This window comes from Helicoverpa armigera, chromosome 21, assembly GCF_030705265.1.
Source record: "Helicoverpa armigera isolate CAAS_96S chromosome 21, ASM3070526v1, whole genome shotgun sequence".
Classification (NCBI taxonomy): Eukaryota; Metazoa; Arthropoda; class Insecta; order Lepidoptera; family Noctuidae; genus Helicoverpa; species Helicoverpa armigera.
The window spans coordinates 4,302,870-4,555,261 of record NC_087140.1 but is presented as its reverse complement, the minus strand read 5'-3'; the positions used below and the strand labels follow the sequence as shown (position 1 = coordinate 4,555,261).

At 33.8% G+C, this 252,392-nt stretch overlaps 3 protein-coding genes across 4 annotated transcripts; 1 reads left to right on the top strand and 2 right to left on the bottom strand.

Moving 5' to 3' along the window:
* The first annotated feature begins 94,301 nt into the window (after nucleotides 1-94,301).
* On the top strand, nucleotides 94,302-246,236 carry LOC110374293 (octopamine receptor beta-2R). 2 transcript variants are annotated; one of them, XM_064040163.1, is made up of 8 exons: nucleotides 94,302-94,607; nucleotides 117,239-117,273; nucleotides 167,422-167,440; nucleotides 196,823-196,844; nucleotides 233,280-233,543; nucleotides 234,972-235,181; nucleotides 240,276-240,534; nucleotides 241,253-246,236. In XM_064040163.1, the coding sequence occupies exons 6-8, from the start codon at nucleotides 234,982-234,984 to the stop codon at nucleotides 241,982-241,984; spliced, it is 1,191 nt and encodes a 396-aa protein (XP_063896233.1). In that variant the 5' UTR covers nucleotides 94,302-94,607; nucleotides 117,239-117,273; nucleotides 167,422-167,440; nucleotides 196,823-196,844; nucleotides 233,280-233,543; nucleotides 234,972-234,981; the 3' UTR covers nucleotides 241,985-246,236. The 2 variants fall into 2 exon arrangements, with proteins under 2 accessions (XP_063896233.1, XP_063896234.1); XM_064040164.1 differs by lacking the exon at nucleotides 167,422-167,440.
* LOC135116629 (uncharacterized) lies at nucleotides 145,502-146,835 on the bottom strand. The gene is made up of 4 exons (XM_064040058.1): nucleotides 146,745-146,835; nucleotides 146,275-146,434; nucleotides 145,972-146,105; nucleotides 145,502-145,712 (listed from the first exon to the last, which is right to left on the bottom strand). Exons 1-4 carry the CDS (start codon nucleotides 146,785-146,787, stop codon nucleotides 145,561-145,563), a joined length of 489 nt encoding a protein of 162 aa, XP_063896128.1. The 5' UTR covers nucleotides 146,788-146,835; the 3' UTR covers nucleotides 145,502-145,560.
* LOC110374294 (uncharacterized) lies at nucleotides 147,934-150,204 on the bottom strand. The gene is made up of 4 exons (XM_064040038.1): nucleotides 150,128-150,204; nucleotides 149,581-149,785; nucleotides 149,099-149,238; nucleotides 147,934-148,189 (listed from the first exon to the last, which is right to left on the bottom strand). The coding sequence occupies exons 1-4, from the start codon at nucleotides 150,162-150,164 to the stop codon at nucleotides 148,065-148,067; spliced, it is 507 nt and encodes a 168-aa protein (XP_063896108.1). The 5' UTR covers nucleotides 150,165-150,204; the 3' UTR covers nucleotides 147,934-148,064.
* Nucleotides 246,237-252,392: the final 6,156 nt, after the last annotated feature.

Genomic DNA, 252,392 nt, shown 5'->3' with positions numbered 1-252,392 from the left:
CCGGACTTATTTCCAGTTTTTTATTGTATTAAGTTTTGAATGAATCTTAATGGCTTTAGCGAACAGTGATCAAAAACAATGGAGAAATGAACGGAGAACTAAATATGGAAATACTAAAAGCTTTAGTATGTTCCAGTTCAAAGTTATAAACTAGAAAATATTCTTTTGTTAGAAGCCTTTTGTTTCATATCATTAAAACACGATAGAGAGTGGAGTAAAAAGTTCACTTAAAGCTGTATAAATAACATAGATCTGGCATAATATTCTTTTCGAAAAGAATATAATTACAAGTGATGAATATTATTGGTAGCTGCTTTTTGTCCTACTATAAGATCTACATTTACGTTTCGGGTCACGCCTGCTATCAATCAAGGAACGTCAGTCAGAAGGAGGTTCAGTAGTTTTTGAGTTTTTCCATTACAAACAAACAAAAAGTTTTCCTCTTTATAATAGTTGTTAGTATAAATATCCTTCATATAGTGTATAGAAACCCTTCATAGAGTATGTAAGTATGTACATAGCCTTCATAGTAAAATAGGGCGTCCATATTCGGGATAGGCGTGTCATTTGAGCAACACTGGCCCACAAGGGTTGGGAATGATGGAACTGAGCCGATGACGTCACAACACGAGTTTCTTATGCAAATCTCAGGAAAAGGGACACTTGCTTCGGCGTTGAATCCAATTTGCGTTTCAATGAGACGCTATATAGTCTTGCGGACTTATTCTGGTGGTGAACGGGACTTTTGAGCTGTATGATAGTGTTGAAAATTGTATTGTGGGTCTCAATAGCTTAAATGTTGCTTGGTACTGGAATCGTGTTTTTAAATCAGCTGTCATGGTTGCAATTAAGCTACGAAAATATTATACTTCGTAGCAGTACGAAGAAAATTAACGTAACAATTCAAGATTGCAATTATATAAAAAAAAGAAACTGTCATTTTATCTATTGACATAAAAAAACTACTTCATTTGTGAATTAATCTTTTGAATAAAATAAGTACAAGATAGTTCACTGGTCCTTTATTTCGGATACAAAAATTATTCAATTGTATTTGTTACTGCACTTATCCAATATATCAATAGCATAAAGATCACTCGGCTAAAAGGATCAAAATTCACTCTATGTTGTAAAGTTAGGTACTTACTTCTAAGCGTCTATAAAATTTCAAGTGGCAGCAGTTTTTGTAGACACAACTCAATATAATGTAAAGGAACGTTAGCTTTTATGGGTCCAAATCTCTTTCCAATAATGTGTTTCAGAATGATGGGTAGGTACTCCATCAAAATTGCTTTGAGGATCTTGAGAATATTTGCTTCAAAGTGTGTGAAGTATGAAACTGCAAATAACAGATTTCGAAAAGTTTTGTTGAAAATGAATGTAGTTTTAACGTTGATTTAATTGACTTTACCTCTACTCAATGTAATTTTATTTTATTTAAAATTGTATTGGATTTTTTAAACATGTGGTAAACATCTGTTTTATTTTTTTAATTACAATATTTAAGGTGAAAAGCTAGCTACATAGTTTATATTACAAACAACACATTGGATATTCAGAATACCTCCATCCTACCCTCACAAGATATTTAAAGCATGCAAATTACATAATATACTTACGTGTCATGGGTTTGGGAACTGCGGGACGCCTAAACGATGTTCATTATACGACATATTATATTCAATGATTATCTTTAGATGGAAAACTTAGGAGTTCATCTTGTGTAAGTGAAGGTATTAAAGACCTATTCAGGTGTAATCGTACATACGTGATATTAAGGCACATGCGTGAGTGAATTTAATACAGTTAGGTGTTTGTTAGGGTACCCTTTTTTCTTTTTAAAGAGTTTGTTTATTACTGAACCATTTTTCCATAAATTTTCTTTTTTGAATTTTTTTTTCATAGATTTTTTCCATTTTTAGTAGCACTTCAAGGCAGATAGTCTGTCTACTTATCGAAGGAGGCTTTTTCTTCATGCCTCGGCATGACATAGATGGACACCCATCCACGGACGGACCACGTCAAGTGTTGCTTTACCTTATGATTGATCGACCCTTGCAGCTGTTACTTAGCCACGAGGTCTTGAAGAAACTTTTTACCAAAGCAATTACGACGATAGGAAAACTTTCCAATAATGATTACTATACTTATTCTTCGCAATAGTTGACATGAAAGATTTCTAATTAAAACATCAGAAACTGTGAGAAAGTTGCGATATCTCGTCTCAACGCTATAATTAATCTCTTAGTTAGTTTTAATTATTATTTTCTTTGCAACAAACTATTCCTTTGAAGATGGCGTCTGTGTAACAACTTTGCTCAATTAATCATGTTCTTTGGGTGGTCTATTTAGGTTTGTTCAACTGGATCACAGTGGAATTTAATAGCCTGGATTGTCTTGTTGTAGTGAATATGCTTATTTAAGTAACTCAAGAAATAAAACTTATCCAACCGTTTGATAGAGTACCTACTTGCTTAGGCCTTTGGATTTAAAAATCTAGGTATTTGTCTACATAAATCAAAGTTATGAATTTACCTTTTTTCAGAGTGTAATGTTTAAAAATTTATATCTTAAAGAGCATTAATTTCTTGACAACAATAATGTAAAATGAGACTTACTGGTTTTTGTTATTTTATAATTTGATGGCATAGCCATTTAGAGACGATTGATGTTTCTTATTTTAACGTCTGCGTCTAATTGAGAAACAAGAAAATTCACTCATTTATCCACTCTAGACTTTTCACTTAGTCATTGTTGAATTGATTTTCTATTGAATTAAAGAGCGTTTGATCTCATTAATGGAAAATGACCCTTAGTTGAAGAATATTTCACTTTAGTTAGTAAAGTTTAAATCGGATAGATTGTCGGATGGATTCGTAGTTATAGAAAAAATAATAAAGATATTAGGTGTCCAATCAAACCAATTCAGACTTTATTCAGTAAACTACGATGAAGTCGCGAAAGTACTACTAGATAATGTACTTCGAAATAATTTACACAGCTGTTAAAGTTGGTTTGATACCGGCAAAATACCTGATCATTAGGACCTACTATGTGCGCAGTCCCCATAGGTACAGCTCTGTACTTATCAAGCGAGCGAACAAGCTATCGGCCGACTAAAATGTCTACTGTGTGTCTCTTAGTGTACCCCAAATATCAAGTTGTCATATATTTTCCTGAGGTTTGATTAATATTTCGTCGTCCAATTCCCAGGTTCCGATAACTAATCCCTGTTCCATTGTGTTCGGTTTTGTATAAAGTTTGTCAAGCAAAGGAACTCATTATTCTTGGTCCCTCGAGATAGCCGCTTGTTATCTTTATTTTACTTTTGTATACCTAGTAAAATGGTGATCGATAGCACTGTTTCGTTAAACTTTCGTTTCAATTTCTTTGGTTTTGATATTTTTTAAGTTTATTGAAATTGACTTATTTACTGTCATGCTAAGTATGTAATGAAACCAGTTTTTCTTTTGATATATTTTTCATTTTAATGTGAAGCTTTCTTTGAATGTGAACTTTAATAACTTTACTCATAGTAGATGTCGGCACTCAGATATTAAAATTACGAGTAAGGTAATTTTGAATATTAATATTATTTATAAAACGAGTACCTATTTATTCTGTTGATCATGTACATAATTGATGACGATACTCTCTTGTATTAATTAAAATACTTCAGTCGACATCACGTATCAATAATTCAGAAAGTTCACGCGTGAATTTCAATTGGAAAAGAAGCACTTTTTGTGTTTTGTTTCGATAAAAATATTTATTGTTGCAGAGTGGGAAATATTTACAGTCAAACTTTATTTAAGATATAATAAACTCTAACTGTATCAAACAGTCTTACAAAAATAATATATGTAATCGGTAGTACAAAAAATTAATTAAGTATATTTTGTTTAGTTGATCTATAGTTAAGACAGCTTAAACCAACGATTAACTGACGGTAACATTGAACATTAAGAATTTGTACCTATATTTCTAAATATTATTATCTCTAACGTCGGCAAGACATTCCTTCAGAGAATACACAAATTGATCGGCGATATTTTATTGAATATTGCTCTCAAAGGAATATACCGTGTTACAGATTTATTGGTCCCTCGAGGTTTTGTTATTTAAGCAAATATCGTGATCCCACTTAATTCTCTAAACAATGTCTATAAGGCCGCTTGCTGCAAATTTTTAGTCGTCCTATAGTTTGGTGGTACCCATTAATAAGTATGGAGATAAATGGCAACGCGTACATTACAACGATAAGGTATCCGGCTGGTATTGGACCAACTAAAAAGTTTGATTGGATCCAGGATTACCTTCAAAATAAACTCAACAAGGTGTAAGGGTTTCAGGATGATTTCAGACAAAACGAACACAGAACTAGACCTAAAGCAAGAGCATTATTTCTCATACAAATTATTTTAATATAAACATATGTACATAGAAAATGATTTTCTTTTAATCTCTAAAATATTTTAATAGTTGGGGATCAAATGAGCCTTTACTCGTTTAGTTATTATTATACCACTTAATAATAGAACCCCCGTCAGGCTTAAATTTCAGAAACACATTATGATCCCAATAACATTAAGTTCTAATCAATCAAGAGATCTCTTACTGCTGAACCCTATTTATTTAACGGGAACTTAATGAACGAAATACCATAATATTGTGGATATTTCATATTATTACAAATTGTTGTTAACTTATATTATTAAAGTGACCAGTATACCTAAATTGCGTGTGATTATTTTAAAACTTTTGATTTGATTTGAAGACTTAGGTACTTATTTCGGAATTTACATAAGGTTCAATTGATTGTGCTTACATGATTTGGTTGCCTAAAAATATTAACACTTAACTCTTACACACTTACTTATAAGGCCAAATATCTAGTCAACTAATAGAAAAAAGGATTTTAGAATTACTAAGGCAGACTTCAACAACTTAAAATGAGCCTTCACGCTAATTAATAATTAACAAAGATTCGTTATTAAAGGATTAAAGTGAGTTTGTTTAAGTTCAGTTAAACATCAAAGAGAAATTAGTGCTCCAAACGACCTTTATTTGAAAGTTGTGTGAAAATCCTGATCAAAGTTGTCGAACATCAAAAGTTTTCACTTATTTTGATACAAATTTTAAATTTTTGCTTTGGAAAAGTGATGTTTGTAAGACAGAACAGGCTGTAGAACCCACTTGACTTTTAACATCATCTGTCAAGCCGTGAAATAAATATGTTGAGGTCGGCTTCCAGTCTAACTGGATGTAGTTGAGTACCAATTTAATGTTGTACATACACGGAGCGACTGCCTATCTGACGACCTTAAGCCAGTTTCCTGGGCAAACCGATACCCAATAAGACTGATTGTTAAAATTTCTGGCTTCTTGACTCTGTAATTTGAAATTGACTGGAAGCTGACCCTAACTTAGTTGGAAAATCACGACAAGAGTGAGTATATTTTATTTCACTATTCATGAAATTGTGAACACTGGACTGACGAAAATAAACTTCAGTTCTCAAGTAATTGAAAGATTCATGTAGCCTTTTCAAATTGTTATAGCGACAAGAAAAAGCTTTTTAGCCCCTACTAAGAAGAACAATTGCTAATTAGTACGAAGAGTCGACTGGAATCAAATTAACAACGATGCGTCTCGATCTTGCTCTAAAAGATTCTATAAAATCATAATTATTCATAGATGTAAAATGCTATTGTTTTTTTACACTCACTAACAACATGAACTTTAGATAAGTGGCTTTAGATAAGTACTTGAAACAACTGAAAGAAATGCCTATCAATGCCCTAGTAATTTGATTTAAAATTGTATGAAATACAAAAGATTGTACACCTAGTCAATTTTCTATGTAACACAAGAACCCTTTATTTTATGAATAAAAAATAATCTAGACGCAGATTATAAAAAGGGTTGAAGGAAAACCCATCTGCCGAGCGTGGGTACATTATAATCAGTTTACAAAGTCCCACATCAAATATAGTGGGTTGTCCGAGTGCCCACCACTTTACTAAATATGATGGTTCTTACTGAAATAATTTGTGGGCCGCAATGTAGCAATTTATATTAACGATGATCACTTTAGATGGAAAGATTTGATGAGTAAAACTGTTTTGATCCGCTTAAACTGTTTTTCCTCTGGTTTCTTAAACCTGCTAGTGGGCCGACGATATACTTAGAAAGGGTTATTTTACTTTCAATAATTACAATTTTGCATATGAAACATATATTTAACATTATTGTAATACATTTTATGTACTTAGAAAGTACATATACATATATGACTAAACATGTTTAATTGGAACTCTTACTTAGAATCGATCCCGGACATTTGATCGTTAAAGGCCGTGTATTCACCCCTCGGTCACATTTAACTACGAGAAAACAAGTAAAGCTCTTTCGTTGAAAAACCACACTCATAAAAATAATGCTCCTCAATTTTACTTTTATCTTTCTTCTCAAAAAAACGTTACTTTAGCCTTCTCTATAACAATGGTTCTTTCATCAATCTACCTGGATGATAAAATGATCATAATGTGTATCTATTTCCAACACAAAGGCAGGCTTCATAAAAACAAAATACCTTCATAAAACTCTGTGAATCCAAATGAAATTCTTGCAGAACCATTAGTAGTGTCTCATTCTAAACTGAGATAATGGTGGCTTGATTAATTCCGTCCATTATTTACTGAGATTAAAATCGCTGGAATCGCCCATCAAGACGAGATAGCGACACAATTTAGAGGACGAACAGACGGACGATTGGATTTTGCTGTGTTTGGTAGTTGCTTTCTTCGGTTTTACTTGTATGTTGCCTCTGAAGTACCTGCAAAAAAAAAAAACTAAAAGTTATGAATCGTGAAGCAGGTAAGATGATTGCTTCTCATATAACGTAAATAGTGTAGGTAGGAATGAATTTAGTCCTTGCAGTTCTCTCAGTAACTCTCAGACTTGGTCGATGGCCGTTTAAAAATGTTTATTTTCATACTGGTGCATGAAGTGATATATCGTGATAAGACATGTGATGGCTAAGACTTAAAAGGATGATTTTTGGAGTGCGAAATATCTAAGGATTAAGTATAATCGTCCGTCTATACAAACCTTAAGGTAAGCAACAACTTTTATTCCATAATTAAATCAATCAAACCAAAGTTCGATGAAAATGAAACGATAAAACGTTATTTGATTGGGAAACTTTGATTAGTTTTTGGATTATTTTGGCGTAAATTTGTATGTAAAGCGTGTTGGATGATGAAAGACAAGATACAGTTGCTTGTCTAGATATTTTCGTCGTAGTTAATTGTTTATAATTCTGTTGTTTAAATCAAAGGAGAATTGTCAAGTTGTATGGAATCTTGTATCCACTCTGACAGTAACGAATGATATGATTATATTCTTCTCATCGAGTGAGCTGTAGAATCTCTAGTGTCAGAGTTTTCTCTAATTCACTTGTCGGGCGAACAATTAAGAACAAAGAATACCTATAAGGACTTGGAACTGTTGTGTCCAAACATAACTTGGTCATTGTCCAAGAACAGCAGTTTTTGTAGATCGTTTTCTTCTGTTGGGAATTACATCATCTCACTGCGTTTCATCGTCGGCTCTTAACTAACGAGTATCAATAACAGCACAAATTAAATTTACACCCATAATAATTTAATGGCATATTCATACTCATCTAAATCCATACCCGTCCGACCCAATTCTAGGCTCCAATAGGCCCAAGGCTGAATGCGTGTAATTTTGGAAAAAAAAGTCCGCCCCTAAATAAATCACATTAAGTTATAGGCAGGGGTTTCTCTGCCCTTGAGGGTAGGCAATTATCGGACCACCGGGGTGTGTATTTTTGCATCGTATTTCAAATAGATTTTTTGTCCATTTAAAATGAGAACGGTAGCAGGTATTAGGAATTTTTCGATTCAAAGCTGGATTTGGAATTTAGGGTCTGAAATATAACCTAGATATGGATGGTAATTGCTGTTAAATATTTTACCACTGGCCATGGGTCAATGCTATTGGAATATTTATATGTTTAAGATAGAAAATAACCAGAGAAGTTTATTTTTCTAGATCTGCATTTTATCTCAAATTTCATATAAAAGGGGCACAATTTATGACACCTTTTAATGATGTTGGCTACGATTTATTTATGCAGAAAGAAATGGAAATGTATGGATATTAAAATAAATGCAAATGAAAACGTACGAATACATACATTTATGGATATGGACGTTAAAATTATTCTTGGACTTGCAGACATATTTGTATACGGAGAACGTTAAGTTATACACCCGAATAAAATAAAGTCTGTTTTCTAAGAAGACCCAAAATAAATATAAAGGCCTGAAATATGACAACGCCGACACGCGTATATAAATAGTGTTGGCGAGTGTCAATGTCAGTCACGAGCATAATTATAAGCTAGTGTGAAATTGCTCTTAACTCTAGTCAAAGGTGGAGAATACATACCTACATCCTTTTTATTCAACAAGTAACAAATATGTATACACATATTTCCATAAATACTTTTTGTACTTAAATGCCTGATAACAAGATCTTTACCATGAAAGTTTACGCAGTGTCGACCTTATTGTATCTAAAAGCCACTGAAAAATGTGCTTGTCGTATCATGAGTCAAACTAGTTGACTATACCTGCGATTTAATTAAAGAAACATTTGTTTCCTTAATCATTTCACCATGTAAAAACATGTTTTCCTTAGGTAATTTTCATTAACATCCCTAAAAACAACCAACGCTTCCTACCGTCATTATCTTATTATCTTTAGAAACGTATCTAACCCAATCAAAATTTATAACACCTATCATGTACTATTCAATTTCCGACCCTATTTTGTTTCATGTTAAGGTAGGAAATGCCTTGCAGGTGTAATCTAGGCTTATTTTCAGCAATTGCGTGCGGGCTCCCATTTGGCGCTCATTACATTTGTGGTACAATTTTAATTTCAGTTTTTGCACCCTGTGGTAACTTTTAATGCAAAGATGAGGAAATTATGGAGAAGGTGTAAGCCTTTAAGTTAATTAACCTAAATAATATTTGTGTATGAGAAAATCATTTTGTCTGTTTTTTTTATGACTTTTATATTGGAAAAATATACATTTATTTTTAAGGTACATATGTTATGGACCAAGTGATAAATTGGGCAGTATACATAATGCCCGGTCATTATGAATAATGCCCAATATGAGAGTGCAATTTGATAATAATTATTAAAACAATCAAATTGACCGGGCACTATACATATTGCCCGTGACCTTTTGGGCAAAGTAATACAAACATATTTAATTTCATTTTTTTAATTGTTATTGACATTTAACTTAAAATAAACTAAATATAACACATCCCATATCAATTGACAGAGCATAGAAGTAAGCATGCAACATGTAGCAAGCATGGCTTCTGTCACGGCTCCGGCGCTGCGGGGCTCCGGCGGTCCCATGCGAGCTTTTCGTCGCAGATGGTTTTCACGCTCACCACCGCAGCTTCGGCTTGCTGGCCGGCTCAGCCGGCCAGCCTCAGCCGCGGCGGCGAGCGCTGAAACTACCTGCGCCTCAGCTCGCAGGCCGCCTCGCCCCTCCGCGCCTACGCGGTTTTGAATTGCACTCTAGGGGTAGGGTAGACAAGACTACAGATAGCGCGCGAGTTGAATGCAGAGCTTAGGAATGCGGTATGATAGTTGACAAGGATGGCACAGCACTACACTGCAGGCGCGTGAGGTGGGGCGTGCGGGTGGCGGGGGGAGATGCTCCCGCTCTTTACCTCAGACCCCGACTGCATTCAACTCGCGCGCTATCTGTACGTGGAGTCGGTTTTGCAGCGATTCGTTTTCGTCACTAAGTTCAGTTTTTAATACAATGTTTTGAATCCAAATTAAATTCTACCATAAAAAAACGAGCCAAGAAAAATGAGATCAAGAAAAACGAGGCCGAGTTAGTAAATTAGATGACAATTGTCCAATTAATAATTTTTTGGCTAGACTTATAATTTCCCATTAAAATAGAACATATAATTTAAAACAATAATCATAAAATATGTAGCAAGTAACAGGATTTATTTATTAGAACAACTGCCACCCTCGCACCGCATAAAATATAGCTTTATTATCAAATTGCCCAACTATCATGTAGCAATATAATAATGCCCATGCAAAGTGATAAATAATGAAGTTAAGATAGTTATTAATCACTTGGCCCGATAAAGCTAGACATTATTCATAATGCTCGGGCATTATAAATAATGCCCGAATTAATCACATGGTCCATAACACATACATAATTAGTGGTTAACACATATTACTCGTTAGTACCCAGAAATAAAGCCAACATTATTTTACTGAGTATCACAACATCATAATTAGTGAAGTGTAAATATTAATTGAATATTAAAATTATTTACTCGAATCGGTGGATTGTGTCATGCTTTAATCGGATTTCTTACGCACCAAGCGTTACATTTAAATAATAATTACCAATGAGCATTACGACCTTTCCATAAGGATGTCGTCCTAATTAACAGTATCCAATTAATTATTATCATAACCTCACTTGATAAATTGCGAGTCGAAAACTGAAATACTGTAAGCACTTATATCTGTCACCCGCGGTGCCAAACGCGGCTTGAGGGAACTTCTTCCCTGTACCAGAATAAAATGTAGCCTATGCTCTACACAAGTAATAACAGTCTATAGTTAGTAAAAATGTAAGCGAAAATCGCATTAACGACAAAATGGCAGGGTTTGTAAGATAGTTGCTGCAAAAACAAATCAGGTAAATATTAGCCTTTTCCTTCCTTAACCAAGAAAAACATACAAATGAGTACATCTTTTGTAGGGAAAAAACAAAGAACTGAGTAAGTTTTGTTAGTTTAGATGGGGGGAGCATTTTCCTTATAGCGACCATTCAGTGCAGTCCCAAGGCCATAATGGAACGCTGATTTTATTTGTATTTCCATCATATCCATTGGTAACTCATCCTTCAAAGACATAGGAGTCTCAGGAGTTAGTACTTAGTTGCTACCAATTGCTACCGTGGTGGTTTTGAAAATAATTGTCTTTTGAAGGTGACCAGCCAGCATTCTGACATCATTTCCTAGGTACTTAGAGCCGCTTTTAAGTTTATTCGTTTTATACAAACAAATCTTTCCTCTTCATGTATACCCAGATGCTGAAAGACTATGCACATTAACAACTATTAGTCCAATATAAACATGAACTGCAACAGACAAACTCGTTTATCTCATATCAGCATAAACTAGGGAGACCGCATCAAAATGCAGTGCATTATAAAGTTAGCCTACCCTGGTGACGAATAGTTTTAATTAGAAACTACCCGTGCCAAGTTTCTAAAGCTTTGGACATGTTACATTCAATAACACAGTTTAGAGATTACAGTACTTTGGGAGGAGCTGGTGGCTATTAACAGTTATAGGGTCAAACGATCAAAGTTGAACTTATTGATACTTAAATATTTAAGTCGCATGTAATAATGACTAAACTACTTAAAACGCACCATAATCCTTCTGGAGCCCTTTATATACCAGGGCAGAGGTGACTCTTTTGAACTACTTTAAGGGTTTCTTTTCTGGTAATAATATTTATACGGATTGTAGATATCAGATACGTTATTGCTCCATATAGAACAGTGGTACCTATAAATTCATCGGGTAAGGATGGAAGCCGACTCATAGTTATACAAAGATTAAGGGCAGAAGAGAGATTACACGGATCAAGTTCTCACCACTGCGAGGAAGGACTACTTTAACATCAAAATGAGTAATTAAACGTCTTTATGAAGTAATTTTGAGGTGAGCAATTGTTATGGGCTCATGTTTAAAGCCCGGCTTTGTATTCTGACAAATTAATTTTGAGGCGTTTATTTGAAGCCCTACAAAGCCTTTGTGTACAGATTTATGTAAAAAGTAATTTAATTTGTGATCTTGTTTTTGTGTAATAAAAATAAATTGTTAACTTTGAGATTGAGTGAGTAATTTTTCGAGGTTCCGTACTCAAATGGTAAGACGGGATCCTATTAGGTACTCAGGTATTCGTCCGTCACGTAGGTCTATCCGTTTGTCACTTCGCTGTATCTCATGAATCGTAATAGAAAAGTGTAGATATTTGTGTTCTTTTTTATAGTTGTCACTATCACAAAAATTAATACTGAAAACAAGAATAAAATAATATATGTAGCCACTAGACAGCAAAGGTTATTCCTTGCTAGTTTTATATACATATAGATAACGTATCGAAACCATTCGTGCGAAGTAGACTCGCACTTGGCCGCTTACTTTACCTGCAAATCTTTTCTTTAAATCGATTTTTAGAACAAGTAGAGTAATCTTCGGAATTGGGATATTTCTGGAAAAAACATTTATTGATGTTAAAATACGTTTCCTCAGATCTCCTTTATTGGAACTATTTCAAAATGAGTACACTAAGGATAGAAGATTATTAAAGGAATAAAGCATTATGTGCTGGTAGACGAAAGCTTAAGTTTTCAAAGATTTTAATTATCATCGAAATATTAATATCTGACATTAAATAGGCCGATCGTTAAAACCGCTAATAATTAATTTGGAATTTAATAACGTTAATGAAGTCCAGGTTGGAATTCTTTGAATATAATAAATACTCTTTCTTTAAATTTTCAAAGAACCTTTTTGGTTACGACTTATTAAATTCGTCACCATTGTATCTCAAAGGATTGTGTCAAAAACTTTAATGCTTTAAACCAATGAAATCTTTATGCCTTGTGGCAATTTTACTAAATCTTTTTTTTTATATAAAGAAAGTAATTTCATAAAAGCAAGTTGGGATCAGCAAAATTGATTCAAAATTGGAACCAATTCATCAAAAAATGTATCGTTTATTAAATAAAATTCAGCCATATTTTGCAAAATAGTATTTTATAGTAACAAGTAAATTCAATACGATGCTTAACTTTAATTTATTTTAAGAATATAATATTGAAGCACTATAAAGTAACAAGATTGAGATTGTGCTTTTTGAACAACTTTCTTGATTAAAAACCTTACTTTCTTGCATTGCTGATACCATAAAATTGCAGTAGAAATGTTCAAAACTTAGATACAATACTTAATAATAATTAAAAAGTTACTGTATGGCCTCCTATTGGACCACAGCAGGATTATACCAACATAGCATAACATATTGAGCTGGACACTTGGTGCAGTATGCACTGTCTATGATTGGCAGAATATTTTCCATGAAATATGATAGAGTAATGCTTTGTCACACAATTATCTAATCCTGAAAGCTAGCCCTAGTTTCTGTCCGTTTTCAATGAATAATAGGACTCTTTCCAACAAAAATAACCGGTTTTTCTGGTCATAAACTTGGTCTATGGTGAAAAAGAATACTTTGCTCATTCGAGTGCATGAAGTACATAGTTCCCTTTAGGATTGGGGAACAGAGTGAAACAGAAGATAGCTAGTACAAAATATCGACGTTCGCAATGTCTATAAAGATGTCTTCGGTGTCGGCACTCAGGATGTATAGGCCTACAGAGACGGGCTATAAAATCGTGGAAGCTCCTTCAAGCTTGTGATATAGAAAGGAGCAACGTGGTACAACAAATATATTTTTATGTATGTACATTTTGAAAAGGGACTGTGTCATGGTTTGGCCATGAGAAAAAGTAGTTGAAATAGTACGAAATATTAAGTAAATACTCATTTTTATAAATGAATAAAAACAGAATATACAGTAAAAAGATACGGATAAAAAATCGGTAAAAAAACTTTTAAGTTAAACGGTTTTACCTTATGTGTACTGAAAACTAGAAAATAAAATAAAACTGTTACTTACCTGTAAACCTACGTAGGTGGTCCCGGTCATATTAGACTAAAATAAAAACGTGGGGCCCATTACCTAACTATTGCTGTAATACTTTCTTCTAGAGGTATAATAGGTGTGGATTGCATCGACTTACTATAATCGTAACTGGAGATTTTCACTTTTTTTGATTTTATAGTTTTTTTATTTTATAGTTTTTAGTATTTAATGAAAATGCCTACCGACAGGCATTGGCCCTGTTGGGCCCCGCTGGGGTTGCTGACAGTATTCTACTTGAGTAGCCCTTTCATTTGATACCCATATTGAGAGGGTTGTGGAAAAAATATGTAATCCGCCATTTTGTACCGGCGGCCATCTTGGATTTACAATGTTATTGATATTACTATATTGTATTGTCATCGGAATTGAAGGTGTGTACCAAATTTGAGATCAATCTGACAACAGGAAGGTACTTAAATTTGAATTACTAAATTTGACCCAAGAATAAATAATAAAACAAACAGGGTGAGCTAAATATAAATAAAACCGTTTAAAAATAACTTTAGATTATTATCCTCGCTCAGTTGTCGAAGGTGCTTTAAGAACACTAAGGTTATTTCGCCATCTTTCATAAATCAGACTTAAAAATATTTAACTTTACCACTATATATGCAATATATAACTTAAACTATCTAACTACTATGATAAGACTGACCTGCCGCTAAAATAAGCTCGTGACTTCTGCTCTCGAATGTGTCTGATAAACTTACCAGCCGTGTGTGTTAGTAACTAAGCTGTGAGAATGTTATTTATTCACCTAGCAAGCAGCAGTTAGCGGGTTTATGAGTATTCTGTTACAGCCCGTTTAGTCAGTCAACTGTTCACATTGCTCAAATATAAATGGTACTGTTGCTCAATTATTTATAGAAAGCAACAGTGTGTGATGCCTATCATATTACATCTCTCATCTGCCGAGCCTTTCACCAACTATGTTGGGTTGGTTCTCGGTCTAACAAGATGCAGCTGAGTACTAGTGCTTTACAAGTAGCGACTGCCTATTTGACCTCTTCGAACCAGTTACTTGGACAACCTAATACTCCTTGGTAAGACTATCATACTATTTTCTGATAAAATCGCGATGAGATGAAATAATTTTGATCATATAGTCCTTACATGTTTTTTTTGCTCTGTGGTTTCAATTTCTGGGAGTCAGTTCATTATTCTTAACTGAAGTTTTAAATTAATTAACAATTTAATTTAAATAAAATTTAATAAGAATATCATGTCTATTTTCTTTGAAGATTGTATTTTATATTGTTTTAATTATGTTTTGCTAAGAATTTTAGTTCGATACCACTATTTATTTTAAGTATTCATACTTGAAAATGATTGTCTATCTATGCTATTAATGACTAGCTTTTGTCCACGTCATCATCTGTCAGTGGTGAAGCTGAAGGTTCACATCCATTATTATTTCAGAAAAAATATATGTATTTCCATCATGCTTGAGATAAAAAGTTTGGCTTGTTTTATGACTTGAACGAAGAATTTACATGTGTTCTGTACTGAAGCCTAGCTTCATTATTAAACAAAGCAACCTGTATGTCTCTAATATTCAGTATTAAGAAAAGGTTCACATTACATCATTATATTATGTCTGTTATAATATTTAAATGGCTAAATTGCTTGACAGTTTGACGTCAGGCTTTCATTACGAATTCTAAGAGGCATTGATTAATGTGCTGTCTTCATTAGTCTAGGTTTCAATATTCTAGTCATATTGTGAACGTATGTTGTTAACAAAGTTATCATCTTTGGGTTGCAAATTTCAAACGTAGGTAACCTAAAATCCTGGCTAATAAACATGCTTAACTGAATTAAATAAATTGACTTTAAATGGTATCAATATGATTCAGTCGGCAACAGTCTGATATTTCCACATTTTTTTTACCAAGATGCAGAAACACTGATGATTTCCTAATTCTATGAAAACTTTATTTTTACCTGGTAGCACCAGAAGGATTATATTTTATCTATAGCACAATTGGACACACTAAATAACACACAACGATCATTATTACCATAACCCTTCTACTACTTATAGGTACCAAGGCCAACGCCTTCAAGCCCATAACCCTTCCCAGTCAAGCCTTAGGATTTACGCGGGAGATAACCAGCTGATACATTGTTTTTCTCATTTAATAACCACACCCAAAATTCTACCCTATTGTTTAAATCCTAAGGTTGAAATTCCCCTGTCACGTTTGACGGAACAAAATCGATCTACAAGCCTGGTAAATGAAATCCAGATGTAGCTAAGTACGTATTTGATATTGGAACAGTATAATCTGAGACAAGTAGGGTATGCGATAAAAAGTGATTGACCCCGTTCCAGTTGGTTCGTTCCTCCCCCCTAAGTGGGTAGGATTGGACAAACGGGTATGGTTATGGGTTATTGTTTTAGAATCTGTAATGTTGCTATAGGTTTAACTTGATTTGGGAAGTGACTTTAATAACAAAATTTTGTTTATTTAACAAAATAATCTGCATCCCTGTCTTTCACGAGTTAAATTGTAAGTAGACACTTTTATTTCAGCAAAAAATATAACGTGGACAATATACATAGACTGTTTAAGAATATCTGAATCATTCAATCATTCAAACGTCCAAAAGTTAAAAGCCTCAGAGAGAGCTCTCGTATGTATCTTGATTTTATCCTTGTAATTACCCAACCTAAGTCAATTTCGGGTAAAACTATTAAAAACGTTTTTTCTGTTGGTTCAGTACCTAATAGGCCCTTAATAGGCTGGAAAATTATTTTCAAAAATCTCATAGTTTTAACGAACAAAATGTTCGTCTTCATCTCAAATGACTCTAACAACTTTCAGAAATCACAATTTAGCTTGACATTTAGAACTTTTTGGAATAGTTTATAAACCTAAGTAAAGGCCTTTGTAACAAAATATATTTTCCGTAGCTTATCAAGTAAAAGTTCATAGTTGCCTTTGATGAAGTATCTCATTTCTTTTAACTTAGTAAGTTAAGTTACACAAGTTTATACTTAGCCAGTTATTAAGTTTTGATTTAGTTTTTCTTTGCTAGCAACCTGATTATATTCAATGGAGAATTGTAGAGGTTTCGTTCTCTTCTTGAGCCTCTGTGGAAATTTATTTTGGATTTGCTAGAAATCGAGTGCTTTTTGCAGAATTTTAATTTCAGTAATTTCTAGTGTTGAAGAATGTTTACTCAGACAGAACTGAGCATTGTAAATGCTTACCTGCTAATACTATAATGCGAAAGTAACTCTATCCGTTGCGATGTCCAACCAAAACTACTCACCTAATTTATGAGAGAGAGCGTCAGAAAGGGTTTTTTGCTAGGGTGCATCAAGTTTTTCTTTCAGGACCGCGACTCGCGTTTTTCATGCTCTCTCTAGACTATCTACATATGTATCACAAATTAACTAATCCGTAGTAGCTAGTTTCAAAATAATCCAATTGATGACATAGATTGATTGGCACTTAACTTATGAGGGTAAAAAGTCATACAATAATAGTTCAAAAGCTTAAAATGTTAAAACGTTTTTTGGAAATCCACTTGAAATATAATAGAAGAACACAATTAATGGTAAAAAATTTACGAATTCACCTTCAGACAATATTCACGGCTGAAAAGTTAGGAGTTCATACATTCACCCCTTTTAGTTCTGGGTAGGGTAGTTTTGAGAATATTTTAAGTACTTAATCCTTACTTAGAGGTATATTATAAAAGCCGAAGTAGCTGTCTGTTATTATTATCATACTATTTTTTACTAGCGGTTTCACCTGCGGGAACTATCCCCCACAACCTGATAATAAGTAGAATAAGCCTTCGTCAATATATAGGACTGAAATATTTTTCAAGTCGGTTAAATAGTTATTAAGGCTAGAGCGTTCAAGCAAACACTCTCTTCAGCTAAAATATTAGTTATTATAGATAGCTGTGATATTCCACATAAATCACTCTCGGAACGTCTATCGGCTATTAAAATAAATCACCTAGAAACTAACAGCGTGGCATCGTAATAGCGTCACACTTCACGTTAATTAGAGAGGTCTCGGTCTATGCGGGGGCACGAACCGGGTACTCCGTCATAGCACTGTGTAGGGGTAGGCAGATATGTAGGTGTTTTCGACCAGATGTATGTGTATGTTTGAATGTAGATATAGGTGAAAACGCTATGTAAAATTCTTATTACCAACCCAATAGTGCGGTCTTAAATGAAAAATAAGAGACATACTTAGTGGGTCGATGTGGCCGAATACAGGATCTTGTAATGTGTGCGCTACCATTCTGATTTAAAAGCCCGATCAAATTATCGGCCGTCTAAAAGTTTGATTCTCTTACGGCCAGTTTCTTCATCAAAAGTAAAAGTCAAAGTAATGTCTAAAGTAAAAGTAACGGTCAAATTCGTTTTTTCAAGGCTAAAGTGACAGAAAAACTAATAGAAAAAATGAATTTGACCGTTACTTTTACTTTAGACATTACTTTGACTTTTACTTTGGCTTTAACTTTTGATGAAGAAACTGGCTGTAAGAAGTTATATTTCTTGTTCTTCCAAAAGACTGTAGCAAAGCCCTTATGTTAATCCATGGCTACGTTCGTATCCCTATCGGCTATTTATCTTGTGGAATCGATGGCTAGCAACTCCTATCCATTTGTTTCCCCACCTGCATAAAACCTTTGCACAAAAACAGAGCTTTTTCATACATTACTGGTTGAGCAATTTGCCTTGCTTCCTACTATAAGCTAATCGCGTTTTCCACCTACGCCTTAGCAGAGTGATGGAGTAGGTACTCCAATTCTTATCCAGTAGGGCTTACGACTCACTCTGCTGTAGTAGTGATGTGGATAGGTGAGAGAAGAGATATCGATAGTTGTCGATAAAAAAGTTGGGAGGTTGACATGATAATATATTATTATGCCATATTGGCTGGAGGAGAAAAGTGTTTGAATTCAATAACCAATTAAATTATAAAATAGAATATTTTTGTCATTCTTTAATGGATATGAACTTAGGATTTAAATCGTGTTGACTCGTTTCTTATCGGAAAGACTTCATATTGCTAAAAGTAAGTTAGCGTTCATAGTAAAAAGATTGAACTTTAGGTATATTGCACTTTTCCAATTCCAAAATTATAATACCAACTAAAGAACGTAAATAATACCTCAAATACACAATAATTGCCGTTTAATTTTAAATCCTTAATTTATTAAAACTAAAGGACATTGTTCCGGCTCCATACATGTTCTGCCTAAGAACCGTTCGAATGGAAAGTGACTTCTATAAACTCTTTAAATTATATGGAATCCTATGAAATAAGTTTTCACGAACGGACACTTCAGGAAACTAAAATAATTACGAAAAAAGTTAATATTTTGAGGTTATAAATAAAAAATAACCAAGCTTGCGTGAAATATCAGAGTAGTATTAATTAAAAATCAAACTACACTATACAAAATATCAACAATACTATGTACAGCTCTATATGTTCTCTTCTAGATCTAGGGAAAAACTACTCTACTAGATACTAGGAAAAGAGATAGTACCTAGTCAAGTTTAAGAGAATTCTTTGACAATGATCATTTTATAAAGTTGCATTTTCTGTCTAAGTCTAAGTCATCATCTTTAAAACTACGCAATGGATTTGGATGCGATTTTTTTTAATAGATAAAGTAGGTCAAGAGGAAGGTTTACACCAAGGTTTTACATTGCCACCGTGCGAAGACGGGGCGTGTGACTAGTTTTCATAAATGCTTAGAATTTGTATGAAAAACAACTACCTAAACGCTTTTGCTTTCAACGTTACGTTTCTTAATATATAGTGAATCCAATTTGGATTTGTGATAAAACGCATAAGTATCCAAAATGGAAGAGTTCCATTCACCACAATTCATAAAATCGATGTTATTACGATGGAGAAAATTATTTATTTAAATGATTGTTACTACTTTTATATTAGACAGTTACCTAGCTATCTACATGCCATAAGGCGGGAATCGAACCCGCGGTCTATTACCAAGAAGGCACAGACCATACTAAAAATGTCATTACCACACAAAATAATTTAACAGTAAAAGTAAGGTTTACCAATAACAATGAAAGAGGTTTTCGAGGATGTGCAATAAAACAATATTTATATTCAATTAAATATTTTTAATCATCAATATTTCTCAATAGTATATTATCTAAGAACTGGGCAGGGGGTATCTCGCCCAGCTTAAATACCAAATTATAGTCATTATGTGGGCACAACAGCCCACTGTTCTACGCCCAACGATACAATTGCAACAGTAATGCCTGATGTTAGGAGCTTCTTACAAAGTACACAATTGCGTCCAACAGTGCATTGCATCTTATTATGCTCGACTGCTTCAGACCAACACGTCGTACATATAAGGTCATGAGCTTCAACCTGTAATAAATAAATACAATAAAACATTAGTAAATGTCAAGTAACTTGCAATTGTGGCAATTAATTTGAAAACCGAGAAATTGTGTGCTTATGAAAACATAAGTAGGTAGTAACATTCTTATCAAAATTAGAAAAACACTTTCGTAGACCACTTACCATACGGGGAACAGTCCATTGTTGTATGCAACGAAGTATATCTTCGTTTTCTAATACCAAAGAACCTCCAGCAGATCCACAATTTATACAATATACTATATTCTGCATCCATTGTTGTAATTATAATACAACTAAATTCGATCACAGACAGAGCAATATCCGAAAATGCCAGGAAAATCCAGTCCTTTACACACAGCCGAGTCTACCAAGTACGCAATCTAATCGGAGTCCGTAATCAAGCCAAAGTTGTTAGAATAAAACCATGAAACGCATAGAAAATCACAAAAGAAACGATAGTCGCAAAGCAATCAAACTGACTTCTAGCAAACTGACTGAAGTACACCAGTGTTGCCAATTACGAAAACTATAATCCTACTCGAATGCCAAGCTAGAAATTCGCGATTTCGCTTAAAACATATAGAATACTAGTTTTTTTCTAGCTAGTCAATTTAGGTATTTAAATGAATAAAGTGTTAGCAACTAATTCTAATAACCGACTTCGGAAAGGAGGTTCTCACTTCGGTCCGTATTTTCCGAAATCGCGAAAACTTCCGAAACTGGCAGCACTGGCTGACGGAAACATTTTATAAGGCATCAATAATTGTGACCCAACTTTTTATTTGGAATTTATTTATTTGAAGTGTCCGTGGAAAACTAAAATATGTTTCAAACAATAAAAAATTAAATGAAAATTATAGTATAATTTATATTCACATCGGTTCTTAGGCCAAAATTGAACAATGTCCTTTCCATTCCATCGATAACTTGAGTATCGATATCTGTGCAGCACTATTCGGTAACGTTAATTAGAATCCACGAGTGTTAGCTCCATCTATGTCGGATCATGTAATCAAGTGTACCGTAAGTTGGTGCGTCAGCATTACTTTTACTTAATTGTAGCTTGAAAGGAAAATGCATTATTTTTCGCAAGCAAATCTGAATAAGGAAAGCTAGAAATCGGAATAAACACAACGGTGTATTGTGTTGCTGGAAATAATAAAATTGATAAAAAAACAAACAATCCGTATAGTTATAAGATTTCAAAAATTGTACCTGTAATAAGAATCCAAAATATTTTTTTTTTTAATTTAAATCTCTTATCTTGTCCTGTCCACCTAAATGATAACGCAAAAGTATGGAAAACATATATGTCAGTGAAGAGGATTTGCTTAAAACAGAACGGCATTTAAAAGTGCCAGTAATGTCAAAAAGAAGTACAAAAGAACAACTATCAACATATGCAAAACTTTGCAGAATAACATTTGAGCTAAATAACTTGGCGAACTACCTCTATCTACTTCTAAAGCTGAAATAAAGGCGTGCTTCCATTACTGCATAAAACCTCACGTTTTTTAGCAGTAGGTACGTAATGATTATAGAAATTTTATTTCACGAGAATTAATGAGCCATTGCTATGTGAGTAAATGTACATTACATGCACAGAAAGACAATATGCACATTTTACACACGTAAGTGTAGTTCAAACTCTGTCGTGAAATAAAGGAGTCTGAAGCTGACTCAATTCTTGTAACATTTTTCAACCCACAAAAAATAGGCCATTTATATGTTATTCCATTTCCTCACCCAATTTATTGGTGAGTCATCATCAAATGACCCCTCCTACTGTGGGTACCTACAACGTGAGGTATAAGTACTCTTACTGACTAAAACCCACCATATTCCTTCTTAAGCCCTTTATGTACCAGGGTCGCGGTAACTCTTTCGATCAACTCCATAGCTCCGGCAGTGAGTACGCAACTTAAGGCAGCACAAATTATAATATCATTCCCGCTGGAGGATACCTAGCGCATATTGCACAAATACCTTGCCAGGATTGGATGGGATATTTTTCAAAGTATTCGCACAAATATTTTCGAAGAGCGGCCGCGATATACACTGAATTCCTAACACGTGTGGCGTTACTACGGAAACTGGTTGGATAGTTGTTAGATAAACTATGTTGACAAGAAAAAATGTTTTCAATAGACTATTGATGAGGGGAGTTTTTCATATAGTGCACTGGTAGTTAAATGTCGATAAATGGCTTAATTAATACTATGGAAAATATGATTTTGCATAAACAGGTGTTTATCTCAATTTATGAAAAACTTTTTCAGTGTTAGATAGTCCATTTTCCAAAGATATAAGGTACTTTTTATCAAGTTTCACAAAATAGTTCGTAGTTAGTCGTTTAATATGACCAAAGTATCGTCGAACATTTTCATTCAAAAAATCCATTATTTAAAAACAATTCCAGTACTTAAAAACAATGCAAGCTGAAAAATCCTAGTGATTGGAGTACAACAGTAGAGCCTGCTGAACTATCGGATGCCTCACGCAAAACAATTTGTATATTGCAAAGTGCAGCCATATCGGCGTTCGTAATAACCAGGGAGTAAGAAAAGTTGAGCGGAGATGCTATAATGCAGGTAGGTCAAGCGCCTTCTTCTAGGTCAAATTCGTACGGTGCGCATGACTGAAATGATCAATTACGAGTGAGCTAACAAAGCGGTGGATTCTTCGAGACATCTGTCAACGATTTTAGGCATTTCTAAAAATTATTAGGTCCAAAGAAGGTGTTTACGGGCGAAAACAGTGACGTTCTTCGTCCTCCGCTCACCAGCATTTTAGTGCGCTACTTTCTTAGGTGAGTCTCCGTTATGGCACCTCCGCTAGTCATTTTGTTCTCCATGGTACCAACCGAGGCTTTGATACATTATCATTTGCGGAGATATTTCAGGCAGCCTATAGCCGATGAAATATTCGAAAAGAATTTTCAGAAAAGAATAGCATTTTGGTATATGAAAATCGATATAGATTCTGTATATTTACCGTATTCTATTCAGTTTTATTGAGCATGTTTATGTTTTTGTTAAAAAAATCTTTAAAGTTACCAGCTAAAACCAAAAGAATTGTAGTTTATCAGTCGGTATAAAGTTTTTGACTGTATACAAAAACGAAGTATTAGTAGTAACGTGTTTTTTTATGTTCCAAACTGTTACGAACTGGATGTTGATGTTCCAATGTAGCAGAGTAGCATCAAGTATTTAAAAGTTCTTAAAGATACACCGTTAAAAGCCAACGGTGAAGGAATTCCTAATCCTGGAATCCATTCGATTTCGTTCTAAAGTGAACCTGCATTTTCTAAAGCGATAAAAACTGCATATTCGTTAGTATTTTATAAGTATTTTCAGTTCTATGGCTCTAGGTACAGTGAAATAACATTGTAGGTATAAGACATGAAAGGGATAATAGACTGATCTTCATCACTATTAGAATTTAAGAGAATACTCAAATTATTTTTAGAAATACCTTTTTTCTTGACTTTTAAGACTAACGTTGACTTTAGACTGTAATAAATTAAATAGTAAATTATGTATACCTAACTACTCAGAAATTACAAGTTCAAAAATACTGAAAAGAAAATTGAATTAAGTTTACCATTTCAATTAAAATTATAAGTGCATTAATTCATCCTCATCAATCATTCATTTAACCAATTAGGCTTAATATTTGAACTGCCAAAGAGAGGTCAGATAATTATTTCAAAATTTAAATCTATTTAAATCAGACGTTTCAATATTTAAATTAAAATCGAATGGGTCAGTTTACTTTAATAATAAAACAGCTACTGAACCAATTCTGTTTAAAAAACCTTTCTAAGGACCACCGCTGGCAAATCAGCCGTCAACTAATAAAAGCCACATCTAAATCAGTTAATCCGTTTGAGAGTTGCGGTGCCACAGAAAGACACACCTACATTGCCTTTGCCCCCCATCCCCATAAAGAGGGGTTATGTTATGTAATAACCTTTTTCCTTGCGTATTCGTCGACACACCTTAAAATATCCATAGTCACCAAGCTGCGCATGCGTGTTAGTGAGCGCAGTTTGGGATGCTTTTCAGCTTCAGTTATGCTGCTGCCCAACTCCAAGCAAGGCATTTAATATCCCACTTGGTACTTTCTAGTAGTTGTAATGCCACCAGTCGCTAGAACCTCGTCCGTTTTGCAGAAAACAAATGCATGGGTAGGTGAGGTAGGCAATTGGGGCCAGTCGATATTAGTTTGCCTTCATATACCTCTCATTGCTGATTAATATAAACATTAAGTTAAACAATATCTTATAGAACTTTCAGACCATTATCAAACGCTCCACCTACATTACTTATACTCGAAAAACCCAATTTCTAGAAATAGGTGCCTTCGAAACAGGACGAACCTAGAGTCCGACTAGCGAATTCAATCAGGTCAATAAAACACGTCAAAGCGGCCAGCCCTTTGAGACATATAATTCAATTTGAAACTAGACATTTCAGTAGGAAACTTTTATAGCTCGTGTGTCAATGGGGACTCGTATTTTATACGGGTTTTGGAGCCGTTGAAGTGTTATTTGTTTTGTTTCGATTTTTTTCTATGTTTTATTAGAATGACAGGTTTGATAAATAAAATTGTGAGATAATTATTGAAACATACTTACGTGGGGTCTGCATTTATACTTCTGTCTGAAGTTATCTAACAAATGACAATCTTCCCATGTCCAATCGTCTCTTCTTCTTAATCCCACTAATCATCGTAATAAATATTTAATGCAGTAAAATAATTTTGTTTAACTATGGTCTATTTATTCTACAACAGCCTTTCGGATTTTGAACAGTATTTAATACACCTTGCACTAAGTGCATCGTTGGTATTCCACCGTCGAAGTGTAAGTAGGTCACAGTATAGTTCCTCAGATATTATAAGTAGGTAGGTATAGTAACATATGGGAAAAGTGGTCTATCCATTAGGTGCACCTATGGCCACCATGTTTCTAGACTATGTAAAGTTGAGCGTTGTTTGTCAACCAATTAGCGGGATATTAACGTGCCCATAGTTTACTGTATGGTGTTTTCATAACGCTGTTGATAGGCCATTGGAAATAATACATACCTTTGGGTATGTATTGGAAATAATACATACCTTTAGGTACTAAGGTAATACCTTTAGGTATGTATTATTTCCAATACATACCTAAAGGTATGTATTATTTTATTGTAAAACCGTGTGTTTTAGATCACACAAAGCAAGGACCAGATACATAATAGCATTTTAGGCTTTTTGTGTATCTATCTTTTAAATTGTCTGAAATTAGGAACTGTATTTATATTGACGCGTTTTTGATACAGATTACAAAAAAAAAATCGTATGTGTAATATTTCATTAAAAAATCGATTCATCACAACATAGGTACATAGGTATAAATCACATGGGTATAAAACACAGTTCAGTTACTTTCACATGAATAAAATAGGTATAAGAGTAAACATTAATGGACAATAGCTCTTAAATAATACAAACTTGAACAATGGCAAGTCCATAACGATAGAATCAGTAATTATGTTGTATTGGGCAATAAAACAGCCGTTTTATTAATAGGTCGAAATGTGCCTGACAGGGGTTTTATGTATTATTTATTGAACTACATTGCTATGACCTTAAGGGTCAATTTGTGAAAGTTTATGTTTCACCGTTACTACCTACTAGGTATATTGGCTTTTTTCAAGGGCATATTGAACATTTAAAATGCAAGTCTGAATATTTACTCTATAAGAATACTCAAAGTAATTAAGTTACAATATTTAAAAAAAGAGGGGGTGAAATCTCATGGCCAACACTTTTTTCGAAATTGATGAAATTTAAACTTCAATAATTACAAAATCAAAATTTATAAATTTTAATTCATTTTATAATTTGGTTTACAGCAACATGTCTACTAATTTCAAAAAAAAAAAACAGCAAAACACAATGTAAGCAATTTTTGCAATGTAATGGAGCAGAAGTCAGACAACGTGTACAAATGACTTCGTATATAAAGCGAGTGGCTTGCCCTTAAGAGCTTAAGGCGGGTTTACGAGCGGCCCGCGATAAATCTATTTAATGCCCACATCGACAGCTAATACTCGCTACTTGTAATGTTGACCCTTGCTTTATAAATAAGCGGGAGCGATTTCAAATAATAAAGAATTAATATAACTGGGAAAATTAATAATAAATATCTACTTTGATTTTTTGGATAAATACAACAAAGTTAGTAAGTATTTGGAAGTATTTTTTTGTTCATAGATTTTTTTATTTATTAATTTCTATCAATAATGGTCAGGATGCAAGTGGCTGCATCGATTTGAACACATTTTAGATCATGTTGGTTAAATAATTAAAAATATACGGTCACATAGCCGTGGAGTACCTTTGGAACGGAAATGGAAATATTGCTAAAAATACCTGTGTAATATTTTTATGAAAAACGTCAAAAAATCTATAAAATTTTGATTAAATTTCGTACGTATGTATATGTACGTATGTATATATATTAAAACATTCACTTTGTATTTGACACAGTGCGAATATTTCGATCAAGTATTGCAGATACAAAGTGCACTTACTTTTACGATTCGACGCGTCAAATAGTTGGCGCTTCAGGTATTTTATTGCAGAGCATGCTGTAAATACTCTAGATTTTAATAAATAAAGCTACATGTTCGAGTATTAAAGCTTTTAAGTATTAGAGCAACTCTTCTAACGTTGTATGCACTCTCAAGTGTATCTTGAGCACCAATGAGTGTGGTGAAAGAAAACATTTTGAAGAAACATGGACTGAAAAGTCAGAAAAGGAATTACCGATATGAGACTCTGTATACGGAAAGGCCTGCCTAGCAGTGGGACAGTGAAAAATACTACTGATGATGATAGATACACCAAAACTGTTTTAGAAAAAAGATAGATTATCCTGCTACCGACGCGACGATAGTTGCCCCTATCCACACGAATGAAGTAGTGGAGTTTTACTCCAAAACTTACCTAAGTAAACTACCTATGCTTTTATTAAAATTCACATACGCCTAACTTTTACTTTAAAACCAACAGAACATACGTGTAAAGGAAACAAAAAGGTTGTTCTTTTCTTTATCTTTCAAAAAACTTGAAGGAAAATATGTGCAACCCAGTTTAGAAGTCAGCCGGCGTCCGCTTTTGTGTACAACGCTTACGGCGGTACATGAATATAACTTGTAAGATTTTATGGGCTTTTAGAGTTTATAAAATGATGCCATTATTGTCCAAGTGCTATAATTAAAAAAACAAAATGTTTTTCTTTGTCATTTTGATGTAATATTTGAGTTCGTGGTTAAGCAACAAATGACACGATCCGTGGATGGATGCTTATTTTATCACAAGTACAATGAATTGTGTAAAAAATAAAAATTGATCAGTGTTACTAGGTAATGCAATGAACACAAACTTCAATTTCAGTTTCAAAATCAATTTAAAAGTAAAAAAAAAGATAGAACGTAAATCCGGTTCTGTAAATATCAAAACCTGCCAAAAAGTATCAACTTGATTCAAAGATGCTGTGTGGAAAACGGATGCAATCGTATTTGTAATTTTCACTCAAGTTCTACCTTGGTATGTGCACTGCTTTCCATATAATAACTCGATTCAGAAGTACTACTCCAAAATACACTTCGGAAGTGTGTTGTTCTATATAAATACAATGAGATACTTGCATACAATAGTAAAATATGTCATGACGGGGCGCAATGCAGTGGGTGGAGCGCCTTACTGCGGATTACAAAGAACAATATCTGATTTTTTTTTACTAACATATGGATCTTACGTCGAAAGTCTGTCCTTAGGTACATTGGATTCGTTTTTTAAACTGAATCATTATTATGCTATCAAAGATATAAAAAAAAAAAACTATTTTTTAGTTATTCAAACGAGGTTAAATAAAATTTTAAACTCGTATTTCACTATGCTTTGAAGGTATCACTTTCGTATTATTTTAACCTTCTGCATTCAATGTTTCGTTGTGAAAATGATGTGGATTTCAAAGAATTCTCTTTAGCCACACATTTCGGAGCGAGCCACGCGAACACTTCCAAGTCATATCTTGCGACAGTTTTATTTCAACTGTTTGGCATTTCTGCTCTTTGATATTTCGTTGCACTTTTTTCATAACACATAGACCGCGTTTTTGAAGAATCTGTGAGTCAACTTGGTAGATCATCATAGGTTATGTTCAAAATTTATGTTTTTTTTATGATAATGTTGATTACTTTTTTTGAGTTATTACAATAAGCGTGCGAAAGGTATATTCATATATTTTTATTGAAAATCTTACCCTTTTACGATATAATCAAACATTTTTCTTGTTTTACAAACGATACCAACCAGAATACTTACTTGTTTGCTAAACGGAATTCAAAAATAGTTTTCCAAAGTATTCAAAATAAAATTTAGACCTTTGCCCGTTCGAGCAGAAACTTATAATGAGTTTCTTGGTAAGACCTAGTAAAATTGAGTAGCAAATACTTCTAACATTTGTGTCGTTTGAAAAAGAACTTTATAGCTATGCTTTAAGGATCAAAATTGTACTGAAAGTTGATAGTACCAGCCGGTGCAGTGCTGGTTGTAAAATAAACTTTTATTTTGTCCGTATTATTTTATTCTCTTATTGTTATTATTTTACGTAGGCCTGTAAGCCGCGTGGAGTTTTGCTAGGAATATTAGGTACTTCTGTAAATATAAGTTATTTCTGAAAAAAATATAAAAGTAATATTAATTTTTAGTTTTCCGGTCTGTGTTTTCTACGATCAATTAGGTACATTTGATGAGATCTTAAAATACCTGGGTTGTTTGGTAGATCTGCAGAGACTCTATCTTCTAGCTTTACAAACGCTACAAGATATTCAAATTACAGCAGGAACAAACACATGTAACGTGCCTTCCGAAACAAGGAGGAAATCCGTTAACTGAGAGACGGTCACTCATCCACATACGAACCGCGCAAAGCATTGCTCAACCTGTTAATCAATCTTCCCCTGCTTTCACTAAGCCATGAGGTTTTCACAATCACTATGAAAGAGAATAAAAATGAAATCAGCAGTTCAGTAATATTTAAAGCACCTTAGAAATTTCAAAGCATCCCCAAGTACTGAAATCCACCTTGAACCGAACCAGTAAATCATTGGGGGATTGCTCTCAAGCTACTTAATTCCGTTCGTGCGCGATAGATAAAATTGCTCCAATGAACATTTGTTTTAAGACTGTTTCCTTTGTTTTAAATGCTTGCCTAATAGTCGAGGTTTTGGTAGGTTTCTTTCTTTTATAAATATATATAAAGTTTGAATGAGAAAGGAGTGGATGTGAGAATTGGCAAATAAATATAATATACTCTAAATAAAAGTTGAAGATACAACAATGACTGGTTAGAGCTGAAAGTCGAAGAAAGAGAAAAGAGATTATGAATGAGGAATCAGGGCTTAGTAAAACTCATACTAATTGAAATCTCACTAGCAAAAATACCTGTGCCAATGCACAGTTCCTGGTTTTGAATTTTGAATTTCATCCCAATTTTTTGTGGTAGGTAGATCAAAATTTTCTGACCACGACTTGAAAAAATAAGGTTGTTTATTTTTAAAGTTGACTGGAGGATAATTGGGTTCATAACAATAATTTTTACTTTTCTGATTGCCTAGTGTTTGGTATTTTACAAAAGAATTTCGATTGCACCTGTAAAACATTTTACCTTACCTTACCAACGAAAGAAATGTTGTAAAAAAGCTTAATTGCTTTTGTGCAAAGCGAACCGTAAATTGCTTTAACGAGCGGTCTGTACCCGATTGCATAGAGTTTTTTGTAAAGTTTTCCAATATCCCAGTAGTGCATCTGAGAGCTGTATACATGGCGCTCTAGTTTGTATGCACGATCGATGTTTTAGTACTGGCTCTAAAATATAGCTGGTATATTGGTATAGGTAAATATCACTCATAAAATAAATGAATATTCTACGTCTATTTAGAATGAAATAGAAAACGGTGATATATTTTTTTGCTCATTCTAATGAATGTTAATGAGCAAAAGCTTAGGTAAAATAGTTTTTTTATATTACCTTTAGCTTCGGATAGCGGTTCCACTCAATTCTTGAGAGAACTATTTCTTGCTCCCGGATACACTCGTAATGTGCCTATATGTAATTATATTTATCTAGCTATGTTATTTCCAAGTTTCATCAAAACCCGCTCAGCCATTTACGCATGAAGAAGTAACAAACGCACACACTCACAATATTAGTGTGATGAAATAATAATTTCTTTTGATATAAGGATTTCTTTGTATCCATTCTCTTTGAATCAAGAATAACTAGAAGTGCAACTAGCGTAGTTTCTTTCAGGTAACAAAGAAAGGAACTTTATAGTCAGTAATGAAAGCAGTATGTCTGTTTGTCATGTTTTCTTTGTAGTGAATTTTGAAGAAGAAAAAGTGTTTTTGTTATAGCGTAAGAAATTAACGTAAAGAAAACGGTTTAACTCGTTATCTCAATGCATTCCCAAAATAAAGGGTTATGATAGAGTTCGCAGAGGATATACAGACTGACAGACAATAACTGTGAAAATGAGCAACTGAAATTTGTACATAGGTATATAGAGGCAACAGAAAGTGCAACACAATATTCGGTACGAATATATCTCTATTTTATATTTATATGCATAAAATGAATAAAACGCATCTTATTATAAAAATCGAATTTCAGACAACCCTTATGTAGCGATTTCCAAATAAATTAATATGACTTTTAATATAACATAGTCGTTATATCTAAGGGGTTGGCAATAAACGCCTCCCTTCCTTTAATAAATATTTGTCCCGATCCCAAAGGACATGTCACCAAAACAGGGTTGAGAAATACCCCCGAAATAATAATACGGGTTTATTCGATTTGTGATCTATATATACATATAATAAATCTGTAAAAAAACTGTGTCTGTACATTGAATATATTAAAAAAATAATAATTGGGTGGGGTTTAGAAACAGTAATGGAGCACAAATCCAAAAAAAAATTTTTGTCTGTATGTCTGTATGTCTGCATGTCTGTATGTCTGTATGTCTGTTTGTTTGTACACGCTAATCTTCGGAACTACTGGACGGATTTCAATGATTTTTTTTTTGTTGTATCGGTATAAAGTCGGGGCAACATATAGGCTATAATTTATCTTCGAAACTTGAAGACCTGGTGCAAAACTGCAACAGATCAACAAAACTATAAGAGATACAAAAATGGTGCCATGGCAAAAATTGTTCCACGTGATGAGCATTTTTGGTTGAGAGAATAAATTTGAAGATCTGGAACACCTGATGTGGAACCCCAAGAGCCCAGCTACACTGTAGCATATATGGGTATGACGTTTTAACAAAAGTTGTTCAATCTGATAAGCACTCTCTGTTGACTTATAAAAAATGAAAATCTAAAACACCTGGTGTGGAACCCCAAGAGCCCAGCTACTCTGTAGCATATACGGGTATAACGTATTAGCAAAAGTTGTTCTATCTGATAAGCACTCTCTGCTGACTTATAAAAAATGAAGATCTAAAACACCTGATGTGGAACCCCAAGAGCCCAGCTACTCTGTAGCATATACGGGTATGACATTTTAGCAAAAGTTGTTCAATCTGATAAGCACTCTCTGTTGACTTATACAAATTGAAGATCTAAAACACCTGATGTAGAACTCCAGAAGCCCAGTTAGACTATAGCATGTAAAGGTATGACGTTTTAGCAAAAGTTGTTCAATCTAATAATCACTCTCTATTGACATATAAAAATCGAAGATTTGGAACACCTGATGCGGAACTTCAAGAGCCCAGCTACACGATAGCATACATAGGAATACCGTTTTAGCAAAAGTTGTTCAATCTGATAAGCACTCTCTGTTGACTTACAAAAATCGAAGATCTAAAACATCTGAAGTTGAACTCCAGGTGCCCTACTACACTTGAAATGACGTTTTAGCAAAAGTTGTTCGATCTGATGTATATTTTCTGTTGACTTATGAGAATCGAAGATCAGAAACAACTGATGTGGAAATGAAAGCTATCTCTAATTTCACTGTATAATGATATAATAAGCTGCAAGTACCTCCAAGCGGTGAAGGCGGTAATAGTTTAGGACAGGCTTTCAATGGTGATGGTATATCATCGTCAATTTTACTCTTTTACTACAAAACTTTATAGAATGAATGTTCGAGTTTTAATGCTATTTGAGTGTTGTATTCTTTTCCATTTATCTTCGTGACAGGGTAGCCTACTCAGTACCGCGGGGGACGAGGGGGCAGTCAGCTAGATTTTAATTAATCAGGTATCATCATCCTCCGAGCCTTTTTCCCAACTATGTTGGGGTCGGCTTCCAGTCTAACCGGATTCAGCTGAGTACCAGTGCTTTACAAGAAGCGACTGCCTATCTGACCTCCTCAACCCAATTATCCGGGCAACCCGATACCCCTTGGTTAGACTGGTGTCTGACTACCCCTAACGACTGCCAAGGATGTTCAATGACAGCCGGGAGCTACAGTTTTACGTGCCATCCGAAACACAGTCATTGGTTTCAAAACCGGTCATTGGTGGCCAAAATATTCTTAGAAAGTACATACGAACTAAGAAAAGTTGCATTGGCGAGTACTTGCCAGACCTGGAATCGCAGTCACACACTCATACTTGAGAGATTGGTTCTCTAAACACTAGGTCACCACTACTTTGTTATTTAAGGGTCCGTTCAGAAAAACCACTTAAATGCGGACTAATTAGAATCACTACTTTTATCCCTATGGTCACGCCTATTGCGCTTTAGTTCTTAGCGTTTTGTTTAGTCTGCTGTGCTTGCTGTGCTTTTGCCGTTGACGTACAAAAGTTAAATCTATGGAACGTTTCGAATGATTTTGCGTATTCTGTTGTTTTCCCATCAACGGGCCCTTTAAATTCAACATCAGACGATCCAGATCTTTAATTTTGCTGACCCCGCAGTCGCTGGCATAAGGGACAGGATCCGCGTACGAAGTCGCGGGCAGAAGCTAGTTAGTAATAAAATGCTTAAGGAAACTGCTTAATTAATGAATTTTGTTGAGATAAGAATAATAATGATTAATTCTATTTATTTTATAACTTTTAATGTTTTTAAGAAAAATGTCCTACGGGCTTGCTAAACATCAGATTGATATATTGCTTAAAATACATCTATTCTTATTCTTTTGTTTATCTGGGTGCGCGGAGTTGTTGCCACGGGGCGCGGTTGAAATCACAGGGTGAAGCTAGTCTAGACATAATTGTGAGGAACAATTAATTAAGGCTCGTTTCTGAAATGACTTTAGCAAAAAAGCCTTACCCAGATTTGATTATACATGTGTTTTTCTGCTTGATTATACATGTGTTATTGATACTCCTTGAGTAAATACGTAGGTACATATTTTTACACTTTAGGTACTTCACAATCTATTCAACATAGAATAACAAATGGAGTAGACTCGACAAACCGTCTTGGTATTACCATAATCGTCGTTCCACGCTGCCAGATTGGCGGTTCTAGACAAATGTCGTTTCTATGTCTTTGACACAGTTTCAGACCAGCTTTTGTTCGTATCTTCCTCAAAATACCAGGTAACTTTTTAACGATAAAAATAATGAAAAATTTAATACAACGTAGATGAATAGAGCTTAAGTTTTCTCGCGATGTTTTACTTTTCCGGTAAAAAACGTACATACTTTTAGCAAGTTTGGGTACACATATATCTCTTTTATAACTCTCGCACCATACTCATAAAGCTAAAAAGTTCGGTTGCTGTAACGTGCTATCTTAGGAACTACTAGACCGATTTGAAAAAAAAAACCGTGTTAGATAGTATATTTACCGAGGGCTGCGAAAAGGTCACCTTTTCCTCATGATGTAGTGAGTTCGCTGACCTTAGCTAGTTTATAAATGACAATTTATGGACAACGTTTACAACAAACTCATAAGAAACACGCTCTCATAAATAATGAAGTAAACTACATTCAATCACAACTTGACACAAAGTTCTCATATTCAAACCATAATTCTGTTTAGACACAAGTTTCCATTGAGTTTGCGGCAAATAACAAGTTAGTTGGATTTCCAGAGAGTACTGCACTTCTATGTTTACTTCTTGACAAATGTCATAAGCATTGTGAAAATAATTCTATCCGTCTATCCTCCCCACTCAGAGACATTTAATGATTACTGATAGGGAGGTATAATATGTAGGTTTAGAATGTCTAAAAAGTCTAAACTCTATTCGGCGAAACTCCTTCTACCAGCGCTTTAAAGCGCCTTTAACCACTTCTTGATTTCAAAGTGTGCCCATACCAAATTTCATGTCAATCGATGATGCAAAAATCAAGTCAGATAGGCAGTCGCTCTATGTAAAACACTGTTAGGTAGTCTGTCTGTTGCAAACTATGTTCGAAAGAGATACCGCGGCCCTAGCACATAAAAAGGCTTACGACGGAACACGACGGTTTTTAGTCAGTAAGAGTCTGTTTGGTTGGTAAAAGGTTAGGCAGGTGATGAACAGAGAAAACTTAACTAACAAACATTGAGTGATAGCCTAACAACTAATAAAGGTAACTTATTATTAATGCATAGTTCTATGCATAGGTACAACCAAAACAACAGCATAAGTTACTACTTAAGTATAAGCGATTTAGTAGCCGAGTGTTTGTAAGTAGAGTTTGATGGAAGTTGCAGTAAGGATCAAGCTTATGAGTAACAAGTTGCACTAACTGCGATGCATCCTTTCTAAAGTGGATTTGCAGGAGTTATGTCTTGACTACTTTAAGTGCAATTTTGTTGAAGTATTGTTGTAATCTTGTTATATTATTCTGGCAGTATGATGATTGTGTGAATATCTTTGGTTAGTCTTTGGTAAGTCTCACAACCGGTTCTACCTAAGGATATCGGGTTGCCCGGTTAACTGGGTTGAGGAGACTAGAAAGGCAGTCACTCCTTGTAAAACACTGGTAATCAGCGTCATCTGGTTAGACTGGAAGCAACCCCAACGTAATTGGGAAAAGGCTAGGAAGATGATGATGATTCTTGTGTGAAAATAAAATTAATGTAAGTTTTTTTTTACTATCACTTTGAAGTTCACTATCAAAAAATCTAAAGTGCTTCTTCAAAACGATTAGGTACCTACTATAAAGTACTTACACAAACAAGCGATAGATCACCTCCCTTGAACAATTTATACGTTCTACGCAGTTTCGTGGCGTGATAAACAGCCGATGAAGGCAATTAAGGTGTCGACAGAACGCTTGCGTTGCGGTTTCGTCGGATAAAAGTTCGCGTGTAAAGTAACGCGTGGCAAACGGTTTTATAAGTAGCTAGTACTAGTTCGGTATGAAAGACTCGTTCTAGGCGGAGTTGAAGCAAATGTCAGACTTGAATGTTGGAACACTCACCCGTGTACTCATTCGAACATTAAGAAAAACTTGGGAGTCTACACTAACCCAAAAAATACAGGAACATTTGCCAAATTCATTGTTTGGTCATAATGTTTCAGCTGTCATTATTTTGACACTTGAAAATTCCTTAAAATACAACTAAACTAAGTGACCCGTATGTATAGACATCAAAAGGCTCGGAAAGTCCTTGTATTTGGATAGGCAAAGCTTCATAAACCTAAGTCTATGTTATGTTTTTGTATTCTCAGTATGGAGGATGAAAAACGACAAGCGTGATGTATGCCTAGGACGTGCCGCGCTTCAGGCCGTTGTTATAATCCGGTAAAAACTGGTTTATGCGGTGTGGATGCGCCGCGCTTTAAGCCGGTTTGCTTTCAATAGTTTTTGTGTTCCACACACAAATGCGTCTTCATTTATGGAATGGGAGGGAATTATAAATAGCTATGTATCTGCTACTTATCACAATGGATAGAATTTTAGGTGAATATTGCTTAAAAAGTGCAGATATAACACCCACACACACATACGAACTATTTTTATTTAAGCAGTTACTCAGTATAATTTCACAAACACAAACCACCAACTCATAAAGTTAAAAACTACGTAAGAATCCGATTAAAACTCTTATTTATGACCTTCGCCAAGTTTAGCTCGAACGGCGCCAAGTGTTAGCAATGAAAACAACGCGACCTTGACCGTTACGTAATGCATTCTGCACCGTGCTCCACTTAAGACTCAGTCCAGGTATAAAACTGATGGAGTGGAAATGTTACACAGGTAGATTTTTTTATATTTTTTTCTTATAGACTAACGTAGCAAAATTGAAAGCTTGATTCCTGTCTGAGAATTTGAAATGTCCACTATATTTACACAATCAAATATGTATATAGAAAATCTAGTACATATACTAAGTACTTAAAAATCCTTAAAATCACTTGCCACTATGCCTTGAAAAAAAAAAAAATTTTGTTTCTCCTGATTACCTATGTAAAAATTCCAAGATTTTGCTATCAATTCAAGAAAAAAACCTGTAATTAATCAAAGAAACATCTTAAAACGAAATTAACAATCATACAAACTACCACAAACATTCATAAAATTACGAACAAAAATTAAGTATCCTCGTTTCTCTATTTCTAGCGTTTACCACATATATACTTCGTGCGTAGGGGTTAGTAACGTGGGTTTCAAGCTATTACATAAATAACCGCAATGAAACATTTATTTAACGTTTACTCTAAATACGTTCTTACACTAATTAATTTTGGAGAAATAACTTGGGTATATTTGTCTAATTTAAAAAAATGTTTAGTTCTCGCATATTAGTAGGTAGGTAGTACCTGTAACGTGATAATGCTAAGATAGGCGTTTTATTTAACTTAACTATGATTCTATAATGAAATGAACAACAATTTTATGGGCAACTAAATTTTTAAGTAATAGTTTTTGGGTTCGATTTGAGATTTACATAGGATTATATACAAGTGCCCTTAAGTTTTTCATTAAAACAGATAAGAATTAAAATAACGTTGAAATGATTCATGTTCATCTTTATCGCTCACAGCGATGCTCTAGATCCCAAGACACCTAGCCATATAACCTTTGGAACTGCAAACCTCAACCTCCTGACATAATTGCCAAAACTTCGCCAATAAACTGACAAAATTACTCAATGTAGTAGAAGCAAGAAGCGAGTTCAAAACTGCGATATTGTTAGAAATGATTTAGACATTAATTAATAATTTACCTAACAAGACAAACTAATTACGTTGGCCTGGCGCGGAAACTACGAAATATCCGACTAAGCTTGAATTAGTAAGCTTTCGAGGTGGTTAGGGTTGTCACTTTATTTAAAACTAGTCGAATTCCCGCGGTTTCACCCGCGTCCCGTGGGAACTACTGCCCTTACCGGCACAAAATATAGGTTATGTTCAATAATTTTTCAAATCGGCTCTGGAGTGTCAGAGGCATTACAAACAAAACAAAAAAATGTTGTGTCCTCATTATAAATATTAGTATAGACTAGCCTCTGCCTGAGATTTCTCTGAAGTTTCACAAAAAAAATATATTCTGAAAAGTATGTACAGTTAGGTTAAACATTTTGTGGATGACAAATGCCATTAAATAGATTTTTTAAATAAAGTAAATCGATGAATATACTTTTTTCTATGATCTTCTTTCTATAAAACATATCTTATCATTAGCATCATCCTTTATTCAGGTATCTTTTTAAAATGCAGACGAAGTCGAGAAAAAAAGAGATTTAGTATTTATATTTTTGCTGTGTTCTGGCAACCCTAAATCGTTTCTCAGTTAATTCATACTAATTAGTAGAGCAGTTGTAATTGTACAAATGTTTAATATTCTGGTGGCATATGGCAATATCTATGTAAGATAACATTTAAGTAAAAACAAGGGTCTAATTATAAAACGTTATTTTCATTAAAATTTTAGTGCTAAAAAGAAACGATGCTAGTGAACTGTCACTTATTTTTTCTCTTTGTAACAATCTCTTTCAATTCTGTAATTAGCAGGTGAGAATTAAAGGTAAGGTTAAACAACTATGTTTGGGTTGGCTTTCATTGGTTGGCAGCCAAATGGTGCTGAGAGAATTTTACATTGACCGATAGCCTATTTTAACTCTTTAATTCACTTCAGCAGCCCGCTCCCCATTGGTTAGACTGGTGGTCAGACTTTCTGGTTTCGGGCTAGAGTATTCATCTGGGCTCTGGACTTGGTTAGTTTTGGCCGCAGACGAAGTGGCTTGCGATGACTCGCAAGAACATAAACTCCTTTTGAAAAGTTGGTCAATAAATTCAAAGTGTATCCTAATAAGCGCGACGTACAAAACATAAATCCCATTCACAGACTTCATTCATTTCTCTAACCAACAGTGAAAAAGAGCTATAGTGCAATTTAGTGAAGAGATTCCGTAAAACGACGTCCATTGTATTAAGAGAGTTAGAGGAGGTCATAATCAGTGAAATGATATTACTGAGAGCACCCTTAGTAAACGACTTGAGCGAAATCTCCACTTCAAGTTATGAGACATTGGCGTGTTTTTATTAACTTAGCTTATTTATTTATAGATAGTTAGTTTGTAGTGTTATAAATTAACTATAATAATGTAAATATTTCAATAAAAGTAAGCTGTTCTAGCTACCGCAGCTTTACATTCATGTTAGAGATTAGCAGATTCTGCAGTTTCTGAGATTAGCACGTTGACCAAACAAACAAACTCTTCAGCTTATAATGTGCTATAATGTTGCAGTATACACTATTTTCTTCTGGTCATTAATGAATAGCGCTTTATTTGTTTTGTAGGTACATAACTTGTTTAATTAATATAAGAGTGATAATAAGAAGGCAAGATAAATTAAAAAGTCTTGCGAAAGTTACTATTATTATACCTACTCTTTTAACAATCATTTTTATGCTTCTAAATGGATTTTTAATTGGTAAATAATGATAAAGTTCTAACTTTTTTGTCTCTCAAATAGACTTTGATAAACTGCCATTTTCTCAATTGACTGAAAACTTTGACTAATTAGTTCTCTTCAGAGATTTGATAGTTTAAACTTGTTAACTGTTCTAAATTTGAATAATAGAGGTCACTTATAAAATTCGTAGACAATGGATTGAAAAACTGTGTTTCAATTATTTTTTCAGACTTTAAAATCACATTGTCAAGAGCAGGCTTCAATAAAATCGGTAATTAACATTTTTATTGTGTGTCCACTTGGAAAATGGCGGCTTGATTGTAATTTTACGCTGCATTTGTTTTATTGTTTTCATACTTATTTGTTTGGCTTGCAATTTTAATGTTAATTGAATTCCTTGCTAGTTGATGTGGAATTGGTATCATTTTACTATTTTTAGTAACTGATTTTAGGTAAACAGTTCGATATTCTGAAATAACTTGCGTTATTTTGAAAAAAAAAAGATTGTCAAAATATCTATGTAGTTGCAAGACCATGATATCTGTTATGGTTTTGAAATCGGGTTTGAATATACCCTAGCTCTAACCTATACTTTACAGGAACAAGGTCTGATTTCACATAGAACGACAGAAAACAACATCTGAATAGCCTTTTTCTAACTATGTGGAGTCCAATCTCTCCATATATAGCTGAATACCAATGTTTACTTAGAGAGACCTGAATTTAACCCAGTTAATTGGTAAAGCCGATACTATTAGCAGTTCTGGTTGACAGACTTTCTGGATTATAACTACCCGCAGTGGCTACCAAACATGAACAAATGACAGTCAAAACCCACAAATATGACCTGCCTGCCAAAATACGACAGAAAAAATAATAAAACAAAAAACTACCACTAAATCAGTGGTAAGATTAATTCCGTCCAATTGTGCCACCAGCTTAAAGTCCTGCGACATCATTATCTGCCCAACACAAGCGTAAGATTAGGGTGGACTATTTCATTATATTTTTCCGAGGGATTTCTTACCCTGCCCGGGAGGACTGGAATTAATGTATTTTCTGCGATGGCAATCATACTTATACGTGCTGGGTATTGGTGTGTCTGTGATTTTTCTAAAGGGTATTTTCGGACGAGATTTTTGGGCGATTTTTGCGTTACCTTTTCAATTTGTGCCCGTTTGTAGGAGTGTAAAGGGTGTGGCTTATTATGTATATATGGAGAAGTATGTGGTGTTTATTTTTTAATTGAGTACAACGTCTAATTTTCCCACGGAGTCTTATTGAAATTCCGATTTTATGTTTGATACTTAGCTACGATAACTAGCTAATTTTCTCGACCTTTTTATTAATTTAAAGATTTTTTTCGCTAACAGTAAGACGTTTTATAGACATAAATAATGATAATGTATTTATATACCAACAATTGTCAGCAGTCAAGAATAATTTCAGTCCTACGCGCATTTTAAATACTTCTCTAGTGCGTACTATAAAAAAATGTTTTTCTTTTCCAGTACTCAGGGGATTGAAGAAATAAAATTAATGTTTATTGTGAATGGCTTACGTGATTGCGTGGGTGGGAAACAAATTGTTGTATTTAGAGAAAAGAAACATTTAGACGCGATGTGTTGACATTTACTTTTGTATTAAAACGTTACTCACGTCTTGAATTATATTTTTTTGCTTGTTATGTTCCAAAAATAAAAACAGATTTATCCTTTTGGGTGGTTGATACAGAAATGCTTATTTTTTGATTGAATAGCTTTGCAAGAGCCATAAAAACAGTCGTCATGTTTTTCAAAACTAAAAATTCGCGTTAGCTAAAGTTTATTTAGAAAAACTAGAGTTGATAGTAGATATCGATATTTTGAGTCTTTCACTGTGCATAAATCTGATGTCTGATAAATAAGCAACGATTACAAAAATATAGTACAAGTTTTAGCTATTTAATTGCCAGCCTAACCTTAACCGTCTTACCACAAAAACTTTTAAACGTCAGTTTATGCCTTGTCTAAAAAAATGTCAAATTATGACGTTGACATATGGTTCATTTTGCAGCCAAAATTTTATTAGACAAGTGTAAAACAGGGTTTAAAGTTTTTGTAGTAAGGCCCTAACTGTTTTTCTAGTTACGTCTTCTGAAAAATGCAAATATAGATAAAAATAGTAAAAGTGACACATTTTTTTTTAATAAAACTAATAATTACCTACAAGCTGCTTTTTTATAACAACCCATTTTAAAGAGATTATGGTTTTGGGTTTTATATTTGAGTATAGATATTTTAAGACAAGTCTGATTGTTTTCTAACGTAGTTTTGGTGACGGCTGCAATTTATTCGATTCAATAGTAAATATTTAATCGAGACTGTAGATAAATAATCGAGTTCTAGAATTGCTGAGATTGTGGCTGACCAGAGTCTCTAGACTTGGCAAACTAATTGATATTCTAGTAGTTCATTATTTGTATTTAATATTGAGATGTCATGGCAAAATTGTTATTGAAAACTTGGTCAGTAAATAGCCACACTTATTTTAATAAAAAATAAATCCTTTTTATATTAATAGCATCCTACATGAGAGGATACAAGGTAAGGGGGCCAATAAACGAAAAGATGGAATTGATGGAAAATCGAACCTCATAAAAAATTAAAAAAAAGTATTTATTATCCAAAGATATCGTTATAGTAGCCCGATATGATATTTGCTGCCCAACTACGTAAACAAGTGTCAATCCAAAAAGATTTAAAAAAAAGTCACTACTCAAAACTTATTTTACTCGAAACATGATTTTTTCTATACAGAAGAGAGGAAATACTCAAAATATGCATACCTAATACAAAATAATACTTTGTCTTCAATACGTATTCAACGCAGAACTAGTAGAAAGTCAATAGGCACTTCTACCCTATTATGTTCTATTATTATGTTCTCCGTTCCGCTCCATTTAAATTCATGGACGTACTTATCCTTTCCTTCCAAAGTGGTGCTTAAATTAATGCTGGATCTATTCACAGTAATGATCTATGGTTATTTTTGGAACGATCTTCCTTTTTTGTGGAATGCGGTTAAGTGAATGGATGCTAAAAATTGTTTTTGTAAAAAAAACAATGTTGCCATCCAAAAGAAAATTGATTCGCTACAAGTGATTTTTCACAGTTTTTATTGTAGGTAATTTTTAATACGTGTGTAATAAATTACACTTATTACTTAATTATCTTTTGATCTAGATGCATACCCAAATAAAAACAAATTGATACTATTCAGGAACTGAATTCCCTAAATATTTAACTACAAAAACTACACACATACATCTGCATTAATGCATCGTACTCGGTACACCCTGTATAACAGTGGTTCTTAACCGGTGGTCCGCGGACCACTGGTGGTCCCTGGAGGCATTCCAAGTGGTCCGCGAAGCATTGCTTCGCGACGTTGCTATACGTTATCTTACTTATATCTTTAGTATCTACGTGAGCAGGGGTTTTCGCGTGGACCTATAGAAGTTAAGTTTCGGGGTCCGGACATTCATATCGATCTTGTCCAATAGAAAAAAAAAATTCGCGCTCGCTTCGCTCGCAAATTCAAAAACTATATGCACCTGTTCTTGCATTGGTCAACAAACAAAAAGTTAAGTACGTTTGGGCTACATTAAACGTAATGTTTATTTGAGCCTGAAAAAATTTCGCGCTCGCTTCGCTCGCGCTATTTTAAACTACATAGGCATATCTTTGTCTTTAAGAACCCTCAATTTAGGTAAACCAATGAAGTGGTCCGCGGCATGACAAACTTTTGGTAAAGTGGTCCCTCATGACAAAAAGGTTAAGAACCACTGCTGTATAAGAACATACCTATGGAGTATCTCACACTACCATGTATGTCGCGGGTTATACAGAAAGTATAACATACCTATTGCAAAAAAAAATGGGTGAATAAGATAGCATTCGTCATCGTGAGTCGCTACTTTTGGCAATCAACTTTGACATAAATCTTTTTGGTAGTCATATAAAATAGATGGAAGAGTTACAAAATTCATACGAAATGTGAAACCCTCAGCGTTCTCCACAAATGCACAAGGGGATATTTTTGTAACATGCTGGTAATTATTTCTGTGTGTTATTCTTAAATTGTGATTTTTTATGCCAAAATAAATAACATCATATTAGAAATCGAGAAAAGAATTGGCAGATAATAAAATACTAATACACCTACCAATGTTTTCTCTCCGCCACCCAAAGGCAGACTGGTAGAGAACGCCTAAGGCGTTAAGTCGGCGATTGTACTATATGTATGTGCAAGAAGCATTTAAACAAATAAATTTAAAATCAAATACTAACGTTCGTGGCTGGCACCCGTGTGTGATCCGCCTAAGTCACCGTCCTACATCCACTTCCTAAACTGCTGGCTATAAATCGTATCAAACGCGACAACTTTATGTAGTGCCTGCAATCACTAACTGCTCAAGTTAGTGCACTAGCTCGGATTACGGGCAAATACATACGATAGACTTTTTGTGTACATTGATTTAAAAGAAATGAATATTTTAAGTGAACCGGTTAGACTGGAAGCCGACCCCAACACAGTTGGGAAAAGGCTCGGGAGATGATGATGATATTTTAAGTGATTCTGTCACTCAAAGTATGTCACCTACCAATATTTTATGTTAGCTACCTACTACCAATATTTTTTTATATTGCGTTTTTATTATTCTTACAAAAATCAATTAGCATTTTGAACATTGATATAAGTTAGCTACGAGTGTAGGCGACCGTGTAATGCTACGAGCGACTACGGCGTAGTCAAATCGAGTGCGTAGCGTAGTACTATATCAAATTGATTTTACATTGTAGATCCAAAATTTTGTATCATTTCTTATGTATGTATTTTTATGCATATACAAGTGTAAGCAGTTTTCTCTCCCTCATTTTACTACGTGAATAAACCAAAAGAAAATCAATTCAGATCAATAAATCTATGCAAAAATACATTTATTCAACCAAACCTTTCCCATTTACATAACCTTAATACAACACACCTACCTATACGTATGACACAATCTAGTCAGTACATCATATTAAACTGGAGTACCAATAAATAGCTTCCACGCGACATTTGGCCGGAATCGGTGACAACCTGCGCGGAACTAAATGCGGGACGGCTAATGTTTCATGAAGTACATTGCACATTAATATCATAGCGTTTACTGGAATTGGGTTCAAGTTATGTTTTGGATTTATATTAAGGAACGGTGATAATGATGGGTATACATTAAAAGGAAAGAGGATTTTTTTTTGTTTGTAAATGAAAGGCTCCAAAACTACTTGACCGATTAGAAAAATTATTTCATTGATGGGAAGCTTAATTATCTCCAAGTAACAAAAGCTATATTTTATTAGGGTAAAAGCAGTTGTTTCACGGGAGCCGGATTAGAATGTAAAAAAAAGCTTGTATAACAGAAAGTCCATAAATTCAGAAGAAAAATGGGAAAATATAAAGTTGTGGTTTTGGGTATTTTCATCCTTTTCTTTTCCAAACTATGTATGTTGGGGTCAGTATACAGTCCAACTAGATGCAGCTGAGTACCAGTGTTTTACATGAGGAGCTGCCCGTCTGAATTCTCAACCTAGTTACCTGGGTAACTAGATACTCCATAGTAAGACTAGTTGTCTGATCGTAACAACTCTTCAGGTCACATGACAACTGGAATCCACGACTACATCTACAATAACGTGACTTCCGATAAACGGAGGAACTCGACATGACACAAATGATGAACGATCTATTGACCCGTGTATCTATTGTATAAGCTACAATAATGCACTCCAAACTATAACTACTAGAAGCTAAATAAAATAATTTGATAAATATGAAGATTATACTGACAATATTTTCAAAATAACATCATAATACTTAAACCATAAAATATTCCAAAATCCTCTTAGAACCGATCCCACAAGCACCCTATACCCTCTTAGGCTAATATCACCCTGTATCTCAGGCTAATATGACAGGTCGGTATTTACATTTAAATTGATCCACCGTTAAGCAGGTTACGGTAACCTAGGTTAATAGCTTCACAGATAACTGAGAATTCAAGCAATCTTGTTTAAATACCTGCGAAAGTATCGATTAAACAACGTTTTAATTTGAACAGTTGATTAAGGTTGGTTCCTGGTAGTTGGAATGAAGTGATCTTGCGATTTATAAAACACTAGCCATTTTCCCGCGGCTTTACCCGCGTCCTGTGGTAACTACTGCCCGTACCGGGATAAAATATAGCCTTTATTACTCGTGGATAATGTAGGTTTCGAATGGTGAAAGAATTTTTAAAAACGGTCCAGTAGTTTTTGAGCCTATTCATTACAACCAAACAATCAAACAAAGTTTTCCTCTTTATAATATTAGTATAGATAGATACTAGCTTCTGCAAGCGTTTTAAAATAACCTATACAGTTTCTTGAGGATAGTGAACAATGGGATAACCTTATTCGAACAAATTCTTCAGCTGTATGATATAAAAATAGATTGCTAAAAATTATAAATTTAAAAAAACCCCCGACCCAAAAAAAGTAAGCAATAATTATGACAAAAGGTTAAAAACGCTAAACCCTATAAAAAGCAAAAAATAACTTTTAACACTACGTAAACTAAATTTTGTCGTGTCGGGGGACCGCTCTAATTCATTACTTTAGATACGTGTTTTTTTTTTAACGAATGTTGTAATTAGGTAGGTATCATTTGATTTATGTAAGTATTTATGAAGGTAAAAAGCGGTCCCCCGACACGTCAAAATTTAGTTTACGTAGTGTTAAAAGTTATTTTTTGCTTTTTATAGGGTTTAGCGTTTTTAACCTTTTGTCATAATTATTGCTTACTTTTTTTGGGTCGGGGGTTTTTTTAAAGGATGATGGGTAAAATTGGCCGGTATATCCAATAAAAACCATTCGCATATCAAATGATAGCTTATACCCTAAGCTTCATTTTATATTACGGGCAAAACATTGTAAACCACCGGAGAACGAAGATACAACACCTGATAGCATAGGACAGCCCATGGACTTGAACCACTTCATTGAGTATGGGAGGGATGTTTAAGTGTATTATTATTGTCAATAATTGTCAGAACGAGTCACAGAAGGTGTCTGTGCCCATATTTTCCAATTTTATTAAAAAAAAAAAGATTATTTAGCAGGTAGTATTTACAACGTATGGTGTACGTATTTCGCCGTTCTGGTGAGTCTAACCGGCAAAACCAATGAAAACCGTTTGTATATCAAATGATAGCTTATATCCTAAGCTTCATTTTTTATTATGAGCAAAACATTGTAAGCCACCGGAGAACGAAGATATGACACTTGATATCATAGGACAGCGCATGGACTTGAACCACTACATATTTCGTATGGGAGGGATGTTTAAGTGCATCATTATTGTCAATAATGGTTAGAACGAGTCACAGAAGATATCTGTGCCCATATTTTCCAAGTTTATTGAAAAAAAAAAGATTATTTAGCAGGTAGTGTTTACAACGTATAGTGTACGTATTTCGCCGTTCTGGTGAGTCTAACCGGCATAACCAATGAAAACCGTTTGTATATCAAATGATAGCTTATATCCTAAGCTTCATTTTTTATTATGGGCAAAACATTGTAAGCCACCGGAGAACGAAGATATGACACTTGATAGCATAGGACAGCCTATGGACTAGAACCACTACATATTTTGTATGGGAGGGATGTTTAAGTGCATCATTATTGTCAATAATTGTTAGAACGAGTCACAGAAGATATCTGGCCCATATTTTCCAAGTTTATTGAAAAAAAAAGATTATTTAGCAGGTAGTGTTTACAACGTATAGTGTACGTATTTCGCCGTTCTGGTGAGTCTAACCGGCATAACCAATGAAAACCGTTTGTATATCAAATGATAGCTTATATCCTAAGCTTCATTTTTTATGATGGGCAAAACATTGTAAACCACCGGAGAACGAAGATATGACACTTGATAGCATAGGACAGCGCATGGACTTGAACCACTACATATTTCGTATGGGAGGGATGTTTAAGTGCATCATTATTGTCAATAATTGTTAGAACGAGTCACAGAAGATATCTGGCCCATATTTTCCAAGTTTATTGAAAAAAAAAGATTATTTAGCAGGTAGTGTTTACAACGTATAGTGTACGTATTTCGCCGTTCTGGTGAGTCTAACCGGCATAACCAATGAAAACCGTTTGTATATCAAATGATAGCTTATATCCTAAGCTTCATTTTTTATTATGGGCAAAACATTGTAAACCACCGGAGAACGAAGATATGACACTTGATAGCATAGGACAGCTATGGATTTGAACCACAAAATTTTGTTTGGGAGCAGTGCATTATATTATTGTCAATATCAGTCAGGACGTGTCAGAGAAGGTGCACGTGTACATAAAAAAAAAAGTTAGTATTCACAACGTAAGGTGTACGTATTCTGCCGTTCCTTCAATTCATTCACTTCATTTTTATTATGGGTGGAACATTGCTAACCACTGGGGAAAAAAGATATCAGTCCTGTAAGCCTACGACTGCCTATGGAATTAAACCACTTTGGCACGTATGTTATATAAAGAAAACCTATCTTCTTATTATAAATAACGTAAGTAGCTTTTCCACCACTGAAAGATTTTTCAAATCAGTTCAGTTAAGCAAGTGTGCCCATTTGCACAGACATCATCTAATGGCCAGGATAATACATCTTGCTTTGAAATATAATCCTGTGGAATTGGAGGTGTGCTGGCATCAATCTATCATCACCAATGACTGTCGACTGTCCTGGCTAACAAGCCTGATGTGCCATATGACGAGAACTCTGTGAAAGCTGACAAACAACTTAAATAACTTTATTCTACTGAGTAAACACCTCATGTATCCTTGCGGCCCTGACCACCCGTTTGGTTATCTAATATTTGTGTATCACTAAATAGTATAAAACAAATTCGCTTTTTCAGTCATTATATCCCTATGTCCCTTTGAAAGCTTAACTCTTCCAAACTACGCAACGGATTTTGATACGGTTTTTTAATATCTGGAGGCACAGCAGTGCCCCAGTCAAGTCTGAGCAAAGCGGGCACGGCCGTACCATCCTCTTCTCGAAGCGTTTCGCGGCTATTTCGCCCCCCTGTATCATCCATGTGAACAAAGCTAGGAGTTTAGGTTAGGTTAGGTATAATATATTCAAAGATAGAGTGACTGAAGAGGAAGGTTTGTATGTGTAATAACATCAGTTAAATAGTGAGGAAATAACGTTTTCCCGCGCGAAGCTGGGGTGGGTCTCTACTTTTCTAATAATTCGACAACCCAGGGCCGACTATCCTGGTGGCGCAGAACGAGGAAATGCTATCTCCAATAATGGAAATAGTATACGGTGGTAGAAGTAAAAGTTTTAATGTTTTGTTTTGCTATAAAAACAATTATGCCTAATTAAGACCGATTTTTATTGATAGTGTACCCTAGGCTTATTTCAATTAGTGATAAGTTGACGAAAATACATCATACAATGAATTTTTCTAGTATAGATTTTATTTTAACTAAAAAAAATAGGTGCAAAAAGTATAACTCTTTTCTGCCCGACTGTACTTATTTCCGGTCGATTCTTGACATTAACTGTTTTATTTCAGTAACTGTAGCGTATAAGCAATAATATAATAAACATTAGAACTTTATTGGTTGTCAGGCCAGGGTTCATACAAAATTGCCCATCATCCTTTATAATTTAATTTTATTTCATGCTTTTTAAAGGAGCTCCTTAATTTTTCCTTCTTTCATTTAATTTATTTTATCTTAAGATGGGGTCGCTATATGCGATATCGGCCAAAGGAAGCTGTTTAACAATCCTCATGACAAACTGGCTCTGGGAGAATTGCACAGATTGAGACACAATAAAGATTAACCTTTGGACATTCTAGATTTTCAGCAAAAATATAAATCGGTTTATCCGTTTCATTCCGGCATTCCAGGATTTCATCCGCCACATCCCATTTCCAGCATCAGGTTCTCGTCAATCAGAAACATGAAGAGAACTCGTCAAGACAAATTCAACGAGCCCAAACTCGATGGGTTTACTAAGAGGCAGTTCAGGGTTACGTCTCCTACCTTCGTGCCCTAACAGCAGACCAGCTCAGTGGTTCCAAAAGACATTAGTGTTTCAAATTTCAGATCCCACATATACTTGCAAGTAAACTGAGCGTGCAACATTCCTATCACATCTAGCAAACGAGCTGATGACCTTGAAGACCTGAACCGATTTCCACCAAACATAGCTAAGAACACTCCTGACTGACATACCTTTTAAACAAAAAAAACATTACAATCGGATCATCCGTTTGGGAGCTACGATGCCACATACACACACACACACACACACAGACACGTCAAACTTATAACACCCCGTCGTTTTTGCGTCGGGGGTTAAAAAAAAATATAATCAGTTTCTAATTGATCGGTCTGGATTTTTTTATGGTTTACTCCCATGGACGTCATCAATTGACTAATGCCCCTTTTTGGAGACCTGCTATCATATAAAAAAATCTAATTGGTTCTTATTTTTTGTAACACCGTGACGAACAAATATACTGTCTCTTAATAAAATGAAACACTTATAAATTGGCATTCTATTTCAAAGACTTTATATTTTCTAAATTGGGTTCAAATTCAAACTGTAGACTCATCAAAATCTTTACTAACTTACTCATTTACGAAAAAATAAAAAAGTAAATTCAGCAAAACAGAAAGGCGATTTTCACAATTCTTTTCTAGTATTTTCTACCGACCTTTCTAAATACCGTACTTAAGAGAAACCTGAATTTATGAGACATCTACCCTCCTCCGCATTTAGTTTCTATTACTTGAAAGATAAGAGGTACCACTTAAGTTGTACGTGTATAACTTACTTCAAGTAACAGACTAACATGTTGTATGAATTAACTTAGGTGGGCGTAACTTATGTTGTAGTTAGTATTGTACTTAAACGCTCGTGTAGATATTGATGATATGGTTTTAGGAAAGTGTACGCTATGACAGAGGGCCTTTAAAAATAAAATAAATCAAACTCGAGACGCTATTGCCATCCCTACTCTTCTGCCAAAGGTACGAAACCGCCAGTCATTCTTGTATGTATGTTTCTAAATGTGTCTGTCAAGTTTATACCCATGTGCGTGCGAAACGATGTGGTCGGATATACATGAGTCACTATCAGTTTGTATCACAAATTGGCGATCCTTGGAGGAAGCCTTTGTCCAACGGTGGATGTCTTTTAGTTGACACGACGACGACGACAACTGCTTTCCACGTTAATTGGAAGATTTTTTCACATAGAAATTAGTGCCCATTGCGGTTCCTGTTGGTTAAAGGCTCTTAGTAGTTGGTATACGAGCAAAACCAACAACATCCAAATCCAGCAAATTTGGTATTGGTATAAGAGCAAAACATTCAAAACCAGGCATGCCGTTTCAAATTGCACCCAACTATAGTTCGCCCCGGGTGATTATAGGAACACACTACAAAAGCTTTTTACAGAAAACGTCAAAGATAAGCCTGAATTTTGAAGCCACAACAATACCAGATAAAGTTTCTAGTTTGTATGTTTGCCTAGAATTGTAGAAAACGTTGCATTGGTAGAAGTCTGTTTTGAAAATACTTTTTGTGGGTGATTGCACTGTTTAAAGCTTAGTTTAACTTTTGGTCTGTTTCTTGTTTTTTGTTACCAGATATTATTGGTAAAATAGCAAAAACTAGTAAATAGAATCAATGATTGTCAATCTTAATTAAAGCTAAGGATAATTTGTATCTATTTTGCTTAATATTAAGACGAAAAATACACTTCCCTAATATTAAGCAACAATTATTAATTTGTATAATTCACGAACCCGTACCGCCCAAACAAAGGCAGAATTAATGAAAATGTCACAAATAAGGTCGTTATTTTGACGAAAATATATACTTACCTATAGCGAGACAAATATTTAAAATTAGGCAGCGAAGCAAGAATCAAAGGGACGCTTTTACTTCAAAAGAATTTTAATTATGCTTAGAATTTGAACATCTTTAATTTTACTAATTATGAAAATCATAAATTATAATAATGTCAAATACCCAACTGTAATTACTGATGATTATAATTTCCATCACAACCCAAAACATTCGTTCATAGGAAAAATTAATAAATTATTATTAACATTAGATGCTTTTTCTATTTACGTCGAACTAGCCTTAATACATTATTGCCAAGTGTCATCAAAATATTTACAAAATGTAAAATGTACCTATTTTTTTTTTTTTTTTTTTTTAAATCCGTTCAGTCGTTTCAGAGCCTTTTGAGAGAAACAAACAAAACAAAATTTCGTCTTTATTATATTAGTGTAGATAAATGATTTCGTGGAAACTGAAATAACAAGAATTCAATTTGCCTTCATCGATTGTCGGATAAGAATTTTGTGGATACCCGGCTTCCTATTTGTGTTTTAATCTTTCTATTTTTGTAAGAAGGGATTATTTCGGAATGCTGAGAATTTTAATATGAATGAAACGTTTTAGTCCAAAAGCTGTATTTTTGTTATCCTTTCTTGGTAATGTAATATCTTCTTAATAATGTTGCTTAAATAAACAAAAATGTTTGGCAGTATAAGGTAGGTAGTAGTTCTTTGAATATTATCAGCAATTTTTCAAGTAAAGTATTTTTTAACTTTAAATCGAGTAAATACTTGTTTTGAGGCGCTGTCAGGCTACAAACATTTACAAAAAAGTCACCGAAACTAAAGCCTTTTCTAAACCACGGTTAACATAACCGACGATTAACAGTTCGACCCGTCGCCAGTGCCATCTACCTAGCACACGTAACGGAAAAGATAAAGTTAGCACATAAATCCACGCTTGTCAGACGGTCCCGATAAGCTGGTTTGCTTAGCCCACCCCTTTACCTGAGGCTCTGGGTCACACCGTAGTGTAGCGGTATGTAGGTCAGTGATGCATTTGTATGGAGGCGAATAGGTATGTGTGGTTTCAATTGTGTTGGAGGAAAATTTTATTTAGTATAGAACTGAAGAAATATGATTTTTGGTACGTGCGGTTGTCCATAGTTTGATCGGGCGGTTGATCAGTACGGTGATATGTTGTCTACTATGAGTATAATAGCAGTATTACAATACAACGTAGCAGAAACTTCTATGGGAAATGTACCTATTTCGTAATCAGTAGTCCCTTATTTATTGACCCATAACTAAGAACAGGCTTTTTATATACTAAGGCTGATGGCGATGCTAGCCCCTACTTCTTTGCGAAATTTCATCACTCATACTGCTACTCACAAAATTACGTGACGGTGTAAATGCAACCCCTAACTCAGGCCCGCCTTGGCACAACTCCATAGTTACCGTAATGAAATTAATGACCTAACTATTAACCTGGCAGTCGCTTGCTTTTGCTATTTGTAATCCAGATCAAAAACTGAAGATGGAGTAAATTAAAAATACCTTTTCCCCGCAATTTCAAATGCTTCATTTCAGTTTTTTTCTCATTTCCAGATTAAATATAGCAAATTGCCATGATGTAACTTCTCAACTAAAAGAATTTTTCAAATTTTTGTGGCAGTTCGGAAGCCTTTAAAATGCAAACAAACACACAATCAATTTTAGTATTGGGTACAAACATTACCTAGTTGACAGATAAATATGTGTATTTCAGTAATTTTTTTGTATTTTACAAAACACACATGCAAAAATCGTCTATTATTTACTTACTATACCTATAAATTTTTAACTAAAAAGTCTCAATGTTCAGAAAAAAACATAAGAGAACTAAGTAATTTACAAATAATACTTAACACAGCCAAAAAGGAAAGCTCAATAAACTTCCCAGCAATAAATAACAAGCCCAAAATCGATGGAAAGCCAACAAAACCACATTTCATTAATTACAAAGTTCAAGAACCAATACAACGCTATATTCGCCTGAAAACATAAATCATCGCATTATTTTTAATGAACACTCGGCAACGCTCTATAAATCCAATAATTTAGTGATTCGAACGCATTAACCAATGATAACCAGCGGACTTCCAATATGGGGGACAAAGATTATGAAATTATGTAGGTGGCAAATTGATATGATGACAATAATTTTGAGTCTAGCAAATTCGATATGAAAAACATTAGTGAACATTATTTTCTCACTAGGATGTAATTTCTTTGATAGTTTGAACTCTGTTTTGAAATTTTTTATGAGGTCCTGATTCCTAAGCGAAGTAAAACACTAGTGTTAATAAACCAACTGGTATGGCCAATGACTCTAATATGGACCTTCGAAAAGGTTTCCGATAAAACAAAAAAACTACGCCTTTGTTTCCCATAGTCTTCTTTTTGTCACATCTACATTATTTCATGATCTTTGTACATAGCTATTACAAAAGCATTCCATTTTAATTGAGAATCGACGTCAATTGGTCGCTAATGAAAATCTTCTATAGCCGCTTATAGCCGCTATGGAAATTTTATGCTAAATTGCTTTTCCATCAACATACATAATTGGTACGAAAATTCTTTTGTTTTAATTTGTGCAAATAGTTAATGATGAGCGCTTTTCTACTGATTTTTGATTAACATAAGCCATATTGATCAATAATCAGTAGAAAAATGGCCGAAGTCCACGTAAAGAATTAAATGATGGAAAACTTAATTTTTAGGTTACGTAGTGAAGTTTTTAGCCGACTTTCCAAAAAGGAGGTTTAATCAAAATCTATTCGGATGTTTTTTTTACACACAATTTTTCACAAAAATCAGTACAAAAAAAAAACTGTATTTCATATCGTCCTACCAGAAACATCTGTACTACTATTATTACATTGTGAGCGGTTATTGTGCATCGCACGTTCTATTGAGGGGCGATCTCTTTGCTTTGTACCGTGAATGGTTCGTTTGATAACTTCTCTTGTAGATATGGTATTTGAAATGTTTGTACTCTGTTCTGTATTATTTGCAATGTAGTAACTGGATCTGCAATTTTTACTCGATGACCTGTTTTGTGGTTTGATTCTTTTTATCCGGGATTTTTAATTTGAATTATTTTCTTTAATTAAATGTGGTTGTCATTTCTAGAGCGTTCATATGTTTTTTTTGCGCATATTGTACCGTAGCTAAAATACATGTATATATACTGCTCGACTATTACAAACAAATATGGCTTAAAGGTCGCAGAATTGATCTTTCCAGACGAATAAAAGGATATGTTCTAAATAAATGTAATGGTTTCCAATGAAATCGACGATTTTACGACTTGTCGTAAGTAATCTTCATAAGAACGTTATAAGATAAAGATGTAAAGTGTCTGGAAAGGCTTTTACATCTATTGATATTACTTTTTTCATAAATTTTTCTTCAATTTATTTAGAAGCTGTTAATCAGGATTATAATTTCTAGTAATATGGTTGTGTCACTGCACTGTTTTAGTTTCTATTTTGTGGAAAACATATACAGAAAATAGCATTTTGGCAAAAAAAAAAATATACTTATATCAGCTCTATTTGTATTCTAAAAGGCCACTCTGGAAGGGATTTTCAGAGTCTAGTATACGATTTTAAATCTATGTTAATCTACAAAAACAGACGTACTCTCATTTCCTTTGGCCCCTATACCACTTATGGGCTACAACCTTTTAGGGATGACGTTTTATATTTAACATGGAACTTTTTCGAATGTTCGACGCTATTAGGAGCAAAGGAAACTCAGTCACTTGAGAATTGCGCATCACTTTCATGTATTTTTTAAGCCGTATGTGAAAAAGCCTTGTGTGTTTTATCTCAACAAATGCGTATTTCAAAATAATCTTTATGTAATGCGCATTTTCACCAGCAAGATAAACGTCCGATTAAGAAACTCTTTATGTATTCGTACATTATATGTGAAATTCATTGATTCTCAGAGGAATATCAGACAAAAATTAGGCTTTCCTAACATTGCTACCTTGTAGAAAAATTTTAAACGACAGGTTACAAAAACGGCTGTCGGTGAAATTGGTTTCAATTCAACTCACACTGTTGTTGGTCAAAATTCCACAATCACCTTAAAACACGGTCATTGACCTGACTGACCACAAGTTCGATCTTCACACCACAATTGTAGGAACAGCCTAGAACATTCTACTGATACGTAACGTATTGGTTTCTTGTCATCTGTGTTCTGCTGACCCAATTCTCGAGCGATGTTGCACCGACAACAATTCTGCAGCCTGTTATCTCAATCAATTTAAGAGTTGACTGGGGTACTGGTGATGGCTTAGAACGAGTTATAGCTAACTGCATTTTGGGTCCTGTTAATTAACTAGAAGGAAATGGGTTTCTTCTATCTGGCAGAATCTTAATGCTCCGAAAATCGTTTGGCATAACACTTTTTTGTATAATTTTTCAACTGATTGTGTCTTTAAACAAATAATTTTGTTTCCAAACATCACTTTTACAAAAGCAAAGATGGAACACACACGTCATTTTATTTTCCTGAACTTTATCCATACAAAAATCTTCTTAAAAATGATACGTTACTTAAAAGTCACGTTACACGACTACGACACCTGGTGCTTAAAACAAGGCTTAACAAACTTTAGGCCATTACCAAAGCCTACAACATGAAAGTCTACACGATAATAACTCCTTAGACAAAGTTTATAACATTTAAAAGGAGTTCTTGAATAATATAAAAGCAACAGTGCCTATGTTGTGCCTCTTACATGTCTCCTCTTCACATGATCCCTAGACTAGAAGGTTTGTGTAAAACCGTCTACTCGGTATCGACTTCAATTCTGCGCAAAATTATATATCCCATTATCTATTCTTCACTTTCAAAACCAACCCTCAACTTGAAACGACCAGCTTTAAAAAATCCAAACTGCATTTCAAAATTAAAATCAAACTTCAGAAAAGCACAAAAAGGTAATTTTGTCTGCCAAACGGGTCTAAGAATTGTGAAAAGTAAACTGATTTCAGACGTAGTGTAGATGTGAAGATAGCTATAGTGGCACAAGACCCGTAGAACGTTGTCATCGCGAGATCCCTCTGGAAACTGGAGCACGGAGTGTGGTGGAAAGCATAAGGGAAAGCGGGGTTATATTACTTATTATATTACAAGGTGTTAGGGGCATTAAAAGTTTTGAGGATATTTGGGGAAAAAAAAGGTACCTTGGTATTTTTAAGTTTTAAATAGGTCCATACCAAGAGGCATTAGAATATCATATGCAATGGTTTTGATTGAACACTTCTAACCACATAGTTTTCTGCTCAATTCTGCATTCTTGGATGTAATCAAATGTTTACTTTGTCCAATATTCCATAGCTGGAAAAGCAACACATCTCGAACGATGGACTTAAATTCTGACCGGATATAACACCACCATATTGGTGGTATTATATACCGAACGTATTATCAATTTACCACTCACCTTGGCTATCCTTCACCTTGGCTATGGCTTGGCTCAATTTATCACTCTAGACTAATCTAGTGCTGGTAAGACGAGACCCTTCAGGCGATATAATCAAAACAGTTCCAACAGTTCATCCCGCAAGGCACACGTACCCCTGTGTCGCAGCAAGCGTTAAATCCCCAACTTCAGTAACACGACGGTACCGCCGGTTTTATTTCCAAGTTTCCCCACTTTACCTACCCGGGCCTTCTATGTTCCAGCGAAAATATTTTACACGAAAGACTTCTTGTTGGGACCGTCCAAGTTTAAAATTAGTTCACATTGTAAATATTGGTTTCGCTCAAGGGATAGTTTGCAACTGTACGGAACAGTAGTTTTGTTGTTCGGGATTGTAGTGGAGATCGTGTTAGCCAGTTACTGGGTTGTTGGGGTCAGGTGGGCAGTCGCCTTGTTAGTGGTATTCAGCTGTTTTTGATTGGACGCGCATCTCAAAATATGAGGCAGATGATGAGTGAAGATTGTAGTGTCTAGTGAGTTGGTTGTACTACAGGACCAAAAAAAAACAATATTTTATGTTGTTTTGTGTTCTAACGACGCATAGCTTTTTCTATACAACTGATGTAAAACGAAAATACAATAAAAAATACAACTACTAGGGTTAAAATAAAATCGAATGGAGTAAAGAAATATTGTAAAATAAAAGGTTTTTTGTAGAATATGGTTTTTGCTGGAAATATAAAGAGCAACCACGCTACAGTAGTGTAGCCAGAATCTACATCCAAATGGATTTCAACTAAAGAACGGAATAATAAACAAGGTTTTCCATTTTCACTGGATAGCTCGTTCTTTTCATGGAACTTTCTAATCCTCTAATATGAGAACGGCACAAAAAATAGGTTTATATTGTAGCTAACATAAGAGATTTTACAATGACTTTCAAATATTTTTCTTTCTTATCTCGCGTGTTACCTACATACATAACTTAAAAACAATTGTCAAAATGACTCTCTCAACCTCGTGGTTACAACAAAGCAAAAAGTTTTTCGCCTGTCTCCGGCAATATACGCGTATCATTCTTTTTCTTTATCCACCGAGGCAAAAAATTGCTTCGAAAACTTTCATGGTTTATTTTTTGGGGATCTGCATTTTTTTCAACTTATCGCCAGAAAGAATCGTGAGAACCAAGGATTGCGTACAAATTTTATTCAAATGCTTTAAGATTTAAATAATGTATGTTTGCGTATAGGGGGTTTTTATTGTGAAAGTTTTATTAGTCCATTAGAGAACCAGCTTAGATGGTTGTTTTTAAATATTGTTTAGAAATGGCTTTAGTTTCACTTTTGACAGTATTCATTTAATGTCTCTTTTCCAGACTCCTTGTTACAAATTGCATCGATCAAAAAAATACTTATTTATACACTGCAATATATTTTCTCATTCAGAAAGATAATCACAATATTTCACCTCGCATTGATTAACTTTCAACATCAAACCATGTAAACATACCAATGTTTCCTACAGTTTTCATATACCTTGCAAGATATCATGTAACACATTCATTCAACGTGAATTTTCTTAGAAAGCTTCTCTTTAGACCTCCGTTCTAACATCAAGGCTACGTCCGAAGAAAGCGTTAACATCTCATCTCTAAGACGTTCTATATTTCGGTTATGGTAGTAGGGTTCTTTCCCTAGTTAGTAGCTAGCCTCGGGTGACTAAACAAAAATAGCGGCGCGAACACTGCCTCGGTTCAGCAAATGTGGACCAAACATTTTTGTAGATACATGTAGAACTTGTAGTTGTAAGGCCATGTTTTTATGGTTCAATCGCATGAGATTTGGTTTGATGTGTTGTTGCTGCGTTTTTGTAGTTGAATAAAAGACATTTGCTTCAAAGTGTAACAATGTTGGATGACAAGAAAAACCCCTGACGCTTCTCTTTACGTTTAGAAGTTTCATATTAATTCACTGTGTCTCGGTCTAATGGTGCGGTCTTGCACTTTAAGTATTCAACTATATCTCCAATCTTCCACAGAGTGCTTATAAAATCTTTATCTGCCCGTTCTTGGAACTACTAGGAAATTATACAATACTTTTATGAAGTACCATCATCATCATCTAATCACTTTGCAATTTTATTTGATGTCTACGTCTTCTTCTTTCTACTCTATCTGACGTCATCTCATAAGCAACATTATTCCCAGCCATATCGTCTCTCACTCCAAGAACTCCTGTCTACTGTCACAAGTAAATACAATCCTATCTTAAACGGAAAAGATCATTCTTACGTGACCCGATCAGAAATTGCTAATCAGTTGAGATAAACTTGATTAAGATCGAAATCTATCTCCAAATGAACAATGTTATCTTCTTAACGTTTAGTGCTTATCTTGTTTTGTAAACAATGATAGTATTAGTAGTAATTGAGTGTTATGTTTGATTAGACGATACACAAACGACGATGTACAAAACCTAGTTACACCTATTGCATAGCACCGATACATAAAATATTTATTTATTTGGAGTTACGCGGGCAATTGTGCAGTTATGATATAGAATTCATATTTATACATTCATGATTTATTTCTAAGCAGTCACTCTCCAAAGAGCATTAAAAATAGCTAGTGTTTTTTTTCCAAAGTACATTAACTATATTCAATTCCCAATAAATGGAAACTAGGACAGCAAGAACTTTTGCTTCATTATGGATAAGCTTAAGTTATAACTACCTTTAATTCTTGCAACAAAAGAACTGAAAAAAATCTTCTCTTAAACAAAAACAAACTGCCTCATCATTAGATTAGCCGAGATAATCTACGTCTAACGAGACTTCAAGCGGGTAATTAAGTGATTGCACCGCGTCGCCGCGAGCTATGACTTTGCATAACAACCAAACACTTTCTTTGCTTAGGAAAAAAGAGAAGAAACTTTGTAGGTAAATTAAGTTGGGGTAATTTTTTGTGAAATTGGTGTATTTGACGGGTATTTTAAGTTTGTAAATAATGCAGTACGTATTACCCTATCTCAATTAGGGGGTGACTTATGTGCTAATTTTCGTTTTTCATTGTAGTACCTCTCAAGTATGAGGGCGTGGGTTCGATTCCAGGTCAGGCAAGTACCAATGCAACTTTTCTCCAATGACTGTGTTTCTTATGGCACGTTAAACTGTAGGCCCCGGCTTCATTGAACATCCTTGGCAGTCGTTAAGGGTAGTCAGAAGCCAGTAAGTCTAACACCAGCCTAACCAAGGGGTATCGGGTTGCCCGGCTGGGCTGGGTAACTGGGTTGAGGAGGTCAGATAGGCAGTCGCTCCTTGTAAATAAAGCCCTGGTACTCAGCTGAAACCGGTTAGACTGGAAGCCGACCCCAACATAGTTGGGAAAAGGCTCGGAAGATGATGATTTCGTTTTTCATTGTTATCATAATTTCTCAATTATTTATTAGCGTTCTCGTCGACTGCTGAACATAGGATTTCTCCTTTGATTTCTAAATCGATGAATCGAAGAAATGGAAGCGGCCTGTATCCAGCGTCCACCCACGATCTTTGTCATTATAACCTGACCACCACGTTGGTAGCTGTCCTTCTCTCTATTTGCTAGTCCATGGTTTCCACTGGATCACATTTCATCTCCATCTGTCATTTTCCAAAACCATTCCATTGAGCTTATCCACTGGAACTCTGTTACTCACTCTAGTTCTTCCCCGGATTAACTCATTGCTGATTTGATCTCGAAAAAAAATTCCAAGTATTTAAGTATACCTATTATGAGCAATGAAATCTGAAACCCTAAAAAAACAAAAGACGGAACCCCCGTCTGCAAAGTTTTCACATACACTGTGGATACGTAATTTAATATACTATGCCTAGGTAGGTACTTCTGTTTGTATAATTGTGTAGTTTACACTGTGTGGGCGTAGTTTTGCCAACACTGATTTAATGAGTTCACAGCAATTTTAGACATATTAGGTACGGTTCCTAAAATAGGAATGATAGAGTTTGCTAAGATATTTTGGGATATACACATTTTCAAAGTACAGTAATTTGGGTAAAAAGAAATATTTATACATTTGGGTAAATAATAAAAGATACCTCAAACACTAAAAGGTATTTTTGGAGTTTTTATTTGATAAGCAAATACATTATAGAAGGTCAAAAATTAATATATATTCTATATTGCGTTATTTATTTTCAATTAAAAGACGCAAATAATCTCAAAAATACCTACATTTTACCCAATTTTCGTAACCAAACTATATTTAACTCAGCGCCTATGGACAAAGTTACAATTTAACGCTAATAGTTCTCACAATGCTCTAACAAAAGCTGTAGGCACCAATTAATTCCAACAGTTGTAGTTTAGACTTTAAATTAATGGGTCTAGAGTTGTTTTTAAATTTATTTTACATCTAAACTTTTGTGTGGAACCGCAGTAAGTTTTGGAGTAGGAAAACGAGCGAGGAAGTTCATTAAGTAAGTTTTGAATGTTAAATAATTTGATATTATCATAATAAACGGTTCTGGTTTTCGAGGAAACTATCGTTAATGCCACTTAGACTTACTTTATTATGATTATGAGAGTTTCTTAAACTCATTTCTATGATATTAACATGAGATTAACATTCTGCTTTTACATGGTCCTTGAAGTTCCTTCAGAAAAATATGAGTAGGTTTGTTAAATACTGCAATTACAAACAAACACTTAAAAAACCCATAAGAAATGTATCATCAACTTTTATCTCCAACAATTTTAAAAGCGTTACTAAATCCTGAAAAGATAGCGAGCATGCATTAAAAACTAAGTAACATCAGCCACTTAAAAGCAATGTCTCCATAACCATTTGACAGAATACTCTAGCAGGTGCAGTCAAGTATTCTATGAAAATATTGGATCTTTTAAAATCCACCCACACACTGCAGATTTAACAGTCGGCCGACAGAAACCCGATGGTTTACAATTATTTAAAAAAACAATCTTGACTCCAACCAAAGTTTTCAGTCTGTCTGATACCGGCTAAATACCTGAACTGTGTAAGGTGCTTACTACCAGATACCTTCACATGGATTTACGAACCCAAACAAACTATCGGCCGACTAAAAATTTGCAGTGTGTTCACTCTCAACGTTGGCAAAATGCATTTCTCATACCGTGTAGTCATTAAGCTTCGCAGGTACCTTGTGAAGCACTTTACAAAATATCGTCTTAAAAGCCCGTTTCAGCAACGTGTAAGTCTGCTCAACCAGACTGCTAGGTAACTGGTAGGAGACCTTTTCAATGCTAAGCTAAGTTTATTAATTTTCGAGACTGGGATTTATTAAGTTGACTGTACTGTTGTGTGTTCTTGTGGGTGTAACCTTTGGCTCTTGTGGGTATAGAGAAGGGATATGGAATGATAATCATTGTAATGAGTATAAATAATTTGTGATAAGGTTCCAATTATAAAGAGGTAATAATGTTTATGAAGTTGTTGGTATTTTCTACTGAACCGATTGAAGTAATTTTCTTATTAAAAGAAAGCCACATTATAACTAAGGCTATATTTGTATCAAGTTTCAGTTAATAATTCCTTTTAGATGAGGTATACTGTTGAATTCTGGTAATTATATTTTAAAAAATATTACTACCAATGAGATAAATGAAATTTCGTAAGTTTTTACATAATATATTACATGGTAAAATATACAACACAGAACTCCATTTTGCTATCAGTTTCGTCGAAAGTATCTATTAATTAAGCACAGCTTGGAATATACCCACAGGGATATATGTTATTAATTAATAAATTAAATTGACCCAAAATTAATTAATTTGTAACTCGGCTACAGATTATATCTCACTGTGACTAATTGACAATACATGGTGCGATTTGTGAAGATACTACATTCTATGTATGAATTGATTTCCAATTGATTTCAAACGATTAGCTGTAATGTGTTGGTCAATATGATATCTGTTGTTAACATAAGATAACATAATTGGATGGGGCTCACAAATAAGTATGGTGATTGGATGAATGGTAGTGCGCACTTTACCACGATCAGGTGTCCGACAGTATCATACTGACAAGCAACTTTGATTGGATTTTCGATTACCTTTAAAATCAACTGCAGTATACATGGCTGTAATCGTTTATGATATGAAATGAAAAAAAAAACATGAATTATATCTATTTACCGATTGAAATTAAGTGATACTAAAGAAATAGATTCCAAAATCACAGCCAACGTCATTGACAGCACATCCTAGAATATCACTTTAATAAAAACATCAAGTTCTCAATACAAAAATTCCAAACACATTTTCGCAGCAAAATTTCTAAAGGTAGCACCTCTATATCAGTGTCAAAGCGTCGTTTTATATTCCCGGCTACCTGCTTCCTGCGAAATTGTAGTCTCGCAAAAAAATTTCAATGTCCCCATTTTGTTTCATTCTCGCGAAAATCGACGTCTGATTTTTATTACGGTGACAATCATTTTCCTCGTTAGTTGAGGGAGCAAACTTAATGAACGCAAAGGATCCACGGTGGATTAAAAAAATCTTTTTTTTTTGTATATCTGCAGAGGTTTTCGTTTTTATACCTTTTTGGTTCCGGTGCTAATTAGTCGAGTTTTCTGAGCGCTCATGAAAATTTTTAAATGTGATGTTTTTGATATTTTTAAAGGTTGCTTCAGGTTATATTATGAGGTTAAAATAAGAAAGAAAAAGTACGGGTTGTATGTTTTGTTTCATGATAGGTTGCTAGTTGATTCCGGCCGGAAGGAAACTGGATCTCTCGTGTGGTAGATAGCATCTGGTTAAGATATGCATAAAAACATTATCTAAAATACAATAAGGACATAATTTTCTTCTTGAGTGTATTGTTTCAATTTTTTTATTTATTTATTGTAGCTGTGTGATATTCTCACATTCTAAAGCCAACATATTTACTCAACTGAATTGATAAAACGATAGTTGCTAAGGTGACTTTTGGTTTGCACACTAACGTTATGTCACAATGACTGTGTATATTTTGCTTCTGACCTACAAAACTACGACTAAACTGGGCTAAACATTTTAGCGAACTTCGTATACTTGTGTGTCCATTGTCTTAATCTTATAGCCAATCTTGGCTTGACTAAGATAAGACCAGCCTAACCGAACCGGTGGTATAATTAAACTAAAGGTCGCGGCTTACTGAAGGTTAACGAAAGGTCTAAATCATTAGTTTAACTGAAATCTAAATGTACTAGTTTGTTGGAACTGAATTGATTGTGGTCGTAATCCTGCTTAGGCTATAAATAGTCTGCAAATGGGTACTGGTTTGCAAGTTAATATAGAGAAACTGTTGATAAATGATGGTTTAGAAAAAAAATATGGCCTTTCTTAAATAATAAAAATCACCGTTTGTAATTTCAAGCTTTCAGTGTAAAAACATATCTAAAATTAGTCTGTAAATTCGCAATATGGTATCTACATATTACTATATACTTCGATTAATACCAAGCATTTCTCGGTTTCCAAAACTTTTACATAAGAACTGATTGGCCCACATCTACCCTATATCCACAAAAACCCTATTCTCACCCGAAAACCTAGTAACTTCATCAGCATATTCATATACCCTCTTTTTCACTATACCTGCTCCTTTTCGTCCACTGAAAGAAAAAAAACCCTCATACATTCAGGACTCGAGCAATCTCGCCACGTATTTTCAACGACCTACTGATTTAGAAAATCCTTCCCTCCTAAGACTGAGCTTACCCTTAGAAAGTACATAATCCATACAAATAAAAGAAGTTGAAGAGTCTGTTTGCCTTCAATTTCCAACAAGATGCACGGTTCTTTTTGTTTTCATAGTAAATAAGCTCTTAAGTAGCTTGACTGTTTATGATATGATATTTTGTTATAAGAAGTAATTGAGACTTAATAATTTTAGCCAAAAAAAAACTTTAATACCAAAACAAAAGATGTCTACTTTTCAAAGTTGTATTTTTTAACATTTGTATATGAAGAAAAAAGAAATAATCAAATGAATCGAACTTAGATTACGTGGAAGAAGTTCCGATAAGTGTCAAAATCTTACCGACTAAGCTCCCCTTGTTTATTCGCGCTCTTTATTTTTCAAGGGCCGCGACAACTCTTTCGAAGAATAATGCAGACTAAGCCTGCCTTCAAACTTCTACGCCAACCCCAGTCTTACCATCTTCAAACGACGCGTAAGACCATTACAAGTTTCTTATCTAGAACGGTTCCTAACCCTATGAATTATGGGTTAATTTATCATTAAAATACGGGGTCTATCATTAAACTTAAACAATGTATGGTCCTTTAATTTGCATAATCAGTCCATTTGTAATTCATGTCACGGTAGATGTTACGGGCCACCGGTTATTGGTTTAGTTTGTATTAAAATTAATTATTGTTCAGTCATGTCATTTAAGGTTTTGTGGTTTTGACAGTAGGGTAAACTGTTGTAATGAATTAAATTAATGTATTTTTTATATATGTGTGGTTATCGCTACATACTATTTTTAGATGGCAGTGGCATACATAGATGAAAATCAGTAGCTAATGTTGCAGAAAAGCATTGTGTTCAACCCTGGATTAAAACGATTCTGAATAAGAGAATATATGTACACTAAAAGATCGGCCAAAGTTTTATTAAAATGGGATTTCATTTCGTAATATAGAAAGTAACTTTTACACTTTTGGAAAAGGTGGATATGGATCAAAAATAAATACCGGTTCAAGAACTTCATATACTAAAATTACGAATCAGCTGAGTAAACATTTCAGTAAACACATCTTTAAGATATCCAAGGAAAGCTATCCTCAGTTGATAGCAACCCACACTGCTTATTTCATGAATACGATTGAAATAGAGATGCTTACTAGTAATATTCTTGAAAGCGATATTCAATAACTGTTTTAGATAATCGTAGTTTTGATGATCCAATAAGTTTGGTATTATGTGGAATTCAAATGGGAAGGATAGGGCGTTTCACAATTATTAACAGTTATTAAAATATAGCTACTCTTTATGATCTCTCTATATAAATATATTCGTAAAACGTTTATATATATAAGTTCAAATTATGACATTTACGTAGGTTTGTATTAGTTGTTTGTACCTAATGCTGTAGGTGGATGCTGAAAATAGGTAATAATAAATAAGCTTAGTATGAAAGAAATAATGATATTGTCTGGTTTGGATTTCGGGAATGATTTATCAAGTTAATTCGAAAAAGTTTACTGTTCTTATTTGCGAAATAATTAAAATAAGTATATAAATGACCGATAGATATAAATAACTTTATAATAAAAGCGTATTTTTTTTGTTAAGAGTACAAATTGAGTATTTCTTTCTCAATATTCAAAAAATCTTCTAATCCCACATAATTTGATACAAAGTATTTATTCATGTGTTACCTCCATCACCCGCAAAGTGAAAGGTGGGTGGCCGCTGCCCGTAACTTCCGGCGGCTCATTTCCAAGGAAACCCGACTGGCTTCCGGTGAGGAGATTTCTTGAAATATCTCCCCCCATTGTACGTCTTTATCGTACGTACCTATATTATTTGAGTACCATTGTGGTTTAAGGAAACCAGGTGATTAAATTATAGGACGTATAATTGGATTAAAACAAAGGACCTTTATTGGGATTTAGTATTGTTACTAGAGGCTTGAGCCCGCAATGATTCGTTGATCGATAAAATTATATTAATTATGTCTATTTTGAGATTTCATAACTTTGACAAACAGAATAAAGCTGATTAGGTACTACAAATTGTTTTATTTTAGCATGGATTAGCTCATTTTTAGAAATAAAATATCTTGTCTAAGGGAATTTGTTTCTACATAATAAAATTAATCTCAATACGTTTTGAGTGTTTATGTTTTTATACGACTACCATACCTATATTTTTCACCTAAGGGTGCGTCCACATCTGGCGAATGCGCCGCGAATGCGCAGCACGCGAGCCGATCGCGAGCTGTCCGCGAGCTGCGCGCGTGCATTTTTGTTCGTGCACCGCTTCTGCGCCGCTCGCGCGCAGCTCGCGCGCGACCTAAGCGCCGCACGCGAGCGGCGCGCAGGCGGCGCACGACGTCTGCTATCTTCGATAGTACTGAGCCAATATACGGAACTGTAAGGGCGAGAACTGATTGCGCGCAGATCGCGCGCCGCTCGCGCGCTCTATACGAGCCTTGCGTGAGTTGCGCTAAAGAGGCGCACCGAACTATTGCAGTGACTGCACGCGCGCAGCTCGCGGACAGCTCGCGATCGGCTCGCGTGCTGCGCATTCGCGGCGCATTCGCCAGATGTGGACGCACCCTAATAAATCAAACCCCTCTTCTAAATAAATTCAGTCAAAAATTAATGCTGATCTCATGAAGAACAAGTGTCCCAAAGAAACAGCCTATACTACCAATCCCTTACTATCTACAACATTCAAAAAAGACGTAACCGCCTCAAAAACAAAGGGTACTTACGCCCTTTTTCCTTGAAAAAACAAACCTCGTCTCGACGGATTACAAGGGTCACATAGGCCTTTATAACCCTAACTAATCCTAAGCAATGATACGTTCGTCTCTTTCTTACATCAGGGATTAGAAAGGGATGCTGTGTTATCGCAACGTGCAGGCTTGTCAAATTGTACGGTGTCTGAAGTGGTATGTGGATTCATCTTTTGTTCCTATTATTTGTAAGGTATTGTTTGTCTTAGGTAGGTTGTAAATGTTATGGTTTAAGCTTACTAGTGTTTATTTTAATGTAAGCAATATAGGTGACTGAAAAACATAACTATTAAAAAGTTATTACAAGTTGACAATACAGTAAGTAAAGTGCTGCATCATCATCTTTCTAGACTTTAATTTTTTTTAACCCTTACTGAATCGGTTCAGTAATCGAATTGAGAAAGTATATCAGACCCAATAGATTCTTTTGCGGTGCATATTAGCTAACTAATGTATTTAAAAAGTGTTTATATTGTATATAACTGCACTTAACTGTTCCCCGTGGTTCCACTTGCGTCCCGAGAAAGCTACTTCTCGCACACGGATATAAAATAGCCTATGTCCTTTCTAAGGGTTTTGACTATGCACCTTTTATGTAAAACAATTCAGTATTTTGGCATGAAAGCGTGACATACAGATGTACAAACAGGACTACTTTCTTATTTATAATATTAGTAAGGATTGTATGAGTATTAAGAATTTTTAAACCACCCAATCCCCAACTTAACGTAAATAACTTTAAAGTGATGCAATGGCTTTGCAGTTTCAAGTCTCTTTTAAAAATAAAGTCGTCGGTCCAGCTTTTTATTTGAAAGAGAGCGGATTATATCGTGTAGTTCCCAAGAGATATAAAGTGGTTTAAACTAATCTTACTCTGTATGGCTGAATAAAACTGTCGAAAGAGCGTATTTATTTAAGTCCTGTAAATAATAACTTAATGTGGTAAAAAATATTGCAACAATTATTTTTTTATTGTATTTTGTGTATAATAAATAGTATTGTGAAGCCTGTGTATTTTTGCCATATGTTTCCTATAATTCTACTTATGTGTATAACTTGCTTTCACCCGAGCTTTCACCCGAACCCTGAGATAACTGCTCCCCGTAGCCGGGTGATCATAAAAACTATGTCCTTCTCATGGATCTAAACTACCTCTCCTCTAATTTTCAGCTTAAATGGTTTAGCCATTCTGGAGTTACAAGAAGTGTATCTAACTAACTTTTATATTTGGTGTACAAATACAACAGACAATTAATAAATACATTTATGTACCCGTGTACCTATTTATAAATAGTTAAAATAACAGTATTATTTACAGTAGCAATTCTTGAAAATAAACTAAAAGAGTGCGGATTATATCCGAGCACAGATCCCCGGAGAACTAATCTAAACGATATGTCGTTGCAAGCAGTCGCTGCACTAAACTAAATAATACTGTCAATTTACTGTATTTACTCGACTTGTATTTCAATGTGTTAGCTATTATTTGTACTGGGACATTTTAAATGTATTATTTGTGTTTAGTGTTAAGTAATAGGTTATTAATTGCAGTATTTTAACCTGCGGCGTGGTGTTATAGGTTTAGGCGATTATCACACTGCCCCGCATGATGCAGCGTAGTGCGTGGATGCGTTTTTTTCCGTTGTACGGAAATATCTCCGTTTGTATGGAAAACACGCATAGTCCAACACACTGAAAATGCATCCACGCGCGTTCATGCGGATCACGCACATACATGCGGAGAAACACGCACCCCCGCGCGTAGGTGCGGGGCGAAACGCATGGTATGGCACACTGATCCCGCAGTGCCGCGCGTGATTTTGAATGGGCGTGACGTGAATATTTGAAAATGGAAGCCGCCGTGCGTGAATTTAAAAAACGCACCTACGCGCGTGAGTGCGTGAAAAACCCGCACGATGATGCAGATCTGCACTCCCGCAGGAACGCGAGTAGGTGCGTCGACACGCAAGATGCAGCGTGATGCGGGGCAGTGTGAAGATCACCTTAACGTGTGTTTGTGTGTGCGTCCAAACAAATGTACTGATGTTTAGTTTTTTTCAGAATCATTGTGGAAGCTATTGTAAGACATTCGACTTCACATAATTATGCTGTGACTGGGTAGGTATTGACCATCAATCAAGCTGAATATATATTATTTAATTTACAAATTATACTTTTCTGGGATTATTATTATGGGATATCATATACTTAGTTACTATTTTCCCATGCAATAAAATAATAAAAAAATAGCTTTTACTGTCAGAAAAATGTAAGTAAAGGTAACATTTAAAACTTCCTGAAAAATAAATGTCGGAACAGGGACTTTGAATTAATCTCAATCAAATATTCATGTTAGAAGCCAGAAAAAGTTAATGAAAATATTCTTCATTCAAAAGGAGCGCAGTTAGTTCCCAACGGATTACTAGAAAATCCTCTGTCATTATATTCATAAGGTTTTTGTCATCCAGCATAGGATGTAGTTTCAGACTTTTGAAAACATAATTAAGTATCTGAAATTAGCCTATAGTCTAGACACAACCATGAAATATTAGATCTATATAAATCTTAAGAATGTATCTAAAAGCAATCATCAGGCATATCCTTACTATTATTATACATGCCAAAGTAACTTTGTCTATCGCGTTTTCAAGCCAATACTAAACCAAATAAAAATATCCAACAGCAAGTAGCAGTTTACTCAAAACTTATGTTAACCCGCGAGAAATACATAATTTTGTTATCAGCATTTTATTCCAACTAAAATCCACAGGCTAATCTTTAGTGACAATTCTCACAAATAAAATAATCCCCATTCAAAGCCATATAAATCAAAGGATTTCCTATTTAAATGCTTTTTTAAAAATAAACTTAATACCTATCGAGTATAAAGTCAGTGGTCAACATGGACGTATTAAAACCTGAAACCCGAAAACCACACGCTTTCCCAGGAGACGCGGCGTAGCAAACTAATCCGCTACGAGCTACGTAGCGCTACGAGAAAGCGTAGATGTGCTACGAAGATCGAAAGGTATTATTTTTATTGAAGGATATTGTTTTTTGGTGATTATTTTGATTGCAGATATATGCCATTGTTTTTTATAAAATAGGTCGTGTGTTCTTGTTTCTCGGATAGCTTTAATATCTATGCAAAAAAATTGATATCTATTTTGAATCAGCGCATTCAAAAGTTGTATATATAGTGTTATTTCATTGTTATTAATTGTACCATCAAACGGGAAGAAATGAGTAAAAAAATATATTGCTACATATAATGCCATAATTATATAAAAAAAACTGTGAAATCATGTCATAAAAAATATGACCTACTTTTAAATTTATTGAGTTGAATTGAATATTTCTCGAATAAGGATTTAGCTCATACACCATATTGTGCCCTAAAACCGAACATAGCTCTCTCAAGACGCATCGTAGCAAACTATAATCTGCTACGAGCTACGAGAAAGCGTAGCCATCTACGAATTCGTAGAGGATTATATTTTGATTCTATTGATAAAATATCATAGTTTCTATTTTTGGACCATCTGTGTTTTATTTATAACATTATATTTTTAAAGGCTGACTATACCCTAGAAATAATTTTGAGGTCTATTTTAGTCCAAAGGTCTTCCAAAAAAAGTATTCATTAAAAATAAAAAAGTACCTCCAAGTAAAGAGGACACTTTTACAAAATCCTGAGCCTGAGGAATATAGGTTATAAAAAAAACTCATCACTATAACTGTACAAAAACTCATCCAATTATATACCTTATAGCTATAGAAATAAGTGTCAAAATCGTTCATGATGGCACAGTGACAGAACTTAATGAGTAAATCTTTTGACCCGTGAACCGGGTCACACAGGGTGCTCTCAAATTTCGCACTACTTATGCAAATTGCGAGTGCGCGTGATTTCCACTGGACCAATATATCAGTCGGTTTGACGAACTGAATTAATTGAACGCAATGTTTATAGGCTACAGAAAACTACTATTCACAAGTATTTTTTCTTGGATTAGGATTTAAATCGAGTTTTCTTTTACATTCATTATTCTAATAAATAATGTGGATGCAAAAATTTGTTCCGTAATGATTTTCTGATAAAACGACAGTCATTAAGCCTGTAAGTCAGAAATCGCAAATTCGCTTGGAGCAAAATGACGTACGCGCCAATTCTTCTCAATATGAGAAGAAGCCTTTGCAGTAGGACAATAAAAAGACGGACGATGATCACATAAATCACGTGAATAAATTTACACAAAAAGCAAAATTATAGAGAAACTAAAGTTAAGCATAATTTTAGATCCGTAAATAAAACCCTGACATGCTTAAGTCAAAAAAAAAAAACAAATGACCCTGTCCACGCCTCTATCCAATATTTTAAAGGACACTCTGAATACCTAAATATAACATGTAGGTATACACATGATTGGATCGACAGCTTTCACAGTAAAGTGCAAACCGTAATGGCTGCGGAATATTTGAATGCATCACGATGGATTACCGACTACCGATACATATGGATTGAAATGTATGTCTTGAGTTACGTATCTTCACTAATATTTTAGAGCTTTTTTTGTATTTTAGGAACTTCTGGTATGACTTTTAGTTTTAGAAAGGCAATTTATCGAGAAAGACCACTTGGCTTTGGACATTTCAAATCAATACTTTACGTTCATAAAGTACATATTTTAAAATGATGTTTCTACAATTGTTAAAGTAAATCAAAGCATATAAAATTTAAAAAAGAGATCTTGGCGAACCTCGTTGGTAAGGCTAAATTGTTATACTTTCTAGCTTTTTACTACCTATAACAACTTTCGAAAATGTTCTAATACCAATGTTTACAAATATACTATTAATAAGGAAATCAGTAGTCTGCCTAATTAACAACGTTATTACTGATTACGTTTATTTACCGATCTAATTAATCAATTAGCAGCAGACAGGGAGACAAACAGACTGTTAACAGTTGTAATTTTGCCCATTAATGGCACAATTGAAATAAGATTATCACGTTCACAGAAGTGTTGGTAATCAGATTAATTAAGAGCATTTAAATTCATTACGTCGTTACTCGTCGAACGTAAAATATAGCAGGAGTCATTAACTATTAACAATCTTCACAACATAACAAACATACTTTTTCTGTAGTTTGGAACGGTTACCTACTTGTATCAGAAACTTTATTTGTAATCTTAATATTATTGTTTCAAAAACGTAGTAGAGGTAGAAAGAAGTACCTCGAAGGCCAGCCAAATTGCGGAGAAAAATTGATAAACTGAAAATTAACCAGATGCAATATGCATTTCAACCATTTTCCCTTATCCATAACAAAATAACATTCCACTATTATACATTATTTAAAAAATAATTCTATATTTTTCTACAATAAATACTTGTATTAACAAACATTTAACTTGGATAAACTCAGCACTTACATGTAAAAACATTAAATATTTTCTTTTAAAAAGCTAGATAAATAGTTTCCAAATATTTGACTTACAGTAAATATGTAGTTAACAATGTATTTTTACAAGTAAGCATGCATAACATTCAGTACTTGTAAAAATAGTTTCAGCTATAAAGTTGACATTTTATTTAAGTACATTTAAACAGTGATACAATAATCAAAAGAAGAGAAAATGCAATTCTTCTTTCTATTATTAAGCCTATTGTTCACTTTCCCTTCAGCCCATATTTTGTGAAAAAAAAACGGCCCAAAGTAGCAATTAAGGTCTTCATACTCATCCAAACCTCTAATAAATCTACGTACCCCTCAATAATTTCCTTCCCCAAAGATTTTTGATGTGCTTAAAATTTCATAACCCTCGAATAGCGACGTGTCACGTCTTTCACTTAACCCGTCGATGATTGCGTATTAATCTGGCGTGGGTTTAAGTGTGTTCAGGCCATCAATCAAGCGCAGACTACGGCAAACACATTACCTCGTTGATTATATTATTGAACATGATGTATCTAGTCATCCGTCTACATTAGCTGTTAATTGGACACTGTCTGTGTGATTGTTTAGTATGTTTTTAGGTACTTGGTGCATTGACAATCATATTAATTAAAGAACATACATTGGTATTTAAGTAAAGTAAATCAGTTTCCTTATTTTCGAGTTCTTTTTTATTTATAGACACTATTGGTAAAAGAGGTGTCAAACTTCTGTTCAACTTATTTCTAAAAATAAGTTGAACAGAAGTTTGACACCTCTTTTTCAATCCACGCCACGTGACAAATGTCTGTTCGACTTTCTTGCAGTTAGGTATTGCATCAGGTATGATGCATCAAAATCTCAAAAATCGCTCAAACCAAGTAACCAATCCGGATAAAACGGAATAAACATCCTACATCCTACATATATTATAAACGTGAATGTTTGTGAGAATGTATGGATGTATGTTTGTTATTCTTTCACGCAAAAACGGCTGGACCGATTGGGTTGAAATTTGGTATGTAGATAGGTTATACCCTGGATTAACACATAGGCTACTTTTTATCCCGGTCAACAGGGATAAACCGTATTTTTATTAATATTTTGTTAAATTAGTATAGACGGCCTCTTTTGAGTTTTGCTGTTTCTTTTTCTGAATCCTGTATTTTTTTGTTTTTAGGGTTCCGTACCCAAAGGATAAAACGGGACTCTATTGTTTTCGCTCCTCTGTCTGTCCGTCCGTCCGTCCGTCCGTCTGTCCGTCCGTCCGTCCGTCCGTCTGTCCGTCCGTCTGTCACCAGGCTGCATCTAAGGAACCATGATAGTTAGAGAGCTAAAATTTTCACAGATGATGTATTTTTATTGCCGCTATAACAACAAATACTGAAATACTGAAAACTAGAATGTAATAAATATTTTGGGGGGCTTCGATACAACAAACTTGATTTTTTTGTACGATTTATAAATAATGGTACGGAACCCTGACTCGCACTTGGCCGGTTTTTTTTATTAGTACGCAGATGTCAATCTTTTTATCATGGATGCTGTCATAGATTTAGAAACCCACTACCGTTTGATAGATAGGCAATAGGTGACACATAATTTTATGCGATAAGAGTCCAAAAACTGACCACTGTAGAGGCATGTAGCTGGCCCTACTGGCTGGAACTAGAATGTGTTAAAGACAAATTTTAGTAACAAAACAAGCGATACTTTAAAAAAATGTTTAACATTTTTTTATGAATTGATTCCAAAAATTAAGAAACGCTATAAATACTAATACGTTACTCTAAATACTATAACCTCTACATAAAAAAGTGTGTTTCGTTTTTGGCTTCACCAGAAATCACATAATGGTCGATCTATCTACTGTTATCTATATCTATTGACAAATATGGCTATCATACTGCGCTTTGTCTGTCAGGACCATTGGAATTTAACGAAATTCTCCATAATCCGAATTTTGCGGATATATGTTGTCGATTCAAAATCAATATTTCTTTATGTTTTGTTATTCATACCTATAAGGTTTCGATCGAGTCTACCGTACTCCTTGACAAAATCATTAATATAGATTTGACAATTGGATAGCACCAGAAATGAAAAATGTATTGTTGTAATTTTTATTAATTTAATTAAAAGTGCAATATAATAAGAAGTATGCCGTGAAAGCGTAAGTCAAATCTTTCCCAAAGCACCAATCAAGCTAGACTTATGAAAATAGCTAGAGTTAATGAGACGTTACAAGCAGAACTGCGAAGGCTTGAACAGGCGGTACGTGAGGCAGTTCACAGAGCTGCTGAGACATCGGAGCAGGTTCAAGCTCGGCGACAACAAAACGCTGAGTATGTGGCAACTCAACTGGCAGCTGAAACACCAGAACAGTCTCAAGATAGGCGTCGACAACATGCGGAGTATCTGGCATCTCAACGTGCTTCTGAGACGCCAGATCAGTCGCGAGATCGGTGTCGACAGAATGCTGAGTATCTGGCGTCTCAACGAGTTAATGAGACACCAGTTCAGTCACAAGTCCGCCGACAACAGGACGCCGACTATCTGGCATCCCAGCGCAGTTTATGAAACACCCGAACAGACCCTAGCTCGGCGCCAACAGCAGGCTACTCGCATGGCATCCCAAAGAGCAGCAGAAACTATTGAAGCAGCTGAATCTCGCAGACGCGCTGTTGCTGAAAGGGCACAACAGCGACGTCTCATATTCTCGAGAAATACATGGGGGGTATTCGACAAAGCTGCATTTGATTACGACGAGTCTCTTTATTATGAAACCCACAACCTTATTACAATAGAAATGATGAATAAGGTAGATTTTGCGATGCTCTCAAATGGAAAGAGGAAGCTGCAGGCATGTGTTGCTCGGGTAGTTGTAGAGTTGCTTAAAGAACTGTTCTCCAATGATACGGACGAGTCTACGAGAAGCTAAGGGACACAATGTACTTATACCACGTATCCCTATCATACCCAAAAACTTGCCATTTAATTTTAAACGGCTGCAGTTTCCGTTAAAAGTTGCATTTTCCACAACAACACTTTTTTTTGACAACCCTTAAAGGTAGCAGGGTTACATTTGGGCTCGCCATGTTTTTCCCATGGTCAGCTCTATGTGGCTTGCTCACGTGTTTCTAAATCGCAAACTCTACATGTTTATGCTGACCGAAATAAATCGTTTAATATAGTTTACAGGAGTATATTGCAGTAGCTACCTATAACTTTTAACTAAATTCAAAATCCTTATTTGTGAACGTATCATCATCTCCCGAGCTTTTTCCCAACTATGTTGGGGTTGGCTTCCAGTCTAACCGGATTCACCTGAGTACCAGCACTTTACAAGAAGCGACTGCCTATCTGACCTCCTCAACCCAGCTACCCGGGCAGGCCAATACCCCTTGGTTAGACTGGTGTTCAACTTACTGGCTTCTGACTACCCGTAACGACTGCTAAGGATGTTCAATGACAGCCGGGACCTACAGTTTAACGTGCCATCCGAAACACAGTCATTGGTTCCAACTTATGCGTTAATTCCAACTTATGCGTTGGGAAAGTGCTGTTTTGCAGCCAAGTTTGAATAAATGAGTTTTGATTTTGATTTTTGGTGTCTAAGATGTACTCAGAAAGTACATACAAACTTTGAAAAGTTGCGTTGGTACTTGCCTGACCTGGAATCGAACACACGCTCTCATACTTGAGAGGTTGGTTCTTTACTCACTAAGCCATCACGACTTGAATGTATTATAATAAGATCTACTTATGTAATTACATAAAATAAACAAAACATACGTTTTAAGAAGTTTTTATAATCTTACCTATTAGTTAGATCCTGATCACTACGTATGGACGGACGGACAGTGGAGACTTAGTAATAGGGTTTTTACCCATTGGGGACTTAACCTTAAAAATAAAACGTACCTTTTATTCATATCGAAGTATGAATGAAGTTTTGTTATTTTCGCTACAGGCTGTTTTTATTAATACAACACGCGGGCGAAGCCGCGGGCGGAAGCTAGTTACTTCATAAAAAGAGATACAACTCAGGTTCAATTCCGGCCAACAAAAAACAACAACTGCCGCAGATTCAGAGCGGCGCCGTCACATATTTCAATCGTATCAGTCATTATTTAAAACAGATTACCTGCCGTACGAGTGCCGTAGAACGCATTGCACTGCAGTTTACACGAAAAATACATTGAAACTTTCAATAAACGAGTCGACGCTGAATAAAAAAAAGGAGCGAAGGTTTTTTTCGAACGTCGGATAGGCCGAGCGCCGGAATTTTCATTCGAATCTGTGCCGATTGGTTTTGTGTTATGACCGGTTTGTGCCGTTTCCATACGGTCGGTATTCTCGGTTAAAAAAGGACCGTCGCGTTTGAGGGTTAATTTGGTTTTGCTCACGAAAAGTAAACTTGATGGTTTTATGTTGGTTATAAGTATGAGTTCCGAGAAGCCAGTTTTTTAATCAATATTTTTATATTTTTTTCAGTTTTGCAAATCAACTTTGACACAGAAATTATTTTTTATTTTATTTCCTTTTATTTAGAAGCTAGCTAGACTTTCACTTGAAAATTAATAACTATCGCTTGTTTTCCTGTTTTAGTGGTTTTATGTTCTGACATGAAATTGGCTGCTAAGCGGATTTTGTTCTGGGCTTGTCAGCATAACTTAACTTGGAGTAATAACTTTTCTCCCACATCTTGCGGTTTCTTGGAATTGCTTTCGAGTAGGAGGTAAAAAGGTCATTTATGAAATATGATCAAGCAGAAGTTAAGTATATATTGTATACCTAATATGTTTTCTTTTCAGCCCACACGTTTGACAGAAAATTCTAACAACTCGTAATTGAGGTTCATGTGTATGTATGTAGGTACCTAAGCTATAAGTCTGGTATTAATAGACTTGATTATTTAAATATTGTTTTAATTTCCCACATAATTCATTGCATGGAGTAGCGCGGTGGTTCATGATCACATATGTAAATAGACGAAAAAAAACAGCAAACTATAAAAGAACTACATTGAATATTGTGTTGAAAATTTTTATTAGATTTTTAGATTGGATAAAATATAATTTAGATTTTTTGTGTTCAATTAGAAAACACGCATGCGCTATGCACATTTCAAACATATACCACCTAAGTTTTAAAAATGGTCTTCCCGTGCATCGGAGAGCACGCAAATGTCCCTCCGGTCGTCATGCCGTCCCATCGGGCTATGGTAGTGAAGGAATAGTGAGAGCACCTGTGTCTGCGCAAATGCTTGTGCACTTTAATATGTCCTGCGCAGCTGGCTGATCTCCTGATATGAGAACAGCCGCCGCGGCGGCTGTTCTCATATCAGGAGATATCGGCCGATTGCACCCACGGCGCGCCGTGGGTGCAATCGGCCGAGGACGCCAATAAACGTGGTCTTAACAAAAAATTGTTTCAGTGCTAGGTTTGAACTATACCAAAGCCTTCACAAGACCACATTTAATAATAAGGTTGACTTTACAGACCAAACATCGCAACAAAATTCAATTTAAAATGTCACACCCAATATTTGCGCGATAATTATATAGAAACATTCGATAATGACTTTTCACACGAAACGTTAAAGTCTAAGATGAATTTAAATGAAATACAAACATGATCCATGTTGATACACTTTGATGGTTATTTGAACACAATTATTGGTTTCCTTTGCTAAGCGTATGTGTGTATTTTGTGTTGTTTGTGTACTTCTATGTTGTGTCTTGTGTGTCGTGTACGTGGAAATGTCGAAAGTCAATCGACGGTCTTGTTGTGAGTAATTTAATATGTCTGTTAACTATTGCAAACGTAATGCTAATTTATTGTTGTCTCGCACTCAATGAAGCTGTTCTAAATGAGATATGAACAATTATAATCACATAGTGAAATAAAAAAATATATATCTAATGTATCATTGATCTAATGTAGCATTATTCTGATAAAAAAAAGAAACATATAATGTACCGGTGTTTAAAATAAATATATCTTCCTGTCTCAACGAATCACTGACTATTAGAAGTACCTACATAATAGAACATAAAAAACGATTGCCTCTGAGCACAAAGTCATCAAGAGCGCTTTGAATACATATTTTCAAACCAAAAGCGCTGAAAAGGGTCAGTTTGAAATGCAGTTCAAATGAAATAAATGGATATGAAAATAATAAACGCAAGAGTCGTAGGGTATTTTTCATTTTGGATATGTGTGCTTTTATTTATATCTGTTCATATGATATGCGTTTTTGCGGTTTATTTTTTAATTTTAGCCAGTATAATATGACGAAGTATTTGACTAGCAAACACGATGTCAAAAAGGCAAACTATTGACTTTATCATCACTGAAATTAAAAAAAAAGGTATGGTGAAAAATCAACGTATGTCGAAAACTTAGGGCAATCGATTGAGTAGTTGAAAAAGATGCTCAGACCAAGCAAATCTGCATAATGACAAGAAGAAACAGTCTTTGCAAATAATATAGGTGTTGTTTGGTGATATTTTATAAGACATCATCTGAAAATCTTAGAAGACCGTAGGTACCTAATTATTGTAGCATTAAAAAAAAAACACAAACGTGTTACTTTAATCAACATAACTTAAAGAAACTTGCAGTTCAGGAAATTGCAATTCACATACCTGTCCAATTTTTTGCAACCAAGTTTATTTTGGCAAACTTTGACATGAAATAAGCACTTTACGTAAGGAACAAATTTGGGATACCTGGCAAGCTTAGTACCGCAGTTTAGAAAGTATTTGGCACTAACCCAAAACTATTCTGTGGTACCAAAATAAAGTAAAATGAGGTGCATTCATGTCAGTTTTGTGTTTACGATAGCGGCGCCTTAGTTTACGTGATCACTTATCTTGTTAGGTACACCTGAAGCTCAAAGTTATTCTTTACATAAAACTTTATTTCTTACCTTGAGCTTCAAAAGATGTAGCATTCTAAGAATAGCTAAATTGAAAATACCATATCAAAAAGTTATTGGCGTTTCTAAATGTAGAAAAGAAGTATGTATATGCTATCGTTTACGATTGGATAGCCATAAAGTTATCGATTGTATGACTTGTGTAATGGGTGCTTACACCGCTAATTAGCTGCGCATACTAACATATTATATGTAGATACCTTCTTAAATTATAAATCAATATTATGACACCCAGACTATAGTCAATAGACATGCTCATCACACAAATAAAGACCGTAACGGGAATCGAACCCTAGAAACTCGGTTTGACAGTCCGGCTTGGCGACCGTTGCATCAATTCGGCTATCGTCGAATCAATATAACATAATCTCAGGCCATCAATGTCTAATATTAATCAATCTGAAACGCTATTGAGCCTTCACAAAGCCATCTAGATAAGCAGACAGAATCAATCACTAATCGTTCCTAAACTGACCTTTGAGTAAACCCGGGACGGCCGACCAAAACACATATTAATGCTTTGTCTCACCCACATAATATAAAGTAGGTACGCGTTGGGGCGTTCCCACTAATCATTGGTTAACCATTACTATTAGTGAGGAATCAATTGGACACAACCGGGTTTAGTACTGTAGTTAGTTTGGGGACGGATAGTCTAGATAATGAGACTTTTCTTTAATTAATATTCAAAAATTTATCAGTCATTTTCATCTTTCCAATTCGAAGTGTAATATCTAAGGAGCATTTATGGACATTAATGGCCTTACTACAAAAACTTTAAACACTGTTTTACAATTGTCTAAAAAAAATGTGGCTCCAAAATGAACCATATGTCAACGTCATAATTTGACATTTTTTTAGACAAGTCTTAAACTGACGTTAAAAAGTTTTTGTGGTAAGACGGTAAGTTTGTAATCGTTAGAAAAGTATAATATGCGATTCGCCTTGTATACCTATGTATCGCTATAGATAGCGATCCAAAATAGGTCATATTAGGAATTTGTTACAACTTGAGTTTGGATAATATCTACTTAAGTAAATACATAAACTGAGGACCTACAAAAATAAATATTCTACTTACATACAAGGCTTGCAGATAACCTTTTGAATTCAGTCCGTAATAGATCGAAAGTCGCGATTTAAAATCTGCAGGTAATACCAAGTTTTCCCTCTATTGGAAAATAGCTGGATTCTTCCTAGAATTTCGAACGGTTCCAATAGGTAATTGGGCTTTGAGAAACATATACCCATATTAGCTAGGTTGAGGAGTACTTGTAAAACTTCGCTTTTCAGTTGAAAATTCTAGAACATCGATGCTTAGTCTTTAGCTTCTATGAAGGTTGTAATTTGAGGATGAAGTTTGGTTAAGAGATCAATTAAAGTTTGCTTTTTAATGTATTTTCATTCTCAAATCTAGACTAAGAATGCTATTAACATCATTGATGATTATGAATTTATTTTTCTCTAAACTGCACTAGTAGTCTGCACATACTGTGACGTATATTAGTCAAAAAATTAAGTAGAACGCAATTATCTACATGTCTCCAAACATCCAGTTATTTTGGACCCAAGTAGGTATGAATTACACTGCTAAAATAATTATACAATGCTACAGTACCACTATCCCATAAACGTGACTGCCCACGCCTAAAACCCGATAGATATTTCATGAGCAACGTGCCTTAAGTTGAAGCATTAACCTGTCCTGTATACAAACTTGGTAGATAACGCGTAAACACTAAACGACTGAAAGTTTGATGAGCACTTGGGTACGAGAGCCGAAACTGCGACACTTGGGTAAGAGCTGCTTCGGTATTGTTTGTTACCGAATATACAGGTGTAAGTTATGAGCGATTAACAGTTTCGCCGTGGTTTAGCCAGCTTCCCGTGGGAACTACTGCTTGCACAGGGATAAAATGTGCCTATGTTACCCGAGAAGCTGTAGCTAGTTACTTTTCATCAGTGATAGAATTTTTCGAATCGGAAACAAAGAAACAAAAAAATGTTTCCTTTTTATTATTTAAGTAACGGTATTTTGTAGATTAGCTGTTTTCCACTGTTGCACGCTGTGGAAATCACCTATGTACAATTCGGTAACACAACCCGTTTTCGTTTGGAATATGTTACCTGGGGACAGTGTAGCTTCTCAATAGTGTAGATTTTTATAGACTGGTGTAGTATATCAGCTACATAGACTATTTAATATTAAGTTGCTTATCGCCATAAACCAGTGCTTGGTATTAATAACATATGTTTTTTCATGATCAAAGTAAGTATTTAAGACTACTTTGAAGTTATGAAAGTTTTCAAACCACGTAATCTGTATATGCCATCGATTCTAAAGTATGTATGATAGTTATATTTAATTGATTAAGGGCTGATTTTTCAATCATCAGTTAACTTCTATCTGAGGAATAAATATGGCGGTTTAACATATTTTCCACACAAAAGCTGTCAAAACGTTAAACATATTCCTCAGATAGAAGTTATCTGGCAATTGAAAAATCAGCCCTTAAATCGGCAAGTTTATAGTCGAGTTTTGTTTCGGTTAAAAGTTTATTTGCTTTATGACTTTTGGACAATTTATAACCTTTAGTTTGTAGGACATCACATAAAGTCGGATTTACGTTTCTCTTTGATTTTACTATCGACCTTTATTTTACGATAGAAGGACTTTGTGGGCCAAAATTTGTTATAGGGGCAATATAACCTCGAAAGTACATGTAAATCTTTTATTTTCTATGTTGATAAAATGTTCCTAGAGTTATGGGTAATGTTGAGCGTTTAGTTTAAGAATAAATCATAAAAATAACACCAAGTATTTATATTTTACATTCATTAAACGATTTGGCGTGGTTCAAATGTTGAGTGACAGATACTGAGACACACTATGTTATGGCAAATTTTTCATTAGTGAGAATATAAGAAATCTGGTGGCACTGGTATCTCAATCTATTAGGTCGTTATGTGTACCTATTTTGCGAATTTCTATATTTTATTAGCTGACCTGGCAAACGTTGTTTTGTTCAAAAATGTTAAGGGTGAACAACCCTGAAAATAAAAAACCACTGAAAAATAGCCGATTTTCAGACTTACTGGATAATACTGGATATGCATGGAAAAAATTAGTAAAGCCGTTTTTTGAATAAATATCGTAGATAAATGTCTCAGTAAACTAAATAAATAAAACGTGATACTAACTCTTATAACTTGGACCATACGTTTACTGAATGCAAAGTTTCTTGATATTGACCACGTAATATCTTTGAATATACTGTTTGGTGAAGTACCGACAATATACTTCACATATTGTCTGCGGGTGGATTGTGGCTCTAGCGTAGTTTCCTAGTAAATGCATAGTGGAGGAACAAAAGCCTTTTTGTATCGGAAAACCGTCAAAAATGTTCCATATTTTTCAGTTAGAAGAAAATTGTTGGCAGGTCTTTTTAGCGAGTACAATGTAGGTTTTGATTGGTTAAAAACGTTGATGAAGCGGTGAATGAGTTTTTAGTATAATTTTTAATACAATTGAATTAAATTAGGTTTATTTTGGACTAATGTGATAAGTTTAAGAGTTAACTTTCAGCAAGAATATTAAAAATGAATCATACTTTTCATTACAAAACTAACACATACCTATTTTAAATCAGGTGCATCTGCCTGCCTAGCCTTTTCCTAACTATATCGGGATCGACTTCCAGTCTAACCATATGCAGCTGAGTACCAGTGTTTTACAAGGAGCGACAGTATGTCCTCCGCAACCCATTTACCCAGGTGTTTCTCAGTAAAGTTCTTAGAAGCTAGATGGGACTAGTAGTACAAGTTTAGACATTATTGTTGAGGTCAACTCGACCCTTCTAGATAGATGATTAATTTTAGATGACCGAGAAACTTTGACACGGCAAGTTCTATTTGGGTTGTGAGACCGTAAGTTTTTAAGAAACAGTAAGGTATCATATGTGCATGATTTGTTAGTCAACGCTTTGTATACCTGAATATGGTGCATGGTGTGTGTGTTAACTGCCTTACCCGTCAGCCCGAAGAGTTCATGCTATTTTTGTGTTGATACACTAAAATACAGACCAAAAATAATAGTAAGAAAGAGCAAGTACATGGTTCTTTCTAAATTAATTCCTTATTCGTTTTGAGCTAGCATGAACTTAATTTCCAAAACAAATCTTGTCTACATCTACTTAACTCTATAGATACATAATTCAAGTGCGTGTACTTACGGCCATTGCCCAGTATTGTTATGCTAAACATTCACCACAAATCCCGTAAGAAAACTATACAGTGTAGTATTAAATGTATGCCTACTGCCACAGTTATGGAATATTATGACGATGTAGTTTAAGACTTTGTTTGTTTGCCTAAACTATTGGTTAATCTCGTGGCCCGCTATTCATATTTTGTGATGTCCATTTTGTCTTAGTTGAAAGTACAATGTTAATTCTCATTCTCATCATCACTTTATATCACTCGTACACAGTTAGATCTTTGCTGATTGATATTTGATTACTGTTTATTTGATTTGTGATAAACTAGAATAAAAGCACACACGTGATTAATTTATTCCACTGAAATCTTTAACAATAAACCTGATGTATTTTCTTTCATTTCGTTTTTCTGCCTCACAAAGAGTACCGAAAAAAATCTATCTTAAAAATACCAACTCCAGTAGATTTCAACAGTCCTTGTGATCAGCCTGTTATCTCTAAAACAGAACTACCCTCGGTTTGATGTTTGAATGTCTGTCCGGGTGTACGTCAGTCCAGTGTGTACGACATGGCACCCCCCCTTGATTGAGTACAATTCATGCTGCTTCATTGCAAACGGCTCCTGTTTTAACAACGGGAGAGGGGACTGATGATTTGTATTATACAATTAAAATTTCCCTATATTGAAATGTAATGTATGAATGTATTATTTATCATGTCTATCTATTTATTTTTCCATGATAATTGAAAAAGCTATGACGGTTATTTTTACATGCTTTTCACTAATAGATGAGTAGTGTAAGAGAAATTTTATCACGTCCTTATTGTACCTACATAATTTGGACTACTAAAAAAACTATTGCCCTTAACAAAAATCAACAATTAATTTGTTACCTCCAAACAAAAGTAAGGGTATATTTTCATTTGTAACCAATGAGCCATTTGACAACGATCGATACAGGTCAAAGCATTAAGATAATTAAAGATCCTCTTGATTGCTATACAACCTGCTACCTCTGGCTTCACCTGTAATACGTACCCGAGACATCATACCTATGTCTCCGAGTTATCACCTAACTGCATATCTTTCGTATCAATCTTTTCAATGGACTTTCCCGTTTAGGTAATATACCTACTTAGAAAGCATTATGTAGTGCAAGCATTATACTAGTGGATTTTCTGCGAAGCAACAGTGGGTTCGTAGGGGTGATATCACGTATATATGAGCGACCAAAACAATTGACAACTACCAGTACAAACGATGACATCTAAAACCGCTGAATCTGTTCCGCGTGGAAAACCATACGCGTGATAGTGCAAAAATCTCTTAAAATGTACATAATATCATCAGCCTAGCCTTTTTCAATACTATGTTGAGATCGGCTTCCAGTTCAACCGGATGCAGCCTGACCTGGAGTCAAACCCACACTCACGTTTGAGAGGTCGGTTGTTTACCCCCAAGGCTACCACGACACAGATGAACATAATCATCTTCTGTATATTGAAACGTATATGTATATAAAAGCTAAGTACGGATCGTTAATCTTAAACAAACAAAATACCAAAATCAATCACGAACCACGGACTATAATTTTCCGTACAATATATAGGTATTATTTACTTATTCAGTAGTTTTTGGGTTCGGATACAAGCGTGTTTGAACAGTGTAATGATATACCTTTTGATTAATGATTTTGGAATATTTGGGTATGTATTTTTCATCAGTGAGTAAATCTTATTTACACAATACAACTGCATTATGCAATACCAAGTTCTTTGCAACATGTATTTGTTAAAATATTTTTTGGTAATTTGAATACCAGTTTTAGTTTGAAATAAATTGCGTCCAAATCGATTTATCAGTTTCAAATTCACTGTGCCATAGACAGACATATGTATATAGGGGTCAAACTTTAAGCACACCAACTAGATTCAATATTTTTTTATAGGTAATTTTTGTTTCCGATTGCGTTAGTATCAATATATCGATATAAATATAATTAATCTAAACAACAATACTTTTCCTACTTAAGTAATAGCAAGTTAGGTATATTATGACACTTTATAATGATGCACTTTTTCCAAATACTGCCAACGTAAACATTGTTAGTAAAAGCCAAATCATAATGGGCAAGTCTTGTTAGTCGCAGTTTGTAAAAACATTCTATAGCTTTGACAAAACATTGTTAAAGCTTCGAATAGTTTGCTAAAATTCCTAGTTATAATAATAGGCACAAACTTATTTCAAAGTAAATAAACATTTGATAAATCAAAATTTTCGTTGAAAATGAAAAGTTTAATGAGTTTTCAAAAGGCTTTGTTGATACTTCAGAGATTTTATTGTATTTTATTGTATTGTTGCTTTCAGCTGAATTCTATTTTAACATGCAATACTTAAAAATAGATCAATAGGTGTACAGTTTTTACCAATTAATTTTCCAGCATAGGTACCATCCGTTGATTTTGAAAAATAATTTGGCAAGAAATATAATGACATAAGGTTAATTATCCTTGATAATCTATATACATATATAAATGAAACCCGCTTTCCGTTGTCACGACGTAACATGAAAACGGCTTGATCGATTTGGCTGAAAATTAGAGGGGAGGTAACTTAGACCCGGGAGAAAGTTTTAGGATAGTTTTGTCACCATCCGGCTAAGGGACGCGGGTGAAACCGCGGGTGAAAGCTAGTCTACAATATAAAATGAAAATATTCGTTAAAATAATATTCGAAGCCCAACTCCTGGTGTACAATCGCGCACATAATTACAGACAATACGTTAGTACAGTTAGGAGCAAAAGCGAAATAGCGCCATCAATGCCGGCCTATTTCGATCCTATCGCAACGATAATTGTCTAATTCAGAATTATCTCTTTTATTTGCGCACAAGAATCCTTATCAATGTTTTGGGTTCGTTCTCATCTACGTATAAATTGTGTGTATGTGTCCATTTGTAAATAGGATATCTCAATTAAGAGGTTTAAACCCTTAAATTAGTTTTTTTTGTACGTTTTACACTTTGTTTATTTGATTTTGTATTATTATTTTTTTCTTGTATTGCGATATATTCCTTCTTATTTTACTTATCTATAAATCAAAATTGTGGAGGTGTGAGTCAAAATTAATTCTTGCAGTCGAAATAGTTGTCTAACAGCCGGATATAGTCCATGTAATCCTTCATAGAAATACTGAAATTCGAAACCTATTCCATATATTAACCGTTCCCTGTAAACTAAACCAAACGGCTTCTTCAATCAGTTTGCACGCCAATCACTTTAGCAACATAAGAGAATAAACAGATTCGTGTTGATTTCACGCCTAGCCCAAATTACAAAAAATAACCATCCTGTTTAACAAAATATCATTGATCGATTGACATTAGCTGTCATTTGTAAGGGAAGAATTTTTATTAAATTGAGAAATAGTATCCTGAAGAGTTCCTCCACTAGCTACTTGCCGAGGAATCCGTAGCCGCCTGTCACGAACACGGTGGCGCCGCAGTAGAACTGCTACACGGCCGAGTCTCCGTGGTACTGAATGCATACGTGTCTGATTTTAACAGCCTCAGAATCATAAGCATCGGACCTTCTATATAAAACGCAGGCTACCGCCTGAGAAGCCGGGGCGCGGGACTGGCCGGCCGGGGCTGGCCAGTGAGTCCCGCGCCGAAATATGCCGAAACCAGCGCGACTGCGTCAAATTGACATTTTGATTATTTGTGTTTTTGAGTGCTATTTTGATTTGTTACTTTTATTATTGTAAATATTCTTTTGTGGAAAATTAATAGTTGTAAGTGTATACAAATAAGTAGCGTAGGCACCCAAATGTACAGTAATGGTGATGGGAGTGTAAGTGCTTGTCAATCTTCAACATCTCTGGATGCCCTGAGATGCCCGCTGTGCCCCCAAGCACGTTTTTTTAAAGGTAAGCGGGGTTTGAACGTGCACATTGGGAAGACACATAAATCCCAAAGTGCAGTTCCTCCCACACTAACCCCGACAAACCCAGATACCGACACACCTTTGGAACCGTTTTGGAAAAGACTTTCAAAATTCAAAAACACAATTCCAATCCTAAAGCGGGTTCCCCGAGGCGCCAGGGCTTTAGTAGCTCAACATTTGGCAGGTTGTGTCCGCCTGGCTGCACGGGAGAACTCGCAACGTGCTTGGGAGAACTTACTCACCTTCCCTTATAGAATCTTACATATTCAAAAAAATTTGGCATCCAAAAAGTCCTTAACGACCCAAATTAAAGATAACTGTAATGTTTCGGCCAGAGATTTCGACACTAAATCACCGACAACAGGATCTACCTATTCGAGGAGCATCCCCCACCTGGTAGAATCCAAGTTAAGTGAAGGTGACATAAGTGGTGCAGCGAGGATTCTTTTCAGCAGTGATGTGGTGGCACCTTGTTCTCCAGAAACACTTTCCGCCCTGGAGAGCAAACACCCTGCCCCATCCGATGACCTTTCTTTTCCCGACCCCCCTGATCCGGATACCCATACCCTCATTATTACAGGTCGACAATTGAGCACGGCAATAGGCTCCTTCAGGAGCGGTTCCGCAGGCGGCCTCGACGGCTTGAGTCCGCAACACCTTAAGGACCTTACCTGCCCAAGCGCCGGGGAAGCTGGTGAGTCGCTCTTGAAGGAGCTTACAGCCCTGGTCAACCTTATGCTCGCCGGCAAGGTGGACGAGGCCGTCATCGACGTCTTGTATGGAGCAAACCTCTGCGCCCTACGCAAGAGGGATGGCGGCATTCGTCCAATTGCCGTAGGGACTACTTACCGTCGCACGGTAGCCAAGATTTGCTGTAAATTTTGTAGTGAGGGTGTTTCGGAAAAATTTCAGCCCCTTCAGCTGGGTTACGGCTCAAGAGGGGGCTGCGAGGCTGCCGTGCACGCGTTATCGACCTATTTAAATTGTGGCAAAGGAGAGGTCATAATGAAGGTTGACATAAAGAATGCCTTTAATTCAGTCAATAGGGACACCTTGCTGGCAGAAACGAAAAAAGAGTTACCCCAAATTTACAGTTTTATTTGGCAATGCTACAGACATCCATCTAAATTACTATATCAGGACAACCTTCTGGAATCTTCTGTTGGCTGTCAGCAGGGTGACCCACTCGGGCCCGTGATTTTCAGTTTAGCCATAAACCCAATAATTCGGCAGCTAAATTCGGAATTCAATGTTTGGTACCTTGATGACGGAACCTTGGGGGGCAAAGTAGATACAGTACTTGGTGATTTTTCTTTTCTCCAAAACAAATTTCAAGAAATAGGTCTAAATCTAAATTACTCCAAATGCGAACTTTTGTACCGGACAATACTGACAGACAAGACATACTTTCAAAATTCAATGCAATAGCCCCGGATATTAAATTAATTGATAAGGACTCTCTTTGTCTCCTTGGTTCCCCAATATATGAAAATTCATTTTCGAATTTTATACAGGACAAAATACAAAATTTCAATCATATTTCGGAAAGGCTGCTCCAAATTAACATGCACTCAGCCATTACAATCATTAGATATTGTTGTTTTGGCCCAAAATTAACATACTATTTGCGCGCTTCCACTCTATGGAAGCACACAAACCTTTGGAACAACTTGACAAAATTATCAGACACACATTATCATCAATTTTAAATGTGGCCCTAGACGACCGAGCCTGGGTTCAGGCTACTCTTCCCATTCGCATGGGAGGGCTTGGCGTCCGCAAAATTTCTAGTATAAGTTTACCGGCCTTTATATCCTCCGTCCGTGGTACTGAGAAATTGACCAGGAAAATTCTCCCTTCCACACTGGTCAATTGCGAGGTACCATGCCTGGCTGAGGCTGTAGAGGCTTGGAAAATCACCTGCCCGAATATTGATCTACCCGTCAACCCATCCTCTCAGAGACAGTGGGATGAGCCGCTCTGCAGAGCTACACGGAATAATCTGATTAATACGTCAATTTCTTCTGCAGAGCGAGCGCGCCTTCTGGCTGTGGGCGAATGGGAGTCGGGTTTATGGCTTCTGGCACTTCCGTCGTCAAACATAGGCACCTTGTTTGATGACACCACTTTCCGGCTAGCTATTTGCTTGCGTTTGGGTGCTCCGTGCTGCTCTCCTCACCGCTGCCCATGTGGTGAAGCTGTCAGCAGCCTTGGACACCACGGCTTGTCATGTAGCCGCAGCGCCGGCCGTTTTGCACGGCATGCGAATATCAATGACATAATCCGTCGCGCTCTTGTTGCCGTCGGCGTTCCAGCCATATTAGAACCCAGTGGTCTGGTACGCGACGATGGCAAGAGACCAGACGGTATGTCGTTGTTCCCGTGGAAGATGGGTAGGTCTTTAGTATGGGACGCGACCTGTGTCGATACTCTTGCACCATCTCACCTTCCTAGCTCGGCGCGATGTGCTGGTTCCGCTGCTGCGGCTGCAGAGGACCTCAAACGGCGCAAATATAGTACCCTGGTGGGTAACTATACCTTTGAGCCGTTTGGGGTTGAAACCCTCGGGCCGTGGGGTCCAAGTGCTCATCTCCTATATAAGGATATCGCTAAGCGACTTGCTGACACTTCAGGTGACCCAAGGGCTGGTTTTTATTTTGGCCAAAAAGTAAGCATTGCCATACAACGTGGCAATGCTGCCAGCCTCTTGGGTACACTCCCGGTGGGCAGCGATGAGGAGTTTTTTGATGCAATTTTTTAAATATTTTTATTTATAGTAAGTGTATATATTAGGTAATAAGTTAGTTGTATGTTGTATATATATTTATTATTAAGTTATTGTAAAAAGTTATTTGTAAATAAATGATTCTTAAAAGTTTAAAAAAAAACTTTAGCAACTAGCCACCAGCCACTAGCCACTGTTTTGATAACAAGATAAACTAGATTGGTCCAGTACCCGTTACTCTAACCTAACACGTTTTAGCTGAATTCTCTTTGCCTAGGAAAAGTTAATTTCGTCAGCAGTAGTTTGGGGTTAGAAAAATATTTATGACCCCTTTCCGGAGGTGGTTTGAGAATATGAAGAGGGTTGTTTTTTCTGTAAGTCTGATAGTGTAATTACTGTTACCTAGTTTTTCCACGAAAACGGTTGAACCATACTTATTTATGTGCGTATTTATATATTGTCTTTGTATGTCTCGACGACTACTGATCAACTATTAAGTGCTTCCAAGCTTATGCATACAAAGACTATGTGCACGTGAATTTACACACACAACACAGGCTCACCTGCTTTCATAAAATAAAACATATATACAATACTAAAGATACTTCTTCTACCAATAGATTCCGACATTGAAAATCTCAATTTTAATGATAATGATCAGATACCCGGACTTTGAGCTGTGACATCAAATTAATTTAACGATTGACATGTTCAACGAACAAGAGGCTGGAAGTTATAATTATGATTATGATCATTAAAATATATGTTGATTGAATCTTTGATTATTTTGGGAACTTGTGTTATTAAAAGTATATAATTAGGAGACCTTCATTATCCTAGTTTTTATTATTAGAAAACAATAATTGGAGTTGCTTATTAATTGTTTACTTTTCAGTTCTATTTTTAGAAGGCAAAGCGTATTTTTTCGACTTTTGAATATACATTCTCTGCCTCCAGATGTTCAAATAAGCTTCTTACAAACTTGTATTTGTCCCGAAACAAATATTACATGTACCTACGTTATAGGCCAGATACACACTAGGTTTTCAGAACCGCGCTGTAGAAGCAACAATCACTTATAATAATAATGGCGTCAAAGTTAGATTTTGGCTATTTCTCGCACCTCTATACCAATTCATGCTTTGCGTTCCTGCAAAAAAAACATGCGATTAAAAACCATTATGTACGCCAAGCTTTAGTTCTACTAAACAGTACGGCATTGCCTCAGTACAAAGGTGACAGTGAAATTACTGGGACATGAGAATGGAACTTTGTCTCAGTGACGCGCTAGCAAAATGCATGCGAGGTACCTACTTGCAGCCATATGTTCTCCTTTTGTTCAAGAGTTAACATAGATTTTAATATAATATTATGCAGTGATAATATAGTGTTTAATTATTTTTTTGTGAAAGATCTGTATTTGTGTATGTCAGTAACAAACTTAAAACTAATTGATATATTTTTCGGTAAAATTCTTCATTATCTCTGAGTAACAGGCAATCTGTAAGAGAATCAAATTGAGCCTATTTTACTGCTGTATTGCAAAATACAGGCCTCTTCTCTTACAAAGATGTAATAAGAGTTGATTTTCACACTGTTTCAATAACGATTACGTAGAAAGTACATAACCATATACATAAAGGAACATTGTTATACAAGGAAGGAAGTTACCTTGGTAGCATCTGGCCTGGAATCGAACTCGGGTCCTCGTAGATGCAGGTGGTTGAACCTCTAGGCTGCCTCGACTACAATATCGGTAGCTGTGACTTATAGTAAGTCAACAATAATTTATGTTTCGAAGTAACTATGTAATGCATTATTTGTTGGCAGTAAATGCCTCGTAAAAGATAACAATAGCATGGAGTGCCATTGTCTTCATTTTGATAAGCAATGATTAGCTTAAATTAACATTGATCAGTTCAGTTGAAATAAGCATGGAAATTAGAGATAAGACATAATTATGCATCACTATAGATATTTAGGTATCATTAACTTTTTCGTTTTAATGAGACTATCAAAGTATTGTAATCGCTGTGTTGGTCTATTTATTTATGCAAAGGAACATAGATTTGACGATGGCTAGTGTTTTCGAATAGCCAAGATTGGATAAGACGATTTCTCAATTGGAACCTTTAAGTATGGCGAAAGGATGTTTAGTCCAAGTCGTACCCTGTGTAATTTTGGACCTGTTTGAAAACAATGCTAATAGATTTACGTCATAACATCTACAAAAACATTATAAAAATATTTTTTTATAAATTCATTTCATAAAATCTCTTAAATATTGCGCACAATTTTAATCTTTCCAATGTAAACATTATATAAAACCCGCAAAATCTATCATCCCGTTTATATTAACACTGAAATGGACACTATATTTTTTGAAGTGACAAAACTGTCAGTCTGTCCAAGGCTACCCATCGCCACTGTTTGGTCATAAACTATCTGGCATACGACAGACGCGCTCCGCCCAAACCTAGTTCAGTTAACGAATTGAAAACAGAATCTAAAATTCAATTACCTACCGCAAAACTTTGACAGAATATTTACATACTAAGCTGATTTGGTTACGGATCTATACAAGTGATTGTACTATATGTGCAACGCGTTTGCATTGTGTTGTGTGTATAGGGAAAATGGAAAAGCTAGGACAAAAGGAATGAGTAATTATTTTGAAAATCCCCCCTTTGAGACAAATGATAGATACTTCTTATTGGTAGAAGTAAGATGATCAAACGAGTTCAATCGAAAAAAAGAATATATAGACAATAATTTAACATAATTATGTTTAATTGTCCAGTTAACTATTATTATCTAACAGTTTGTCTAATTGGAAGTAAACATATGATTACGGATAATTAGAAGAAACTACAGCAGACATAATCCAACATTATTATCGCAAAAACTGTAGCAAATTCTTTGCCACCGACATTTAAATCTAGACAAAAATAAACGCGATTTACACAGATTTACACGCTACACTAAGTTGACAACTGACATTTACCACGACTCGTCTCCAACCATAGACAACGTGCTGTCGAAATGAAAACGTTTTTATTCTGTAACGAACTCAGCACGTTTGACATTCATATTAACTGCGCGGACAAAGATTTCCTTTGTCAAATAAAAAGTATTGGGCTCTGCAAGCTGTCACCATGTTGTGTAGTTAGTGGTTCCGTATTTGAATATCCTGGCAATTTAATTAATTGGTTTTGATTTTTACTTTTAAATATGCTGCTGCGAAAATGTAAACCTATGTTATTCAATAAAGAAAAATACCTAGTGAACGAAGAAAATATGAATCATATTTTACACACAAATTGCAGGAAGCAAAATGCAGGTGAAACAGAGAAAAGTGGCTTGTAGAGAATTGAATAGATTTAAGTCAAACGTTTCCGAAGATATGTCAAGGAAAGATCTAACGATACCTACATATTGTAGCGTAGCAACAGTCTCTTTGAAAATATATGAAATTGAATGACTCAGTCAATTTATTATGTTTTATTTCTATTTCAATATTGTACGACAAATTAATATATGTGATATCGTAAATAGCTATGAAGACGGTTATTAAAACGTGAAACAACTTTCTTTATATTTTCTTGACGATAACAGTTCCGTAAAAATATACCCACTCTTTCAAAATTTATCTTCCATCCCGTCGTCTTAGACTCACGCTCTGAATGTGCCCATCACCTTAAAAGTAAATCCCTTCATTTCATTATAAAGCCTTTGTATAAGACAGTAAATCTAAATTATTTCAGCAATCACTATGCACTTGCGCAACAGTGGCTTATACCAAAGATGAATCTAGATCACAAGCTACCCTTTTCACAAGTCATAAAAAAGCGATAGATTCATCCCCCCGATTGCGGAACCCCGAAAAGCGAATTCGTAATGGCGCGAATACATTATGGCAGTGGCGAATTTCGCGCGTTTTTCGCGTGCGTTTCCCGCGCTTTTGTAGATGCCAAGCCCCAGGGCAGTCGCTCGCGGATCGGCGCGTCAGACGCACGTCCCGCGTTTCGTTTATCGAATCAGTAAAAATTCGCTCTTCGGGTACCAGCACTATTCTCGTAGCTGTGACTGAAAATGTATATTTAGACAATTTATTTGTGAAGGATAAATTAATACCGAGTGTGACAGTGTAGATCCGATTTTTTTTAGTGTTCAGTGATGTGAATGTGGTGAAGATTTTTTTAATGTGATTTACTGCGATTTTTGCGAGACTGAGATAAAAGGGTGAGTAGAGTAATTAAAAATAGTATCTTTTTCCTATAACTCTTTTTTTCAGAAATGAGTTGACAAAGAAACCTTAAACTGAATTATATGGGTAATGTAGATCTACATTTTTAAGATTTCCTACAAGATAAAGTGTCGCATTTTCTATAGATTATATTCACGAGTCGGTAATATCATTTTAAATGAGAGATGAGACCTTTGATTAGTCAATCAATTTAGATCCAAGCTTTTGATTGATTAATTATGACATTCCGTTCCTCCATTATTATTTCATAAGAAGATATCAACATACTTTATGACATTTATTTATGAAAACAGAATTTTATGATTACTAAATTTTTTATTGCATTTGGAACACGCTAAGCCGCGGCTGATTTAATAGTTTTTCTTAATAATCCACACATATTTTCGGAATTTTGCTATTTTATTGTCCGCTGTTATAGCTATAATCTGTCATTTGCCATTAAATTGTGAGAATTTTATGATGAATAATTATAAAATACGATTATAGGTTAAAAATGTCGCTGAATAATTATGTTCGCTACTAATAATTTGAAGCTTTAAACAAAACTATTCAACAATGAGGCTAGATTTAGTGCCTCTTGTTAGGTAAGTATTCTTGCAATATTTAAGTTTTGCTTCGTTATCAATAAATCCAATATAATAATAATCAACGAGATAGATTAGCTTTTCTACTTAGAGTCGACTCATAATAAAATAGATAGGTATGCCTCCACTATACCAAACCATGACCAGCCGCCCATTGCTCAAATCAGCAATTTCACAACTGAAAATGGTTCGGTTATCATTATAGGTGAATACGTAGTGCAACTCTGTTTCTTTTATCGAAATAAATAGAACTGATGAGGAATAGTTGCGATAGATATAAGTACGAGTCAGAATGTCGAAACCAAATGACATTTTTCGAGAAGTCATTTGAAAATTGAATTATTATGATAGGGATATTTGTAATAAAAAAACATGGTATAGCGCAAACAAAAAAATCAGGATTCCGGATTGGGTATCCAAAATTGTTGGGCGTTCCCAAAAGGTTCTATCAAAGACGACTGGCAAACATTCTTAGGAGTAAATAACGCCTTCTTATTGAGATATTTTATGTTTCAAACTTATCGAAATCGACTGTATTTTCAGAGTCTTAGTAAGTCAACAGGAATTTGACGATGACAGAATCAGTATCGATTTTAAAGGGGTCTTTTAAAACCAAGACATTATTTTCGAATACCCTGGTCGAAATGTGAATTACTTATGTTAGTATATTTTTTGAGAAGACTAGATAGAGGCAAGCCTATTTAAAAATTCGAATTGATACTATTTTACTATGGCGTGGGAAAAACATAGTTGTTCTTATTCAACGGTTCAAAATAACTCGTGTAGGGTAAGTAGTTTACAAAAACTGACAATTAATTAGGTACATTATTATCCTCAGACATCGTTCATTTATTTTGTTTATTATTTTAGAAATAATTATGTGAATTGCGAAAGACGTCTTGGATTCAGTAATTATGATGATTTTGATTAATTATTTGTTTATCATAACATACGTAAAAACTGGAGACTTTTTATTACCCATGTCTGGTAATTATCGTGAGAATGGTATCTTGCTTTTGTTTTACCGATTTTTTTGAAGGCGTATGATTTTAAGGAATAAAAAGACGTACGCAAGGCTGGGGATACATTTTAGATCTTCGTTCATTAAAAAGCTAAATCATAAGCAAGATCAGATCAAAACTATCAAGAATCTTGTCATGATCATATTGATCATATTTACTTTTTCATTGGCTAAATCTGATTTTAACACTCTTTCATTAAGTTTCCGTAATACGGAACTAAGATCATTTTAGTGAGTCATAAGGTTATTCTATTGTTTACAAAGACCGGCTATAATTAATCATTATCACATTCGGAATTTGAACACACTTTTATTTTTAAAATTAGCATTGTTCGAACTTGGAGTTTTCGAACATTAGCGGCGGCCAGTAATAAAAAAGAAAACCATAAAAACTTCTTTAAATAAATCCTAACGTTAATAATGCAAAACAGTATTAAAGGCCTCTTTTTATTTTGGACAAAAACTAGAAGAAACATTTAGGAAAAAATGTCTGAGAAGATTGAGTTAAATATTTCTGAAAAATCCCCCGGGAGATAGAGTAAAGCAGTTTTATAAACCCAAGAGGCATTTTAACTCGTTTAAAAAGTTTCGGACTGACATTCTAAGTTAAATAATAGGGGTTAAAGTATGAAATTGCCGATTTGTACTGAAAATCTAAATTGTATTTTTTTTTAATTTTTAACAAACTTATTTAATCAAAATAGTTGCCATTATTATCTATACATTGCGGCCATCTAATAAGAAGGTCATTTATGCCGTTACGATAGAACTCTGAGGATCTAGACTGCACAAACTGTGTGAAAGAATTTTGATCTGCCTCCTGGGAAGAAACTTCTTGTGACGCAGATAATTGTCCAAATCACAAAAAAAAATGGTCGTCCGTTAGAGCAAGGTCTGGCGAATATGGAGGAAGACGAATAGTTTCCAACTGCAGTTCCTGAAGAGTTAAAACGGTTTCTTTTGCTGTATGAGGCCTCGCGTTGTCATGGAGCAATAACGGTGAAGGTCGATTCATGAGTCGTGGCTGTTTTACTGCTAATTTTTTCAACATTATTCGTCTTCGGCTGGGTATCTGGGTAGTTTGACTAGGATCGGCGTTCGCCGTCTCTCTTAATTTCTCGTTAATCACCTGTCAGGCGGTCTTTTTCATGGCTCGTTCTTCAAGTCGAAGTTTCCACCACGAAAGCGTTTAATCCAAAATCGCACGGTGCGTTCATTAGCAGACACCTCTTCAAATGCAGCATTGATATTGCGGGCTGTTTCTGCCGTTTACTTCCGCGTCGGAACTCATATTCAAAAATTACTCAAATTTTCGCAGTGTCCATCTTTCTTGTTTAAGTTGAATAACAAAAACAATTGAACATCGATAATCAAATGTTTCACATTTTTTAAAAGAAGAACATCACAGAAACCACGTGAAAAAAGTTTCATTCGAAAACCTCAAACCATGAAGACTCTATGGCAATTCAAAAACCTACTAGAATAAAACGGCAATTTCATACTTTAACCCCTAATATTAATATTGGTTCTGAAGTAAACATGTTTGGCAAACCGAGATAGCCGCAGCAATGTTTTTGTTTAACTTTTAGTTCTAGTGTGTGGGAACATTTTGAATTATGAATTTCGGCTAGTGGGTGATATTAGGAAGATATTTAGGTAAAAGTGTTTATTCATTTTTGAAGCTGATTTTTATATAACGTTTCTGGACGTTAATGATTACAAGTCGTGTGGTTGTTATTAAGACACAAACTCCTGGTAGTAGATCTTCGATCCATGTTCATCCTGAGGAAAACATTTACTTATGTAGGTACTTCATTTTTCCACTATGACATAGTATTTTCCAAGGCTTGCAACTTTGCGTTTGCCTTTTCTATACTTATACACATCGATGCAACCAATATAACCTGAAATCATGACTGATAGCTCACACTATCATTTTCAATCATTCGTGTACAGCAAGACTTCTTACATCGGTAGGTACAAAATGCCATAAAGTCGTAACCGCAAAATGCCCCTTTACGAAAATAAAATACTTGACTTTCGATTCACTAAGATAAAAATATATATGCACAACATTTGCAGAGCGCCTATATTAATAGTCGGTTACATAGACATTACGTTTGACGGTCAAAAATTCTCATTTATTTACGCCATTACTCTCGGGTACCGTCTGTGGTTATGTAATGAAGCACCCAATTTGTCACCGAGGGATCTAATTAGAAAAAATGTTTTACAAAATATACGTCAGTTTGTATGTTTTTGAAAAATTCAGGAATATTTTGGTTTGCGATTTTTTATCATGTTCACTTTGGTTTGGTTTACTTTATGGTATCGTGAGAATTGTTTCAATTTACAATATGAAAATATTTCGAGGTATAAAGTTTGCTATATAAATACAGTAATTTTTTCCGAACTCCTAGATATAATGTCAATTTTTCATTTTGTAAGATTCACTATTTTACTTGTGGACTGTAATTATGAAGATCTGTTTCCAACGACAGAGAAGATCTAAATATTCCAAAAATAAAACGTTGACCCACAACATAATATTCATTCTTGAGAACGTGTATAGGAACAAAAAGCATAAGGTATTATATTTTAATACGTGAAAATATGTGCTCAAAATATGAGCCGTTTTAACGAGAACGTTTCTAAAATATAGATTAGCGTACATTAGACCTAACATCAAGAGTTTTGTTAAAATTTATTAGGTTAATTTCTTCGATAATTCTCTGCATTAGTACACAAATAGATCGCTTTCAGTACATTTAGTTGTTACTATCTGTCTAATGGTTGTACTAATTTGTTGTTATCAGTGCCGTTGTGATTTATTTTTTAAATGAGCACGTTCTTAATGGCACTTTGACGTAATGTTTTGTGTGTTTGCATGTGTGTGTTGAGGTCAATAACCGTGTCTCATGTCTTTGCTGTAAATATTTTTTAGTGAAATATTTTTTTTTAATGGTTGGTTATATTGTTGGTTATGGTAAATATTGTATTTGTAGTTCCGATCCGAATACATAGTTAGAAACCATAAAGTCTGAAAACAAGTTTTACCAAGTGGAAATTGGTTGGTCCGGATAACTGGGGTGAGGAGGTTAGATAGGCTATAGTCGCTCAATATTAAATACTGATACTCAGCAGCACTTGGTTAAACTCGAAGCCAACCCCGAAGTAGTCGGGAAAAGGCTATGCAGATAATATTTTGTGCATCCTCTACATAAATATTACAAACATCAATAAAAATTAATAGCTTTTCAAAGAAATAACTTCATTTTATTAATAGAAAGGGATATCCGCTGTATAAACGACCAATACAACTTTGTTCTTATGTTTTGAATTAAAGATTAATTTTAGACACAGCTGTTATTAAATAATTTACTACTGAGAAAACAGACATAAATATATTTCATTTATAAATGGAGTAACAATATTGCTTGCATTCCATTGGATTTAATTATCTTTTATCTGTTACAGATTAAAAAGATAGAGTACAGATAGTCATTTATTAATATTTAGTCGGTATAAACCTCTTCAGTCTATACTAAGAAATGGTATGAAAAAACTAAAATGCTCTATGGTTTTTGTACTTAATTAAAAAGTTTATGAACCGTATTTATTGTTTCATACATGTTCATGATATTAGATTTGAGAGATTAGCATTTACCTAGCAGCATGCTGATAAAAATATTATGTAAAGGCGGTGCTACGTAGTTTTCCAAAATTTTTACTCGACACATTTTAGATTAAAGTGAAGATCACTATTCTATTAGCCTTTTTCACTTCCTCAACAAAAAATATATTGCCCAGTAAATCAGGCTTAATATTCAGCTTTTAATATTCACTCTAAAAATTTCAACTTCAGCAATTTTCAGTGAACATAAACTATCTTTTTACGTACCAAAGGGTCGGTCTTATAATAAGTAGATACGGTAAAGGCTGTCAGACCCCTATTTCGGCTTAAAAGGGAATGTTTCATTAAAGTGTACTTACAAAATTTGGCAAAAGTTACGACCAAAGTATTCGCGTATTAAGCTACAGAATTATAGGGTTAAATTAACAGTAGGGAAAGTGAAGGTTAAAAGCAAATGTTTCTTTATTGATGTAAAGTCTAAAATCTGAATAAGAATACATAGCTCTGTATTATTCTGATTTTCGTCACCTCCAGCTTCTTCTGGGTATAATTCAAATTACAAGTAATTTTTATTTAATAGGGTGATGACAGGAGAAATTGATGAGTAAATCTTTATTGTACTCTTTCTTGAGGAGTTATAATTTTGATATTTAATTTGCGATGTTTTTTTTACTCTGATTCTCAAAGAATTACTTATGACCACCTTAGAGCTGCGTCTTAAAAAAAATATAATTAGGTACTACTACTATGTATGTAGTACAACCTTACATTTACACAATAGTGCGATTGTGTACCTACGTCATACGGTAGTGACTCTACGTAAAATATGTATTACAAGTAGTATGCCACATCTTGTTAGACTGAAACTCGACCCAGGTCCTTGGAAAGGTCTCTTTGTATATGATAATAAATTCTTTTAACATATTTAAAGCCGAACTAGTGTATAACCACAATATTATAGGTACGTTACTATGCAAACAATATATTCACGAATGAGATCAAATACAAAAAAAAACGGTTGACGCTTCTCGTGACCAGAAGGCTGCCTATTACCTCGGACAAAGAATCAGCATGGCGATCCAACGAGGTAATGCTGCCAGCCTCTTGGGCACGCTCCCAGTTGACAGCGATGGGGACGAATTTTTTGACGCTTTTTAGTTGTTTGTTTTACTAGGATAGTTTTTGATTTTTATTGTAAATATGTATTGTAAATATCTATGTAAATAAACACACATATTGCTAGATAGAAGAAAAAAAAACTTTTTTTTACTCCTAACTATACGTAACTGCCTTATGATCCTATATCCTTCATATGATAGATAGATAGATATATTCTTTATTATGCACACCACATATAGAATTCATATAGAATCTATATCCTTCATACTTCTTGATTTTCGAGATAGTGCGGGTTGGGTTCCGAGTAGAAGTTTCAATACACATAAATCATCCAAGGCAATCGATAAAGTCAACTTCGAGTATGAGAAAGTTTTGAGGTTGTATCTAAAAATACGTAAAGGTTTTAAACACTATTCAACTTTTTGCGAAGGAGAAAATCTTTAAAAAATCTTTTTAAGAGTAATTTTCGTTTGAAAATAACGTATCCTTCTATTGAATTTTAAAATATATTATGTAAATTATTACGCTACATTTTTTCCACTGTCATTATTTCCAATGAATTACTCGTAATGAAATAAATATTAAATCATGTAGTCTGCAATTGATTTTGACATTACAATTGTGAATTTCAATTAATTCTTAATTACCAGTAATCGGATGTTAATTTCTGCCCAATATTGGAAATATTAGGAAATGAAAGGATATTATCATTTTGTATAATTAGAATTAATTCACACATGATAAAATTAATGTTCCTAATGAATGGCCGATGATTTGTGGTTTAGATTTTGATAGTAATTTAGAGTTATAATTAACATTTGATATAACATTATTTAGTAATAGGTTTGATTAAACATTGAATTTAATGTCGGAAAAATTGCATAAAATATTGACAGACCGACTGAAAACTTTGATTGGTTTACAGATTGTATTTAAAAAAGAAATGCCGACCATCAAGTCAACTGTTGGCCGACTATTTAGTCTGCAGTATGCAGGTACTCCTAGATATCTCATATACGAAAAATCGTTGAATAATACGAGATTTTCCATTAATTGAACCAACGCCCACACCATTCTGTTACTCGAATCTCTGCAATAAAATCACGCTATCCATACATCTTCCGTATATATTGAAGAGTTGCCAAAATCTATTCCATTTCCTCGCTTTGAAGGGCCCACGTTTTGCCGTAATCTCGCCCTATCGTGTCTTTGAGAGCGACCGATATCAGTTTCGCATTAACCAAACGTCCGATCTTGGTTCACAGTCTTTATTGTACGCATTAATATTTAGGGTGTTTTCTCACGTATATTATATGAAAAAGCTTAAGTTATTGTTTTTTTGAAATGTTATTTTATTACAGTGCGTTCTTTTGAGTAAAACAGCAAGTTGAGTTACCTACAGGTTTTAAAATGGTTGTATCAATTGGCTTCTCAGACAGATTTTGAAATTAAATGACCTTCGCATTCATATACAACTTGAAAGAATCATTTAGGTAAATGAGTATTTTTTGAAAATGTAACCGTCTTGATTACTGCTCAAAATAAAATAGAGTATATCTAGCTACTTTCTCTCAGACACAATGATCAGATTTTGTATTCATGATTTTGTAGCCTTAGAAATCCCAAATATTGCGATGAAAATGAGGTTTACCATACTTAAAGTAACTAGAAAACCACTCATCTGAAAGGAACAACGAATTATTTAAACTTACCTCTAGAAACAGCCTGTACATTGTTTGAGGTTTACACCTTATTTAATTATAAGGGATACAAGTGAACCTTTTAGAACCTGTAATTAGATACTGTTCAGCAAATTTCCTAAGTTGTAAATTTAATTTAAACAACACTATATAAAGTTAAACTGATGGGTTGAGTGGGGAAGGAGTGAAGGGCTGAAATATTACTTGTTTACATGATAAAGGATTCACCTTAATTAAAAATTTACATAATGGCTATTTTGTATTTATTATTTTCCGTTAAGTTTTTCTCGCGTTATGTTATTACTATTTTTAATGACATTTATTCCTTTTAAGCTCACTAAATGTTACATGGTTAGGTACGTAGATAGGTTTGAAATATCGAATTGAAAAGTTAGTCATCGCAATATTGGGTAGATACTAACTGTTTCCTACATTTAGCTGTGTCCTTTTTCAGTGTTTGGACTATCTGTATACCAAGAACAGTTCAACAGTATTGGCGTGAAATAATTTTGGGCAAGACCGTGGAAAACAGCCAGTAAGATTATATCAAAAATATTTCATAATCTAGACAAAGTATGTATCTAATTATTTTAGACATGTTTTCCAAAACAAGCGTTACCTACTGGCAAAGATTAAGGGGAGAATGAAGGACGGTCACTGACATATCAATGTCCTCTTGAATACATTTGTATCATTAATAATTCTGGTGACTGGTTTTGTGCATTATGTAATACTGTATTGCGCTTTAGGGTAGACTAATGGCGGTACTGTTTTTATTTCCCAGTCTAAAAATAAAACACTTTCATTACCTAAGAAGTATGAATAACTTGTACTTCATTTGGATAATTATGTAGGTAAACAATATTGATAGAACTTTAGGTAGGTACACAAATTAATACATGCTAAACAAATATTATATGTAGGTACATTGATTTTCAGGTGCATGATTATTTTTAAATTAAGTTATTTTTAACTAATTTATTTCACTCCATGTGTCCAGGAAAGCTACTCTTTATACTCAGGTTCTTGAAGTAGTTTCCACGGGGACACTACGCATGATGAATTTGCAAAGAATGTCAAATACAAAACAAAAATGAGGAGAAGTTTAAAAATGTAAAGTATTTCGTGTAGGAAGAAGTAGCAACGATTTTATGATTCTTCGCATTAATATCATAATCCAACCGGACCAAAAATAACTAAGATTATTTTTTTCGTCAGTAAAGTCCGGTATTCGATTTATGATATAAGTTATTTATTTAATTGGTCAGTTGATGAACGACTTTGTTGAAATTACTCTATTGGTCAAGATTAGAGATGGGCCGACTATTCGATTTATATTCGGCATTCGGCTTATTCGATTTGTGTAATTTAATCTAGCCGAATATTCATTGATTGCTGATCATACATTCTGTTTGGATAATAGGCTAAATAGGATTATTGCAATAGTGGTTGAATCTTAGACTTTATTTTGATTCTATGGAGACTCAAGACCTTTTACTGTTCAAGTTTTATCACATATTGTAATGTTAAAAATACATTATTATGTCACTTAAACACGCCTTAAAGTATCTTATGCATATTCAAATCAGTAAGCTTTTCCCTTCTCTAGTTTGGATTAAATATGAATATTTAAAGACATTCCATAACACATATATTATATATTTAGAATGGTAGTAAACAAACATAAAAGTGTTAAGGTTAAGGTCCAGTGACTTATTTTTAAACTGACCAAATCACAACTAGTTTCTTCTCAGACATGGATTTCTTTAAATTATAGAAACTTGAATTAAGTTCCTACCTATAAGATGATATTTAATAGGGTTCGTGTTCTCAAGTGACTCGACTAGTTGGATAAACAAACAATCACATAACACTTTCAAATTAGATATTTAATGAAATATTTTAAAGCAAAAATAGTTAAGGAAACCAACTAGGTGATTTTGATACTTTGACATTTGGACTTATGATGCCATTTAAGAGCATGATATTTATTTTAATTATTTCAAATAGTCAAATGCCCCCCATTTCGGGATAGGTCTTCTAAAGATACCTTCTCTGTATGCGCAGGATTCCGATCTGATTGGTGGTAATTTTGTTTTATAGATTTTGCGCTAGGATTTAATACAATATAAAATGCGATTAAAATGTTATTTTGGATTACCAGAATCGAACCCACAACACAATAGTTATCATACATTATATACTCTGGCGTATTCATAATAATATTTACATTGTATACTTACTAGTGTTTAATTCAGCTTGTTCGCAAATATTGCGGTATTATTTTACCAAAAACAATTATTTTCGTAAACATAATTATGTCTGAGTACTGTTTGAATACCTCAAACAGACAGACGATTTTACTTGCAAATGTATGAAATATGACATGCAAAATGATTCCGTTTTACTCAAACTTATTTCGTACCAGCACTTGTTTTAATGAATGGTTTCCACTATATATTTTTTTTTATTTTGAGTTACAAATCTGGTTTTATTAAACTGTCCAGACTTTATACAGTACAAGATTTAAACATTATTTATGTTTTGTTTTTATGTTTTGTGTGTGGTGAAAAATCATCAATGGAGGAAATCAAAAATCTCTGCCGCTGCAGAGGTAGGAACTTTTACTAAATGAGTAAAACTGCTTTTATCCTTCTGCAGCCCTTTGTGCCAAAATAAAGGTGCGTTCTGCGTGGGCGACGTAACGGTAAAACGAATGTGAAGAGATCCGAAGTGAATTGAAAGATGTACCTATGCTTCGCCTCATACCGCGTCAAGTTACGTAGTCCGCTTCAAAAGAAATCTTTAGTTTGTTGTTTATGTCGCGCCGCATCGCTTCGCGTTAGTATCAGTCCAGATCGCTCACATAGGATGCAAAGTTACTTTTTCCAACAATCTCACAACCCCATAGAACACGGTTTAAGCTTCACATTGAAACATTTAATGTACCTATCTGGATTTAAATGTATCCTATATGTTCATTCAAATAACTAGACTTTTTTTAACATAATCTTAACAGGATAACTGAAACATTTTTATTTCATTTGTTAACAACAGTAAACTCATGTAGTATATCAAATACATTTTACATGTTCATTCGATTCGGTTAGAATCAGTTGAAGGCCAAAGATTTGAGACACTAATACTTGTTGTAATAGTATGCAAATCAATTATTGTTTTAATCTGGATCGGATTATTATTAGATTAATTTCTATATGTTTTTATTTTCCTTAATTAGGTTATTAGACTGCGCCAAGTATTTTTGCATTTATATAAAAATCTCTCTATACCATAGTATCTACGCATTCGATTCCCAATGGACTAAACATGATCTGAGTATTTCTGCATCAAAAATTCATTCAAAGTAATTACCAATGCACTTGAAAGATCTAAAAATAAATTCAATTCACAGGAACAAACCGCAAATGATCTACAAGCAACTTAAAGAAATAGCGTCATAAATTTCTCAGACAATGTCTACGCAAACGTAAGAATAATTTACAGTTATAATGTAATCACCGTTCAACTTTGTAAAGCATACGTTATGAAAAACACACGATTCTCTATACCACAATGGGAACGAATAAAAACGGCTGTAAATGTCTTGAAACAAAAGATTGTGTTACTATGTTGATTATGTACATGTGAACATCCTATTGATAGTTGAAAGTAACTCATTTATCGCTGACTCTTTTAATCTCGGTTTAAAAAAACTTGAACCCAGAGAGATAAACAACAAATAACAAACTTATAACCTCCTTCTTTTCAGGAAGTCGGTTAAAAGGCCTACTTCTGGACCACTTACCTTAAAAGTTCAGAATTAAAGTTATTTGTAATTAAAACCAGTTCATCCAGTATAAAATGAAAGCAAAACCTGAATTGTTTTAGAATAATTTTCATCTAGGGATACTTTATTGATAAGTCATTTATAAGTATAAATAACACAAACCATAAAATGATATCAGAATCAAAGGAATCGTTGATACCATGCAACTATTTTGATGGATTCGTAATACTATGGGTTTACATGTGGTTTCTAAGAATAGGAGATGCACTATTTCTTTTAATAGCTGGTCGTAAACGTCAACTAGGAATTTATTATAAACAGCAAATACAACCGATGCTTGCGTTGTTAAGTTTTTCATTCACGGAGTACGATTCACGTATCTCTGGACTATATAGTAAAGGTTTTCTCAAGATGTTTTCGTTCACCTTTTTGTCAGCCATTGGTGTCCAAGATATACTTAGAAAGTACATACAAATTTAGAAAAGTTGCATTGGTTCTTGCCTGAACTGGAATCGAACCAACACCCTCATACTCGAGAGCTTGGCTCTTTACCCACTAGGCCACCACGACTGCAAAACAACTATCCTATAATATTAGCCAGTAAAACACGACATGTAACACATAAAGCTATGATGGCTGTGGTCACAGATGACTGTGAAACGTGTCTGTCACCGAACCAGATGTGAACAGATTTGTCCTTCATACAACAGTGCTGTAAAATTCAAATAATGTGGGAAAATTGTTCTAGTGTGCGTAAGTGTATTTGTAGAAGGGTTGAGTGTTGTGTTTTAAAAGTTGTGCAAAATGAAGTTTTGGAGATGAAAATGTACGATAGATGGGTAGTAAGAATATTTATGATGCAAAAATATTGAACTGCTTCGAAGGGATTGGCAGGGTAGGTACCTGTTTTCTTTTTGAAACAAAGTATACTCAAATATGCCTTTATACTCAAAACCTAAATGCTGTAGAAGTCCCCCAAATAGTAGTATAAGAATGAGCTGTTTAATCAATTTTATTTCTCAGCTTCTAAGAAATCATACATAAAAAAATTCTGCTGCATACTCAATATTAGCTTAGAGCATAATCTGAGCTCAAAAATCCTTAGCCAAGTTGTAAACAGTTGAACATCAAAGTGATAATTCAAAACACAGCATTCACAAACTCCGCCTAAATTATCCTTGTAACTACAAAACTGAATGCAAATGCATATCCTCGCGAGACCTCACGTGATGCTGCTTTTAACTAAAGGAAAGCTTCCTCGGTGTATTTTCACTTAGCACGTCTCTTAGGAGTTGAGGTAACATTAATTGCGTAACATGTACTATGTTGACGAAGTGTTTCGAGATGTGTGCGTTTTTGGCCCAAGTTGACTGATAATACAAACGTCAGCTCTCTAAAACAACAGTTTACTGATTTTTACATGCAATTTTTAAACTAATAAAAAGAGGGGTGTTATAAGTTTGAACGCTCTAATGTATCTGTCTGTCTGTGGCAGTTTAGCTCTTTATTGGGAGAATCCGATTTGTTTACAGATTTAAAAAAGGATCGGTGGTCATTTTCTGTGGTTTGATAATGTTTGGCCTGTTTTTTATATTTTTTTTAGGTTTATCAAGTGGGTAGGCACGATTGAATAAAATGGACATGTGTAGAAAAACAAATATCAATAAAAGCTGGTATAAATAAATGCAGACATACTATAACTACTTAGTGACGATTATAGGTTTTGTCCCAGAAAAGTAAGATTTCACAGAAGATTTTCTGATTACATACATACATTCATGAAAAACTTAAGATTAGTCAGATCAATTGAAAGGCAGGCTTAATGGAATTTCTGAGAATTGATTCAGCTTTGCTCAATTCTTGGAAATTCTTAGATGCTGAGCTTATGTGCTTCTGAAGCCTCAATAACGAAATAAACGTTATGAATCGATTCTCGATAAGTATATGACTTCTTTGTCGTAATAAAGGACTTAATAATATGTATAAGCGTACATAATAATGTAAGTATGTATTTGTTATTCTGTCTTCATTGTGCTTTTTCTTAGAAAAGTTATAAGTAATAAGGATTTATAATTTGTTTTTTTTTTATATATAATGAAAAGATGTAGGTATTTTATATTGCAGTTATTTCTTTTGTTTTGTCCTTACAATAAGAATAAAATAATCATATTGGTGACTAACTAAAGCATTGTCTATTCATATTTTAGCATTGGTACCTCGAAACATACTATAGTTTTTTTTTATGTTTAGAGTGATGATTCATAATAGTCTTGATGTTTAGTCTATATGCCATGTGTAGCATAAAATGGTTATTATACTAGATATAAGAAAAAAATACGTACTTTTCAAAACGTGCAAGGCAAAGAGTTCAAAACGATCTTGAAACGTGAACCAAAAGGAGTCAACTTCGTACTGTACAAGATTTTTTGAAGAAAGGTACAAAAAGAGTGGATCTAACGAATTGGATAAAGGGAATCGCCTCAGAAGTACGTGCTGTACTAAAAAAGGCCTAACCGTTTTATCGTGAAAGAACAAAGGATTATTTGAAGTGTTTTGGATGTTAAAGCCTTATACGTGCTTGTGTGTGTGAAAATATTATATTAGAGTAAATAACATTTCTGAGAATATTATGTAGTTGTTCGATAAGCTACTGCCTTTCAATCAGTTTTTTTCTTTTTGTTCCAATAGGTAGCTTTTATGATTTATACTGTTACAAATAATACAGAAAACTTAATACCTATAAGGAGGTTTGTAGCTAAGTATAGATGTTTTATCTTGGGAAAGCTGGTGGGCCATACTTGTGTGTGTAAATGTAGGTACATGCACATTGTCTTTGTATGACTTATGTACTCAGCCAATACTCAGCGCTCTCTAGCTTATGTACCTACGGAAAGATAATGTGCATGTACTACATATAGGACACCAAGTATGGCTCACCAATGGTCTATAGGGTACGGTGGATGGTTAGATGATTACTGTATCTAAACTTTATTCATGCAGTTACTCGTCTTAATGCAATAGTTATGTTGAATGTCCGTCTTTGACATAAGCCTAAAATAATGGACACTTAAAAGACGGACTAATTAGAATCACATTTTTTTAACCCTGTTGGGTTGGTTGGATACCTACTATAAAGTTTCATTTCCTAGCCTCGAAAGTATAATTATAATTTTGACTTTCGTTATGCTCAAAATTGCACAAATTATATTATTCTAGCATCATTTACGCTTCTATCATTTCCACGCATTTCTTTTCGCGTTTTAGCATTTTTTTTCCGCAAAAAATTCGCCTAATAATGTATCTCATTTGTTATTCGTATCACGATAAGTGGATTACTGGCAGATAAAAATCTATTTCTATAATAAAAATATATTCCAACTTTTTCTTTTATCCAAAAGCGATGAATTGTGGAGTCTCTAATTACGTTTTCTAATACAATTTATTTGAGAATTGCGGCTTGGTTTCTTAAGATTTTTTTTTGGGTTCTTAATATTATCTTACAACATTCTCTAAAGATATTTTTGAGATTAATTTTACCTCTTCTAAATTCAGATTTTTTTGGTACACATGTCTTTCTAAACAGAATAACGAATATTTAGTTTATAATTTACTTAATTAAATACATACTTATGTTTCTTAAAGTGGAATATGGATGAGAAGATTATGTTTATCGGTTTTCTTACTTAAGTAAGTACTTATAGGTACCTACTCTTTAAGTAGGAAAACTTTCCTAATAGAGTAGAATTGTTTGGTAAACACACGAGGTGTTTATGTAAATGAAGACCAAAAGTTATTTATAAACCTTTTCAAACCATTTGTATAATCATGATCAAATTAAGTCCGCATTAATTTTGTATGTTGTTGCTACAAGCGAAATGTGTTAATATACCTAAATTATATGTAAATGTTATACACAATTGAGCTTCTTACTGTATAATTACAATGATGAATGTTAAAGAATTTCTTTTAGTTGTAAAAGAAGGTGTGTCATTAAATATTCTTAGTTAATCATAATAAATTATAATATTTATATCATCGTATATACCACGATGATATAAATGCGTGTCGAAATGATTAGGTATTTATTTCGGGAAAAGAAAAAAAGTTATTAAATATTCATGTCACAGTAATAATAAAAGGTATATTACTTCTATGATATCACCATGACGAAAGAATACGGTGTGTTGGTATGGGTTGGTAAATATGTTGTTCCGGTTCTACTAGAATAACGAAGGAAAACATCCCGCATCCGGATAAAAAGTTGCTTTTGTACTTTCTCAAGCTTTAGTTACTTTATCTATGTACCAAACATTAAAATCGGTTTGGTAATTTTACCGTAAAAAAGCGGGACTGAAAGATAGAGCTAGGTATTTTCACTTGTATAATATTAGTGGGAAATTAATAAGTGTCCAGTAACATAAACATCAGAGATATATTAATAAAAGTCCCCTTAGGCTAGTCTAAACTTAGCAGAATTATTATTAGACGTACATATACTATGTTTTACTGAATTTTGTATTCTTATATTAGACATTGCAATATTAATTCCGGTTCACATAACATAAACTGGTTCAATATTCACTCATGACATTAAAATTATAATATCTAGATGAACAAACTAAAAAGAAATAAAAAAAAAACTAAAAAAACAACGGCCGTGACATTTTACTAAACATGTACTTACAAGTTATAACAGAAAAAGTAAAAAAATTCTTTGAGAATATAAAACAAAAGAAAAGTCAAAAATATTAAATACCATATACCTACTATACTGAAATAAAAAAAACGATCGTCTCATTTTAAATTTCGAATAGACCGAACTGATACTTGGCAAATTGTCAACTGAACGACTTTGGTACAGCCGGAGACATTTGTGGCATCTGAGCAATGTCACGGACAAGAACTAGTATAAAGTACATGAATATCAATTACTAGAAAGAAGTATCGTGCTTACGTAAATGTGACGTCATACGCATACAAACATACATTCGTATTAGGAATAGAGGTAGCTATACGTGTGACAGAAAAAGGGCGATCTATGTAGTTGATTTGTACTGAGGCTTAGCAAATTCAATTGTCTTCTTCTTGTATACATTTAATTAAAAAAGGTAGAATTCTAAGAAGGTCCCCATAGGTATACCACTGCTAAAAAAATACAAAATGTCCTCATAATATTGTTTTTTTTGTACCAACTTTTCAAGTTATTAAGTCCCCCGTCGCGTCTGTTTTTCCGTAATAGACTCAAAAAATATTAGTTGTAGTGTTGCTAAAAGGGGAATCAAATAAATCACTATTAAAGTTGTATTTCCTATCACCATACTAATTCCTCATTTGTGAAAACAAATGAACTACCGTCACATATTAGCACAGTTGTTTCCACCAATGGCAGTTGCCCGTTTACTACTTAAACAATGTTTTCATTAAACGTCAATAAACTGATAATGTAGGTACATTTGTTTTCATGTAGTTTGAATATCGAATGTGTGCTCACATTTATGTAAATAGTGAAGTGTTTGAGTTTGCTGGCAGAATTAAATCAAAACGATTGTACTATAAATAGTTGACCCTATGGACAGGGAATAAATGAGTTGATTTTTGGATAGGCGGCTCAGCATAATAGATAGCTAAATTCTAGTTATTGTACAGAAGTATACATGTATGTATGTATTACCCTTGTATGTATGTATTACCCTTTTGTCATGTTTATATAATTAAGTTAACTGTAGTATGTGTTGATTTCTTATGGTTGTGTTTTGTTTAGTTTAGATTGTTTTGTTTATTTTAGTTTAGAAATAATTAGAACCTATCTGTCGCATTAGGCACGTCCTGTAATGGAAGATGTAAGGTTTTATGTGTGAATAAATAAATAAATATCTTTCTCTGTATGAGAAGAGGTTTGTGACCTGCAGTGGGACAGTTAAAGGCTGATGATGTATCCGCATCATTAAATGCCAATACTATTTGAAAATGAAAATAAATAAGAAGTGAATAATGAGCGATCATCATCTTGACACAATATATAAAAAAAAAACGGATATTGTTGCATTCCGAAATCAATCCGGATAAAATGTTAATTAACATGAAACAAAAAAAATACACTGGCGGCCACAAATAAGTGGACAACTTTTATAATAACAACAAAGTATTTACTTATGTAGAAAATCCAAGAACTAAATAAAGCTTTCTTTGCGATATTAATCATACAACAATTTCTTTATGTAGACAATTAATCGCTTCCTCGTCCTTCATATATTTTGCATGGATTATAATGAATATCTTCTTCCGCATAACATGTCATGTCCATATTGTCGACAAAATGACAAACAATTTCTTTACAATTTGGTAATCACTGGCGCCAGGTTTCTTCCTGTAGTCATTTACAAAATGTATAACCTACTACCCATTTTCGGAACTACTGTCCTTAATAGTTTATTTAAGTTTATCGAGTACAAATAAACTAAAATGTTTAAGAAAAGTAACCTAAACGCAATTTGGTCAAAAGTAAGGCTATATCTCTATGCAAGTCTATAAATTGGTGCGCATTTAGCTGTGCTGAAGAAATGCGCGTGGTTGGTCAAGACCCAGGTACCTACTACTGTCTGTTTTTTGGGCTCTGCTAATTACATTTTTATTTTGAATAAGCGTACCTATAGCGATCAAAAATGAACATTATTTGATAAAACTGTATTATTTATTCAACCAGAAAGTTCATTTTGATATTCTTGTACGCAAAATATAGGTACCCGTACAAATGCAAAAACTGGCACATAATTCATAATTGTGACATTATAATCCAAAGATTAACACATCGCACGGTTCTATCATCACATTTGAATCGGATATAACAGCTGCTAAAAATCTCATCTGATTCGTGTCACTACTCAAAATAATTCTACAACATTAATTGACACAATTTTTAACAAAAAACTTTCTGGCTATCAACCAAACTTCTGAACAAAAATAGCTGACCCATATTTTCTGCCCTTAACTATCTTTTGTTCTGAAAGTGCAAAAATAAACATTGTTCACGAAATTAACCTTTCGAGTCAAGCAGATAGTTATGTTTGTTTATATTAATATCGTAAATAAGTATACAAAATTTGTTACGATCTGATGCTACTATTAATAGCGTAGTTAAAAGGTCAATGACTTGGCGTTATTGTTATAACTCATTTCGCCTAGTTGATCAATCGATTACGGATTAGAAGCAGTGTGGTCGCTATTTGTCAAATGGGATACACCCAGATACACCAGTGTTGAACACGTAGCCATTATTACCATGGTAATGTCGTAGTTAAAATCCAATATAAACTATGTTGTAAATAAAAAAACATATATTCTTCCTTATTTTTTTAAAATAAAAATCCATTGTGCGTAACGTCGGTAGACGCATGAAATGATTTTATAGAAAAAATACAATTCCCACGAGACACAAAAACGCTAGTCAGATAATCCAATTAGTAGTGTCCAACCGTGAAAAACTCAAATTGGGCAGCCTTTGTCGTCTAGTTCTATTTTCTAAAATCCATTTTTGTAGGAAAATATCTGGTATGGATTCATTCAGCAAGTTAATCAAGGAATTGAAACGACAATCCTCGAGTAATAATAGGATTCATCGATTATTAATAAAGTTTATGAGCTTCATATTTCTATTTTTCAATATCAAAGGATCTACTTAATCAACAATAGATATTATACATTAATTAATGTATTGCTGCACAGAGCATTTATTTCGGTTGAATCGCTTGGTGAAAATAAAATCTCATAAAAGCTGTAAAAATTAACTGGATAAATATAGACTATATCGAGACACTGGGACACTTCTATGCCCCCAAGTGGTAACAGAGTGATAATTTGAATCGGAGTTTATACTTAATACCACGGGATTCAAGGAAAAAAGTACGAGAAAATGTTCAATATCTACAATAAAATTATGAGTAGCCCAGCAACAGCTTAAAAATAACCTTTAAATACAACACGATGACACGTGTAATTTATAACATCATCAAGATGTCAATTGACCACTGACTACATACTCAAAACCTCAATCATCTGCCAAATATGTTCAACAAAAGTGAAAACTAAAACCCTTTGGCAACTTGCAATACCACTAACAATTATTGATTGAAAGATTGACAATTTGGCACTCAGCTCAACGTTCAAAAATGATACGAACAAAAATGCATGTGCCATTCTAGTAGGGATTTAAGCGAGGTGACATTTAGATGAAACAAATGTCAGGAATTATGAGGGGAATAAACTCTTACTCGTTGTTTGTTTTTGAGTTTATTATAATAAAAAAATGTCATAGTCTAAAATATCCCCTTGTATTAGGCACGCCGCCAAGTCATTTTATGTTGGTGATTTAAAATCACTCATGCTGTCTAATAATCCTCATCTAAGCTTCAAAATCATGTTTAAGCTGAAAATATAGATTTTTAGGAATCCAAATTCAAATAGTGTCTCTTGATAATCTTAATCAGTCTATTCATTATCACGCTGCTAGAAAATTGCACCTCTTTTAAACTGATAAAAAAAAGAGGAGCTCCTAAAGTCAGATGCGGTTTTATTTGAAGTTCTCGAAAAATCGGAGCAATTTATCGTTCCAAAAACGCATACACCCTTTCTGTTCCTTCAACCGTGGGTAAAAAGCATTTTTATAAAAAAGTATAAGGTCAATGTCCCCTTGGTGGCAAAAAGGTCGAACTAAAAGGTTATTGGGTCCCATGGGTCCTCTATAAATAGATTAAATCTATGCACATTTCATAGAAAGAATCCTTTTCAATTAATTTTTTTTTGAGATATGTTATAAACGTGACCAACGTTTGATTAATTTCTATGTAATCTGATTAAACTTTTCATAGGATTTCTTTCACTAAATCATTCACTAAATTTATTCACTAAATCATTAAAACTAAGATCCATTATCATTATGACGTAAATCATCAAATCATCGCTATCAACATTTTGGCCACAGATCCACCTAGAAAGGATTTTGATAACTGAATCCAAAGTCTCATCGATGTTATCCATTTGAAAGTTCCACTTTTTCTCGCAATTTTTCCGGGTGCTGCATCCCTAACTTTATTAGGTAGGGTTCCGCGAATCAATAGAATCTTTCGGCAAATAGATATGGGCTAGTCTCCGAGATTTGGACCCGATCTCGAATTGGATTTTGTTATATGTAGGTTCGTTTTTTTGCAAGATAGTTGAATGGGGCTTCGGTTTTATCTACTCTGAGTTGTGAATGGTTGTGATCACCCTGTATACTTTTTAGATTTTTTCTTTTGTTGTATTTTTTAAGGAACTTTTTCATGTGATGATAGGATATATATATAATCAGTAGTTCTGCTAATTAATTTATGTCACATTCCAATCAGTTTGTCTTTTTACTGGTCCTGGTAAACTTCTTTATCAAATCGTCATGACTAAATCAACCAATGTCACAATATTGTGTTAAAAAAAAAACAATTGATAATAGGTACAGTATACACACACGAGAAAACGAAACAAAAGAATAATACACGAACGACATAAACAATAACCACACATATTATTAAAATGAAATCTAAGTACCTAATATTTTATACCTAAAGAAATAAAAGCCTTTTCAAACGGGCAATAATGGGCAAACATTTTTTTTAATTAACCTGTTCAGCTAGATTGCCGGCCACTTAAGCGAATGAAAATATATAAAACGTACGTGTACTTCGTATTTTCTGAATACCTATACGGATACCATTTATTATTTGAACGTTAGGGTTTTAATAGCCACGATTTAGCTATAAATGTAAATTTTTGGTAGAACATTTTAGGCCTTTTTGCGTCATTAATTTCTTTTAAAAAGTAAATATTAATTGGTTCATTCGTTTGTAAATAAGAACTATTTGAAATATTTTTTGCTCGATCCTTCAATAATTACCCTATCAACGATTCTTTTAGTTTTCCAATCTCAAATCAATAGCAATCGGATTGGTCAATAAAGTCATTCAATGAAGGTGCGAGTCATTCAATCAAAAAGCAACTTCATCAAGATGACTGCCACATATCCACCATTTTGGTATGCTCTGGCTTGTGCTTCAACAAAGCAAATATATTGGCAATAGCCACAATTTGTTCTGAAAGGGCATTGATTAGGTCTATTCATTGATGGCCATGGTAGGATCACGTCGATTACGTTAATTAAATGATGACCCGGATAGGATCGTAAAATAAGTTATAAGACTAGGAATCAGTTGTTATATTAGCAAATGACCGTGTAGTCCTTTCTTGAACTTTCTGGCTTCTGTTTTTAAGCAAAGTTAGAGTACTCGAGATATACCTACCTCTACAAAATAGTTCCCGAACTACTTAGAACGGCACTTGAATAAAACACTGGTGATACGACTATTCTAAACTCTTCAAGTGTCTTCTGATCATAATACCGTATCGAAATTTTCATATCGTGAAAAATGTACACAGTAACAGATCATAACATTGTCTCGTCCTTCATTTTGGGTTGTTTCGAAACCATTGACCTACCATCTCCAACCACAAGCCAGACGAAAGATCGTTAAAATGACCTATAAAAATGATAAACGCATTTTCAGTTCGACTATTCCAATAATAATATAATCGTAAGCCTAAAAGATAATCGGTTAGTAACGCGTATGATATTTTAACCCAATTTTAATGTGGTCATCTATTTTAAATGGTGATGTAATAATGTGGTTGAATATAAAATTTTATAAATTAATTAATTTGTTTTTTTTTTTGTTACAGATTCATCTAAAGGGCAAGGATTTTGAAAACCAAAGGTACTATTAATTGTTTTTTTTTACATAATTTTGTTAAAGGTTCGTAACTTACTTATATACTGAATTATGATTAATGTGCAAATAAGAGACAGGGAGTAGAAATATGTAACTAATGTATCACTTAAATAATTTATTTTAAGAAATTAGGATCATCAATTCTGAATCTCTCGAAGAAAAATAAAAAGTTAATCTAATTAAAGGTCTGAGTATCTTTTGGAGCCTAGACAATGTTACATAATTTTGAATTTATGACCAAGAAGATAGTAACTTTAATTAAATTACAAGAATAGGGCTATCAAGTTCTAAAAATCTAGAAAGCTTTATTTCTAAGCATAGCATATTTTTATTACAATATAAAAGTGTGACTATATTATAGAATATTTACTGCATTCGCAATCTTCTGTTTCACTCCATTAGGTTATGGACAGTAATTTCATAATACATTAAATCCAGGAAGATATTCAAGTTAGACCAAGTTTAAGCAGATGATGAAAATAGGACGTTAGACATTATATGTATATAGGTATAGTATTCAAGGTATTGCAATACTCTGAATTGCTGAATCCTTACCGAATCGTTCTGTTATCAAATAATTGAAAATGTAGTTTTTTTTGGTATATTCATTGTGTAGCGAACAATTATTTTAATTTGTTTGTTGGTACATTTGCTCGTTTGCAAATCTAACTTTGTTTGATTTCACTGCGCTTTATTTGATACTATAAAACAATGTTAATAAACAATGGAATGAACAATTAGGTACGTTTTTTCAGTTTTATAATTTTTTTATTAGCCTCTTTAAACGTAGCACCAAGTAAATAAAATAATATAATTGCTATTCTCACCACCTTTAAATATGAATAAGAAACTCATTTCATCATGTGCCTAGCCTATTCCCAACTAGTCGTGGTCGGCTTCCATTATAATTTGATGCAGCTGATTATGGTTTTGTATGGAGCGACTGGTCATGTGACCTGCTGCTCACTCCAGTAGCCGGACGCCGACAGATTATTTTACAATACTCGTTATTACTCAGACTTTCTGGCATCTGACAATTTAACGCACCTTCTTAAACATATTTGCCAGATAGGTACTCTATACAACCAGCTTCGTCCAATACATCATCACCTTTTAAATACCCACCCAAATTATCGTAACTAAAATAACACTCTATTTAAATAGAGATAAGATTTATAGTCAATAAACTTGAATCGAACGTCGACATATTTATTTATTTGTACAAAACTCGGACTTTGATGATTCAGATCTTTATCGATACGATTATTATTGGTATCGATATTGTATCGAGAGTATTATGTATTAATTAGAGCGATTGGTGAAACTAATCGATTATATTGATACGCCTTTGAGTTAAAGTAGCTTGATTAATTTGTATTATGAATTAGCAGACTGCTATTAATTATTCAGTAACGATATAATTGATTTGTACGTTAATTTAATGAGAAGCCATATTTGATTTAGTTTGGTATGGGTGATTGAATGAGAACAGAGCCACTTTAACCCATTAAGTGCGCTTTCTTTCTATCTTACATCTGTTTAAATTATAGTCTGTATCATATCGTTATACCAAAAAAAACAAAATAATTATTTTTGAATTCTCAGTAACATAGAAAACACATTAAATGTGATTACGGTAATTAGAATTATATGAAGTAGGAATATTATCCAATTACAGGACCAGTTGGGTATATCTTAAGATTAATGGAACGATCATTGTCGATATTACTGAATTTAAATGAACGAACATACCCACTAATCTAGGTGCAAATGAAGTCACTATTTTCTTCTTGGCTAAAAAAGTACAATATTTTTTTCTACTCTAGACCCAAAATTGTAAGCCATAAATTATTTCCTGCGATTCTTCTATATACAGGCCACAAAAAGTTTATTAGACGTTAAAAATTTCCAAAACAAAGAGTAACGTAATCTCCGGCCTTATTTGAGAATTTATCTTTCAAATTTTATCTCGACTAAATGAAGTTTGCCCGAATTTATTTAGATAATATCTCGTTTTACCATTTCTGTTTTAAATTTCATCCTAATCTGTGTTTTAACTTGATTTGGTAAGGCTAGGTTAATGTCTTCATCTACAATGTAGAAAGATCATATGTATATCTAAAACATTTGAAAGAAAAGTCTGTTTTCTGTAAATATAGGCAAATTCTTGCTAATTTTTCAAGTGAAATATCTTGTCAAGAAAGTTGAAAAAAATGCAAGTCATTTAACAATGAAAAAGCATGGTTAAAATGTCTTCAAAAAACGTGCTACTAAATGTACTGTTGACTAAAATTCTTATCGACAACAAAACAAATGAATATCTATTAAAATGTTACGAGCCATTTCTTTATTTATTTATTTATTTATTTAATAGTTCATGTACACAGATACACACACAGAATACAGAAAAGAAGAAAGATAGAACATATAGTACATAGGCACAGCTTATTTCAAGAGAAATTTCTTCCAGCTGGCCCGTTATGGGAGAGTTAGAATAAGAAGAGATGCAGATAGTGTGTAAAAAAGAAAGAAGCTATAACTAAAAATAAATACTAACATTAACCTAAATACATATGTAATATATATATAAAATATATATATATATATATAAATACACTAAATACTATATGCGTCTATGATGATAAGGACAAATAATGTTCCTTCAACTTCCGTTTAAATAAAGCAACAGTTTGGCAGCTCCTCAGCTCAGGCGGCAAATTGTTCCATAACCGTACAGCGTGCACGGTGAAGGAGTAGGAGTAGAAATCAGTGGAGTGGGAAGGGATTTTAAGTAAGGATTTGAGATGAGTCCTGCAGGACATGCGTCCTGCAGGACCTCCGCTCACCTGCGTCCAGGTGAGCGGAGAAAGGAGAAACGTTCCCGCAGGTACGAAGGAGATTTAGGATTGAAAAGGATCCTTACTAATATTATAAATCGGAAAGTGAGTTTGTTTGTTTGTTTGTTTGTTTGTTCCGCTTTCACGCCGTAACTACTGAACCGATTGCTTTGAAATTTTGCAGACGTAAAGTTAGAAGTCCGGATTAAATAATAGGGTACTTTTTATCCCGAAAAAAATAGATATTCCCGTGGGAAAACAAAAATGTTGTTTGCTTGATGGATGGATTGTAGATGGCGCTGTGTGTCGTTTAAAACAAGGTAATATATTGCAAACGAATATAAACATATAAATTTAGAAGCTAAATGATACGATAATGAATCCTCGAAAATGAGGAATTCCCGAGGGATGACAATTGTGTATTTTATAGATTTAGGTTTAAAGCAGTAGCTGTATAATAGTTAGGTTTAGTTAGTTTAGTGCTTTTTTTCTAGGTAGATATCTGAAGTAGTTATTGTTTTTTCGATAGGTTAGGTTAGTTTAGTTTTGTTCGTGGTTTAGATTGTTATAGTTTAGTTTGGGATTTTAGTTTAGTTTAGGTTTATAGTTGCTCCACAAGGGAAAACGTATAATATAGTGTACCATTCAGTTTTGGTTTAACAACTAATCGTATCCAGCGTTACATCGCGCTTCTTAGATTTTTCCGTGGGAATGAGAAGTTTTCTTATAGTTGTGATTTATACCGCAATATAACCGAATTCCACGCAGGCGAAGCCGCGGGCGGAAAGCTAGTATTAAATAAAAGACACAGAATGCGATGTTCTTTGTGTAACGATTCACGATTTTTTGAGGCAACGACGTTCTTACTGAAGTTATAGAATTGTAACTTGAAATATTTTCTAGCATTATGGACGTCTACACAAATATACGTGACAAAGTAACAAATTATGACTTTTATTTTTATTTGAAACATAAATAGGTTATGAGTATATTCATGCTACATAGTGATTGCTTAATTACAAAAATAAGGCCATATTTATACCTAATAATTATTTTAACACAGTTCTATTTGCTAACCCTTTTATACAAACCTATAAGTACCTGAACTAGGCAAAATCTATAGTCAAGTCTGACTAGCATATCAATACTTTGACAACTCGAATGATTCGGGATAAAATCGATACCGCCACACAAAACACTTTACTCTCAAACGTTATCGATACTCGCGTCAGTTACCATTCATTCATTATCGTCGATGTACTATCTCTATCGGTATATAGTATTAAACATGGAGAACAAAATGACTAGAGGAGATGCCATAACGAAAAATCGCCTAAGAAAATAGCGTGCTAAAATGCGGGTCTGCTTACATATGCCTTCTTTCAACCCGACCATTTTTCGTAATACCAAAAATCGTTGAGATGTCTCAAAGTACTGATCGCCTCGTTAGTACCCTCGTAACTGATCGTTTTGGTCATGCCCACCGTAAGCATTTGATCCAGAAAAAGGCGCCTGACCTACCTGCATTATGGTACCTCCACTCATCTTTCCTTACTCCGTGGTATTAAATCAATAGAGAATAGACAAAGATAGATAGTAGGGGAGTTCTGATGTGTAAAAGAGATGGCGAACTCTATAGATGAGAGATCTTAGAAGGTAAAGTTAATTGGGGTATTATGTTTTGAATAGTCCGCAAACGTTGCTTAAATTGTGTTAATTAAGATGTTTTAGCTCAAAGGAATATCGAGTGAGCAATGATTTTGAGTTGGTTGAGCTTTGTAGGTACAATATATTTTCCTCTGTCAGTTGAATCAGGTACAAGTCTAATACTTGTCAGTATTAGACCTGAGAAGAGCATGAAAAAACTTCATGGAATCATGCATGCGGTATATAGGCTACTTCTTATCGGGATGTGTAGAGTAGTTCCCACGGGGCGTAGGTAAACCGCTGGAAGAATTACGTGATCACATGTTCGCCCTGTCCCTTGGGAAAAACATTTTTAAAAATACCCATAACAGTGGTTTCCATGTGGCTATAGAACACAAAGTTGACATTCATATAGAGTAAGAATATTATAAGATACGAGATCAGAAGCTAAATAGAAAATTTTGCATTTAATAAATAATGATGACTGGCTAGTATGCATTTAATCACTCCATGATCGCATAATGTCTTAGGAATGAAGCTGACCAGTTTAATCACATTCCCTTTGGCTTCATAGTTAGTTGTCTTATCAACCACTTAAATTCATTGGTAATTAATACAATTTATTGGTCAATGTCGAGATTGTCCAAGATTTATATTAATTGAGAAAATTAAAGTACTCTGTTCGAATAGAAGAATTTGCACTTTCTTTGTTTGTATTGAAATAGGTTGATTTTCTTTTGTTTGACAAAACTAAGTATCTGTGGTATCTTGACGTTTTATCAAAACGAATGAATTAGGGTGAGCTATGATAGAATATTTCTGAAACCTTTGTTTATCACGAAAATTACATTTTGCTGGAAATAGTTACAAAGAGTGACACAATTTACCTGTTTTATCTATGTGCGATCTTTCACAGAAAACCGAATGATATATAAGGTGCTTTATTATTACCTGCCAGGACTTGAATGGGGGGTAGTATTGCGTTTATAGATTACAATAGTGAAGAAATTTCGTTCCCCGGAACAGTCAATTCAATTTGAGACAGTAAACAAGTTCAATAAAAACAACTGCTATCTCTTTCTATCTGTTCTGCACGAGTGGCAACGTGCAACTCTACTGGATGGTTTTAAACTAATAAAATAAGTCAAATTTATATGTATTTTCTTTTGTATGAAAAAAAAATATGACAAATAATCAATAATTTATATTTACTATTGTAATCTATAAACGCAATACTACCCTCTATTTAAGTCCTGGCAGTTAATAATAAAGCACCTTATATAAAAGTAGTTATTCCGTGGCCAGTGGCATACTTTTTACATTGTATGCACTATAATATATTATTGAATAAAATATAGGTAAACAAACAAATATATACAACTTTAAAAGCCATTTAAATAAATGCTAATAAATTGTCGGTTGTCATCGCCTATGTAAGCGTTGCGTATCTTTCCCAGCAATCGTTTAACAGAGCCAACGAAAAATATACCCTATTGCAATCACAGTAAAATTTAGTTTACAATAAAAAGATATATACTACTAGGTGGCAAACCAAAGTAGACCTAATACCAATTATATTATAGAGACTATTTTTCTATTAGATCGATAGCAACATATTTGAAGGGTAGGTACACGCAAATGACATTTTACACGATTTTTATTGTTGTATAAGTTTGAAAGGAAAATAAGAGCAGTGTAGGAATGTACTAAACTCAACTGTCACAGAATAACTGCACTCTTGCGCATCTATATAAGACGTTTTAATAAAAGGTAAACAATGACATGACTAATTGATAAAAGCATTACAATTACATATATGGGTATAATTAGCATTTAATATACATTTGAGATGGCTGTTTAAATAACTCTTGTCGCTTCGATTAATCATTGGAGTGATCATTCTTGGAATATAATAAGTACTTCCATATTTTCTTATATCTCGTGGCTAAGTAACAGCCGTACGATTCAATAGTTTATAAAGTAAAGTAACGCTTGCCACGGTTGGTCCATGGATGGGTGACAATCTATGTCATTACCAGTTCTTCCGCGTTTCAGAAGGCTTCATTTGTGGGTTCCGAAAATCATCTAAACATCTTTAACAGGGTGGTCAGAAGCCAGAAAGTCTGCCAGTCTTGCCAAGGACCAACCAAGAGCAACTGAATATTTTCAACTTAATTTATACTAAGTTAATGCCTTGTCCATGGTTTAGGTAAAAACATTTTTACACTCTCACTGAATTAGTAGTTTATAATATTAATTATCTTTTAAATGTTATCAAAACCAGTTTGTGTGTGAATTATTGGTAAGGTTATAAATAAATATGGAATGTTGGTATTAACAAGAATTCCGGGGTAACCATGGCAACATTGTAATCTTATCTTTATAATATTATTTTAGAGCAAAGTTCCACCCGCGGTTTCACCCGCTTTAGAAAAAGTAGCCTATGTGATATCCTGTTAAATAAGCTACATTTCTAGCAAGTTCCACCAAAATTCATTCAGTATAGTTCATCAAGCTTTAGAAATAGTGTTTTGACATAGACATAAATACTAGTCCACATTTCTGTTAGAGTTACCAAAATTCATTCAGTAGTTACAAGCTTCAGGAATAGTGTTTTGACATATACATAAATACTCAATTATGGACAATACCTAACTTATTTGGTTACAATAAGAGTTTTTTTGACACTAACCTAACTGTACATTCCTCGTTATTTAAACTAATGATCATAATCATCTCGCCATCCCAAAGATGCAGCCTCCGATTTATTTAAACGTCTTTTCTAAGTTAACTAATACAGTTGTCAAGTTAAAACTACACGGTATTTAGTAGTCTTGTAAAAATTTGCATTACTATTGTTTTTAACTGTTTGTGAAGGTCGATATTCGGCTGCCTGCCTCTTTCGATACGGTAACTAATATGATGTAGTCATTTACATTTCTATAGCACTACGATGGCCATATTTTTTTGAAGAATTGGTATACTGTTTGTTTTTGTATGTTTCAAACATTTGAAAAAGAAATGACAATCAGGAGACAGACCTACTTTTGTTTATTCAGATTCAGATTAATAAAATGTAGCCTTAAAAAAAATATCAAAATCGGTTCTGCTTTTTGAGAGTGAAGAAGTAACTTAGTCATGAAATGTCGCTTTATAGGAAGGTATAATACGAGAACAGTGCAGGACTCAGGTACATAGATGATGCCGAGTGGAGCTCAAAATTATACAGCGGCATTACGCGTCAAAGTGATTTTATAAAGTCGAACTTTAAACTTAATAGATCTACTATAAATACATACATAATTTTACGTATTGACGAACTGTGGGCGTTCATGTGTGTCATTAGACATAAATAAAAGATTTTGTGTTATTGTGTCAACTAGTGCGATACTCACACTGCACCACCATTCTATTTTCTTAATTGCGGAAACGTATAAAAAATACCTACATCAAATTATGATGAAAACTTGTCGTTTCTGAAACCAATTATAAAACCAAATATTATTTTTTAGCAAAAAACCTCATAATGTTGGTTTATTTCAACACGACCATTAATTAAACGAAAATGAGTATGAAACAAAAAACTCGAAGACTCAACATAATTTGTTAATTTTAAATCTGGTTAATAATGACCCGGAAAGCACGTGTAAAGTTTTTTTGATGAATCATGAATGAACAAATTAATCGATAGTTATGGAATTTACCATAAACCTCAGTTGGATTATCGATGTAGAAAACATTACTATTACCATACTAATTTCTGCCGCAAAGCAGTTTTGTTCCGTTTGTTCCGTCTAGTTTGGAGGCCTTCAATATAAACGTAATTATAGGCACTTCAAAAATAAATAGATCGGCTTTGTCTCTAGGTATACTGACAATAAGCGGAAAGGTATAAAATTAATTTAAGGAATAAGACATTTTGACGTTCAAACATTATGACATATAGACTAAAAGCTGACATAGATTCATTCGTTTGCAAGTTAGCCATTGCATGAGATAAACACATTTTTCGATATGTATTATTTATGAACCCTTAACCATCCACAGACAGCCTACAGACAAAATTCTTTGATCACAAACCAGACATAATTAATACATGAACTCAGTTTACAAACCATGTTATAAGAGCCATACGTTTATCAAGTCAAAATGTTCACGGTATGATCAGATGAACAGCCTATGAAAGCCAGGCAAGCGATGTCGGGACTCTCATTATTCTGGCTGAAATTCAGCACGTAATTTCAGCTGCGGCATTTGTCATTAGCGTAGAAGTAGCCAATAAATTTTGTCGTACGTATCTGTAGGCAAATAATAGCGATGTTCTGTCGTCAATATTATGTCAGTTATGGCTTTGTTGAGGATCTTAGTAAGTTATGGAAAGTCAGATTTGGGAACGGTAGGTATAATAATTTGAAATTTGATACCATCAACACGGGGTGATTCACGGGGTGATTCTGAGAATGTGCGTTAATGTAAGGATATGAATGAACATAATTTTATAAATAAATGAATGTTTTACGAAAGACTAGAGTTAGACCTAATTATTGAGTAAAGTGACCTTAATTATATTAAGTATGCTTACATTCATGACAAACACTAAAGACTATAAAATCAAAGGCATAGATAGAACAAATCATCTTAGATTATGTTATAATGGACACAAAGTTAGCAATAATCCTCAAAGGCAGGTGAACGTGACATGCATGACAAAGGTCACCGAAGACCTTGCTAGTCCGAAACTAAGTCTTAAGTGGACTTAAATAGAATTGAAAATGTAATATACCAGCTGCAACTGATGAAATAGTCAACTCGAATTATGCACTTATAATGGGTTCATTAAAATATAAAAAAAAACTTAAACGATTTTGTTGTCAGACTTTTGACAACTTTAAAATAAGGTGATGATTGATTTCTATCAACAAAAAATGCTGGATTAACTGGATTGACCTTACAAAATACAAAAAATCACCAATACAGTAATAACTAATATCAGATTAGCTGCGTCATAGACATAACTACAAAAATCGAATCTGACGTAGTTTTTATTACATTTTAATAGTCTTTTTTTAGATCAACGTCAGAGTATTTCAAATAATAAAGTTATTTATATTTATTAAAAAAGGTAGGAGTGGCATTCCTAAATAATAATGAGTCATCACTGCACTTTGAAATCATAATGATTGTGTGTATTACAAGTTGTCTAAAATAATATTCATCATCATCATGATCTTTTCACTTTTTATTTCCTGTTTTTCAATTCCCATTTACCTTTAAAATGTTACGTTCGTTATGAATTTCAAAGTCACTATCATTAGCTTCTTACCAGGAGTCATTTGCTAAAAGTATAAGTCAAAAGTCCGCCTCGACAATCTAAACTTGAATTCCAAAAAATGCCCAAAAATTCAGGAAATCATGGAGTGCTTACCGAACACGTTTGACAATGACGGCGTAAGAAAACCCCATTGGTCCCATGACAATGTCCGGAGACAAAAGTCTGCCGCTCACTGGTACACAATGTGTCTGAGACTTGCCACTGACAGCCATGGTGATAAATAATTTTAACGTTTGTGGTTCAAGTTAAGAGATTCTGGCCATGTCTAAAAATAAGTGGAAACAAATCAGTTAAAAGAGAAAGAAAGATGTGTCAGTGAAACTTTCCAATATGTGTCAAAAATGATAAAATCACATAATGCATTGAAAGTTTTACTCAAGAATTCGTCTTAAAATCCTGTAGTATTGAGATTGCAAATATGCAAAATGTATGAGCCTTTTTTGTAGTAACTAAAAATTAACATAAGAACGTTAAGTATAAAACATGTTGTACAAATGATACTAAAGAAATTGACTAGCAGCAACCTGATGTACCACGTGACAAAGATGCTGTACCTAGTAAGCAATTTAAATTTTCTCTTACTAGATTATAACAGATTGAGGAAAACGTTTTTTTGCACGTGGTGCACGATCAAGATCAAAGGTTGAATAGTTTGAATTACATCAAAACACGCAATCTTACGAAAAGCAATATGTGGTGAGAGAATAGGTACACATTCTGACTATGAATTTATGTATAGACAAATCTATATTCAAACAATTGAATCAAACTTGTCAAAACAAACTCCAATCAGAGTCCTAATTAGAAGCTTAAATCTAATAGGCATCATGTATTGTTTGTTAACAATGGTGTTTGAAACATTATCACAACATTTATTTAGCTAATTAAAACTGGAATATATTATGTTGCACCATTAAATATTAAAGGTCCGACAGCTGATAATCTATTAAATATTAATGAAACACAAACGTATTTAAATGCAATTAATCCTGTCGGAAATGATTTGAAATTCAAATGAGCACGTTTTATTGCTATCATAATTGTCAGAAGTGCTTTATGGGTGCATCGCTTCTTTGTTATAGATGCTCAATGGCGTGATGTATGATCTTTTATTTCAGAATAATAATAATGATTATTAACCTTATCCCCTCACCCCAGTCCAATGAAATGGTAATTAATCTAAGAGAGATCAGGCACATGACCAACATGCCGAGGCGAGGCATAGGTGTATCAATCAACAACTTCCAGGCTCCGGGCTGCGTTGTGAAAGTTTCTTAAAACCATTGAACATTTTGGCCCAATTGGGAATCGAAACCGAACCTCATGCACAGCGGTATATGTATATGCTACAAAGTAGACCAACAAGGAAGACTGATGATAGAAGTAACAATAGTTAAGAAATAGGTTTTTGCTTCAACCCAATGTTTCGACGTCTAAAGAAGAAGCTCTCTTCTGACTTGCACCACGCCCCAGCAAACATTGTCTAACAATTTTTGTCATTACGTCAACTCGAGTGGAACATTTTATTTCAGTTGGTGTCAAGTTTTTTTGTTGAGCATCGCCTTTTACATGTAGGTTTTGTGATTTCTTTCACGTGTTTTCTTAAATATTGTTTTACTGTTTTGCTTTGACTCTTTGGTACCAAAATAAATATACTGGAATAATTTAATCTGGTATTGTTGTTGTTCTTCGAATAAGTCGTTCATGTTTGTTTCTTTTTTTAGCAATTGTCGCTGTTTGAATTTTGTGGTATAATCTTCTTGTCGTAAAGTTGATGGTTAAATTCTTTTAGCAAGTCATTTGATAATTGTAGTTAAGTTTTTGAGTTTTTTTATTAGGTACAGCAAAAATCTAAATACTCTACACTATTTTTTACTTTGTAAAATGGAAGAACTTGTGACTCAAGTTAAAACAGGCTGACATAATTTTACATTTATAATATGTACAATTATATTAGTTAGGATCGCAGCATCCCAACCTTCGTCATCTTCGGAGATAAAGGGTCTATAACGTGACTACCGTTAAATCTGTCACGGCTTCAAGTTAACACGGGTATGGAAACAGCTGATACATAAAATTATTCCTTTACACCCATTAAATCGTAAAAGCCCCATTAAATTACTAAGAGATTTACCGTCTCCAAGCATTTTTCGATCACTTTTTCCGGGTTTTAATGTAGTAAATTCGCCGGAAAAATCCATATCAAGTGATTTCCGTTTAGAAGCTTCAGTTTTGTTATGTTTTATGAGGATAACGAAAGATACATCCTACTAATATTATAAACGCGAAAGTTTGTATGTATGGATGTATGGATGTTTGTTACTCTTTCACGCAAAAACTACTGAATGGATTTTAATGAAACTTTACAATAATATAGCTTATACATCAGAATAACACATAGGCTACAATTTGTAAACATATTGTTCGAAATACTAAACCTGCGCAGACGAAGTCGCGGGCACCAGCTAGTTTTCTTATATTTTCTTTCGTTTATAAATAGAGAGACTAGAGATATTGTTTCATAATGTCAATACGTCATATCCATAATGTTATTGATAGCTATTTTTGTTTTTACTCTAACACCATGCATTTGGACCGAATTAATTTAGAAGATAATGTTGACATACATTTAAAAGTTAGTCAAAAGATTTTCAATGGGTAAAGGGGAAAGTAGACCTTAGAATTTGTCTAAGAAATATTATCTTTGAAGATACAGGACATCTGACAGTCAAAGGACATAATATCAAGCGAAATATTGGGGCACAATTTGTGCCCCAATATTGCTACCACTTGGACACGTAATAATATCAATGATCCACTATGTCAAGCAGACACGTAGGATTCACGTCTTATGAGCTGTCATAGTGACGGGGGTAACGTGAATATTGTGTAATTATTCTCACTAATATTATAAATGCTTGAGTTTGTTTGTTTGTGATGTTGGTACACTAAATGGCTGCACTAATTTCCATATTATAGCTGGGATATAATTCTTTCTTTAATGAACAACATACATATGCTTAACTTTTAATTATACCACTGTTAAGCACAGGTCTCAAAACAGAACGACTGGCTAATCACCACGCTAACTCAAGTTTCGGTTTAATTACGATGTTTTTCACCATTTAGTTATTTAATATTTATGTCTTGGATTCCCTATAAGAATAGTACCTAATGAAATCAATTAAACTACAAGTAGAACGGTTAGATAAGTCTAAATCTACAGAAGTCACTGGTGTAAAATAAACAAGAAAAAGTACCTAAAAATTATTTGGATACTGAGCCTTAATGTTGTAAAGATTACAGACTTTGTCCGAGCTCTAGATTTTCTACTGTTAAAATAAACTTTGATTGATTTGATTTGTTCACTCGAGTGCTTGACAAAATGTTGCCAGTACAATCTGGCAAAACAAGTTTGGGACTTTATTAATTCCATTGTTAATACAAAGTTTGTTTAATATTTGAGTTGGGATTAATAAAGAAAGATATTATTTACTGGAGTATTTTTTGCGGTTCAGGGATCAATATTAATTTCATCTCACATTTTACTTGGCAAAGGAATATGAATCTTAAGTCAATGTGGTAAGGTCTAAAGTTGCATGACAATGCTATCTGCAGTACTGAATGTTTTACGAACTAATAAAATTGTCACCTACATCTGCTACACCTACATCTGCTAGATTTTACTAAAATATGACACAAACGTGTCCGTTTTCATACTGCTTTTAATAAACTTTTGTGTCAACCTAATTCTTTTGTGTGTTTTCTTATACAGTTGGCTTTTCCCGCTTTTTATAAAAACGTTTACATATTCCAGTAAAAATATTACATCAGTGTCCATTTAAATCTACTAGTTGGTATCAAAATTATTATCATAAAGTTTCCATTTGCATATTGGTTGAGTTCAATAATAATTTTAATTGAATACTATTCCATTAAGATTATCTATAACGCATTATTCATATTTCCACTAAAATGATTGTACACAGACAACAAAAAAGGCAAAAATCCCAACTATTTACAAAAACGAGCTTGATGAAAATTGCCAAAATTTCAACTAGCCAAACAACAATTTATTGCTAACATTTTTATCGTCAGCTCACCGAAATTAATTGAAATAACCAACGTTGTTCCAGTATTAATCTGTTCAGCTAAAAGAATGGAAAAATGCAATCAGCTAAAACTAACTATTAATTAATTTAAACCGACAACCGTCCCGTAATTTGTCCCGTAATAAAGCGACGAATGAAAGACAATTGCATGCGGCAGAGATGAGAATGTTACGAGGTATGTGTGGAGTTACGCGAATGGATAGAGTGAGGAATGAGTATATAAGAGGAAGTTTAAAAGTAGCGCCGGTATCAGAAAAACTGCGTGGAAACCGGCTGTCGTGGTATGGGCATGTGATGCGGAGGAATGAGAGTCATGTTGTGAGGAAGGTAATGAGTATGAACGTGGACGGATATAGTGGAAGAGGAAGACCAAAGAAACGATGGATGGATTGTGTGAAAGTAGATATGGTAAGAAAGAATGTTACTTGTGAGATGACGGCAGATAGAAGCGTATGGAAGAAGAAAACATGCTGCGCCGACCCCAAATAAAATTGGGATAAGGGCAGGAGGATGATTAAGTTTTATCTTCGATTCTGTGACCTCACTGACCTTTTAATGCCTTAGAATTTTGGTAAAAACAGAAAATTCTAGCTTCCACGACTTTGTTGATGACTTTGATGAGTCATGATGAATGGTCTGTGCTTGATTTGAAACCATATTTATGTTTTTGATTCTTTCAATGGTTCTAGTTGTAGACGGAGACAATCTTAGATGATAGGTCTTAGACGCTAAACATTCTTTAACTCATTTATGGTAAGTTGCTTATCACTACAATATTATAATAGACTTAGAAGATTCGAAATTTTACTCCAGAAATATTGATGCTGAAATCCGTGTACATTTAGCAAACACTAAACATCATCAATACAAGATCTGCATTATACATTTCTGTTATAGATACAACTACGACAATAATCCTTCTTATACCTGTACATAATAAGAATTCTCTGTTCACTGAATTGTAGGAAATACTATGCTAACAAGTAACAATTTGAATCAGATCCCTAGCGTATTGCATTACGTAAGATCATATCGTGTCCATTCACAATTGTGACCGTAACGAGCACTCAATGACTACGGCCCTGAATGGCGCAGATTACGCCCGTATTTTGTTTTATAGTTTTTATAACTTTATCTACAATCTGTGGTTTGTCTACGTCCCTTTTTTGATGTGGTTTTAAAAGCTATGTTTTGACTAGCTGATTTCTATCTTTGTTATCCAACTGAGTGTCCTAAAACCACAAATCTTTACTTATATTTGAAATAAGAAAATAATGTTAGTTTTTGATTAAGAGTCTGGACGGATTTTGATGGATGGTAGGTATTGAGAATACAATGTTTTGTTTATAAAAATGTTTTGTTTATTCAAAACTGAGCAGCAAATTCGTAAAGAGTTATAGTTTTCCATGATATTTTTTTTTTGTTAAATCCGATTACCTAGGTATATTAGTCGGCTTGGCACAATGACCGGTTTACTATTCCACGAATATTTCTATGACTGTCGATAACATGAGTTACTGCTGCTTATTGCTCATACATTAGTCCTTCCTATTACTAATCTTAGCCACATTGATAACTTGGTAACGAGGTGATTTCTGAATGTTAATTTTGAAAGGTTTGTAGAGATTTTGTTTTTATAAGAACTTTCTTCAAAGATCTAGAAGACTACATTGAAAAAAACAAGTTTTCATAGAACAAGTTTTGCTCTATAACCCCTAACAGTCTTTTAGCTTCCTTTCAATCCTTACTAATATTATGAATGTGAATTTAACTACCTATGTCTCTTTGTCTGTCTTTTTGGTTTTCACGCCAAATCTAATGAACTGATTTAAACCTAATTTAGAGCCTTAAAGGAGGCTTTGTCCTCCTTTTAATCCGGGTGTGGAGAGTAGTTCTTCAGAACGTGTGTGGAACCACAGGGAGCACCTTGTTTTGTTATAAGTTCTTCTCATATCTCGTTCTCGATATTATAATAAGCTAATACAATGTTTTTTCATATCTCTCAAGATGAAGTTTCTTTATATCGAAGACGACTATAAAATTGTTTTTATTGCCGTGGGGTAGGTTACGATGATTGGTAGACGTTGTGACGTCACTCGAGAACCGGGTTTTGTAAGTATTTTATTGCTAGCGTAATGCTAGTTTTGATGATTGTAACTATTTTTTACGTTAAGGAATCTGATTTTGTTTGTTTACGATTTCGTTGTGATGAAGCTGAAATACTTTATAGAATTTGGTTTTAAACGGTTTTAGTCCCGATAGATTGATCAGGCCCATAGATGATCATGATCGACAGTTTCATCTTCTAGGTTGAATTTCCTTCAAAACGCAGGATCAACAAATCGTCAAAGCAATATAGTGTAGCTAGAGTTATAATATGTTAGTGTTTTGATAGTCCAAGTATAATTGTATTATAGGAAGTTTTAGAAGCACGCAATCTGTCTAGAGTTGCAAAGGTCGGGCGAAATAATTTTAGATATTAAAAAACGCTTAGCATAATCGTTATTATTATAGACGGCTGGTGTTGTGTCTGGAGTTTTTACTGTTGTTTTGATTGCTAAATAAATATGACACATCATGCAGTAAATGACGACCAAATATGGCATACCGGAACAGTTTCTTTCGTAACTTCTACACTGTAAACTAGTGTCTCAAGTGCCAATAAACGTTATAGAGACGATTCAAAAATCCTATAAGTTTTATCCTTGAATGTATTGAAGGTATAAAGAAAGAAAGATATTTTAGTTATGGTCCAAGACTTATCTTTAAACTCAAAACTACGGAACAGCTTTGCATCTCGGTTACCCCTTCAAAGACTCATGAGAAAGGATTGAGAAGTAAAATCTTAGCCCGTACAAAGCCAGGGCGGGGCTATAAAAAACCGTAACGTTTTACTGACTACAGTTTTTGTACTTGACAAGTTAATCATAATTAACAATCACATAGGTATAGTTGTTAAAATATTTATATCTTTATTTACTTCATCAGACTATACGAACTAATTCATCATATCACGTTTTGTTTCTACAAACAAGGAACCGTAGTTAATCCACACACACACACACAGACTCACAATATCAAATTATAACATTTATTCTGCCTCGTGTATTTGTTTGAGCGTAATATTTATATGTATTTTGTGCGCAGTTCGGTAAACGATATCAACTATGGAAGCTTTGTTTGGCAAATAAACTTTGATGTTTACTATACGTGGTATGGTAATTCACGCGGAACCGCGTTCCGCCGCGGTTGGCGGTAAAGCATATCTCTTGTTGTTCTAACTTCTATGAAATCTGTTCTCACGTAAAGAATCGCTGTAGAATTGTCTACCTACATGACTGTTTGTCCTGCGATTCCACATCACCATTTCCGACCAGTGGAAACGAACCCGGATAATTAATGGTAGCCTCCTCCTTTTTCAGACTTTATGCTATCTGCTGTATATCAAATACTCGCAAAATGTGAAAATTGTATTCATAATTAATATTAATATTAAGGCTTTAACGTTTATATATAAATACTGAAAATATGATGCTCGAATCTCTTGAGCTTATAACTTTGTTTAATGTGATCGCGAATAATTTTTGCTTACTTTACGCTTCGATGAAATCAAATCATATTTACGATTGCGACTCATTTCTTGATTTTACTTCGATGTCTTTATAAGTAATCATCTTCATTTTTATATTTGGAATCTTTATTTGAAAATCATTTAGAGAGATGTTTTAGGCAATAGAATGGCAGCAAAAAAAAGTTAGAGCAAAGCAAGGGAGTTCATCATATTGCAAAAATACTATACCTTCATGTACTTTGATGCATTCATAAACGACATCAGTCTGTACGTCAATACTTGTTCGTTACTTAAAGAAGACGACAAGTGGAGTGCTAGTTAATGTATTATTACTTATATAAGGAACTAACATTGGAGTTTATTCTTACTAATATTATACATGCGAAAGTAGCTCTGACCGTCTGTCCAGCTTTCAAGCCCAACTACTGAACCGATTTATATGAAATATAAATCAGCAAGCTTAGTTTAGAGTTCGAACAAGTACATATTTTACTTGTTATCCGGGTACTGTAAGTAATTTCCTCGGGAAGCGCGTGAAACCTCGTGTAAAAGCTAGTAATAAATACATAAAAATCAACTACATGTTTTTAAACATTTGTGTAGTCTCATCCATTATCTAATTAATCTACCGTACATAATACATGAAACTGATACAGATGAAATTGATACACGTGTTGCCAAGCTAATTGATGAAACCAATACAAATTAATGAATAAACTTTACCGCCGTTCCCCATATTCTATCTATCTATTTTTTGCTTACTGGAGATAGGAATTTGATATTACTTGTATGGGGATAATGTCGAAATTTTATCTCTAATATGCAAACGCTTTCTTAGTTTTTGCCTTCCATAGTCAGGGATTCATTTTGTGGTAATGTTGGCCCACTTGTCCGGGTGCATTTGGCAGATGTGACCCGCCCAATCCCAATTCAACTTTGCAGACTTATTGCCCACATCGGCTATGCCTGGGCAATAGATAATAGTACTAATATAGCCGTGGCAAATTCAAAAAGTTCTACCATCCCCAAGTAATTGATACCGTAATTAAATTCCGAATTGAACAGCAATAAAGCTTGAACTTCAACATAATATTCATAAAACCCCACTCCAGCTTCTACAATTCGACCTAAAGGCCCAGTTTTTATTAATACCAAACATGGAGACTTCAATAAAGCGTTATGAGTTATTCAAAGAATATGTAGGACATTCCTTGCATAACGCTGAGCGCATGACAATATGCTATGGCGGCCCTAGAGAACTATTATTCACTTAATTCAACGCTTTTATTGCGCAAACTTGGGTGAAAATTGTTCTAGAAACTTCCACTGTTGGTTTTGGATGTTTAAACTATTCATTTGGTGATTTATGAGGGAATTTTGGGAAGTTCATCTTTGTTGTTTGAGCTATGGTTTGCGTTTGGGTGTTCAGGTTCTGTGTTCATCATATATTTGCAGCACACAAATATTTTAGTCGGCTCAAAAATAAATTCATTTTTAGTACTCCTACAGTTTATCATTATAGACTTACGGCTGGTACCCTGTTCTTTTGTTTACAATGCTTTTATGAGACCAATGTTAATTCCATCTCTAGTATGCAAATCATCAGATAGACTAGACAGAATATTGAGAGTGATCGTTAGTGACACTCATATGAGAGAAAAACCAAGTCCCAGTTACTATCGATAACGGACTTGCATCAACAGTAAAAACAAAACTAAGCAAAACAAATCCCATCAAAACTGAGTGGAACAATCCCCACTTGACTAGTTTGCATTTAATAAAAACTAGGACTTCACATTGTACTACGATGCGTCAGAGCACTATTGTGAACGCCAGTTTTATGCATCATGTCCCCGTTTTGAATGTAAGTAATTTTTGTTTTTTTTTTTACTCCTTTTTGTTTGTTATCAAAAGGTGTGGAAAATTTGTGCGGTTTTTGTCGAGTGTAAACGGGTATTGTTTGCTTGTTTTTGTTTTTGAACGCCATGTTGGTTGGAATTTTGTGTAACTTGACTATTTTGTTTGCGGTTTTAATATTGTGATCTTTGTTCATATTATGCTATCTGATCGACTTAGGGCCGCTATGATATGGTTATCTTTTGAACCGGCTTGATTCAATTCATGACTTTAAAATGATACGACTTGACTGTTTCGTATTGAAGCCAGGTTAGATTGAAGTCAACGTTTACATACTGAAATACTCTATAAATGTATTATTTGTCTCTGTGTAAATTAACTGTTTTAAGTAGTATATTTTTGAGCCTAGAAATTGAGAGTAGATTTTGAGTAAAAAATAACGTTTGCAAAAAATTACGACGAAAACGGTTACGTGCCTGACAGTGAAAAATCACAATTGAAATATCAGTGTTGCACCGTTTGCGCAGTCGTGAATTTACGTCAATCAATGTAAAGGCGAGGGTACACGGCGCAGTTTGAGCGCGGGACTTTTCAACAACAGAGCATATACCGTTTCTCACATCACAAATGCTGTGCCAAAACGCCTCGTGTGGCATGGTAAAGTATGCTGTACAATCATCGTTCACATCAAAAAGGGGCGTTTGGCCTTGCCTTTACTGTCTCTAATTTCTATGTTCAACGCTATATCGATATATGTGTAAGAAAAGTTAGAAAGTATATACCTATAACAGATCTTCGTAGGGCTAGAGCCATTAAAGTTCTTTTTTTTCATTTATTTAAAAAGTACCGTTATGTGAATACAAAGGTTTAAGGTTTCTTTGAAGCAATTATGTAAAACCTGCATTAGGAATAATTATTAGAGAATACTAGAACATATTTTATGAATAACCTCCCAATATGAGTCTTGTTTCACAAAACTGGTACAAAATTGATGCAACTATAAATATCAGCTTCTTTCAGTAGAAATCAATCAATTGTTACGGGTTTAATCACTGCCAAAACGGTTGTCGGTCAACAAATCTTCTTCCATAAGTTCAGGCGTTAATATATAGCTTGATAAATGATCTGTGTTTAATAAACTTTTTGATATGACGTCATTATTTCAACAATGATGTTAAGATAAAAAATAATTTGCACATATTCTTCAGTAACTTCCACTCGCGGAATAGTTTGCTCTCTGTGGGAACTTTTCATGCACCCGGATGACAAGTAGCCTACATGTACCTTCTTAGATAGGCTATCAAACACTGAAAGATTTTTTCAAATCTGATCAGCGGTTCCTGAGATAAGTATGGTCAAACAAACAATCGAACTCTTCAGTTTTTTCAATATTACATGGTTATTTTGTGTAGATAAACCGTTAATTATGTGTTTACTCACAATTGTACTATTTACGCGAATTATAAACGTTGCTTGTTTACTATAATTTACTTTTTAATTAATGGTTATCTGCTTTATAACACTGAGTTTGTAAATAAATAATTATTGTTGAAACGATTTAATATACTCATCGCTGCACTTTTGAGCTTAAACAAAGTAAAACGACTTTGAGAACATTTTAAAGATTAATTTGGTCTTTCAACCCTGTTTTTTATTACTTCCAAAAAATATGTATGTTTTAAATGTTCAATTCATTTTTAATTTTGTTCTTGAAAATAAAACTAATAGGGGAGGAAAAACTCATAAATGAAGTAATCTATTTATCTGTTTGATTTCCCTGCACCGCTCAAGTCTGTGTTAAACTTGTAGTTCAATAAACTTATGATTACTTATCATTGACTGAATACAGTACCTACCAAATGTTATTTTCAGCTACAAAATATTAACTCACCAAAATACCACAAGAATCTAAACAAACATTTATTCTGAAATCAACGAACAATCGCGTCACATTCATCAAAAGTACACAAAACATTACACAAATTATTTCCTTTTTTCTTTTTGTTCGTATTCTCATTTTTTCCCCATTTGAAACTTCATATGTCACGGGATATCTTTGCGGGAACATTGTTCGCGGGATTTCATATCTATGTCCCATCCCTCATGTGGTATGCTTTTGTTTTGTATAAATATAGATTGCAGATAAAAGAATCATAACGATGATTTGTTTAGGTAAAGGCTTCATTTGTTCCTAATTGAATATACATTAATGGACACTAGTAATGTTCAATAACTAAGTATGTCGGTTAAGCAAAGGTTGTTGTAGTTGCATCAGTCCATGAATGGGTTGGTGTCTTAGTGTGCCATAGAGACTTCAGTGTTTTGGAAGAAATGCTAATTTGTAGCTTTTGTAGCTGTATGAGCCGTCACAAGTCAGGTAGTCTAACAACCAGGGTCCCCAGGTTACATAGTTAAGGATGTCAGATAAGCAGTCTCTCCATTTATAATACACGTGATGATAACTCAAAATAGATTAAACTTTTGTATCTCGGTGTCCTAAAGATGCGCTTCGTCATATTTTTTCATAATTTTCGTACTAAAGAAGCAATAAAAGGCAACAATTAAAGAAACATCTCAAACGTAAATATAGGATCCAACAATTTCTCTGGAGCGTAATAAAGTAACTGGTACTGGGTAAAGGAATTTTCGGAGAAATTTGTTCGGTAATTTATTATTAGTTTCGGACAAAACCGCGGTATTACACAGAGGCTTTATTGGAAGATTTCACAAAAGGGCTAAAGCAATCATAATTTGGGGTACTTCGAGTATTTGCTAAGAATGCGGGGAAATACTTTATTGTTTGCAATTTTTCTTTGACCTTTATTACAATTAGTATGTATTACATTCTATTTTCGATAGTAAGTAGGTATATCAAAATACATGCTCCGTTAATCTATTTAAAAAAATCTTATTGCTTCTTAATGGGAAAGTTAAACAAGGCAAAGTTGAAAAAAGGAAGTCAAAATCAATATAAAATCTTCTTTCGAAATTAACTTCATAGCAAACAATCGCAAAACCCCAATCACTTACAAAAACACAGCATTAAAACAAAGATTTAAAGTACAAATATTTATTTTCACATCCAACGATGGTTTAATTCGTAATTCATTAAAAGCCGGTAACGGGAAGCCGGCGATGCACGCAAATTGTCGACAATTTATTCGTCGAACTTCTGAACAAAGTTATAAGGATTAAAAGAAAATCCTCGACACTTTATTATTAATTATACTTTTTGATGGATAAATATTTAACAATACTGCTTTTAAATATTTTTTAAATATTTTTTACAAATTTGTAATTAAAAAAAAAACTTTTTTTCTCTGGGTTAATAAAATTTTGTTGTGATATAATCAAAGATTATTAGGCTTTGTGCTCGTCTGATCACATACCTACACATTCTTGTAAAGTGACTCTGAAATTAATAAAACTCATAATGTAGTATTTCCACATGACAATAAAATACCAACATTAAAAAATTCGATAAAAAGACTGCTAACATAATTTGCAAAAAAAAACGCATATTAAATTAATTTCTCTCGTTTCAAATGAAAATAACAGAAATATTATAACGGTTAATGAATTCATTATTTACAGGTATTAATTATTCTATTGGGGCCACTTTATCAATTGCTGTAGTCCTGAATTTTAAAGGCCTCGGATTTCCATTCTCTTCACTGAACAATGGGTCGAAATAACTTTTGAATTTATTACTGTTTAATGTACTGTTTTTAATGTAAATAGTATTTTGGGTTAAAATTATTTGTAATTAAAAACAAAAGTTAAAAGATTATTTTATACTTTTTATGGATGTGTGTGCGTGGATAGCCTTTTTTTTAATGAATTATTTTATGATAATAAATATGCTAAAGACTGAATTATTTCTATAATATCATTGTAAAGCTTCAAATCCTTATACATTCTTTTTGTTTGAATTGTGAAAATAATTCCAAAGAACCTATCCAAATTACTTAATTAAAAGACATCACATAAAGCAGTCATTATTTTTAATAGAAAAGATAAATAACACAAATAAAATTGAACTCTAAACACTTACCGCATTAAACATAAATTACTTTGTACAAACTTAATGTTCTCATGAAAGTACACAAAGATTTATAGCTACAACTCGAGCGAACGTTAAAGATAAAATACTATTAATTTTGAACAAACTTACCTGGGATGCAACCGCTGTTGTGTATTTAAAATTTTCATTTTATACGCATTAACTTTGCTTGCTAGAAGAGTTTTCTAGGTTTCTTTCATTTTAGTCTTTTATTACAATTATGGTTTTATACCAGTCGGAAAATTGAATAAGTGCGAGACGTACTCGCAAACGGAGGGTTCCGTACCATTTTCTTTGAAACGGCCAAAAAAGTGTTTTTCGTGTTTATGGTATGGGAAATTATACTATAGTTTCAGTGTTAATTTGTAGTTATACTGGCATCATCTGTCATGAGAATCTTGGTATAATAATATCTTGGCTTCAAAAGGAAATCAAGATCCAACGTGAAAAAAATCACAATCTACAATGCAAAGTGCGTTCCAAAATTGTCGTCAAAAAAGCATTGGCTAGCACTTAAAACTTCTGTTCGCAATAAAAGACGTTACCGTTCAAAACAGCGTGTATAAAGTGTATAAACTAAGTGCGCCTGACAACTTCCAAAACACTGAACTAATAAAGCACACCCGGCTTCTCTTAGCAAATGTAGGTACATAAATCTGAGATTATTAATTTCTTTGAGAGAGCCAGAAGTTTGTCTCAAAGTTATTATTGAGGATTTCGCTTTTATATCAAAATTTGTTTTAAGATGTTTCCTTTTCGAATTTGAATGTTTTTTGGGCCGTTTTTGGGATGTAAAAGGGTTATTTCTGTAGAGTCGGAAATATGCAAAGTAATTAAGCACAAGAAGAAAAGGAGAGATTCTTTTTATGCAATACGATGAACCCTAATTATGTTCTATCTGTAAATTAATGTAGAAAAGAAAGTATTAAATTAGTAATACATTTCAATGTTTATTATTTCCCTGAAAGAGTCTAGTCGTAAATAAATAACGAGCACAAAAAAGTATGTTTAAAAAAGTTTTCAGTGAAGTGGTGTGCCTTCAAAAATTTTGCCGAAAATATATACAAAGATACCTTCAAGAAGAGCTCATAAGACGTCGAACTAACAAGCCACTTGTAAAGATACAGTTGCCAAACTTCGAGCTAAGACTTGACTAACGAGAAACTGCATTCATTATGCTAAGCTTAACTTGCTTCAGTTTTGAAGTCACTTGAAATTAATTTTGGATTCACCATTCTGTTTCTGAATGATTACTAACCGACGAAAAAGCCTGTCCCATCACGACATTGTTTTTTACTTTTTGAAAAATATTACTTAGATTTTTCAAATTCTTATTTATTTTTAGGTTTAGGTACCTGTTGTAGAAGTTTTTAACAGTGTTACGGTGAAAATTGTTAAAATCTTCTGTCTGTTATTCAAGCTAAACTGAACAAGGCAATATTTTATCATGAATAAATAGTGATAGTAAACCATGACATCTCTAGCATTAGAACAAAAACATCAAATAATGGATGCGACTTACCTATACAGCTGTTCCCGCGGTTCAGTAAAACCTACCTTGGTTTTTTTTTTCAGTAGGTAGTTTTGACGTGTAGGCCGGATAGTAAGACGAGTAGCATTTTTCTATATATGTATTATATTATATTAGTTTTATATGTAAAATGTTATCTAAAGAAGTCAAAATAATCCTCCCAAGTCAGAAATACTGACTCAACTTTTATATAGAAAAATAAATAAATCCAACCGCTTTTAGAATCACAAAGTTAGGCCTTTAAATCCGGCCTTAATCCCAAAGTTTGTCTTACCATTGTTTAAGTAACAATCAATCAATATTTGTCAAATCAACGGCTTCCACGAATATTAATGAGTTCCTTCATATTGGAAACTGTACCTTCAATAAAACGTGAAATTTTAATTTAAAATGTTTCAGCAGTTTATAAACGAGTTTCGAAAAGGGTTTGGATTTTGGATTAGTTTATTAGTAGGACTTAAACCTGGAATTAATTTTGGCAGTATAGAACATTTTCTATATGTTTCTATCACTATAACAGTGATAAATATGAGGTAATTATTGTTTTTTTTGCATTTTATTATGTCTGCCAAAACGACACATACGTACACACATGCAAGTTATAATTATTCGTAATCTATATTTACATTAAATAATTATAGTAACGCCTTGGTAAGTATTAAGGTTTTGTAAAATTATAATAAATCAAATGCAATATTAATTAATATGTAACTCAGGAGTATTTTCTGTAGCATTGACCTGATACATGGCCGTTATATTCCTAATTTCTTCTAAAAACGCATTTTCTTCCTCTTCACTATAAAATGAGATCCGGCTGCCACTACGTCTAGCATATTTACAGTCCCAACCATCACCATTGTAGAAATAAGTATCTGAAAATAAGAATAAATTTTATATATCATTTATATTTTAGTACTTTGTCCACCCTTTAAAAAAAATTCCTAGAATTTTATTCGATAAAAGCGCCATCAAATATAGTATTTTTTTCTCAAAATGCTACAGTTGCTCTATTTATTCCCTATATATAAATCAGTAGGTAAGATATAATTAGGTAGAATAATGAGTTAATTCTAGGGCGATGTAGTCGCTGCTGTATAAAGAATTATCTACTAAAGGCTGTTCCCAATATATTATCAATCTGTTGATTTGAACACTAGAGATTATTTTATTTACATAGATATTTACAACACAAAAAAACTATCCTAGTAAACCATAAAAAAACACTAAAGTTAAGTACACACCCTTACATAGGTAAGTGAGTGACATACGTCCCGTATTTTGACGGCGCGGCGGGCAGCCCTTTGAATAACTTGGCATTCGCGTTGATTCCCCTACACAGGACGCATCCTTGGTAGCAAGATTCCTAATAATCTCAAAGGTCTTACCATCCTTCATAGTAGTCCCATACATTCCAAGCTTACTTTTCACTCGTGCTAAACAATTCTGTAGGTCCAATTCACATTGTGTCGCGAAATTAACCCAACCTTTAGATTTACTGTAGGAACATACTTCATTGTCGTAAACCCTGAAAAAGTATCAAAGGAGTTACACTTTATTCACCTGCTCTTATTGCATATTTATTTGGGGTCGGCGAAGCATGTGTGATCCTTCCATACTCTTCTATCTGCCATCATTTTATAAGTAACATTCTTTCTAATCATATAGACCTTCACTTAAATTAAACCATACATATTTTCTTTCGTTGTCCTCTTCCACTACATCTGTCCATATTACGTCCAAAACATTCCTTAGAACATGATTCTATGTTAGTTCAGTAGGGCTACAGAAATAACAACACTTACCTATCTCTAACGCATTTTGTATGCAAATAGTAGCAGTCATAATAATAATCATAAGTCGGTTTAGGCAGTAGATCATAGTCTACTCCTTCGAAAGGGAATGGGCCATAGGTGATGAGCGGCGGCGGTGGTATTTTCATTAATTTTTTCATAGATTTGCCATCAGTTCCATTATCCATTTCCTCCTCTTCGGCTGCAATGGAAGTTTTTGCAGTTAAATCTTCATCATCATCGTATTTAGGTACTCTTTTTGCAGTAGAATATGTGAATTGAAATAATGGGAAACTCGTCATTAGGATTCACATTTCCCGGAGGAAATTACTACTAAGTTAGCTCATTAATCAATTGTAGTATTAACACGTTTCAGCTACTTTCAATATTGAATTTTACTGCCGTATGTAAATCACAGTGGTATTAAAAAGAAACAGAAGATTTACACACACACTGTTACAAGTATAAATGGTGCAAAAACATCTTACCTTGCAAACAACAAATAAGAAAAACACAAATAAATAGAGAAAAATATAGGTACTTATAAATCATGGTAAACAGCACCAAACCATTCGAAACGCTAAAACACACAAAGTAGAAGATAAAGTACTTAATCAAGACACGTTAATGAACTTATGATGAAGTATAATTCCATATTAATTGACTTTCTGGATAATGAGGCATTTTGATTGAAAATGTATGACGAGCCTCTTCTCAGTCGATCATCTTTTTGATAAATGAATAGGTACACCTACGATATGGAAATTATTATGTTCTAGGTTCTATGCCAGGGTCTGAGTAAAGGTGAAAGAAAACATCTTGAGTAAACCTGGTGTTTAAATTCTGCTTTGAACAAGCGTGATAATTAACGCTCTTTCCTTTTCTGTATGAGAAGAGGTCAGAGTTGTTTTTGGGATAGTGGAAAGGCTGATGATAAAAATGCTACAGTTCTGTGATCATTTGGTCCGACCAGGTTACACTACGAAATCTCAATAAAATGCTCTCGTTCTTGCTCTAGATCTTTAATTGGTTGGAGAAAAGTTATTGAAAGTGAGGATCAAGGTATGGGTTTCTTGAAAATGCAAAAATCCACGAGAATATTTATTTATTTATTTGTTAAATACTTTTTACATATTGTACTACGGTGGGTGTGGAGAAATAGACGTTTTGTGTATTTGTTATTTAAAAATATTCCAGAATTTTCACTTTATTCTACGCTCGCGTGATATTCTCTTGTTATAATTCATCATTTTTCTATATGATAGTTTTGAAATAATCGTTAATTTCTTTGTTTCCTTTCTAACAGTATACATAATTAATACAAGCATAGTATTTTGTGTACTCTGTGTATATCACATAGATAATTCTATACAAAGTAATCGTATCTAAAATAGCAGATCATTGATCAGTTATCATGCAAATAGCCTTGATACTTTCAGTAGCTTCAAAATAGGATGGTAGGTAAATAAAACGTATTAGTCAAATTATTTATTTGTAACACAAATGCGAAAAAAATACTTTATTTGAAATTATCACGGTTTATTAATAATAGGTGCTGTAATGTTTTCGTTTCGGGTATCACGGCCTCCCATCATGAAATACCAATTTACAGCTTGTATTTCAGACTTTGCGTTGTTTAAATAGTAGTGGCAATCATAAGATTTTCCATTGTGATATATTTCATCTGTAAATACAAAAATATTATTTTATTAATTACACTCCCAAAAATCTTCAAAAATTATTTCCCTGATCTTATCCTAATTAATAATTGTGGTCGGCGCAGCATGACTTTTTCTTTAATTAATATCTACCTATTTGATGTCATCTCACAAGTGCCCTATCTTATTTTGCACTCATATCGTCTTTCACACAATCCATTCACCATTTCTTATATCTTACTCTGAATTAGACTTAGTAAAGATATGAACCAAAATAAATCTTACCGACTACAACTAAACCTTTTTGTTCCATTTGCTTATTAAGACATAATCGAAGTTTTATATCACACAATCCCACATAGTTGGTCAAACCCATTTTCTTTTTATAAACGCATACTGGTTTTGGGAATTCTAAGTTCCTGTAAAAAATATATATTTATTTTTACAAATTATGTTTTTAAAGCATGTACATATATACTATAGACGCATTTACAACGCCCATCTGTCGCAAGCCATGTTATGCACATATAGCATCTTTGGTATTAATAATAATCATATAAACTATTTGCAAAAAAAAGAATTCCATACATTTCTTTAGTACAGGATATTTTTTCAGTGTAGCAATCATTAGCTGATTGTGGCTCCTGCGTGTCATCATAGTCTTCATATTCTCCACTGTGGTTTTCATCACCGTGGCTCAGGTTGTTACTTGGTGTATTACCTACCTCTTGTGATAAATACATTCCCACTGTAAAAATATTATTAAGAAGGTTAATCTATTGATCATAGTTAAATCGATCGAGTTTGTGAATAAATATGTTTTTTTTTTTCCAAAGTCAAGATACTTTTTAATTTTATATTGATTTTAAATGCATGTACTGTATCAATATTTTAAGTCCTAAAAAACGAAATCATCTGTTAATTTAATTTTGCTAAGCATGTGTAAATGTCGCTTCATTGTTAAAGTTTAGGTATTTTATAGGAACAAATTAACGATCTATCTTTTATCACATTGGAGTATCACTAAAGAATTAATAAAAAAAAACTATAATCCTTACCAACCATTCCTAGACACAAAATACTGTAAAAAACATAGCTCATTTTTTTACTTCAACTGATCTCACACATCCGATTAGCTTCAGAATGAACACCATACTAACCAATGAATCGATTAGCCATAAATCTGTATCGATATCTAAGCTTGATAAGCTTTAATAGGATTATCATAGTAAAACCATCTTCATTAAAGGAAGTATTATGAAATTAAGAAGCTAATGCCTTGCCAATGTTGGAATCAGCCTTGTTTTTTAAATGAGAATATTTTTATTGGCTTACACAATATAATACAATCCATCAGTTGCAGAAAGGTCCAATAAAGTTAAAGCTACTTTAAATCTATTGCTAACAAATTTTTTAACCGACTTCCCAAAAAGGAGGAGGTTCTCAATTCGGCCGGTATATATTTTCTTAACAAAATAAAAATTGTTAGCAATAGATTTAACGAAACTGTAAATGGATCTTTCTGCAACTGACGGAGTATGACTTAGATCATTTTTGTCTCGATTTTTTATTGACATAACTATGTATTATAAAACACATTCCTCCGCCGTGTTTATCTACCTTTTCATGTTTTTTTCGTGCTTAATACAAAACTCTTATCATGTATTTTCAAGCAATTTTGACTATAATAGATAGAATCATTCATGAGTAACCTAATCCTTTGGTATATGAATACACAACGAGCGCAGCTGGTGCGGGCTGCTAGTTTGAATATATCGGTAGATGTCCCATACAGTCAACTGTTACGTCGAAAATATCTGTTTTTGCTTTGTTTCAGTTACATAGTTTTATTTTGTTCTGAATCGCTGATGAAGTTTTACTTTTGAGTATGTTACACAAATTGTTGTAAAATCAACTTAGTTCATGGCTATAGTAAACTACAGCAAGATGTTATAAATATATTTTTACTAATATATGAGTGGCGTCTAGACTTAATTTCGGCAATGGTGGGTGTTCCGAAAACTAGAAGGTCAGCCAGGCAGGATACATTATAGTGAAGATGCACTATTATTGTTTATAACATACACGACACACGTATAGAACTCTAAGTGTGACTGATATTTATTAAGACAAAAAAGCATATTTTAATGTCTTCTTTATTTTATTTTTTCAGGTACGTATTGAAACTTCTTTTTTTATGGCTGAGGGAGTAAGTAAATAACACAGTATCAAATTCCCATTCTTTAATTATTAAACACCTTTTTAGAACCTATTTATCAGGATTTTCAAAAATACAAATAAACAAAACGCATTCTTCAAGAATTGATGATAATTTTTAAATAAATGAACAAGAATTGATAAATCAATCGTTTTAAATCCTACAGGTCATTATTGACAGTTTCGTGGGCAACTTCGTAGTACAACCTGATAGCATCCTTACTATTCTTTGCTTGCTTGAAGTAATAGTGACAGTCTTTCTCTTTGCCATTGTAGAATATTATATCTGAAAAACATAATATTATTTTTCTTATCATTTGTTCCCAATATGTTCAAACACAATTCTCCCTTATGCTCTTCCATTCTTCTCTATCGCTTAGTACCATTTGATGTCCTCCTAGCCGATTATCGGCTACGGCGGCTGTTCTCATGTAAGGAGGTTTGCCAACTACGCAGGACATATTATAGTGCACGAGCATTTGCGTAGACACAGGTGCACTCACTATTCCTTAACTCTCATAGCCCGATGGGAATGTAATCCGACACGACCGGAGAGAGATCAGGTGCAGGACCGACATTTACGTGCTCTCCGATGCACGGGTGTATCAATCACCAGCTTCCAGGCTCCGGGCTGCTTTGTGAAAGTCTTCTTAAACCCACAAAGCGATTTCGGCCCTACTCGGGAATCGAACCCGAGACCTCGTGCTCAGCAGCCGCACTTGCGACAGCTAGGCAGGCCAACGAGGCAGTTTTTTTTTAGTAACATTTACTCTTTTCTTAGCCATGTCCTTTTTCTTTTGGTCCACTCCATCTCTATTCTTCCACACACATACTTGATACAGTTTGTGTGATAAATATGTGTTCCACCCCTCCTGGTTACAAGCCCTTACTTGCCAAAGATCCTTGGCAGTCGTTACGGGTAGTCAGAAGCCAGTAAGTCTGACACCAGTCTAACCAAGGGGTATCGGGTTGCCCGGGTAACTGGGTTGAGGAGGTCAGATAGGCAGTCGCTTCTTGTAAAGCACTGGTACACAGCTGAATCCGGTTAGACTGGAAGCCGACCCCAACATAGTTTGGGGAAAAGGCTCGGAGGATGAGACTTGACAAAGACTACCCAAAAACCCATTTTTTATGGCATGGCCACTTAGTAATTTTAGTAATTCCCTGTCATCGTCGTTATTTCTCTTAGACTTACCATGTTCAGTTGGAACTCCATATACATAACCAGTATTTAATGGCTGAGCCAAGCAGTTTTGTATATGTATTTTGCAAATATCTTCATAATTGAACAACCCATGACGTTTGGCGTAAGCACACACTGGAGCCGGATTATTTCTGAAAATTCATTGGGATTAATTTGGAAGTTTCTACAAAAAAAAAAACGAATAAAACAGTTGATTTTATCCATAAATGAGTAAGAAATTTTTCAATTATAATTTTTGTAAACTAGCTTTCGCCCGAGACTTCGCCCGCGCGGAGTTCGGTTTTATCGCGTTTAAAAGAGAACTCTTCAAAAGTCCAGGATAAAAACTATCCTATGTTCTTTCTCAAGGTCAACTCTATCTCTGTACGTGTTTTATTAAAATCAGTTCAGTGATTTAGACGTGAAAGCGTAACAGACAGACAGACAGAGTTACTTTTGCATTTATAATATTAGGGATAAATAGAAAAACTTACAATTTAGACATGCACTTAAAGTTGGGGTGGTGACAGATTTTTACAGTAGCGTCAGTTTTTAAGACGATTTTGGAATCCTCAAAATTTATACGCTCGAAGGGCTCAAACAGTTCCAATGGATTTGGTTTGAGCATTACTTTGTAAGGTTCGGTTGTTCCTTCATATCTTTTTGTTTCTTTATCGTCCTGACTTAAACACATGCCAACTGTAATGTAGATATTTATATTATGCGGTTTTAATAAAAAATGTATTCATTTTTAAAATATACATAGAGATCCAGTAATGCTTAAACATAAATACATAATTAAATATTTACATGTATTTTATTATTTTACTGGGATACATTTGAATTTTAGGAAATTCAAAGCATACATATCTTGTACACCAAGACTCGTATTAAAAGTCAAGAGTCAACTATTTTTAGTGACACCAAGCCCTTGTTTTGTGCTTTGCATATTGAAACCAAATCATATGGATTTTCGAAACATAAGTTTATCATTTTTCTTCTAATTATATACTTACATAAGATTTAAATGTATTTGCTTACCCCAAAAAACAAGAATATTCACAAGAAGTTTCCTCATCGTTAGAGTCTCTCAAGACGTTCTATATCTCTGAATGTACTTCACCAAGTGAGGCAGACTCATTAAGACGATAATGAACTTGTATCGTTAACTTCATCATAACTTTTAATTAGATCATGATAACGGGCTGCTACTTTTGTTTTTACTTGTACTTTAATCCTTGGATAAAGTAACATTATGGTACGCAGAGTTATCTATCTTATTAGTTTTCAATACTGTTTTGGGCGTCTACGATATATGTATTGAAGTTGCAATAAAATAAGGGCAAATCGTTTTTTAAGACTTAATAATTGCGATTCAGTCATAGAAAAGTTTTATCTATAAGTAGTTTCTTTGTTTGCTCGATTGAGCTAATCTCCGGAACCACTAGACCAATTTGATGAATTCGTTTTTATTAGATAGCCTATTCACTAAAAAAGACAATATGCTTTTGATACAGGCGTCGCAGAAAGTTTCCCAGGCTACCCGGGTGATACCGGTTAGATACACGTAAAGGGCTAAGATTTATTATAAAAACATAAATTTGAAATATATTTCGTCATTTACTCTTCTTAAATTCAAAGCAGTCTCAAACTTTGCGTAGGTATCTTGGAATGTGCTAAGTACCAAGATCAAAAAAACATTAATAAACATGATCCTCTTATAAACAAAATTCAATGAATAGAATATTATTATAATAAACCTTATGTATTATTTATTATAATATAACCACAATGTGGATCCCGGAGGATGGACGGCGACCGAGAGGGAGACCAAGGAAACGCTGGAGGAAGACTTGGACAGCTTCCTCTCGGACTGGCCCCAAGCAGCGAGGGATAGAGAAAAGTGGAAGGTTTTGGGGGAGGCCTTTGCCCAGCAGTGGGACAGCATAGGCTAATAAAAAAAAAAAAAAATATTTATTAAGAGCACGTTTACCTACGTTTCAGAGCAAGCCGCTGTCTTTGAGTAAAGTCTTACAGATATTAAATTCCCAGTTTATTATTGTTTTCCATTTAATGATACACAAACGAAGTTTGTTCTGGTGTCGATATTATGTTTCTCGAACCTTTTGAGATCGTGAATCGAATCAGTCATGGATGTAGGAACGTGTTTTGAGGTCGAATAATAAACTTGATATTCTGTCAATATTATAAAGGCTGTAGAGATACTGAAGAAAATCCCCTGAATAATGAATGGAATTACCAACGAAACATAATGTAAGCAAATTATAATCGCCAATATATTAAAACCCCAATAAATGTAAATACAAACACCAATCCAAAATAGTCACACCCATTTTTAATCCGACAAATTAATATTCATTCGGTCAGACAATAATCCGGCCATAGTCGGTACTCAAACGGTTCATCAATCATGACAATTGCGGCCATACATGGAACGGAACTGAGTGAACGAAATGAAAAGATTGAACTATGAACGGAAGACATGTAATTGGCAATCTGGGCACACGTTACATTAAACATAAATGCTATAGGACACGGCAGTTCTGCGGGCAATTATTAATTGTAATTGCTCATTCATGTGGATGTGCCAACTTGTACTGAATAGCGAACGCTGATTTTTTTTGCATTGTTTGTGTGTTGCGTATTGTTTTGCATTGTTTTTGAACAGTGAATCTTTTATGAAATTACTTTTACGTATTTTATAATATAACACTAGCTTATTCTCGATTGCTCTCCAATATTATAAATTTAACTCTGTCTGAGCAATTTGATCATGGTACATAGATAGTCTTCAGGTTGGGAAAATAATTGTGTTGAACAAACGAGAGGTGAAACTTCCAAAACGTGGCCTTACAAAGTGGTCGGATCAAATTCGATCTTCGTTGAACACCAATCTTCAAACTTCCATGAAGCCAAGCCATCGTAACCGATGGAGAGATACCATTTCGACTTTCCTCAAAAGTCGGACGGAATATGGTAGTTAGCACCCTCAGTAATAAGAAATAAGACGCGAAGAGGAGTTCATTTAAAAAATGTCAACTATTTTTAAATATTAGGTAACAGGTATTTTAGTTCTACTCTATGTTCAAAACGGTTTTCTAAAAGACAAAAAAAATTGTCACGGTTCAGATAAAATTAAATATTTTTACTCTAATGATCTAACATTTGCCTTTGATTATTTAGAGAGTGTATACTTAGTATTTTTCCTAACGATTTGTCGTATTTAACGAGCTTATGTACAAACTGACTTTTCATTCATGAAATAGCTAATTTCTGTTTAAACATGTTTCAATTGCTTTTAGAATCATGGAAGCATATCAAATCATGATTCAAATTGGATGTTTAATATTAGGAATCATTTGAAAATATGTACGTACATACATTATTTTCATGTACACAGAATTTTTATTAAATCATTTACCATACCGAAAACTGGTAGGTTGGTTGCTGCACAAGTTTCAAAATCTCAGGACCAGAAAACAACGTTTGTCAATTATTTGTTTATTTGTCTAATACAGCTTAATATGTATCAGAAACCGATTGTCAGCCGCGGCAACTGTTCTATCTCTAATTAAATTTGCCAGCTGCGCAGCACATGTTATAGTGCACGAGCATTTGCGGCCACACAGGTGCACTCACTATTCCCTCACTCATAGTCCGGCGGGACGGCAATCCGACAAGACCTGAGAGAGATCGACATTAACTAACTCAATCAATCAAACTCGTCAATTATCAACTTTCAGACACCGGTTTTGTGAAAGTTTCTTAAAACCTACAAGAGCCTTTTTTTACCTGTAATCAAACCTAAAGACCCCAAGTACAGCAGTTGCGCTACGCGCGTACCTACTAGACTAACAAAGCAGTTCCACAATAGTTTGAAAGCAAAAGTATTTCAATTTCTGCCGGCAACTTACAACAATATTCTACAAAATTTTTACATAAGCACAGATAAACTATGCCCATGTTTACTGAAACGAGCGACCCAGATATTAAGCCTTGCAAACCTGCACTGGGAATCAATGCTATAATTCTGTAATATCAAGATAGAAATCCCACGGGGTGCTTATGTGGTAGATCAATACTGGAAATGTCAATGGTAAACAATAACGGTAGATACATTGAGTACGAAGAGGTCCCCAGATAATGCTAGACTATTATTTGTATTTGAACTAGGAACACATACTTGATTAATTGTTCGTGCTTGAATTCACTTCTTATAGTTTTATTTCTTTGTTACGTGTGTGTTTCGCAAAAAGAGGGGTGTTATAAGTTTGACCGATATGTGTGTCAATCTGTGCCACGTAGCTTTTAAATTGATGCATTCGGATTGACAAAACCCAGTACAGTTCGCTCCAAACTGAACGCCTCAGAAGTTAGTAGAAAGTTACAAATGCTATGAACAAAACAGTGTACATTGCTTGCAACATTTGTCAATTGGCTAACTTCAGAGACGCAAAATTATGTGACGCGAATCATAATGTGTTTTCCTTCATCATAGCAAGATGAAACAAGAATGCAATTGTCATCTATATTCACTAACAAAATATCTGAACTCAATAACTAGCGTACAACTGAACTTGTTACTCCGTATTGAAATAAACTCTAGTGTGTTATGTATTTACGGAATCCCGTATCGAAATTCCTAGATGGAATTCCGAATGTAGGTATGTGGCTGACCTTATCTGTAGAAGAGGACTTTATTCTATCCATAGAAATATAGTATAGATTCAATCAATGAATTCCGAGCACCCCATGCCGTTGCATGGTGTTCTATTAGGTATACCTTCTGCCAGCGGTTTCACCCGCCTCCTAGGGGACCTAGTTCCTCCACAAAGATAAAAATACCTTATGTACTTTTTTGTATCGCTGCCAATTTTCATCGAAAACGATCTAGTAGTTTTTGCATGAAATAGGAACAAGCTTCCATACATACAAACTTTCGCTTTGCTTTAGTACGCCACAATGTAGCTGTCTATTACTGAAAGAATCTTCATCCATATTATTATAGCATTTTCCGAGATTAGTGCGTTTAGACAGTGCAGCTCATAATTTGGTATGGATAATAATTTATACTGATTTATTCACTCTAGCCTCGATGCATGCCAAAACATCAAATACCTCGTTTCCTGTAATAATGCAACTATCCCAGTTGCGTTTTCCAAGTTCTTTGTTCATTAGCAAGATACTTTTTTGACACGATCTTGATGCATTTATTATCAAAAAACTATCATAGGTTCTTGTTTTAGAAACGCGGCTCTAACAATCTTTTCACACGGGCGGATTTTCCTTGACTCTTTCGAGCTCTGTCCCGGTATAATGACGTGAACCGTGCTTTTGCTCCACGTGGCAAAACCACTAGTGTGAAAGCGCTGTAAATAGAATCGAGTGATGAAAAATAAGGGCTCATTCAGACCGTCACAGCAGTTATTAATTTACGACTCAACATGTACGTCTGTGACACATAAGACAATAGACTAGAATAATGTACTAGATCATCAATCTAATATATTCCCAGTAGTGTTTCCTAGTATTCTGTTTGTAGTGGAAACAGATGCAAACACTGGCTGCCAAGATGTTTGTGACTATTTATTAGTGGTTACTTGGAATCTATCGTAAATCGCAGTAATATTGAAAGAATTTAACTAATATATTGAAGGGTGAATTCGGTTTATTTGTAGTGAAAAGTAAGAGAAAATTAACTGAAATGGTTTTGTCGAATATAATATAGAAGTACATAAAAATCGGATTTTATATGCGATGTGTTGTGATACACATGTTATGTTTGTTGATTAAAAACAATTGCACGTTGTGCTCATAATACTTATTTGATTAGAACACCCGTCTAAGAATTAAAGATGGCTTGCAAATGAAATATGAAGCCTGATTTCCTTAGTATAAGAATTCAATAAAATTATGTTTTTTAATCTGCTCCTAAAAACTCTGTGAGAAAAATATCTTCATTACTCAAAAGATCTCTCACAAAGGCTCCAAACAAATATTTTCAAAAGCATTTCAATGGGTTACCTTTGAAATTTCAAAGAAGGAAATCGACGAGGCTTACCGCATCCAAACAATAAGTTTTCCTGATTCCGAGTCGTCATTGTGACGGCGACCCATATTCGAACGATTGTGCATTCATTCTGATGCACCAATTGAGACTCATTGTTGGCATACCGTACTAGAGAATTTAATAGGCATCTGAGATATAACGAACGTTTTTATTCAAAATGTTGGTTTTGGATAACAGATTTTCTGGATATTTTCATCACGATTTGACTTAAGATTTTACATGAGATCTTCTTCTTATCGAGGGAGCTCCAGGTTTAGTTCCATACATTACAATCCTTAGGATCAGAGTTTTCTCATATCCGCCTGACGACGTACTTAAGACGACACCCATTATGAACATTTATTTAGGTTAAAAATATGTATTTATTTCTCCGATTCCTACGCTGTTTCTATATTAATCCTCTTAAAGTATTTAAATATTGTTGATGTACAAAATAATAAACAAATTATCAAACTTACAAAGAACTCAACTTTGGCATTTACAATATCAGGTAGACTTTTCTTTCAAAATATAAGTGTAGGCGTTGCTTTTCCCACGAAATAACTCCGAAAAGGCTTAAAAGTCAGGGTATCAAAACAGATGTTCGAAATAGCTTTTTTACACGTGCACAGTTTAATTAAGTCAAATAATTCAAAAAAGTAATCTTCGTGATAAACCACACATATTTTGGATGGTATAATAAGTTATCATTATTTTACTCCCACTTTGAGTGGTGTAAAAATGAGTGTGAGACTCACTGTCTAAGATCATGTTCCTTCTGAAATTCTTTATGTACCAGGGCCATAGTAACTCTTACAAACAGTCCCCAAACTCTGTAAATAAGAAAAATATCATCATCGTCACAGCATAAAAACGGTCACTGCTGGACCAAGCTGGGGCGAATTCAATCATATTCACCGCGTTGTCAAAACTTTCCTTCGTAAAAAGTATTACTCATTTCAAGTGGCACATAGTTTAATGATAAGACTCTTTGTCTAGAAACAATCAAATTATCATATAGACGAGGCTAGTTAGATAGAGAGTACACAATAATCTGGTCGAGCTATAAGTGCTAACTGGGGGTTTTCGCTCAATTAACTTTAACGACTTGGGATAGCGCTGTGCTGACACATTCAATTGTTTTTTTCTTTGTTTGCCAACTGACCTTTAGATAGGTGTTTTAGGTATACGTTGGTACATTTAATAACTAATGATATCTGTTAAAACATTTTTAAGAGTTTTTCAGTTAGAAGTTATCTGTAAAACACACTCTTCTTGATTCTTTTAAGCAATAACACCCTTCATCTTCGCAGTTGAGTAAAACCATTGAAATATTCTCTAATTACTCCCTCATGAAGTAATTGAAGCGTAAAGATGATTATTAAGTAATCCTTTTCTAGATCAATGGTTAACAAAACGTTAATTAATTTTCTATCTAAGCAGTCGCTAGCTTTTCCGTTCAACGTTGAGATTAGGCCGATAATCTCTTCTGAACGAAAGTCTGTATTAATCTCTACTGTTAAGCTATTGTAAATAGAGGTATTCGACTTATAGTAATGGCGATTTCAAAGGTCCATCATAAAACTTACAAAGGTACATGAGACATCTAACTTTTAAATTACTGGGCGGTTCCAGCCACTGATAGCAGCCGAGAAAAGTGCTTTACGCATGCGGATAAAAAGTAACCTATATCCTTCATTAGAATATTAACTACCTGGGTTCTTTCATTTAAATCGATTCATTAGTCTTAGCATGAAAGCCAGACAGATAGACCGAGTTACTTTCGCACTTACAACATTAGTGGATATCTTTATTCTCCAATTACAATTACTTTTTTAAACTCGACATGTTCATGTTGAGTTTTGGTTGTAATAGGTTTGTTGAACCATAAAGCACAAGCTTCAATTCCAGTTTCTCATTCAACTTTATAAATAAGCGTCCACTTTTGCCTCAGACTTCACCGAAGCCGTGAATAGTGTGGGAAAATCGAAGCTGCGCCGGTCTGTGAAATGAAATGTGAACGGTCTAGTAATAAGGACCCAGGCTTGGACTGGGAGCGATTAGATTGGATTAAAGTGTTTAGATGCTTGTTGAGTTTTGCTGGTAGTCGTCATTTTTCTTAAAGGTATGTGAAAAAGAGGTTATAAGCTTGTTCTGTGTGTGTCTGTCTGTGGCACCGAAAGCATTAAAAGGGGAAAAAGATTTCGATGCAGAATTTTTAGATGAAAGATGATATTATTTTGGTTGTCGAGTGTTCAATAACAAAAATAAATAGTTAACTAACTGCAGAATCTTCGATCTTAAAAGTTAGATAAGGGTTTATTTCGTCGATTCAATAAAATCATTTCACAGCACATTTTATGTGCGAATTATTTAAGAAATCCTATGTTACCTTAATAATGGGGCAGTACTCCTTCATCTCTCTTTACTCAATAGTAACTTAGCTTCTATATTATAATATCGGATAGCTATCAAAGGTACCTTTGACCTGCAATGCATACTGAACTGAATAGGTAAAAAAATCGATAGTCTAGGCATAGTTTAATATGGCGGCCGAACGTTACAGCAATCACTATATAAGATTAGCTTTGTCGATGCTATCCAATTATCGCCCCACGCAGTTGGTAGAATAATAGGTTGGGAAATGGAGATTGTTCAGTTAGTATCAGTTTGAACTAAGAAAGTATGATCAAAAATGAATTCTGGATTCAGAATAACATATTATGTCGGCTGTGGGATTATACTAAAGAGTTACCGAGGCCCTGGTACAGAAAAGGCCTAAGAAGCAACATAATGAATTTCGGTCAGTAAGAGTCTGACATTCCTTCACGCTGCTAACCCACAGCGGGAGGAGTCATTCGATGATTTCCCATAAAAAAGGCATATTATGTTCAGAAAGTGGAAATTACTGGTTCTTATTTGTAGTACCTAAATAAATCTAGGTATAAAGGGAGGTATGTTTCGGAGATTCGTTCAGACCAAGCATACCAAGAATAAGAACAGTTTTATAGTATTTTGTCATTGTGTTGTTGAAAAATATTTTCATCCATACCTATACCTAGATGCTTCTGAATGGGCGAAGACGAGATATTTGAATAACGAGATTCTCCGCTTCGCTTTGGTGAAGTTTTGGCCTAATAAGATAATATGTAGAGGTATATATAATAATATGGAGCATTGCTTCAAAGCCGATCACGTTCAATGGTTCGAATACTCGATACGTGCATATCATTATACTGAAACAACCAAAGTATGGTTTATTTATATGCAACTTTGAGTATTTTTTTTACGACTGTTTTACGTTTTATTTTGTTGGAGTTTTATAACTCAAGTTTTATGACGTTAAATTAAAATATGCGATTTATACTTTTAACATATTTTTGTGTGTAACTATGTGCAAAAACCTTTAAAATCACGATTATCATAAAGGCTTCATATTGCGACAAGATTTACATTAATTTTCTGTAAATAGCTTAGTCAATAATACATTTTTTCAGGGAGTTTTAGATAAAAGATCGATTTAAAAACCTAGCTAAACGAATTTACATACAAGGAAATTGGAAACCAATCGATACCGATCATTAGCAACTGAAGTGGCTGACTTTTAATGAGTATTGGCACCGAAAGGTTCAAACTGGCAAGTTCTCATTAGGTATGCCAATTGCATCCACCGCGTTCGATAGTACATAAAACCTTTGAAGTTTTCGACCTCATTTTGTTAAAAGACTGCAGAAAGTACCTTCTACCAGCGGCTTTACCTACGAGGTAAAAATGCTTAGCGCATCTGAGTAAAAGTACTCTATAACCTTCCTCGATAAACGGGCAATTTAACACTGAAATAATTATAACTTTCTGTCTGTATGGCAAGCGTGCTTTTACGTGAAAACTACTGAACCTATGGTAATGAAATTTGGTACACATATCAGCCCAGAACGCGCAAAGTATAGAGCCTGAGAAGGACATAGGCCATTATTTATCTGGCTACGGAAATTAGTTCCCTCGGGACGCGGGGACAAACTCATTATATTTTAAAATACACAGCTAAAGCTTTCTCAAACATTTGATTAACAAACGTGTCCTCGAATAACTAATGAGAAGAAACTTGAAACAGTCAAACAAAAGTCGAAAAAGACTTGTAAATGAGTTCCAAACACCTGATGTTTCTCAAAGGCCATTGAATTAAGTTATGTTTAAAATATTCAATTAACATGAAATTCAAATTTGTTCTGTTTTCATTTCGATTGGAGTGGGAGAATAAATAATAGTGCCTTGTTGCAAAATGGAGTTGAGGAAATCCCGGGTCGCTTAAAACGGCTTAATTAATGGCCGTTAGCCAAAATTGAGAAGTTAACAATGAATGATGATTTTGCAACGCTATAAGGAAAGTGATCATTGTAATGTTAATAATTAAATACACAATGTTGTTGTGATTAAATTGAAGGGACACATAAAAAGCGTCACTATTAAATATGTACTAGGTTTATGCCGTGCCAGCAAACACTTAATTTTTTTGAATTCCAATGATATTCAGTTTTATCTAAAACTGTGATAACAATATGCAAGTCTTTACCACTGGAATTACGAAGCCATTTCAGAATCAAACAGTAGGTATACCTAGAGATTCCAAAAATGTTGCCCATCTTGAAAATGGAACCGAAAACAGTGGGCTTAAGAATATCCCTTTCAAATAGATACCTAATTAACGACCCAATGACCTTTCAGAAAATTCTGTCAAAACATCGTTAAAACGAAATTTTCCCCTACAAACTGCGTTAAAGGTCCAATTTCACAAACTCTTCACTAATAAAATCCAAAAAGCTTTCACAACAAAAATTGACTCGATTGTCTCTGTGAAATAAACAATTGGGAACTCAATATTTATTGTTCAATACAGCAAGCTCTCATATGCGTACATTGCATGCAATTTCAGGCTTCGCTTACTATGAAGGTGTATGCTGAAGAATAATCCGGCTTATAGGGAAAATGGGTTACGAGTTTATAGGAACGAAAGTTCTTTTTTATTAATCAACCGATATGTTTATGAAAAATGCTTACAACAATGTGTATTTCACGGTTTATTTTTAAGACTTTCCCACTGTTTCGACAACAACCCACGGCACTGCTTATTATATTATGTGATTATCACAATTTTAATCTATCACACAGCGCATTAAGTTTGAATATGGTATGTTTGTAATTAGACAGTAATACTTACTGAACTAAATACGTTTTTTACTCAATTTGCGGATAAAACGACGGGGAACCGCTGGTATTTGACTACGTTTTTGCCAGGAAAAACCGCTAACATTAAATGCTGTCTAATTTCAGAGAGACAATAATTTAACTTGAAGATTAGTTTACCAATTCAAACATTCTACTTCGATACCCTGTTTGAATGCTAAAGTTTACAAATTATAGAAACGAAGAGGTTTTGAGTGTTTTCACACTAGCGGATTTTTCGAGCGGTATCGCGCGTTTACTTCAATATAAAGGATCACACGGACACCACGCGAAATTTTGACACCCGGTATTTCACACACGTAAAAAAACCGAATGGAAAATCCACCAGATTGAAAGCGTTGTTTGGCTTTGGACACATGTGTGTACCTAAATGATACCATACCTAATGGTAGGTTTGACCTACCATTAATCGAATTGTACATTGTCAAAGTCACACTCACGAAAGTAGGTGAGCATTACTAATTAGTGATTCGTAACCAATCCGAACCCTTGAAAGCCATAAAGTTATCCATCATTGATCAAATTAATCAAAGTAACCAAATCGCTGATGCGTCAAGCGGTATCAATGAACCTTTGAATGTGACTTCTCCATGTATAATTGAATTACAATTGAATGTGATATGAAGTGTTGCCAATTGGGGTCTTAGGTTGGTTGCGATGTACATTGCTGCATATTTAAATGAAATGAGTCATAAGGTCCAACAAAAGGAACTGTTTTGTTTCTGTCTTGAGGATCTTTCAATAAAGCTTTTTGGAATGTGTGAATTCTGGTACAAATTTTGCACAAAAAATTCTGGCTTCTTTTATATTTTTTGAACTATGGACTGTATTTATTTAAAAAAGTATCAATTTAAATACCATTTAAACTGGATATATCTTACTACTTGCCCAAAAAATATTTTTATGATCGTATTTTTTTGTTTTTCCTCCAAAACTTCACGGGTCCTGAAACAATTTGCAATAGCTATAAATAAGCGAAGACAAGATAAGGAAACGATGAATAATTAACAACAGTACTGATCACAGACATAATTGGACGGATTTTAGAAGCGCTACTTTATATTAAAGTTGATTGGCAGAAGGGAAATAATAATGGTGACACTTCAAGATTTTTTCAGGATTATCAGTAAAATATTTTTCGTGTTCACATACGTTTTGAACGAACAATTTTGACGAACTTGAGATGTAATTTCAATAGGTAAAATTTAAATCTTGTATTTCCTTATGTACACTCTGAACTCCCTATATATTTCCTTATGTACACTCTATGAACTCCCTATGTATTTCCTAATACACACTCTATGAATTTTATTTATTTTTTTAAAATAATATCAATACAGCGCAGTTAAATTTGACTATTTCTATATTACGATAATAAATCGTATGAAGTACAGAATGAAACTTCTGTTATCTCTTGATACGGGTACGGGATCATTACGAGACAAGGGATTTAATTAATTATAATTTCCTAGAAATCTTTGTCGCAAGTATTCCATGCGGCTGAAAAGGATTTAATAAATTAATAATTTGGATTATATTAAAGACCGAGATTATCTCGAGAGTCTTATAGTAGACGATTTTCAGGTTATCAGAACATAAAGAAAACTTATGGCAATCATTTTAGATTTTGGATCAGAAACAAAGAGCTTTTTATTTTGGTGACCAGTCAGTATTTCGAAATTCTATTTTTAAAGTAACAAGGTTCAACTCCATTCGTTAATCTGCAAAGTTTTGGCATGAAAAAGAAACATCGTTCTTCTTTTAGCGCAATTAGGAATAATTATCTACGCCATTAGTCATGAAAAATAAAAAATATATTCAATGACATGAATTATTGTAGAATCTTCCTCAATGTTATTCTAGAGGTTATCATTGAGATTATTTTGACTTCCCGGGTTTTACGAAGGCCATATTTTATTTTTGTTTTGTCAGACTTTCTCAAATTACTCGCAGATGTTGTGAAGAGACATAATAATTTCAAAAAACGAGTTATTAAAGCGAATAGTGAGTTTTTTATATGGACTAGTCTGTGTTACACGGCTTTGCTCAAATTCTACGAGGACGGTTTCATGTGTCTTGATTTATGATGTTTATAAGCCCAAGTTACTATGCAATAGTTCAACTGTTTTTTTTTTCTTAGCCCGTAGGTACTGTCCCACTGCTGGGCAAAGGCCTCCCCATTTTGAGACCTCCCACCAATCAGGATTGTAGGCATCTAGGTCATCCCGCCATCTCTTTTGGGGCCTACCCCGCCTGCGAGGACGATGGTAGTTCAACTTTAACCACATCTTATATTCATAACATTGAAAATGGTCAAACATGTCACCATTTACCTGTCTCGCCTTTTCCCAACTATGTTCAGATCGGCTTCCAGTCTAACCGTATGTTTTTAATAGGAATGTTTTATTTTAAATCAAATAACTGTTCAAGAGGTAAATTAAGTATTTAGGTGAAGCTAAGAAAAGAAATAGTTTCCAATAAGTTCGACATAATGAAAGAGAACAAAATAACATTAACTAACTCTAACATTATTTATTTATTTATCATGTTAAAACGTATTACAAATTACATCAATATAAAGAGAGAAAAAAGAAGAACATGTTATAAAAGAATACACATAAACTAAACAAAATTGCAGAATAAAATAAACAAAAGGTAAATATACAATTTAAAATCAGATGATACAAATTAAGCTATTTGTTCGCAGAGGCTGAGACCAAAACACATTACTATTTTATAATCATCAGCGAATAAATCACAGTTCGGTTCAGCTTCCATGAGGTCGTTACATGAAACACACATAATAAAAATCTTATCTTCTATAAGTTTTTTGTAAACTAATTCCTGCTTGTCATTTCTAAGCTCTACTGATGGCACAGATTCGTCGTAGCCCATGACTTTCACATGGAACGGCCCTTGATCCAAGAAAATTTCTGCATATTCCTTAGTAATATCACTGATACTAACATCCGGATTTACTTGTACCCCAAATAATTTGGCTGTTACAGTTGCAGGTAGAAGTTTCGCCCACTCTTCCATTTCTTTAGCATCAGATAATGGAATAATTACTATGTTGCCATAGTCAACATATTTAACTTTAATTCGATTTTTCACCTCACTATATTGCAAAATTGATGCACGATACCAGCAACCGTCTTCAGGAAAAACTGCCACACATGCTTTATTTTCATTTATACCGTTTAGTGGAGATCTATTCATGCTTTCAGCCTGTAGGTCCTCAAACATTTACTCGTAAATTTTAGTTGTATCATCATCTACAATTACATTCAGTTCTAATGCTTTAATATCGTTTATGACTGTGATATTACACTTGAATTCCTCCTTGATATCTTTCGGATATGTGATATAATTTGCATCTGGCATCGATTTTTCAGCATCAATTATTTTATTCCAGTCTATTCCTTTTAGAGAGTTGTCTAAAGATTCTTTGGATGTAAACAATTGATCTGTTATAGTGTAATTGCCAGGATCATCTACTACAATGTAGACGGGGCTAGACTCTGACTCAACAACTTCTTCTTAAACTGTTTGATTTGGTTTATTCATAGAAGCAAATGCCCTTACTTCTACAGGCCTAGTACCATCTATGTATTCCGTCATTTCAAAGTCTACTAAATGTTCGTTTATCAATAACTTATCGTATTGTCATATTTCAACTCTATTGGCAGTGCCCCATAAACTGGTTCTCCAGTTACTTTCACATAATATTTTCAACTTCTTTCGCTTTTCAACAATACACTTGTGAATATAATCCAATGTTTGTTTATCCCACTGTTGTCCAATCGGATGCGGCTTAAAACACATTTGTGTGCCTGGGTAGGAATTTGGTGAAGAGGAACACTTTTCCTCAAGTTTGCAAAGGAGCATATTTCTTCATTTCCATAATCAATCTAGTGAATCATACATGTAGAATTTTCAGTATTAACTTCAATTACTCTACCTCTGTAATATAGGTTATCTTAAAAGAACTGTGCTGCGCACGGCTTCCCAACGCTCCATTTAGTAAACTTCGCTTTTGGATCCGGAGCTATAAGCGCACATCGAGAGCTTTACGAAGAAGGACCGACGTATCTTGTTGATTTACATCGTGTAAGTAAATCACACCATCGTTGTCTATATACGTGGGTAATGCAGTGAAGCTACCAGTGAACCAGTGTTTTACAAGGAGCGACTGCCTATATAACCTCCTCAACCTCGTTACCCGGACAATCCTATTTCCCTAGGTAAGACTGGTCAAACATGTGCCTCGACGAACGAAAAAAAAAATACAATGTCATGTAATTAATTAAATAAACACAAATAATACTTATCTACCTCTACAATTTATTTATTTAAAATTATTAACAATAAAGACTCGAAAAAGGTTTCAACCTAATCTCACAGTTTTAATCGCCGGTTATAATTTTAAGCTGGGTTTAACAATAAATTTATGGTAAGGCTAAAACGGCTTACTTAAATAGAGATTTTTTAATCCCCGCTTCTGTAATAAAAGGGATATGAATTGAGAATTCCAGGACTTATTGTAAAATACAATTACGGCTAAGAGTTTTAAAAACTAGCTACATTCATGAGTGCCACTAATTTTTATATATTTGTTTTCCTTTAAGAGCAATAAAAGCTAAAGCTAAAGTCCTTTTCCGCAGCTTCACCCCGTGTTTCTGTTCAGTGAGTTTTACTTGAGAGAGTAACAAACATCGACGAATCTAAACTTTCCGTGTGTATTATTAGTATTAAGTTTTTTGTTAATGTCTGTTAGAAAACTACGTTAAGTGAAAGCCAGTTAGACAACTGAAAATCTTTTTTCAAAACGGGCCTGCCGTTTGGAATACAGCAACAACAGAAACAAGATAATAACTTGTTCCACTTAAGCATAAAACCCGAACAAAATAAACTCTTTTGCAAAAAAAGCGGGCACCTATGCGAAATCTTAGTTTTAAGGACTTTACGTGTATTTCAAAGGGTTTTAATGATTGTAGTATGTTTCTAGCATCAAAAGAGTTAGCCGAGCATGCGTGAGAGTGTATTCTAAATTTGAATTTTGTACAATGGCTAAGAAATTGGTTAAACCTTGTTTTGGACTAATTGCTGGCAGAAAGTTCGTCGGTGTTTCGAAAAGTTTTTGAAGTGATTTTGAGGAAAATGATAATGCAGTTTTAATAAATGATTAATGTACTTTTTTGTTAGATCAAAACATTTTTGAAAAACTATGCGTATTTGACAAAATTTTCACTTGCTCTAAATGGGCTATACTGATGGTCGATGGCAATGTTAAGAGTTTCGGTATTTTAGTGTAAAGCGTTCTATTGTTTGGATATTGTACTCACGTGTTTTAAAATATCGCTTTTTCATAATTAAACACTATTTAGAAGAGTATCAGTACCTTTGGCTGCGACAAAACCAATTTAAAGTAAGCAGTGCCCATCACAACTCCTCTCCTATCGGACTTTGACATTTAAAAAATACCAAATTTTGGTATTTTTTATTTTTTATAACACGTGAGTACAATATCTAAAGAATAGAACGCTTTACACTAAAATACCGGAACTCTTAACATTACCATCAACCATCAGTACAGCCCATTTAGAGCAGGTGAAAATTTTGACAAATACGCATAGTTTTTCAAAAATGTTTTGATCTAACAAAAAAGTACATTAATCATTAATTAAAACTGCATTATCAATTTCCTGAAAATCACTTCAAAAACTTTTCAAAACACCGACGAACTTTCTGCCGGCAATTATTCCAAAACAAGGTTTAACCAATTTCTTAGCAATTGTACAAAATTCAAATTTAGAATACACTCTCACGCATGCTCGGCTAATTCTTTTGATGCTAGAAACATACTACAACCATTAAAACCCTTTGAAATACACGTAAAGTCCTTAAAACTAAGATTTCGCATAGGTGCCCGTTTTTTTTGCAAAAGAGTGTATTATACTCTAAAACAAGTGAACTCACTTCCTTTTTACACAGTGGTTAAACATAAAATTATCTCTAAAATATGAAACATCAGCAAAAAGCTTGCTTCGTTGTGAGAATAAAAATCTCTCTTTTTAAAATCTGTCGCTTTGTAGTATACGGTTTTCTAGATCGTAACATTGTGTAGAATACTGCATATCGTTTTGAATGTATTATGCAAAATATGTGTTATACTGTATCTTTGTAATAAAAAATTGCAGACTAAACCAGCAGCCGATAGTTGACCCGATGGCTATTTTTTTTTTAAATGTTACTAATCAAAATTTTCATTTTGTCTGATGCCGGATAAATACATGATATTTGTAATGTGCGTACTACCATTCATCTTCTATGAACTCAAAAAAAATTATCTACCGACTCGAAAGTTGCAATGTGTGGGTCTTTAATAGTTAACTGACAGAATCATGACATTATGAATGGAAGTTTAGTTCACTTAACTAGTACACGTAGTATGACATAGTTCTATTTTTGAAAATATATCAGAATTACTTAATTCACAAAACAAACACAATAAATAAATCTATACTAAAGCTCCTTATCAGAAGCATTCACAAAAACAATCTTAAACCACACTTAAGTATAACAGAAACCTCATTTTTAATTCCAAGTTGAAAATTAAAATTTTAAATTTTCCGCCACCGCATTATTCGCGAAGAAAAAACTCAGTATATTCAGTGCTAGAATAAAAATGTCTTTCAAAACGCTTGGTTCAAAGTAAATGCTTTTCTAGGCCGTAACATAGCACTTGAATGCATATAGCGTGGGTATTTCTTGCTGAAAGAAATATGGGCTCTTGTCCCCGTTTTAGCAAAGAGTAGCAATTCTAGCATGGAGGTTTTATTAAAATTATTGGTACCTATTTTTTTTCAGTGCGTACTTTTCTAGAGTTTCGAAATGAGGTGCGTATTTCTAAGGATGGTTCAGAATGGAATTTGTATCGATTTAAAATGAGCATAGTGTTTTTTTTTTATAAAAAATGTATACACTGTTTATTTTGAATAAGAATTATCTTTTCTTGTTTCAGATTCTATGAACTACTCTTGGTAAGTAAAACATTGTGAAAACCTTTCAGCAAATTAAAAAGTACGTTTAATAACTTCGTAATGTGTTATTAAACAAGACTGCGGGGTGAAGAGTAAATATGAAACAACAGGAAAATTTTCATCAGATTTTCCTACTGTGTAACGAAGTGTGAAGAAATTCATTTCATTAAAAAAACAATCATAATCTTTGTAACTGGTTTACTTAAAAACAAAAAACTTAATATTTTTTCCTAAAAATCATGGTTCCTTGTCGCTTTTAATGACTTTATTTAATCCTTCAAAAAGCGAATTGAGATAAATAGGGCCATAATTATAACCACAAGTTAATGTGAATTTAACAAATAACTCACCTAGACAAAATATCACGAAAACTACCGTAGAAGTAAACGACAGATAAAATTGTCTAAAGAGAACACAATGCTTTGTCTAAAATAAAATAGAAATAACAATTTTGAACCCTCTAACTATCAGAAATAAGGTTCCATTTAGAGTACCTCAACTAACTTCAGTCTTCTTTGCTATTCAGCGAAACCAAAGCAGTGACAAGGACAAATGTATTCTCAAAGGATCTTATTACACTTGACCCGGACATAGAAACATTATATCAGTACTATATAAAGTTACTTTGTGTTATATATATCTTCAAATAAACCACGTTGGATCTCTAAAAGCATTACTGTTCTCTTAGTCACAATATATGACATTCAAGTCCTCAGATCATTGAACAAAGGGATGTGATATACAGAGAATATCGTCAAAGTAATGTAATATCACTGTTTTTTTATTTTTATGCCGAGTGTTTTATTAAGCACACCAAGTCATAGTGCCTTGTAAGCAGGTCAGACTGACAAAGAAGGAACACATTCTTTATTCCTAATTTAAAGTGGTGATCAAGGCTCGTACCTTCTCCGTGTTCAGCAAAGAGGTCTGTGCCACTGTAGTACAGTCAACTTCAGGTCAGTGGTAACAGTTTTATAGGAAAAGCGTACTTATTAGTATTGAGTTAACGTACAACAAAACTAAAAAGCAACGCGGATTACAGAAAAGCTGGTAAAAATATTTTATGTTCCCATAAAAAAAAGGAAATTTAAAACTAATAAATCGTGGGTTATTTGATATTTGATCATTCAACATAAAACAGCAAAATGGTGGTTTTCGTTGTTGATACACTGCTTAGAACATTCCTCGTTCCCTCCCATTTCATTATTCAATTTGCCAAAGAGGTCGGAAAAAGACATAAAGAACAAAAGTAAATAAATCAAGCAACATTACTAAAAGTACATCAGAGCCACCTGATCCAAAGAGAACAAAATAGTTCTATAACAAAACAGAGACAAACTAAGTAATTGAGTAAAACTTCTTTCCGTCCCTGTCTTTTGTTTGTCGTTCGATGAGTAAACTAATAAACTGAGTGTGTTGGGTAACTGAGAGTGATAAATAATACGCGAGGTGTTCGAAATTTGCGGGGTTCGAATTTTGAAAAAAAAAAAATGGTTTTGATGTAGTGTGGATTTCACTTTATCTTTTGTTTTTAAAATAATTTTTCACGTATAAAGTGCTAACATTTATTTTTTATTTAAAAACAGTATTTAATTCAAGCATAATATTACGATAATTATGGTAACATTTCATTAATTCGCACACAATTTATTTAATCCCTGCAAACCAATTAAAACCCACAAAATATTAAATAACGGTAAAACAGGTTTAAATATAGAACTGAAACTACCCCCATTGAATCTCAAGCACTCTCATTGTCTATTGAAGCTTTAAATCAAAACCTACGTTGAAAATTAAAGTGGGCCTTTATTAACCCTTCATTATGCTTCGTCCAGAAAGGTTTTCAATAGAAATCAATATTTTAAAAGGCTATTTAAGTAAACCTTTTGAATTCAGTGGCTAATATTAGACCTTTAATAATGTATGAAGTCTCGTGGTTGTTACTGATTTTAGGAATATTGTGTTTGGTAAATAAATTATTTAGACTGTGAAAATGGCTATGAAAATTGATCATTGACTGATCTGTGTTATGCAATTATGCTATTTATTCTTTTATTTCAGCTTAAATAAGTTTATGTCATTATACAGCAAAATTCACTATTATCATTAAAATAAAAACTTAAAACACGTATATTAATCAAAGCTTCAATAAATCAATATAAATTGGCATGACACAGTGCGACAGGTTTTCATCTATAAGCGCCACCCAATTTCCCGCCATTTATAACAAAATGGCCGCCGTGACAGCCACTTGAAACATATTGCAGCTGTTTTCGTTACATTTTAATCGTATATTTGAAATAGAGTGTTTGGATTAATCAGCAGTTTTCAGTTTCGATCGATAGTTATTTGGTAATACTACTTATTATTGTTTGCATGCCATTTTCTCGTGATTTTACACGGTTTTTGACTGATAACTACTATTCAAACGTGACTTAAAAACATTATGGTCATAATTTTGTGCAGGATAGAAAAAGCTTTGATAGATAATGTCAATTTAATATTATAAAATCAAACTGCGCCTAATGGGTAGATAATAAGATAACTCATGTTGTTAATTTCACAGTATCTACGGATAGCTTAATATTAATTTGACTTGATAACAAAAGAAATACCTATTATTATTCAAAATTATGCAAGTAAGCAAGAGCAATCGGTATCTGCAGCAGAACTGGTTATGGCAGAATTCAATTTCCCGTTTGGAAACCGAATTTCGTGTTTGCCGTTATTGATTAATTGGTATTATAATAATACTTTTCGCACATCTTATGTGCTTTAAATAAATTATTAGATGGCACCTGGTAAACATAGAACACAATAAGATAGAAATGTGGGGTTTTATGTTTTAAAAACTGGAAATAACGCCAAATAAATGATTTATTTTATAGTGCCTGTTATTATTGTTTTGGAATTTAACTTATTCAAAAGACAAGGGGAAAAAGAGAAACAGTTATAATGCATTTTGCTAATAGAAATTATTGTAATTAATGTATCATCTAGTGTCTGTTTGACTCAGATTCAGACTTTCAGACTTGCTCAAATAAAAAATCTTCTGAGTAACAACCAATATTCGTATGACGCGATCTGATATTCATATGACGGGCATTTTCTATGACATCGACATTGTCGTCATTTGACATCTCACTTTGAATGTACATGAGTTGATACACAATATTTATTACAAGTATTATGTGGGTGGAAATGTACTTAATATAGACCGTTAGTCTTTTATTAATAGGTGTTGATACACAATATTTATTGTGGGTGTCAGTTATCGGCTCAATGATCTTATTTATGGGGAATATTTTAAATGCCTACGTTGTATATGTATTGTTAAAGATATAATTAGATACAGAATGTAATGTATATTTATAGGCGGACAGGGGTTGTCATTTATCGGTTCAATGCTCGTGCCGCTAAGCTTTTAATAGGTTTACAAATAAATGAAGGCATAATACATGTAACAACAGCTACACTCACTTTTTCGTATATTTTGTTTTATGACTAATGCATAAAAACTTTATTAATGATTACTTTTAAATTTAAATAGTATTGTAGTTTCTTGTTTAGCGACAGAATTATTTTGCTTTACCCATGTCATTCTTTAAACAGCAACACAAGCACAGCTGTTGGTTGATGCCTACAACTTCATGAAAAATATAGCATTACCTGTAACATGTTTATGGTCGTGTGCAACTGAACAATCCTTTTAACTACTATGTTGTGACAATGTACGATTAAAGTACGCAATTGCGCGAACGTTGACAGTAACACTCGTCGCCGCCCACTTACCGGCCAATTTACTAGAATCGAGGAAACATACGGTCCATACCATTGAGAACAAAACTAGCGGAGATACCATAACGCGCAAAACTCCTAAGAAAGTAGCTCGCCAAAATGCTGGTGTTCGATTGACGAGGAACGTTACCTTCGCCCTCATATGCTTTCTTTAGAACCTGTCCATTTTTTAAGACAATATCACCAACCAATCAAGACCACTCTTTGATAGATTCGTCTTAATTTGACAAGAAACCCGTAGCTGTTGGTTGTAGCAACTGATTACGCCTACCGAATGTAACTTGACCTACAAGAAGGCTCCTGACCTACCTGCCTTATGGCATCTTCGCTATCGTTCCCTCCTCCGTGGTGCGTACTAATTAATTAGTGTTCACGCTTTGGATGTGCAAGTCAATGCCAAGGGGCTTGGCACCGTTTGAGGACGATTTGTAGGAAGAAAACGTTGACATGTATTTACAGAATGTTGCTTTTAGGGTAAATGTGTGTGCATTTTTGGGTATTAAACTGACTTGAAAGTAGAATAGAACTGACCAACTATTTGATAGGTAATTTTTCGTAGTGCTGGTACCTAGTCGTCATGTATGAGTGGATCATCATATTTGACAGTCCCGATGTTATCTTACTGAATCTTTCAACTGATCATTGTTGATTGTTAAAATTTAACTCTCAAAACATTATAGCTATCCAAATTGGAAGATCTCCTACCGTTCCATTTAGTGCTAGTAATATTGTCTTAGTTGTTTGTTAGGTACCTAATCATATAGGCACTGAGGCAAAACTGTTTAAAATATGACTTCACGATAGGTCAACTTAAGTCCAGTAATTATTAAAACACGCGACATTCCTACAAGTTGAAGCTAATAAATTATCGCAACGATTAAAATCGGATGCTCCTAATTAAATTTCAACAGCTACACAGTTTTCATAGCACTGTGGGTAGATAATTAAGCGTTCTGGCTTGGCACTCGGCGCTTCCACGTGTGTAGTGACCGAGAGGCCATTATCAAGGTACTTGCATATGAATCAGTAACCTTCTCGTTATATCGTCATCCGCCTATGTGTTCCCTATTATTTTGGTGTTGAAAATCTCCCAAAATCATCGGAATAAGTATCTATTTTTTGACTGGTTTCTCATTTTCGTGGACATAAAACTATCTTTAGTAATTAGAAGCATGGATCACATTGGTCAAATTATTGCCGAAAACTATGATGACTATCAACGAGGTACATTATATATTTTGAATAGAACTTGGTAATCTTTTTTCCATGCAATTCTTGCATAACCATTATTAAAATACTGTCAATATTTTTTCCGTATTTGAAATCACTTTTATTGAAATTCTCTGCACGGATAATGACGTGGCAACATAATAATCTAGACTATTATTCAGCCACGACTATGAAGAAGATCAGACATCAGCGCAGATACAGGTGCACTCTCTAAGTATTCCCTCAGCCGCAAAGTACGATAGGACGGCAATCCGACACGACCAGAGAGCGATCAGGCGCAGGACCGTCCTTAACATTCTCGATAACAATGTAAATAGGGGTGAATATACTCAAAAAGATGCTGATACATTCACATTGGATTCAAGATCAACAGAACATACAAAACAAGCTTACTACAACTGTCATGTCTTATATTTTGTCGCACGCTTGGCAGACTCCCAAATTGTAATATAACAGTTCCGTATGTACCAGTGTCATTGCTAAAGTGTACGAACGTTTATGCGTTCCAATTAAAATTTTACTATCGTTACCAACGTTTGAACTTGGATTTTTATATCATAAAAATATTACGTAAGAGTTTACTCGGTGTCATTAAAATGCAGAATATGAGTGAGGTACTTATATCTCTCCATCTGTCTAGACTTTTCCCAAATTAGGTTGGGGTCGGCATCCAGTCTTAACCACATGCAGCTTAGTACCAGTGTTTTACAGCAACTATCTATCTGACCTCAACCCCAATACCTCATTATGAATAGTATTTCCTTACTTTTCACATGTTTTTTTGTTAATTCTGTAGTATATCATCGATATCTAGATATTTGAAATATCGTCAAAACTTCCTACAAATAACCTTTAATTCAAAGGCATGACCACAAAACGTAAATATTTGTGGCGTTTCCAATAAAGTTAGTAACAATATTATCTTTGTGGCGACCATGGTCGCAAATGACAAAATATCGTAAATACTTGCGTGGATATTCTAAAAGCGTATTATGTTATATTTTATTAACTGTGAATTAAGGTTATACAAATAAAGAACTTCCAGTTCATAATTCAACAGTAAAGAGTATAGGTTTACTCTTCAGATATATCATCATTATCTGATGCTGGTGAAAGATATTTCGTTTTTTTTAAGTTTTCAAATACCTAACCTATTCAAATTGTATTAAGAGACAGGTCGTCTTAATCCAGTATAACCTCGGTCTGAGTAATATTTATTTTTAGTGAGAAAAAATGCGTCCGCTAAACTATCCCAAAGAATTTAATAACGTCATACAACACATTTTTAAATGAAAAATGTTAGAAGTTTTAATAAATTAGACAAATCTACTCTGGTAATGACGGATATGAGATAAAAGTATTACAATTTACCGTTTACATCACTTTTCAAGTACGCTGTAGATATTTCAATCTAAAATTGCATAAGATGTTTTTGTAAAGAAAGATGAGAAAATATTGTAAAAACAACAACAAAGAAAAAGTTAAGTATTAGATGTGATTTTTAAAAGAATAAGTAGCTTATCATTAGATTCGACGAGATTATCGCTTTTATCCTCTCATTATATCGTGATTGCAGTCTTGAATCAATTTCTAAGGTAAACTTTTGCACTTTGGTGACACATTAAAATGTGCATACTCATTAATTTTCACGTTATTAATAATTTTGAAATATGCGGTTTCAATGAGTACACAGTACAATATTATTTTAACAATCAAATACCCAAAACATTTGTCACCAACAGAAACAGGTGTTGTCCTATATTTTCAACCAATTCTACATGTTTCGTCATCATTGTAACTAACGGCAATATCTACGAATAATATTTTCAAAGCCATTGACACTGTTGACTTGGCAATCTATATCTATACTTATAGAGATATAAGTAATAAAGAGATAACAATTTTTGTTGCTCCGAAACTACTGAACATATTTCAATAAATTATTAATTGTCTAACAGTGAAATAATAAAAGCAACATAGGCTAATTATTCCGGTTACGCGAAAGTTCTTTCAGAGTGCTGATTCCAAGTTTTGTAAGTTAACTTTCAAAAACAGTAAGTGTAAAATAAATGTATGGCTTTACAATTATTTTCAGCAACTAAACGCCCTGTCCATTATTTATAAATTAAGGGTTTAAGCTCCAAGTAGGTTACACACGTAATTATTTTTGTTTGTGATAATGAGAACAGTGTCGTCACGTGAATAAATATAATCCGTAATTAGTCAGTTGTCACATTTAATCTTGGCAATACTTTTAAAAGTGTTTTAAAATATCCTAAATTGTACTTAACAGACAAATTGAAGATTTTTGTGTTGGAATTCTGGCACGGCTCTTTATTTATTAAATTAAAAATTGCCGTAAGTGCTCAAGTACTTGCAAACTACTTACGTTTTTTCTTAAATAAAAAAAAACGAGTTTTCGTATTTTAACCTAATTTTCATTCAGCACAAAGTTTAAGCAAAAATCTGGTCGCCATCAAAAAAATAAACAAAATATTTATTTTTCCGGCGACCATCCGCGTTTGCATCGAACTGATAATACTACATTGGCATGTAGCCATCTTCACTCATTACTAGTGGGGACAAAACTATTTCTGGCTCATTTCAGTACACTTCGAGTTCAGACGACCAAGGTCACCTTCGAGGTCACCGATTACCGTCCTATCAGTATATGGTAATTGTTGGGTGTTCCGTGGTACTGATTTAAAAGATTATGGTCGTTGTTAGCGAATTAAAGATGGATTAGTGGCGTTGTTTAGTCGTTCTGTGGGCGGTGATGGGGTTGTGAGAATAGCAAAGTAGAATACTTTAGGGCATACGTTGTACTTTTTATGTTATTTATTTAAATCCGGTATAAAGAATAAACTACCTATAACAATATAAATGATATTGTAGTTAAAAAAAGGCTCGAAGATATGTAAAGATGCACACTTGTGCCATTATGGGCGTTCCTACAAACAGGATTGAAGCAATAAATAATTATTAATAGGTATCATTAACATTATACTAACATTCCAATATTGTGATGCACATACTATGTTCGTTGTTTTGTTTATTAGATAACTGTTGCCAAGGAGAAAAATATTATATTAAGAGAAGCCGCTCGGACAATGTTTTTTAACATAATGGAAAACATACACCTGAGCTTAAAATTCAGACGTGCAATAATTATATGTATTGTATATTGTAGTTTATAAGTATTTTTATGTGCCTACCGGCCCCTACTTGCTTATAATAAACATATAAATAAATATTTTAAATGTTATCGTTAGTGCAATAAATGAATCAATTAATTTTGGCTCAATTAGTTTCGTAAATTTTACCTTTCACTTTATTTATAGCCTTCAGGAACCGTTAAAGTCTCAAGTTTCAGAATACGTACTTACAAGTATATCTATTGAAGCAAATCCATTAAGCCGTGAAAACTTTACTCAAACTTCACCGTATCTACGCCAACTCGGAGGTAAGTTATATTTGACGTACTCAACGAGTTTCCAATTAATAGCGTTAATTAATAATTTTACCTACAGGTGATTACGTTGGATTTACAGTATCTTTTCTTAAAATAAATTTTTATTTTAAGAAGATTTTTTCTCATATATATTTTCAAAAAACTCCCATCTCAAAATAACCAAAAATACATAAACTACACGACTGTATGTGTATACAAAAAATATACACAGAATCAATTTTTTTGCGTCTATTTCGCACATCACTATGTCACATCCGAATAAAAACAGTAACATCGATATATTACCTAATTTGTGCTATAAAACACGATATATTTAAAGAAACACACTTTTCCGACATCAGCACAGCGTTTTAATAAATTTTATCGACTTTAGCGGATCTCACACTACCAAGTGTTAGGAAACGGAGGGACGGTTAAAGCGTTAACATGTCAGAGTGTTGTACTGCGTATGTTTTGTTTACTAACTAAAGCTATCTTCCTCGGTCTGTGTTTTATCCTACTGTTAGGAAAAGACCTCGTCTACAACAGTAAAGTCCCAAGTGTTGAGCAACACCCTCTGGATGGTTGTTGGCGATTTGGAAAGTCGAATTCAAAAGTTATTCTAAAATGTTTTGCTCATTATAAGTGACTCAGTTAAAAATAACGTTCGTTTAAGCCATTTTGAAACAGACAAATTCACCTGAGTTAGCATTTTAAGCGCTGAACTATCGAATAGATGTATCTACTAGCGATCATTGACATAAGCGTGTGTGAAAATATAGCGCAAGGCAGTGTGAGATGCCTTCGTACATACCCTTTATTTCAATGTTGGACAACCCACAGACTATTCATAGCCATTCATAACTCAAAGAGCAGTTTGTTCAAAGATAAAATGAAACTAAAGACTGATTGTCACGAGTGGGTTCTAAGAGAAAATTCTAGAATAAATACGACTGTTTTTCTTCTTAACGGCTTTTGTGTAGTAATGGTAAAAATTGCTTAAAGCTGGTTAATTATAACTGAGTTTGTGTATGCGCTCAGTGTTGGACAGGGTTACCGAGGCTCTGGTAAACTGTGGCCATCTGATGATTTCCCATTGCCTATCCTATAAAACATACCTACTTAATCTTTTTGAAGATTAATTTTAGATGACTACAAATTACTCTTTACGCGAAAACCTTAAACCATATTATTAAAAAAAAAAAATTCACTAAACGTTTACAATTTCCTATTTTTTTTGAATTCTCTCTCGCCTTCTAATGGCGAATTTCCGGTGACGTTTCCTGGTTTGTGTGAGAAAACTGTTCAAGAAATATTCAATGTCGTAGACGAAAAATATACTCATTTATAAGCCCATTTTACTAGTTTCCTGTTTCATCCATGGCATGTGGGAACAACTACGCGCACTCTGTTAAGAGGCGACCCCAAACTGTTGGAGTCGCCTTGGCTATGCAGTTGATAAAAGTGTCATCAAAATGAATTCCGTAGTTTTTATAACAAATATCCAAAGAAAACTTTGGTGAAAACGAAATTCGTATTAAGTGTTCCGTAAATGCTCTTCCCTAAATTTAGGTGTTTGTTGGTGAAAATGGGCATTAGTGTTCTTTCCTTCCCGTATACATGTATCAAAAATATAATGCCTGTGTTTTCCTATTTCAAACTAAAAGTGTAAGATTGTCTCGCCATGCAATTCTTCGGTTAGTTGGCTTCTTTTCATTTTATGTTCATTTTAATTCAACGCTTGGCTTCTTTCATTGAATGCGTGTTGAAATAAAAGTAGCTACTTATATGGCCTACATATTCTTCAAGGTTACATGCAAGCAAACACTTCCGTTTTTTCTATAAAATAAATATCAGGCAAAAATTAAGTACACAATACTTAATGATTTATCGTGGTAAAATAGTTAACGATCCAACTCAACCCCTGCTGCCAATTCTATTGGCAATTCTTGTGTATTATTTAACACAAAATTTCTCGTCAACTATCCTATATTTCATTTTTCATAACTTTTCAAAACTTTCACAATTAAGGCAAATCTACCTTTATCAATCAAGTTAAAATGGAACAAGACGTTCAAGCTCCAGAACGTACCAAAAAACATACATACATATATATTGTATACTCGAAAAATATGAACCGTCTTCCGGCATAGTTGAGTAAACCATCAGTATCTCATTAGCATCATTAATTCCTTCATTCATTTTTACCAGGCAAACAAAGAATGAAGATGGTTAAAACAACATTTTTCACACATTTTTCAATACCTAACGTTCTTGTTGACATTTCTGACGCAAACATTCATATATGACATCTGACATCTATTGTAGTAATTTGAAACGTGAAATACGAAATATATCATACATTTTTGTCAGTCTGTGTGGTTATTTTCTGTCAACCTTTTTTTTTGGGCATGAAAAATGGTTTGCCTTCGCAAAAATAAATAATTAGTGTGTTTAAAAATTACTGTTGCTAGTGGTAATTGTAAATGCTTTGTTTTGTTTATTTACAGGTTCATGAAAACTAAAATAAATATAATTTTAATTGTTTAACATGTTTAAAGTTAAGGCTGTTTATCATTAGACAGGTACCATAATTAATCTTGTATTAATCACAAACACGTTATTTTATTTTTAGCTCACTTCTACGGACTTCTAATTTGTTTCTTTAAAATCTATGCAATATCAATTCTATTTTAGATTCGTATTTGGATAGTTTCCAGGAAATTACTACAGTCCTATGTCGTATGTCATGTCGGTATTATAAATACAGTAAATTGTTGGATACTGTTAACGTTGGTGTCCACTGAGGTGTAACATATATATTTCTTTGATATTGAACGAATCATTTATCAATGTGAATGGGGACACAGGAAATGGTAATGAGTATTGGTGTATTTTGTAATAGGCTTTTTATGTACCTACATCATCGCTTTATTTAACTGATATATTTGTATCAATGGTGAATGTAGGATTATAAAAACATTTCAGTTTTGAGTGTTTACATCTGTTTTAGCATGTCAACACAATATTCTAAGTTGGTATTTAAGTCAAAATGTTTTTGTTACTACCCTAAAACATCTAAAACCAACTCAATCAAAACCTTTGCCAAATCTCACAAACTCAATATTAGTACACAACAAACACATGACATCGAAATAATGCTCAAAAGAAAGTAAACTCGTACCTCGCGATGCGTAGCAAAGTGTGAAAACGCGTTTGCATCATTTTACGGTTCAGAGCACTATTTCTAAAGCGCCATTGATCCCAATATCCGTAAATAAAACCCGTCCCGGAATATTTAAAATGGACGAAACTGAGTATTCATGTAAGGTTCGCACGAAGCTCACGCGTCTGCCCTTTCACGGTCGTTTTTTATCTATTAAAAGATGGGCGGATGGAGTGTGGATACAAAAATGAGGCACCCATTTTGTATTTTCACCTTTTTGTGAAGGTGTTGAGTATAGGGAACATAATGGGCTTGGCAACTGATAACAATAACATAACACAACATTGTCTGTTTTTCGTGAAAATATTTCTTGGCAAAAGGTATATAATAACACATGTACCCTATATTTTGTCAAGTCTCATGGAATGAAAGGGCACCCCTTTCATTTTTGTATTTTACTCGAAGGAAAATTTTACCAACACTACATTGTCCGATTCGAAAAACATGGACGCAAGTAAGTACCTTGCAAAAGCCATTTCGACGACTTTCAGAAAAAAATGCTTTAAGTGCCATTTACCATAATGATTACTAGTTAAAAAAGATTGCATTCTTTTAGGTACGTCATCGTTACAGTTAATTTGGAATTATTTTTTTGTTATGAAAATACGTGCTGATGGATGACTACCCTAATATTTTTGTCACAGTAGTGTGTAGATTATGTTTTAGCTTACATAGTGTAAACACGGTTTTTCCTAATAATGTATTAAATTGTAGAATGTTCTCTATGTTTTGCAAATATTCAGATGCGTCAATAACTAAACTATGTTTAAGATTTCACTGAAAGTTTCCCCGATAGTATGAAGTTTAACATATTCCGAACTTCTAGTTTAAATTATGTATTCAGAAAGTCTTAGAGTTTTGGTTTAATGTGAATAAAATATACACCACATGATGTTATATGTTACAGTATGCAGGAACTCTCATTTTTTCCTAGATTTTTCTCCGCATAGGTACATAGTTTGTTTAATTGTTGTTTCTAGACTAGATACTGTTTCCTTACTTTCCAATAAATGGCTGAAGTTATTTCTATTTCACTTAAATAGAATATACTAGAGACCAACCTTTTGCACTGTATATTATAGGTACCTAAACTTTCTGGTTGATGGATGGATAGACATTAATGATGTCTTCAAAATGTACTAATAATTAGCAGCAATGTCTAAAATCAGTATATTTGTCCGTACACCATTTTTATCCATTCAACAATGGCCATCTTATAACGTCTGTCAGTCACCAATTGCGTCAGAATGGCAGTCAGTTCAATCAATCACTGACAGTCTTTCCTTGAACCTTCTGTAAAATAGAGTGGTAACTGAGTTAAAATTAGACCACTTAGATTAAAGGTTTTTAAACTTTCGTGATTTGGACACATAAATAAGTCATCATCATCATCATCATATCCCAATATTTGCATGATACTATCTGCCGTCATCTCACAAGTAACATTCTTTCTTACCATATCTATTTTCATACAATCCATCCATCATCCAAATAAGTCCCGATTATTTATTAACACTCACAAAAACAAAGCTGGTATTTATCATGGATGAAGATAAATCCCGGTTTTTACACAAAGCAACTGCCTACCTGATCTCCTTAACTCAGTTACCTGGGCAACCCGATACCCCTGAATAAGAAAAGTTATCGTCAAACTTTCTGGCTTCTGACCACTCGTAAAGACTGTTACGGTCTTAGACTATGTTAGATTGTAGGTATTTAGATAAAAGTGTCGAAATAAAACACATATTTTAAGCAATCTATAGTAGAAAGAACTATGAAATTATACATTTTTATTCAATTTAGCAACGTAAACATATTATGTAGGCAGTATACATAGTCAAGTATATTTTTAGTATATCCCCTTCTGTCATAATAGTGGATACCAGTAAAAGAGCTGACATAAAATAGACCATTAACACAACAGCAGCTTTTGTCCTTTAAACGAGCAAAAACTTGCAAACAAACATAATGAATGACTTATGAAAACACACACAGCTGTCTTCTACTAAATTATGTAGATGAGTGCGTGTGGCGCCAAACACCCACAGATTGAAAGAACGAAAGGAATTTTTTGCCTTTTTTTTCTTGTTCGCCATTAGATCACTTTTCATAGCTTTATGAAAACTACAGGAAATGACATTAGCACTGACATAATACGGTTTGAAATAGCACAGGAAACGCTCGTCAGTTGTTCGTTTGGTTACTTCGATAAAAGCTAGTTGAAAGATGACTATTGAAATGTATCTGCTACATGCATAGTATTGCATTTATGTACTGAAGTAATGTTGTTCTTGAAAGGATTGGCAGGTTTACAATATGTGTATGGTTTATTATAGGTATATTGTTATTTAATAAATCAATCAAAACAATTTTAAAATTATTCCATATGTGAGTATTTCGCATATCAATGCGAAATACTTAATCATGATGCTGTCAAATTGATTAAGTCATATTATTAGTAGGTTTGTCATATTGATGCTTCATATCCGAAGTTTTTGAGTAAGTACACAAAATATGAACAAAAGATCATTTTCACGAAAGTAATATTGAAAGAAAATGCTGTACATCTGGCTTTTTTCTATTCAAGCTTACCAATTCGTACCTAGTACTTATAACTAAATTACTCCTTCGGATTACAGGAAGGCTAAATAATAAAAAGGATCCACCTGATATTTATACTAAAATAACAGATCATTCAAATAATATTTCTGGCACTATGAGCGATAAATAAGCAGCTGTTTCATCCACATAATTTATTTTAAAAACATTGAAATGGTACATGGAAGACCAGGTATATTATATCATAATATTATATTTTCATATTATTTAGTTTTTTTCTTGTTATACATTTGATTCCAACGTGGTAAATACAACGTGGCTGTTGAAATTAAAGTTTATTGTGGGCACTTCCTTAGTTTCCCCACATGTTGTGTGAAAATAAATCCATTTCACAAGTAACTATGAAAAACACTAAGCCGATAGCCAAAATTACGTATTTAAAAAAATGAAATGATTGACTCTAATTAAGGAAGGCCTATATTCAGGAGAGGACGGCAATTGACAGATTATGATGATAAAACCGTCTATCATCGTCAGTATTTCTTTGAATTTTATCAAATAAAGTGCATTTGCCAAAAATAAAGTCAAGATACGCACTAAAGGTCATTGACATCTTGATCGTTGAAAACACATTTTGCGATTTTATTATCATCACTACACAAACAAATTGTTGAGTGCTTGTATTCTTGTCCTGAATGATACTTACGGATGAATTTTTAAACGTATGGTCATAACCATACATACCTACAGATACCTATACATACATTTTTATCTGCTTTTTGTCTTTCCATACAAACAATGCATGCGTTAAAAATTAATATGCATAATACAAAACAGTAAGTCTGTTAATTATGATAAGGGCATATTTGTCAGTCGCGGGGTATTTTGATGATCTAAAGAATATGTTTAAAGTTTTGACAGTTTTTGTACAGGAAATATTTGAAACCGCTATATTTATTTCTCAGATAGAAGTTAAATTATTAATATAATATTTATCAAAGTCGGTCCAGCCACTTCAGAGATCAATTGCTGGGCCAGGTCCATTAGAATAGAAAATGTCTATTAGTATCTATCTTCTGGTATTTTATATCATCTTTACCAGTAAAAATTACACTATGACATAATTATATTATTTTTTAATTCCAATTAGCAATGTTTTACTAATTCTATACAGTTCACACACATCATAAAGTTCTATAATTACTACAAAATAATGTACATGTACTGTAATGCTGTTATTACTAATTAACAACATCCTTTATGATCGTGTGTATGTCGTAACGATGTCTATTGTTTTATTTTACACATGGGATTATCACAAAACTTTGATAAGATCTTACTAATGCCTGAAGAGACTTCTGTTAACGTTAATCTATACTAGATAATATTTCAAAGCTAAAGTGTTAATACATACGTAATGTTTGTTTAAATCCGCTAGCAGGATTAAAAGCCTAATTTGAAAAAAACTGTGAGTGTCATATAATTTATTGAAGAAAAGCTACTTTTTGTACACTACCGATACAAGAAGTATTTTCCACGGAAAGCAGGAAAAACTGCATTTCATAGCAAATGACCCCATAATCCTCTCTTTACGACACCGCCAGATAGAAAAAAAACAGTTCTCTTTAAAACTCATTTACTTAACACTAACAGACAGTAATTTCCACAAACGCTCTTAAACATAAAACTAATTCTAAGGAAACTAAGTTTGCCGACCATTTCAAATGAAAACACCTCTACTTACCCCACAAACCAAATAACCGCAACGATTACTATTTAATATTAAAATTAAAGCCATGTTGGTTTCGTACATAAACGAGAATGGTCTGTGTAATTAATTTGCGCTGCACATTGAGAGAATTACAAATGAGTACGCAGTGTTGCAGCCATTTTATTAATATTGAACAGGTTTATTTTGTTTGACGACACCTGTATTTCAGGTTGTAATTTTGTTTTAAAGCCTGCAGGTACAATAGTTTTTGTAAATAATGGGGCCAGTGTTACAATAATAAGTGTTTTCCGGCTCTCATTATTTGTGTCTTTGGAAGTCAGACAGAAGACAGAAAGTCTGACAATCACTTATCAAGAGGTATCGTATAACTACAGATTCAAGAGGTAATATAGGCAGTCACTCCATGTGCAAACAATGATATTCAACTTCGTTGTCCATGATCTAAGCTATCACTAAAAAGTCAAGTACTCAATTGCATTTCCAGGTAGACTGGAAGCCGAACCCAACATAGTTGGGAAAAGGCTAGGCAGATGATGATGATTTTATAAAGTAACACTAACTTACTATAGCAAGTACAGTTACCCACAATGATGTAGTCATACATAACACACGATTAGCGTACAACAGAAACAATATACAATTAGTTATTCACATCAGCGCGCGTTTAGCGGCGCTCGGCGGATATACGCGCGTAATGACCGCCGCTGTCCATTGTGTGGGACTAGTATGACGGATATTGTGTTATGTAGTGCGTTTATTAAAAAATACTACTTATATTATAACGGCGGTTTGTTTGTATGGATGTTACGTGTGTTTTACGCAAGTACAGAATGGATTCTGTTAAAAAAATTGTTACTTGTCAATACTAGCAGGTTCATGGCCGTGTTATGGGTTACCAAAATTATTGTGTGCAGTCACTATATGTATAAGTAATTATTTACTTAATATATTTATTTACTTAATTTCAGTTTGAAAAGGTCTTATAGATAGAAGACGAAAATTATACATTGTCAAAAGACATGCAAATTGAAATAAAACTTAACATTGACGGTAAAATATACCCTAATAATTACATAAAATGTCTAAAATTATTACGTAGGTACCTGCATTATATTAATTGAAGTTGTTATTCAATTTTTTTTTTACGTATTTGAGTCAGGGGCGTAATTTATCAGTCATTTCTTAAATAATATTGCTGTGTACAACACATTACAACAATTTGTCTTTTATTATTGTTAAAAAAGTATATCTTTTTTTCACAACAAATAAACACAAAATACAAAAAAAAGAACACTAATTTAAACTCGCAATAAAAATGACAAACACCCTTTTCACCATTCTTTAAAAATAATAACAATTTCAGAAGCATTCGGTTATAAATATCACACTTCTGTTTACAAAGTACACAATGTATCTATAATCTAGGCTTGACATTATAATAATATACACGAAATATGCGCGTCATCTGACAGTCATTTGTTATTTTGGCTCGATCGCAAGCTTGCTGGCTGTGACGACTGTGTGTATCATAGAATAAGGATTATGATGGCCAAATATAGTTAGTATGGTACATAAATTATTTAAATGAGTCAATCTGTGTAGCATTGTAATTCGTTTATTAGTTGTAGCGGAAGATTATTCTAATGGATTAGTTAATACGGTTTTATTTAGGTCCTAGTTCTAACCCGCCATTCTGCTACTACCTACTTTGCGTAGCTGAATAAAAAGTGGCCTTTGCTCTTTCTTAAGCCCTAGACTTTTATATACCAAAGGACAATGGGCGATTCCGGTCCAAATGTCCACCACGAACGAGACCTATATGGCTAGATAGCCCATTAAATATAGAACATTTTTTGTTATGAAAGTAAAAAAATATATAATGCCAGAAAAAAGTTATAGCAAAATCAAATAAAACATTTTATAGATTTTTTCAATTTCATGTTTTCAATTACTTTTCGTGATGTTCGATTTTCGTACTTTCTGTAACTTCTGACAAAATAGTATTGTTAATTATTAGAGAGAAGACACCACCAGTTACATCGAACTTTCTTAGATCTAGGCACCGCCGAGTATATTCAAGCACTTCTGGCGCCTCAATTGGTTATGATTCGTACATCCACCGGGCAAAAAAATATAGGCTGTTTATATGCAAATGTGTCTTACTCATCTTAGTTTTAGATAAAATGCAGAAATGGAAGTGGAATAAAATAAAAAATTATAATGATAACATACAAAAACTACCGAAAATTAAGAATACATTTTTGGCTATAACTTTTTTTTGGCATTGTTATTTTTTTACTTTCTTAGTAAAAGTTACTCTAAATTAAGTGGATTATCTAAATATATAAAACTCAAAGGTGACTGACTGACTGACTGACATAGTGATCTATCAACGCACAGCTGAAACCACTGGACGGATCGGGCTGAAATTTGGCATGCAGGTAGATGTTATGACGTAGGCATCCGCTAAGAAAGGATTTTGATCAATTCTACCCCCAAGGGGATAAAATAGGGGATGAAAGTTTGTATGAAACTTTGTCAATTTTAAACCGATCGGACTGAGACTTTGCATGCATAAAGCTACTATGGCGTAGGCAACCCTTAAGAAAGGATTTTGATAAATTCCATCCCTAAGGGGATAAAATAGGGGATGAAAGTTTGTACACATCTTCTTAGATTTTATGAAGAAGTCCTGATGACGAATCAGAATTTTATGATGACGTTCGCTTAAATACGATATTGATTAATTCAACCCCCATTCAACCCCCACGGGTGATAAAATAAGGGATGATGAAGGATGTAAAATGTATTAGTTGAACCTATCAGTACGTAATCCTATGTTGTTGCGAAATTTAAAACCACCAAAACTTTGTAACGGTACGAGACTGCAAGTGAAAGCGTTACATCGCAATATAGTGGAAGCCACTATATTAACTGGGTGTGCAACAGGGGAAACTGTATTTATACCACGAATCCCATTAATACCTAACGATATCCCGTTCGAATTTAAACGATTACAGTTTCCCCTAAAAGTCTGCTTTGCCATGACAATAAATAAGTCTCAGGGCAAACTCAAATTTGCGTATTGACTTGAGAGAACATTGCTTCTCATGGACAGTTTATGTTGCTTGCTCACGGTAAGTTCACCCAATAACTTAGTTTTAGCGCCTAATGACAGATTAGTAAAGAATATTGTGTACAAAGAAGTTTTGCAGGCCCTAATTTTTTACACACGCTAAACAAAAGTAAAGCCGCAAAAACCATACCTAATTAATAATAATACTTCTTAACGCGAGCGAAGCCGCGGGCAAAAGCTAGTTTAATATATGTCTCATTCGTGGTGGACATTTGGACCAAACTTCATACATTCTTGCCCAATCTCCTTTAATTTAAATGGATTCAGTAGTTCTGGAGCAAAAGCTGGACAGTCAGACAAAGTTATTTTCAAAAGTCAGAATTGTGAGCCAAAAGTGGTGAGCAAAAATTTGTCTTAATATTTTGTGTTCGTTATTTTTTTGTACATAAAAACAAAAATACACTGTCGTTCTGAATATAAAACGTTCTCAAGGGACATATCGTGCGCCATGTCAGATTGCTAAGCTATTATCTACCAGCTATTTCCCTTCAATTTAGTCAATTACGCAAATTGACGTTGGGTTTAAGTCAACCCGGCTTTTTTCTTTCAAAATAATAATGATTTATTGGGGATTAGAATATGCCTATGTGGTTGTTTAAGTATACTTAGTATTATAAAGCTGAAGAGTTTGTTTGGGGGAACACGCTTTACTCATGAATTGGCCTGGGTTGACATATTATTGTAGGTACCTAATATTAGCCTATTTATCGAGGAAGGCTATAGACAAGATTTTATCTGAGTGTGTGAAATACATAGTTCTAACAGGATGCTTGCGAAACTGTGTTTGAAGTTATTTTTGTTTATTATAACGCAGCTTATCAACATTACTTTGATCAATGGTATACATACCACATTAAATTACTTGTTACTAATATAGAGACTCGTCCAACACTTAAGTACTATCGAAAAACTTAATGTTGGACTTTTAAAAATATTTTACAAAAGGTAGCATTTTCAATTTCTTAAAAATTTTAGAAATAGCAATTATTTATCAATAAAATTTCGCAGAAAATCCTAAAACAACAATTCATCACCGTCTTAAACTTCCAATTTTAAATTCTATCTATCTAACCAATGAAGGAGAATGTTCTCCTCAATTAAATTGGGTGAACCAGTTACCCAGCGGTTGCAAATTGAAGGAGATTGTACAATTTGTCCCCTAGCTGTTTCATTGCTATTCAAGACCTCTTAACATAGAAACTAGTCCCAATTACGTCTGTATTGAACTTTAGATACTCGAAATGGTTCCGACTAATCGGAATTAAAGCAATTTACGACTAAATTAAGCTACGGTTAAGCTCGCTTTCTACGGTTAAGCTATGGATGCACCCAAAACTTTGGACTTCAAAAGTAAATTCCTGTACTTGTAACGTTTCGGTGTCTTTGAAAATAGTAAGCATTGATTATCATCTAACTAGCTAGTCGGATTTTTCTATTCTAACAGGATGGAGCTGAGTACCAGTGCTTGATAAGGAGCGACTGCTTTACGGCCTCCCCAACCCATTTATCGAAGACAATTTGATGTGATTCCATTAATAAGACTTAGATACTAAAGTCGGATTTAGCAAAATAGGGATGGACGTAATACTTTAATTAACTATCACAATATTAATTTGTTGCTCTTGCTAACAGAATTCAAAATAAAAAATGTTACATTACCTATAACCTAAATTTCTTAATAACAATGAAAGAACAACATAATAAAACACAGAATCACCTTACAACAAAAATACATTTTCTCTTCCCAGACATATCATTTTCATTTTTGATTAAAAACCTCCTGTAACATGTAACATCATTTGCAAATGACATAACGTGCTCTTACGTGCGGCCGTAAAACCCTTCAAGTCGAGATTATCCTTAAAGTAACGTGTCCCTACTAATATTAGAAATGCGAGAGTATCCGTCTATGTGTGAGGCTTCCAAAACCGATTGCGCTGAAATTAGGTCATCATCTGCTCAGCCTTTTCTCATATGAATGTTAAAATCCGGACAACTTTTTAGTTTGAAGTTGCGAAGTTTAAACTCAAATTTTGAGATTGAAAGTGGTTTAAGGAAAATCATTAGAGATGAAAGGTTTAGAGATAAATTGTAGTACATATCTGTTGCAATTGCCCTTTTAACCAAAATGCACAAATAAATATCCTTAAAAGAACGAGTAAAACTGGGAGAAAAGTCAGTACAATATAATCTTAAGGCAGATGTCATGAAAGCAGGAGCGTAAAAACCAATTTTTCTCCATATATTACTGACATATCATTCGTATTCTTGATAGGTACATTTTTATTTGGTCCGTACGCGCGGAGTTCTTTAATAATCCGCTTTAGGGTACGTTTATGGTGTATGAGAGGAGCGGTTAGAATTATAATATTGTGAGTATATTGGATTGCATTGCAGGGTCAATGAAAATTCATGATTTACAATACTTGATGTCATAATAAAATTAGGTAGTTCAAACTCCCACTTGAGTGCAGGTATTATTTTGTTTTAAATGATAGATTAATAGACCTGACCTTTTTTGCGGATATCTTCAGATGACCCCGAGTGTCAGACATTTACTGACTAAAGGTTAATACCTTTGTTTCTATCATTTATTTACCAAGCTAGGAACCAACGCTACGATAACTCTTTCAAATGACCCTTGAGTCCGATAGAGGAGAAAAACAACTTTTTCTTACAAATAAATAATTATTCTATTCTACCAATCGCCTTCATTTACCACTAAAGCCCCAATCTAATCGCTAGTCTATTTGAGGCATTCGTCCTTCCGACTGTCAATGCACGAAATGGAGAGAAATATGCCAATAGGAACGCCATAGATATCCCTTCAATATGCTAGTCCGGTTTTTCATTAAAGTAATCCCTAAATTCGGGATTTCTGTTTTATTATTATTATTAATCCTCAATAGAAGGCCCTCGTCTATAAATATGGATGTTTTCAATAAGAAGCCAACTTTTTGTCAAAGGTTTGCGTTTGAATACGATTTATGAAATTGTGTGGAAGTAAATGGATTAACTTGTTACTTTGGTAAATTCAATATACGTGATGGGAGTAGGTAAGTTCAGTACAAGTCAGTTTCAATATCTTCCATAGTTGGCTGTTAAATAAATTAGTCCAGTCTGAGTTCAGCCTGTTTATGCCGCGTATGGGGTACAAGGTTTTTTCATATAATTTGACTCTTTTGTGGCCAGTTTCAGGATAGCAAAACTATTTTGGGGAAATATGTATATTGTACGTTTCAATGATTTCCAATACCTAAAATCAACAGACATATAGATCAAAATTAGAGTCCGCGTAGATATTTTCTAATATCAGATTAGAAGCCACCAAAGTAAGCGTGAAAATTGGTCAACCACGCCTAAAGTGTGACGTCAACCTGATTTTTTATCAGATTAACCTATTTAGTATTTACTGAATTGACATTTATACAGCTACCTATTTTATGAGGGTCAAAGGCAATGTTAAGAATGTACAAAAAACATTTTTTGCCAACTATGTTGGGGTCGGTGTTCAGTCTGACAAAGTCCGATAGACAAGTCTCGATCTAGAACACTGATGCACAGCTGCATCTGGTTTAAAAGGTAGCCTGTCTTAACATAGTAAAGAAATGGCTAGGCAGATGATTATAGAACAAATAAAATATTTAAGTTCATACTGAAAGTCGTAAATCATCCAAGTATAATATTGTCTCTTCAAAAATGTACGTTAAAGATATAATTAGATGTTTTGATCGTTTTCACATCGTCACCCAATTTTCAGTGGATTTGTAAGACGGTTTATTTTTGCAACATTGCCACTTTTGTCTTGAATGTCCTTTTATTTTGTGACTTTTCAGTCAACATGTTTATGAAAAATATCGTTTTTTTGTTTGTAATAAATACATCTGTTTGGTTATTCATCCCACTAATGTAAATGTCTTTACATTTGTAACATAGAAACATGACAAGCATCTGCCGCTTAATAAAAATAAGATATGGGTAAAAAACACAGCATAATTATGTATTAATGTATAGCAACCCATCCCTCGGCAAGCATTTACACTTTCATAAAAAACTCATACGCCTGACCTAGCTCTTTTTAGTAAAAATACTGCCACAGTGGGGATAAAAATATTCAACCCGTGTGATTTTTTTAAATGTCACCACCACTAAAAATAAAATGGCGCACTCTTACATTGTGAGCAGATATTATAAAAAAAAACACGTAAAAAGACAATGAACCTTTTCACACACGTTTCGCGGAGACCTCTCCCGAAATTGGCTGAATGCAAAAATACTTTTGCGCGCCGAAATAGGTATACAGAAAAACAAAGGTCGGCAAAATGGCGGGAAATAGCACATTGTTCTGTATGTAGCAATTAAAGTTTGTGAAATGGCTTTCGTTTATGGAAAATGCACGGTTTTAGTAATACTTACTACGTTTCGTAGTGAGGCATGTTTTAATTAAAGGATCATGAAAAATATGTTGGGGATTTTAAGTGCTTGTAAAATGTTAATCATTTTATATGTCTGTGTTTTATCATCAATTTTTATTTTATTTTACTCGCATCCCATGGGGACTATTTTAGTACGGGACGGTAGGATAAAAATTGGGCTTTGTCCTTTCTCAAGTTTTAGGATATCTGTGCACAGATCGATTTACTTTCGCATTCATTAGATTAAAAAGTTTATTATAATAGTTACAACTACTACATAACAATTTCAAGTTTTCTTTTTTATGTACCTAAATATAGATTTAGTTTATTTTAAAACATAATGTACAGGTTTTTTTTTTTTTTATTTATTATAAGGACTTTTACACATTGTGCATACCAGTCCCATTATACCCTAATCACACCTGATTGCAATTAATTTACAGGTAAGTACTTAAAATTAAATAGATACTAAAACAAAACTACTAGTAACAAAACGCAAAACCATAGCTTTAAAAATATATCTGTTATAGGTAAGTATAACAATAAGAAATATTCATTTTCCGCATCTCGTCAACTTTTTTGCTTGTTGTTTTCCTCCATTTACCTCTAACTAATTTAATATCCCATGGATTTGGCAGCAAAAAATATTTAGTTCCATGAAAATGATGACTTATCTCCGCCTTATTGTTCGTAAGTAATTACACAAAGATTTCCCAATGAAACAATAGAATTTGGTTTATCAAGCCTTAAAAGATAATGAAATCGTAACAGGAATCCCTACAGAGCTATAAATAACGTTAAACTAAATTGAATTTGAAGACATCTAATTTATAGGCGAATGAAGTTAATTTCAACATTTGTAAGGCTTTTTAGAAACATGCCTACTTCTATACAAAAGCTTTGAAATAATTAAGTTTATTTTGTTTAGAATGTATAATAGTTGATGTCGTCTATGTATACTAAAAACATTTGTTTGAATGTGCTAATCTACATACACGTTCGTGGATCAGCTGCTAAATTATTTTTTTTTTATTTATTTTATTTATTTATTTATTTGCATCAGGCATCTAAGGCCCATAGAAAATACAATACCATACTTAAATATAATAACATTAAATTATAATACACTAATACATAATATATAAACAACTTAAAAAATTAATGTGAGTGAAACCGTTGGCATGAGACAGTAATTTTGTATTTTCTAGAAATGTTAAGGTTTTCAAACCATAAGTCACTCCGAACTACCTTCTCATCATTTCAAAAAATGCTCATTTATAATTGAACAAAATCCTCCACATTTGTCACTGCAAAAGAGCTTGAAAAACAACCCCACTCATTGCCTAACACATCAAGACAAATTACAACAAAAGCGTTTAAAATTAAAGCAGGAACAATTGATCATACGAGCCACGTACGCCAACGAAAACTGTCAAGGGATAGGTTAACATTCATTGTTTTTCGCCTCCCAAGTGACTGCCGAGGCTGTTTTGTTAAGCAATGTTCAGACTTGACGCTCCAAAAACGCGTATTTACGTGGCCACATTTTGAACACCAAAAACACCATAGTTGCCACAAAATACCAAAACTCAATCGGTTCAGATATTTTGATTTGAATGCCCTTCATCTAGTCCTTACTGCACCCAGATAAGCTATATTTACTCTTTCATCAATAAATGTTTTGCCGTTTACGCGTGAAGAAGTACTTAACAATCACACTTTCTTCTTTGTGATTATTTAAGGGGAACAACTGCCCGTACCGGTATAAAATGTAGCCTATACTACACGAAAAGAGTGTAGCTTTCTAACAGTTAAAAAAAAATCCAAATTGATTTAGTAGTTTCGGAGCTTCTAGCGTACCAAACAAACAAACAAACAAAATGTTTTCTCTTTATTATATTAGTCGTCACAGTTATTTCTTCAAGCCTTTCGGCAAACTTGCTACCGTGTGCAGAGCCTAATAATGGTACAAACGACCAACTTTAGCGGGTGCCAAGGGAATATTTATCAAGGAAATGTGCCGCTACCCTGTCATTACCGGGCGGTTGCTTCTACGTTGTTGTATTTTTATTACCGTATAGCGGAAGATAGTGGGTGTTTGGCAAAATTATGCGACGGTTATTTTGTGATATTGTCACTGGTGTTGTCTTTTGTTTTCTTATTGCAAGGACATGTTATCAGCTTCATAACATTTGGTTGTATTTGGGCTACATATTTTTGCTGACGAAGCACTTTTTAGTTTGTGAAAATAGAAAGTAGATAAATGTATGACCCACAAAAGATCCGTCAGGAATAGTGCATTTGTAGCAGCTACTGTTTTCGTAGCAATATTCGATTTCATTTTATTCTCAACCTTTTAAATAATGTTAAATTTACATTTAATCATTATCTTTTAATATACTCATCACTTCTAGTCCTATTTTGGTAATTATATCTGGTAAGGTAACTCATAAATTGTGCCAAACTTTTTATGCAGGGGTGTCAAAATTTATACCACCTGCGTTATAAGGGACAGCATTATTAACTAAATAAATTTTGATTATTCCTTTCTGTTTATTACACATGGTATTGTATTTCTCTTTCATTGTAACATAAGGCTTATGTATATGTATTTTTAGGTTCATAATCTGATTGCCTTTTTCGGAATAATATTTGAGGTATTTTGTAATGTGTTTTCTAATCGAATCAGTAAATAAATCTGTATGAGTTATAGTTTCAATATCGTAGTCTAAATAACTGTTTGTAACTTGCAGATTTTTTTTTTCAATTTAAAATAGTCAACATCATTAATATGATGCTCATAATAGCAAATCAGAGATTTGCTATTAATTATAAATGTAATTATTTGCTTTTCTATTTTCAACAAAAAATTCTTTAATCACATCATATTTTTTCTACAAATAATAAATAGTCTTTCAGTGAACGTTTTAAATGTTAATCTTGGCTCGCAGGCAGCTAAATCACTGTCCCAAATTCCCAGTTCATTAAACAAATGAAAGGACGGAATCAGAGCATTGATTTTAGAACTCTTCAAAACGGAACCCTCAGTTTGGGAAACAATAGCAATATTTATTGGTCTGTCATTATATCAGGAGCAAAGGGCCCGGGTTTGCGTGCGGTTTGATGAATGCGGGAAATAGGGGCCGTCAGATATCAAATTTATTTACTTTGTGCCAAAGTTTTGGTCGTATCACGGACTTTGTTCGACGTTCCTTGCTTATGGAATAATAATGAACTAACAGATAGTTGTCAGCTAATATTTGAGTTGTATGATTAATTGGTTTAGGAAATCAATATGGTATTATAGAAGTGTTGCTTTCTTACATAAGATAGGATTACAGCGATTAACAAAAGCGAATTTTTAAACGCGACATAGGTATCACGTCGGTTGATATCATTTTTTGTTACCTAAAAAATAACTTTATACCCGTATTTTTAGCACATTTTGAAAAGTTAACTATAGCGAGATATTTTAAATATCAGAGAAGACTTTAGAATTTAAATTTAAAATAAAAAAAATTAGAGCAAAAAGATTAATATTGCTCTTTGGGATTCAATCTAATATCAGTGCACGTATCGTAAGACTTTTGCTTGAGGCCTCAATATTTCGCTAAAAAAGAATGTAAGACGTCTTACCGTATAGCGTTCAGGAGATAGGAAATACCTTTCCGTCTGTCTCTCAGAAATCGAATTGAATAGCAAAATATAGCCTAGGGTATAGAATTCTTGATTTCTGATGAGGAAAAACGTTTAGGTTACGAATATTCGAACATATGTTTTAGAGTAGGTACTAAACCGAACATCAGTATCAGTCAGTAACATCAATATGAAGATGAATGGCAATACCTACGTAACAAAACGGTTAAGTATTTGTCCGTACAAATACCTTATTAATTTAAACCTAACCTAACCAAAAACCTAGTTAATTTTGATCAGACCATAAAAACTTTGATTGAATTCACGATTTTCAAAAAAAAATGATTAGTCTGTACGGTTGGCTTAAGCTTAATTATAGTTCTTTCATATTGCACATTTTGTGTCGGTGCGGCAACGGTGCAGGTTGCCAGAGACCAAATGGAAGAACATCATACGTTCGAGGTGATGACACAGGAGGTCACGACCCTCAGCATTGGAATTCGACGAGAGCGGCGTGCGGTTCGTCGTCATGGACGTTCATTTGCATGCGTGCTACGAAAACCGTGCTTCTTATCACCAAACGTAAATTAAAAAGAACCCTTTCCCGGTTTAAAATAGCTGCTGTGATAAAATGATAATGGGTTTGGTCGTGGGAACCTCTGACACTCGTCGTTTTTATATACGTCTATACAAGGCATAAAAAACAGGGGTGGTGCTAAAACAAAACGTTATTATATTTTGTCACCCTTCAAAAACATATTGGCAGGCTTTTAAGCTTTGCTAAGCGGTTTACAAGGAAAAATGGGGTATTTTAATTTTTTACGCACTCAGCGAATTACTCGCTTTTTTACTGAATAAATATTTTTCCAGTGTTTTTACGGAAAATTACGCCTATGTAGCGTTTGAAAGATAAAATTATATTATTTATTGAAACGTTCAGATTTTCAGGTGTAATGTTTACATGCTCGGTTTAATTTTAATGTAATAGATCCGCTACGATTGAAGTTTGTCCTATACTACTTTTTATTCTAACAACCCTTTATCTACTAAAATTACTACACACACTTCAATTTTAATTAATTCAGTTGAAACAGTTATAGGCTATTCACATACCACCTAGGTATTACTAAATCAAATTAAACCCACAATGCTGAATACAAATTGGGATTATATTCGTATCAATGCCGAACTTACAAATTGGCAATTGGAATACATTTTGTGTGTAGGGTCGTTTCTAGAACATTCCGAAGCTTTGACTGGCTGGTATTGTGTCCTCTCTTTGTACTGTATCAACTAATTATAATCACATTAAAAGCAACAACAATACATTTTATACCCAACAGAAAAGTAGTTCAGAAGTTCCATTGGTTATTTTGTACTAGTACAAATACTAAGTAAATCCTTTTTTTTATAACGTACTGGCGTAGGTAAGCATCGTATGATGAATCACATAAGTAAAAGTTAGTATACAGGATCTTGACTCATATTATATGCCATCACGCTTTGATATTAAGTTCCTTGGGCCGGATACTTTTTAAGCAATGGGCACAATTTAGAAATTTCATACAGAAAAACGTGTATGAACCTTCTGAAAATGTTTCTGTTCAGGTAATCCAAACCTTCCTATTTAATTTATAATCGATTCTTTGACGTATAGAATGTAGGGTTGTCTAAATTTCACTTTGTTATTTTGTTCATACCCTTCTCAGATTTAATTAGTTAATTAACAAAATTGTTTAACATGGGTCTTTAGGAAAATTGGAAAAGTGATTTTTGAAGCAAATTATTTTAGGAATCGCTTTACTTGAGGTTACATAATCTTTAGTACAAGTTAAAATCTATTGAAATTACATTAAAGTTATGTTTTTTTTACTGTTCCATTCCAGCCTAGAGGGAGCTGCTTTCTGCACCTGGGTAAAAAGTTACTTACCTATATCAGGCTCAGGCTTTAACTATTACTTACTATAGTAATTTTGGCGTCAATGCCGACTATCTCGAGATGACTGTTTTCACACAAAGTTAAGTTCTAATTGATGAAAAATGCTAGAAAGAATTTTGAGGTACATAATGTTTTTGTTTTTTTTTGCATAAAAGTATGCATAGTTGTCGTTTCAAACTTACTTAACAACCCTATAACATAATATTGCAACTAAAATCATGTAACCATTATAATAATCCAATTATTATCTATTGTTTCAGATTTTGGATGTGAAGCGGAAAGGTTAGTTAATAACTTAATTATATTTTGCTAATGAGGTGATGTTGTCACTATGGATAAATTAACCACAGGAAATTCGCAAACTTGCTATAAAATGGAAGTTAGAAAACACATAATACTAGTTACCTATATAGTTATTTATGTTTATAATGTGCAAAAATAATAAATAAAGTATCTAAAAAAAAATGTTTCATGTCCTGCATTTTAAAATTCCGAGGTTGTTACCAAAAAAAACTGTATCAACTATCATATTTTGTTTATTTACAAAAGTAATTAAATTATTTCCCGACTGCATTTGATAGGTTTCATTGAAAAAAGATATTGTATAATTTAATTGACTAGCACATATTTTTTTAACGTTAACTATTTAAAAAGTAACAAATGTCACCTACATATTACCTGAAATCAGATTGGTATATGTGATCGTCCCAATTACTTTGCAATCGAGTGTACATTGTTTTGTACATAGCTTGTCATAGTCGAACTAAACAAGTACATATATTGACATGTACGGATAATATAATAAGTTAGAACCACGAAACAGAATGTAGCGTAATTAACTTAGAGCGTTATGTACCTACTATAATATAATAGATTATGGATACGATAAAAGTCAATAGTTTGTAGATGAAATAACAACACATTGGAATCATCAATCTATGTATCCGAGGGACCATTAGTTAATTGAGATACTCGTAATAAGTCCATCAATTAATCCATAACAAAAATGAACCGTTAAAAACCTGTAACACCGCCTTTACCTACACCAGCGGATTTTATCGCGCATATCTATCTTGTGATGCGACACACACGACACAACGCCTAGGAATAGAACGTTGACGCGCGGAAAAACCGATCGGAAAATCCGCTACTCAAAGTGTTACTCAAAATATCTTGTCAGTGTTGAATTTCATAAAAAAAAAACTCCTTATCTACATTTTCTTTGAAAGGCGATGTAACCAATCCTAAGATTAAAAGAAAATACAGAAAATATATCTTTTATTACATCTTATATCTTGATTTCATCTTTCTGCCCACAACACGTGCTATTTACAGCCTCACCTGTTTATAGGGAAAATATTTATAAGTATCCTCTTTTCATATTATATTTTGAGGCTACTTAGAGACAAGAAAAATTCTGAGCACGCACAAATACCTCCAAGCTAGGTGCTTTCACCAATAACTTTTGGGTTAACGTACAAAAATTGTTCAGAAACTACGGCGTACGTGCAAAATATTTATTTTATATTAAGTAATACTTTTTGAACTCTGGCGTAGTAGCAGTTTGTAAATTTTCAAGCGTGAGGTGCACCGATATTGTTAAGATTTTAAAAATTATTCTTTAAACAAATTAAATTATAATAATGCCTTTGCCTATGCGTGGTAAAAAAGTCTACAATTATCATAAGCTAGTCAAGAACGGACATTACACAGAAGCCAACAATATTATCTAATCCGGACGTATTTTATATTTCCATATTCTCAAAATATACAGGGTTACTGGTAAGTAGACCGCATCCTTTCAGGAGGTGATAGTATAGGTCAATACGGACAAATTTGACCATGGGATACACTGGGCAAAAGTTAACCCGTTTCGAGATAATCGAATTTCAAGATCAGTCGTCTAGGTACACGTATTAATTTTCATTAAGTCAAAGTCTTTTGGATTTTTGTGTGTTTTGGATAGAAGATGAATCACCTCATAATAACAAACCATAAAACTGTACAAATCACACAGGAAATTATAGCGAACAGCAATTACTTTTTTAGTAGCTATTTTCTCAAAAATATTACTCTTAATTTTTTTGTGCAGAATACTTAAAAAACATCTACATTTATCTAGCTATCCAAAAAGGCACAAAACACACAAAAATCCGCAAAACGAGACTTTTAACTAATAATAAAATTTATACGTACTAGACTACTTGTAAAGAAATGATCTTGAAATTCGATTATCTTCAAACGGGTCATGTATCCATGTCAAATTGGTGGTATCCTAATACAATGTATATATCCAATAAAGAATCTTATTCGGTAGGTAAATAATTTCCAAATTGAATTTTCCATAAACAATAAATACAAATACAACTACGAAATATAAACCCTACACTCAACAATTTAAGGTCCAAAACCCAACACTTTCCCACCCACATCGAAGTCCATACATTTTTCTGACATCTCATTAATGCTGGCTATAATGTTCTTAGGTTGCGACAACCGCAGTACCACAGGAGGTTGCTAACACATGTAGCTTGCAGTGATGGTGACCACAGAATGCGGTTTCTGAACGTTGCAAGATACTTGTATTAGGATCGAGATGGCTTTTATGGTCTTAGCTTTAGTTAAACTGCAAAGCGAGTTGCAAAGGAAGTACGTTAGAGGCTATTTTCATTTTGTCACTTTTAAAACAAACGAATATACCTACAAGGTAGCAAAGCGGTTGTAAAAAAATAATTTTATTTTGTTTGACGCTAAGATTTACGATTTTGTAAGTTTATAAAAATTATGAACTGCCATGTATATTGTTTAGGTACTCATAATACTGTTTTATCAAAGACGGTTAAAATATTGAAAATTATTGAAATTGTACACAGTGACATAATTTTTCAAACGATGCCGTGTCACTTATATCCTAGAACATATTATTAATATGTAGTTGGAGGCATTTTTATGTTTACTCAACGTGCTGGCATGTTCCTTGTGACTGGTGTGTTTTTCCATTCAAATTAACAAAACCGAAAAAAATATAAGTCTGTTACTTTTTCGGATTAACCATAGATTTAAAAAAAACGCTAAGCTTATATGTATACAAAGCACGTTTGTATGCAACGAGCTCTTACATTCATTCAAAGCAGAGTAATCGTGAGTCGGATTGAGCGTGTACAATTTATTATCGCCACAAGCAGTACTAACCGCCCTGGCATGTGACAGCCTGACGAATTATTTTGGTTTACTCTGGAATACTGAAGCAAAAGCGATCTAAAGCCTCGGATGCATGAAGCTCGAATAACTACTGTTACGAATGCTACAGTTATAAAATAAATACTTTAAATCTCTTTCTGTATAGGTTTTCTCATTCAGAAACCCATGACAGCGTTTTCACATTATGTGGATTTTCCGCTCGGTTTTTTTTATGTTCGACACATTCCTATCGTTCGGTTTCACGTGTCATTGTTTGAACTATAGTTGTCAATTTTTTGCTGTCTCTTACGATACGTTCGGAAAATCTGCTAGTGCGAAAGCGTTGTAAAAGTTAGTAAGATAAGCAGAAGTATACACTTTCGGAAACTGATATCATAATTTTTCACCAAAATCAAACCTACATCTTTGGGATCTGGGTCATGACAATGCGCAAATTAGTAGCTTTGGCCAATAGATTTTTCAGGTTCGGAAATCGAAATTTTTTCACGTATTTTTCCATTCACTTACTATACCCTATTTCTAACTATTCGTGCATGATACATGTATACAGTTTAAAATAGTGTTCAAAAGAACGAGTGCTTTTCATTGCACCAAGCAAGCCATCATGTAACATTTCATAGAGGAACGAACGCAAAGAGCTCGACACAGAATAGGTGATTGTCTATTGATTAAGCTGCTTCAATGACCAGTAGATAAAGAAGTAACAGGACAAGGATTGTTGTCTATGGGAATGAGGACAGTTGGTGGAAAGTCCTTGTTGGTGGAAATGTATTGTCCTTACTTTGTTTGATGCCTTAGAATTTTCCAGGCTCTCATGGCTGTAGTTTGTTGGTAACCAACTACAAGGAACGGTATTTCTTTCTGTGTTATTAGTTGAGTTTTATATGCTTTAAGGATTTGAATACTTAGCCAAAAAAATGATTATTTTTGATAATATTTTAAATGCGACATGGTGCCTATGAAAAATGAAAATGTAAATTAGTGGAGTGTTGTTAAATAGTACCTATAACAGATTTAAAATAGAATAAAATCTTTTACAACTACAAAAGCTATTTTAGAAAAATAATCTTTTTTTACAAACCAGTTCATGATACCGTTGTTATATAACTGGCAACAGACTGATTTTGTAATAGAATCGACAGTTTTCCAAACAATTCGATAATTCTTATTGAAGGAAATTGACAGCTGTCTATACAAATGTCAAATGAAGTAACATACATCTATTACTGTTCTATTCATAGCAGTTTTCGTATATTAACACTGGTGTGTTTAACTTTCGTCAAACGTAAAATATTTGACAAAAAAGTTGTTAAAGTAAGTTTTCTAAGTGCATTTTGTTCACTCTTTAATACCATTCGAAGTAAATTGGACAGTGTAATAATTTTCTTAATAACCTAAGACGATGTTGATAATTTCCTTATTAAAAATATTTATATACAGATAATATATACATATTTTGTTGACCTCCTAAAATTACTTTTCAATATAGCGACCACAAAACCATCCATCTTATATAACACACATCTATAATTTGTAACATTCCTTTAAATAAAGACATCTATGAAGCCGCCAGATTGTCAATCACAATAATTTCATGTCAGTATAAAATTCATAGCTTTCTCAGACTTATAATTGTCCAATTACGACCATCAATTTGTCCAATTCGTAAAGTTTATGAGTCCCGGCGGCCATTAACTTTATGGTATGGCCAGTGTCGTGTAAATAGCTATACAAACTCCTTGCTTTACACCGTTACGCTATAAAAAATATTAAGCCAGTATTATTTATGAAGTAAAATATTTATTTTAAAATTGCAGGTGACATTTTCCAGTAAGTGACTGTTTAATGCATGACTGCATAAAAATTACATGCATAGCAAAAAGCTTTTTCATAAAGTCATAAATTATGTTTTTTTTAACATAAGAATCTTTTGAACGTCGTAATAATTTATTGCAGTGTGTCCACAAACTTTCAATAAAGTTGACGTTGGTTAATTAATAAGAAAATGGAACGATTCGGAGCCGTAACTAATTTATTCGCAGCGTACATTAAGATCTTTTGGTTTCCCATTTAAATATAGGTTATACGAAAAAGATCAATGGCTTTATTTGCTATATCAGCAAAAGAAAGAGTTTTGAGAATAATATAAGTTTAAATACGAAAACTTATACCATCAAGTCCATTAAATCTAAAGACAGGATCAAAATCTATTTTACAGTAATCAAAAAAGTTTTCTTGCAACGCAGTGCAAAAACTATTTTCCACTCCAACAATTTTATAGACAGGCGAAGATTTATGACCTTTATGAGACTGCTCCGAGAAATTGAAATTTATGTCGTGTTTAAACAGCACTTTATTAGAATATACTCGAGTTTTCGTGCGGTAGAATACTAGCTTTCTTTAAAACGCTATCCAACTTTTAACCAGTTTTAAAATCCTTTCTTGATCAATCAGCAGAACCTTGCAAAAGGAATTGAAATGTCAAAATTATGGATTCACATTTGCGTCTTTTTTGGATATTCGAAGTAAAGTATTTTTAAAACATAATAAAGCGTACTATTGTTATTTTAATTTCAAACAAAATGTAAGTTCGAAATTAAAATAATATCTCGTTAGTTAAAAGACATTCTCTTCGGTGTAAATGAGGTTTACGTTAATAGCAGCAGACATTTTAGAACGACATCGATGGGTGATTATAGCCTTAAATATCATCGAAAAGCACCCTTAAAGCTATAAAAATAACAATAAAAAATAAACAATGTTTGAAATGCTTACATTTTGTACATAGCATTGTTTGTGAATATTTCTCTAAGTCGACTGTAATAATCTGATCCATTTTTATGTGAACATAGAATGACAGGTCAGATTGATAAGCAGGTGGACCATAGGGGATTTTAATTTAGGATTTTAGTAAAAAGTTTTAAACAGGGAGTATTTTTTATAGTATTTTTAATCCTCATTTTTGTGGGACAACAGCAGCTATATTATATCTATATTATATAGCAGCTATATACATATGTTGAATTCTTAACTTGTCTTTTGTTTATTTCATATCATTGTGTATTTATAAAATTGATGTCCAATCTTGGATTCTTCTTTTTATTTTACTTATCACAAAAAACTATAAGAAATAGATACAATTATGTACCAGTTCAGAAGTTTCATAAATAGTTATTTTATCTAGTAAAATAAGTAATGGTTACGTGGTGAGCGTGGTTCCATCAACTGCTAACCAACTTAACATCAACATGTGGTTTCAAATTGTGGTTTTCAGCTAATTGATCATTTGATACTACTAATTTAGGGTTAATTTAGACTAAAATAAGTCTTTAATTAGAAGGATATTACCAAATCAAGCTAAAAACTGTAATGAAAGTGTTCTAGTTAGATCACATTGTCATAGCCTGCCCACAAAGAAAACTTATGAGTATTTTGTAGTAGTCTATAAAAATGTTATCTACCCATACCATGGGTTGCCATTTTACTGTCCCACTGTTAAAGATCTATTTTAATGTAAAGGAAATTATTACGCTTGTATTATTTCTACCATTTCATGATGTTGGAATTTTTTTTCGACAGAAGTTTCCCTACTTTCAACCACAACAAAATCAAACGACACTCATGTCAGTGTATTAATAAAAAGGCAATTTTTACCCTTAATATTAATGACTAGCTTCTGCCCGCGACTTCGTACGCGGATCCTGTCCCTTATGCCAGCGACTACGGGGTCAGCAAAATCAAAGATCTGAATCGTCTGATATTGAATTTTAAGGGCCCGTTGACTTGAAAACAACGGAATACGCATAACCATTAGAAACGTTCCATATATTTAATTTTTGTACTTCAACGGCAAAAGCACAGCAGACTAAACAAAACGCTGAGAACTGAAAAGAAATAGACGCGACCATAGGGATAAAAGTAGTGATTCTAATTAGTCCGCATTTAAGTTGTGTGTGGCAAAAATATTACACGTATTATTACGTAAAAAAACATTAAATAGATGACAAAGTCGTGGTGACTTCGTGGAAGTCGTGGTGGTTTAGTGGGTAGAGAACCAATCTCTCAAGTATGAGCGTGCGTCTTTGATTCCAGGTTTGGCAAGTACCTGCCAGTGCAACTTTTCTAAGTTCGTATGTAGGTACTTTCTACGTATATTTTGGATACCAAAATATCTCCAGGGAGGTTCTCCAGGGAGAGTATACTGTCCCCCATCTCCGGCCGGTCGGAGTGAACCATGACGGGGGTAGGTCTCACGTCTCTGGCTTGGCTTGGCCGTCCAGAGTGGAGTCGCTAGAGCAGGGTTAGTAACCCTGCTCGGAGAATAGGTGCCTCGTAGTAAGTAACCCACAGGGAGCGCGTAATCTGCGTTTAAAATCCGCCGAGGTATTCTTACACTTCAGCCACTCATGTCCCTGTTGCCCTCTTGTTGCTATTCAGTGACTGATTCCCGGGGGTCCAGTAAGTGAGCTGGCGAAGTCTCCACCTGCAATTTTACATGTATCTAATACATTGTCACCGGCAGGTGCCATAGTTCCCGTAGTTTCCCCATTCCTAGTCCATTAGCATCCCATCACAATAGCCCAAGTAGTTTTCATCCACAGTTAGCAATGGTATAGCACAGAACCGGGGATTGTCTTTTTTTTAACGACGTCCACCGGGGATTGTCCTTGGGTTCATTTCTATAGTGTATAAAGGGATAATCGTCGGTTTTGTGTCACCATACCTATTTCATAACATTCGTTTCGTTTCTATACATTTCAAGTGTAGTATTGCTCTTGAAGTTCCACATCAGGTGTTCCAGATCGTCGATGTATGTATGTATATGTTACGGGTAATGCTAGAAGGTGGAGTAAACCTAGGTTTACCCGGGTTGACTTAGTATTACCCAAGCTTCTTGGGTAAACTCCGAATAATAAGTTAAATAAATATTAATTCGGGATTTACCCATGCTCACCTAGGTCTACCCAACTCTGACTGGATAATGTTAAAAATTTGTCTAATTAATTAGTGAAATGAAAATCCCAGGTCATTTCACACATATATTATTTAAAAAACATACAAAGGCGATCGTAATTGCTTGAAGAGCATAGATTTAATAGAAAAAAAAAACTAATAACGGTCGTTGTTGTTCAAATTGAAATTATTTATTGAGCAAGGTAAACTGCTGTGACATTTAGGATTTCACAATTTTCCTGCAGCTTTGCATGAACACTTCTTTGTGGCACATTTTGTTTTGCAATTACACCTTTTAAAACCCTGGCCTCCTGAAAGCGACTGTTTATTTGCAACCTCTCGTAAGCTTTTTTTTCTGGTGATATATTTTCAATATCAATCAGTTTATCATGACACACTTGAGAACATTTCCTCAACAGTACCACATTCATCCTAGAATTACGTCACGGGCTCGAAAATTACGCAACAACTAACATTATCCAGTCAGAGTTGGGTAGACCTAGGTGAGCATGGGTAAACACCGAATTAAAATTTATTTTACTTATTATTCGGACTTTACCCAAGAAGCTTGGGTAATACTAAGTCAACCCGGGTAAACCTAGGTTTACTCCACCTTCTAGCATTACCCGTAACATATATACGTCAATAGAGAGTGCTTATTAGATTGAACCACTTTTGCAAAAACGTCATATCTTTATATGCTATAGTCTAGCTGGGCTCCTGGGGTTCCACATCAGGTGTTTTACATCTTCAATTTTTATAAGTCAACAGAAAGTGCTTATCAAGTTGAACAACTTTTGCTAAAAAGTCATACCTGTATATGGTACAGAGAAGCTGTGCTCTTGGGGTTCCACATCAGGTGTTCCAGATCTTAAAATTTATTATCTCAGCTGAAAATGCTCATCACATGAAACAATTTTTGCTATGGCACCATTTTTGTATCTCTTATGGTTTTGTTGGTCTGTTGGTGTTCTGCATCAGGTCTTCAAGTTTCGAAGATAAATTATAGCCTATATGTTGACCAGGCTTAATACTGATACAACAAAGAAAAAATCATTGAAATCCGTCCAGTAGTTCCGAAGATTAGCGTGTACAAACAAACAGACATACAGACATACAGACATACAGACATACAGACATACAGACAGACTTTTTTTTTTGGATTTGTGCTCCATTACTGTTTCTAAACCCCACCCAATTATTATTTTTTTAATATATTCAATGTACAGACACAGTTTTTTTACAGATTTATTATATGTATAGATTACCATTAATTGAAATGCACATTAGGATAATTTGTGATCACTGATCACTTTTTAATCGTCGCCGTGGTTAAAGTTTTACCGAAATTTCGTTGATAATTTGTCACGAATGGCATTATGTTTAAGTTATGTTTAATAGCTGTTTTTAGGTTTGTTTGCCTTATTCTTGATTTATTGGAAGCTAATCTACAAAAGTATAAGCCGTCAAACCATTTTGAAGCCGCCATAAAAAAAATTGTAGGAATTAAAGCTACATATTTTTCCTAACGTATCGCCTAAGTATCGCCTGATTCCACAATTTCCCCTATAAAATGGTTTTCAATTCTATTGACTTGATTTAAAATTTTGCCTTAGACCCTTAAACCTCGAATGCAATATTCCAGTTTTGCAATATTCAAATTACCGACGATTATGTACCTCGATTATACCTAGATAGTGTGGGACTTCGAACACTAGGTGATCGATATATCGTTCTATTCGCGTGGTGCAGTTAGGTTTAATGTCATGGCTGGATTATTGTTTATTCATACTAAAAGGAATCGAGTCCAAAGAGTATGGATCTGTCAATCAAAGCATATTACGGATAACCTATCACGTTCCGTGTTTGTTCTGAGAAATTCTTATACAATTTTCGTATTGTTAGTTTCGTAAAGGATAAAAGGAACGTGGAACAGGATCAAGGTAAAAGAGAGCAATTTAGGGAGAAAAGCGTATTAAGATGAAGAGAAGTAATAAAGGATGTAACAGACATAGGTACGCTTAGAGACATACGGCTATATGTTTTGTTAGCAAAGAAACCCGTAAAAATATCATTCGAACCCTCCAATTCTATGAGGAAAAAACAGTTTAAATAAATAAGTAACTAATACGAGCTGTATTGTGAATGAAACGGACCATAAAACTGCTAGTCAAATGTCTATTTCTGTAGCGAGCTGCATAACAGTCGATCGATCCGTAAAACAGGGGGTCTAGAGTAATTGCAGGCACATTAATTATTGCAACGGAGCCAGGTAGATTCAGTATGTAGTATTGTCGCTGCCGTCTTTAGGAATAATGAATGAATATCTAAAAGAATGTGAATGCATAATCTAAAGAAAAATATTGCTGAGGCAGATCACTCACGAGTCACGATGTTCTCGAAGGAGATCTGCCAGCTGCGCACTTCTTATTCTTTCACTTCCATAGTTCGATGGAACGAGATTTGAAATTGCCCATACCCCTTTAGCAAGCGATCCAAGCGTAGGGATCATTAACCTTCTCTCCACGAGCAAAGGCTTTATCCAACAATGAATCAATAAAAAGCCCAATGTTGCCAAAATTCCAATTCCTGAATAAAAATTCGTACCCAAATTGCTCGGCCCCTCATAAATGATTCAACCGGTTAATCTCAGCCGAACATCTGAACTCATCTACGTGTCATTCAAGATAGAACACCAAAAGCATTGGCAGAGGTCCAAATTAAAAAAGTTTTGTTTCCACATAACCTACTGTTCGTTGAGCAGACACAGGTATTGACTTACGCCTCATTCGATCTGGTCTTGTAGTCAAAATGTTTGCTTTATTTATTTTGTTTGCTTTTACATATTCATTTGGATTCGGATATGGGTGAGCATGATGGATGGGAAATTTTTGTGGATAAGGACTAGGTATATTTATTTTGAGTTAATTAATTATTGAGACCAGTATATCAATGGAGCGTATCTAGCCTTTTTTGGATAATTTATTTTCGTTTATGGTAATACTCAAATATAATTTTCTATGTGTCTAAATTTAGCTCTTCTTTATGGAAAATAACTAGGTAACTGTCTTAGAACCCAATAAAGGGAGACATCATTTACTGATTTTGTTGACTTTTGTTTGTCGACGCAATCAGAAGTATTTACAAAATTGAGTAGATATTCGCGATAATCTTGACTTTAATTTTGAATTTACTTTAATTTGAATAAGACTCGACTCCAGAGTTCAAAGACCTGATTAAACCAAAAAAGGTTATTAACGATACACGTGAAGTAAATGGAGGCATATGTAAGCTTCGTATTCTTTACAGTCTAATATTCTGATATAATATTTTCAAAAGACTTCCAGGTTTAGCAAGGAAACAATTTACAATTTAATATCAAAGCCATTGCTTCTAAGGGCCTGAATACGACATTCCTGCCGGTTTTTCTTTGTACACAAAAATTTGGAAACGCCATATTATTTTACCGCGTTTTTATCCTCCCTATTTGGGCGGGAAAAGTTTTTTTTGCAGAAATAAAGGTTGTGCTACATAGATGGCGAGTTTTAATTGAATGGGTTGGAACATAAAGAAAGCTTTTACATTTTTTGTTAGAAACAAATGCCATAATATTTAAGGACAAAATTTATTATTATTTTAAAAGAAAAAGTAGTAAAAGCATAATTATGTTAATAAATTAATAATTACAACAATTGATACTGAAAAATCTTCAAAAAATTTAGACTTTTGAATACATAGTCATAGTTACAATTAAGACGATTATGGCTCTTCGTTAAGATTGCATAAAAAAAATATCGACTAGGCTTATTTATTCGGACGAAAAATTCATCAGTAGTACTGAAAATTCTATCCGCTATCGCATATACTGTAGCATCTCCCTACGCCTCACTTGCGCCTATAAAAATTCTGGCTTCGGATCTAAAGACTCATAAAGGCCTGTCACTTGTCCTTTTCAAAATTATTTTGTTCATTTTATTTTCCTGTTTGTAAAGAGACAAGAATTTTCTATCAGTATTCTGCGGACTTTATAAGTTAATAAACACTCTTATCGTTGAGCGAGCCTTTTGATTTTAAAGATTTTTATTTAAGCTGCGTTTGCTTGGTGTTGATAAATGGTTCTTCATTGTTACAAGTTGATGTTTCATAGTTGATGATCATAGTTTCTTTTAAGGATTATTAGTGAAACCATTCCTATAGCAGGATAGCAGATAATATCGATAGACTGAAATCGAATTGGAATGAAAAAATATTCATTTGAAATGTTTTTACGACACTCTCTAAAAATTTTCAGTTATCCATAAAATCAATAAATATTAATTACAACGTCCTATAAACTCATAATAAATGCTCTGTGAAGAATACAAATTGTGACCTAATAACTTTCCTATATTATGATTATGACTAGAGCTAACTGCTTTGTCCTAAATTAAGCGAAAATATCTCTTGTTTACGAGAACTGAAGATCTTTTGAGAAGAAAAGGGTTTCATTTTTGTATATTGTGGCAAAGTAATTAAAAAGATTGAAAAGATTAAAAATATAGGTTAGTAGTATAAAAACTGTGGATCTGTGAACTGTGAATCGTCGTAGTTTTTTCAAAATATGAAACTGTTTTTTTTTATATACAATTTACACTAGAATTTACTTTATTCAGTAGTCAGGACACTACTAGTCAAGAATAGAACTAAAAATTGTTACTTTTCGATTACAATAATAAAACGTCTCCGTGATTATTATGATGTTTTTCTTTTAATATCGTAGTTTAATATATACAAAAACTACTTCACTTTGTCACCCTAAAAACGGTTTTCAACGGCCTTTATTGTGAAAAATTATGATTACAAAATATGATGTGACTCATTTATAAAATTTCGGGTAAACGTTAATTAAAAGCCTTGTAAAAGATGTTAAGTGATTAATTTCGGAAGGATAATTAAAGTCTGGTTGGTACCGCTTACTCATTATTAATTTACGAAATAACTTATTACAGTTTCCTTTCTGTTGCCCAGAATATTCCTATACGAAACTTTTACACGGTATATTAAAAATATCATGTTACCTACTTACTATTTTTAGTCATACAAATGGGTATCATTAAACACAACCACAAGCATAATTTTGTCCAATAAAAGTTAGCTGATTAATTTTGAATTCCTTTGTTGTGATCGTTTTTTTTTTTCATATTACATGAACTATTTGAATAGATTTACCATATCCTTCCTACACAAGTCACCGATTATTTGTTAGTTGAGTGAGCCCCTATCCTATATCCATCTACGTTCATACTCAAGACCTAGAATGATTTACTCCCCATATATTATACGACAGTCTAAGAGATATTGCTTGTAAATGAATTATATCTAGGCAAGAACCTAGCACAACTAAAAGCACTCCGACGGTGTCTAGACTGAACGCTTCACTTTGTCTAGATATGACCTAGAATCACGCTAGCAAAATGGCAGAGTATAAAAGGAATTATTGTGACAAAACACGTTAGAAAGTATTTGCAAACATGACTTAATGGAAAAATGATTTAAAACATTACACATTTCCGTTTACATTACACTTTCGTTTGTTTCTTTAGACGTGCTTATATCTCAGGAATGACTAGTCTGATTAAGAAAACCTTTCAGTATAATATAACTCATGTACTGAGGCTTGTTTTTTTTCAAGAGCGTGAACTTGTTCGCAAATGTCGCGGGTGAAACGGCTGGTTGAAAAAAAAAATATGTTCTATAAGATTCTTACTTTCAAATCTTTAAAGAGTGACTGCTGTTTTCCCTTATCTAAGAATCAAACACAATACCTTCTGCTCAACTAGCCACTGCTCAGTCATGTGTGCTATAAGACTAAAGGGAAAATATTGCATAAGCGTCGAAACCACGGAACAAATATTCTGTGGCAAATATTGCTTCTTGTGCGGAAATGAAACCGTATCTTCTTCGTAATCTTCGAAGCAAAAAATATTTCTTCAGACAATCTGTAACTACTATTTTCTACGTAAGTTTGCCTATAAAATAGGTTCATTCAAGGGTCAATCTTACTACGTTATAAATGTTTCTACTCAAATCACTCACAGTACTAGATGTATTTTGATAAAAAATGGTAGTAATTGCACTTAATCAGAAGTACACAATTTTATAAGACACTTTTTACCTACGCGCGGGAATTAATTCATTGGGGACGTGGCCAGAACCGCAGAGAAAATTAAAATACTGCTTTGAATGTCTAAAACCTGGTCGATTCTAGATTTGCGTTATTGCTAACTATAACAGAAAATAATGTTGTAAATCAAAGAGTTCTCTCTCTCTTTTAATTTTAACGTGGCTCTATAAACAAAGACCAATAAAAATGCTACCTTTAACAAAATAAAATCTCAAACATCAGTATGACAAGCAACACTAACAAAGTCGTTGGTACTGGAAGAGCTTACTCTATAAAGCGGGGATGGCCTAGATATCATGGTGGGCGCTTGTGCCTTGCTAATTAACTGCAAGCTCCAGTAAGCCTAGTTTTCTTTGAATTGTAGGGTAATGTTTTAGTTCCTATATTTTTTGTATAATTTTTCTTATTTAAATGTTGATGTCTTAAGGTAGGTAAATGCTTCGCACACTAAGGCCCATTTTCACTGAAAGCGTAAACGTCCGTTTTTCTAAAAACAACTATTTAGCTTGAAAAGTGAAAGTGAAAATTCATATTTAGGTTTACAATTACGGTTGTTTTAAGAAAACTGACGTTTATGTTGTCGCGTTACTAATTGTTGACCTTTATTCATAGTCTGTATAGAACTAAGTACGTAGGGACGCGTAGTGAGAATGCGTGTTCTGTACGTAGCCTTAGAAAACAAGAGGTTTCAATACGTGTTGAAAATATATACTATACATCTCAGAATTATTGATTTGTGGCCAGCTCAACGGCTGTTGGCCCAAACCTTGTTAGAATGATGTTAGATAGGCCTCTATCTCGAAGTATTTACCTATATATTTGGTATGTATGACCTATTTAGTGCTCAGGAACTTATTGCCCTGATGGCAATTTCAGCAATCAAGTAAAAAAAACTAAAATTAATTAATGTGTAAACGTGTTGCTACTATAGGCTCGTAAGATTTAGATATGCATACTTGCATAATTTTATACGGAGAATAAAGGCATCTTACGTAAATTAGTTCTCACTGTAAAATAATTAAACAAACATATAACAGAAAGACACGGCATTATGTATGTTTTAATGTCAAAGGCTTAAGGCTGAAGGAAGACAGTGGTATTCTTGGAAAAGTATTTTCAGAAAAGGCTTTCGCGTCTGAACAAGCAAGAATGGTCTTTTAAAAGTTTTTATTGTAACCAAAGATTGTATGAAAAGACATTTTCTCTTGTTGAATGTGGCATTTGACTTGGATTTGCCTGAATGGGTAGGTACGGTGCTGTGTTTTATGAAGGATCTTTTATTTCTTTGATATTATTCCTGCTTTATGATGAATTATTGATTTTGTGTTCAATAGTCAGCGGATTAGAACTTGCAAGATTTGAGATTTATAATACTGCTAGCAAAAAATTTGGGTCTAATAAAAAGAAGATTATTTTTAAAGGTGCGAATATTAAATAATTTGATAAATTACGGAATCTCTTATAGTGTGCACGTAATTTTGGTACCTATACTATATTAAATATGTAAAAAAATAATCTATGCAGATCACCTGAAATCTCAATTTTGCCAGTTCCTCCAAATTATTCTACCTAATCCAACTTTGGGCTAAAATATTCAATTAAAATTTACATTTCAGTTCATTGAAACAGGGTCAGCCGGGATTATATGTAAAATTGTTTTCAAATCTACACGTCGATCCTATATGATTGATACGAGCCACTCAATATCGCATTTATCATAGCCGGTTGAGAGAACCGCTTAGAAAATTTTGTTCCCGATATCTACAGTGTTTAGTGAAGTGATAAAGTTTGAAGATAATACCTAACTTTTATTACTGAAAAAGCGAAGTAACATCCTGTCTTTAATCATTTGTCTGATAAATTGTTTCTTTTTCCAATTATAGGAGTTCGTCAAAAGCATGCGACGTGAGGTGGTGGCACTTAACCACAAGCTCATTAAGATTTAAAATCTTTCGCTAACTATTTTCATTAACTTTTTGAGCTAATAAACTTGCATTTGACTATATTATAGTTATCTAAAATGATACCTTGTGTACCTGTATCTAAAACGTATGGTAAACAATACCACTGCTATTTCATTATGTAAAGAAGGCTTTGTGAGACCTAAATAGGCCGATGTCACCCACCGGCTTCTCTCCAAGTTAAGAGGTCAATGAACCCTCTCAAATCATCTTAAACAGGCATCACCTTGACTAATGACTTGACTCTAATAAACTATGCAACACTGACCACATACAATTGTATTGCATTTGGTGCCTAATTACATATTTGTATGTACACCATCAATTTCGATCCCTACATAGCAGTTGCATATTGCAATAACGACCAATAAATGATAATCGATTGCAATACAGATGCTATGACACGTAATAAATCCTTCACGACTTTTATAGTTAGCGTGAGATTAGCACCAACTGCTCATCAGATGTTAGTCCTCCCACGTTTATTTATTTTATTATGTTCATAATCATTTCCTTCTCTTAGTACATTTTAACTTTAATCAAAACGGGGCAATTGAAAAAATATATCGCCCTGATATACAGCACTCAAATTCTCCGTTCTTGCGTTCTTCTTGCACAATAAACCCAAAATCGACTTAAAAGCTTTTTAGTAGACACTTAGATTGTTTATGTCTTTGCACCTTAGAAGATCCTTACCGATTTATAGTTGGTTCATAAACCTGTTCGAAAAATATCCTTCTAAACACTGCACACCACATCATCCTAATTTTAATATTGTGCATCATATTCTCTTCTTAAATAGCTGTCATCTTTTAGTAACTTTCTTTTCAAAGTCAAAATCAAGAGTTTTTATGTCATAAAGACCTATTACAGGTTCTTAAAATACGGCTAAACGAAACTTTCTAGCCGTAACGACATTCACACCATCCATCGTTGCTTTATTCGTCATCTTCTACAACCATCCATGTTCATTCCTCATAAATGATCCTCCGCATCACATGCCTTAAAACATTATCCTAAAATTAATCACGGAGCTAATTTGTTGCGGTGTAAAAGTGGATGAAAAGCCATGATTGTGTGCGTGACGGGGTACATTTGCATCGCACGCCATGCCACGTAATGCTATTTGAGCTATTTCATGTTTTTATGCTTCACACAAATGATATTTAATGATAGTATCGATGTTTGTTGCTGATACAGTTATTTGGTTAATGTAGTGTTTATGAGGTTTCTGTTTGTGTTAATACTATAAAGTAGTAAATAATAGGCGCAATCGCTTTCTTGTTCATATATGTATGAGCAATAGGTACTGATGAAACTTCGTTATTTTTTTTCGTGAATATTTCTACGAGAAAATGTAGAACATATTTGCTTCTAATACAGTCTCTTGACACAAATATTATAATCACAGAATTTCAATACTTATGGATGACTATACTTCTATTCTCGTTTTCCTCCTAAAATAACAGCTTTTGAAGATACCCCTTTACACTTTAATACATTCTCGTGTTTATTCGTGCCAAGATTTTTTCTGAGACTTTCCCTATCTTAGGGTTGGACAGTATTATCGATAATAGATGGATCCAACGGAGTTTTAGGGTCATGGTTGAACGGATTGACAACAAAATGTAAGGGGGAAAGTTTTGCTTTGATCCAATTTATAGTGGGACACTTGGGGTACTCAAGATATTTAGGAAATTGATAGAATAACTTATTGTTTATTTTATTGAGAAGTTTTCCGTGTCTTAAAATAGCCAGGGTTTGCAACAGTGACAATGCAGGAAGCGTGATGGTTTTGTTCACATTTACCGCAGCATAATACTGTTTTAGTGTCATATAGAAGAAGAAATATACATTATAGATCAAATTCCTGTGCTGTAATGAGAATAAGAACAAACATCAACATGGGCTATCGATATTAATCTCCCCGCTACGCCCATCCCTAGTCATGTGTAAGAGTTTTGTTTGCAGAACTTTATATATTTGTAATGACTTTTTCCAAGATAAAACTGCTTTTATTTATTGAACCCTTTCTGAATAAACATTCACCATGGCTTCATTTTAAAATATGATGTTGTTTTTTCATGGGTAACCTTTTTATTGTAAAGGTGATTAAGGTCATATATTTTACATTCACGGGATTGCTTCTTATAGTTTTTACCAACTTCTAACTAATAAATAAGATTATGTTTTGATTTGAATTTTTATTACCTATCTATTTGTTAATATGCCTACTAGAGGATTTCGTTCTCCTCCTATTAGTATACAATTATAGTATCTAGTAACTTAAATATATGGTATATAGAAAATCCACCATAAGATATTATAATTTCAAAGTCGTCAGTTGAGTCTGTCCAAAGAATGGTCAAATACCTAAACTAGATCACAAAAGATCACTCACATAAAATTGACTAAACATAGAATTTTAAAACTATTTCTTTATCCGTAACAGAACAATTTAATTAAATAGCAATCAAAAGCTACTTTAACTTCGACCAAGCGATTACACTTCGTGGCACGAAAAATAAGTCAGCAAAGAATTTCTTTCCCGAGTTGTTCATCAGCAAATTGGATTCAATAGTCGTAATACAGAATTAAAGAGATAGACTGAAATTCAATTTCTATTTACTCGTGTAACCAGGTCAATGGAAATAAGAGATCTCAACAAAAATAGATAGATAGATAGTATCATTGGATACTTGAAGATATAAAGGATTTTTAGTTTTGTAGTAAGAAAATAATATCCCTGAATAGACATATCTTGTCTGATTGATCATGTACCTATGGGAATAAAGAATTGGACATTCTTTTAGAAATCTTATTATAGTTGGTAAAAGCAAATTATTAATCTACCAAAAAAGAATTAAATAACTCCAATGATAATATACATCGTTGTAGATAATAATATATACAACGATATATAATACTAGATCTTTTATTCTGCGACACGCCCCGGCTTATTATAATATTATTTAATGGTTGTTACCATATATATAAACCTTCCTCTTTAATTATTTATCTATTAAAAATACCGCGTCAAAATCCGTTGCGTAGTTTTAAAGACTTAAGCATACATAGGGATATACTCGTAGGGACAGAGAAAGCGACTTTGTTGTATACTATGAAGTGATGATGCTTCTAGTTGAATTCTCTGAGCCATCACCTTGAATCGGAAATACATAGACATTTCAGTTAGTTTCAGATTTACGCCATAGTTATAAATAACTTAATGAACCTTAAATACTGGATGACCAAATGGTGAACTTCTGGTATCAGATCTTGGCTTCCGAAATACTGTTTTATGACTGTGTTAATAGTTCACGGTGGTTTACAAACAAACGTATTTGTGAAGGAATAGTGAAGACAGAATCGTGCTGTCGATTTCAATAATAGTTTACCTGAATATTGATTTGTCACTAGTGCTAAATGTTTATATCTTTGGTGTTTACTGGTGTAGTAAAGTTATTAATAAACATTTAGGATATTGAAATCAGCTTCCCTTTAAAAAAATACATACTTATGACAATTGAAATAAACAAAGCGCTTAGAATTACTCAAAAGACTAAAAGAAATACGAGTATTATTTAAACCACTTAAGATTGTTATGATATAACAGCCAAAAGTTTTCCAAATAAAATATTTTCCTGTGAAAATTCACTTATCAACCTTAATGTCCTAATTTAAAATATTTTCGCCTGCCGAGCGTTCCTAATGGATTAAAAAGGTAAAACTCTTCAAAATTCGTCGGCAAGTGGAATTCCTCACAATTTTGTCGTCAGACTTTCCTTTATTATTGTTCATTTCATCAAATACTTCCCTGCCTATCCCCGTTTATTACTGAACGGAGTTTTCATTTAGACTGGTTCCTTTTTTATTTTCCAAGATTTGCGGGAGTTTTTCGAAATAATGACCAATTTTTTTGGCAATGAGTGGCATTAGGTTGCTATCATAATGTGGGTCTTCAAAAGGATTTCTGTAATATTTCCCATGGTGTTATTTTCTGTAAACATTTTCTTCACTAAAAATCTTGGTGAGGTAAAATTATTTTTAATGAGCAAGTCATTAATGAAATGTGGTTTCGCACAAAGGTGTTGCACTAACGAGATTTCAAAACGTTATTCAAAAGCAACTTTGACAATTTATGGCATAAAATTAAAACTGTAATATACTTAAATTAGTTTAAAAAAAATTGTATTTGGCGCCAGAATCAGTAGCTATTATAAACAAAAGCCAACCTACTGATTTTGTTCCAAAAATATCCCAAGTATGAATAACTTAGATATTTCACGGCTCTATACATGAACAACATAATTGCTAGCAGCCCCAACTTAATTAACTTGTAACAATTAATTGTTATATTAATACGCTTGTTAGATATCTACTATTAACGTTTGAACTACCACTTCAGTACTGTTAGTAGGATTTCGAATATTACATCGTTTGTTTAGTACAAAACACGCATTGCCATATTTAGAAAAGCTATAAAATAAATTGAAATAGAACATGATTATTATAATAAAACATCTTAAAAAATACTGACATCCTAATTGATAAACTTTTTCTTTTTCGGAATATGGCTAAAATACTGTCATTTTAACAAAAGAAAATATTATAAAAACCCCATTCCCAATATATTGAATGTAAAACATCAAAAATATTCATTTCTACAACAGTAAGAATCATAACAGTAACAAAGTAATATAAAGTTATTGGAGCTGAAATCGTTGGAAATCCTCTTAGCAGTCGGTCCCGATTTTTTATTGGGTCCTAAATCAAACCCACATTAGGCTGCCTCTTTGCCGACTCGTTTGAAAATCAAGCTGGATAGCTATAATCCTTACTTCTCATAAAACGTTACTTTAGTACTAGATTTTCTTATTCCAAGCTCCTAGGTACAACCTGACGCTAACTACGTTAAACTTTCGTTTCACTTATCTATAAGAATTTTCTAGACTATCAGGCACCAACGGAGAAGATAGAATAAGTAGGTACTAACGATATTTTCAAAGTATGGACTTGCGACGAGTAAAATGAGTGTCCCGAATATTCTGCTCTAATTTTAATGGCAGTTCTTCATTTGTGTGTAATTGAATGCATTATTTCCTGTTGAATACATTATTAAAATGTTTTGTGAATGTCATTGCGAACAATGTACGTACCACCTGCCATATGCAATTGTTACTTTGATTCTATAACTATGTGAACTGTGTTTATCTGTAATACTTTAACAGGTCTATTAAAAATTCTTCTGTAGACACCCGTCTTACCACAAAAACTTTTAAACGTCAGTTTATGCCTTATCTAAAAAAATGTCAAATTATGACGTTGACATATGGTTCATTTTGCGGCCAACATTTTATTAGACAAGCGTAAAACAGGGTTTAAAGTTTTTGTAGTAAGGCCCTATGTCTCCAAAATCAATGTCGATTGTCTGCTTCGTGTCTAAATCTTTCAAACAACATTTAACCTTGACAACATAAAACTTCCACAAATGTCAACTCTCAGCGGAACTCGAAAACTCTGACAGAAGCAGATTTATTCATGTTTTGGTGACGAAAAACATTCGTAATCTTTCAAAAGAGGGTCAGCAATCAATCCTCCCCTCGGTGTCCCCATTCTACCCTTCCAGAACGTTGGCATATCTCATAAATCCCAGTACACCCTATATAACAATAGAGAAATTCCGCCCTTGAGGGGAAGGTCAGCTTAAATGGACCACTTCGTATATTTTTATTAAGGTCGAAATGATAGTTCTCTCGGGTATGTTTGTATGAATCTTTTGTATTCATTGTCTGTTCTTTAGTGACTAAAATAGCGTGATATGATATGAATATAATAGTAATAATGAAGGCGCTGGTTTGTAAAAAATAAAATATACGAGATTTTTATTCGGGTCTGCTAATACTATTTGACCTTGAGATGATCTACGATAGAAACTGTTTAATTTTAAAGCAATATTGATACTTATTAGCGTTGTATAGCCTACAACTCCTGTTTTACAAATTATCACAGAACATAAAAGCCTGCGGCAAAACTTTCTCGTGTAAAACGGCTGGGATTTCACACGTTAGGTGTTTACCTATTTCAATAAAAACATTTTAAGAGTAAATACAATTTTAAATTACAAAAATACTATTATACACCTTATAGATAACGTAAAGTTCGGACAAATACCTCCAACAAACAAATTTCATAAATCCTGGGACCTATAAACATTTGTACATTACAACGAAGACCATTTCTAAAACCCAACTCGGCTACGTAAACAATAAGTAACGAAACACCGTCCCCTATCATAGAATTAATTAACTTTAATTACTATTTACTATACAAAACATGAGCCAACTGTATAATGTATCGTTTTAATTAAAACAATAATGTTCAATATTATAAACTAGCAATATTTCACAATTTAGCCAATTTGTTCGGATGTTCTATGGCAATGACCAGCCTTGTGAAGTATTATTTACATTTTTATAAGAACTTATATTCAATGTCTTATTACAAAGGCAAGTTCCTATGGTTTTAATAACATATTCATTTTATGTATCGATTTCTCAGCGCATCATAATCCTTTGGTCTTGTATTTCATTTTAATGTCGTCATTATTTTAAAGAAATTTTCTCATATTTTATTTCTCTTAACCTGTTCATAACCTTTGATCTTGCTTCTAATATTTGTGTCAGTATTCCAAACATTATCAGTTGTTATAATATTGTTCTCAATTCTACTTCAATATCACTTTTGTCTCGATCTAAAGTCTAAACTACTCTTTATTTAGTTTCAGTTTGTCCTTGTTTTGAACTATTGTGCCCGGTCTTGTGAGAAACTTTGATGTGTTATGGCCTTCATTCTTAGAAGTTATCAAACTATTACGAAATCTCAGGCCTTGACGACAGAGTGACGACCACGGAGGAAGGAAAGATGATCAGAGATGCTATAATGCAGGTAGGTTAGGCGCCTTCTTGTAGGTCAAATACATCGGGCATGCGCAAAACGATCAGTTACGAGTGAATTAACGAGTTTTGAGCGTTTGGGTTTTTTGAGAATTCTGTTATCGATTTTTGGTATTACAATAAATGATCGGGTCCAAAACAGGCGTATAAGGCCGAAGACAGTAACGTTCCTCGTCCCTCGCACACCTTAGGAGATTTTCCGTTATGGCACCTCTGCTAGTCATTTTGTTCTCTGTGGTCACGACTTTAAATCAAAGAGGTCTGCGTTACCTATTACATGTTTATGCTATATTGACCCTTATTCGTTTGACCCTTTGACCAATTGTTGACTAAAAGGGTGATGTGACAAATGGCCTTTGTGTCCGATTAATTTAATATGGTCTGGCTAGCATGTTGTTTTGTAGGGGACTTTAAAGTACACTCAATTCATCATCATTATCTTATTAGTTGACAGATGTTATCTAAACGGTACTCCTATGTCTGCTACGCGCGTTGTAATGTTTTTTTGCCGATTATATACATAGATCGTTTTACTTTATACGTAATGCAGTAAAAATTACCTGGAAATGAACCAGTTATTTAGTTACATTAAACGATACTAAATGGAACACGTATAAATCCTACCGGCTTTTAACTACACTCTAGAGAGATAAACTGCTGCTACACAAAAATAAAAAGCTGAATTCTCTCTACTCTCGCTTATAAAGTGGAGTAAGTTGAATTATTTTTCAATGCTAGTTTTCAGCGTTGTGTGCGCTCAGTTTGAAACTCTGTTCGACATTAAAATTGTAAAGGAGAAATGAAAAACTCATCGCTTACAGACTACCTGAATTCAATGGGATTTTAGTGGGCGGACAACTTTGTTTTTTTTTATGATTTTCAGGTAGTTTATTAATAGACGCAAATAAAACTCAGCAGTTAGAAAACGATTTTTATCAATGGTGAAAACTCTGCAATTTTATAACTGATGACGGACGTTTTGAATAAAATATGATTTGATTGCAAAGAGAAAGCACATTTAACTTTCTTAATACGTTTAAATAATGCCAAATGTATCGTTAATGAAAAAAAAATCTGTAAAGTCAGTTTTCACATAATATTTTTACTCGTTAATGTATAAAAAAACTCATTGATCGCACCTCTTGCTGGTTCCACGGTAGACAGAGTTCAATGTGGTATACTTTTGCGTAAGTATAGTGGAAATTTTATATGACGTTATCACATCAGGAAATTGTGACTGAAGTATAAAATTCAATGGTTTCTCATAAGCTCACGACGATTCACGGTAATGAAACACATCAAATTCTCAACGGTCGATAAAATTATATGTAGATTTCTAGTCCGGAACTTATAAGTCACCTGTCATAAAATAATCCGAATCCAACTTCAAAGGAATATGGAATAAACTTTTGACGACATAATATTAATAGCCGCTAATCTAGGTCATTTATCAGCCAAGGTATTTTAGTGTAGCCATAAATCATTATAATAACACACATGCCACTCAAAATGGCCGACTTTTTATGGTTTTCCCGCCATTTAACAATAAGTTTCGATTGGACGAAATATCAAAGGAAATTAAATATTACACCGTGTCCGGCGCGCGGGCAATGTTTTGGAAATAAAATTGCAAGAAGTGGCTTTAAATTGTTGTAATTTTTTTTCTGAATGGATATTTTTTATTAGTGAGCTACGTTAAACAAATGTAGAATTCAAAATTTAACTGTAATCACGCTGCAACGATTTGAGTATATTCATAAGTATCTATTTAGTCTTTCTAGATGAAAAAGCGAATCGTCAATAATCTATCACATTTAGATTATATGATCCCCTTTTGCATGAATTATTTCAAAGCTTATTTCGAAATAGACTACATAATTTCGAAAGCAAATTAATGCCGTTTCCAGTTACAATAAGTCTTTGGACAGATGTTGACCTGCCGCACAAGTTTAAATAGGCTTTTCCTGTCCGTAATGTTTTGTTCTATATTGTACAGTTCCGATACCAGTCGGCACCCACGTAACGCTGTTGTCTAGACTGGAATTAAATACTGTTATTATAAACCTATTTATTGGCAGGGGGAACTCGTGGCTAGCCAACGCTCGGGTTCGCTCGGTCCGTGGATGAGTAACATAGGTCTTCATTGTTTCGGATCGCATAATGGTGGGTTCCGGCTGACATTTGAAAATGGTTACTGGTAGTCAGAAGCCTGAAAGTCTGACAATCACGTACATACTACTCACATACCTGTATTGGGTAGCCAAGATGACTTAGCTGGGGAAGGCAGATAGGCATTTACTCCAAGCAAAATAATAGTACCTACTCAGCTGTATCTAGTTAGACTGGAAGTCGACCTCATGATAGTTGCTCTAATTATTATTAGGCAAAACGCAAAGAAAGATAATGAAGTACTTTTAGAAGTTAATAATCTCAAACTCCCCTGTGTATCATTTAAGAGTCATATTGGAATTTCCATTATTTTGTCATTATTGTGTACCCAAAAAATCTTCTTTATATTTAAGCTGACCGGAAAGTGAAGTTAATTATTTCTATGACATTATTGGACCAATAAGACTTTTATACTATCATGTTTCCTCAAAAATAATCTCTCTGGATATCGTGTTCAATCTACAATATTCTGTTCAATTGACATTTATGTCATGCACCCCACATATCATGTCAACATGTTACTACTCGAGAAGATTTTTTGCTCGAAAATATTTTATCGTTGTGTTTTCCTGTACATCGAACATACTTATTCTTTCATCTTTGTTTGTATGAAAAAGTATTGCATATTTTGACGTTTATATTGGGTGTTCAATTGATCGGAATAAACATAAAGATGAGAAATTAAAGTATTAAGAACTAAAGTAAGATTAAATTGCTTCAGTCCTCGTCAAGTTTCTTCAGGATCTTGGCTGTTCTTAGGAAATCTCCCAAAACTGCAAAAAGATGAACCAAATATAAGCCTAATCACTAGCCCCAGCTTTATTTGGAAACCACTAGCTGCATGGAAAATACTGAGCAGACGATAAATTAAATAAACGCCTATAATTTCTTCCAAATTTGTTACATAATATAATAACAAGTCACTCTTTATTATCCAATTAGTTTTGAATTTCATATGAAAAAACCTCAGGATAGTAACAAAATTGGTCCTTAAGCAAAGAAACAAGATTTTAGTGTCATATTACACACTAGAACAAATATAATACAGGTGTTTCATGTTTACATTCCATATTAATTCACGTCCTTGAAGCATAATAAGCGTTTAGCACAGAATCTATTACCATCCTCTAGGGAGCGGTTACCCAAAATGGCATACGCGCATAACCTTTTCAAGGGAATTTGCTCTTTAGCTGTTTACAACAATCTAAGGAATTTAGACCAGAAAGCCCTTGTTATGAAGTCCAATTATTCTTTGAAGATTATTATAGAAGTTTTGTGCTGTCGTCTCTAGAGTGGACTGTCGTTAAATAAATTGCTTTTATATTGTTCTTAGTTTGGTTGATGTATGATATGGATCGCGCGAAAGCCCAGTGAAGAGTGGACGTGTGTTTGGTTATTTAATTTCTCTCCCATAAATTTAATCAAATTTGCTATGAAACTCTGACTCTTACATAAACAGTGATTAGATACAAAGTGCAGTGCAAACAAATTCATAAAAAAATATCGCAAAACAATTCGCGTAGTGCCGAGTGTCCCGAGGTAGGCTCCTCCTCACCTCGAGTAAACGAGAAGGGCTGCGCGATTCAAATAATTCATCTCTGTCGCACTTAGCGCGAAATACCCACGCGCCGCGGTTCGCGGAAATCGCGGAACAGCTGACACCTGCGACGACTCACCACGCTTGTTTACATTTTTGATACCTACATTAGCTAGAACAAAATAATAATGGCAAATAACTGTGCTTCATGCCAAAAACCTTTACGCGCATCTAACATTAAATGCTCCAAATGCGATCAGCTGTTTCACGTTACATGTGCTAATACTAGTAATCAAACTAAATTAACAAATGAAACGAAAGCGACCTGGACTTGCCTCACATGTCAGAACAGGGGACCAAAGAAAACAATTTCTCCTGCGAGGTCTGTACCAGATCCCGACGAACCTGGTAGAAACACCATCGCCTCCTCGAACAAGCCTGACCAAACCACAGTCTCATCCCGAGATTTACCCTGCAATAACAACAGTTCCGACTCAGAGATACTGCGGTCACTCAGCTCCGAGATACACCTACTACGCGGCGATGTTGGAGATCTAAAGAGCCACATTAAATACCTCAGCGAACACCTGACTCAATGCTACTCCCGCCTCGAAGAATACGACACTCGTATAAAAACGCTAGAAAAACGCGAAGAGGAGATAATTGTTCTCAACAACACCATAACCAACTTGCGGGACCAGCTGAATAGTCAAGGTCAAGCGTCCCTTAAAAATGAGCTGGAAATCAGTGGAATCGACGAGATTAAAAATGAAAGCCCGATGCACATTATCCGTGTAATGGCACACAAAATAGGCGTAACCGTGGATGAACATGATATCGACTTCGTGTCTCGTGTGGGACCTCGCCGCCAGAAGACGGACTCATCTGACACCCCGCCTCGCAATCTCGCCGTGCGTTTTGTTCGACGATACAAACGCGATGAATTTTTAAAAGCGGCAAAAATGAGAAGGTCATTGACCTCTACCGATATCGAAATAGCTGGACCTACGAGAAACATCTTTGTGAACGAGAGACTTACGTTCTGTAATAGGCAGTTATTTCGTGCGGCTAGAAACGCTGCAAAGGTACACGGATACAAATACTGCTGGATCAGAAACGGCGCCATTCTTATACGCAAGCAAGAGGGCAACCCCGCTATACACATACAGAACATGGAAGATCTGGAACGTCATATGGGACGCGCACCGACCGCTCCGGCCGAGCGCTCCCTCGCGCCAGCAAGCCTACAATAAGGCGCCGCACCAGGACATTGAGCAGTACATATGTCACTTTATTTTCTTTTACTTTGGTTACTTGTACCTCTCACATTATACCTTAGTGCTTAGTTACGGTTTACTAAAAGCCAAAATAATTCATTTAATCTTACTTTTTTCTAAAATAATATCTTATGATTTAACTATAGAATATCGCATTCACAATTGTTCTTACCTATTTTGTACGACAAAAATATTTTGCTACTCAAAATACACCCACAAACCACACATACACACACTGACATTAAAAACAAAACAGATAAACACACATTATTTCCATACATACACTCCACATGTTACGCAAATAACTCATATAAATAATAGACTACCACTATCATCTAACAATTACACACAAAATTACAAAAATAGAAAACTCACACCCTACATCAACTCAAACACTTTAACACACTCGTACATACGAGCACAATACGTTCTGCTACTCAAACTCTATTCAATCTATGTCAAAATTGTTTCCTTCCATTATTATTATAATATATTCGCGGCCAGCCAAGTCATGACAACAACTCTCACAGTTTTTTACGTCAAACCAATTAATATCACTTTTATATCACCTTTATATCTCACTAACAAACAGATTATTCCACAAACCACACAAAAGCCAGCTATACGCACTAACACATATACACTCACACGTAAACAAAACATCTTACTACTAAATACCTTTACAAAATGTAATTCCTTAAATAATTCCGCAGTTCGTCAAATCATGACCACAACCATCGTATTAAAAAACTACAAACATTATTTTATCAATTTCGTTAGTAATGGCGTTGGATGACATTATACAAAATATTGAAGACTTAACAACATTAGAATGTCATGATTTTAACGAACTGGAAGAATGTAGGAATTACTGCAAAAACAATAACCACGAAAACGATTTTAAACTACTTACTTTAAACATTAGAAGTTATCAAAGAAATTTCGATGACTTTGCCATAACGCTGCAACGACTGGACGTGAACTTTGACGTCATTATCTTAACCGAGTGTTGGCTACACGAAGGATCGATAATCGATAACCTTCCTGGTTACAGTGTTTTCCGAACGAATGAACAACAAAACAAAAATGGCGGAATTGTAATCTACGTGAAAAACAAATACGAAGTATCCATAACCAGCACAAACCTATTGGACACTGATAGTCTCCTTCTAATTCTAAACAACAAAATTGCACTAATGGGACTATACCGCTCACCCTCTTTCTCTAATTTATCTGATTTCATCGCTTCCATAGACACTCTCCTAAAGACAATGAACAAATACGACACAATTATTATCTCCGGTGACACAAATATCGACATATGCAGCACCACAAACAATAAACACCACGATTACTTGTGCTTAATGGCTTCACACTCCCTGCTTCCTGTCATAACCAAGCCAACCAGAGGCAAATCATCTATCGACCACATATTCATTAAGAGCAAGCCAAAACCTAGAGGTATTATATGTAAAAGCTCCATCACAGACCACGACATAGCAATGGCCTGTTTACCAAACTCTGATGCACCGAGGAGAAAAACAAACGCCTGGAAATACAAAATCAACGAAGACGACGTTGTCCTAGAGCTAGCCAACAAGGATTGGTCAGATGTCTTAACCCAATCGTGCCCGAGCACGGCGGCAACTTTGTTCACAACAACCCTCGTAGGCCTAATCGAAAAACACACCCGTAAAACCAAAATACCTCGTAGCAAATTTAATATTCAGCCGTGGATCACGCCAGGGCTCATGAGATGCATACGACACCGGGATAGACTCCACCTATCTCTGAGGGCAGATCCAAAAAATACCAGCAAAAAACTAATATATACACGGTACAGAAATTTTTGCAATAATCTCCTACGCAAACTAAGAATTGAACATGATAGTCAACAGCTACAAGAAAACAATAAAAATCCTAGAATGCTTTGGAAAGTCCTAAAATCAATATATGACCCTACCTCCACACAGAGGAATAATGGATCTGACACAATATCAAATTGTCCAGATCCAAATGATTAATCTAAATAAATACAACGCCTATTTTACCACAGTGGGAAAGAACCTTGCCGACACCATACTCACTAGAATATCCGAAACGCAGACGTCCCTGACAAATAAATACACACCACACAAATATACACCTTCCTCTTTTTATCAACCCTACTGACGAAACAGAAGTAGCCCTCTTCATTAACCAACTGAAAACGACAGCAGTCCTGGACCAGACAAAATTGGCGTTAGGCTCTTAAAAGTATTCAAAAATTCATAACTGTACCTCTTACCTACATCATTAATCTTAGTATAGAAACAGAGTATTCCCGGAACAATGGAAAGTCGCTGCAATAAGTCCTATACACAAGGGGACCAACGGATAAACCAGAAAACTACCGTCCCATTGCACTTCTCAGTATATTATCAAAATTCTTGAAAAGGTAGTAAATTCTCGGCTAGTTGATTTTCTTGAAAAAACAACATAATATCAGAAAGACAATTCGGCTTTAGAAAGGAAAATCTACAGAGGATGCTGCTCTTTTACTATCGAAATCTATAGCCAACTGCATAGAAAAGGGGACCGATGCATGGCAGTCTTTTAGACTTGGCCAAAGCCTTTGACACCATCTCCACAGACCTGCTTCTCAAAAGCTAGATGCCTCCGGCATTAGAGGCTTACCGCTGGAGTGGTTCCGTAGTTATCTCACCAACCGAAGCCAGTATGTTAAATCAGGATCTTACTCCAGTAGCAAGCTTCCCATTAACTTTGGAGTTCCAGGAAGTCTACTAGGCCCAACACTCTTCACCATATACATGAACGACATACTCAATTTAAACCTACCAAACGCAGAACTCATATCATATGCCGACGACACAGTAATCTCATTTCAAGCTAAAACCTGGGAACAGTTGTATTCCCAGGCAGAGGCATTGACAATAGTAGCACATACACTAAACTACAACCTATTAACCTTAAATATCAAAAACAAAAGCAATTACATTTTTCAAAACTGTAACATCCAGTCCGCCTTCTCACCTCTCATTAAAATTTCACACATGCCCATCAAACACACCAAAGATAGCTGCTCATGCGAACATATACAACGGACTCACTCTATCCGGTACCTCGGCCTTCTCATCGACGAAAATCTATCGCACAAAGAACACATCAAACACTATCATCACGAGTCAGGAAGCTCATCTACATAATGAAAAACTCAGAGACAGGACATCGAAAGATACGCAGCGCATGGTCTATCATGCTATATGTCAATCCGTAATTCAATATGGTATATCAATATGGGGAGGAGCAGGCAAAACCACTCTCATAGAACTCGAGAGAGCCCAAGAGCGGTCATCAAGGTACTTCTCAAGAAGCCATTCTTATATCCCACAGACACCTTATTTAATGAATTTAAAGTCCTCCGCGTTCGACAACTTTATATTCTGAATGCATATCTGCACACATACAAAAATCTAAAAAAAAGACCGGACTACTATACACTGACATCAAAAAGAACTTTCCATGTCCCAGTACCACGCACCACCTCCCTCCTAGCCAGAAGATGTCCTACATTCCTACACACCACAATATTCAACAACGTCAACCGTAGTATACCCGGATCCACTAATGAACTCTCTTTTTACTCTTGCAAGAAGGTAATCAAAAAACTGTTATTGGGACTCACATACGAGGAAACCGAAAGTATTCTAACTACCTCAACAACACTCGAAAGGACACACTAGTATACATATAATCACGCACACCAACATAAACAACTATCATCACACACAAAAACAACTCTACACTACTATCAAAACCCACAGACACGCACTACACACACCCAAACACCAACCACCACAACAGCCCACACAAATAAATCTCAATGTCTATAAAACAGACATATACAAGAACTTGTTTTTTATTGATTATTATTATTTTTTAAGATTTTTTCCTATCCTGTACTTAATTGTCCAGAGAGACACAATTTGTTTGCATGAAAAAGCAATTTATGTTTTTAGTTTTTGATCTCATTTAATTTAATTTTAATTGTTCAGAGAAAGACAACTATTTTTATGTTTAAGTTTTTGATCTCACTTTATATTCGTTATATAGTTTTATAAGCTTCTAATTGTCCACTTCTTACATTACAAAGTAAACATTATCTGACCTAGAGAAAAACTCAATGTATAAACTGTCATGTGATCACAACGTAGGTCCCCAAGATACAGGCAGCGCCTAGTTTGGGGACCACAGAACCTATGAAAATGTCTCCAATAGAGAAGTTACAGCGAACATTTGTAATAATTTACTTTAATTTTATAAACGTGACTCATTAATGTAACTGTGGATCAATAAACAATAAACTTTAGACTAAACTTTAGATGTCGCTTTTGTTTGTGATGTTACTTGCATTATTTTGTGAAAGATAATTATTGTGTTTTTGTTTTGAAAAGTTAATAACATAATAGTTGGTTATTTACTATTCAATCTATTTTATTGCAAGCGATACTTTTATGTGCCTTTTGTATTTTGTGACACAACGTGTTTTAAATATTTTAAATATTTATCTTCATACATAGATAACGCATTTGAGCTATGAACTTTATCTTTCACTATACCTTTCCAAATTAAGTAATTCCTAGGACCTAGAAGAAAACAGAAGCAAGAATATATCAATAACATTTGTTAGATTTTTAATAAAAAACTTGGCTTTCAACTAACATGTACCTGTATATACCTATGATACCTAACAAAGATTATTTCTCTATGTATAACATTATGCCTTTTCATATAACCAAGCTTTTGTAGGAAAAAGACCCTTCTAGACAAAAACGCATTGCGGTATTTTCAGGCAACGTATCTCACCTGTGTCTAGGGAAATATAAAATCTGGCTTTACGTGGAACAACGTGAACGTATTAATGTAGGCTACGTTAATGTATGATTGTTATGTGTAATGTTAATTAAAAGTACCTACTCGTATTATATTTTGTTTAAATACTTCAAAAATTATTATAAAGGATGATGATGAAATTGTCACTCATATTTTGGATTACAATGCTTGTGGTCCCATCATTTATCAATTTGATAAATAATTAAAACAAATACCTTGATTCGAGATTCTTTAAAATTAATAATAATTATAAAAAATATGTTGTAAAAATTATACAATTATTTCAAAGTCATGTCAGAAACCAAAAAATGCTTTTTACGTAGACGCAAGAAAATTAAACTAATCTCAGAACAAAATTCTACTAATTTTCAATAACAATAAATTGCCGTCAGATCTACAATCTCAGACAATTTCTTCAAACAAACGCACAAAAACTTCAACAATTTATCGTTATCTATTAAACGGTTTTATTCCAGTTTTTCTTTCAGCTAAATTAGGCAATAAAGTTGAAACGTCTAACACAGAATCCTGTACCATCGGGAGATTAAGTTATAAATCACTTGTCTTAATGGATCGGCTTAGATAAGTCAACTAGCTACTTAGAATTTATTTGTTGTCGTCTTTAAGTATAGAATTTTAGGGAAAACAGTATATGAGTCAATCTTTATTGCGGAATGTATTCTTCTTTTTCGAAGTACCATCGTCAAGTCGTTGATTTGGCCTAGTTGGCTTAGTTGGCCTAGTACATGCCTTTCGAGTACGAGTTTGCGGTCTCGATTTTGGGCCATTATAACTTACAAAAGTTATAAAAAAGTGCAAGTTATAACGTATTTTTCTTATTTAATATTTGAAAATTAACAATCTTCATATAAAGACGCCTTGAAGCAAAAAAAATATTCCGCCTAAGAGGTATAAGAAGGCACTAGAAAGAGAAAATATTTTCTCCCCCAACAGTGACCTGGTTTATAAAGCTAAGATAAATGTTAATTAAAAATGCTCCCTATTCAGAGTAAGATCATATAACTACTCATATTTATCTCGTATTATAGACTACTAACTTTCACCAGTGGTTTTAAACGCATCCCGTGGGAACGATTCCAACATAAAGTAGCCTATAGTCTTCCTCGAATGGGCTATCTAATACTGAAATTTTTTTTGAATCAGGCCAGAAGCTAGTTTTGTGAGATTAGCTTGATCAATAGAACAAACTTTTCAATTTTAACATCAATATATGTCGTTTTTTTCAACCTTTTATAAAATCTCTTCTTCACTCTTGCAATCCAACTTCTAGAGGTATATTAAACAAGCCCTTTTGCATGCATATCTAGAATTCTACAAAAGAATTATAAGTTCCTTTTGACAAACAAAAACATTTGAAACAAAACCAACTTACATAACTGTAACAGTAGTTGTACCAAAATTTTATCTACAAAATTTTCATGGCGTGCAATTAGCTTGCAAAGGCAAATGCATCTTCTTATTATGCTTTAAACGCTAGATGGAAGCTCTTCTACACGATTTTGATGACATTGTACTTTACTAAACGGAGCAATATAGCTTCGTTTAAGGCCTTAATATAAAATTAAAGCGCTCAAGTAAATAAAGAAACAAAAATTTATGCTTTATAATACTCGTAACTAATATAGACTGATTTTGTTATCCTTTGTCACTCCTATGTGACCCTATACGACCTAACTTGACCATGAATATTGTTACATAAAATTCCCAAAAAGTCGTTTCACTGCGTAGTTATATTGTAACACAGAAAAACATTTCAAACGAAACCAACTTCAACCAAAATTTTCATCTACAAAATGTTCATGCCGTGCAATTAGCTTGCAAAGGCAAATGCATCTACTTATTTTATGCTTTAAACGCCAGATGGAAGCTCTTCTACACGATTTTGATGACATTGTACTTTACTAAACGGAGCAATATAGCCTCGTTTAAGGCCTTAATATAAAAATTAAAGCGCTCAAGTAAATAAACAAACAAAAAATTCTGCTTTATAATACTCGTATCTAATATAGACAGATTTTTTCATCCTTTCATAAAAAAATATAATAATTACTCGCTGCTATGTGACCCTATACGACCTAAATTGACTATGAACATTTTTACTGTAAATTCTCAAAAAGTTGTTTTATTGGGTAGTTAAGTTGCAACACACAAAAAAACATTTCAAACGGAACCAACTTCAGCTAAAATTTTCATCTACAAAATGTTCATGCCGTGCAATTAGCTTGCAAAGGCAAATGCATCTACTCATTTTATGCTTTAAACGTCAGATGGAAGCTCTTCTTCACGATTTTGATGACATTGTACTTTACTAAACGGAGCAATATAGCTTCGTTTAAGACCTTGCGCAAAACGGAGCGTTGCTTGTAAAATATAAAATTAATGGGCACTACGAAACATTTGGTGCAGAATATACGGTAGTCTAGAATTTCTGAATTTCAGTACCTTAGTCGTTTATACTGTTTTGTGTGGAAGTGTCTCTGTGATACATTAAGGTGATATTCTGTTGTTTGGTCCTGGTGGATTATATAGGCCATTTTAGTTGTTGGTGTTGGGCTTAAATATTGTTGTTCTAATGATGATTCTTAGGGTGCCCAAAGAGAATCATGTTTTATGTACTGTAAAACTTTCTGTGTGTAATATTTATTGCTATTTGATGAATAATATATAATGTCTACGTACTGTTCATATTAATTAACGCAGATATTTATAAGCTCAAATATTAGCCACTATACATAAAACTACGTGAAAACTCATTTGAACTTTGCCTAAAATAATAATAATTCACCCAAATATATTTTCATGAATTGATTATCTGAACTGATATGAAAATGTTTGTTTTTAATACTGTACGTAAAGTATAAACTAACATGGGTTTATATTCCATTTCCCAATTAAGTACTATACATTAGTTTTATCGTTTACGTAGTTTCATGGAACAAAAACAACGTCCTTGTCTAGGTATAATAAATATTACATCAAATGAAAAAAGAAAACACTTTCATATATTTTTTCTTGTTCAAAACATACAACACATTAGTACTACAAAGGATTTTCTATTGTTACGATAACGATAAAAGATTTACATAAGCGAGGAAAAATAACACACAGAAAAAAAGATATTTTCACGAAATACTTTAATCAAAAGCTGATTTCTTGAACCAACATTAGATTGAGTAAAGTAACCTTCAATAGGCTTCTTTCAATAATATTATATTTGAACAGTTTCGACAAATACATTTCGACGACTAAAAAGACGTATTTACCTTTACAAAATAATCAATGGTAAGAAAATTCTGTACTTACTTTACAGTAAGGTATTTGAAATATGTATTGCTATGTACATAGGTATTAGTTATTTGAAGTTCTTGTTAAATTATGAGAACTTTCAAAAAAAACTTCTGCACTTTAATAAAAAAATATATAATATGATTTAACAAGTTCTCAACACAAAACAACAAAAAGATACGTAATAAAATAGAAGAGTAATCTTTTCAGTTTCGTCACAAAGAACGAGAGGAAACATCACCCTCTCACTCTTTTAATTCCATTCCAATACTTCATTTCATTATACCGTTTTTTGTTTCAGAGCTGCGATGACCTAAGATCGAAAAGAACCTTTTACAAAATGAAGAACTGAGAAAAATCGAAGATGCGTAATGAAATTCTGTTTCAAAACTTCAACGAAGAGGCGGTGAAGAAGAAAATGTGTACTATACCCAAAAGTGTTATTTTCAATAGTTTATAAAGTACTTGTAATAATGTGCGAAGATACCGAGTCACTGAAATACACTGCGTGTAAGGTTGGCGGCCGGATTGTCAGTGAAACGGAGATAAAACGAGCCAGATAAAGGTAAGCAAGACTTATGGTGTTCAATTTACGGTGATGGCACATCTTATTCATGCTAAAGTATGTAGCATCTGTTTTGGCTGACAATTTGTAAATCTTTGACAGCCTTTACGTGTAGTTAAAAGGCGGAAAGCTAACAACCTTTAAACAGCTTTACAATCCGGTGTTATTTGGTAACTAAATGCATCTCGTTTGACTGGAAACTGACTGCAACATAATTATGTAGTTGGATTTAATTTCAAATTTATTTTTTGATACGTGCCTATGATATTCCTTCAAAATTATGAAAAGCATACCTACTTCTACCAAAATAGAGACCGAATAAAATACATTTGAGAGCCGCAAAAAAAAACATAAAAATGCTTAACCACGTCGGCTTTCCTTAAAATCTTTTAATACCTCATTGGTCTAAAATAAACAAACATTTTCCGAGAAAATTATAAGCAGCCACGCAAATATTCACTTTTTATTACGTCGTCATTATTAATTCCTTGAGTTGTTCTTTTGCTATCTTTCTCAAAGATTTTTATTCTAAAGTAAAAAGGAGATTTTACGTTTTATAATGTGAATATTATATATAGGAGGGGATTTTTAAATCAGACCCTAATTTTGTGGCGAGTAACTACGTTTCGTATGTTGCATATATATTTACAGCTCTTTTCCCCTAAAGTGAAAATCTCCCACATTCTTTTTAGAATCGCAGGCTTTATAAGTCTTCTATCTGCGAACCACTAAAAGGTTTCCCAAAAATCCGGGTAGGTACTACACCAAAAGAAGCTAATTGTTATTTTATATGTATTAGTTTATAATTATTGTAATTTAATTATGTATGTATTGTATTTTCTATGGGCCCTAGTTGCCTGATATAAACAAATAAATAAATAAAATAAGAAAAATAGTCACATGACCCTTTTTCATGGACGAAAAATGCTAGGTTTCTTTAACGTCCAGCAAAAACTAGAATAACGTAATTCAGTTCAAATATCGATCCTAGAATTTATGAGTCTACCCACACTCATAAATTTTGAGATCAAAAGGAAATGTGTGCGGTAAAGCGTTGGAGCTAGTTTACAATAGAATATAATATTTGAGTAGAGAAGTACATTTCAATTTGTTAGATAAAACATTTCGTCGTTTGTATATTAACTTTTAATATAAAATGCAAAAGGCATAGATAATGCAAAGTCTAGGATTTTTAACTAGTAATTTTGCAACTACATATGTATCACTTATTAAAATACAACATGAACTTAACCTAACAGTTCATCTATCAGTTTGGCTATACTGAAAATTCCATTTCAATCTCATAAGCATTCAGTTCTCGATGAAACACAATCCATTTACAGTAAACAGTTTTTTAATTTCTCCACGTAATTCAAAAATGCATATTTTTTTCTTGTTTCTATTATCTAATAGTATTTTGTTCCTCAGGCCACCCCATATGGATCGCGAAAATTTCACCCACCACGCGGCAGTGAACGCGACTGTCAACGTGACCACCAACGGCACAGTCGCGGAGACAGACGACGATGACTTGACGCAGAGCATATTCTTCAAGCTGAGGATCACGGTGTTGCTGCTCATCGTCATCATGGCGGTGCTGGGCAATATGCTGGTCATAGTCAGTGTTATGAGGCACAGGTAAGACTGTTGTATATTTTAAATAGAGAGCGCACCTGTGTCCGCGCAAATGCTTGTGAACTGTAATATATCATGCGCAGATGGCTGATCTTCGTGGCCTAAATTGGCCTTAGACTCCATTATTTCCCCAAAAATCATCTCGTCAGCCCCTTTTGTAATGACTAGACAAAAATATATGGGTAGATACATACTCACTTCTCACTAAGTACCACATTTTAGTCCATTTACTACATATGAAACAATATCTGTAAGGCGGTTCTTTTTTCACCCCAAAATAAATATTTTTGACATTGTTCCAGAAAAATTAAGAAATTCCACGCTGTTTTAAAGATACTCGGTCAAACCCAGTGAAGCTTAGCCTAAAATTATATTACAGATATTTGAAACGCCATTAATATTCAGTAAAAATACAGATACGTATCCAAACACGTATAAAATAAAGGATATTAAAATTTCATAAGCTTTAACTTTAATATCGAAGAGACTTAAAATTCACTTAACGATTGATGAAAGTAAATATTTATAAGCTATCAATACCTTCGTAAAATATATCTTTTATGATGAACGTAAAACACTGCTTACGTCGAAAATACAGTCAAGGTACATATTTTGTTTGTGAAAAGATCAAATATTATTTTTCTCTATTTTTATATTTATTTGCTTACATAACTTACATAATGCTTTAAATGTTATGTAAGCAGTTTCACCTTTATACCAATTTTTTTTTTATTATTTATAAGAGAAAATGGAGTATTATTGCTACAAAAGTAATATTTAGAAACGGACGATGAAAAAATCTTACTTAGGGAATTTAGAGATTCTTGCTAGCAATTGCCTTGAAAAATGAAGTCAGTCCAAGTCATTAATTCAAAGAATCTTTTAGCGTTCCTTAATTAACGAAAGTTTTACAGATTAACTTAACAAGTCTAATTTAACGATAACTGTCTTAAGCATAATAATTATATCATCAAAGTTGAATTAAGTCAAAAGTCTTTAACAAAGTAGGGGTCATCGTATTCTGGTTATACGACTTGAATTTTGAAACAATGATGAAGTTTTTGAACTTAATTTTGTAAGTTTTGATAGATTTGTTGTTGTTGTTGTATGTACCTAGTCATTGTAGCACTTACGTATACTAATATTGTAAATATAAAAAGGAGAATTAAATTATTCGTTTAGTTGTTTGTTTGCAATGAATAGGATGACTAAATGCATTCTCTGTACTTTTATGAAATTTTGCTGTTCATAAAATAAGAAAGACGTAAATTCTGTCACAAAACACATAAGTAGAGAAAATTGATAACAAGTTTTCAAATGTTTAAAAGTCATCAAAAAAGAAACTACAGTATGAACTTTAACATACACTAAAATATACTATACACACATACACACACATACAAACAAAATAACATAACCCTTAAAATGCCTCCCACGTTTGCTAGCGACCGGGTCCATCGTTAGAACTTCAGCCAAGCAATCAAAAGTTCTCCTAACTTTTTCTCCCAACACAGTATATTTTGCGAAACTAGTCAACGGATTGGTCGGACAAATGACTTTATTATTCTTGGACATTAGACCCGAGGCCGTCGAGATAAGACGGCTAAGTTTTTTGTATCAGATCTAAAATGGAACGTTTTGCTAAACGACTGTATTAGTCTCGTGAGAAATCAATTTTGGTAGTCTGAAAAAAGGGCGATCTATATAAATTACGAATCATGTTTTTGATTTGTATTTCTTTTTTAAAAGCAGAGCATTTTCACAGTAGTTGTCTGTACTTACAGTTGTTTTTTTTATTACTGTGACTGTCATAATTCTAGTGATATAGAAATCCTGGGGGATTTAAAACTATAACCAGTAAATTCAACTGTTTCTGTCTGTCACCAAGATTTGTCTTTCTTCATGTATCGTCCCATGGGTCAAATCAAAAGTACTTATTTGTTATGGATAGACAGAAAGTAGTTGCATTCTGAATCTTCCTTCATTTCTATCTTATGACCCTCTTGGGGCTAAACGGTTCGGTGATTTGAGACCCGAGAGAGTAATAAAGAGGAAGCACAGTCTCTATATCAATTTTTTCAACTTTCCACACATTTCGCATTTAGAACCTTATTATCTTTGTACATTTGATAGATGGATTCAAATTTGTATCTTCTTTTCATTCATTCGCGTGTCATATGGTTTTACCCCATTTTAAATGATCCCTAACGACGATTCATAGATATGTCGAGGAAGCCATTTCATACATGTGTATAAAACCAGGCCTAAGCCTACCTTCATATAACGTTCACAAGGTTTAACTACGTTACCATTATAAGCATATAACACAATAAATTCGATTCCTGACCTATGTATATACATACAATGATAGAAACGCAATGGGTTGCCACGGGGACATCTTTCAGTATTCAAAGATCGAATCAAAATCCTATATTTCCAAGCCGCATTGGCCCTTAGATTATACCTATTAGACCTTAAAGACTAACATACTATCTAAATATATAAAACTCAAAGGTGACTGACTGACTGACTGACATAGTGATCTATCAACGCACAGCTGAAACCACTGGACGGATCGGGCTGAAGTTTGGCATGCAGGTAGATGTTATGACGTAGGCATCCGCTAAGAAAGGATTTTGATCAATTCTACCCCCAAAGGGATAAAATAGGGGATGAAAGTTTGTATGAAACTTTGTCAATTTTAAACCGATCGGACTGAGACTTTGCATGCATAAAGCTACTATGGCGTAGGCAACCCTTAAGAAAGGATTTTGATAAATTCCATCCCTAAGGGGATAAAATAGGGGATGAAAGTTTGTATACATCTTCTTAGATTTGTACACGCTAATCTTCCGAACTACTGAACGGATTTCAATGATTTTTTCTTTGTCAACATATAGGCTATAATTTATCTTCGAAACTTGAAGACCTGATGCAGAACTCCAACAGATCAACAAAACTATAAGAGAAACAAAAATGGTGACATGGCAAAAATTGTTTCATGTGATGAGCATTTTCAGCTGAGATAATAAATTTTAAGATCTGGTACACCTGATGTGGAACCCCAAGAGCCCAGCTTCTCTATACCATATACAGGTATGACGTTTTAGCAAAAGTTGTTCAATTTGATAAGCACTTTCTATTAACTTACACAAATTGAAGATCTAAAACACCTGATGTGGAACTCCAGGGGCCCAGCTAGACTATAGCATATAGAGGTATGACGTTTTAGCAAAAGTTGTTCAATCTGATAAGCACTCTCTGTTGACTTATAAAAATTGAACCACACCTACACCTGATGTGGAACTCCAGGAGCCCAGCTAGACTATAGCATATGAAGATATGACGTTTTAGCAAAAGTGGTTCAATCTGATGCACTCTCTATTGACGTATAAACATCGAAAATCTGGAACACCTGATGTGGAACTTCAGAACAATACTACACTTGAAATGTATAGAAATGAATGTTATGAAATAGGTATGGTGAATCAAAAAAGTAATTAGTCCGTCTTTTAGACACGTATTTTTCTTTTCTCTCTCTCACAAACAAATAATAACGAAGATACAACAACGCTTGAATTCACTGCTTAGTACAAATTTTACGTACCTAGACGTGGCGTCACGAGCCCCCACTCTCCGACTTTGTTGCGTTATATCTCATTATTATATTGTATGTCTCTTCCAGACATCGGGACTATAGAGTTCCGAATTTTTGGAGGGCAAACGTGGGGCCGAAGCCAACTCGCTGAAGCCCTTTTGAGACAACTTTAATGAAATGGTGACACAAAACCGACGATTATTCCTTTATACACTATAGAAATGAACCCAAGGACAATCCCCGGTAGACGTCGTTAAAAAAAGACAATCCCCGGTTTTGTGCTAAAATATTGCTAACTATGGAGGAAAACTACTTGGGCTATTGTGATGGGATGTTAGTGGATGACAATGTACCTATTAGGTACATCTAAAAATGGCAGGTGGAGACTCGCCTCACTTACTGGGCCCCGGGAACCAGTCACTGAATAACAACAAAGAGGGCAACAGGGACATGAGCGGCTGAAGGGTGAGGATACCTCGGTGGACTTTAAACGCAGATTACGCGCTCCCTGTGCTTACCATGAGGCACCTACCCTCCAGTAGGGCTACTAATCCTGCTCTAGCGACTCCACTCTGGACGGCCAAGCCAAGCCAGAGGCGTGAGACCTACCCCGTCATGATTCACTCCGACCGGCCGGAGATGGGGACAGTATACTCTCCTGGAGAACTCAGTATATATAGCCCGTGGGGTTGCTACTCCCAGCCTCAGATGTCCTGCGGTACCTATATCTCATTATTATTGTCGTTATTATCTCAAGAGCCTTTGTCTCAATTATGTTAGGGTCGACTTCCAGTCACGATGCAACTGAGTACCAGTGTTTTACAAGGAGCGACTGCCTATCTGACCTCCACGACCCGGTTACCCGTTCAACCCAACACCTTGGTAAGACGTACTGGCTTCTGACTACCCATAACGACTGCCAAGAATGTTCAATGACAGCCGGAACCTACAGTTTAACATCCCTCAAATGACGGTCATTGGTATCCAAAATATACGTAGAAAGTACATATGAACTTAGAAAAGTTGCATTGGCAGGCACTTGCCAGACCTGGAATCAAAGACGCACGCTCATACTTGAGAGATTGGTTCTCTACCCACTAAACCACCACGACTTCCACTAAGTCACCACGACTTTGTCATCAATTTAATGTTTTTTTACGTAATAATACTTGTGTAATATTTTTGCCACACACAAATGCGGACTAATTAGAATCACTACTTTTATCCCTATGGTCACGTCTATTGCGGTTCAGATCTCAGCATTTTGTTTAGTCTGCTGTGCTTTTGCTGTTAAAGTACAAAAATTAAGTATATAGAACGTTTCTCTTCGGTCCCTTAAAATTCAATATCAGACTATTCAGATCTTTGATTTTGCTGACCTCGTAGTCGCTGGCATAAGGGACAGGATCCGCGTACGAAGTCGCGGGCAACAGCTAGTTACATATATTATTCATTGCCTGTTAATGTTTAATATTACAATATTTATTTCTCATCCCCAGGAAACTCCGCGTAATAACCAACTACTTCGTGGTCTCCCTCGCGTTCGCCGACATCCTAGTGGCCATGGTGGTGATGCCGTTCAACTTCAGCGTCCAATTCTACAACAGCTGGCTCTTCGGACCAACGATATGTGACCTCTGGAACTCCTCCGATGTGTACTTCACTTCCACGTCGATTCTACATCTGTGTTGCATATCGGTGGATAGGTACTACGCTATTGTGAAGCCCTTGAAGTATCCTATTAAGATGACGAAGAAGGTTGGTATCTTTGTGTCATTATTATAATTTAAGTAGCTATTTTCGTTCGACAGAAGACTGTGTGGCAATTTTAGCTGTTATATTGACAGCTTTGCTAATGTTCTAATTTATGATGCAGAAAATATTGTCTGCATGGTGAGACCAAAATAGGTAATATACGAGGAATATAAAATATTTAAACTGGGTCTAGCTCATGGGGTATTACAATAGTAGCCCTTATTCTCAAAGAATGTATTTTAAAAAGGGTAATAAAAAATCTTCTCATAAATCAACTTTATAAGGGGAATTTTCTCCCTCAAAAGTTAATTAATGGTTTAGAGTTAAGTAATGTTTATGAGCTATTAAGCTAAATCCATTAGCGATCTACTAATACAATGCATGAATAATGCAGATGAATAATAAACATCTACCAGGTATTAATGAATTGGCAAATATTAATTTATTGCCTCCCATTTGCCGACTCATTAATGCTTATTTCACGGAACACCAATTTGCGCTAAATATAATTATTGGTTTGGGGAACTATGCAAAAATCTGTTATAACCCGGTGATTAAAATTTATTATTGCAGTATTTATGTACATCAAAATTCTTTGAAATTTTCCAACACTTTTATTAAAGTCAAATAAAAATATTTTTATTTCTCCTCCTACCCATAGGATAAAATAAAAATATTTCTTAAAGTAAGTAATTCATATTTATCTACTGTTTTGTTTCAGATGGCATTCATCATGTTAGCAGCAACATGGTTAAGTCCAATTACGATATCCTACGTCCCAATATTCATGGGCTGGTACACAACCAGCGACCATCTAAAAGTCCAAAAAGCCGACGAGTGCGAATTCATAGTCAACAAGCCATACGCAGTCATATCCAGCTCAATATCTTTCTGGATTCCTTGTACCATAATGCTGTTCACATACTACGCTATATTCCGAGAAGCGAATCGACAGGAGAAAAATCTTCACGCCAGAGCTGGCAATGCTATGCTCATGCATAGACATTCTCGAGAAGTGGGCGACAAAAATGGCGCCTTACACATAAACGCCACCACTCCTACGAAGGATAGGAATATCCTCAAAATGAAGAGAGAACATAAGGCAGCCAGGACTTTAGGCATTATCATGGGAGCCTTCATCCTCTGCTGGTTGCCTTTCTTCCTATTCTACGTGTCAACGTCATTGTGTGACTCGTGCCGGTGTCCCGAAGTCGTCACAGTGATCATGTTCTGGACTGGTTACTTCAACTCAGCGTTGAACCCAATCATTTACGCGTATTTCAATAGAGACTTCCGTAATGCGTTCAAGAACACTTTAGCTTGTGCGTTCTGCAGTTTTTGTAGGAGAAGTGCTTCGGACCTTGATGCTCTAGAGCGGTTAGATAGGAGAGGTTCAGCGAACTTGAGGGTGCCAGTACCTTCTAGGAGAACATCAGACCTAGCATCGCTTTGAATATCGCCAAAGTGTGAGGTGACCACGGTTTGAGAGGCCTAGTGTAGTCTCAACGAAATATTTAAGGACATACGTGTACTTATTCCCAAAGTTGATGTGATTTATTTAGAATCGTCGATGTATAAATAATTTTGTATAGAAAAATATACGTACGTGTCGTGTTAGGTATGAATTTGTATATCCTGTGAAAATTAATACAGAAACTGTAATGTAACATAAGTATAACACACAAGAAACACAGTTTTTTGTATTCTTTTTTGCAAATGAAGGAGTAGATAATTAAATTGTATTAAATCTGATAGTATTGAATAACTATCAATTCTAAACCAAAGATTTTATTTTTTCTACTTCTGAAAATATTTTTGGTTTAGGATCAGAATTTCAGCACAAACGGACATGTTTCCTTTATCATTTTTACGAAATGAATGTTTAACATAATGTTTTTATTCTAAACTCACTCTATGTTTTAAACATTGAACCTATACATTTTATTTTACCTGACCCATTTAAGCAAAATATGTAGATAAGTAATTAAAACTTATAGAAAAAATATTAAATGAGGCTAAAACGAACGAAGTCTACTTCATCGAACTTTTTCGTGAAACGAAAAAAATATAAACAAAACTCTGTAAGTAATTATAGAGCAAAAAGGATCAAATTGTAAATATGTAGTTATTAATTAAAATTAACTCATTAACGCGTATATATTTTTTTTACTTTATCTCACGTAGTAATTTTTTATATTTGTCTGTTATTAATTTTATTTTTCTACTTTATATACCATTTTTTTTACTTTTTCTCATCTGAATTTTCTTGAACAACATAGTATAAAAAAACATTATTGTATGATAGAATCATTCCATAATAGAACATTTTAAAGTCATTTTCTGATAAAGTACATAATGTAGGCTGTTTTATATTTACGGGCCTAAATATAAGATATAACTAATTTTAAAAGAGGCCAAAGTGTTGTAAATATTTAATTATTAGATTTTAATGTAAAATTAAATAAAATAAATTATTGTTAGCTGTAAAAATATCTATATAGGCCGTAGTTAATTTAAGTAAAATAATTATAAAAATATGAATACATTTTCATTTTTCACCAGCAACTAAATATTGACTTTGGAAATAGTAATATAAATCGTACAGAATAAAATAATAATTTTAATTTTGTAAAATAATAATTCATTTTTAAAACAATGAATAGGTTATCTTGACTTAACGAAATATAGTCTAAAAGTGTTAGAAAAAGTCAATAATTAGGTGTTTTTATTTTTTCTTAATAACCATTTAGAATAAATAAGTTTCATTTAAAATATAAATTAATTTAACAACAAAACATGAATAAATCATACGTAATTAGACTTTTTTGTAAATAGTATTTATCGAATAGTCAGTCTTGTAGATAGAAAATAGTCTTAAAATAGTATAATATCAGTCATCTAGTATTAATAATAACGATTTTATTTAAATTAAAATAGGAAGATACTATAATGGGGACAAATAACGCTTCAATAGAGAAAAAAAGGATTTTTAATATAATTATTATTGATGTGCTACGGTAAATAACCAACCTATTAGATTTGATGTGTTAGTGTTGTGTCAAAACTCATCGATTAAATATTTATAGATAATTACTAACTTGAACTAATATTCAAGGCACTGTCCGCTTCCCAGTATTGTAGACATTTTCTCCAACGATTTTGATTATTTTGAAAGTATTTTTTATTGAAACTTAATTATAATTTTTGATTGGTGAAAAAAATCCTGTCTTATCCTAACGACACACATGTGTCTTGATGTCCCATTTCTACTAAAACAATAACTGTTCAAGGCATTACACTTTTCACAAGTTAAATACAAGTCGTGAAAGAAATCATGTACTATATGAAAAAAGGTTTTAATCTGTCCTTTTTTCGGATTCAATAGGATTTTTACCACTATAATATTTATTACGTACACGGTAAAATATACCTACCTGATATTTTTTTGATTTTGTCTGTAGATAAAAAAATCTGTATTATAGTCCACAGTGGCTACTTTTTGTTACCTCTTGCGTCCAAAGATATTACTATTATAATATTCATTTCTGTCGTGTCAATGTCCATGTTAATCACATTAGCTTGTATTTTCGCGTTCTCATAAACTGTTGGGATATTGTTGTTTGAAAAGGAAAACGTAATGTTTTGTTTCCTAATAAAAGCCAAAAATTGCTATTGTTTTAAATGGATTTTGAGTTTATCGTAATATGTCGTTAGTATACCTATAATAAAATAGAAATTAGAATTTAATTTCAAAATGTGTGTGACACAATGGTCATTCTAATAATTTAGGCAGAAAAAATTATGGTCAAAATAAATGAAACTGTTTTTTTTTATTTCAAACAACAATTTCTATATTCGCTATTGTAAATTCAATGTGTCTTCCTTTTGAATAAGTAACATAGGCTCAAAGTATATGTAAAAAAATAGAAAAAGAAAATTTTAGCATGTAAAATTTTTAGTAATCCATATACTATAATATAGCCAATTTTTAGTGTTTATATGTAGTATGTGCAAAATTGTAAAATAGCACGTACGGGCTGTAAATGTAAAAAAAGTAATAATAAATGGTTGTGACTCCTAATAGATATTACAACTAACTTTCTAACAATATTAATCATATCTGAAAACTTAATTTCTTCAATTTAACCTTTTTTTTTTAATTCTACTGTACATAGTTTGGTATATAAAGTACAATACCTACCAAAAATACATAAATTCGTGTTGATAAGTTAAAATTGTTCTTCTCCTATTTTTCTTTTCAAATCCGTCCATTATTTTTTGTTTTGTTTTAATCTGTTTTCCACTAGTTCGAAACCTATTAGCTTGTTGTGATTTCAGAAAATAAATGTGTTAGAAAGGAGATTGGGCAAGAATGTATCAAGTTTGGTCCAAATGTCCACCACGAACGAGACCTATATAATCAAAATAGTCCACTTAATTTAGAGTAACTTTTACTAAGAAAGTAAAAAAAAACAATGCCAAAAAAAAGTTATAGCCAAAAATGTATTCTTCATTTTCGGTAGTTTTTGTATGTTATCATTATTATTTTTTATTTTATTCCACTTCTATTTCCGCACTTTATCTAAAACTAAGATGAGTAAGACACATTTGCATATAAACAGCCCATATTTTTTTGCCCGATGGATGAACGAATCACTAACCAATTGAGGCGCCAAAAGTGCTTGAATATACTCAGCGGTGCCTGGATCTAAGAAAGTTCGATGTAACTAGCGGTGTCTTCTCTCTAATAATGAACAATTCTATTTTGTCAGAAAGTACGAAAATCGAACATCACGAAGAGTAATTTAAAAACTGAAATTGATAAAATCTATGCAATGAGTTTTTTGATTTTGCTATAACTTTTTTCTGGCATTATATTTTTTTTTACTTTCATAACAAAAAATGTTCTATATTTAACGGGCTATCTAGCCATATAGGTCTCGTTCGTGGTGGACATTTGGACCGGAATCGCCCATTGTCCTTTGTAGACGAATATCAATGTGGAATTTCAAAGAATAATGTACATAAAATCAATGTTTGTCAGTTTTTAAAGTGTAGATATATTAAAAAGTATATTAGTATTTATTTTACAAAATAGTTGAATCCACTAGAATTTACAGTAAAATAGATAAAAAACAGCAATATTATGTAATTTAAAGAAACCATTATGTGTAATAATAAGTAGATCTGTGTATAGAATAGATTTCTTCAACGTGAAATCTTTGCATCTCATATATTTAATTTATTACATTTTCTATGCAAATGGTTGTTAGCAAAATGTTTTAATAGTTTTTTTTTAGAAATTAATTGATGTTTTAAACTCGTTTTAATGATTTGTCTGTTGTATCCTACGATACTGTGATAGTATATCATTGTTAGTGAATTTAAAATAAACGTCATCACAAATCCTATTATTTTGATATTCATTAAATCTAGTTTTATCGAGATTTTACTAAAAAACTATATTTTTAATTTATTTTATTATGTAAAATTGTAAATATTCTGTTTATTGCCATACGTGATAATATATAGAAAAAATAATATTTAAATTAATTAATGTATTATTATTGCTATTATAAAATTGTTTAAATTATTTAAAAAATAATGATGCGTGGTGCGACTTTAACCTTTAGGTATTTACCTAATATGTGCGTGTAATCAAATGCTTTTTGCAAAAATAAACGAAAATTGTTTCGTATATAATATTTTATCGTTTTTCTTTTACCTGGTCCTATAAGAACGTGCCAAAATCATGTTAATAACATTAGTACAATAGTAGGCTTAGTACAAAAGTAGGTATTAGTACATAAGTCTGATATACTTCCGTAGGTATTTCATGTTGCATATAAAATCACAGAAAACTTTAAGAAAACTGTAATAGATTCAATAAATAGACCATTTGTAGTGACTCCGATATCCGATCGCAAAGTCATTACTGCGGATAAGTCCTTTGAAGTGGTCAACCCATTTCTTGGAGACATGATAGGTATTTTGTTAACAACGGACAGTTACAAATGAATTACATGAAGTTAGACCAGCACTTTAGTTGTTAACTCTTCGACAGATGAGGTTGTAAATTGATTAACTTGTTTCTTTCAATCAATTATTTTAAAGAAGAAAGATGATCGATAATATATTAATATTGAAAAAATGAAAAAGTGAGAGACAAATACCAGTAAATCAAGAATGTTTAGAGAATCTTTTCAAGAGATAGTACAGTGTTTCTTAGTTGAGAGTAAAAAAAAGAACGGATAAGTAAAAAAGATACGTAGGTGCACCAATTTTTAAAAACAGTATTAATCAAATTATAAACCATCTTCTTAATATTCTCTGCAATCTGAAAATTCATATCAAAGTTACGATTGGACAATCTTAACATCAACCTTGGCAGCCTAATGAAATTCACAAAAGCAGTCAAAACTTAGCCAAATAATCTGGGTTTAAGACCCAAACTTCAGCCTAGCCTTCAAAACTTAAACAGTTGGTTTATGACCGCTCTCATGTCCAAAACTGTTTTATCTGGTCTGACGTTAGGCTTGTCTTAACTTCGAACTAAGATTCGCACTATTGGACTTATTGCTTTTGACTAAATGTTACAAAAGTTTGTTGTTGTGACGTTGATTTTACTGTAAATTAATCGCACCTTATAGTCTTATTTTTTTTCCTCATCTAGCATATAAAAAGTTAAAAGCATGTAATTGAAAAACATTATTTTACCGGCTCTACGCTTAGTCATATATTTATATGAAAATCAAAATTTTGCAAGTATACCTTTCGGCACACCATGGCCGGCCTATGTTTTCAATACAAGGGGACACAACGTTTAAAGACTAGTGATGATAATTAGAATGCTTCAAAAAATATGTATGTCGGCGCGTTGATAACATTAAAATTATGAGCGGGTAACCCCGAATAGAGTAGTAAGTGTCACGACGAGTAATGGCAGCGGTCATGCTGGTGACAGGTGCCAACTGAAGTGCGCACATACTAACCTATTGGCTCGAAATCTCATTCCTTCTTACTGATTGTGTGTGATTGTGAATAAAATGGTGAGGAAACCAAATAATGGAACATTGGACTACACAAGCGTGCCTTTATTTTTTAATTCCGGTCGTTGCAACGCCCACGATGCAACGTGACAGCCATGACCGCCGCGAGGCTCCTTCTGACGCTCCCACATGTATAAGATCTTATAAACAAAACAAAAGCAGAACAATCAAGAAAACATTTCATTCAACAAAATTCAGCGCCCAACCGTTTTAGTTATAACTCAGACTCAGACAACAAAGCAAGCTGTTTCGACCGAAACGTAGATAACTGTGTATCATAATGAAGCTTTATTTTATACAGTACAATGAGCAGTTTATGGCCAGTAACCATGGAGAACAAAATTACTAGCGGAGATGTCATAACGCAAAATCACCTAAGAAGGTAGCACGCTAAAATGCGTGTGTACGGGGGACGAGGAACATGATTGTTTTCTCTCTTAGGTATACGCCTTCTTTGGAACCCATTTTTTGTAACATCAAAAATCGTCGACAGATGTCCCAAAGAACCGAAACGCCTTGTTAGTTCACTCATGACTGACAGTTTTGATTATGACGACCGTACGTATTTGACATACAAGAAGGCGCCTGACCTACCTGCATTATGGCATCTCCGCTATCTTTCCTTCCTCCGTACCAGTAGCACATTAAAGCTCTAACCGCATTACGTGTGCAGGGTCAAAATCATAAATGATGATTTTAGAATTGTTCGATGCGTTCGAACAATCTCACATCATCAGTGTATTATAATAGATATTGCTGAAACTGTTCTTTGTTAAATGTTAGAGGTGACTATATCGCTTCTGTCAGTAAGAGTAATTAAATAATTAAGTGGGTTTTTATTAAGTGTACATCAAGGCGAGAATTGAGCGCTACGAATTCTGAATGTATAGAATGAAGATCTATGTAAATAATAATCAGACCTTAAAAATAGGTTTTTTTTAGGTTTAAGAACAACTTTATTTCTCATAAAGAATTACATAATTCACTTACTGAGAAACAATATTTTAAACTAACATAAATGATTCGAGCGCACAAAGGTAGGTACTTCTATAAAGAAATAACACAAACAAAAAGAAATAAATACAGAAATGTGGGTAGATTGACAGTAAACTCAACACACAACTTTTTGAACCAAATCACAACATAGATGCATGAAGCAGGTTTGCAGACACTGGATGTGGCATTGATGGCATATTAGTAATAAGTTATTTTTCTCTTATGTTTGTATAGTATGGTTTTATTAAGTCTTTTTAGTTTACTTAATATTTTATGTATATATATATATATATATTTATGTTTCCCTTTTTTTTTTTTTTTTTTTTTCTTTTTTTTGAGTTATTAGTTTCTTGATTGGTTTAATTAAGTAATTACAAATAATATTTAGTGATATAATATATTATCTATATATGTAGTAATAAGTAATCTATGTATCTTTACATGTGTGTTTCATTTTTTATCTAGTTTATGTAAATTATTTGTATGAATTAACTATGTGACTTTTTAGTAGTTTTTTAAATCGGACATATTTTTTTTCTTTTTTTATTTCTGATGGTAATTTATTATAAATTGTAACACCCTCAAACTCCAAGTTTCTTTTCCCATAGTTAGTTCTAGGTGGACGGGTAACTAAGTAACTAGCACGTCTTAGGTTGATCTTTCGGGTTTGTTGTTTAGTAACGAATTTTATGTTAGAGTGGATTTCCTTATTTAATATTTTACGTATTAGAATACACGTGTAGTATATGTACGTTTGTTTAATATTCATTATTTTTGTTTCTTCGTATACCTTTTTAGTAGATGTCCGAAATTTATAGTTGAATAAAATTTTAATCAATTTATTTTGACCTAGTTGAATTGGATCCAAATTAGTTTTCGTTGCAGTACCCCAAATTTCGACGAGATAATCGATATGAGGCTTCACCAGAGAGTTATAGATAAGATATCGTACTTTTCGAGGAAGACAATTTGTTATATTGCGTAGGACCCCTGTTAGTGTTCTTAGTTTCTGTTGAATTTTTCTAGATGTGGCTTCCAGGTTAGGTTACTATCTAAGATTAGTCCAAGATATTTTTCTTTAGGTTTTTGTTCAAGTAGTTGGTCATTAATTTTAAGTTCGAAATTATTATTTATCTTTTAATTTTTTGCCGCAAAGATAACATAATTAGTTTTTGAAATATTAATAGTTAAAAGATTTGACTGAAACCACTCATTTAATAGATTAAGATCATTTTGAGCGTCGGCTATCATGGCTTCGACTGAGCATCCAAAGTAAAAGAGACTCGTATCATCTGCATATAGGAGATATCTCCTTTGAGACCCAATCCACTAATACTGTTAATATAAATAAGGAACATTAGGGGACCGAGTATTGATCCCTGGGGGACACCAAAATTCAGGACACATGGATTGCTTTCGTAGTTACCAATTTTTACTATTTGTTTACGGTTTTCCATATATGACTTAAAAATCTCTAGTGCACTGCCTGTGACACCGCATAGTTCCAGTTTTTGTAATAATTTGACATGACTAATGGTGTCAAAGGCTTTTTTAAGATCGATGAATATACCTAGGACAACATTTTTTGATCAATTTTAGTTTTCATTTTGGTAACGAGGTCAATTGTAGCCGCTAGTGTATTTGATTGTGCTCTAAATCCATACTGTTTACTGTAAAAGAAGCCTTTCGAATTTAGGAATGAATCTAATCGGTTATAAAGAATTTTCTCAAAGACTTTAGAAATCACCGGGAGGACTGATATAGGGCGATAATTGCACGGGTCGAGTTTACATCCAGACTTATGAATTGGTACTACTTTTGCAACTTTTAACTCGTTGGGAAAATTCCATGTGTCATGTAATAGTTAATGCAGGTAGTTAGTTCTGTGGCAATAATGTCCTTTACGCATTTGATTGATTTTGTACTTATACCATCAATGCCCGATGCAGTGTTACAGTCCAAATTATTAATTATAGTTATAACTTCGTTCCTTGTTGCTGGTTTCAAATACTGTAATTTCGTTTTATCGGTTGGTCTATTCTCTTCTAAGGTTTGATTTTCTTTAAATTTTTCAGGAATCATATTTGCTAAGGTTGAGCCAATGGTTGAGAAGTATGAGTTAAAGCTTTCACATATTTCTTTTTGGTCCGTAATAGTGCCTGTTGCAGTTTCAAGTTTGTCAGGTCCAGTTCTAAAATGCAGTTTATTTTTCGACAAGTCGTTTATAAGTTGCCACATTTTTCGTGGTTTACTTGAATTTTCATCAAATCTTTTTAGGTAGTAGTCTCTTTTAGCTTTTGTTATGTTGCGTGATACTCTATCTTTGATATGTTCATAATTTTCTTTTAATACAGTGTCCTCTGCATTTGTTTTATATTTTTGCCATAGTATGTTTTTGTTATTTATCTCTTCCAATAGTTCCTTTTTAATCCAGTCTTGCCGTGGAGGATTTGAGAGTTTAAACTTTGTAATTCTGCACTTATTTAAACAAAATTGTAATTTGTCAGCTAATTTATCATACTCTGCGTCTTCATATGTTTTGGGATATTCTTCCAGGCATCGATATAATTTATTGTAGTCAATACCTTCTTGTTTTGTTCTGCAATATACAGTAAAACATTTCATTTCAAAATAATTTCCATATAATAAATCCTTTGCGTATAAACAGTAGCAGTAAAGCATAGGCGTAAAAATAAGCTCGCAATAAAATCCGAATGTGTATAAAAAGTATACAACGTACAATCCCCCACTTAAAACCCACTTAAAATATTATAAGCCCCATTTATTATTTCAGAAGGGTTGCCGAATGAACAATATGTGAAAAAAAGTATCTATTTGAGAACGTGAAAGGTACCTAAATAGGTTTTTTGAAAGGCTGCGAGACAGTTTTTTTTTTTATTACTTTGAAGGGAAGGTAAATGTTGACCTAGAATGTTGCCTTGTGGTACACCCAACCTGCAAATTGTATAAAATTAGCTATTATAAATTAAACGACTATCGTATTATTACAGCTAAACAATTAATCATCAGATTAACAGTAAATATATTTTTTAACATCGATTCAACTCAGATGAGATTGTAAACTTGAAGAGGAAAGAGTAAATTATAGTGGTAGCTCAGAACAACATTTTCTTCAAGATCAAAAATCAAAACCTTTATCAATAAATGCTGAAAACAGCAAATAAAACGCTGTTGCCACGTGGAGAGCAATCTAAAAAAAATATCTATCGACACCATAAATTGTAGAAAACCATAAATCTTCAAAACTGTCTTCCCTTTTCGGAGATCTAATATAGACTTTATTATCAAAGTATTAAGGACTTAAATAGAAATTTGAAAATGCAAATTTTCCCTAAATTTTTACGGGACCGTCCCTCTTCTGGACATTTATCACTTGTCAGGATTCGATTGCCTTTTAGTGCGATACACAAATTTAATGTGAAAGTGATTTTGTTTAAGATTTTTCCTCATCAATATTGGCAGATTTTGAGATATCTAATTTTTCTGCGATGTGCGCGCATGCCTCAAGTTTGTCAAAATATGTTTTATTTTGTCACAAGTATCGCATGGAATACATGAACTTTGAGAATATAGAACGAATTTAATAAGAAACATCTCTTGTAGATTGAAGATGACATGACATTCACAAAGTTTTCTTTAACACACATGAATTGAAAATAACGGTATAGGTAAATACCTCCTTTGTATATTACACACCTCTTCCAGAAATAAGTGTGTGATTAACATTATAATGCTAATAACAAAAATATGAAGAATTCACTACACGATTTTAATCTTCCTTTAAACCAAGAAATA

Excerpts from the sequence above, each read along its gene's own strand:
- LOC135116629 (XM_064040058.1), bottom strand. The coding sequence starts at position 146,787 with ATGAGCTATGTTTTTTACAGTATTTTGTGTCTAGGAATGGTTG. Across the intron at positions 146,435-146,744 it reads TTTGTGTCTAGGAATGGTTG|TGGGAATGTATTTATCACAA; the intron begins GTAAGGATTATA and ends ATATTTTTACAG. Across the intron at positions 145,713-145,971 it reads AAAAGGTTTAGTTGTAGTCG|ATGAAATATATCACAATGGA; the intron begins GTAAGATTTATT and ends TTGTATTTACAG.
- LOC110374294 (XM_064040038.1), bottom strand. The coding sequence starts at position 150,164 with ATGAGGAAACTTCTTGTGAATATTCTTGTTTTTTGGG. Across the intron at positions 149,786-150,127 it reads GAATATTCTTGTTTTTTGGG|TTGGCATGTGTTTAAGTCAG; the intron begins GTAAGCAAATAC and ends TCTACATTACAG. Across the intron at positions 149,239-149,580 it reads TTTAAGTGCATGTCTAAATT|AAATAATCCGGCTCCAGTGT; the intron begins GTAAGTTTTTCT and ends ATGAATTTTCAG.
- LOC110374293 (XM_064040164.1), top strand. The coding sequence starts at position 234,982 with ATGGATCGCGAAAATTTCACCCACCACGCGGCAGTGAACGCGACTGTC. Across the intron at positions 235,182-240,275 it reads GTCAGTGTTATGAGGCACAG|GAAACTCCGCGTAATAACCA; the intron begins GTAAGACTGTTG and ends TCTCATCCCCAG. Across the intron at positions 240,535-241,252 it reads CTATTAAGATGACGAAGAAG|ATGGCATTCATCATGTTAGC; the intron begins GTTGGTATCTTT and ends GTTTTGTTTCAG.